This window comes from Mesoplodon bidens (genome assembly GCF_964165515.1).
Source record: "Mesoplodon bidens genome assembly, chromosome: 2".
Taxonomy (NCBI): Eukaryota; Metazoa; Chordata; class Mammalia; order Artiodactyla; family Ziphiidae; genus Mesoplodon; species Mesoplodon bidens.
The window spans coordinates 127923049-128211406 of record NC_138177.1 but is presented as its reverse complement, the minus strand read 5'-3'; the positions used below and the strand labels follow the sequence as shown (position 1 = coordinate 128211406).

Here is a 288358-nt window from a genome sequence, read left to right as displayed (position 1 = left end):
CTGATACATTCCATCCACCTCACAGGGCTAGACTTGAACATTCTGCTGGTGCGGGGACTCCCAAAGCCTGTGCCAAGTGCAGAGGAGTGAGGTGGGATGAGAGGATAGGTCGGAAAGACTCGCTCTGATCATCTCTCCCCGCTGCCCCAATTCTTCTGACCTTGGTAAAAATGGGTCAAAGAGGGAAGAGCAGGAGAAGGAAGCAGCTGCACTAAAGCCCGGAGGCAGGGCACCAGCGTTCCTTTTCTGACTCTGACCCTGGCTTTTAAGGTCATCTTGAGTGTGCAGACCTCAGGCTCTTCACCTTGCTCTTTAATGTGTATCTGTGATAACTGACAAGCGGCCAGACTGCAGGGCTGGGATTTCATGGGAAATGGGCATGACCATCCCGTCAGTCAGCAGGTTCCGCGTGCTCGGAAGGCAAATCCCTCCGCAGGCTCGCTGTGCAGGGAAGGGCGTGGCTTAGAGTCCAGTTAGTTCTCAGCCTTGTCACTGGACTCCCCACCTGACCCCTCCCTTCACCTTCGCTCTCCCCGCCTCCTCCCCCCGCCCCCGGACTCACTTTCACCTCGGGGACTCTGGACTGTTGTGACGTACACAGTCAGAGCTGATGAAGCACGAAAGCTCCGGAAACTCCGCCCCATGGCTCGGACTTCCAAAAATGTCCAGAATTGAACCGCTTCTCATCGGTGCTACCCTCCTGGCCCCAGCCACCCTCGTCTCCCGCTTGGGTGTGACTAGCACGGCCTTCTATCTGGTTTCCCGGAAGCCTCCCTGCCCTACAGTCTATTCTCCAAAGAGCAGCCAGAGGAGTCACGTTAAAGGCTTCACGCTCTTTTGCTCCAATCCTGTAAGTGGCTTCCTTTCCCCTCAAAGTTTTGACAAATGGCCTCTAAGGCCCTACCCAGTCTGTACACTGTTCCTCTCCTCCGTCCGCCCCTCCCCCACCCATCTGACCTCACTTCCTACTACTGCTCTCTCCTCCCCAAGACATCTTCCCGCCTTAGGGCCATTGTACAGACTGTTCCCTCTGCTGAGGCCGCTCTTCTCCCAGATATTCAAATGGCTCCCTCACCTCCTTTAAGGCTTTGCTCAAATGCCACCTTCTCAATGAAACCTACCATGAATACCCTCTTTAAAAATGCTCCCCCCCCCCGGGGCTTCCCTGGTGGCGCAGTGGTTGAGAGTCCGCCTGCCGATGCAGGGGACGCGGGTTCGTGCCCCAGTTGGGGAGGATCCCACGTGCCGCGGAGCGGCTGGCCCCGTGGGCCATGGCCGCTGAGCCTGCGTGTCCAGAGCCTGTGCTCCGCAACGGGAGAGGCCGCAGCAGTAAGAGGCCCGCGTACCAAAAAAAAAAAAAAAAAAAAATGCTACCCCCCAGCCCAGACATTGCCCATCCACCTTACCCTGCTCTCCTTCTCCCATGGTACTTAACCACCTTCTTATATAGTATATAAGTTATTTATTTATTATGTCTATAGGCTGTCTCCTGGCAAGGAGCAGAAATGATAGCGCTCACCAATTATTCCATTTGCTCCTCCAAATTTCTTGCCTGTGTGTCATTAGGTGAGGCCATGTGACATGTCCTGAAGGAAAGTGTGGTGGGTATTTCCTGCTGTACTGACCAGCCCATGACAGGTTCCCGTCTCTCCTCTGTTCCTCTGCCATAGCAACCAAGGAACCGCAGACTGAGTTAGTGAAGCCTTCTGGGCCCCCGAGTCACTGCCTGGAGGACAGTTGCCCTGGAGAATCACAGTGGACTTTGTGTGAAGGAGAAATAAATGAAGCATTGCTTGGTTAAGCCACTGATGCTTTGCAGACTCTTCTGACTAATACATCTTGTTAAGATATAAGGTCCACGAGAGCAAGATTTTTGTCTGTTTTGTTGTCTGATGTATTCTCAACACCTGGATCAGGCCTGGCCAATCGTAGACCCTCAGCAAATTTGTTGAAAGAATGAATAGACTCCTGGACCCCAGATTAGCATCCCTGACCCAGCCCAGTTTCGAACTTTCTCTGGAGCGTAGCTAATTCCCAGGCTCTAAGCTTGAGTGCTCCTGACACGTAGGGACGGGATCACAGTCATTCTTTTTTTTTTTTTTTTTTTTGAGGTACGCGGGCCTCTCACTGTTGTGGCCTCTCCCGTTGTGGAGCACAGGCTCCCGACGCGCAGGCTCAGTGGCCATGGCTCACGGGCCCAGCCGCTCCACGGCATGTGGGATCTTCCCAGACCAGGGTGCAAACCCACATCCCCTGCATCGGCGGGCGGACTCTCAACCACTGCGCCACCAGGGAAGCCCCACAGTCATTCTTGTATTGTCCTCAGTTACTTGCACGAGGCTTCGTAAATACTAACTGACTAATAGCAATAACTAAGTGCTAGAGCAGACTTTTCCTGTGATCCTCAGGTGTGAAGGTCACAGTCGGAAAAGAAAAATGGCCATTTCTAGCTCATGTGCTCCCCCAGTCTAAAAGTGCATCGCTTTTTGTCTGATCTCCCTCAGCTCCTCTCTCTCTGACCTAAAATCTCTTTTCACTTCCTTGTTGCCTTCATCCTGTTTGAGGGCAATCCCCGTGACTCTGCAGGTTGTACTATTCCTTCCAGTTTCATACCTCCTGTTCATACCTCAGCCCACTGTTTTCTGGCCTCCGATGCCACACTTCTACTAAGCTTCCTCTTGCTGATGGCACCCACCACCTCCTGAATCCCAGACCTGGTGGGGTTTCTAAGGGCCTGTGATGAATTAGAGACCTTCAAACCAGTCCCCTTGCTGCCCCTTTGGCTCCTGCGGAACCACACTTTGCACACCTCCTTCTACCTCCCTAACCTTTCTTGCTCTGCTGTGGGCTCCTCTTCCTCTGCCTTCCCCTGGCATGTTCCCCAGGCTGCCGTCCTCAGCTCATTGCTCTTGGCACTCAGCATACTTTCCCATGGTTTCAACCACCACCTGTACACTGATGATTCCCAAACCTTTATCTCCAGCCCCCGCCTCTCTTCTTCTTCTTCTCTTTTTTAAAAAATTTATTTATTTGGCTGCATTGGGTCTCCATTGCTGCACGCGGGCTTTCTCTAATTGCAGCGAGCGGAGGCTACTCTTCATTGCAGTGTGCGGGCTTCTCATTGAAGTGGCTTCTCCTGTTGCAGAGCATGGGCTCTAGGCATGCAAGCTTCAGTAGTTGTGGCACACGGGCTCAGCAGTTGTGGCTCGCGGGCTCTAGAGCGCAGGCTCAGTAGTTGTGGCACACGGGCTTAGCTGCTCCGCAGCATGTGGGATCTTCCCAGACCAGGGCTCAAACCTGTGTCCCCTGCATTGGCAGGCAGATTCTTAACCACTGTGCCACCAGAGAAGTGGTTAGATTATTTATGCACCTGCCCACTGGACAGTCCCACCAAGATGTCTCATGAATTGGATGCCTCTTGTGCACCATCTCACAGACCCTTGGTCTAACCTCCAAGTCTAGAAGCAGCTCTAGCAGGCAGTTCTGCCCTGGCTTTGAGTTAGTTCACATAGTAACTTACCTCAGCAAGTAGCTTACACCTTGCTTCCTGCTTTGGAGCTTCTCTGATGCCCCTGGACACCTGTTCATTCATGCCAGCCACCTGTGGAAGTGCCTGAGCTTTACACATGAGCAACTCAGATATGGGGGCAGAGGGCAGGCATAACATTGCATGGAGAAGCCCTGGACCAATGAGGTACAAGAACCAGTGGATAATGCTTCTCCCTTTTGTCTCTCTGGTGGCCAATCCTGAGATGTAGTGTAAGTTCCCCAGGAGGCCCTGGGAGGATCCAGTGCTAGTGTCCCATGGAGGGGCCAACACGATACACATCCTTGATTGACTTTCCATCCTGTCTTATATTAGCCTCCCTGGTCTCTCACTCCTTTTCCCTGGGATCACTTCTGAAATAAACAACCAGCGCATAAATCTGTGTGCCAGGCCTTGCTTTGGAGGAATCCAGGCTCAAATATCCTTTGGACGTCTTTATCTCAAACTGTCTAAATCAGAACTTTTAGTCTTCCCCCCGGTGTCATGTGTCCTCCTCCCTCTTCCCACTCAGCCATCAAAGCTGCAAGCTGGAGGCTCACCCTGACTCCACCCTTTTTGGCCTCAGTCTGCCCCTCCACTGCTCCCCTACAACCGTCATCTCCCCTAAGCCGCCACCCCTGTCAGTCCTCCCCACCTCTCCTCCAACCCTCTCAAAATCATCCTTCGCCCAACCGCCAGCACGAAATACCTCAAGCACAGATCTTGCCACGGCATTTGATTGCTCAAACCGGACCAGCGTTTCCATAGGTAAACTAAAATCCAAGCACCCTAAGCTGGATAGGGCCCTTCTGGGATCTGCTGCTTGTCTGCCTCTCCAGCATCCTGTCTGAACTGCTTCTGCTTTTCTGGCACGGTCCCCAGTTGTACACTCACCAGAAAGAAGAGGGTCATCCTGGAGAGGTTGTTCGCTTGTCCCCATGGGGAGCATCCCAACAGCCCAGCCGCTGTGCAGACAAAGTTAGCAGAGCTATTTTCTAGAACCAACAATCACAGGGTCTTTCTAGGCTCAGAGCTTCACAGTGTACAGATCACGTGACACAGCGTGCACGGAGACAGTGTGGGGACCAGGGGGAGCACAGCAGTGGAATCCGAACACCAGGGTTCCAGGGCTGCGCCTCCTTAGCTGTGTGCCTCTCAGTTTCTGCCCTCACAAGGCAGGAAGATACGATCTAATTGCCACAGGGTGTGCAAAGTGCATATAATAGTAACAGAGGTGATGATGGCTAACATTTACTGACCTCTACCACATGAGGAAATTGAAGTAGAAGAAGGCACCTTGTGAGCAGGTCTTGGCTCTGCTACCAATTTAGCAATGCTCTCTGAGTAAGTCATTTCCTGTGTCTTGACCTCAGTCTCACCCTGGAAACAATGGGGTTGAACTACTTCAGGACTTTTGGACTGGGCAGTTTCTAACATCCTTTACAGCTATTAAATTCTGAGTTTATGAAGCAAGCATGCTGAGCTTATTGCTTGTCCCAAAGTGGGCCGTGCATCCGTCTCTCTTTCGCACTGACGTGCCTGCCGGCACACACACGGTGCGTTGAAGGTGACCTCACCAGCCCTTATATCGGCCTACTTCCCCTGGGTACCAGGGAGAATGGGACCAATTGTGTCCCAGGCCAGACAGAGATGCTGCATCTCTTGCACATTTTCTTTTTGCCCAGCTCAGAACAATGAGGATAATTCTGTCCAAAATGCAATCAAGTTTTTTGCTGTGAATTGTGCTTTCAAATCCATGGAATTTACAGTCACATCACTGCCAAGTTGGACAGATTCCTATCAGAGCCAGGTCAAGTTCAGGTCAAGCCCAAGGCTGGTTATTTCTTGCGTGATGGCCCATCTTCTCCCTTCTCACACATCGTGACTTCCACACATCTCCCTGAGGGCCTGAGGCTGACAGTGGTACTCTTCCCTCCTCTCAGTGGTGCCTGTGCTGTAATTGGAGGGTTTGTTTACTTTGTCAGTTTGTTTCCTCCCATCTTTTTTTTTTTTGCGGTACACGGGCCTCCCACTGTCGTGGCCTCTCCCGCTGTGGAGCACAGGCTCCGGACGTGCAGGCCCAGCGGCCATGGCTCACGGGTCTAGCCGCTGAGCGGCATGTGGGATCCTCCCGGACCGGGGCACGAACCCGCGTCTCCTGCATCGGCAGGCAGACTCTCAACCACTGCGCCACCAGGGAAGCCCCCTCCCATCTTTTAACACATTATTATTTTCCAGTTTGAAGTGAAACTGTGATGGAGTAGACGTGTTCTGGATATTTTCTCCTTTCACTTATTACTAGAAGTTGTACCCTGCCCCTCATTTTGGATTAATATCTTTTCATAGCTGTTCACATTAGCATGATTTTCAGTAACCCACTGCTTCCTACATAATTGAGGCAGTCGGAATAACAAGTCCCAAAGCGGATGTGAATTGAAAGACACTTTTTTGGCCATGGTGAGGGTAGTCAAAATGACTCCACACCAAAGAAGTTGTGAAGCCAGGCAGAGGCATTGCCCTTTTTTTGTCCCCAAAGCTGGGAGTTCCTGGGAGGGAGGTTCTGGGTACATTTTCCTCAGTGGGAGAGCTGAGGGCAGAGAATCTAGGAGAATACTTGGCCTTCCTCTATTCCTTGACACCTCATTCCTTTAGCATCTAATTGGCTATTAATTACCTGGCTGTTGATAGGGTGAGGGGAGGAGATGGGCTTGAGAAAGGGGACTTTCCCTCATGATTCCCATGTCTAAATGAGCACTAACAGGTTATACTTAAAAGCACTTTATTCATTGATTCCACAAGTAATTGTTGAGTGTCTACTATGTTCATGCCAGGCTCTGTACTAGACCCTGGAGATATAATGTGAAGCAGACATAATCTTTGCTCTACAGGGCAGTCCCCGTCTAGCATATTAGATATGCCAGCTGGTTGTGGACAATGTCAAGTCACGTCTGTAGGATCTGGCCCACTTGGATTCCTTATTTTCAGCATTATTATGGGTGTAATTAAATAATTATTCAAGAAATTATTTGTTAGTGTTAGTTTTTCCTTTTAGAGAAAGCATCCCATAAAGACAAGGATCCTGTTACCACAGTAATCTCTAACACAATACCTAGCCCATTAGTAAATGCTCTCAAAACATTTGGGAAAGAAGAAAGGGAGGGGAGGAGAAGGTAGGGTGAAAAAGAAAGAATAAGAGAATGAGAGGAGAGAGAGGAGAGGAGAGGAGGAAGGTAAATTAGTGTCCTGGAAGGTGGGTGAAGTGACATGATGAAGAAAGAAGCTCGTGTTGAGAAAGAAAGGAAGTGGTTGAAAGTGAGAGGAGTTCAAGGTGGCCAGAGCCAAGCTGTACAGGAAGGGGGGAAGTTTCATTTGGGAAAATTCTGTGGCAGAATGTCTGGAAGCTGCTGTGCTGGAGGCTGGGAACTGGCCACAGCTGTGCCCCCTTGCTCCAAGCTGAGAGGCACCTTGAGTGCAGGGAGCCATGCCTCTGGCCTGGAGCAGGCACGACTGTGACCCCAGACCTGTGGTTGAAGCTGTGCCAAGTGGGGCTCAGGACTCAGGACTCTGGACTCAGGCTGACCTGATTCACTCCCAGTGCTGCCAAGAAGCCAGGGTTAGGTTCTGCTACAGGGCTGTTTGGGGGAGGGGGTGGAGCCAGGGGGCGGGGCCAGCCCCTTCTGTTAGAGGCAGTCCTGACCGCCTTCATAACGATGCGTTTAATCTTGGCCAATTGCTCCTCATGAACCATTGTTCTAGTTTACTGTTTCTCATCCTGAGCAATAATAGCACTATAATTATATTTTTCTCTCTGTTTCATAACTTAGATGCCTTCTATTTCAAGTTGAACTTTGGTCTTACTGATTAAAAACCATGCTTCCCAAACAAACATTGTGATGAACGGTCTGAAAATCACAAGTGCACTTATAGGGAGAGCTCTGGAAAAGATAGACAGTATTTGTGGAGTGTATAATGTGTGCCAGGCCTTGTGCTAAGAGCTTTCGTTGCATTATTTCATTTAATCTTTGCAGTAGCCCTACAAAGCAGGTACTATTTTGGTCCCCCATTGATGGGGAAGGAAACAGGTCCAGCTAGCTGAAGTCACTTCAGTCTGTCAACCACAGGTGGTGGAAACAGGCCCCATGTGCAAGGCTGACTCTGGGTCAGGCCTGGACACCCCAGCCCAAGGCAGGCCAAGGTGAGGCAGGCACTCTGCCATGGCCATGACCTACAATTTTAGGTAAAACGTGGACAGATGATTTCTACCTTGATAGTTATATCTATTTTTAAGGCTCCCTTTTTTATTTTTGACAAGTGACCTTCATTCTTCATTTACCCTACTGATATACAGTTTTACTTATTTAAGTTTAAAAATGACTTAGGGGCTTCTCTCGTGGTGCAGTGGTTAAGAACCTGCCTGCCAATGCAGGGGACACGGGTTCAAGCCCTGGTCCAGGAAGATACCACATGCCGCGGAGCAACGAAGCCTGTGTGTCACAACTGCTGAGCCCGAGTGCCACAACTACTGAAGCCTGTGTGCCTAGACCCGGTGCTCCGCAACAAGAGAAGCCACCGTAATGAGAAGCCCGTGAACCGCTACAAAGAGTAACCCCCACTCTCCACAACTAGAGAAAGCCTGCATGCAGCAACGAAGACCCAACACAGCCAAAAATAAAATAAATAAATTTATTAAAAAAATAAATAAAAGTGACTGCCTATTTAAAAAAATAAAAGGTAAAAATGAATTTTAAAAAGAAAAACATTTGGTGAGTAATAGTTGGTATATGGAGAAGGAAAGAAGAGTGAAGGTGGACCCGAGGGACAATCTGTGGAATCCGGTGGCTGCCCTCAAGGCTTGGTTTTGATCTTTGCCACTGGACTCTGTGACTCAGTTTGTTGGCCGACACTCATGGGACATGTAGCTGGGGCTTGTGGCATCCCACTGGGACTTTCCTAATCTCTCTTGCCTCTGTGGGTCCGTCTGGTCTCTGGGTTCTGGCCACACCCCCTCTCGACAGGGTAAACACCAGGAATTAGGTAAAAGGTGGTTTGGCAAAGGTCAGAAAAGGAAATGTCTTCAACTGCAATTAGCTCAGGACACATAAGGCCTTGCTGAGAAGGGACACCAAAGAGGAAGATCTCCACGGCCCTCAGCACGGGACCTGGGACCATCTGGAGAGGCAATTGGGTCAGTGCACACATGCGAGAAGGCTCTTGGGAGAGAAAGTGTTGGTGGTTTACCAGAAGGCTGCAATCTCAGAGAGTTCCTGCTGTGTCACAGCAAAGGTGACCTACTTAAGGCTTTGCGGACCTATGACTCTGACCTTTACACTTTCCTTGAAGACAAGGCCCCATCCTTACTAGGCACTCAGTAAATTCATTGTGGACTCTCTCCCCTTGCCACTTCACCTGGAAATCCTTTTACAAGTAAGAGGACATTCCCCTTAGAGGACCACAAATAGGGTTGATTGGGTGCCCAGCTCTGTTCCTCCACAACCAAAAACTGGATTAGCAGCTGTCTGCTTCTCAGTGATTGCTAGAAGTTTCTTTCACATGATCCAGTTCATCCATGGCCACTCCCCAGTTAAATGGATAATCAGGTCTCAGACCTGCAAGACTCTAATCAGTTCTTGGAAGAGAAATTATAAACCCATCTTTTGATGTGTCCCTGCCCCCACCCCCACCCCCAGCCCCGCTCTCCAAATAGCTGACTAGATCAAAACACTGCTTTTGTGTAGTCCACTCAAAAGCAATGATCATCTCATGTTAAATATTATTAAGCTGTGGTACTTAACAATAGGCCAATAATGCCAGGTGACTTAGTTTACTAATTTGAGAGTAGTGTACCCCCGGTGTTTATTGTCAAGGTAAAAAGATAAAGGTCTGAGCAAATATTTTTAAGCAGATAATTCCTGCTGCTGTAATATTAACAGCACGATGTTTAAAGGTGAGGGCTTTACAGTCACACTCATTTGAGTTTGAATTTCTGCTCTGCCAATGTGCTGTGGCAATTTGGGATAGTTACTTAACCTCTCTGAGCCTCTATTTCTTCATCTGCACCCGACAATGCTGAGTTTCTCGTGTTTCATGGAGCGGAGTTTCCTCCAGGTGCACTCTGGTAACGAGCTTCTGGGGATGCCTGACAGGGGAGGCAGGTATCTCATGAAAAGCTGGGAGGGGGAACCACACTGCGGCGGGGCTTCAGAGACTGGAATTGGATGCCAAGGCAGGAATGTGTGGATCTTTTCTCTAGTGCCCATCATTCACATGGCTCAGCTGTTGTCCAAGAGTTGGCTTCTTCTTGAATCTGCTTCTCTTCCCACTATGAACCAGTTTTTCCAGCTTCTGCTTCTTTGTACCTTTGAATTACTTATGCCCTCAACTTACTCAGGCCCATCAATGGCCTCGCTGGCCTTTCATCTTTTAACTTCAGTTTCTGCAATTAACTGATTTGCTTTATACATCCCAACTTGAAATGTCTAAAAGCAAGAATCTATTTGGATAAGGCTTTTTGTGTTATGATACCCTAAAAACTGCTGGCTGGCCATTGGATTTGCTGCTGTTGGGTCCTGGGCTCACCCCTGATCCAATCAGAAATGAGTGTGTGTGTGTGTGTGTGTGTGTGTGTTTGAGGATAATCACATCAGATAAATCAGAGCCACTGACGGCATCCCCCATTCAAGGAAGGCTGTGGGCAGGGAGTTTCTCTTACAAAGGGTGACAGGCATGGTGATTAACATATGTGGTAAAAAAAAAAAAAAAAAAAAAAAAGCTCATAAGGTTGTTGTGAGGATCAAAGGAGATTAAACTTGTAGAGGACCTACCACAGAACTAGGGCACAGACCAAATGCTCAAAAAACGGTAGCTATTATTATATGATTCTTATAGTTATGATTATTATAATCTATTATACTAGCAGTACAGACTTGGTTCCAAAGGTACAGGGTAGTTTGCAGGCCTCTAATAGAAAATGCACCTGGGGATTAGTTTTCTTAACTATATTTAGATCAATGTTGCTAAAGGGCAAAAAGGGAAGTGGGACCCCTATATGCACAATATCAAGGAATAAAAAACTCCTGGAGCAAACATTACAAAATATCTCTTAAAACCACAAATATGGTCCCATAAGCCTAATTAAATTCTTTTACTGACTTCCTATTTTTCTTAAGGATAAATATTCTTTCTTTTAAAAATTTTTTAAATTTTTGGCTGCGTTGGGTCTTTGTTGCTGCGCACGGGCTTTCTCTAGTTGCGGCGAGCAGGGGCTACTCTTTGTAGTGGTACGTGGGCTTCTCATTGCCGTGGCTTCTCTTGTTGTGGGCTCTAGGCGCATGGGCTCAGTAGTTGTGGCACACGGGCTCAGTAGTTGTAGCTCGCAGGCTCTAGAGCACAGGCTCAGTAGTTGTGTTGCAGGGCTCAGTACTTGTGGCTTGCGGGCTCTAGAGCACAGGCTCAGTAGTTGTGGTGCACAGGCTCAGTTGCTCTGTGGCATGTGGGATCTTCCCGGACCAGGGCTGGAACCCGTGTCCCCTGCACTGGCAGGTGGATTCTTAACCACTGCACCACCAGGGAAATCCCTTAGGATAAATATTCTTTATTAGGCCTTATATGGTCTGCACCCCCTCCTGCCAGCGCGTGCGCACACACACACACACACACACACACACAAACACAAACACTTCCCAGCTTCGGCCAGTGTGGTGAACATTCCACCATGGGTGCTACAGCCACCCTGGCCTACTCCCAGGGCCCCACCACATATACCTGATAACATTCCACAAAGAGCGTTGTGACACGCTCTTCTTCCTCTCCCTTCCCCAGTCCTTATCCTAGTTAGTTTCCACTCCCCTTTTGGCTCTCTGTTCAAATATCAGGAGAGCTTTCCCTAGGATAGGATCTTTTGTGATATGCATTCACAGAACCAAATGTTTTTTTCTTTGGCTCATTGTTTCACTAAAGGGACTCTGTGGTTCATACCTGCTTCTCCCACTAGACCATGAACTCACAAGGGTGGACTGTGTCTGTTTTTGCTCATCTTTCTGTCTCCCAAAGCCTGTGGTGCCTAGAATATGCAGGCACTCAGTGAAGATCTGTTGAACAAATGAGTCCAGTGCTATCAATGCAACTATATTGTTGCCCTTCTCAGAAGTTATGACAATACTGGAAGGTAAAAATAATGCAATATTAAGCCCTTTTTTTTTTTTTTTTTTTGCGGTACGCAGGCCTCTCACTGCCGTGGCCTCTCCCATTGTGGGGCACAGGCTCCGGACGTGCAGGCTCAGCGGCCATGGCTCACGGGCCTAGCCGCTCCACGGCATGTGGGATCTTCCCGGACCGGGGCACGAACCCATGTCCCCCGCATCGGCAGGCGGACTCTCAACCACTGCGCCACCGGGGAAGCCCCAATTAAGCCCTTTTTTAAAGTTAAAAGCACGCATGCAGAGCTCACCAAAATTGACTCTGTTCTTTGCCCAAAGGAAATAACAACACACTTTTAAATTTTTTTTAAATTTTTTATTTATTTATTTATTTATTTATTTATTTATTTATGGCTGTGTTGGCTCTTCGTTTCTGTGCGAGGGCTTTCTCTAGTTGCGGCAAGTGGGGGCCACTCCTCATCGCGGTGCACGGGCCTCTCACTATCGCGGCCTCTCGCTGCGGAGCACAGGCTCCAGACGCGCAGGCTCAGTATTTGTGGCTCAAGGGGCCAGTTGCTCCGTGGCATGTGGGATCCTCCCAGACCAGGGCTCGAACCCCTGTCCCCTGCATTGGCAGGCAGATTCTCAACCACTGCGCCACCAGGGAAGCCCCCAACACACTTTTAAAAACTGTTATTATCCAGGCCACATTCATTGACCAGAATTCAATAAATTTGGAGATTAACAAACAGGGAACAAAAACAACAAAAAAAAATCTATACTCCTGAAATATAAAAACACACTTCTAAAGATCTCTTGGTTTAAAGAGGAAGTAAACTGCTTGGAATTGGACCACAATGAAAACACACATCAAAACCAATGGGATATGGCCAAAGCAATTTTCAGAAGAAAACGCTAGCCCTACATTTATTTATTAGAACATAAAAAAAGATTGAAAAGAAAAACAAAATGAAGCCAAAGTAAGTGGTAAGAAATGAATTAATGAATATAGAATAAGAAATAATGAAATGGAGAAAACTCAGCAAACTTGATCAATAAAGCCACAGGTTTGCATTTTGAAGGTTAAAAATTATTTGTCTAGAATGATTGATAAAAAAGAGAAAATACTTGATAGGTAATATCAGCCATGAAAAGGTATGAAATGTACACATATAGAGGGTACTTTTTAAAGGGAACATTTATGAACAACTTATAACAATGAATATGAGACCCACATGAAATGGATGATTTTCTAGGAAAATATAAGTAACCAAAATTTGTCCAAGAAGAAGTCGAAACATTAAACCAATAACCATGGAAGAAATTGAACTATTAAAAATGTACCTTCTGGGACTTCCCTGGTGGTCCAGTAGTTAAGAATCCATCTTCCAATGCAGGGGATGCAGGTTCGATCGCTGGTCAGGGAACTAAGATCCCACATGCCATGGGGCAACTAAGCCTGTGTGCTGCAACTACTGAGCCCACACTCTGGAGCCCATGCACTACAACTAGAGAGAAGCCCACACACTGCAACTAGAGAAGCCTGTGCCACGACGAAGGATCCCTCATGCCACAACGAAGATCCCTCATGCCGCATCTAAGACCCAACGCAGCCAAATAAGTAAATAAATATTTTTTTTACATGTACCTTCTTCCAGCCCCTGCAAAGGGCATCAGGCTCAAAAAGCTTATGGGCAAGTTATCTTCCTTGGCTCTTGCATTTGTCCAGGAAGCCTCAATATCCATATGGGATCAGTTTAGAGAGGAAACCAGGAGGAGGGAAAGAGTGTCTAAGAGACATGGTACCCCATCTAAAAGGAACTGTTTAAATGATCATATTAGACTACTCTTTTTTTTTTTTTTTTTTGCAGTACGCGGGCCTCTCACTGTTGTGGCCTCTCCCGTTGCGGAGCACAGGCTCCGGACGCGCAGGCTCAGCAGCCATGGCTCACGGGCCCAGCCACTCCGTGGCATGTGGGATCCTCCCGGACCGGGGCATGAACCCGTGTCCCCTGCATCGGCAGGCAGGCTCTCAACCACTGCGCCACCAGGGAAGCCCTAGACTACTCTTCAATTCAGATCCACTCTTGAGTGAATCTTTCCTCCCACTCACCAATGGATACGATTTGGTGAGGAACACCAAATCAGCATGGAAATGATATGTTTCTTTAAATATCTGAGTTATGAAGTGAGTGCATTTTGTGCTACCCTCTGCTTTTTATTTTTCTTTCATGAAAGTACATAATGAAATCTCAGAGTTCAAAGAGAGAAGGGCATTAAGATCTTCCAAGAAGCAAAATGCTGATTTCATAAAAATAAATTGCAGAAGCTGTTGCATTTTGAAAGTGGGCCCCAAAAATATTGATGACCTTTCACTCCAAGAGCCACACCACAAGAGGGAAGTGGGGAGCAGGCATGGAGACTGGAAACCCCTGAAGATTCCCAGGGAGGTCTGACTTGTGCCAGGGAGGATAGAGGTTTTTATATTGGTTCCAGTCCTCTTTGTGATGATGATTAGTATGGTGTTGATCTTATTAAAGAAAGAGAAGTGAATTTCAGAATGAGCCTGAACAACTTCCACCCTGATTGGAATAAAATAGCAATAATAATAATAATGATTGGAGTCATGATTAGTGTACATCTTGCATGCATTATCATGTTGAATCTTCACTATGATCTTATAATGATAGCATCTATTAGTATCTTCAGTTTTACAGATGGGGAAACAGAGACTTAGAGATGGGTTTCTTTGCCAATATGGCCACCAATTCCTCCCCTCCCAGGACACACTTGGCCCTCCTCCCACCAAGTGTTATAGTTTATTTCCCCTCCCCTTGAGTCTCGGCTGGCTCATGGCTATCGTCATGGCTAGAATACATTGGAGGTGACACTGGGCTGATTCTGGCCCATGTTCTAAGACAGCTGGCAATGTGTGTCGTCGTTTTCTTGGAAGCCAGTTGCCATGGAAAGAAGTCTAACTGCCCTGTTGAGAGAGAAAGGCCTCATAGAAAAAGGGGTCAGTTTTTATGAGAAGTTATGAAGAAAGAAAGACCCAGCCAAGCCCCCAGCGATTCTAGCCACCCCAGCTGAGGTGCCAGACATCTGAGTGAGGCGCTCTTGGTCACTTGAACCCAAGCCAAGCTCGCTGATGAATGCAGCCATGTGAGTGATCCTAGCGGACACCACCATGTTGTGCAAGAATTGACCAATTTGACCCACAGAATTGAAATGAATAATAAAATGATTACTGTTTCAAGCCACTAAGTCTTAAGAGTGTTTTGTTACACAGCAATAAATATCTGAAACAAGAGTTATCATCTTGTCCAAGGTCATGTTACTTATAAGTAAGTGGGAAGGCCAGGACTTGAGGCCAGGTCTTTCTTACTCCTTTGTCTGAGCTTTTAAAGGCTGAATGATACTAAAAGAAGGAGCAACATGACCAAAGTTTATAAATCATTAAGGATATGGAAATTATTAGCAGAGGTCTACTCAATCACAGTACATGAGAGCTGACGGAAGAATGAGGAAGAGAAGAAGGAACACATTAAGAATGGAAATGAAGAGTCTGCCTGCCGATGCAGGGGACACAGGTTCGTGCCCCGGTCCAGGAAGATCCCACATGCCGCAGAGCAGCTGGGCCCGTGAGCCATGGCCGCTGAGCCTGCGCATCCGGAGCCTGTGCTCCGCAACGGGAGAGGCCACAGCAGTGAGAGGCCCACGTACCGCAAAAAAAAAAAAAAAAAAGAATGGATATGAGCTTCTAGAAGTTAGAAAAAAAGCTTTTTTAATGGTAAGTTGTTTTTGAAGTACAGTTGATTCATAATATTATATTAGTTTCAGGTACACAACAGAGTGATTCAATATTTTTATAGATTATACTCCATTTAAAGTTATTATAAAATATTGGCTATATTCCCTGTGCTGTATAATTTATCCTTGTAGCTTATTTATTTTATACATAGAACTTTGTACCTCTTAATCCCTACGCCTATCTTGCCCCTCCCCCTTCCCTCTCCCCACTGGTAACCACTAGTTTGTTCTTTGTATCTGTGAGTCCATCAAGTAGTTATTGAGTATCTACAATGCTTGTGGCAATTTTTTAGTTGCTCTGGGTGGTTTGGATGTGAATGCACTTGATCGCAGGATAATATCAACCTAATCTGAGAGAAGAAACATGAATAAAAATGACACTAGAAAATGTAAAATGGTGCAGCCACTAACAAATCTAAACAGTTTGCCATTCCATGAAAAATTTTAAATGGAATTTAAAATTACCATACCCGCAATCTCTACTTCAAGCAAAAGAATTGCTCAAACAGATATTTGTACACCCATGTTCATAGCAGCATTATTCACAAGAGCCAAAAAGTGGAGGCAACCCAGGTGTCCCTCAAAGGATGAATGGATAAAGAAAATGTTCTATATACATTCAGTAGAATATTGCTCAGCCTTAAAAAGGAGGGAGATTCTGACACACGCTCTGTAACATGGGTGGACCTGGAGGACATTCTGCTAAGTGAAATAAGTCAGTCACAGAAGGACAAATACTCTATGATTCTGCTTATATATGGTACCTACAGTAGTCAAATTCATGGAGACAGGAAGTAGAACGGTGGTTGTCAGGGGCTGGGAAGAGAAGTGGGTAGGAAGTTATTTATTTATTTTTTTTATGGGTCCGGAGTTGTAGTTTGGGAAAATGAAAAAAGTTCTGGAGATGGATGATGGTGATTGTTGTAAAACAATGTGAATGTACTTAATGCCTCAGACTGTATACTTAACAAAAGATTACAGTGGTAAATTTTATTTTATGTACATTTTACCACAATGATAAAAGAAGTGAATTATTCATTATTAAAAAATTAACACTGTACAAGGCAGAGAGTAGTGAGGGGAATAAATCCAGGCAGAGGGGGATGGAACCAGTGGTGAGGGCTCATTATGCGTTGACACTGGATGAGGTTCCACACATTCTTTGTATCATCCAGTCTTCCCAATAGCCCAGGGAGGTAATTGGTATTACACCGTGTGACATCAAGAAGTAAATTTATGGAGTTAATTGCCATAGGATGTGTCATAAACACAATTTGTCACAATGTTACAAATTGATTCAAAAGTTTTAATAGAGATAAGCATGCCAGATCCAGAATGAAGATTTAAGAAAATGTAGAAATGTTAGAGGGATAGTATTTTTTTATATTTAAAAATTAATTCCATAGAGGAAAATAATGTTACTACACCAAATTTCTTTTAAAAGTTTACTTTTGGGCTTCCCTGGTGGCGCAGTGGTTGGGAGTCCGCCTGCCGATGCAGGGGACACGGGTTCGTGCCCTGGTCTGGGAAGATCCCACATGCCGCGGAGCGGCTGGGCCCGTGAGCCATGGCTGTTGAGCCTGTGCGTCTGGAGCCTGTGCTCCGCAACGGGAGAGGCCACAACAGTGAGAGGCCCATGTAACGCAAGAAAATAAAAAAAAAAAATAAAAAAAAAGTTTACTTTTTTCTCATTACAAAAATAATAAACAATTATGTAGACTAGTTTAAAAATATAGAGTATAAAGAAGAAAATAAAATCCATGCATAATCTTACCCCCAGGGATACCCTGTTAATTTCAGTATACATCCTTCCAGTCTTTTATTTTTCCCTGCATTTACAGATCTTCCTCCAAACTGAAAACATTTACCGTGTATATTTTAATATCCTGAGTTTTAAATCTTAGTATATAAGGGAAACATTTTCTCACATCACTACATATTCTTTAAAACTTGATCTGTAATGACTTGTCATGATATATATAGGCCCAAATTTTATCAAACCTCTCTTATTCAACATTTAGAGGGTTTGCAGTTTTTTCTCCTTTAAATAACAGTGTAATATCCACCCATGTATATAAATCTTGACCATGTATCTAATTATTTCATTAGAATAGATTCCTAGGAGTACACCAAACGTTTTAATGTCACTGTCAGAGACAAAAAATTCATTCAGAGAGATTCTGGTTTTGAATCAGGATGGAGAGTATACTATTTTATGTAAAGATGCATCTTTGGATTATGCTCTTAAAAATTATCTGTGCCTCTGATAGTTCACATAAATTTATACACAATTTATTTATAGTTCAGCTAAATAAGTAATTTATGTATAGTTCCGACCAGTAAATCCGTATGTGTTATTTTATCTCAGCAACTTACATTGCCTGGCACATAGCAGGTATTCAATAAATATTTGTTGGGGCTTCCCTCGTGGCACAGTGGTTGGGAGTCTGCCAATGCAGAGAACACGGGTTCATGCCCCGGTCTGGGAAGATCCCACATGCCACGGAGCGGCTGGTCCTGTGAGCCATGGCCGCTGAGCCTGCGTGTCCGGAGCCTGTGCTCCGCAATGGGAGAGGCCACAGCAGTAAGAGGCCCGCGTACCGCAAAAATAAATAAATAAATAAACAAACAAACAAATAAATAAATATTTGTTGGATGAATGTCTACTGAATGAAATCTTTCATAAATAAAGATACTTCCAGCATGAACGTGAGGACGTAAAACTGAAAATTTGGACTAACAGTGCTCTCACTTCGGTGTATGACCCGCAGGCCCAGGCGGCTTTGTGCATGTTTTGCGGGAGAAGCGCCGTTCCGTAGAGACTGCAGTCTGGGAGGATGGACTGGACTCAGAGGAGCTGGAGCCAGTCATCTGGCGCAGAGTCTGAGAAAGCCCTGCTCTCCTGCCCACGGCAGTGCTGAGCTTCTCTGGCGAGCAGGGTGAATGGCCGAAGTTCTTGGTCTTCTACAGTTGTGTGCACACAGCCTGTGTTACTCCTGCCTGTTTTGTGTCACCAGAGCCCTGAGGATGGCAAGCGATCTGCCCAGAAGTATAAAACCATCCTTCTACTGAAAGAAATTTCAGAATGAGAAGGTACCTTGAGATGCCTGGCAACCTCAGAAAAGATAGCCAGAAACGGCACAATATGAAACAAAAGGGTTCTCCAAGATTTGGCGTCCTAGATCACTGACCTCTCTCCATCAGAGGGGGCTCCGTTTCCCATAAGCTGTTGCCTTTACAGGACCTCAACACAGATGCTCCTCCCCGTCCTCAAAGTATGCAAAGCTCAGTCCCACGAGGAAAGTTTCTGTCCTACAGGTGGCATGAGAATGTGAGCAGCAAGCACAGAGTGGGATAAAGGAGGCTACAGCGAGCGGTAGGAAGAAAGAGGGAGTGGGGATCCAGGGAACCCGAGACTCCATTCTCAGTCTTTCTGAGTGACCTTGGTCAAGTCACTGAACTCATGTATTCACTCGGGGAACATTTGAACGCTCCCTGTGTCCTAGAGCAGCACTGTCGAAGAGAAATCTAAAGGAAGTCACACATGTAATTTAAAATTTTCTAGCTGTGACTATAGGAAAGTAAAAAGAAGAGGTGACATGAATTTCAACATATTTTACTTAACCCAGTATGTTCAAAATATTACCATTGTATTGAACAATCAATATAAAAATTATTTGTGACATTTTTTCATCCTTTTTTCCATATTAAGTCTTCAAAATCTGGTATATGTCTTATATTAGGGCACCTCTCAATTCAGATGCTACGTTCTCATTGGAAGTAGTCAATCTATATCTAGATTTCATAAAATTTACAGTTGCAAAAATAGATGCACATTCCTGAATTGTTCCCAGCATACTTAAAAGTCCTCCAGTAACTGAATTCAGTTTTAAATTTAAATTAATTAGAGTCTAATATAATTAAACATTCAGTTCCTCTGTCTCATTTCAAACTAGCTATATTTCAAATGTGTGCCTAGTGGCTACTGTATTGGACTACAGAGTTCTAGGGTTTGGGGTGCAGACTTGTTTGACATTGAATCCTGTCCTCTAGATTTCAATCCAGTAGGGAATTCAGGCAAAAAAAACCCCCTAACAACTACAATATGAGAAGCCCTGTTATCTAAAGCAGTTGGGTCTAGAGACTGGCTGGTTCCATTGTAGCCAGTCTAGTAAAGGAGGGAGTTGTGAGAGTGTTACCTAACTTTAACATTTCTTAAATTTAAAACATATGATAGTACATTCATTCAGCAATTTTATGGGGTATGGTCAAGGGGTTTTCTCTAAATAAGGATTTGCTGCTTGGAGTTTTGAGTTACCACCCCTGTTGGTGGTGATGAGTCAGATCTATTGTGCAAGAACAATAATTTTCAACAAGTGGGAAAAAATTCAGAGTTGTGAATGAAGGCCAAGGTCAAAGGCTGGCTGTAGCAAAGCAAGAAGTTGGCCGTAGCCACTGGAGCAGACATTTGGGCCAGAGACCCTTAATGCTGCTGAAAGACTGTCTGTTTATACACCATCTTCACTCCCTTCTCTGACAAAGAGAACTCTGGGTCTATTCAGAAAGTCAGTAGAGATCTCTTAATCTCATGGAAGACGGGCGTCTACCCCAGACCAAGGAGATGAATCATGAGTGGCTTAAATCTTTGCCAGTACGTGGCTACAGAGATAGGCATATGGTTCAGTTCTGGCCAAGGAGATTTCAGGGAAAATCTGCTGAAAAGCTTCTATCAAAGACTTTTTTCTTGGAAAGATGAAGCCTCAGGAGGAGAACATCCTTGGCCCTTGCCCCTTTCTTCACGCTTGGAATGAAGTTCTGTGGGAGTCACAGCTGTCATCGTGTGACCATAGGGAAATTAGCCTAAAGACATGCAAAACAATTTCACTGAGGATGGCAGAGTAAGAAAAAAAAAAACCTTGGGCCCCTCGGGGTATATGTGGGCAGCTATAGCAACTGTGCACCTCTTGTTTTGTGTGATAATTAAACATCTTTATTATTGAAGCCACTGTTAATCAAGCATCCTGTTATTGGAAGCTGAACGCATTCTAAACATGTATTCCCCAGGTCACAGAACGTGCTTTCCAGGTGTGTACCATGGTGAACATACCATACAGCCTCTGAAACACACACGCCCGACCAATCACCCCAGCAACCAGACAGCAGGTGTTCGCCATTGGGTCTTCTTCGCCTTCTCTTATTCTAGGTCTTGGAAGATAGTACAGATGTCCTTTGTTGATTTTAACCTGAGACAGCTCTTCTATAGTTTCTCATATATCATGAGAACTCAGTAAATCATCACTAAGCATAAGGATTCCGCTTTTCCTTTATCATCTTACCTATCCAACAAGTCCCTTGAGGTTCACCTTCTCCAGGAAACCTCTGTGATTCCATCCAACCCCCAGGGATGCTTCCTTATGAGGACTTATAGTACTTATTCAATAGATAACTATATTCTCTTGCAGCACCTTTTGTTTTTTTAATCTTAAAGTTATATGCATCTAGCTATCTTAAGGGCATGCACTAGGTTTTATACTTCTTTGTATCTCTCATAGCATCTAGTACCAGGCAGGCACTTGGCTGGTGTTCAGAAAAAAATCTGTAAAATAGGTCAGTGAAAGAATAAAAGAGCAAAGCCAGGTATCCTCACTTTGTTGAGCGTGGAGTGGTACAGTAATTACCTTAAATAGTGTAAGCCAGTTGTGAATTGATGGTCTAGATGATTATTATTACATTTTACACAGATCTGATTCTTATACAGATTCTTACATTTAACTCAAATATTTGACTTAATATTTATCCCTATTTCTTAAGGCCTTTGCCAATTTTGTATTCATGATATTCTTAACCGCTTGACTGATGCTCTAATTTTTTCCACTATATTTCTTTTACTCATATGGCAAAGAACTTATTCTAAACCTCTTTCCACTCCTTTCTTGACACTCTCTCCTCTCACATTTCTGCCACCCAGGGCATCCTTCAAATATTCCTTCTGGGGACTTCCCTGGTGGTGCAGTGGTTAAGAATCCGCCTGCCAATGCAGGGGACACGGGTTCAATCCCTGGTCCGGGAAGATCCCGCATGCCACGGAGCAACTAAGCCCGTGCGCCACAACTACTGAGCCTGCACTCTAGAGCCCACGAGCCACAACTACTGAGCCCACATGCCACAACTACTGGAGCCTGAACACTTTAGGGCCTGTGTGCCGCAACTACTGAGACTGCATGCCACAACTACTGAAGCCCGTGCACCTAGAGCCCGTGCTCCACAACAAGAGAAGCCACTGAAATAAGAAGCCTGTGCACTGCAACGAAGAGTAGCCCCCGCTCGCCACAACTAGAGAAAAGCCTGCGTGCAGCAACAAAGACCCAACACAGCCAAAAAAATAAATAAATAAAATTAATTAATTAATTTTTTAAAATTATTAAAAACATTTTTTCCTTGTGAACTGTGTTCCACCACCCCCTCCGCCTCCCGAAATTGACAGCCTCTGAAGGCCTGGACAGAGAGGGAAAGCCCGACTCTAACACCTGGTGTTAGGTCAGAATGGGACTAAAATTAGTGTGGGGTGTTCTGCCTGAAGAACCAAGAATTGAAACAGCCTAAATCCCCAGGGCATGCTGACGGTACAAACACAGGAAGCCAAGGGCCAGCGCTAGTTTCTAGAGGCAAACAGAAAGGTCAAATTTCAGCAGCTCTGCTGGAGCTGGAAAGAAGTAGAAGCAAGCTAGAAATGGAGCAAAAGAGGGTCCTGGGCATTTCAAAGAGAGCCTGGAGGGGCCTCATTTCCCATTATCAATCAGAAGCCTCATGCTACACACAGAAGAATGAGGGGACACTTCCGTTTCATCTTTTTCCTTTCCCAGCCTCACATCTTTTAGAGGTAACTTTGTCTGGCTATTCTATTTATTAAACAATGTTTATTCCCTCCACACCCTCTGATGATTGGGTTGTACCAGAGTCGGCAGGCTACTTGCCAGGCTGCCTGCACATTTGCAATTGAAGGACACTGTCACTTTGGACACGTCCAAGGACTTCAGTAGGACTGCCTTTCCCGAGGCTGCCTGCCTTCTGGAGAGCCTCTTACATGCCTGCTCTCAACAGGAAATAGGCAAGGAGCAGTGGGGGAAAAAAGGGAGAAAGGCTATAAAATGTGGACAGCAAAATGCTCATATAAGAGACTGCTTAGAAAAACAAACAGATCCATATCTGATCCTAGAATAGCAGCAATGTCCAGAGGGCAGCCAGAAGCCCAGTGGAGCAAGTTAAAGATAACAGACAGCAAGCAGCAGGCAGCAACTGACAGGTTTCTCAGAGCAGGCAGGGGGGATGTCTGAGCAATTATACAGGGATGAAGCTGAGACCCACAGAGCAGGGAGAGATGGAACAATGCCAACAAAGACTTAGGGATAAATGGGGGCATCGGAGGGAAATATGAACAAAGCTTCCTATTTGCCATAAGATACCAGATAAAGAAAGTTCCAGATCAAAAAGATAGATTGGGTCCTCTAGGAGGAAGGGAGGGGGAGGAAGGGAGGAGGATGGGAATGGATTTTCTAGTACAATTGCTTAGAAAACTTCTGATTTTTTTCCTTTTTACAATGATGAGCTCAAAATGAGATCACTGGGGACATTGTCACGGCAGCCCACAGCTGCCATAGTAAAAGGGCAAGGGCTTCTAGAAGTGCAAAGTCACTGCCTTGACTCACTGAGGGGACTCCCTGAGGTCTTAGATATCTATCGCTGGTGGCCCCAGATTAGGCCACTGGCTGCAGTGACGGAGCAATGAGGCAGGCACAAGGGGAGAACTCTGGTTCCCGAATGCAGCCAGGAGGACCTTGATCTATGCGACAAGTTTTCGCTGCTTAGGAAGACGGTCAGTCTAGGGGTGGAGAGGGCTCTCCTCAAAGGCAGGCTCTGCCGGGCATTGCAACTGATCTGATGGGATAAGATAAAATAATATTGTCTGGGTGTGTGACAGTGACTCTCCTTATTTGTACCAGGAAGCCTCTGTAAGAGCATGGGTCTGTTTAGGTATGCAGTGCTCAGCACTTCTTTGGCGTGTAGCCTCCCTTGACCTTCTGCCACATCCTCTGGCCGGGTTCCAAACCTGGATGGTTTCCATGATCCATTTTCTCCACCTTGCCCTGGATCCCTGAACCTACCATGTGACCTGGCCTGCCATACGTCCATCTGCCTCGCAGACATCCTGCCATCCTTCTAAAGATTTCTCCTCTGTTTCTGAGCACACTTGCCACCAACTTTCTTCACTCCCTGCCTTTAATAAAAAGGAATTCCTGATACTTGCAGCCCCTCTCCTCCAACACACACACCATTGGGTCCTTTCCTTGTCTCTGGCCTTTGTTCATCTTCCTGTATCATCTCCCAGTTGCATTCCTCTCCACGATGGCTGTGAATCTTTTCTTTCCTCCAGCCCCAGCCTCACTTTCACCCCCGTTCCTGCTCTAGTCAGCAAATGATGTCACCTCTACTTAAGGAATTAGGTCATTTGACATCCTCTCCTCTCCAGAGTCCTGTGACTCTCCTCCTTGTCTTCCCATGGTTCCTGGCCACATAAACTCCTCCACTGTAGCCAGGATCCCACCCGTGCCCATCTCCTCCTGACCCTTGCACGGTCACTCATTCTCCCAAACTCCTACATTCCTCATCATTCCCTTTAACCCTCTTCTCCTCTTTCCCATGAAAGAAAGGTTTTCCACCCTAGCTGTACTTCAGATCACCCGAACCACCTTAAAAAAGTGTAGATATATCCAAAAGAATTGAAAACAGGATCTCGAAGAGATATTTGTACACCTATGTTGATAACAGCATTATTCACAATAGTAAAGGTCAAAGCAACCTCAGAGTCCACCTACAGCTGAGTGGACAAACAAAATGTGCTATATGCATACAATGGAATATTACTCAGCCTTAGAAAGGAAGGAAATTCTGACATAAGCTGTATAACATGGATGGACCTTGAGGATATTACACTAAGTGAAATAAGCCAGTCACAGAAGGACAAATACTGTATGAATCTGCTTATATGAGGTACTTAGAATAGCCAAAGTCATAGAAACGGAAAGTAGAATGGTGGTTGTCAGGGGAAGCGGGGAGGGGGAAATGGAGAGTTATTGTTCAATGGGTATTGAGTTTTAGTTTCGCAAGATGAAAGGAGTTATGGAGATGGCTGGGGGTGATGGATGCACAACAGTGGGAATGTACTTAATGCCACAGAGCTGTACATTTAAAAATGGTTAAAATGGTACATTTTATGTCTATTTCACCACAATTAAAAACAATAATAGTAAAAGGAAGGATGCCCTTTCTCCAGCCCAGATGCCCGATATCAGAATCTCCAGGTGGAGAACACTTCTCATTCATCCAACAGACAGTGACTCTGTGCCAGGCACCGTGCTAGGGGCTGCGAGTCCAGACACGCAGCACACACCACCCCCTCCTTACAGAGCTCTCGGCCCATTGAAGTGAATTCCTGCAGGATGGGCAGATGCAAAACGTGTGTGGGAGATGAGAGGGCAGCTCTCCACCCTGGGGTGGGAGGGTGGAGGTGAGCAGAAGTATTCTGGGAGGCAGCACTGAGTTACCTCCACTTCCTCACACCCATCCCCCCTTTCACTCACTCCCTGCAATTGGACTGTCTGCTCACTCTGCTAAAACCTTTCACTGGTTTAAATGCCCCGGGCACTTCTCGCCCCGCCCCTCATGTATGCACTCACGTTTTTGAAGGTTTCTCATGAGCTCCTAGCTGACAAACACTGGCATATTCCACGTGGAATGATCTCTGGATCACGCTCTGGGTTTGCCCAGGCACTCGGGAACAGATCTTCCCCCCCCACCGCCGCTGCCCCCCGCTTCCTGTTAGGTTGGGGCCGTGCACCTGGGCTCTGGCAAACGGGGTATCAGAAGAAGTGACGCCAGCCACTCCGAAGTCAGACCCTCAAAAATCCCCCACCCCACCTTTCTTGGCATCACCAGCAACTCCTGCCTTACGTGGACAAACCACAGCTCCCGTCTTGCTGTGAGTGAAAAACAAACCTTTATGGGGTTAAACCAACTGAGAATTGGGGATTTTTCTGTTGCAGCTGCTGGCTTGAAATACCTTGATAGTTCTCCGTTTCTGTTCACAAAGTTCAGTCAACACTTTTCTAGACTGTTGTACCAGGCAGGCAGCTATGAGTCTTCTCACTAGTCTTATTTTCTCTTCAGGATACAACTGGGGACCATCCTCTTGACATTTGCTCTCTGCGTCTTGGTCACAGGGCTTTCTGCTAGGTTTCCTCTTATTTCCATGGTCTCCTTCATTCTCTTCCTCTCTTTACTCAAGATGAAGGCCTTTCCCAAGCGTTTTGCCCTTGGTGTCTCTTCCTGTCTAACTCAGTGTGTCAGTTCAAGGAGAGGGAACAGGATCAGGTGGGGAGAGCCTCGTAGCACATAGCACGACGCAGATCTGACACCTGTAAAAGCAGAGAGGAAGGAAGGAGGACCGGGCTGCCTGCTGTGCAGCTCTGAGCTCTGGAGGATTTGTTGGAGGATTGCTGTGTTGGGCGGGAATGTCCTGGCTGTAGTACCCTTGCCATACTCTGACAGTAGCAGGGAGTAGCAGGGGAATGTCACCTCCATGTGAATGCTGCGTGCACCCCCGGGGGACAGGGATGCAGCAGCTGGGAGCTGTCAGCTGTGTTGTCCTCACATCCTGTTCTCTTGGAGGGAGATCCGAGGGTGCACTCCCTTGGCTGCTACATCCTCTACCCTCTCTGTCCCTCCCCTTGGAGGCTCCCTGGTTCTGGCGGGTCCACTAGCACTTGACATTCTGCGAGGGTTAAGTGCAAGACTCAGACCACCTGTGAGAGCATAATTTGCATACGTGGCTCAGTGCAAACTTGGTCTTCTCTGTGAGGCCATTCTCCCCCATGCAACCCCTTCTGTAACACTTGTGCACCCACTGCCATCTCAGCACTTGTCAAATTGCTTTAAAAAAATTTTTTTAAGTCTATTTTCCCCAATGGTTTGCGAGCATGACACATTTGTCTTTGCATCTCTATATCTTGATACTTTATGAGACATACAATAGGTGCTCAACTGTTTGTCGGATGAATTATGCAGAACTGATAAATGGGCTGACAACGTAAAGTGTGGAGAACTGAATAAGCTGGGAGAAAGGAGTTGTGTTCCAGTCCTACCTCCAACAGTACTAGCTCTGTGAACTTGGGCAAGTTGCTTAACATCTTTGACCCTCATTGTCTTGTCTATCAAAAGGAAGGGACCTTTATTCCCATCTTACCCCTAGGGTAAGCTGTGACAAAGTGAGAGAGTGGCATGGACATATATACACTGCCAAATGTAAAATAGATAGCTAGTGGGAAGCAGCCGCATAACACAGGCAGATCAGCTCAGTGGTTTGTGACCACCTAGAGGGGTGGGATAGGGAGGGTGGAAAGGAGGGAGATGAAAGAGGGAAGAGATGTTGGAACATATGTATATGTATAGCTGATTCACTTTGTTATACAGCAGAAACTAACACACCATTGTAAAGCAATTATACTCCAATAAAGATGTTAAAAAAAAAGGAAGTTTAAGCACCCACTTTAAAGTAGGCATTTCACACATGGTACCACACTTAATGGGAGTTATCTGCCCACCCCAAGGATAAGGTTATTGTGAACATTAGCAAATACCTGGGGTGTGGAAGCACTAGGCAAACTCTAAAGCTCTGTGAAAATGTAAGCTATAGTTTTACCACTTTTGGGCACACAAATCCCAAATCTTTATTTCTCTCCTAGCCTGTGTCCGGAGTTCCAGGCCGGCACACCAGATTAAAGACACCCCTTGCTCACAGAAACTGACCACTAAATGTCTTATTTCAGTATTGAGTTCTCTCCATATCAGACCCTAACCATCTTTTCTGGCCTCACTTTATACTACTTGCCTGTAAGGCAGACCCTTCGCAGGGGTCAAAAAGGCCTAGTTTCACGAGCAAGTCTGCTCCTGCCCAGACTCTAAGCTTTTGCTGGCAATGGCCCTCTGCTTTGGGAAGACTTTATTCCTCTGTGCCTGTAGAAATCTTGCCATATTTAAAAGCCAGTCTCAGATCCCACTGCCAAGAGGTCTTTCGTGCCCACTCCCCTCAAAGTGATCTCTCTTTACTTTTCCTTCTAATACTCCTACTGATAGTACTGCTCGTTCTAATATTATCATTACTGTTTTCCTTTTTTTAAAAAAATAAATTTATTTATTTATTTTTGGCTGTGTTGGGTCTTTGTTGCTGCACACAGGCTTTCTCTAGTTGAGGCGAGCGGGGACTACTCTTCATTGTGGTGCGCAGGCTTCTTATTGCAGTGGCTTCTCTTGTTGTAGAGCACAGGCTCTAGGCGTGCAGGCTTCAGTAGTTGTGGCACATGGGCTCAGTAGTTGTGGCTCGCGGGCTCTAGCATGCAGGCTCAGTAGTTGTGGCACGTAGGCTTAGTTGGTCCACAGCATGTGGGATCTTCCCGGACCGGGGCTCGAACCCATGTCCCTTGCATTGGCAGATGGATTCTTAACCACTGCACCACTAGGGAAGTCCCTTACCATTACTGGTATTAGCCTGTAGTTAAAAGACTGCCTGGGTTTGTATCCCTTGATTCTACCGTGTATTAGTTGTATGATCTTTGGAAAATTAATTAATCTCTCTATATTTTAGTTTCCTTATCTTATCAAAGTAGTCATAAGAATCCTCCCACCTCACAGAGTTGCTATGAAGAACCAAATGCAATGCTACAGGTAATCTACTCCGTATTGTTATAGCACAATTCCCATAATGACCCTGAGAAGTATGTGCTGCTATAGTCTCCATTTTACAGACGAGAAAACAACTGTCTGCCCTTTAAATGTGGCATTTAATTAACAAGATAATTTCATGCAGCAGGGTTAGGTTTGTGTTTTTTTTGGCAATAAAAAATCTGGACTTTAATAGACTTCTTGGCACTTAGATCCATTTCTCAAATCTGGATAAACAGGAACACAATTTACATATAATTTTTAAATTAACTAGTGTTAAAATAGAAAAAGGTCCTAAAAAAACAAGGAAGTGTAGGATGAATGGTTGTAATACTTTGTAGTAGACTGTTTGCAGAAGTGGCCACAAATGTCCCATTCTCTGAGTCCACATTTTTAAAAATGTGACTCAGCAGCTCCTCTATTCAAGACACGGTGCCTATATCCCCACCTCTTAAATCTGGGCTGACCTCACGAGCACCTAAAATGGGGAAGTGATGGTGGACTAGTAACGGGCCTGGTCCTCAACAGACTTTAAGTTCCTTTACTCTTACTTGAAACACCTACTTCTGTCACGCCAATAAGCATAAGCTAGCCTCCTGCAGGATGAGAGACCGTGTGAAGCTGAGCCGAATCAGCCTAGTTGTCCCTTCTAAGGCCTTAGATATATGAGCCCCACCATGGCAGGGTTAGTTTTATTGAGTTCTGACTACACTTAGGTACTACGCTGGTCAGTTTACCTACATTATCTTATTTATTTTTCACAAAAATCCAAGGCCCCATTTTTTATAAACAAGGAAACTGACACTCAGAAAGTAGAGCAACTTTCCCCAAATCATAAATTTAGTTGGTTTCTATAGACTTCAACTCCAAATTCTGTACCTTGATATTATATTACGCCATTGCCTTAACAAGTATATGTCTTACCAACCAGATTGTAGGTGACATAAGGGCAGTGTCTATCTGCATTTTTTTTTTACTAAAGCCTGTCTCGCAAGGCACTGCAATAAATATTTAATAAATACATTTTGATTGATTGATTAGTCCATTCCCCATTTATTGAATGCGTACAGTGTCAGACAGGCAGAAAGGCAAAGTGCAAGTTATATCCTAAGTAGGAAATACTATTATAGTATATCATATAACATACACACACACATATGTATAATCTATATTATAGTATAAAATGGACAGTGGGAACATAACAGAAGGAGAAATCACCTGATTAATTCAGTACACATCAAAAATACCATGTACAAATGCCCAAAACAAAAACTACCCTAGAAAACATTCTGTTTAGCAGGGGCCTAGCTGGAAACATTAGATTAGCAAGCAAAACATTCAGAAGAGGCCTCCCTCACCCTCCATGGATTGCAAAAGGCTGTAAACAGATCTCTAGCAATGTTTTCGACTCCAGATCCAGGACAAGGAGAGTGCCAGGAGGGCAGCTGCATCCTCTGCTGACTCTTACTCATTACTGAGCACTTCTCTCCTCCAGACCACAGTCACAGGAGTAAATAACCCTCACCCAATGGAGGCACACAGTTTAGCCAAAGTGGGTACACGATGCAGAAGGAAGAGGTGTATATAGCAGGCACTAAACGTATACTTCATGGTGGGATCCTCAGTGCACTCTCCAGATGGCCATTTCAAATGCTTACCTCAAATTTCCTACTCCTCCCCACTTCTGCTGATGGTCTTAACCATATTTCATTGAGAAAATAGAAATTTTCAGAAGAAAATTGCTTCATCTTTCCACCACTAAGTTCCTAAGCCTGAATCTGTACCCATCTTCTTCCCTCTTGTTACCATGGAGGAAGAGACCTTTCCACAACCAAAGGCCAATCCTTCCACTTGGCTCCAGAAGCCATCCCATCTTGCCCTCCCCTTAGGACTTTGCTCCTTCTTTGTTCCCTTCTTCTTCCATCATTATTCTCCCCCTTTCTAGTGAGCCATTCTCACTGGTGTAAAAACATGCTCTAGTGTGTCATATATTTAAAAATAAACAACATCCAAAAAGCTTTGACATCACATTCTTCTGTAGCCACTGCTTTAATTCTCTAAAGTTGTCTGCATAGGTGTCCACGTTTCTTCTCCCCTATTCACTCATCCCCTCCCATTGTTTTTAATTTTAACTTAATATACAGAAGAACTATTTAAAAATCACCACCATTCAGTGTTCTTATGTGCACCTCTCATATTCCATCTCCCTGCATCCCTTTCAAAGCTAACCACTATCTGAATTTTGTTTTTATCCTTCCCTTGCTTTTTTCTTTATTGGATATGCTATCAAATAATTTGTGCAAGGAAATTCACATAATTTAAGAGTACAATTCAGTGCATTTTGCTTAATATATACTGTCATGTAACCACCACCATAATCATGATCTAGCATACTTTTTAACCCCCAAAGTTCTCTCTTTCCCCTTTGCAGTCGACCTCCACCGCAACCCTCAGCCTCTACCAGCCACTTATTTCTGTAATAGTCTTGCCTTTTCTAGAATTTTATATAAATGGAATCCTACAATATGTAGTCTTTTGTGTTTGGCAGTTAGAATCATACTTTTGAGATTCATCCATGTTGTTATATATATATATATATATATATATATATATATATTAATTGTTTATTTCCTGTGCTGAATAGTATTTCATTGTATGGATATACTTCGATGTGTTTATCCATTCACCAATGGAGGAACATTTGTGTGGTTTCCATGTTTTGGCTATTGTGATTATTGCTGCTTTGCACATTCAGGTACAGGTTTTTTTGTGTGAACATACATTTTCAATTCTCTTGGGTAAATACCCAGGGATGGAATTTCTGGATTCTACGGAAAGTATACGTTTAACTTTATAAGAAACTGCCCAGCTTTTTCCAAAGCTGTTGCACCAGTTTTTCATCACCACCAGTACTATGTGACAATCCAGTTGCTCCATATCATCATTAACACTTGGTATGATCTATCTTTTTAACTTTAGCCATTCCAGTGGGTATTTAGTGGTATCTTGTGGTTTTAACTTGCGTTTCTCCACTGACTAATGATGTTGAACATCTTTTTATGTGTTTGTCATCCATATCTTTTCTTAGGTGAAATATCTATTCATATTGCTTGCCCATTTTTTAAATTGTTTATGTCTTCTAATTATTAAGTTGTAAGAATTCTTTATATATCCTGGATACAAGTCTTTGATCAAATATATGCTTTGCAAAATTTTCTCCAAGTTGGTGACTTGCCTTTGCATTTTCTTAACAATGTCTTTCAGAGAGCAAATGTTTTTAATTTTGATGAAATCCAATTTACCAGTTTTCTTCTTTTATGGTTTATACTTTTTGTGTCCCATCTAAAAGTCTTTTCCTGCTCCAGAGTCACAAAGATTTTCTCCTAAGTTTAATAGTTTTTGCTCTTACATTTAGGTCTATGACACATTTCATGTTAATTTTTGTGTGTGTTGTGAGGTAACAGCCAAATGTTGTAGCACGTTTGTTGGGTCCCTTCCTTCAGCACGCTTGTCAAAAACCAATTGACCATATATGAGCGGGTCTATTTTCTACTGATCTATATTCCTCTTCTTGTGCTAACACCATATGAGTTGTATAATAAATCTTAGAGTCATATACAGTAGGTTTCTTTTACTTTTTCAAAATTATTTAACTATTTTACGTCCTTTGCATTTCCATATGAATCTTAGAATCAACTTATCAATTTCTATTTTTAAAAAAAGCCAGTTTGGAGACTCTACTTTCTATAATTGTGGCATGAAGAAGAGTTAGAGAAGTTCCTCTCCGGAGAGAACAAGTATAAAACTGAACAAAATGATTAACAAACACTTCATAGCCCTGGAAGATGACCAAACTCAGGCAGCAATGCTAAGAAGTTTTGCTAACGAAAACTTCACCATATTAAATAAGAACAAGTTTGTGGCCTTCATGCTGGTCAGGGGGCAGGAGGCATTCCCATGCACCACTCCGATGTTGAGTAGCAAAAGCCTACAGTTTTATCTGCTGGATAAAATAGTTGTCTTGGTTTAGGGAGGATGGCAGAAGGGCTAATATGGGGAAATTTTAGAAGCAAGAGAGCCATAGAAGGGCTGACATAATAAAATCACATAGGTCTGGATGGGTGCCAAACTACATGTGCACCCCCAAAGAACCCAGTGAAAATGGAAAGTCTGGAGAGATTTGTGAATTTGCTGTATCTTTAAATGTGCTCCTTGGCCTACCCACAACTCAGACAGCAGAGAGTGAAGGCCTTGCTGGCTTAAGGTATCTAAACATAACCTCTGCCCAAATCACTGGCGTACCAATAAGTTATGTAGGTGTGGGAGAGACCTTCGGGAGCCAGTAGTCCTCCTCTGGGAAGCAAAACAAAACAGCAAAACTGAGCAGAGCCATCAACGGCTGCACACTTTAGGGAAGTGGACTTTGCAATTTTGAGGACAGACAAGTTAGTTACATACTGAAACCAAAAATAACAATCGTAAGAAGAATAAAACAAAATCTGAAATTACTACACATATTATCTACAATCTTTGCTTTTTTTTTTTTTTTTTTTTGCGGTACACAGGCCTCTCACTGCTGTGGCCTCTCCCGTTGTGTAGCACAGGCTCTGGACGCGCAGGCTCAGCGGCCATGGCTCACGGGCCCAGCTGCTCCGCGGCATGTGGGGCCTTCCCGGACCAGGGCACAAACCCATGTCCCCTGCATCGGCAGGCGGACTCTCAACCACTGCACCACCAGGGAAGCCCCCAATCTTTGCTTTTTAACAACAACAAAAAATATTATGAGGTACACAAAGAAACATAAAAGTATGACCCATGCACAGGAAATGAAAACCAGTCAATAAAAAATCATTCCAAATGGCCCTGGGTGTTGGATTTAGCATACACACACACATTTCAAAGCAGCTATATAAATATGTTTAAGGATTTAAAAAATATTTGTATTCAAATAATTAAGAGAAAATATGCTAAAAAAAAAAAGGTGAACAAATAGGGAAACATACCAGAGAAACAGACCCTATAAAAAAGATCCAAGTGGGAATTCTAAAGAATGCTGAAATTCTAGAGAAATGCTGAGAAGTATCATACTGAAAGGAAAAGTTTATTAGATGAGCTCAACAGAAGATTTGACCTGACAGAAGAAAGTCAGTGAGCTTTAAAATAGAAATTATAAATCTGAAGAATAGAGAGAGAAAAAGATTGAAAAAAAAAATTGAGGACTTCCCTGGTGGCACAGTGGTTAAGAATCTACCTGCCAAAGCAGGGGACACGGGTTCAAGCCCTGGTCCAGGAAGGTCCCACATGCCACGGAGCGACTAAGCCCCTGAGCCACAACTACGGAGCCCACACGCCTAGAGCCCGTGCTCCACAGCATGAAAAGCCACCGCAGTGGGAAGTCCACACACTGCAACGAAGAGTAGCCCCTGCTCGCCGTAACTAGAGAAAGCCCGTGAGCAGCAACCAAGACCCAACGCAACCAAAAATAAAAAATAGATAAACAAAAATAAATAAATAAGTAAAAACTGAACAGAATCTCAGACTTGTGTGGATCACATGAAGCAGTCTATCCTACATGTAGTTGAAATTCCAGGAGAAGAAAGAGAAAGGGGCAGGAAACATATATAAATAAATAAAGGGTGAAAACAGTGCAATTAATGGTTGACTTCCCATCAGAAACAATAGAAGTCAGAAAACATTGGAATGATGATTCAGAAGCTAAGAGAAAAATCTCTCAACCAAGAATTCCATATCTAGACTATTTTTCAGAAATGAAGACAAAATAAAGACAATTCCAAATAAACAATCTGATGGAATTTGTTGCTAGCATATCTGCACTATAAGAAATGCTAAAGGAAGTCCATTGGGCTAAAGGGAAATGACACCAGATGGTAACTCAGATCCACAGGAAAGACTGAAAAACATGGGAACTGGTAAATATTTGCACATATATGAAAGATTATACGTATTTATATATTTTCTGTTTTATTCTCTTGATTTCTTTAAAAGTCATATGACTCTTTAAAGCAAACATTTTAACACTTTATTGTAGGGTTCACAACATATATAGATGTGATATATATAGCAACAATAGCACAAAAGGGAGGGGCATGCTACTAGACTTGTGATAAGTTCCTATATTTTATCAGTAGTACATAAGTACATAAGTGTTTATTTGAGGTAGATTAGGATAAGTTAAAGATGCATATTATATCTTTAGAGGAACTACTGAAAAATAAGGCAAAGAAATATAGCTATCAAGTTAACAGGAATTAAAATGGAATACAAAAAATATTTTTTAAGCATAAAAAGTAGTAAAGGAGGAACAGAGGAGCAACGAAAACAAAAAAAAAAGATGAGATGAATAGAAAAAAATAGCAAAATGGCCTACCTCATCCAACCATATTGATAATTACATTTAATATAAATGGACTAAACACCCCAACCAAAGGTCAGAGATTGCCAGATAATACTTTAAAAAGCAAGATTCAGTATCTGTTTTCTACCAAAGATGCACTTTAAATTCAATGACACAAATGCTATCCAGGGTATCTTTCACTTTGGATATTATAATTTTCATCTCTAGAAGTTCTATTTGGGGTTTTTTCATATCTTCAAATTCTCTTCTCATTATGGCTACATGGATTTTCTTCTACCTTCTGAACATATGGAGCATATTTATAGTAGCTGTTTTAATGTTCTTATCTATTAGTTCAATCATTGATATCATTTTCGTGTATGTTTCTATTGTTTTTTTGTCTTATTTTCCTGCTTCTTTGCATGCCTTATAGTGTTTTTTGTTTGTTTTTGTTTTTTGTTTTTATCAGATACTAGATACTGTGAATTTATGTTGTTGGTTGCTAGATTTTCTTGTACTGCTTTAAGTACTATTATATTTTTTCTGACACACAGTTAAGTTATTGGATCACACTTGGATCTCTCCAAGCTTGCTTTTAAGCTTCTTATTATGGGTCCACAGCAGCCTTTAGTATAGTTTTAGACCCATTACTAAGATGTTTGATCTTTAAGGTTCCTACCTGATGCCCCACATATTATGAGATCTTTTCACTCTTACTTGTGAGAGCAAGAACTTTTCTTAGTCCCGTTAGGTCTAGGAATTGCTCTGCCTACTCTTTTCTGAGTGGTATTTCCCTGGCCTCAGATAAGTCCATCTCACTCAAGCGTAGGTAAGTACTCAGCCATAGACATTTAGCTGACTCTTCTACAGATCTCTGGAGCTCTCTTTCTGCACAGCTCCCTCCTCTGCAGTACTCTGCACAGCAAGTTGTGGCTGCCTTGCTCTCCCCTAACTCCAATCTCTGCTTCCCACTCAACAAGACCACTGGACTCTGCTTGGGTTTCCCCTTTCTGTGCTACCACATGGCAATTCTTTCCAGGGGATAGCTGGTACAATTACAGAGCTCACCTTGTTTGTTTTCCTTCACTCAAGCATTACAGCCCTGCTTTGCTGTTGTCCAATTTCTGAAAACCATTGTTTCATATAATTTTCTAGTTTCCTAGTTGTTTAAGGCAGAAGGGTAAATTTACTCTCCATTCCAACATCTTGGCTAGAAACAAAAGTTTCAATTTCCTTGCTTTTTAAAAATACTTTTACAATATAATATGTATATAAAAATTTTAAAATATTTTGAGTATTCTAAGATTATTTAAATACATAATAAATAATACAGTAAGCTATTTTGTAATGATTTGTTTTCTCCATTCAAAGTAGGGTTTATAAGATTTATCTTTATTGGTTTGAGTAGCTACAATTCACTCATTTTCACCACTGTATAACATTCCATTGTGGGACTGTACCAAGATTTACTTCTCTTTCCTTCTGTCAATGTTTTGATGGTTTTAGTTTTGTACTATCACAAACAAAGGTTAGTGCTAATAGGAGTATTCTTATATGTGTCTCCTAGTAGACAAATGCAAGAATTTCTCTAGGATATATACCCAGGAGAATAATTACTGGGTTTGGGGGTAGAACATATCCACTTTTTAGGATAATGCCCTCCTTTGTATTTTTCGAACTACTAGGCTGCTTTCAGTTTCTCAACTCCTCTTTATCAAATCAGAGCCTTTGCACAAATTATTTCCCTTACCCAAAACAGTTTTGCCACTTGCCATTTACAAAGCATGCCCTTTGTATGCTTTAGATGTCAACCTAAGTGTCACCTCTGCAGAGAGGACTTCTATGACCACCCACTCCAAAGCATGTTTCCTCTCTTATTCTCTATCATAGCACCCAGTTCATTTATTGTCTCTTTCTCTCACCAGGCCATAAGGTTCATGAGGGCAGGAACAGCATCTATCGTGTTGGACATTGTTTATCTAGTGCCTAGCTCAAGTGGATATATTTTTTTAATGTTTTCTGGATGAATGAATATATAAGCAAACCAAAAAAAAGACACTATTATCTGTTTTACAAATAAGGTTGATGAGGCTCAGGAAGGCTTATGTGACACAGCAACATGAGACAGATAGTGGATGAAGAAGCCAGTGTTCAACTATAGGTCATGTTTTTCAAGACTTTGGATAACAGAGTTAAAATAACAGAATCTTCCAATAGTTATGAAGGTGATCTCTCTTAGTTCCTGGAACCCCTTCACTATCTAGTGTTCCAGGACTTTGGGGGAACTTCTGGAGCAGGAACTAACTAGAATGTATCCATAAGCTACTGGGCATCTCTTACTCTGCACACTGAAGAGAGATACCTTATAAATTGTTGCCGTATCATGAAAGAGTTTCTGTGGAGAGTGGCAAGAGGGACAACCAGGATATATTTCACTAATTAAACTTGGACTATTCCACTGACTTAAGATCAACCTTATCTGTGCTTTAAACATAAACTAGAATAAGTTTGTATGGATTCCTTGAGTACAGGAGCATGCCCTTTGATCTCTGTGTCCTGGATATATAGCAGAGTAACAAACTTACGGTAGGTACTCAATACATATTAGATGAGTGAGAAGTAGAAGAAGCTGGGTTGTGAGAGGGGACATCATTTCACCTTAAGGGCAAAATAATGCCACTGAGATTTATGCACAGGTTTTTCATATTATATACAAGCATACCTCAGAGATACTGTGGGCTCGATTCCAGATCACTATAACAAAGAGAATATCATAATAAAGCGAGCCACATACAATTAGTTTCCCAGTGCATATAAAAGTTATGTTTATACTATACTGTAATCTATAAATGTGTAATAACATTGTCTAAAAAATGTACATGCCTTAATTTAAAAATACTTTATTGCTAAAAAATGCTAACAAACATCTGAGCCTTCAGTGAGTCGTAGTAGTAACATCAAAGATAACTGAGCACAGATCACCATAACAATATAATAATAATGAGGAAGTTTGAAATATTTTAAGAATTACCAAAGTGTGACACAGAGACACAAAGTAAGCAGATACTATTGGGAAAATGGTGCCTATAGACTTGCTCAATGCAGGGTTGTCGCAAGCCTTGAATTTGTAAAAAACAATATCTATGACGTGCAATAAAGTGAAGCACAATAAAATGAGGTGTGTCTGTATATGAGTGTATATATATACATATGTATGAAAGTAAAGTAATATAATAGAATGTTCTGAAGACTGTTACTATTAAAGGAAATCAGAATTACAAATTATAGTAAAATTAAGTTACTTGACAAAACCAGCATATCCTGGCCAAGAAGACTCTTGAAGCTGTGGCAATGTTAGTAAATTATCCATTATGGCAGAATTAACTACTACCACATACTACATGCGCACACACACACACACACGCACACACACACAAAGTATACTTGAAAAAAAAATCCTGCAAATGCAATTTCGGTAGAAACATGAAAGCAAAACTAAAATCTAAGGATAGCAACGTAGTGTCAGTTGTTATTGTAGAAGGCTATTTGGCTTCATGACTAAAAATAGGGGCATGAACATCAAATCTGGGTTCAAACCCAGCTCTGCCATTTAGTACTGTAAGAACTCAGCGAGTCACAACTCTGAGCTTCATTTTTCTCCTCTGTAAACTGAGGACAATAACACCTACTTCGTCGGGTTATTGTTAAAGTTAAATGACACAGTAGTAGTGTTTAAAACAATCCCTGACACATGTTAAACGCTCAGTAAATAAGAGTGTTACTATCATCACTATCATTCTCATCATCATCATTATATCATACTGGTAATTTGAGTAACACACTCTAATGGTCAACTCATGGAACGGAGATCTACTGTGTTAGTGACAGTACAGAAAGTACTTTTTCTATATACTTGCCATGGCCTCCTTTTCCTCGACTCAAACAATAGATCATTGTAAAGCACCTGGCTAACTGGATTAATCTGTTATGTTAACAGTTAATGCCAAATGTATTAGTAATGCAAACAATATTAAAGCCCATTCCAGGGGAAGAATACTACGTCCTCATGATCATGGAGCATAGAGGATCTTGATCAACAATTAAAACAAGAAAGACCCTGAGAAAGTTTCGAGAGTGGGAGAAGTACTTCTACACAGTAAAGGGGAAAGATGTTGGGTAGACATGTGGTTGAATCCTAGCTCCATCCCATTATTTATGATGCTTGAAGCTAGACAGCTTTGTGAGCAGTAGTTTCTTCATTGATAAAGTGAGAATATACCTGCCTATAAAAATTTCTGTGAGCATTAAACAGTATAATCACTGCTAAATTGCTTAGTGGAGCACCTGGCACAAAGTAGCTACCAAAAAACAAAAAGTGATCTCTTCTTTCCTTCCCAAATCTCTCAAGTGTTCTAAAGTCTCAGTGAAAGGAAGCTAAAAAAAATCCTTTCTTAGAATAAGGGGCAGCTGGGTGGGAGTGGGAGAGTGTTGTCTGAGGCCCTGAAGGTCTTCCTGTTTTTACAAAAGCATGAAAAAAGGAAGCAACAAATAACGGAGTAGCAAGGAAGAGGAATTGCTGTGTGCCCTCTCTTTGATTTTTTTTTTTTTACTTCCATTCCTGTCTTCCTAATGTACCTTCTTCTTAAGCCTTCATTGTAGCCTAGATTTTAGAATAAAATGTCCAGGTAACATGACCATACAAACTAAAAACTGAGTTTTGGAAGCTATGATAAAGGTATCATATAGGCATACATCTTTAGTGGTTATACATTTTTGTAAGGATTGATAAATTCTGTGAAGCTTCATTTCTTCTTTCAACTCACAGTTATAGAGTATCAATTATATATTAGTAACTCTCCTAGATCCCACTAATATAGACATAACACTGCATGTTCAGGTTGTTTGCAGCCCAACTCCTTTCCTCTTACCCTCAACCCCTGAAATGTGACTGCAAAGAAGAATATTTATACAAAGACAAAACTCTCCCATACTGATCTCTGACCATTGTCAGCCTTTATAATGATAGGAAGTCAAAGGGAGGAAACACCAGAAAGCTACAAAGGCAAAACAAATAGACACAGAAGAAGGAGTGATGTGGTGAGTCAACATGGTACAAATTGTCCTCTTAATCTCGATATCTTCATTGATTCTTTTCATCGTTTCTAGGCAGTATCTGAAAAATCTACTTTTTGTCTTTTCCTTATAATCATTAAATCAGAAATGTCACTTACTTCTGTTTTCTTTTTGGTCCATGATAAGAACCCCAGTGTTGCTCAGTTTGAGTGTGTTGAGATACATACACTTTCTTGTGTTGTGCTCTAATCCCACAGATGGGCTCCATTGGATCTTGTTGCATTCAAATCATTCAAATTCCCTTTGCCCTATATTTCGTAGTTATTTTAAATTCATTTTCCTTGCTATATTGTTTGCATTATTCTATGCTACCTTAAACCCCTTTGGAATCAAGGAAAAATAAATAGAAATACATGCCTTTGGCTACTATACTATATTTGTGGAGGATAACCCCCCTCTTTGTGTATTCTTTCAGAAGCACGGCTTGTCACAAGATTTTCTTCACCTGTCACAGTTAAAAGACAATGACTGGGCCTCCCTGGTGGCGCAGTGGTTGGGAGTCCGCCTGCCGATGCAGGGGATACGGGTTCGTGCCCCGGTCTGGGAGGATCCCATATGCCGCGGAGCGGCTGGGCCCGTGAGCCATGGCCGCTGGGCCTGCGCATCCGGAGCCTGTGCTCCGCAACGGGAGAGGCCACAACAGTGAGAGGCCCGCATACCACAAAAAAAAAAAAAAAAAAAAAAAAAAAAAAAAAAAAAGACAATGACTGCAATAACAAATGCCAACTTTATAGAATTTTAATTTATATTCTTAATAAGACGAATAGGTCAGGGAATTTATTTTTTACAGTAACCCAAATTTCAGAGCCCTTTTCACCTGGCTACAAATAAATGCCTATTAGAAAAATGTATAAAAACATATATCAGTAGATTTATATTTTAAAACATTCCAATCTGTTCCAATCATTTCTGTACTGTTTGATTTGTAACCAGCAGGATGGTTAAAGGTGCAAAAAGCCCGCTGGAGGTCTTTCTTTTGGGATACATCCAGCTTATAGCATGAAATATTATAGCTGCATAAATTATTAATACCACTTTAAACCTCTGTTGAAACTACAGTGTGAACCAGACTGTTTTACTGTGTAAACCATACCATAGGAGCACGTTAAGCACCTTTAGATGCTGCTCTAATTCTTTCAGCACTTAGCACAGTGCCTCTGAGCACGATCAGCTCAGTTATACATGTTTTATTTGCTGGGTTCCAATCATTTCGGTGCATTTGATCCACTAAATCATTAATAAGTGAAGTGGGGCTCGTAGTCAGTTCAATTCAACAAGCACTTATGGAATACCTATTATGTAATCCAATCATATCACTCCCATACTTAAAATCTTTCAATTATTCCCTATGGTTATCAGGATAAAATTCAACCTCCTAATACAGCATATGAGGCCCTAGCTAATCTATCAACAATGGCAGATATGTGACATGCAGGCTCCCACTCCCCTTGTCTGCTCACATAACATATGGAGCTACTGTATCCCATCACTTTTTCCCACGCAGATTGGGCACGGCTTCAGAATCCTTCTTAATACAATGTTCCAGGCAGCCACTACCAATAGACCAGACTTGAAATCTATTTGCTAGTCCTACCAATCTATCGCTCTGGTCTCCCAAAACGTCACCAAACACCATTTGCTTCAGCCACATCTCATGACATGTAGTTCCTTAAACATGTGAGACTTCCACACTTGGGTGCCTTTGCATGTGCTATTCCCTCTCCCTAGAATAATCTTCTCTTTTTCAGTGTTTGCTAACTCCTACCCATTCTGCGCAATTCAGATCAAGCTTCACATCAAGATCTGGATGCCTTTCTTCTGTGCTCTTAAAGTAACTTTCACCTAGGATTTTATCATGTTGGACCGTGATTGTTAATTGCTTGTGTCTCTCCCTAACTAAAATTAAATTCTTTGAGAGCAGAGGTCATGTTTTATTTCACTTTGTATCTCAGGCAGCCAGCACAGAGCCTGGTGCCTGGTGCATGCTAGATATTCAATAAATGTTCAAAGAACAAATATTCTAGCCACTGTACCAGGTTCCAGGAACACAAAAAGAATCAGGTATAAGAATAGAAACATTTATTGAGCATTATTATATGCCAGGTCCTGTCCCAAGCACTTTATGTGGATTATCTTATTCAAACTTCACAGCAACAACCCTTCAAGGTAGGTATTATGAGTATCCTCCTTTTGTGAAATGAGGAAACTAAGACATAGAGAAGCCAGCTGACCTCTCCAAGGTGATCCCCAGCCAGAGAGTCTGGTTCCAGAGTTCCTAACCTTTATGTTCCACTGCGTGGGCCCTGCATGGACCCTGTCCTCAAGGAGTTCAAAGATTGGTAGAGAGACAGGCGGATAGGTGACTCAGCACCATATAGCTTGGAAGGATTATAATAGACGTTTGTGTCATAAAGGGGTAGCACAGAGGAGGGAGGGGTTAATGTGGTCAGGGTAGAGGGACAGGTGTTCAGGGAAGGTTTCACTAAAGAAGTGGTATTCAAATTAGCTTTTTTTTTTTTTTTTTTTTTTTTTTTTTTTTTTTTTGCAGTACGCGGGCTTCTCACTGCTGTGGCCTCTCCCGTTGCGGAGCACAGGCTCTGGACGCGCAGGCTCAGCGGCCATGGCTCACGGGCCCAGCCGCTCCACGGCATGTGGGATTTTCCTGGACTGGGACACGAACCCGTGTCCTCTGAATCGGCAGGCGGACTCTCAACCACTGCGCCACCAGGGAAGCCCTCAAATTAGCTTTGAAAGACTAAGAAGAGCACAGGAGATGGAGATGAAGGGAAGGATATGCTAGGCAGAGAGAAGAATACATGCAACACCCAGAGGAGGGAAGCAATGTGATGTTTGGGTGCCGGGACCAGCTATGTAATTTGCTGAGCCCAGAGCAAAATGGAAATGCCGGGCCCCTCATTCACAACTTATTAAGAATTTCAAAATGGTTATAGCAGAGCATTAAATCAAACAGCCCTTATAAGTGCAGGGCACAGGTTGCCTGTCCATGAAGCCAGACTGCTGGGCACCATAAATGCTTCAACCTTGCTGGAACAAGAAGTACCTGGGGCAGAAGTACTTTATGAGGCAGGAAATGACACTGCTGAGGTCAGCAGAGGTCAGATGGTATGCCCTGCTAAGCACCCTGGACTTTGCCCCATAGTTAGCAAGAGGCCAGAGAAGGCTTCTCAGCACTGATGCAACCTGATTGGATTCATTTGCAGAAAGATACTTCTGGCTCTCCTATTGGGAGCAGATAGAGGATGAGAGGCAAAGCATGGCAACAGTAGCAATTATATGGGGCCTGAGAGGCTCAGGTCTTGAAATTGGCCTTTCCAGTGGGGATGTCTGAGAAAGGTAGATCTGAGAGATGAGTAGGAGGCACTGCTGGCTGGAGTTAACACTCCGGGTGCACAAGGAGCCTGTAAGGAAAGAGGAGTGGACCAAAGGCTCAGCCAAGTGTGTGGGGTTCAAGAGAACACATCACTGTTGTTCTTGGGCCTACCAGACCCATTGAAAGCCATGCTTGATATAATTATTTTGCATCATTTATATCAGGGACACCCCCAATCCTTGTACAAACTGTAAGAAATGAAATCCTTGTGCAGATTTCCATTTCTGCAACTCCCACAAGGAAAGAGGCACATGAAGAGTCTATTTATTTGTTTCTTGATCTCCTTCCAAAGAACCGTCGCCTTTTTGGGTCACTCAAGTTTTTCCCATGAAATACTAAAAGAAATGACCCTTAAACCTTTCTGATGTGATTTCTCAACTGCCAAACTGTTCCCAAAATCTTCCTGAGTTCTCTTTGGTTTTCTGGCACTATTTGAATGTGATCTCCAATACAATAAGGATAAAATTAAATAACACATTAGTATTTGGAAGTAGAAGGTCAATGTAAACACAGCAATATCAGTTTCATTTACGTGAAGACAGTAAACACCCAGATCCTGGGACGATGACGATGCTTCACAGAACTAATGTGTTCACACTGCTTCTCCTTAATCCTCTGAGCCTCTTTTCTTTTATTCAGTTTTTCAGCCCATCTGTGGAAATTCTCCTAATCATGTTAACTTCCCTTTCACTTCTTTGTTGATAAAACTTAGTGAACCATAATATCAGCAGACACAAACTGAAATAGTCAAAGCATGGACCTGCTCACGAGTCATAATCATCTTTGTTAAATAACAATTTTTTTAAATGGGAACATTGCATATTGTACTTGGGTTTACTCTCTAGTTCCAGGACTGTCACTTAAATTTTTTCTTTAATGATCTAAGTGCCCCTAGAGAGGACAGCAATCATCTGACAATATGCCAACAACTGGGGAGCTTGGTGTAGCTGCAAGGTCATGGGCTTTCATGGGACAAGGTTTGGTATAGGTGTGATCTTAGACAGGTTATTTAATCTGCCTGACCCTGGGTGTTACCCGGGGTGTAAAGTGGAGTTTATATTTGCATTGCAAGGCTAATAGAGGACTGAGTGATCTCACGGAGGTATAAATCAGTTGTCCCAAAGCAGACCTTCAATAAAGTGAGGTTCCTGAGTGGCTTGTATGTGTGTTTGGTAAGGTAAATTAAGTGATATTTAATATCTCTTTATTCTCTACCCAATTTTATTTATTTATTTTTAATTTATTTATTTCTTTTTGGCTGTGCCCCATGGCTTGTGGGATCTCAGTTCCCTGACCAGGGATTAACCCTGGGTCACGGCAGTAAAAGCCCGGAATCCTAACCACTAGGCCACCAGGGAACTCCCTCTCTACCCAACTTTAATTGATTGGTTCTGAGGATACCTGAGTAGGTTTCTTCCCTTTGGGTGTAACCAAGTGGGAAGATCCTTACGGATCCCAGCTTCAGAACACCAACCAGTCACCAAGGCTGGAATACACTGCCAGGGTGGAACCTGAGACAACCCACCAGCAGCACTGGGAAACTCAGAATCTTTATCCTCCAAACAGCTGGGAGCTCTTCTTTTTCCTTACTAGGAACTGCTTTTTAGCCTTCACATTCAGTGCTCATTAATTTCCCCAGAAGTCTCTCCCCACCTCCCTGACCTCTCTACTGCATCAGATCCCCTGCTATAAGCTCGCCTAGCAACCTGTAAATGGTTCTTTGTAGAACTTAGCACAATTATAATTGAGCAGTTAATCCTGTAATTAGTTGTTTCATGTGCATTTCCTTCAACAGCACGTGGATTCCACTGGAACTCTGTCTTGTTCATCACTTGTGGGACCGCTCCCAGTGCACCCTCTTGCACACAGTAGGTGCTTAACAACCACGTATGACTAAATGAATGAGTGGGTGTTGGGTCCTTGTTAAGTGATAAACACAAATAGTATTCATAGTTATACATGATATGGGTTAGTTTGCTTGATTCATATGTGTACACTTTGAAGAGAGGACTAGGCTTCATACCTAAGGACGTTTGTGAGCGGCAGCCAGTACAGTGCACTTATTGAATTGCTTTTCTCATGGTGGGGTTGTATTTGTGCAGTTCCAGCCATATTCTCCCCCTTAATAACTGTAGTGTCCAGTGGCTTACACTTACAAGTTGGTGAGACAAATGACTATCTCATAAATCTGGCATGTCCTCATGTAATGGGCAAGTGAGGAGGGGAATAGAAATGAGAGAAAGACCTTCTAAATCCACTGTGGTGGCACCTTTAAGCTTGCCTATTTAAATTGAGTACACCAGAGAGTGACTTCCTGATGGCTCCCAGTAATGAAGCCAATGAGTGGGTGGTGGAGGAAAGCAATTAACAGTGAGAAATTGCCATGTAGAAGACACTGAATCCATTGACATTGATATTATCCCCCAATTAGAGTTGAAAAGACTGAGGTTCAGAGATCTTAGGTAAACTTTCCAAAGACACAGAGCTAGGATCTAAAATAAAGACAACTGATAGACAGGGAGTGCAAAGAAAATACTGGAAAAGGACAAGGAAGAAAATAATAGGGGAAATAGAGAGAAATAGGATGGGCCCGGCCTACACAGGCTAAGGGCAGCCTCATTTTTCTAAGAAATTACAATTGTAACAACTGACACTGTGACCCGTCCGATCTCCCCATTATCCACCGCACTACTCTTATAAGGCAAAAACTCAAGGTATGTGGGATTTAAGAGGTGGTACAAAGGCAGCCCACCTTAGAACCACAATTATCAGAAATCACCTTAGCAGGGATGAATTATCAGATACCTGGAAAGGATATGAGGATTGGTAAAAGAAAAGGAGGAATGTGGACAAGATCAAGAAAAGGTACCCAAGAGAACAGGTTGTGGGCATCAAAATCCTTCCACCATCACCATTTTGCCCTGCACCAGCCATTCCAAATCACTACTTGTGCACCTCAGGTCTGCAATGGACACATTTTAGATGCATGGTCTGAGCTCTGCTCAACAGAGGTCTGACCCTCACCATGGTGAATCCATGAGCTTGGCATCTTTTGCATAATGATCCTAGAGAAAAAAGTAAATGGTTCCACCATCAACCAAGATGGTGCACATACCGGGACCTGGAGTCACTCTTGACACCTCTACTCACTTATTCATCACAGCCAATCACTTGTTAAGGCTCAGTTTTGTCTCTGAATAGGCCTTCACTCCGTTTCTTTTCACTTCCTCTACTGCCGCCCTCCCCAAGGCCCTCAACTCCCTCTTACAACATTATAACAGCCTCTTGATTGTCTACTGTTGCCTCTGTCCAAGCTATCCTCTCTCTGTTCAAGATCCAGAGTAATATATTTTGTAAAGATTTAATTTAATTGTTTATTTGTGGCTGCATTGGGTCTTCGTTGCTGCACACAGGCTTTCTCTAGTTGCGGTGAGCAGGGACTACTCTCTTCGTTGCGGTGCGCAGGCTTCTCCTTGCGGTGGCTTCTCTTGTTGCCGAGCACGGGTTCTAGGCACACAGGCTTCAGTTGTTGTGGCACGTGGGCTCAGTAGTTGTGGCTCATGGGCTCTAGAGTGCAGGCTCAGTAGTTGTGGCGCACGGGCTTAGTTGCTCCATGGCATGTGGGATCTTCCCAGATCAGGGATCAAACCCATGTCCCCTGCATTGGCAGGCAGATTCTCATCCACTGCGCCACCAAGGAAGTCCCCAGAATAATATTTTAAAACACAAAATCGATCATGTCCATCCCCTGATTAAAATCCTTCAATGGCTCCCTGTTGTTCCTGGGATAAAATCCCCAATCCATCTGACAACCAGCAAGGTCCTATCTGTATCATCTGGTCCTTGGCTTACTCTGCAGTCCCACCTCCTGCCTCCTCACCCCTCACTGTACTGGCCTTCTCTCAGTCTCCAAGCTTACCAAGCTCCTTCTTTTCTAATCCCTCACTTGTGCCATTTTTTCTGCCTCTAAAACTCTGTTAATATCAGTATTCCTGATAAGACACATTGTAAGCTCTGTGAAGTTAGGGACCATCTCTACCATTTTTTTTTTTTTTTTTTGCGTTACGTGGGCCTCTCACTGCTGTGGCCTCTCCCGTTGAGGAGCACAGGCTCCGGACACACAGGCCCAGCGGCCATGGCTCACGGGCCCAGCCGCTCCGCGGCATGTGGGATCCTTCCCGACCGGGGCACGAACCCGTATCCTCTGCACCGGCAGGTGGACTCCCAACCACTGCACCACTAGGGAAGCCCCATCTCTACCATTTTTAAGGGCCATTGTCTACCATTCTATCTTCAGAGCTTAGCACAATCCATGACACATAGCAAGAGGTCAATAAATATTTGTTGGAAGAGTAAGTAAATATTTGTTGACTAACTGAATAATAGTATCCACTTATTCAGCTCACAGATATTTCTTGAGTCAGTAGCTCTGCCAGGTAATGTGTAAGGCAGTGAGGATACACGAAACAAAATAAATATAGTCCCTGACCTCTTAGAGTTTATAGTCCAGTAGACTTTCTCCCTTTGTCTACTTGAATGAAATAACGGATCTAAGATCTTATAAAATCTTATACAATCTTGCTCTTCTCTGAGTTTTCTTGAGCTACATGATTTCACTCTTAAATTCTCTCTCCTAAGCTCTCGCTCTATTATTTTTCTTATCTCCTCACTGACAAGGTAGGGGACAGTGTCAACTTTTCTTGGGGTCCTATCTCAGTTTATACAGAAGTTTCTTTAAAAAACAGAAACAGGGGCTTCCCTGGTGGTGCAGTGGTTGAGAGTCCGCCTGCCGATGCAGGGGACATGGGTTCGTGCCCCAGTCTGGGAAGATCCCACATGCCGTGGAGCAGCTGGGCCCGTGAGCCATGGCCGCTGAGCCTGCGCGTCCGGAGCCTGTGCTCCACAACGGGAGAGGCCACAACAGTGAGATGCCTGCGTACCGCAAAAAAAAAAAAAAAAAAAAAAAAAAAGGAACAAAAATAATTATGCTGTTTTTTTAATTTAAAAGTGACATGTACATCTATGATGATAAAAATCAGAACAATGGTTGCTTATGGGATGCGGAGATTGACTGGAAGGGGGTTGGAAGGGAGCTTTCTGGGGCAATGGAAATGTTACATATCTTGACTGGGGTTATATATATATATACTTTTTTTGTGGTACGCGGGCCTCTCACTGTTGTGGCCTCTCCCATTGTGGAGCACGGGCTCCGGACACACAGAATTAGTGGCCATGGCTCACGGGCCCAGCCGCTCCGTGGCATGTGGGATCTTCCCGGAGCGGGACACGAACCCGTGTCCCCTGCTTCGGCAGGCGGACTCTCAACCACTGCGCCACCAGGGAAGCCCTGGCGTTATATCTTAATTGGACTTTATATGTTGCTTGGGCTGTATGAGTGTGTACGTTTGCCAAAACTCATCAAGTTGTATGATCTGTGTCTTTCACTGAAGGTAAATTTTACTTCTATTAAAAATACTTTAAAGAAGTAACACATGCTTATTATATGAAATATTATCATATAAAAGTAGGCAAAAATAAGAAAATCAAAATGACCTGTAATCATATCACTCAAAGAGGAACAGTGTTTACATTGTGATATATGTCCTTCCAAATTATTTCATTTTTTACACATCAATACACAAGATGGATTCATACAGAATGTAGTGCCTCCTAATTTGTTTATTTTTAATGAACAGTATACTGAGAACAAACATAAAAGATTCTTTATATTTACTTCTTACAGGATTAATTTGCTAAACTAAGTAAAAATCAGGATCCTAAATTTGTTTGCAGAACTTTTAAAGCCTATGATACTCCATCATCATCACCACCAACAACACTTACTGAATGTGAAAGGCCATCCCTAAAGAGGTTTCTTGACCAAGAATGTTCTTCAGGCTGTTGTGCTAAGATTGCTAAATCTTAGCTGCTAGACGATCACTAACAGTAAATCTTTAAGCTGGTTCCAAATTTATGGTCAGCTTTAACTAAGAACAGTCTAGTAACTAAGTACATTAAACATCACCTCAGGATCCATTCTTCTATCCTCCTCAGATTAGTAAGCTGTTACAAGATCCAATTTATGGCATGTTACTCTTATATCTATTGTTTAATTTGTGTAGATTCTAATCCAATACAGGGACCCATATAATTGTATGGCTAGACTGTTGTGATCTACAGCTCCATAAAATTTACCACAGCATGAGATCATACACGCAAACCTCACATTTATATCAGAAATTCAAACCACATCAAACTTAAGACATAATATCTGAAGTCAACAAAGCCACAGCCCACCTCTAACACTTCCTAAAAAATCTATTGCTAAATCTCGTTCACCAAGAAGACATCTGGGTAAATATTCTGGTGTGCCCTTTGTTAGTTTCCTGATGGTGGTGCATATTAGACAGAAGGAGAATTATTTGGAACTACCCAGAAAATTAGAAAAGTAAGGACTAGAAGCAAAGATCTGTGAGAAAGAGAAATGTCGTTAGCATTACACTTTTGGCAAGCTATAAAAGGCAGCTTTAGTGACAGCAGCCAGATGGAGATCAAATGACAACTGTGAGTTCATAATGGTCTCCAGCGTCCTGGCAAGCACAGGGGCAGTGGGGGAAGTGGGAGGGATCAGCTTTACTGGTACTACAAGTCAATCTGGTGCACATCAGCGTTATCTGACGTCAACTAAAACCAGTTCTGAGGCACTGCATCAGGAGCAACAGCTAGATACTGAAAGCACACTGGCCTGCCTCTGTGTGCTCCCCGAGCTCCCACTCATAACATTTACAGGACGCTACCAGTTAATTTATGTTCCCTGCAGCAGGAAGGACCCAGATGTTGAGGCTGCACTTGCTGATTTGAAAGGAGTTCACAAATACAGGAAGCTCTCAGAGAATAAAAGAAACATTAAGAGTATTCTATAGTTTGAGGAACTCATTGTTCTGTATTAAAACACACACACGCACACATATACACACACACACACACACACACACATGAGGAGGGTTTTGAACAACATCAAGCCCTGTTCCTTAGCACGCAGAAATACATCATTCAGGCTATCAAAACTGCATAAAGATCTAAAGTGCACAAACGGGGAAAGTTTGCTTCCTCTGTAGTTAGATAGGAACACGTATGTTGGATTCATCTGTGACTGTATTATAATAAAATTCAGCGAAAATTTTCACAGCATTAGTTGAAGACCGGGAAGCCCAGTACTTTTACCATCAGCAAGGATGCCCCAAAGTTTAGAGAAAATGAAAATACAACATTTTACTTTGATGAAGGAATTGGAAAATGGGCGACAAATAATTAACACTTATGGTATTCTCTGTGCCGCACACTATAAGTGCTGTGCCTATATTATCTCACTTAATCATCATAATAAACTCATGAGATAGGTACTATGATTACTCAGGAAAGAGACAAAAAAGGTTAGGTGATTTGCCCAAGCCTGACTCGAGAGTCTGCATTCTGAATACCATGCTCTGATGCTGACAGCTGTTCTAGAGGAAGGTGATCCGCTGCTAAGGAGGTGAGATCTGGAGTCTCGCAGACGTGCATTTGCATCCTGACTCTGCCCCTTAGCTGTGGGTCCTCTGAGCTAGTAACTAGCTTAACTCTCCTCCAATAGGCCACAGCTTCTTCAGCAATAACATAAAGATGACAGTATCCACCTCAAAGATGGTCGTGAGAGTCAAGTGATATCATATAAATAAAAAGTGCCAAGCATATGACAAGCATTTAACGAAGCAGCTCTTTTTATTAATAAATCACAAGTCTAGTTAGAAATCTTCTGAAACATCCCTGGAAACCAACTTGCTGTCACATACAGAGTTTAGGAGAAATTCTAAAGCATCACACATGGGTTGAAATCTTGACGTCTCAGATTGTTGGAGATTCTTGCTAATAAGTGTTTTAGGTTAAGAGGAAATTCTTTTTCTCAATAAACACTTAGAAAAGAGTAAAGGGATATTTATCCATGTCATGGATGACAAGAAGGCATTTGAGAAAAAGTTAATTGCAGAGTACTGCCAAAGGCCTGCGTTTAAGAGCTCCCACAGCTAGACCCAAAGACTTTAGGATTTACATTGTGGTTGGATTTAGGGCGAGTATAGCTTCAGGATCACAGATGGACCTGTTTTGATGGTTTATGTAAAAGATATAAACCCAAACTTACAAAATGGAGTACAGGGTCCAGTTGCTAGGGATAATGAGAGACACGCCAAATTAACCAAACTTAATTCAGATGGTCATTAAACAATGACCCCACCTGGTTTTCAGTCGTTTTACCATCTGCTGTAGCTGTTTCTTCTCAGATGGGAGAGTTCCCACTAGCTCCCAGGTGCGACCTGTTTATTAAGACACAGTGCCAAATCATACTCCATTTGGTTAGTTAGCATTTGGTAACTGGGCAATATATTAAGGTTAATAAGGCAAGCTGTAACATAATCTCGACTAACCTATTGAAATGAATTGCAATTTTAAAAAATTGACATCACAGTGGAGGGATATGAATGTGTTTTTAATTCTTTAGACAGATTATCTGGTGACTAAGTTTTTAAGGCCCAGAAAAATAACGTGTTTTTGTGTGGTAAAATAAGATATTAAAAGTTTTTGGTGGCTGCTGAAAATTATAGAATGATTATTAGAATAACAAAATTATTAAGCAAAAAATGTCAGAGTTGGAAAGGTCTTATAGAACAAAGTTTTCAGTTTCTAATCGCGACCAATGTATGTCTCCAAGACTGTGAGTTGAGCTGGGGTGTTGGGGCCTTGGTAAGAGGAGGCCTAAACCTGCAGACCTCTGTCCCTCAGCTCCACCCCCATCTGGCCATGTCAGCGAGAACACTTCTGCTTTTATTTATCTATGTGTGGGATTATACCTACTAATTTGGGGAAAAGGGAGTTCTCTTCCAAAAAAAATATTTGATAAATGAGGAAACTGAGGTACAAAAAGGGTAAACAACCTGCCTAAGATCATGCATCATTCAATCCACATTCTTAGAAGGACATCAAGTTAGATATATCATGCTGGCTATGCATGCAAAGTAGCCACATAGATCTTAATTTTATAGCATCACTTCAAAACATCCCTAAGATACAGACATAAAATATAAACAATCAAATGAATCTATAGACAGGACTTATATTTGATGGTGACACTTCCCTAAAATAGGGAGGATGGCTTGCCAAGGGTGATATTCCAGCTGAGAAAGCAAAATCCCTGACACATTTCTGCTTAGTGGCCACTGATACTAATAGGGCCTCCCCCTCCTCTATCTTAAAGGGGATGAGCTACAACATATGGCAAAAATCCTTATAGGTCAACAACAGAATGTTAAACACAATCCATCACTTTGCCACAAACTGATATGGTCCATGAAGCACAAGAGTAAAGTGTTCATAATGGACAGTCAGATAACAGTGTGCTTACTGCATTCTTTTGTTACTAAAAATGAGGCTACTTTGGACCTTTAGAATATAAAGTCAAACAGTAGCCAGACAGAGTACTGTCAGACATCCTCCAGACCAGCCAACAGAAATAGGTGTTTCAAAAGACTGTGTCCCATACCCTCTTCAAAAGATCACAGCCTTATAGGGTTTAATCGTAAGTTATCCTTTTTTAATATTTAATATCTTCCAGACCTGGAGACTGACATTTCATTGCCAAAGTAAAGGAGGACCAAAGCAGAATATAAGAATGCATATTATTCACAGAATAGATCTTACAAGCAATTTCAGAGTATAAACTTTCCTGGCAGAAATTTCCAGTGAACAGAGATTAAATGCTTATAAGCACTAAAGCCAGAGAAAGAGGTGAAAGTTCAAATACTAGGAAAGAAGGCTTTTATTTTCCTTTGTGCCTTATTTCTTTTGTTTGCAGTATCCTAAATATTACTCAATGTTTTTAATTTCATCTCCATTTGTGTCTCTTATATGTTGCTTCTATAACAAAACACCCCATCTCTGCTCTTTTAAATCTCCCACTTCAAAACTCACCTTCATAAAAACCTTTCAAGGTTGTTTTCCTCATCATTATAATCTTTTTATGCTACATTCAAAGAACAAAACTTGAAGCTTGGCAATTAAGCACCTTTTCATCTGTTGGGTTTTATAGGTGTATACAATACAGACTGGTAGAGGTCACAAATCCGTAGTTACACAATGGGCCATTTTATAGCTCCTGAAAATAATATATAAAAAATCATTGGGGTGGGTGTGAAAGGTGTACAAGGAAGAATATAATATGTAGATAAGGGTGTATAACCCTCTGTAATTAAAAAAGTACAATCAACAAAACTAGGATTCAATCAAAAATGGTTTCTATATAATGGTTTCTATTCTCTTCTATATAAGAAGAGACCAGAAGATGTACAGTTTTATGTTCTAGTTCATTAATTACATCTGTAAATCTGTAAAACTTATTCGTTGAACAATATCTGACTCAATAAATATTTATTGAGGGTCTACCCTGTGCAGGGCACCCTTCTAACTACTGGGGATCAACCAGTGACCAAAACAAATCCTACTCCATTGAACTTATACTTGGAGCGTAGAGTGGGTAGGATAGGGGAGCCAGATAATGCAGACTATATATATATATATATATATATATATATATATAATATGTATGTTAGAAAGTTTTGTTTGTTTGTTTGTTTGTTTGCTTGCGGAATGCGGGCCTCTCACTGTTGTGGCCTCTCCCATTGCGGAGCACAGGCTCCGGACGCACAGGCTCAGTGGCCATGGCTCACGGGCCCAGCCGCCCCGCAGCATGTGGGATCTTCCCGGTCCCGGGCACGAACCCGTGTCCCCTGCATCGGTAGGCGGACTCTCAACCACTGCGCCACCAGGGAAGCCCTGTTAGAAAGTTTTTAAAAAAGAGAGAGAACAGGGTTTAGGGGATCAGTAATGCCAGGAGTAGGGAGGGTAGGCCTCATTGAGAAGGGAACTTGAAGGGAGCGAGCAATGTGGTGATCAGGGGAAAGGTTATTCCTGGCTTTCAGTCAGTAAAAAGGCCCAGAGGCAAAAGGAAGGCCAATGTGGCTTGAGAGTAATACGCATGGCGGAGGACAGTAAAAGAAGAGATTGGATTAGGGATTCAATATTTTTTTAATAACAGGTTTATTGAGATATAATCCACATTCTCTACAATTCACCCTACCTGTACTATTCAGTGGTTTTTAATATATTAATAGAGTTGTGCAGTTATCACCACCATCAATATTAGAACCTTTTCATCATGGTGAACAGATTTCTGCAGGGTCTCTTAAACCTTAGTAAGGACTTTGACTTTTACTCTAAGTGAAAAGAGGAACCATTAGTAAGTTTGGGTCAGAAAAGTGACTATGATTTGACTTGCTTTTTATAGAAATAGTATATATAGTACTATATAGTATCTATAGTACTATAGTACTCTATAGTATATATAGTACTATAATTTTCTATAATGTATAGAATACTTTGTCTGCTGGAGGTGATTAGAGGAAGGACAAAAGCAGAGAGAAAGAAACAAGTTGTTGCAGCTATCCAGGTGGGAGATGATGGTGGTGGCGTTGGCAGCCCTGAGAAATGGTTGAATTATTTTACATTTTGAAGTAAGCCAATAGCATTTGCTGATGGACTGGATGTGGGTTGTGAAGAAAAGAAGTCAAAGATGCACCATGGCTTGGGGGCCGTGCAATGGGAAGAATGGAGTTGCCATTTACCTATAGGAGGACAATCAGGAGACCAACTTTTGTCATTTTAAGTTTGAGATGCTTATTGTATATCAACACAAAGATGATGAGTAAGCCTGAGGTTCAGAAGAGATGACTGACCAGATTGGAAGTATATTTGGGAGTCATCAGCATATAAATATTTAAGGCCATGAGACTGGATGAAGTCACCAAGAGAGTGAGTGTAGATAGAGAAGAACTAAGCTGTTAAGAGTTAGGAAGAAGAGAATTTTACAATGAAGTAGATGGGTGAAAAGAATCACCTCTTCTATTTCAGAGATAGAAAATTTAGAAACCTGGTCAAGGTACCAGAACAAACTACAAAGGGCCAATTACCAACCCCAAACACCTATCTTTTTCACCTTTTTTTTTTTTTTTTTTTTTTTTTTTTTGCAGTACGCGGGCCTCTCACTGTTGTGGCCTCTCCCATTGCGGAGCACAGGCTCTGGACGCGCAGGCTCAGCGGCCATGGCTCACGGGCCCAGCCACTCCGCGGCATGTGGGATTTTTGCGGACCAGGGCACGAACCCGTGTCCCCTGCATTGGCAGGGGGACTCTCAACCACTGCGCCACCAGGGAAGCCCTTTTTCACCTTTGATTAGCCCACCAAGCAGAGACATTCACAGAGAGAACATTCTTACAATAGAAACCTCCTGACACACGCTTAACTCAGTGGGGAGGTGGGGAAATGGAGTGAGGGGGTCCTTGAAAAGTGCCCTAGTGAGTCTCTTTATCTGACACCTCAACTAGCTGGCCCCTGCATGGCTGGTGAAATGTGAACAGCTGATGGCAACACAAGGAGGTCAGCCTAAAGCTCAAAGCAAAAACACGCAGCTATTGCCATGAATATTAATAGCTAAAGAAAATTTCCTTAGGGTAAGAAGTTATTGAACACACAACAAGATGGCATTAAGGGTATTGTATTAGGCCTTGATGCTATGAAACAAAGTACAAATAACAAATTACTTAGTGGTTTAAAACAACACTTATTTGGGCTTCCCTGGTGGTGCAGTGGTTGAGAGTCCACCTGCCGATGCAGGGGACACGGGTTCATGCCCCGGTCTGGGAGGATCCCACATGCCGTGGAGTGGCTGGACCCGTGAGCCATGGCCGCTGAGCCTGCGCGTCCGGAGCCTGTGCTCCGCAATGGGAGAGGCCACGACAGTGAGAGGCCCACGTACTGCAAGAAAAAAAAAAAAAAAACCCACTTATTTATTATCTCACAGTTTCTGCAGGTCAGATGTCTGGGAGTGGCTTAGTTGGGCTCTCTTCTCAGGGTCTCCAAGGCTAAAATCAGTGTTACCCAGGCTACATTCTCATCTGAAGGCTTGAGTGGGGAAGGATGTACTTCTAAGCTCCCTCAGGTTGTTGGTAAAATCCATTTCCTTGCAGCTTCATGGAAGTTGGCTTCTTCAAAACCAGCAATGGAGAAAGAAAATCTCTGATGCTTCCAGCCTCTCTTCAGAGAAGGCCCTCTTTTAAAGGGCTCCCCTGATTAGGTCAGGCCCACCAAGCCTAATCTCCCTTTTGATGAACTCAAAGTCAATGAAATAGGGGCCTTAATTACACCTGCAAAGTCCTTTCACCTTTGCCATAGAATGTAACGTAATCATGCATGTGATAGCCCAAGACCATTACCATATTCTGTTGGTTAAAAACAAGGAATGCGTTCTGCCTATACTCAAAGTAGGATTATACAGAGCTTAACACCTGGGGTTAGAGATCATTGAGGCCATCTCAGAATGTGCCCACCAGATAGTCCAAGAAACTAAACATTTACATTAAATTCCAAAATGGAAGTATTGATCCTAAAAAATGACACATTTTTAGGTGTAAAGTCAATCTTGTCTGATTGATCTTCTCTGAGAAAAAAACTGAGGGAAAGTTAGAGCCTGCCTTTAGAAACTAAATTTACCAGACTTACACAAAAGGTAAATCAGGAACCTTATGATTTTTAACAATAAAATATAATACAGTTCTAGATTGGTAGTTAGTACACGCGTCATGGACTAATTGATCTCCTTCAATGTGAACAATGATCTGTTTAATGCTGTAATAATAAGCATCATACTTCTTTCAGATGTTAAAGGATTGACCAATTTTTGAAAGAAAGAAAAGTTATCATTCTAAACTATAGAACCAGTAGTAGGAATATATGTATGATAATGAAGAAAATATCGAAAAAGCCTTTTAATATGCAAATCAGGTAGCAGTGCTAAAATAATTTAACAATTTCTGAGTATATATTTTCATCTGATTTCCAAATATAACCATTTAGCATCCTTATAAATGTTGCTAGAAGGTCATTCCAGTCCTGTGCAGTTGAAGTACCTGGAGTTACCGGGGATAGTTTTAAAAATGATTTTATATGCTGGAATTATTTTTTTAAATACAAATATATTAAAACACATGAAAAAAGTATATATACACATATATACTGATCTAGGGATATTCCTCTGATTTATCATTGGATACCATCCTCTCCCAGGACTAATAAGCACTTATGAAATGTATCATCTACGACCATCCTATTGTATAACTGCAATCTAGCTGTAGCTAAATTCAGCTTCTACTTCCAGTTGGAAACACCAGCTTTGAAAATAATCACTGATGAAACTGTCTAGGTAGACTCAGCAATGAGGCAAAATGGTGTAACATATCTGAGTCAGAAAGTATGACAAATGAATATTTTTGAATACTGGAAGGCTAGGCTTATCTCATAGGGAACAACCCAAAAATACATGAACAAATCACTTTCCCTATAGACCTAATGTAGAATGCAGTATAATTTTTGAGTGAGGGACCAGGCCTATATTAAGAAGTAATCCTTTAATACTACATTTTTACTGCATATAGTTGACCTGGGTGGGGCATTATTAGGGCTGTGGTTCGTTTGAATTGGAATAACAATACAGGGGTTCTACTGTCCTACAGTTTCCGTTCAGATGACCAAAGTCATGGGACTTCAGCATAGCTGGCTGATGACAGTGCATACTATTTTGTCCCAAAATCCAGTTCAAACATGGACATACCAATTAGATGGTAAGCACTTTAAAGGCAAAGGACCAGGAATTGTACCATTCTTGGTATATTGTAGGACATCAAAGAAGTTTTTGCTTTGAATTAAATTTAAATATGGAATACCTTGGAGAGAATTCAATCATTACACAGGACTGCAGGATTCTGAGATCTTTTTGTTCAAACCTCAGATTCTGTTTAACTCAGTGAACATTGACTGTGCTTCTACTAAATGCAGAAATGGTGCTACGTGCCAAGAACACCAAGATGATGAAGTCACAGTCCCTGCTGTCAAGAAACTCACTCGATTCCCTAATTCATTGTCAGCTTGCTGTGATCACACTTCCTTCCAAAGAACTTCTAAGAAATACCTAGTGGATAGAACCTTGGAGTTCCACAGAACACAGTTCAACAACCTCCAAATGATGACTCAGGCCAGATTGCATTATTCAGGTTTTGTTTGCAAAGCTGAACGGGCTTCAGCATCTCCCTAAATTTCAATTTAAAGGAATTCTTTAACAAAGACATTACATGTTAGAATTTAAGATATAGATATGAAACACACCTTACACTCCTGGGTAAGTTATGCATTGACAAGCACCATTCCTTTACTCAAACCTTGTCCCTTGCTGACAACGCAGTTAGGGATTAAGTGCAAAATGGCAGCTCAAATAAATGAGCCAGAAAACTGACCTATCACTTTTCTTTTCCACTAAATTAAGATCGAGAGAGCTGGAGAATATTTTGTCTAGAATGATACAAACATACGGGAGTTTGCAAAAACTCCCAGGTAGCTTAGCAAAAAATTACTTCTGTGACCTTTGTACAGTAACCTTAATAATGTAAGCATTGTTTTGAATGCAAGCATATGGGAGCATTTTTACCACTTTTGGTGACTTCAGTAGGTTTAACACATATTTTTGCACTTATTGCATAAACTCATGAAACAAAGGAAAGAACTTTCAACCTATTCAGTGAAAGTCTATACATTGAAGTTTGCTTTTCAAAAATGTATAACTACTGCTTTCTTTACACCCACAAGTTGCTGTTATCTCAAAGCTGAAATTTTAGCATATGACTAAAAGGTCCGATTGCTGCTGCTTCATGATTCAGCATCCAACATCAATAATTCACAGTGAGATCACAGGCCCCCTGTGGAAGGTAGTGACATACTTGCCTTATGAAAGGAAGCTGAGGGCATATTGAGAGCATTTTGAATTTAGATGTGTAGCTTGTGTGGGTGTCAGACAATTGTCTCTTAGCTGGTGCCCTGCAGAAGGACCGTCCTTCGGGAAAGTCTATCTGAGAAAGGTGAACTGGGCTTGTAAGGCTAGGATACACACATGAGGTAACCAGCTCCTGGTGCACACGGTTTTCCAGAGTTACCCTGGGCAGGTGGGAAGCCTTTCTGCTTTCTGCGGAAGAGATTCCAACTTGGCTCCCTGCCACCACCAAACACAAATGTGTTGATTTTTCTTTTTTTGAGCTCCCAACCCTTGCAACCTTCCAAAAATAAATCAAACCAGCCATCAGGGCACCGAAATAATACTACTACTAATAAGCAGCTTTGCCTAGACTTACATAAACAACACTTCTGAGGTAAACTTTGCCCCAGAGGTCTGGACACACTCTTTTTATGTAACCAGCTTACTAATAATTACTAGACTTGGGTGCATTAACCCTGAAAATAGATTTTAATAGCAGGCCCCCAAAACAAAAGACATGAAACGACAATTAAAAAAAACAAATGTGCACCAACTAGAAAAACACTTGGCAGCCAGCTCCAGCCCAAGCTAAGACACCCTCCTCTCCCCGCACAAAGACCTCCTCCCCTACCCACCCTGCCAGCAGGATGAGAGTAGGCTCGGGACCCCGCCCCCTCATCCCCGCCCCCGCCCCCCATCCCCGCCCCCGCCCCCATCCCCGGCCCCGCCTCAGGCTCGCCTTCCTCGTGGCCCCTCCCTCTTCCGCTCCTCTCAGCCGGGTTCCAGGAGCTGAGGTCAAATTGTCGGAGCAGGCTGATTTGCATAGCCCAATGGCTGCGCGCATGCAAATGAAGCGGGTGGTGGTTGGCTGGGGGTTGGCAGAATAACTCCGGCGAGGGGAGCCTTTGTCCTTCAGTGGCTGTGAGGCAGCTGCCGCGTCGCAGTAGTGGACCGTGGCGAGGCGGGGGGCCGAGAGCCAGCGGGCGAGCGAACGAGGGGGGCAGGAGGGGCGGACGGCGCGGTGGTGGCGGGCGCTGGAGGAGCCTGAGAAGGAGTGCAGAAAGCAGGCACCCGCGCGCCCGCGGTGGCAGGAGCAGCCCGCAAGCCGCTCTCTCTCTGTAGGGCACCTGCAGTTGCAATATGACTTTGGAGGAATTCTCGGCTGGAGAGCAGAAGACCGAACGGTAAGTCAGCCGGATCTTCTGCCTGAACTCTGCAAGCCCACTGCGCACACCCCAGTGCTGCCGGGCTGTGCAAGGTTTGCGGGGAGCGAGCGGTTAAAAGTTTGCAGAGGGTATACTTCCTATCCCGCCTTTCTTCCTCGGGACACTAGAGGCGTGCGTGGACAGAAAGAGCGTGCCCCCCACGCCGGTCGAGCCCCTCGAGCCTTTGCAAAGGGCAGAAGTGACCGCCCCTGCCGGTGCGGCTCCTGCGGCCGGCAGCCTGTGGCTTCGCCCAGCGCCGGGGACTGGCAGTGCCCTCGGGAGAGGGTGGCGGGTGGCACTCTCGGGGTTTCTTACTGGACGCCCGACCTCTGGGCGTGCGAGGGGTCACGGCGCGGGGGTGACAGCCCGGGAACCCCGGGTTTGCAAAGGCCCAGGTGCGCCGTGGCGCGTGCACTCGGGAGGGAGGGTCGCGGCGCAGGGCGAGGGGTCCGCGACGGCCCCGAGGGGCGGCGGGCTGACGGGATCCCCTTGCTCTGCCTGCGTGTAGGATGGATAAGGTGGGGGATGCCCTCGAGGAAGTGCTCAGCAAAGCCCTGAGTCAGCGCACCATCACCGTCGGGGTGTACGAGGCTGCCAAGCTGCTCAACGTGTAAGTGGAATCCTCGCGTGTCCCTCGTGTTTCCTCTTCCTGCCCCAGCCCGGAGAGGTCGCCTTCCAGGGGCGCCCCCTCGGCCAGCAGCGCCACTTCCTGCCGCTTTCCATCTGCCCTGAGGCTGCTAGTCCCAAGGGGAGCAAGCGGGCCGGGGCGCGACCCCCGGGACGTGGGCGCGGGGTACGGGCGCCCACGCGGCGGGTCTTGCCTTTGGGCTCACCAGCCCCGTCCCTGCCCGCAGCGACCCCGATAACGTGGTGCTGTGCCTGCTGGCGGCGGACGAGGACGACGACAGGGACGTGGCTCTGCAGATCCACTTCACCCTGATCCAGGCGTTCTGCTGCGAGAACGACATCGACATCCTGCGTGTCAGCAACCCTGGCCGGCTGGCCGAGCTCCTGCTCCTGGAGAGTGACGCGGGCCCCGCGTTGAGCGAGGGCGCGGAGCAGCCCCCGGACTTGCACTGCGTGCTGGTGACGGTAAGGGAGAAGGGGACTGCGGGCAGGACGTGGTTAGAGTCCTGGCAGGAAGTCCGCAACGGCTGAAAGTCGCCTGACTCCAGATCTGGAATGTGTGAGGTTCAAGAGCTGGGCGCCTTTGCCCCATTAAAGAGTGTGGCTGGACTTTCAGCCGAGATGTGCTAGTTTCATCCTTGGGATTTTCTCTGGTACGGAACGTGTCTAAGCACGTTGGAGGCTGCCAGAAGCGGAAGAGATCCATGTGAGTCAGCATTGTCAGCCCAGCTACTCCCTACCTACATCTGCACTACCTCGCGTGACTAATTCCTTTAACAGGGCAGATTAGATAAAGCCAAATAAATTCCTGGCTCACCCTCATTAAGGAGTCAGCTTCATTCTCTGCCAGTCAGAGCTAAAAATAGAAATGGTGTAGGAGACAGACCTTATTAATTCCCTAGAAATGTATTGAGAAGATAGAGTGGAAATTTTTTCTTTGCAATCTTGCATATTTTAAAATGGAGCTCCCCCCACCCCCAAAAAAACCTTTGGTAGGTAGATAACTTGTGTTTACAGAGGTAAATGTGATCGTTTTGTCTTTTGCATTTTACTACTTTTTGGCTGATCTCCTTAAGTGGCAGCCTTTTTGCTACTCCTGAAAAAATACTACTGTCTCTTTTGGGAGGATAACAGGTGGCAGTTCTAGTTAACTGCTATGCAGCTCTCACCTCCTGGTAGCCCAGCATGGAAATATTTCTCACAGTTGTTTCACTCAGGTCTCTGCCAAGGTACAAGTTTGGTAGGGCAAGCCTGTGAATAACACTGCCATGCAAAACTGAATAAATATTATGAAAACATATATATATATATATATATATATGGCTCAGTGGGTTTCATGTACTCAGACTATACTCAGACTTTGCAGAGTACAGCTTAGTAGAGAATTACCCTGAATGATTTTGCAGGAAACCCAGCTACCTAGAAGAAATTTTATTTCTTATGGTTGTAACAGGTCTCTGTGTCACACAGCCAAAGTATAGAATGTTCGAGTGTCTTCCCCTCAAAAGTGGTGTAATAAGTAGTAAAGGCTGACTTTTTTTTAAGAGTAAATTTATTTTTTCTAAATTTGTTACCAGAATCCACATTCATCACAGTGGAAGGATCCTGCCTTAAGTCAACTTATTTGTTTTTGCCGGGAAAGTCGCTACATGGATCAGTGGGTTCCAGTGATTAATCTCCCTGAACGGTGATGGCATCTGAATGAAAATAACTGAACCAAATTGCACTGAAGTTTTGAAATACCTTTGTAGTTACTCAAGCAGTTACTCCCTACACTGATGCAAGGATTACAGAAACTGATGTCAAGGGGCTGAGTGAGTTCAACTACATGTTCTGGGAGCCCGGAGATAGATGACTTTGCAGATGGAAAGAGGTGAAAATGAAGAAGGAAGCTGTGTGGAAACAGAAATACAAGTCAAAAGGAACAAAAATTACAAAGAACCACGCAGGAAGGAAAACAAAACTATGTATTAATTTAGGATGGTTGAGTTACATTTAAATAAACCAAATATGCTTTGTTAAAGTTTCAATGTGCGGCAGTAGTTTGGGTAATTTTGGTTTATATGCCCTCAAGTAAAAAAGAAAAAAGCAGAAAGGGTTAATCATATTTTAAAACCATATTTTATTGTATTTTGATGAGATGTTAAATTCTCAAAGTTTTATTATAAATTGTACTAAGTTATTTTATGACATGAAAGGTTATTTATGCTATAAATTTTTTGAAACAATACTTACAATAAACTGGTATGGAATAATTGCATCATTTCTTTATGTGTGTTTTGTTTCTTTTAACTTGGACTTTCTTTTAAACAAGTTTCTTTTTAATATGGAAAAATTAAAACCCTTGTGAAATCATATACATATAGTATATGTGTCTGTATATATAGATGTGTGTGTGTGTGTATATATAATTCTTTTCCACTCTTAAACATTTGGGCCAGACATGGGGGCATAATATTGCTTTTCATTTATTCTTTAGTGGACATTTTAGTGATGCCCTGCTGTACCCTACATCCAAAGTCAGAAAAACGAAGATTTAAGAGGAGTTGGGGTTGGAGTTAGGGAACAGGAGTGTTAGAAATTGCACTTGCAAAACCTGAATAAATATTTATAGTTCAATGATACTAGTGCTGTAATAAGATTATATGCAACATACTAAGGAGGCAGAGGGGAGAGAGTGACCAAAGGTACCTACAAGACCAGTGAAGTTTTTCCTGGAGAGAGACTATTTTATTTGGATCTTAAAACAGGAAGAGGATATTGCTAGCAGCAGCACTAGTTTCTGAAAAGGTGTGGAGGCCCGAAAGACCAAAACCTGTTCAGGGAACAAAGTGATTCTGTGTGTGCCTCTGGTGTAGAAAGATAAGGGAGAGATAAGGCTGAAAGGTAAGTGGCAATTAGGCCCAGACTGTAAAGGGCATTCTGTGTCACCCTTAGCTTTTGGGCTTCCTTCTGTAAACTTTGGCCAGTCTGCAGAGGCCTTCACGCAGGGAGTGACGTGATCAGTGTTCTAGGAAGATAACACTGGGGACTGAAAGACGGGTTATTGGGATAATCGGCTGTAGGTAAGAAGGCCAATTAGAAAGTGACTGGAACAGTCCAAGGCTGTGCATTTTGCAGAAGCATATTCAGGGAACAAACAGGGAAGTGGCCTGCTAAATATTCTGGTACCCTTATTCTCTTTCTAGAGCTGTGTGCCTTCCAGCTGAACATGTCTGCTATGGTTCTGAGGGGTTTGGTTAAATTAGATGGGAGAGGTGAAAGAAAAGAGCAAAAGAAATGAAAGGCTTCAGCAGAACAGTCATCTTTTACTTGGAACAGTCACTTGATAATTAACTGCAATAACCTCCTGTAGATACAGCCAAAGAAAGCAAAAATGCCTACTGAGGCAAGGCCTAATATAGCTTTGGTCTACATGATTTTTCTTTGCCTACTTCTCAAACCATAACCCCCCATGGCTCCCCTGCCATCTGTCTCCCACCCTTGTCATGACTACATACAATCAAGAAAAAGTAGAAATCAGAGGAGAGAAAACCAGCTAACAGTAACTAAAAGCTCCACATTTCTGCATATTTTAGGAATAACATAGGCCCATGAACCCTCCACCTTGCAATTAAGTTTCTGTTTTCACATCTACTAGAAATGTGGGTTTTTAGGCCTTGTTTAGACTTGTTGTATCTTATTTAAGCTAGTGCCTGATCCAAAACATAACTGGTATTTAATATTTGTTTCTTACATTATCAAAAGATTGAGAGCAGTGAGTTTTAAACAGAATTTTTTTTCGTTCCCACTAAAGTAAAAATATTTTCAATTCTTTCCCACAACTACTTGATTAAAAACGCTTCTGCAAAGATGAGTGAATTAAACTAGGAAGGCAGAGTGGGGAGAAGCAGCATTGCTTGGTGCAAAGAGCATGGGGTACAGCCAGGATCAGTCCCAGTGCATCCCGTTTTCCTCATCAGCAAAATGGAGATAAAATTAACCATCTTGCAGAGTTGTTTTGCTCCTACAGGACTGTAACTTCCCAGAAGGTAAGAAACAATGTCTGGTTCATAATTGTAGCCCAGTACTTAGCACACTTCTCAGCAAGCAGTAGGTGTTGAATTAATATTTGTTGACTAGGGGCTTCCCTGGTGGTCCCGTGGTTAAGACTCCACGTTTTCAATGTAGGGGGTGTGGGTTCAATCCCTGCTCAGGGAACTAAGATCCCACATAGCATGGCGAAAAAAAAAATTTGTTGACTAAATGATTTAGAAATAATAGATGCAAACTACCTGGCATCTGATAGGTGCCAATACAGTGTGTCTATTACTAAAACTTAGGCGATAGCAATAGAAAAACTTTTAAGGCATCAGAGAAATCTGTTGCTTATAACATGGTATATATATTTTAAGAAAAGTGTTTTGAATCTGTATTCTCAATTCATAGTACTTAGAGATATGAAGTAGTAGTATGCATCCTTCAGGTTGTTTGGTTTCAGAAAAATCTCAACAATTAATTCAGTGTCGTTTTGGTTTTTAAGTTTTAACTGTTGTTATTTGTTCCTGATTGAACATAACCCAAAAGTAACAAGGCATTGAAAAATCCAATCTGAAACAATTGAGTTAATTGTAAACAAGTGTGCAATTACCAGGGCAGCTTCTGCCTCTAAATGATGCTAATATTTTTTAGTTGTCTCTTTAAATGCCTACTTATTGCAAGCAGGTGAAAATGTTACAACAAGGACAAAAATCCCCTCCTCTACCTACGGTGTGTTGTTTGTGGAAAATACCTATTTTTTTCCACTGGCAGCTTCACCTCAGTGTCGTAAATAGCATTGACTTCTCCTGCCTACAGTTCACCAAGGCCCTCAGTAAGTTAAACTTATATAACGAAAGGACTCATGAAGGTAACTAATCTCCCATAATACACGTTTTACTTCCCAAATAAAGAAAAAAGGGTCATGACTAGGAAAGAGCTGTTTGTATATTGTTAATTGGAAGTATTTTCAAAGCTTGTTTTGAGATGCCTTACTGTAACCCTTCTAAAATCATTGTCTCCCAATTTTCAACTATATGGGTTAAATTTTATTCTTTGATATGTGGTAGACGGCTGTAAGCAGTGAGGTGCGTTTCCTTTAAATGACCAAAACTCTCAATGGCATGATTTAGCACCAAGCCAGTGTCCCTCAAGTTGAGTTGAATCTTTTTTTGTTCCTTTTTAACAATCCTTAGATAAACATAAGAAACTGTGTAAAACGTTATATTCATGAAGATCACCAAGAAGTACTTAGTGAGAGCTTATTATGGGCAAGGGGCTATGCTGGTTACATTGAAGTCTAGGAAAAATCAGACACTTACCCTGGCCTCAAGGAGTTCCCAGCCTAGTGAAGTAACTAGGCATGCACATCAATAGATGTAATCCAAAGCAAAAGTGCCCAGTAACACAAGAAAGGCCCAGAGAAATGCTATGAGAATTAAAAGGGTAGAGATTTCTGGAGGGCACATGGGGATGACAAGTAGAAGAAGTCTGTAAGCTCTTTTTTTTTTTTTTTTTTTTTGCGGTACGCGGGCCTCTCACTGTGGCTTCTCCCGTTGCAGAACACAGGCTCCGGACGCGCAGACTCCGGACGCTCAGGCTCAGCGGCCATGGCTCAGGGGCCCAGCCGCTCCGCAGCATGTGGGATCTTCCCGGACCGGGGCACGAGCCCGCGTCCCCTGCATCGGCAGGCGGACTCTCAACCACTGCGCCACCAGGGAAGCCCCAAAGTCTGTAAGTTCTTTGATCAGAAGCTAGCATCGTATTTTGCAACCACACAAATTACTTAATTGATTGAATATTGAATGTAATTCTGCTAAGTGCTGTGGAGAATACACAGATGTAGCCTATAAGAGCACTTGTCTTTAAGAAGTTTATCATCAAATAAGGAAATTGTGAAGGTTAGCACATTCACTTCTTTAATGCTATTTATTGAAAGCCCATCATGTGCCTGACACTGTGTTAGGTCCCGGGGCTGCAAAAGTGAAAAAACAAGGTCTCTGCCTTCAAGGATGTGTGCAATTTAGTGTAGCAGACTGACACTTGTGATGCAGGGTGATTAGTGATGATGTGCTATGTTCAAGGCCTAAGTGTTCCTGGGGGTCGGGAAGGTTTGCCAGATCCAGTGAAACCCAAAGGATGAAGAGATCTGCCAGGGGACTGTGAAGGGCACGTCTTCCCGGACAGGAACTGCAGCTCTCGAGTGTATGTTTGAGGCATGTTTGGGGCGAGTTTCTGAGGCAACCACACCACTCACATAGGGCTTACTACACGCTGAGCACAGCTCTAAGAACCTTATGGTAACTCATTAACCTCACAACAACTCTATGGAAGTAAGTATCAGTACTATTATTGCCTCTGTTTTGAAGGTGAAGAGACTGATACACAGAGAGAGAAATCTGCCCAGAGTTTGTTAGTAAGTGACAAGTCCAGGATGCACACTGAAGCAGTCTGGCCCTGGAATCCATCTTCTCCAATGACAGGTGATAATGTGGGAAAAGGTGGTAGCGAGGACCATGAAGGGCCCTGCAAGCCAGCCTTTTTTTCATTAGGTGATAGAAAGCCATTTAAAGACTTAAAACTGAGAAAATAGGCAGGGTGCTATTACCACCATGACAGAGGCTAGGAAAAGATGAGAAACTGTGGCTCACAAAGTCCTAATGCGAGGTTGGAAACTGGTAGCCAAGAGAAATTTGGCTCACATGATGTTTAAAAACAGTTTTTGGGGGGACTCAGTTGCCAACGTTTAAACATGGAGAAATTTCTTCGAAAAATCTTTATTTCTGTTGTTGCTTGGAAATTTGCTGTATGTGGCAACAGTGGGCCCACATTCTGCATGGCAGCAATTGGCTGCAGCTGAGGGAGGCTCCTCCCTTTTAGACAAAGATTTCCAGTTTGCCACAGACCTCACCCCTCCCTATTGTTAACTTAAGCCTGCTGGACTCACTTAGGCTTCCCTTCCTAATCCTTTTAGGCATGTGAGGTCCACACTTCACCCCCCAATGACAAATATCTCTCAGTCTGGGGCTCAGATTCTTCCTGTGTAAAATGAGGGATTTGCCCTCCAGAATTTCTCACATTGTTCCTATAATAATGAAGACCTAGCATTTTTAATAGTGTTAAAAACACAGCTTTAAGACCCCTTCCCAGGAGCTTCAGATTAAGTGGGGCTGGGAAAATTCTCAGAATTTATTTTTTTAACAAGTAAATTCAGGTTATTCTTATTATCAGGGAAGTTTGAGAAACACTGCCTGCTTTCTTGGAGTTCTTCCAGCTGAAATTCAGCAGAATCACGCTTAATGAAGTTTGGTGGGGGGCGGGGGCGGGGGCAGGGGCAGGGGCAGGGAGCAGCTTTCACCACATCAGTTTCCAGTCTCCCTGATGTTAGCCCACCAGGAGCTGAGGGATACATGTTTCTCTGCAAAGACTGAAGAGATTCTCAGGGAAGAGGTATAACCAGAACAACTTGCTACGTGTGGACAGAGTTAGAATTTGCTAGTTTACTAAGGTGATTACTGTACAAGTTACAAGAACTACAGAAGGTGGGAGGTCCACAGACAGGTTGGCTTTTAGCACTGCCTTGAACTGACCGATCAACAGACCCGTTATGTGCCAGACACAGCACTGGGCACTTGGACAAGAAGCTGACAGCATGATAAAAAACAACCTGTTGTACAGAGTACCGCTCAACATCAGGCACAAGGTAAGGAGCTCGGAGAGTGAGTGGAGTTCCTATTTTTGTTATATCCATTAGCACTCTCTGGCTTATAATGTGCTTTCACATTTATTAATCCATTTGATTCCTTGCCAAAGCACCTGAGGCTCAGAGAAGTCAAGAGACCCCTCCAAAGCCACATGGAGAGGAAGGTGAAAATCAAAATTCTATTGTGAGCTCCATCTCTCAAAGACACCAACCAGACAGCACAGGTTAACCCGGGAGGCTGAAACTAATTGCATCTAATCTTTTACTTACCTAGTAAATGGGACAGAACCCCTGGAAAACTAAAGGAGACAAAAAAACCGGAGGAGAGAATTCTAAGAATTGTTCTCTTTCATCCTGTAACCTCATCACAGAAGTGATTTTTGTGTCCTTGGGTACTTTATGCTAACGTATTTTCTAAAAATAAGTGTCTGAGAACTTATTATGCAGAAAAGCTGCAAAGTTCCCTAGTATCTCCACTTAATACCTGATTACATCACCACACTGTAACCATCAAAATAAGCACTCTGCAAAGAGGCTCACCTGGAGAAGAGCCTTCTGATTTCCTTTTGCTTCTTTGTATAACGGTTAAGGACAGAGCTGGCAAAAGATCAAGAATAAGAGTTCAGCAGTTAAGACAATAGGCTTTTCTAGCCAGAAAGAGCTGAGTTTGGGTACTGGATCCCAGCTAGGGCTTGGGAAACTAGTGTAACTTCTCTCAGCCTCAGTTATTTCTCCCAGAAAATGGGAAAATAAACAAGGCTTATATCATTGATTTTTTTGTGGGGTTTAAAGGAAACAATGCAGAGAAAGCAAAGCACTTGGCTCAGTTCCTGGAAGTACTGGATATATGTAACCTAACGATAATTGCATCTCCCACAATAATTACATCTCCCACGAGTGGGTAATTTTCTATGCATGTATGTTAATGTATGTTATGTATGTATTTTGTATCATTATTCTATGTTTGTAAATTAAAGGGTGACTTAAGTGAAAAAGAAACCCTCCAGCAAACTACATAGCTGAACAGAACTGAATATGGAAAGACATTATCCAATTAAATTATGTTAAGTTCCACGAATCTAGTTTCTCCTCTCCATCACCATTAACTTAATTTGGTCCTTTATCATTCATTTGGATTATCAGAGCAGTTTCTGTTCAAAATCAAACATTGAGCGCATACTGTGTGCCAAGTTCTGTGCTGGAACTTACTATAGAAAGATGATTATGGTGCAGTTTCTACCTGCAGGCTAGTGTAGGGAGCTGACAGACACAGAGAATTTAAGGTGGTGTGGTGCCTTGGCATTTTGGGCATGCTGTGTGTGTGTGTGTGTGTGTGTGTGTGGTGCCTTGGCATTTTGGGCATGCTGTGTGTGTGTGTGTGTGTGGTGCCTTGGCATTTTGGGCATGCTGTGTGTGTGTGTGTGTGTGTGTGTGGTGCCTTGGCATTTTGGGCATGCTGTGTGTGTGTGTGTGTGTGTGTGTGTGGTGCCTTGGCATTTTGGGCATGCTGTGTGTGTGTGTGTGTGTGGTGCCTTGGCATTTTGGGCATGCTGTGTGTGTGTGTGTGTGTGTGTGTGTGTGGTGCCTTGGCATTTTGGGCATGCTGTGTGTGTGTGTGTGTGTGTGTGTGTGTGGTGCCTTGGCATTTTGGGCATGCTGTGTGTGTGTGTGTGTGTGGTGCCTTGGCATTTTGGGCATGCTGTGTGTGTGTGTGTGTGTGTGTGTGTGGTGCCTTGGCATTTGGGGCATGCTGTGTGTGTGTGTGTGTGTGTGTGTGGTGCCTTGGCATTTTGGGCATGCTGTGTGTGTGTGTGTGTGTGTGTGTGGTGCCTTGGCATTTTGGGCATGCTGTGTGTGTGTGTGTGTGTGGTGCCTTGGCATTTTGGGCATGCTGTGTGTGTGTGTGTGTGTGTGTGTGTGGTGCCTTGGCATTTTGGGCATGCTGTGTGTGTGTGTGTGTGTGTGTGGTGCCTTGGCATTTTGGGCATGCTGTGTGTGTGTGTGTGTGTGTGTGTGTGGTGCCTTGGCATTTTGGGCATGCTGTGTGTGTGTGTGTGTGTGTGTGGTGCCTTGGCATTTGGGGCATGCTGTGTGTGTGTGTGTGTGTGTGTGGTGCCTTGGCATTTTGGGCATGCTGTGTGTGTGTGTGTGTGTGTGTGTGGTGCCTTGGCATTTTGGGCATGCTGTGTGTGTGTGTGTGTGTGTGTGTGGTGCCTTGGCATTTTGGGCATGCTGTGTGTGTGTGTGTGTGTGTGTGTGTGTGTGGTGCCTTGGCATTTGGGGCATGCTGTGTGTGTGTGTGTGTGTGTGTGTGTGTGGTGCCTTGGCATTTTGGGCATGCTGTGTGTGTGTGTGTGTGTGTGTGGTGCCTTGGCATTTTGGGCATGCTGTGTGTGTGTGTGTGTGTGTGTGGTGCCTTGGCATTTGGGGCATGCTGTGTGTGTGTGTGTGTGTGTGTGTGGTGCCTTGGCATTTTGGGCATGCTGTGTGTGTGTGTGTGTGTGTGTGTGGTGCCTTGGCATTTTGGGCATGCTGTGTGTGTGTGTGTGTGTGTGGTGCCTTGGCATTTTGGGCATGCTGTGTGTGTGTGTGTGTGTATGTGGTGCCTTGGCATTTTGGGCATGCTGTGTGTGTGTGTGTGTGTGTGTGTGTGGTGCCTTGGCATTTTGGGCATGCTGTGTGTGTGTGTGTGTGTGTGTGTGGTGCCTTGGCATTTTGGGCATGCTGTGTGTGTGTGTGTGTGTGTGTGTGTGTGTGGTGCCTTGGCATTTGGGGCATGCTGTGTGTGTGTGTGTGTGTGTGTGTGTGTGGTGCCTTGGCATTTTGGGCATGCTGTGTGTGTGTGTGTGTGTGTGTGTGGTGCCTTGGCATTTTGGGCATGCTGTGTGTGTGTGTGTGTGTGTGTGTGTGTGGTGCCTTGGCATTTGGGGCATGCTGTGTGTGTGTGTGTGTGTGGTGCCTTGGCATTTTGGGCATGCTGTGTGTGTGTGTGTGTGTGTGTGTGTGGTGCCTTGGCATTTTGGGCATGCTGTGTGTGTGTGTGTGTGGTGCCTTGGCATTTTGGGCATGCTGTGTGTGTGTGTGTGTGTGTGTGTGTGTGTGGTGCCTTGGCATTTGGGGCATGCTGTGTGTGTGTGTGTGTGTGGTGCCTTGGCATTTTGGGCATGCTGTGTGTGTGTGTGTGTGTGTGTGTGTGGTGCCTTGGCATTTGGGGCATGCTGTGTGCGTGTGTGTGTGTGTGTGTGTGTGGTGCCTTGGCATTTAGGGCATGCTGTGTGCGTGTGTGTGTGTGTGTGTGTGTGGTGCCTTGGCATTTTGGGCATGCTGTGTGTGTGTGTGTGTGTGGTGCCTTGGCATTTGGGGCATGCTGTGTGCGTGTGTGTGTGTGTGTGTGTGTGTGTGTGTGTGTGTGTGTGTGTTTAGGGTGGTGGTGGTGAGGAAGCCTTCCAGGAAAGAGTGATGCTTGACCTGAGTCCTGAAGCACGATTAGAAGAGAGTCAGGGGAGAAAAATGCGGTGCATGAGGGACTTTCAGTCTGTGGTGTTTGCTACAGGATTAACTGTTAAGGAAGGGAGTGGAGAAAGGTAGGCTGAAAAGGTAGACAGAGACCAGCTCATAGAAGGCCCTTGTATGTCCTTCTAAGGAGCATGGCTTTGCCCTGCAGGCAATGAGGGGATGCCGAGGATTTTACATAGAAAAGTAAAATGGGCTAACAGCGGTCTATGGTTTACTCTTCTCAGAGGCATTTAATTGCCCAGATCAGTGCAATGGGATTTGAGGGGAGTGTAATGTAAAGGGACAGCTGTTCATAGTTCTTGTCTGTCCTGCTCCCTTCCTTCCTTCCATGAACCTTCTTTCTTGTTAGCACCCCTCACCCCAGCCTCAAAAGTAGATTTGGAATATAGGCCTGGCTCATCTTCCTGGCCATGGTGATTGGTGTGGGGATAGATAATGTGACTTCAGCTGGGCCAATCAGAAATCTTCCTGAGACTTTTCTGCCAGAGTAGAAAAAAGTCTGTAGTCTTTTTGCAGTGCCACCAAGCTAATGGATGAGTCTAGACTTGCTGGCAGCTGCTTACCTGCCGCGGAGAGTAAGTCTATTAAAGAGTCAAGGGCAGAGGTGACACTTGAAAGCAGAGCTAAATCCAGCTGTACCTGAAGGGAGGTCCATGGATTTTTTTTTTTTTTTTTTTTTTGCGGTAGGCGGGCCTCACACTGCTGCGGCCTCTCCCCGCTGCGGCCTCTCCCCTTGCGGAGCACAGGCTCCGGAAGCGCAGGCTCAGCGGCCATGGCTCACGGGCCCAGCCGCTCCGCGGCATGTGGGATCTTCCCGGACCGGGGCACGAACCCGCGTACCCTGCATTGGCAGGCGGACTCTCAACCATTGCACCACCAGGGAAGCCCCATGGATTTTTAAATATGTGTAATTTCATTTTCAACTAAAAATTGGGTTTTAGTTTTATTTGCAACTAGAAGTAGGACTGAGGGATTTCCTGGATGTGAGACTTTCAGGGCCAAAACTGAGACAGTCCCAAGTAAACAGAAACAGTTGGCTATCCTAATACCAGGGGCAACCACAGAGGCTGGGGTCTAGATGGGACGTTTTCCATTAGTTCAGTCAAGGGATGATACATGCCTGAACTTGCAGTTGATGAGGAAAATCAGGGGTGGATTTTAGATATATTTGGGAAATGAAATAGGCAAGACTGGGTGATCAGATGTAAGGAATGAAGGGGAATTCTTGAATGCCTCTCAGGATTCCAGCTGGGGCAATTTAATGATGATACTGATGTCAATTAAAGTTTTGCAAGGGGAGATGGCTTTAGTCTTGGACACATTTTGTTTCAAGTCCTTGTGTGACTATCTGTTAAAAATGTCCAGTAGAATAGGTAAGTTGGATGCTTGGATAAAAGGTGGGCTGGATGTTTGGATTTGGGAATCCTCAGCGTATACTAACAGAGTGGATGAGCTCTCTAAGAAGAATGGATAAAGTGAGAAGAGCGGCAGTGGGTCAAGGATAGAAACCTGGGACTGAGGGTGGGATTTTAGAAGGCAGACATAGGAAGAGGAGATAGAGAGGAAAAATGAGAGTCTGATGTCTCAGAAGCTAGTGGGGTAGAATGGTGAGTTTATAGGAGAGAATAATTCCCACTGTTAGAGGGGTCCCTGAAGCAGATACTGAAAGGTTCCATTGAATTTGGAAATTAAGAGTTCACTGGCTGGGACTTCCCTGGTGGCACAGTGGTTGGGAAACTGCCTGCCAATGCAGGGGACATAGCTTCGATCCCTGGTCCGGGAGGATCCCACATGCTGTGGAGCAACTAAGCACGTGGGCCACAACTAGTGAGCCCGTGTGCCACAACTACTGAAGTCTGTGCACCCTAGAGCCTGAGCACCACAACGACTGAGCCTGTGTGCTGCAACTACTGAAGCCCACGCACCTGGAGCCCGAGCTCCGCAACAAGAGAAGACACTGCAATGAGAAACCCGCACACCGCAACTAGAGAAAGCCTGTGTGCAGCAATGAAGACCCAACACAGCTTCCCTCCAAAAAAAAAAAAAAAAAAAAAAAGAGTTCACTGGCCGTTTTATTGGATGAAATCAGTTTCGCTCTGTTGGTGTGAGTAAAGCCACATTGCAGTCGATTGAGAAGATGGGAGGTGAGGAAGAGAAGACAGGGAAGGTGGACCATTCTTGGGAAATTTTGATAAGAAAGGAGAAAAGAGGATAAGGGGCTTTCAGGAATAGCTGGAGGACTTGCTGCTCACCTGTGAGCCTGATGGAAGTTATTTGCTTGGGTGTGATGGAGACATTTGGATGTGGAAAGGTAGGAAGTTTTAAGAATTCAGGCCAAATGGCCCCAGCATGTTTTTGATGGGGAAGGCAGGATTATTTGCTTGATGGGAAGGAGATAAATAGGGGGGTTTGAGTAGGGTGATAAAGGTTTGGAATGGAGGAGTTGAACAAGGACCAATAAAAGAATTATAAAATGCCGCTGGAGGCTCAGCAGAGGTTAGAAACACTACTGCCACTTTTTCTCCACTAGTTCATTCTCCTTCTTCACTCTTTCTTTAAGAAAACAAGGCTTACCATGTCAAGACCCTGCTTAAACCACTCTACCAACTCCCTCCCCTTGCCTTTTATAATCAGTAGAAACTCTTAGCCTTTGTTGACTTGACTCAAACTTCCTTCCTGGCCTCATCAACATTCTTCTCCCCATACTCCTGCCCCAGAGATCTGTTACCTGATAACCCAGACTTCTTTAGAACCTAGCGTTTGTACACACTTTTTGTGCTGCTGAGAATAACCTTTCCCTGTTCTTCACTAACAAACTCCTACTCATCCTTCAAGGCCCGACTGATACAGTGCCTCCTCTGTGAAACCTTTTTGACTCATTCAGGCAGGGCGACTTCTTATAATAGCATTGATCAGATGTAAGGAATGAAGGGGAATTCACATTGCACAGTAATGCCCACCCCAATCCCCACCCTCACTATCTTGGGAGATCCTAGTCTTTTCTGGATTTATCCTAGGACATACTTAGCTAGTAGGAGCTACCATATTCCCAGGAGGAGCTCAACAAATGAATGAATTCCTCTTTGTCCTGCTTCTAAAAATCAAATGCTGTGTTATTCACATTTAATGTGGAGTGGGGTATTTTTCTCATGAGACATTGTTGATACTTTGTTGAAGAACTTTGCTCATTTAATTCTATTAATTGCTTATATACAAAATACCTTTCTACAATTCATTTTTCCTTAAAAATTCTTTCCTGCCCTGATGATGCGTCAGTAGCTGAAGTATCAGGAAGTGATTCTTTAAATATCTATAATTATACTCGGCAAACCCACATACCCTTCTCTGACCCCATACTCTATAGACTTTGGTTCTTTTCCTCCTGATTTTCAATTCGAGGAGGAAAATGTAAAATGACTGGGGTAAAGATGGCAAAAAAGTGACCCAAAGTGAATTGCTCTCCTCTCCCAAATTTGTATAAGATTTAAAGCTAGAAGAAATGTTAACAATGACCTAGACTAAATCCTTCTTTAAAAAATTCCTGTTTTTGGGCTTCCCTGGTGGCGCAGTGGTTGAGAGTCAGCCTGCCGATGCAGGGGACACGGGTTCGTGCCCCGGTCCGGGAAGATACCACATGCCGTGGAGCAGCTGGGCCCGTGAGCCATGGCCGCTGAGCCTGCACGTCCGGAGCCTGTGCTCCACAATGGGGGAGGCCACAACAGTGAGAGGCCTGCGTACCGCAAAAAAAAAAGAAAAGAAGAAAAAAAGCATATCGAATGCACTTTTGGATCTCTGCGAAATTCCATTTTCTCATATGTAAAGTAGGGGTAATAATAGTAGCGACCTCATGGGTTTGTTGTGAGAATTAAATGAATTAAGAGATGCAAAACGCTGAGAATAGTACCTGCCCATAGTAAGTGCCTGGAGTCTAGTATTGTTTATTTTTATTTAAGGTCCAGGACATTAGGCTCTTCATTACTAAGGAACCAATTTGCTCACTTTACATTACTTAAGTTTATTTAAATTAAAATAAATTTTTTTGTTATTGAGTTCATGTGCAATATTATGTTACAGGTGTACCACATAGTGATTCGCAATTTTAAAGGTTATACTCCATTTATAGTTGTTATAAAATATGGCTATATTATCTGTGCTGTACAATATATCCTTGTAGCTTAATTATTTTATACATAGTAGTTTGTACCTCTTAATTCCCTACTCCTATATTGCCCCTCCCCCCTCCATCACTAGTTCTCTATATCTGTGAGTCTGTTTAATTTTTGTTATATTCACTAGTTTGACCCCTCATATAAGCGATATCATACAGTATTTGTTTTTCTCTGTCTAAATGCACTTAGCATAATACCCTCCAAATCCCATCCATGTTATTGCAAATGGCAAAATTTCATTCTTTTTTATGGTTGAGTAGTATTCCATTGACTATATTTATATACCACACCTTCTTTATTCATTTGTCTGTTGATGGACACTAAGGTTAATTCCATATCTTGGCTATTGTAAATAATGCTGCTATGAACATTGGGGTGCGTGTATCTTTTCAAATTAGTATTTTTGTTCTTTTCAGATACATACCCAGGAGTGGAATTGCTGGGTCATATGGTAGTTTTATTTCTCACTTGATTAATTTAAAAATTCCCAAAGTTATTTTGCCTCACTGCCCGCCCCCCCATTCAAACCATGCTACAGTTATGAAGACAGACTATGGGCTGTAGAATCTAGCTGACGCGGGTGTGTGGAATTAGGGTCTGTACTTCTTAGTTGTTGGATCCTGCATAACTCGCTTGACTTCTCTGAGCTTCAGTTCCTCATCTGTAGTATAGAGTTAAATAAAGTCTACTTTCCTTTCAAGAGTTGTTGTGAGGCTTAAATGGGAGGATACACGTGGAGTGTCCAGCCCGGTGTCAGTGTTTGGTCCCTCCTTTCCCCAGGGCCTCACACAGATGTCTGTAAATATCGACAGATGTATGAGCTATATTGAAATGTACTTCATTGATGTCAGATCTACAAGGGTTTATCTACAATAAAGCAATTCCAATGCGTTGGCTATGGGAAAATGTCTCAAGGTTAAAAGTAGGAAGGATCTGCTGCACATGGTCAATTCTTGGCGTGCAGTTCTCCAACGCGATGCTTGTCTTCAGATATACTGTAAAGCTTCTTTACCATTTCTGCCACATCCAAGTACAAGCTGTGCTATTATACACCCACATTTTTGAAAATATAAATTGGCTTTTTATTTAAATCTGTTTTAGAAGGAAACTTTATATCACAACTTGCTCAGTGAGTGACTACTTTTCCCCTGCCCCCAGCATATCAACTTACAGATCCACAGGGTCTTTGTGATATCACATGGTTAATGTCCTATGTCAGGAGCAGATTTCAGGTCTTTTGTGGCTGGAGCTCTCTCTTCTATCACTAAGCTGTGTGTGTGTGTTAAGATGGCATGATTGGATCTAGAGACCAGGAGTAGCAATTTGCACATAGATGTCTCAGCTGCAGATTTAACATGCAAATTTGAGACCTTACCATTATATATCTCGGCCAGTCCAATTACTTGCTTTCATTATTGAATAGATTACCTAGGAGGATTTATAAGGTATAAAAATGCTTTGTATGTAAAATTAATTCTCAATACACCTAAAACTTTAACTTCTGCTCCTTTATGCTAAGCATTGCTCTCTCCATAGTTCTATTTTATAGCATCAGTTGTCTTCTACAGATTAATATATTAAGTCATATAGCATTTCAGGATACATTTATTTGGACTGCATTTTCTTCCAGTGCAGAGAAAATATTGGTTTCTTAAAAAATTAGTCGTTGAGGTGAGGGTTCCTGAGACCAACTGTATGTATATGTTTGCCCAGGACTGGCCTATAGCTAAATGGCCTTTAATAGATGTGATTGACTCGGATAAGGAAACAGCAATTGGGGAAGCATCTGAAAGGAAAGGTTATTTGCTGCTCACAGCGGCAAAGGGGTAGAGTAGCAAGCAGGGCCATGCTCTGGAAGCAAGCTAAAGGCAATAGTCATGCCAGGTTGTGCAAAGATGGCTTGGAGCTGATGGCAGGACAGGTTCTACACAGTCAGAGCCGTGAGCCCGAAGTTTGTAAATCTAGACACAGAGACTCAAAAGACTGTCCACCTAGCCCCAAGTAAGAAGGCTTATGGTGAATGTCCATATGTATATGTGTAACAGACCCTTGCCGATGAGAAGCTGGTCACAGTGCATGTCCAGGAGAGCTGGACCTGCATCTCCACATTTAGCTCCCACATTACCAGCAGGCTTGAGTTCTTTGTTCATACCATTAAGGTTGCATACCTTTTCATCTGCCACGTTTACTTACCTAGTCTACCCATTTCAGCTTCATTGTCCTCCATCCCCTTATCCCTACCCAAGTCCCATCTACCACCCCCAATCCCGTCCTCCATTGAAAGTCACAGGAACTTCTGGTAATTTGGTCTGAGCCAGTGAAAGTGCTGGTCAGTTGCTGCCTATTTTTCATGACAAACGTGTCTAAATTCTTCAGTCCTTTCCTAGCAAGGGCTGAGTGGCTATCTATCTTTTGCCCCTACCCTTTGTAGTGTGTGTGTGCTGGTTTTCAGAAGCAGGGGCCATCTCTTTAGCTTGCCCAGCCCATAACCTTGTTGGCTGCCTTCTCCCCAGCTTTCTGGATGACGCTGTCCCTCCCTTCACCTCTGTGGGAATCGCAGCTCTGGAGGAAGGGACTGGGCAGGAGGCAGGGTACCTTCAACAAACACTTGGTGACTATGAGTCTTCAAGTCTGATGACTTTCCATTTGTTGTCTGTTTCTATGGTCACAGCCGGGTCTCAGGTTGGGAAAGAGCCTTCCACACACAGTGAATCACTATGCCACTCTTCCTTAACAACTTCCACTGCCTTCCGGGTGCTTGCAGAGTAAGTGGTATGGGAGATGCTCTGCACACTAGCTTTGAGCTCACTTTTCTCCTCCTCCTGCCATTCCCTCCCAAGACTTCATTCCAATGCATACAGGGTTTCTTCGTCTCTCAAGACCTAGTTCGAACACCACCTCCCTTGCAAGCCTTCTCAGACTTTGCTGATATGGAGGTAGCCCTCCTTCCTCTGGGCTCTCATGGCACTGTGTGTTCACCTGAGTTCAGGCACTTTGCACACGGTACTATAATTATTAGTTTATATGTTGGTTATTCCCACCCTTCCTTGCCCTAGTCTGTGAGCTTCTCACAGGCTGGTGTGAGCCTTATTCATTTGAGTGTAATCAGAGCCTGAGTTCCTACCTGGCTCTCAGCAGGTGCTCAGAAAATGTTAACTGAATGAATGCAGGAAAAGGGGAAGAGAATTGGTCTTCTGTTAATTTATTGAGCAAAATACAGTAGGAAGATTCAATGAGGCACTGATCCAGCAAAGAGAGCAACAGTGCTTTAATGAAACTTCTTTCAAATCTGTGAACACGTTAGCTATGAAGTAAATGCTTTTATTCTTTCCGCAGAACAGATTTCCAAACAATGATCACAGTGTTTAGGTTAATAAGATGCTGGACAGATGAGCAGTCAAAGAATGTTATAAAACAACAATCCCATCAACTATATATCAAATGCAAATTTACTGAGACATCAAGAGAATGTATGTTTATAGTTACATGGCTATAAACAAGACATTATTACAGTAATCAAGTCCATAAAACTAGGGAAAAAAAGCCATATAACAAAAAGGCCTTTCATAAGCTATTAAATGAGCACACACAACAGACAAACCAATTCTATATTTGAAGCAGCATATAGCACCAACATGTTGGCAGGACCAGTAGAGGGGTGGTAGGCTGCTGGATGGAACAGGGGGATCTCAGCCATCATCTACTTCAAGCCCCGTTTTATAGATGGTGAAAATGGAGGCCCAGAGAGATGGAGTGCCTTGTTCAAAGTCACACAACACAGGGACACAGGATTGGCTAGACAATGAAAGATCCAGGCCACCCAGCTCTAGGTAAGTGTTCTATTTTAACATACAGATAATTCTACTTGATTCAATGTTTTTTTTTCCTATTCACAGATCTACCATAAAAAGTCAATACAAGTCCTAACACACTCTGGTATTATGTTTATTGAGAAAGGACTGATATGTACTGTGATTTACTTCTTGGGACTATATAGCTGTTAAAATTTGGAGTAGTCACTCAGATGACACTCTCTTAGGTGCAAACTGACTGAGAAGAAGGAATCTGAAGGGAAAGTTTGGCACATCCTGCACTACCTAAACTAACTTATGCCTCAAAATTACTAAATTGTTGGTATAATTTTTTTTTTCTGATAGTTGAAAGATTAGTAAAGCACAAAGGTAGTCCCAACAGAGAGAAAGCAAATCAGGTCTTTCCTTTAAAGGGTAAGTATGGCACTTTTCATTTTAATAATAAGGTAAAGAAATGTAAAAACCTGATTCTTATTTAGAAAAAAACCTATAGCTTGTGAACCACCTGGTATAGAAAGTGTTTCTCCATTTAAAAAAAAGTGTTTCTGTAAAATACTTTGGAGTCATGAACTTCTGTCTAGCATATCTTGCCATGGTCCTGAGGCCTCAATTGGACAGATTTATGATGCACTAATGAAGATATAAGAATGGAAAAAGAGATCACTGTTAACAAGCAGCATTAAAGACAAAGTATAGTGAACATATTTAAATAGCTTCATAGATATGAAGGCAAGAAGTTGCATGCACATAAGTGATTAGGTGTGTCATTATAGTGGTAGTTGGAAAAAATAACACACACTGGGCATTTGTCTGTCATTATCAAAAACCAGTTGCTGTCGAATAGTTAAACTGTGGCTTTACAAGTAGAATAAAGCCTGATAAATAAAAGTGACTTCTGCATATCATATATATGTATACATATATTATATTTTTCTCACATAGATGTCTAGTTATAAGTAAATCAACATTTAGCTACAATTTTTCTCCCCCTTGGGTCCAGCATCAAAGGATTTGATATCACTTTTCTTAAACATACCCTACACCTGGTTAGGAAGTTACATGATTTTCATACTCGTAGCCTTTATGATATCTGGCCAGCAAAAATTAAAAATGAAATCTCCTGGGACATCAAGTCCATTCCTTAGCACTACAGGCATGTTAACAAATATATAGCAAACCATATTTGTTTTCTGTTAGGTAAAAGAACATGTTTTAGTACTAAAGAATAAACTATGCTTGCTACCAAAAATGTGTACATAGCAGTATAATAAAAGTAATTTCATGAAAATACTTTGTAACAAGCTACATTATAAATATTTAAAGAAACATGGTAAAAATCAGAGTGAAAATAAGATTAGTGTTCTGAAACTATCAGTAGAAAAATATACTTATAAAAAAAAGAATGTCTCATTAGGTGAAGCTGTAAATGTAAAGTTGTCTTATTAATGTACATTTCAAATATCACCTTTTGAAAGGAAAAACCGTTCTCTCTCCAACAGGTGCCTATAATTTACTTGGAAACTGGGCGTTTTGCAGAACTAAGCATAGATGACAAGAGGGTAACAGCGGTGGCGTGATTTCCACATGGTCCTGGAAGAGTGAGGGCCGTTCACAATGCTGAACAGGCAGGTGACTTGGAGAAATACGGAATATATTTGAGCAGTTTGGAAAAAAACAGTACTGCATTTGTTCACTCACAATTAGCATAATAGTCAAAGCTCAGACATTAGATTTTAAAAGAGGCTTGCACTGCAGGGCAAGACTGAACAGAACTAGGGAAAACCGTTGTAAATAATTCCTTCTTGGGGAGGAATCCTTTTTGAGAATATTTTAAATCGTTCATTAGTAGTTGTTTTTAATGAACTGAAGCTGAATTAAAATATCAAAGGTCTAGTGTATGGTTTGGGCCCATAAATAAGCATTTAAAAAGACCCTCTCTTCCTCTTTGATAAAGTTAAGGTACCCTCTGGCCACAGGAGACGCCTTCTTTTGGCATCCCCACTGGAAATTCTGAGGATGTGTGGCAGCACCATCATGCCCAGAGGAAAATCAAGGAGCCCAACACCCAGCTGCTGGAACCGTGGGCCCAGGTAGCGAACCACTGGATCCCAGCCTCCCTCAGATGGTGCGAGGACAAGCTAGGGATGACGATGACGCTGCAGATATCTGAAAAGAGCTTAAGGAAGTAAGTGTCTGATACCTCTACGTTCTTTCTGTATCTATGTTTCTTCCCCGTGATGATCTGCCCACTTGGGGCTGGGAGGTGAACGTTACCTCTGAGCACATGTTCTGGCGGCAGAGGAAAGATAGAGGGGAGGCAGAGAAAGTGAACTAAATCACCAAGCTGGGCCAAGGAGAGCAGCTGTTTTTCACGCATTCCTGCTCCTCTCTTGGCCCGGCTCACGGCTGCTCTGTCTCCCTCCCATCGTTAGAGTGGAAATTTCGGAGGTGTCTACCCTGCTCCAGAGAACGTGAGCCCCGGGGCACAGCTGCCCAGGGTACTCCCCAAGGGCCTCCTCCCCTTTTCTAGACACAGGATCACTGAAGCCCGAAAGCCCTTGGTGAATTAATACTCATATCATAAAAGGGCTTTTAGTTCAGTTTTTAAATTTTAATTGGCACAATTTAGTGTAGCCTAAGAGGTCAGCAAGATTTCAAGAGGAGAGAGATGACTTCATTACTCAATTACAATGAATGCGGTCTTTAGGGTGTTCTTTACTTTTTGTACAATAACTATGAGAAAAGAATTTAATTCTACCCACACACAGCTCAAGATAAAGGTATAACTTCTTCTGGAGTTGAACTGATGGTCTGGAGAGACAGACATTTTAACAGGGAAATAAGCTTTGAGATGTGTATATACAAACACACATATATATACACAAAACACTCCTCACTCACCTATACTGTACAGATTGGCGTAACCCTATCAAGAACATACTATGATAGAAAGGCTTTAGGACAAGTTATTCTTGGCATTTTAATCGAGACGAGTCCTTAGGTAATTTAGGTCTTAATGGATCATTCACATATTTGTTTTTTTAAAAGGCCAGACCAACTTTCCTTCAGCAGTAACCCGATATGACACCAGAGTTAACAAATGGAAAACAAGATTGTTATTCTGTATTAATTCATTAAAGGGCATTTTAGAGAAAGGACAACTCGGAAAACAAAGACTTCAGAGTCCATGATTCCAAGTTAGTTAAGAACATTTTAGTTATTAGCAGTGGTTACCAAATAAGCCGAAGGTCAATCTTTTCAAGGAGCTGCTCATCATTTGCTTTGTTGAGAAGAGGGGAGGAACCACTTCACTACTCCTCTATAAGATGATGCAGGTCTTTTTATCCTTGAAAGGGTTTTCTGAAGTTGGTATCCCCATCAGCAGAGGGTCATTCCTCGCATGCTCCTCGCAGTAGGACATGAGGTCCGCTGATGCCTTTGAAACCTGGTGTGCAGACAGACCAAAGCAAACAAAGAAAATATTTACAGGATACAACTAGAGATGATCATACTAAGTGAAGTAAGTCAGACACATACCGTATGATATCACTTATATGTGGAATCTAAAATATGGCACAAATGAGCCTATCTACAAAACAAACAGACTCATAGACATAGAGAACAGACTTGTGGTTGTCAAGGGGGAGGGGGGGAGGGAGAGGGATGGACTGCCAGTTTGGGGTTGGTAGATGCAAACTACTATATAGGTTGGATAAACAACAAGGTCCTACTGTATAGCACAGGGGACTATATTCAGTATCCTGTGATAAACCATAATGGAAAAGAATATATAAAAAAAGAATGTCTATATGTGTATAACTGAGTCATTTTGCTGTAGAGCAGAGATTGGCACAAAACTGTAAATCAACTATGCTTCAATAAAAAAAAATTAAAAAAAAAAGAAAATATTCACAAACTCGATAGGTATTTGAATGCTAACCCACTGGGTGGAAGACTGTTGGAGAACAGGATAACCGAAGTATCACTCCCAGATTATTTGTTACTTAAAGAGGGAAAATGTACTTCTAAATGGAGAAATCTGGCAGATAAGGCCTTCCTTAACCAAGTGATCAAACTGACATCAGATGTCTCTTGGAGTGAGTGCAGAAGACTCGCCACCAGCCAGCTAGTATTTCTGTCCAAACTTTTAGCCTGAATTTGATCGTCAGCAAACAATCCCATCTAAAGTGAGGGCCATTCTGAAAAGTGAGTGGCCTGGAATCTTCGAAATTGGACTATGTGTTAGATACTATTAGCAGCTGATTTGAATGTAATCATTGTACTGTGGTTATGTAGAAGAATGCCCTTATACTTAGGAGACAGATGGTGAAGTATTAGGGGTGATGCATCACGATGTTTGCAAATAACTTTCAACAAATTTAAAGAAAAAATTATGTCAGTTTTGTGAGTGTGTGTGTGTAGAGACAGAGAGAAAACAAGTGGGGTAAAATGCTAATAATTGGTGAATCTTGGTAAACGGTATATGGGTGTTTGTTGTTACAACTCTTCCACAGGTTTGAAATTTCTCAAAATAAAAAGTTGGGGGGGGAGGGGAAAAAGAAAAGTGTCTGTGATTCAAAGGAAGGTTGTATCTTAGTTTCTATCCAATAACCAATCGATTAGAATGCAGAACAGAGTTAAAGAACCGAATTATGTGCTCGGAGCCAAAACTCAGAATAGAGCCAAATTCTAGTAGAGCTTCAAGATTTACTGTTAAAGATTGGGCTTGGAGGAATAAAAAGAGGGACAAAGCCAGCATGGGAAGATGTAGTACCTTACTTTGGCATGAGTTAAAAATGGAAATACCACACCCTGTTCAGAAGTCTGGGTGGGAGACCCGTTAGAATAATCAGATCAGTGTCCTCAGGCCAGGGGCACAGGCAGCCTCCTGTTTTGAAGACAGGTGACTATCTCTAGGCCCAGAGGAATTTATCAGGTGACTGCTTCAGTATCTAGGAAACGGCCATTACAACATTCCAAGGCACTCACTGCCTAGCCCTCTCTGAGGGTCTGGAGGAAAAAGACTTCAAAGTCAGGTGACCCAACAAATGCCTTCTGGTTTCCTCCAGATCTCAACTAAGGCTGATACTTACCCGGGGTTGCAGACTGTGGTTGTCAGAGTCCGCACACACTGAAAAACCCACCTTCTCCTAAAAAGGACACCTGGGTGTTGACTTATGCAAGGCCACCTTGGCTGCACTGATAACTCTAGAACACTTCATGCATTCCAGAGGGGTGACGAGGGTGTTTATAAAGTCCACCTGCAAGCCCTGTCCCGAGGGAGAACACAATGACAGAGGGCTCGACCATGTGCGCTCAGGGAAGGCAGGTCCTCAGGAAATCCTGTCACGGGCTTCAGGTTTTCTGTCCACACAGAGAGCCTCACTCAGACACTGGCTCGCCAGTGCTACGTTGAAATGAAAGTTAAGATTCGGAGACTCTCAGCTGGCTCGGGGAACATCCTGGCACCTGGCCCAATTACATGGCATCCACCTTCTCAGAAATGTGGCCCAGCCTTGGGAGGGCAGAGGGAGCCGGTCAGAAAACACGTCTGACCCACTCAAGGCTCTTACCTTTATTCTTTCGATGGAGGCTTCCATTCTCAACTGCTGCACAGTCCTTCTTGCCTGGGCGATGTTGTTGGTGCTGGCTGTCTTGCTCGACATCTTCAGTTACGGTTTCACCTGAAATCTGAAGAGAACTTTTTTTTCAAAGGTGAAGAACAGTCATCTTTAAGTTGCTTAGACATTCATAATGCTTTGAGGGGAAAAGGATGCATTCCCGGTCACCACAGCCTCTTGGAGGCTGCTACCACAAAGCCCCTCAGCAATGGGAGTGGCGGCCTCAGTTTCTAAGCTTGTAATCCTTTTGAGCACCTTCATGAATCTTTCGTCTGCAGAAACCCAGTACTAGTGGTTTAATCCATGCGCCCCATATACAGCATAAAGTAGCGTTTTCTAAGGGGAAACAAACACACACAGACATCTGTGGTAGTTACCAGGCCTCCAGCCAACGTGGGCCACGCACCACGTGCAGGTTAACATTACTGCCCTGTACGTTAATAGAAGGTTTGATTTCATTTCGTTTTGGCTCTCTTACCCAACTATTACACCGATACAAATCCTGGCAACAGAAAAGGGCAGAAGAGAGTGCTTCTGGAGAACTCTGCACAAAGGGTGCATTTTTAGGTGCTATCAAGATTTGCAGTCGTTTGGAGAAAGTTAGGCAGATAAGGAAGCCTTTATTCAAGAAAAAGTGGGAACCTTTCAGCTGAAAGACTCTCAATGACAGATCCACAGCAAAAGTCACATGGGATACAGCCTCAAGCCTGAAATATTTAATGGAATTACATCAGCACCTCCCCCCTGCCCCACCCCTTTGACCTCTCTAGCTTCATCCTGGTGGCCAGGGCACTGGCCAATCCCACACCCCCATCACATGTTCGTGGGCCTGCCCTCTGCCTCTCTCTCTCCTGGTGAAAAGCAAAGGAAACATCCCGTACCTTGAGCTTCGACCGGTCTAGTTGCCCAATGGCATAGTCCAAGGGGAAGGCAGGCTGGGGAAAAGCACTGCCTGGTGCCCCTGCCATATATGGCTAAGTTCTCTCTCGGCACGGTGGCACTGGAAGACATCGCAGAGCTGGCAGCCCTGGCAGTTTTATGAGTCAGAGCAGGTGGACAGTAGGTGTGCCTCGCCGGCGCTATGCAAGGGCTCAGCAAAGTCTGAGGGCACCGTGGCGCCAGCAGCAAACACTGGCTGACTCAACCTTCTGGAGGGGCTGCAGGTGCACAAGGCATATCTGCCATAAAGGCTTACACTAGACAAGGCTGCCGAAAACAGCAACCCACAGCTCCTGCGGTGTCCCCCGGAGTTCTACCGCACTCAGAATGCTTCCGATAGCTGAGTTCAAGGACTTGGGTAGAGCTTGTACCTTCTGAAGTCAGAGGCAGCTTTGGGTCAAATGCCCAAATAAAACTGTGCTTTTAACTGCATGCAGAACTTTGAAATCCAGCCTAATCAGCAAGCTTCATGTTCCTGGTTTGGACCGTACCTCTTCCAGTTACTTAACCTCTGTGAGCCCATGTTTTCTCATTTGTTTTTGAGCATTCAATTCACTGGTGCACATGCAGTGTTTTGCAGAGGACCAAGGCACTCCGTACACAGCAGCTGCTGTTGTATTTATCCTTGGGGGCCACACCCAGCACAATGAATGGGAATCCTCTGTGTACCTACCTGCCTCCCCCTGGTCAATGGGCCTCCAAGCGTTTTGACCGACTGGTCTGGGTGGGCTATGGGCATGGGCCCCAGGCAACTCTGCTGCACTCTGGTGTCAGGGCAGAATAGAATGGCTGGAAACAGCCCACTGAGGATTCCTCTAGCATAAGGGAGCCCAAGCCGTGCAGGAAACTGGGAGGAGCCCGTCCTTGTGGGGCAGGGCACGCTGGCCTTGCCTTGGGCGACCCAGTTACAACACACTTCCTGACAAGCTGCCTCCTCCTCAGATTCCGCACTCATCCTGCCCCACCCAAAGGAGAGGCTGAGGGTCTCCTCCCGGTGACTTTGCACACACCCAGCAGTCTGGCCCAGCCCTTCTGTGCTCCCAGCAAGCACCTGTTAGCAGAGCCTTTGAAATGGGTCTAAGGCAGCAGACAGCCTTTCTGCGAACAGTTTGAAGTGCCCTGGTTCACAGCGCGCTGGTCCTCGTTTTATTCCCTGTAGCACGTTAAACTGGGCTCCCCTGCCAGCTGGCGCCGGTTCTGAGGATTGGTCCCTAGCCTTCAGAATGCGAACGTGACACCCTTTCTGAGTGGCCTGTGGTTTCCAGGCTGCACCCTTAGGACTTTGTAAATGTTCCCTTTGCAGGAAAATAACGCCAAGCAGTCTCTTCTTCTCAACCTCTAGGGCATAAAGTTTCCAAGGCCTGTGCAAGTTTTCCTGTAACTGCAGAACATTTCACACACGCATCAGGACTGGGTCAGCCATGGCTCCTCCCACCCGCACAGCTGTAAGCAAACAGTCCACAATTTGGCTTTAGTTATAAAATGCTTGGGTAGGTCCTCCTAAAATTGGTGAGAAACTTTGCATCTGGTACACGGACAACTTACTTCCTGACTGTATTATAGTCACAATTATAAACAGCCAGCGGTTCACAGTTCATGCTTGCCAGCTTGGGGCTCTTACAGCTTTCCCCACTTCTGACATCTGTGTTCTCACCTGCTCCTTCACAGAGAGCCCTCTCCCTATCCCTCAGATAGCTTCCTGCTCCCTTCTGCTGGGGATTCCTCTAGAAGAAGTTGTACACTGGGCCACTGGTAAAGAACATAATTTCTTGGGCTTCCCTGGTGGCACAGTGGTTGAGAATCTGCCTGCCAATGCAGGGGACACAGGTTCGAGCCCTGGTCTGGGAAGATCCCACATGCCGCGGAGCAACTGGGCCCGTGAGCCACAACTACTGAGCCTGCGCGTCTGGAGCCTGTGCTCCGCAACAAGAGAAGTCACGATAGTGAGAGGTCCGCGCACCGCGATGAAGAGTGGCCCCCGCTTGCCCCAACTGGAGAAGGCCCTCGCGCAGAAATGAAGACCCAACACAGCCAAAAATAAAAAACAAACAAACAAAAAAACCCATAATTTCTTATGATAACATGCTTCCAATGGAGAAGTCAAATCAAAATTATGTCGTTTTAACCTAAGGAACCTCTTCAAGGAACTCGGTGGGCTGAGCTGCCTCACGTGTACGAAAGCAGGGTCACGGATGCTTGACGTCTGAGCGGTGAGTGGTGTTTACAGGAGCAGGAGGTCTTGCTGAGGACGTCCTCCCCACCTGCAGCTGCTCTGCATTGCCTCAACAGCTGGGCTGGGGCAGAACCAGACCGAGAGGCTGGGACACAAACATCTCTGAGCCTCTCTGCACCCTCAAGGGGTGTCTTTGGTCTTCCCTCAATGCACGGATGTCTGGCTGTTTGTTTGTGCTACTACTTGGATAAAAAACTTGTGTTATTCTTACTCCAAAAATAGCTTCCAAGACAAACAGCACCCGATGTATAGGACCTTAGAGCGCACACATACTTTCATCTGCATTCGTCTGTGAAGCCTCACTCTCAGCCTGAAAGGTATATTACTTTTTCATCCTTGTTTTATAGATGAGGCAACCAAAATTAGAAAAACTTGCTGCAAGTTAATCCAGCTCACAGCCTTGAACTAGCTTTTAAGCCTCTCCACCCCAGAAGCCACACTTCCTATTGTATCAAGGAAAGGATGCAATTCCAATTAATTTGATTTGCAAACACTCTGGACATCACTGAACAGTCTACGATGTGGTTCTCATCAAGGGCGACCTTGACACTCCATGACCTGGAGTTGTGGCCTTGCTGATGGCTTCACGTTTGTGCAACACCCCTTCTGGTGCAGAAGGCATCTGCTTGTCTGTCTAGTGCCCTGGAAGACAGGTCTCCCCTCTCATATCCATAAGCTAAGTGAGAATGTTCTCGCTGTGGCTATTAGTCAAGGACTGAGGTCAACTTCTGGAGTCACTGGATAACCCACCCAGAAGGGCCCAGGCCTGTGCCTGCCTGTGCAGACACACAGGTTTGATAAAACTCTGGCTATTGCTTCTGCAGCCTTGTTTCCACTTTTACATGTGGCTGAGAGATTTGAATAAACATAAGTAGTATTTAGCTATTCAAATACTTTGCATTGGTTTTAATGCTATTATTCATCTGAATTCTCAGCTTCCTAGAAATTCCTAGGAACAAGATGTCACATTAGGGAAATGTGGGCATTTTAATCTTTGTCTAGAGGGGCCTGAAGCAGGGAGAGGAGGGTGGGGATGGAAAGTGTGTCACAGAGCACACTCTGGGGGGAAGGCACCAGGAAGCCCCAGGATCTGAATCACAAGTCATCATGGCCTGGCCAGTAACTGAATCACTGGAGTGAAGCCAACTTTCTGAGCAAACACACCCCTTGTGGCTGTAATAAAAGAGCAGGCTGCAAAAAAAAAAAAAAAAAAAAAAAAAAAAAAAGACAGCAGGCTACCACTTACCCTCTGATCCTGCCTTCAATTATCAATGTCTTACCCCAGCTCTCTGCCTGCTCCTCATCTGCTAAAAGGGACAGCAGTCTATCTCACAGGCTTGTTGGGAGGACAAACAGGAGCACCTGGCACTGGTGCACCCGGTACACACCGACGTGTAACCAGTGCTGGGCCCCCAGGTTTGTTAATACGATGAAAACCACGTGTTCAGTGGGAAACAAGGGAAAAATTCAGACAGTAAAAGAAGAGTTTCAAGGTAATGTGATCAGGTTGCAACATCTACTGATAGGGTCTTGGCAGGAGTTCAGGGAGTGGACGGTCAGGCCCCTAAGAACTGGTTTTCTATTCTCATGAACACTTATTATTTTCTATCAGAGCCTGCAGGCTGAATCCAGACTGCAGATGTGTTCGGTTGGGTCCCACAGAGGGTTAACTAAATTGTGTGTGTGTGTGTGAGAGAGAGAGAGAGAGAGAGAGAGAGAGAGAGAGAGAGAGAGAGAGAGACAGAGGGAGAGAGAGAGACAGAGGGAGGGAGGGAGGGAGGGGGAGGGGGGAGGGGGAGAGGGAGAGGGAGAGGGAGAGGGAGAGAGAGAGAGAGAGAGAGAGAGGGAGAGGGAGGGAGGGAGGGAGGGAGGGAGGGAGGGAAAGAGAATGTGTGTGTGTTTTAATTGTCAACACTTGAAAAATGCAGAGATTTCACCTTAAAAAGAAAAATTTCTGGAAAAATCAGAAAATCTTACGCAAGTGGGCTGGATCTGAGCAGAGGCACACCTGCCAGGCCCTCTATTTGAACTTGTGGCACAGGCTTTACACTGTGCCTCGGATATTTAGTTCCTGGGCCATGCTCAAGGATTAGGCCAGGGGACTTGGACTCATCCCTGCCCCTGCCCCTTCCTACCTTTGGCGCCCTGCGCGGGGCCTGTAGCCTGTCTAAGCCTCAACTTTCTCATGGGAAAAATGGGGATAATAATACTTTTCTGTCTCAAAGGACTGTTAAGGCATCAGATAAAATAAGCATGTGAGTGTAGTAAACACAGAGGACACTCCTGCTGAGCACTTGGTAGCTGCATCCCCTGATCACAGCCCGTGGGAAGCCCTCTGAGCACCCACAGACCCTGACATTCTCCTCCCTCCTGGGGTGGGAAAGTAAACTACCTCTCCGGGTGTTATCAGCTGAATTGTATCCCCCCAGAATTCACAAGGTGTAGTCCTAACCCCCACCCCAAACCAAGCTCGCAGCCACTGAGGCCAAGGGTAGTTGAACCTGTGACTGGCTGGCTGCATGTCCTGCCCTGCTCCTGTCCAGTTCCGAGAACACAGAGCGCAAGGAACAAGTTGCTGGCCTAGGGGGATGGAAAGTAAGACGGACAGATGAGGAAGGGCTGCACAGAACGGTGGAAGACGTGCTTGGGGGTAGGGAAGAGACAACGAAGTGACAATGATGTTCCTTTCTAAGAGGCGTATGTGTAGGCTCAGAATCAGCAGAGCGAAAAAGAAAGAGAACAGTTCTCTCTCAAAACCTCAACAGAGCTCTTCCTCTAAGAGCAGATGCTTTTAAACTTGCTAACTCTTTGAAGTCTTTGTCTGCTATCTTTTTTTTTTTTTTTTTGCGGTACGCGGGCCTCTCACTGTTGTGGCCTCTCCCGTTGCGGAACACAGGCTCCGGATGCACAGGCTCAGCGGCCATGGCTCACGGGCCCAGCCGCTCCGCGGCACGTGGGATCTTCCCGGACCGGGGCACGAACCCGTGTCCCCTGCATCAGCAGGCGGACTCTCAACCACTGCGCCACCAGGGAAGCCCCATGTCTGCTATCTTTGATTAGTAGATTTTACCTGCCATCCAGGGCACATGTCATTGAATAATGATGATGGTGATGAAGATGTTATTGCTGTTGTTATGATGATAAAATTTAAAAAACTACCACCGCTTACTGAGTACTTAGTGTGTGCCAGGTAAGTAAATTCCAAGAATCATTTCATTTAATCTTCTTAGAGATGAATTCTTTCATCATTTCTGCTTTATAGATGAAGCACAGAGAGGTTAAAAAATCTTGCCGAAGATCACACTGATTTACGTAGCAGAGCTGGGACTCAGGGCCACCTGACTCTCAAGGTCATCCTCTCCATCGCCACTCTCTACTGCAGACCTCTGAACATCAAAGACACAAGGAAGCAATCGGGAGAAAGCAAGGCCAAGCGTCAGCCAGAAGCACTGGACAAAGAGGACAAGGCCTCCCTTTAGGGCCTGTTGCTCCTTCAGATAGGTGGTTTCCATGGCAATGACGGTAGAAGTGGGGAGTTCAATGGCCTTGAGAGAAGATCTAAGCGAAGGAGAACTGGTTGCTCTTATGTAAAAGAAGGACTGCCCCAGATTCCAGGCAGGACTACTGCTAAAGACGCAGGATGGTCCCATCAACCTCCTGTGCCCTAGCAAAGCTGGCAGGGAGCCATGAGAATGAGACAATCCTGGGTAATAAATCCAGAGGAGAGAGCTGCATAGCCTGAGCAGCTGGTTCCTAAATTCACTGTGTATCTAGAACACCTGGGGCATTTGTTAAAGAAAATCTGATTCATTATATCTGATGCAGAGCCCGAGAATCTGTATGTACAAGCTTTCTAAAGGATTCCGATATAGGTCCTCCTGAGAAACACCAGTGATGATTATTAGAGTCTCTGCCTCTTGGTTCGACCCATGTTTATTTCTGCCTGGGTCTTAGAACAGGTCAGTTTAAAAGAATGCCACTTCCTACCTATGCTTAACTTTTCAAAGCTCTGAACAAGTCTTGGAAAATTCTAACTCCTTCTAATGACCTTAACCTACAGGATTAACCCTCCTTCAGTTTGAAACAGTTCTTAGCATTTAACATCCTTTGTAACTCAAGTCTAAATTTGTTTTCCTAACAGCTACTTCCTTTTGGAAAGTGCCTCCTCCCTGGCTTCCGAGACGCCAGACCATCATGTTCTTGCCTGTCTAATGCTATTCCTTTCTACAGCTCTTGTTCCTTCTTCTGAGTTTGGTTTTCTCAGGGGCCCAGTCCTGGAGGGCTGGTGTAGCAAGGTGAACAAGAGCCTTTAGAGTCAGATACATTCGAATCCTGGCTCATCACGGACTACCCCACGTTGTTTCACTTCTCTGACCTTCAGTTCCCTCATCTGTAAAATGGGAAGGGATAATAATAGTACCTACCTAACAGGGTCGTACCAGGAGGATATGAGAGAACATACGTAAATTACTCAGCACCTGCCTGACCTGCAGTGGTCCTCAGTGACGGTAGATGCCTTACCCATAAGGACTTTAGCTAAGACCAACACACTTCGCATGCATACAGCCCTGACCCTTTACCTTAATTCCAATGTCTAAATAAAAAAGCCTATTTCAATTTACACTCGAATGCTGCACCGCTGCTTCAAACACAACACACCTAAAACCCGATGCAACACAGCCGCCTGCCCCCAATCTTTCTCATGTCCCTTTCTCAATGAGTGACACCACCGTTGTCCTGGTCACAAGGCATCCTTTTGCATTAGCCTTCCTTCCAATTCCTAAAATCAAGCTTTGTCCAATAGAAATGTGAGCCACATATGTGAGGTTAAATTTTCTAGTAGCCACATGAAAAAAATTAAAAAGTGAAATTAATATATTTTATTTAGCCCAATATGACCAAAATTAAAATGTAAATCAATGTTAAAAAATCGAGATATTTTATTCTTTTTGGTACTAAATCTTTGAAGCTCAGCGTGCATTTTGCACTTACAGCACATCTTGATTTGGATGAGCCACATTTCAAGTGCTCAGCAGTCACAGCGGCCTTATTGAACAGTGTAACCTTAGACTCTGGCACTTTCTAAATTCTTTTGATTCCTACTTTGACAAACCCCGCATTTAAATTTTTCCCCATTTTCTGGCCTTGGCTCCCAGCACCTCAAGTTAGGGCTATTGCAACAGCCTCATAACCACTTATGTCCCTTATTTTCCTCCAGTCTAATCTATCCTGACGAGCATATGCTCAGATAAAGTACCATTTTCAGTTTATTTCTCTCTGGCTCAAAAAAGTTCCAGGGATTCGCCAGGAACTCCAGAAAAAGTCCAAAGGGCTCAGCTTTGCAGTCAAGATCCTCCCTAGTATTCTGGCCCCATAATAAAAATCCTAATCATAAAAGCAGCTTATTGCTACATAGAGCTTACACCAGACACCAGCCTATGTGCCAATCACTGTCAATACACTATCCTACTGAATCCTCACAATCACCCTGTGAGAAATTCTATGTATTTTCCTCCCCATTTTATAAATGAAGAAACTGAGGCACAGAGGGGTTTAATATGTACCTAGCGTCAAACAGCTAGCAAGCTGCTTGGCTGGGATTTGAGCCCAGGCAGTCTGACTCCAGGGTCCCAGCTGGAACCTTGCCTGCTGTAGCCTCAGGGGGCTGTCACCCCATCCTCTGGCTTTGTGGGCTGCGTTTTCAAGTCCCATCTGCAAATCTCCACCCAAGTTCTCAGCCTGCTTCTCTTGGCCAGTTTAAATTCTCTCTTCTTTTAGGCTAGTTCACATTTTTAACTCTTCCAGGAAGGGCTCCCTAACTATCAATACTTTTGCTTACAGTGACTAATTCCCCTTACAAATTCTTGCTATATGCTTGAAGCTCAGGGGTTGCAAGGACCCCTAAGGGATGGCCCATGCATGAGATGGAGAGGCAGGGGGAGATGTGAATGAAGCCCCTAAAATTGCATGCAAAATTCGGTTGTGTGCCTATGTTTATTTTTTCTGAAGTGAGGATTTATAGCTATCATCAAGCTCTCAAAAAGGGTCCATGACACCATTTATTTATTTCAATGCTTAACTGTATGTTATTTAATGCTTATTGTTATGTAACTGACTTTGTGTGTGTAAATCGTCTTCCCACTAAACTGTGGGAAGTTTAGCTCAATAATAACAGTATAGCAAGTACATTTATTCATTACTTACTATGTGCCAGCTACTATGTCAAGTACTCTCTACAGATAATACTTCACTTAATACTGCCTGCAACTATAAGAGGTTGCATTTATTATACCTATTGAGACTGAAGCTCAGGAAGGTTAAGTAATTTGCCAAGATCAGACAGCTAGAAAGTGGTAGAAACAGGATTTGAACCCAGAACTCTCCTACTTCAAAGCCACGCCCTTAACCAGGCAGGTGCATTTTCCATGCCATCTTCTCTCTCATATTGACTAATGCAGAGAATGGGGCCTCAATAAATACCTGGGTTAGGTTAAGACACTCAATATAGCAACCAATACAACACATCAGCCAGTGTGAACCTATCACCCTGGGGTGTTAATGTGTACAGTGTTTGTCTTCTTAGAAACAGGATACAGCTTGCTGCTCCTTCCCCCATATACCCTGCAAAATACTGCCTGTTCCAAGCCAAAGGTTATGCTTCACAGCTCTGAGGAGCTGGGCTGGAGTCCCTGGGACTCTGATGCACCTGATCAGGGCCAGTTTCTGGGACTGTGAACATTTAGCTCCAGCGTGGGCTGGCCACTTGCGTGCTGCCCAGGTTCTGAGGGCAATGCTGCTCTGCACCCCCATACTGTGCCCCAAACAGGTTCACAGCCAGTGGAGGCGGGCCGAGGGAGCAGCTCTCTGACATGCACTGCAGAGGTGCAGGGTCCAGCGCCCCCAACCACGTATGCCGAGCTAGGGTCCAGCCATGCAGAGGCACGTGTTTACCATCAAGACTGAGAGTGACCTTTACAAACAAGTTTTACTCTCTACCTAGCATAGTGAGACTGGCTGAGAAATGATTTGCTCGTATCTGTGTGGCTGGCTGAGGATAGCTGCATGTCCCATTTGTTTATTCATGAATGAATAAATAAATGAATGGATGAATTCCACAACTATTTAATACTGAAGACAAAGGCTGACACTAACAGAGTGCTTTTCCTGTGCCAGGCACTGTGTTCAGGGCTTTACGTAAAGTTATTTTACTTACTCTTTACAGCATCTCTGAAAAAGAAATTACTATTATTTCATTAACTAGTTTTGAAAAGAATATATGTACATAGTCAAAATTTTAAACAGTCAAAAAGCGTAGGCAACAAAAACCCGCTGTCCTTCTAGTCTAGACTTCTCAAGGTAATCACTGTTACCAGTTTCTCGTGCTTCCTTCTGAAGACATCACACATACACAAACGTGATTACCCACATACCTGTTCCAAAAAATACAAATGGGAGCATCTCATGCATTGCTCTGTACCCTGTTTTTTTATTTGAACTATATATTTGGGGGTTTTGGTGAAGGTGGTGTCATTAACCCATCTGCCAGATGAGGAAACTGAAGCTCTCCAGGGCTGAAATCAATCCTGGTGTTCCTAGCCATCACTGCACACATTGCATCTGTCTGCAGGTTCTACAGGAGAAGCTTGCTGGGGCTGGAGAGAGGAAGTAGGAATGATCAGAGAAGCAGAAGACTGAATTCCTGCCTTCAAAGGGCTCACTGATTTGGGGAGCAAACGATGCTATATGATGCGAGGAAGCCCCCTGGAACAGTGCTTCTCTATCTCTGAGTTTCTGAGTCAGTAGGTCTGGACTGGGGGGAGAACTTGCATTTGTGCGAAGTTTCCGGTGAGGCTGACATTGCTGGTGTGGTGTGGAGCCCGCTTGTGGAGGAGCAGAGATCTAGGGGTTCCCATCTGGAGTCCTCCCCACCCTCTGGCTCCTTCCCTGCACAGATACTGAGCACCTTGGGGTGCAAGGAAACGGTCTCTGGGCTAAGTTCTCATGTCGTTTGGAAATCATTCTCTCACTTCATATAGCATCGTTTGGTTCCAAAAGACACAGGGACTTTGCCTTGAGGAAGTGATTCCTGGCAAGGGACACAGGACCAATCTAAGGAAGGAGGCAGAACATTCCGAATGCCCATTCATCTCTTACCTGTGGTTATGTGGTTGATGGTCCTTTTGATACCCAAACTCAGAAAACAGGTGCCTTCTTTCCCATCTATGTGACAGCTGAAGTCCTCCCCATCAGCCTTCCTGAGGGATCTGCCTTGCACCCCCTCTACCTCCCCTAGCTGAGCAGGGCTGGACGCTGTCTGCAATGAGATCCCTTACCCGGGCTGTTGTCCCCAGCATAGCCATTCTACCCTCATTCCTGGTGGGCTGACAAAGCAGCAGAACAGAGATATTTAGGATTCTGGTCATAAAGGCCTAGCATCTCCCTGACTTTGAGCAGAGGACATGCTTTCTAATCCTGCTAAGCAGAGAGAAGCTCACCTACATGCCCAGAGCGAATTAAGACAAACAACCGAACACCTAATGGGAGAGCTGAAAGTGAGGCAACAGGTAAACGCTGTTACATCCATTTTAGATTAAGAAGCAACTAGGTAGTCATCTTCCTGCTTTGAACAGCACAGCTGCTTGAAGGCATAGGAGTGGGGGGTTTGAGAGAGAGAGAGGCTGAGAAGGACTGAGACGTGTGTGTGCAGCACACTGACATTTACAGTCACCAGCTGGGCTGGGCATGGCCGACAAACAATGAATGTGGGCTGTTACACTGGTGATTAAAGGGCTTGTGATTCCAACAAGATGGACTAAGTCCTGAATATGAATAAGGAATAGCAGTGGGCCAATAAGGCATGCCAAGTGCAAGCATTAGGAGCTTAGAGAAGACAGAGTCAGTGAGGGCTTGAGCAAGCAGACATGCACGAAGGATACAGTTCTTAAATGGATCAATCCCTTAAGGATACGAACTGGATGGGTGGTGGCAAAGGAGTGGGGAGAATTTAGAACGGTTATTGAGGGGAGCAGTAGAGAGTGGATGAAAGCTGATTCTCTTATGTGAAAATGGGAGCCACTGAAGGTTTTTGACCAGAATGACAGGCATAGGGAGTGTTATCAGAAAAATAATCCAACAACCTTTTGTAGGATGGAGCAGAAGTGGGGGACAGAGAGAGACAAGTGGAGTATTTCCATGGAAGGTCTAGAGGGCAGGCAACACGGTATAGGTCATATTTACGATCAGATGGAACTGGGTTCAAATCTGGGCTGTGCCACTTCGTGTGTATGTGGAATGAGCCACTTAGCCTCACTGAACCCCGAGGCGCTCTATCTGTAAAATGGGGTAACAAGAGTGCCTACCTCACAGGACTGTGATTAATGATTAAATGGGATCATATAGAAAAGAGCCTGGCACACAGACACCACCCACTGTTATCTATCAGCATCATTACTGCCATTAGGAGTTAGAGCATAATAAGGTTTCAAACATATGGAGGCAATTGAAATGTAAAGAAAAAGCTGGATGCAAGAGATAGGAAATGTAAGAATGAACAAGACTTCTTTCTTTGGGCTGGATGGGGATCAACAGCCCGGAAATGGTGGCTGAGCGCTAGACTTTGGAGGGAGAGCATGAAGAAAAGAGCAGGGCGCACCCTTGGGCCTTCCCCGTGTGTCGGGGGACAATAACGGCAGCTTCAAAGGAGCAGAGGAGGGGCAGGGCGACACCATCGCAAAAGCCAGGGGAAGAGAGGCAGAAAGGGCACGTTAATGCTGCACGTTAACGTGCTGCACGTGCACGTTAATGCACGTTAATGTTTAGTCATTTATAAATATGTTTAGTTAAAATATATCCAAAAAACACATTGGAAGAGTCCACAATGTAGCTATAGCTAGGCGGTGAGCATTCTAGGGGATTTTTAGTGTCTTTATGCACTCCTGCAGTGTGTACGTTTTTATTTATTTTTTTGCTCTTAATAGCTAATACTTGTACAGCACTTACACTTGCCAAGCATTGTTCTAAGAGCTTTACAGATATTAACTTACTTCATCCTCAAAACAACACTATGAGGTGGTTACTATTGTTTTTCCCAGTTTAGGATTAAAGGAACTGAGGGAGGCAGACGCTTAGAACACAGCCAAGGTCAGAGCAAAGGTAAGTGCAGGAGCCAGCACTGCGATCCCGGCAGCCTGGCTCCAGAGTCTGTGCTCTCAACCACAAGTGATGCTTTTATGATTAAAAAAAAAAAAAAATCCCAGTAATTGTTATTCACGAAACCAGGAGGAGGGGCAGTTATTAGTCACTTTACAGGGATAAAGGAAGGAGAGAGCAAGCATAGCTCATGGAACTTGGGGATGGGGGGGCCCCTGAGTGAGTGGTTTCCACAGTGTGAAGGGAAGGGAGGTCGAAGGTTAAGGGACCAAGAGAGAAGCACTGATTCAGGAATGGTGAGCGCAGGGGATTATTAGAGAAACGTGGCTGAAAGCCTTCTAATAGGTGAGGAAAAAGGGAAACCAACTACCGATGCACCAACAACATGGGTGGATCCCTTAGACATCATGCTGAGCGAAGGAAGCCAGTCACAGAAGAGTGCATACTAACTCCATTTTCTGACAGTTCAAGGCAAGACTAATCTATGGTGCCAAACGAGAAGGATAGTGAGAGTGGGTGAGGAGGTAGATGAAGCAAGACTGGCTATGAAATTTGTTGCTGATTTGTTGAAGCTCGGTGGCACGTACACGGAGTGCATCCTACTTTTGTGTATGTTTGAAAACTTCAAGGATAAAAGGTTAAGAGTAAAATTCTATGATCCTAAACACTTCATAATCTATAACATGATAATGACCAACACCATAAGATGAGCTCTGTCATGAAAGAGTGGAAGATACGTTAATTATTATCTACTGTTTCCTCTCCCAGATCACCATCTAGCAAGTATGTCCAATGTCCACAGTACGGAGGAAGTAATTTAATTGCCTTTTTAGGAGGCACAGAGGGGATTAAAACAGCTATGATCTGGGCCCTCTGCCCACTGTACGTGCCACTCAGGCCCTGAGTCACAGGTGCCAAAGTTTAACTTGCCAGGAAGCTTCGCACCCTCCTTGCATTCACTGACCAAAAAAAAAAAAAAAAAAAAAAAGACCCGACTCTGGTCCCGATACCCATAACTTGTACATGCTACCGACTACATAATAGGATACTTAATTTTTCTTTCTTTCTTCATCTCACCTTCTCCCGTGAAACGATAGCCAGGGAATATGCCCAACCTCCTTTCCAACACGTCCGGACTTGATAACTGCATTGGGGAAAAGCAGTGTCTATCGAATTCCTGGAATGACCAGCAAGATGAACTTTCCATGCTGGCCCTCACAGGTAAAGTACCTGTTTGTTTTGAGACTCATGGAACCTAAAAGTTCATATATTTTCGAAGGGAAAGAACTGAAGATCCAAGGGGTCCCCAAGGAAGCTTCCTGTAGTTCTAACTCATTCTCTATGTAAAAGGATTAGAGCTCTCCCTTCCAAAGCAATTTGTTGATTCCCTCCTTTTCCAAAAAAAAATGTTACTTGAGGGAAAACATGGACTAGGAAACCAAGCCAAGTCATTTAAGGTCCAAACCTCATCAGCAACATCAATGCAATTTAAATAATTTGGCACCCAAAAGGCACACTTCTACTGCAGCTCACTGAGTTCTGTAAAATTTCAGAATATCTCTGTTCACCTTAACAGGTGATATGAATTCCTCAGAAATATGAATTAATTCAAATCCATTAACATTTTTCTTTCAATGAGATACAGAACTTTTGAGAAAGAGGGCTGAATCAAGCAAAAGATATATCATGACAGAATGACACTCAAGACCACTGGAAAGAGGACATCAATTTAAATACACAGCATGTTACTACCAACAACTTGCTTCTTAAGGTTTGTTCTCTTAAACACAAGAATTTCACAAAACAGGATCATCAGATGGAATGCAGTGGGAAAGGATGCTGCCTGTAAGCCCAGATAAAGAATTTCTATGGCCATTCTCAGCCCCAGATTTTCCAGGCCAGAACTATTTCAAATATTCTGCTTCTCTTGGTGTACTAGTAACTTACCAGACCACACGTCCCAAGGGCTGGCTTTACGACTACAGCCATCATACTTCTCACAAATATTTTGCATCTATTTCACCCACCAGAGTCCTTCTTTAAGTCTAATCCTCTCTCTGATGGTTGGCCCTTGAGGCCAGCCACCCCATATTACACGGTTCTCTACTTCTTCCATATACAATACACACAAAATAAATACGTACTGATTTGGTTTGTTACGAGACACATGGATAGCCCTGGCAGGAAGCAATGGCTTTGCGATTTTTCCTTTTCCTAATTCAGCAAACAGAAGGGGCAATACATTCCTGGGGCTGGACACACAGCAGGAACTCAATAAATACTTTCTCCAATAAAATTATGACACAGGGATCTGTGGCAGTATTTTAGATGAGTGATGATAAGGGCCTGAACCCAATGTACAAAACTCAGAATTTCTGAAACAAATGGGGATCATGTCACATGACAAAAGGATTCCTTCAGGTAATACTTTCCCAGATGCGTTATCTCCGGATGAAGAGGCCAAGTCAGAGAAACTCACTGTATTAGCTCTGTTTCTGATTATATATCAATGAGGAACCATAACAAACATCTCTGAAGTATAACATCTTACACAACTCCTTCTTATATCTTAAGCACAGTTTTACTTGAGTTTCCAAAATGAACACTAGGGCATATACTTTCCTCATTCCTGTACTTATGAAAGTGAGGGTGACAGAGATGTTGGTTTTAGGCTACCTGCTACCCTTGGTTTCAAAAGCAGCTCCTTATCTGGACTCTGGCCTTGGTGGCAATTTTCCCCTTATATTAAGGACGAATATAGGAAAGTACAGTTGTGATGCTGCAAGCTCTGGAAAGAAAGAACTACCCCCAAATGCCTCCATTGCTTAAGTCTGCTTCTGCAGGTCAGGTGCTTACAGTGGAGGGGAGCGGGCTGCTTCCCGAGGGTAATTCATCTTATGAGTGGCAGTGGGAGTAACATACACCTTCCAGCAAATGCTAATACCAATATGACAACATTAGTCCCCGTTATTTATTCAGGTATTTAACTGTAAAGTTAAACTTTTCTAACACTTAATGAGTCCAGGGACTAAATTCCTGGGAGAGATCATAAGAAATCAGCATTTAGTTGTCTGTGACCAAATACGAGTTTCAGAAGGTTGAAGCAGATTCTATCAAAAGTTTGTCCTTGGGGTATTTTCAGAAGCACATGAGATTCTTTGGAACAACTTTATGTATAATATAAGTCAAAATAAATGACGTGTTTATATTATATGTAGAAATTACGTGTAGAAATTATGAGACTGATTTTAGTAGGTTGAAAAAATAAACATATCCAAGTCTTATAAACAGCCATTACCTGTCAGTGTCAACATTTATAAATGAACTGACCCAGTGATCACATGATCACGGGATGCTTGTGCCTTCATTTATAAATGAAAACCATCTCCAGCTAAATTCTGGGGAAACATACCTATGTGTCACATACAGATGCTGCCATATGTTTGTATGTCACTTCTGCCTTGACCCAATGTCTTAATCTGGTATTCTATTTCTAATGGGGTAAGTCTGGTATCCCAATAATGCCCCCAAGATGGAAATTTATGAAGTGCTTTCTCATATACCATCTATATCAGATAGGGTCAACTAAATACTTAATTTCATTTTAATTTCTACTTATGGACTTGTGCGAACCTCTTGAATTTAGCATGCAAATGTATGTGGTCAATAGGTAAGATATTTTTGCAGATAACCGGAAAAGTATCAGAATCCTTTGCCTCACAAGACTCTTCTTTTCTTTTTTTTTTTTGCGGTACGTGGGCCTCTCACTGTTGTGGCCTCTCCCGTTGTGGAGCACAGGCTCCAGACGCGCAGGCTCAGCGGCCATGGCTCATGGGCCCAGCCGCTCCATGGCATGTGGGATCTTCCCAGACCGGGACACGAACCCGTGTCTCCTGCACCGGCAGGCGGACTCTCAACCACTGCACCACCAGGGAAGCCCAAGACTCTTATTTCTCAGTAGCCTATCAGGTGCTTCCCTTCTTAATATTTAGTGTAACATTCACTTTTAGGAATTCCATATACTTCTTAAATAGAGGAAAGTATTGGTTTTTCCTCCCTGAGACACAACCCGTTTAATGACATTTTCTTAGACACAGATTATACCTGCACTTAAGAGGTAGTGTGGAGTGAAACATAGAAACCACAAAGTGACTAGACGTTGGACTCCTAACAGGGTTGCTTTCAGAATCACCTGGGCAGTTCTTTCAGTGTGCCCAGGTCTGAAGTTCACCCCCAAACCTCCAGAATCAGAACATCAGGGTAAGTCCTGGGAAAAGTACCTTCTGAAAAAGTTCCAGGTGATCTGGATGTACATTTGGGTAAAAGAGCCGCAGGGACTAGAATACATCAGGGCTGTTCAGCTCGACACCTGGGACTCCCTGACTCATCTGCCAAACTGGTGGCCAGTCATTTGCCCTCTCTGGGTCTCAGCTTCCTCATCCTTAGCAAAGGACAGCAATGTACACACTCTGCACCTCTTCTTTGCTTCTCTCTGAGTGGTCCTCTCTTTCCTGCTCTTTAGAATTACTCAGATCATTGGTTTAAGCACTTAATATTTATATATTGTCATAATGATCACGGCAGGGACAAAGTCACTAAAGTAAACCGTGTACGGACACAAACAGGTGAATCTAGTGCCCTGAGAGAATTATGCACATGGGAGGGGGGTGTGTGGCCAGCACAGAGCTGCTTCTGAAGCCCCAGAAGACTTTATAAGTGGGGATCAGCCCAAATAGGGGAGGGATGGGCAGGGGAGCTTTCCTTACCAAGTGGGTTCTGAAGCAAGCAAGCATATGGGAGAGAAAATATTGTTCATGGATGTTTTAAAATAAAGCCATGCTCACAAATACAGTAAGCTTTTTTAGCTAGAATGTTCTGGGAAGGGCTATCAGAGTGAACTGAAATTTCTGGGTGAGTTACCATGTGCAAGGGCACGCTGTTGCCAGTTTTCAGAGATAACAGCACAATATGCACATAACCCTGAACATTACTGATGGTTAAGAAGGCACTTCCGTGAAATGTCATGATTCCAGATAAAGCTGAAGAACTCTTGGAACAAGTCCATTTTTTGACACTGACACTGCTGGGCTGTCCCAGCCTCCTGACTCTGCCCTCGGTCTCTGAGCCCCGATCCTCCCCTGGGCAGGTCTGCATGCCTCCGACTATGCCGCTCTGTCTCCCGGGCTGACATCTTTCCCTCTCCAAGTCCTCCAAGCTCAGCTGTCCTCGAAGACTTCGCCTGCGTGCTTATTTTTCCTCTCACTGTCCTCCCTCCTTCCATCTCCCTCCAAGGGCTTGCAGAGGATTCTTTTTTTTTTTTTTTTAAGTAAGTAATTTATTTATTTTTGGCTGCGTTGGGTCTTCGTTGCTGCTCACAGGCTTTCTCTAGTTGTGGCGAGTGGGGGCTACTCTTCATTGCGGTGGCTTCTCTTGTTGCGGAGCACGGGCTCTACACATGCGGGCTAGTTGTAGCTCGCGGGCTCTAGAGCGCGGGCTCAGTAGTTGTGGCGCATGGGCTTAGCTGCTCTGCGGCATGTGGGATCCTCCTGGACCAGGGCTCGAACTCGTGTCCCCTGCGTTGGCAGGCAGATTCTTAACCACTGCGCCACCAGGGAAGCCCCTTACAGAGGATTCTTACATCTGTGTCTGGTCCCAGAGCTGTCTGCGGGACCCCCTCATCCACATAGCCTGCCAGTTCCTTAAACTTGTCAGAAGTCAGGCTCCCCTTCTTCTTCTCCCCAGGGGCCCTTCTCTGGACTTGGCTTCTCAATCTCTCTGCTAAGAAAGCAACCTTTATTACGGTTACCTAGATTCAAAACGTTAGTTCTGTTTCTGAGACCACCCCCTTGCTCCCTGACATCCAAAGAGGTGACCAGTCCTACAGGTTCTATTTTCCTATCCACACCTTCCTGTCTGGTGCCCCTGCCATCAACCTCTTATTAAGGCCCTCCCTTGATATATGTTTGGAGATGACTACAACCGCCTCGCTTTTCTTGGTTTCCCTGAGCTCTCCCCCAACAGCTGTCAACTTGTCAGACTGCTGGCCATGGACCAGCAATCCTAGATAATGGCAAAAGCTAATGAAACAGATACGAGCGTGCCTGCTCTGCTGGAGGGTGGCTGTGTACGAGGAGCTCAGAGCACTACCACTAACTCAGCCTCCCTTCTCTCTGCCCAGTGGCAGCCCCTAAGGCGACTCTGCAGATTCCCAGGGCTCTCTGAAACCACTGCTCAGAGACATCAAAGATACCACAGCCAAATACATCTTCCTAAAATTCAACTCTAATCTTATGATGCCCCTCAAAAATCATCAACTGGGGCTTCCCTGGTGGCGCAGTGGTTGAGAGTCTGCCTGCCGATGCAGGGGACACGGGTTCGTGCCCCGGTCCAGGAAGATCCCACATGCTGCGGAGTGGCTGGGCCCGTAAGCCATGGCCGCTGAGCCTGCACGTCCGGAGCCTGTGCTCCGCAAAGGGAGAGGCCACAACAGTGAGAGGCCCGCATACCGCAAAAAAAAAAAAAAATCATCAACTGGATGGGGGGAGGGAATACAAAATATGGCAATAGTCACTTGGGCAGAACATTTACATATTGCCATTCTAGTCCTATATCTGCCAAAAGACATGCATTAGAATGTTCATAGCAGCCCGCAGATGGAAACTGCCTCAACGACCCAAGCAGGAGAATAATATCTCACTCAATGGAACATTCCGTAGCAAATGCCAAGCTCCAAAATACATGCAACCATATGGATGAAAGCCCCGAATCCTAGCCACTAGACCACCAGGGAACTGTATAACAATATGGATGAATCTCACAAATATAATGTTGAGTGAAAGGAGCCAGACACAAAGAGTAAAAAGAAGTACCTACCATACGAGGCCATTAAGCACAAAAACTGGTGAAACTAATCTATGCTGTTGGATGTCAGGCCAGTGTTACTCCTGAAGGGGAAGGTGGCAAAGGGGACACAAAGGGACTTTTCCAACTGCTGGCTACATGTGTGTGTTTAGCTTGTGAAAAAAATCATTATGCATACGATCTGGGTCAGCAGCTGCGAGATATAACACTTCAAAAGAAAGAAACAAAAACCAAAAAACATCAACTGCTCCCGATTAACTGCTGAAGTGAATGCAACTTTCACTATGGCCCAGAAACCCTTCACAATATGGCTGTAATTTACCTTTCCAGTCGTCAACTAATTTTTTGCTTTGGGATTCTTTCCCCGAAAAGGTCCAGGTACCCTCTATGAAATGCTGTGGGTATGTACATTTTCTGGGGAGAGGGTCCAGAGCATTAATCGAAGGGGACCCACAACCCAAAAGAGGTAGGAGAGAAAATAACCTGACTTGTAGCTCCTCAAATGGCCCCTGGAATTGAACTCTGACTTGCCCTTCCCAGGCCCCCTGTTGAGATGCCACCCCTGCTTCCAGGTCCTGTCAGGTTGCCTCTATCACCAAGTCTCTGTTTATCCTCCAACCTAAAGCTCCCCCCACCTCCATACCACAGCTGTTTATCAGGGGGCTGCTCTGATGCTTTGGTTGGCACTGAGCGTCTACACATAAACAAACCCTCAGGGAGCTTTCCATCCAGCAGAGGGAAAACTGGTGCGTCCACAAATAACTTGAAGCAGAAAAGCTGCATCAGGAGAGACAGAGAGGTCAGTACAAGGGGAGTTCAGAAGAGGGAGTGATTCCTTCTGGCTGGGGGAAATCTGGGCAGGCTTTATGGGAGAGGTGGCACCACACTGCAGGCTATGGAGCTGGGAGGGTAGGGCAATTCCAAGTGGAGGGGCAAAGGCTATGAAAGCCCTGGTGCTGTGCAGGGAAAGGCAGGTAGCCGTTAGGTTCGGCAGAGCAGAGACACCATGAAGAAGAGCTGGAAGGGGTGTGGAATAGAGTCAAAAGGTTGGCTGCCAGGCTCAGGAGTTTGGATTTTATGCTGGAGGCAACTGAGAGCCACTGACAAATTTTAAGCAGGGACTGATATGATCAGAGATGTGCCTCCTTGGTAGGTCAGATGGATGGAGATGATGTGTTTCTCCTTTGAGGGTCTAGAACACATTGTCCTGCCTCTGGCACTTAACTGCCTCTTGCTTTGTAATGCAGTTATCTGTGTGCTTATCTTCCGGTGCTCCCGGCCCCCCGGACTTAAGCTAATGAAACGCGGATATGGTTTCAGTGCTAGTGTACTGTCATACGCACGGTGGCACTCAATAAATATTTACTTAATAAATGAATATGCAACGTCTCCTTAAAATGGGTTTTGAGTGAATGAGGAAAGAGAGTGGGAAGGTGGGACAGAAAAAACCCACAGGGCATAGCATAAATGAGCTGGACAAGTTCAGGTGCGCCATTCACCTGTATGATTTGATGTCTAGGCCCAGATGTTCACTATACTGAATGACTGACATCTGGAGGGAAATCCTGTCATCACAAAGGAGAACGTTTAAAGTTCCTTAAACCCTAGAGGAAGTGTATGTGAGGAGTGGGGTCCCACTCTGTGTCATTCTTCAACAAACACTGACATCCGTCAGTTAGAGGTGCCCTCAGCATAAAGTGACTGTTGAAGCAGGACAGTCCAGTTAAATGCTCGGCACCTAGAATGTGGAATCCGAGAGTCCAGCCTTACCCTGGGCCCTGTTCCCTGGCTTCCGGTGGGATCTGGTAAGGTGGGAAAAAGAGACAGACTATTCACCCTCTCAGGCCCTCCTCGTGTTTCTTTACTTTTTTTTTTTTTTTTTTGGTACGCGGGCCTCTCACTGTTGTGGCCTCTCCCGTTGCGGAGCACAGGATCCGGACGCGCAGGCTCAGCGGCCATGGCTCACGGGCCCAGCCGCTCCGCGGCATGTGGGATCTTCCCGGACCGGGGCACGAACCCACATCCCCTGTGTCGGCAGGCGGACTCTCAACCACTGCGCCACCAGGGAAGCCCCCTCCTCGTGTTTCTTATCAACAAAGAGGGGATTCCTAGGACAGCAAGTACTTTGAATACTGCAAGGGAAGGGGCTCTGCCTCCAAGTCAGCGCAGAAAGTGAACGCTGTGTTGGGAGAGAAATCAGCTCAGGCACTGAGTACCCTGCCTGCCCTGCCCCCAGCAAAGTACCGCTAATAACAACATCCAGGGGGCCAGTTTTTCTTTGCAAATCACCACCTTTTACCTTTTGAAGCTCTTTCACTCCTACTATCACACCTCACAACCTCCCTGTAATTAAATTACTTTGTATGTCTAGCATCTGAGAAAACTGAGGCAGAAGGAAATTTGATTTGTCCAAGGCCCCTCAGAACTGGGAGAAGACCCCAGCTCCTGACTTTGAGTCAAGGTCCTCTCCCCACTTGAACCTTTCCCCGCTGGGCAGGGCTCCAAAGTTTGCCGGTAGAACTCTCACGGGGAGTGAGGACTCTGCAGAGGTGACCCAGTGATAGCAATGGCCCCTCCGTTTGGTCAGGGCCTGGGTGATTAAAGTGCTTTATCATGGCCAAGGGCAATACAAGGGGAGCTGAACCCCTGAGGACCTGGGCAGCCTGGGTGGCTTACCGGAGGGAAGGCGTGGGAAAGGGAAAGCAAAACTTCACACCACTTGTAGCTGCACAGGCTCCAAAGCCACCCACTGCTCTGCTGAGCCGAGCCTGTACCATACTCACTGGGACTGGAATTGGCCCATTTTCTGGTCTGGTCTGGTCTGTTTCCTTCCTTCTCACTGCAAAGCTTCCCAGCCTAGGCAGACTACACCCATTATTAACCACTACTATTTAGTCTAGCCCTATTTTTGGAGTCTACCTCGGGGTGTTTCCCTTTTATTATTTTCTTCTTCTTCTTTTTAATTAACAAAAGGAATATGCTGAAGAATTCAATCTACAGGCATGTGAATCGAATAAAAAGTTAAAACTCTTTGCTTCTAATTTCACTCGAAAGGGCAAAGGGGTAACTACTGTCCCTAGTCTTTTTCCTTCCTTCCACATCTTCCTCTGGCCTTCCCAAACACACACATCATACACATATATGTGGATTTTCAAACAAATGGGGCCATATTTACATATAGTTCTGCAAATTTCATTTTTTCACTCAATAATAAATATATTACGGGTAACCAGCCTTGCTCACATAGAGGGTTGTGGTGCATTTTTCTAATTTGAATTTCTTATTTTGAGACATTTAAAATTTAGAGAGGACTTCCCTGGTGGCGCAGTGGCAAAGAATCCGCCTGCCAACGCAGGCGACACAGGTTCGAGCCCCGGTCCCGGGAAGATCCCACATACCGCAGAGCAACTAAGCCTGTGCGCCACAACTACTGAGCCTGTGCTCTAGAGCCCGCGAGCCACAACTACTGAGCCTGCGTGCCACAACTACTGAAGCCCGTGTTCCTAGAGCCCGTGCTCTGCAACTAGAGCAGTCACCACAATGAGAAGCCCGCACACCGCAACGAACAGCAGACCCCGCTCGCCGCAACTAGAGAAAGCCCACGCACAGCAACGAAGACCCAAGGCAGCCAAAATAAATAAATAATAAAAGATATTAAAAAAAATAATAAAATAAAATTTAGAGAAAAATCACAAAGGGCAATGTAAACATACGGCGCTCACTTTAAAAACTAGTAAATTCCTGTAATTGCTCTACTTCTCTCCAATGGACTTCTCTCTGATCCTTCCCGGGAGTCAACGCACAACCAACTTTGGAACATGCAGAGGAGGGGAAGAACCAGGCCCCACCAAGCGCTATCTGTCTGCTGCAGGACTTTGCATGAGGCGGCTCAGGCTGGCTGGGTGCTGAGACACCAGGACCAGAAGCCGAGCCTGCAGAATTGCAAGGCTTCTCATCCAGCGCTGGACCCCCTTGGAGTTGCTGCTCTGGTTAGTGGCAGGTGACAGGGGGAGCAGCAAATTCAGTGAAAGTGCAATGCTTTGCAACAGTTTCCCCTTCTGGAAGTCCAGGAGCCAACAGTGTGCAAGGGCAGCTGCCTTGTTTAAACACAGGGAACTTGAGTTCCTTTCTTACCAGCACATTCTCTCTGCAGATTCTGCTGGGGCCACCCACAGGCATGTGGTTAATGCCGATAGCTGTGTCCCCTGGCCCAGCAAGAGTGCATGCTAATCCTGACTCAAGGGCAGAGACCCGAGCCCAGCTCTGAGCTGCTATCTGGACCAACCACATGGTGAGAGGCAGAGAGAATCCAAGGAAGCTAGAGAGAGCACCAAGGGAAAGAGGGAGGGCAATGCTTCCTGTCTCATAAGCACCATGAAATAGCATTTTGGCTTCGGCCAGACCCCACAGGTAGTAGCAAATGTTTTGATTCATCCTGCTACATTTGGAACATCGAGTACTTCTCCATGTGTACAACACTCTCCTAGGTCTTCTAGATGCACTGACTCATTTAGTCCTCACCATCACCCTGTGAGAGAGTGCTATTATATTTCACCATTGTACAGATGGGAAAAGTGAGGCAGAGGAAGTAGCAGATACAGTATTCCAACCCAGGTACTTTGGCTCCAAAGCTCTCAATCACCTGGCTATATGCTTTCGTATACTAGCGTGGTGTTTCTCAAAACACATTACAACTTAATAGGTATACATGGAAATAAGGGTCCATGTCACATCTATTTTGGAGAATCCCAGTTCAAACAAAGATAAGTAGGCTTCTTTCACACAGGGTCTTCCCACACTAAGATACGTTTATGATCTGCAAGAGGCATATGGTTTGCAGCATTTCCCCCAATTATTTGAACACAGTTACATTTTTCTAGGAACATCTCATGAGGTCAGTGCTCTGCTGACCATACTTTGAGTAAATGCTGGCAAAGAGAGTGATTGGAAATGGGGCTTAAGGGCTGGCACTTGCCGTTCAACTAACTTTGTGACTTTGGAAATTGCTTAACCCAAGCCTCAGTCCCTTCAGTCTGCACACTCGGAATAACAATAGTCCCTCTACCTCATGGAGCTCTTGTGAGGATTAAATGTATATGTGAAGTTTTTAAAAGGGTGCCTGGCTCTAAGCGTTCAATACATTATTATAATGATAATTTAAGAACAAGGGGATTATGAGAATTCCATTAAAAGGAGCAGAGAATCCCTCAAATATTATAAATTCTCAGTTGATCTTCATAAGCAACAGTTCCTGTCAGAAAAACATGAAAAATGTTTACACAAAAGAAAATCCTAAGAAACCATACAGTGCATTACCTTCCCGAGAAGAGAAACAAGGGAAAATATTTGAATAAAAACAAAACAAGAATCAAAAACCAAACAAACAAAACCTCAGACAGAAAGTGTCTCTGGCAAAGAGGGTTCTCTGATACCGTCACAGACACAGCAGACCAAGGACACGGCCAATTTCCTGAGCACTAAACCAAGCTGGGCCCCGGGCTGTCCTTCAAGGGAACACAGCCAGTGCCAGACCACTGTGCTCGGGGAGACGCATGCCGAATGCTGATTTTTTGTCTTTTTTGGGGGGGGCAGGGTGTAAATTCTCATAACTGAACTGAAAATGGCTTGGCATCAACAGGATGTCTTCCTGTTCCCGTCTCACAGGGTGACTCACGCCTCTGCCATTTCACTTGCAGCCGCTGTGGGAGAACTATGCAGGAACCCTGACTCCACAAAAGGTACCCCCCCCCTTTCTGGTCATGCCTGCCAAGCATGTGATAGTGGACAAAAAGCAAACCAACCTCTCACCCCCCAAAACACTCAACCGTCCCCCACTAAAGCCCCACCAAGCTGCCGCAGAAGACTGCTACCCGCCCCCCACCACCAACCCTGGGGCAAACGTGAGGCGAGGGACACAGCCACAGCTGCAGGACCCAGAGCACCTGGAGCCACTGCTCTCCGTGGGCCAACGCGGCTCTGAACACCGGCCCTGCTTCCTGTTGTGCCACAATGTAAACGAGCCTGTGCTCAGGCCGGGGCCAGCTGCGCGGGGTGGCAGGGATGTGTGAGTAATGCAGCCACCGGGGCAGCCTCTCAGCGGAACCCGCTGGAGCAGCCCACAGGCTCAGACTGTGATGCCAGCCCTGGGGGCCTGTGCCCCCAACGGGCACTCCTCCGCCAGGGAAGCTGTCCAGGCAGTATGGCTGGGCAATTTCCTGGCAAACGCAGCCTGAGGAAGTCAGGAGCCAGGAACATCAGGAGACGGTGACTGAGCTGGAGGGTAGTTAAAAGCTAGGGGATTGGATTGCGGGCTCAACTCACAATGGCTTCTTTGGGTTACTTCTAACAGGCCTCAGTTTCCCCACATGTAAGATGCGAGGGGCTCCTCTCTTTCCCCAGGGCCTCGTCCGTGCAGGTATCAGATGGGTGTGCTTTCTAATGTCCTCATTAGAAAGGAAGTTTTGCAGATGTGTAAACTGAGGCTTGGAGGAGTGAGTTAGCTTGGCCAACATGGTCTGTACAGGTAATTGAGTTGTGGAGCCAGGGTTTGAACCGAGAGTTGTGGATATTCAGATGTGTCCCCTCCTGAAGGCCTACATGGGCTTCTCAGCTTCCTTAAAATGATGTTTGCAGCTCAAATCAAGTTTTAATTTTTCAACACGAGAATTACTCACTTGGTAAATTATCTACTGCAAATTAAACATTTTACTTTCAGCGACCCTCCTTGCACTACTTATTCTTTCGCATTGCCAAAAGGAACATGCTTAGGGAATTGTAAATGGATTTTGAAATTAGCTAAAACAAAGTCTAATTATAATTCTCATATTAAATTGCCTGCAAAAGAGATCACTAAAATAATTCCATGGCCAAAAATAAATGAGTTCCGTTCTAAGGCAATAATACCTCAATTACTGGTCTGAAGAAAGTTGGTGCTGAAAGTCAGAGCAGGCACATTTGTGGTGGAAGGAGTTTTGGGCTCAGGTTATGGAGACCTAGGAGTCCATCTAGGCACAGTCATTAATTAGCTGTGTCATTTATGCAAATCACTTAATTCCACTCCCCTTCCCTTTCTGTATCAGTAAAACAAAAGGCTTGGGTTAGATCCGAGTTTCCCACCCATTTCAAGACAAAGACTCCTTCTCATGTACAAACACTCACTAAATTCTCTCCCCTCCAAAGACAGTTGGTCTTTGGGAGCTTATGTTGTTCTCTCTTATTTTACTAATTGCAACATCTTCACAAGCTTGAACAAGAGTAGTGCACTGATGGTCAAGACATTATTTATTCAGTTTATTGTCAGTGTGTGGGCCCTATACACTGTCTCACCCTTGGCAATAAACCGTCTACTTCCCTTACCATCCTCTCCTCCACTAATTTTGAACTTTTGCATTAAATGGCCTTAAAGGTTCCTTTCAGTGTCAAGCTTTGATTTTATCATATGCCAATTATTTCTTAAGAAACTACACACCAGGTTTCTATTTTTGGTTTGGAATAATAAAGCAAATTTTCAGTTGGTGCTTTTGTTTTGCACGAAACCACATTCATCATGTAACAGTTTAATAGCCACAGATTAATTTACTCATCAGACACATACTGAATACTCATGCTGTGCATACAGAGGTCAATGAAACAGACACGGTCCCTGTCCTCACACGTCTTTGGTCTCTGTCAGGTCTTTCCCATGATCCTGAACCCTCCTTCTATTTATGTCCAGCTTCAACCTCCCCCTGAACTTCTGGCTTTTAATATCCACCTGCCTGCTCAACATCTGCACTTGGATATCTATCGATACAATGCATATCAAACTTAACATGTGTAAAGCAACCTCTAGATTTAGGTCCCCCTGCCTGCCAAAATCCATCTTTTCTCAGCATTCGCTGTCTCTGAAATGGCAACATCCAAATGCTCAGACCCAAAATACCTGGAGCATCAACTCCTTTCCTCATCTCATACCCAGCAGTTAATCCCAGAGAAAGCTCTGCTGGCCTACCAGAAACACATCCTGAGCCCAGTGGCTTATCACCTCCATGCTCCCAGCACGGTCCAGGCCACCCTCATCTCTCTCCTAGATACCTGAGACAGCTTTTTTGCTGTCCTTTCCTATTTCTTTTTTGCTGCCCTACAGTTTATTTTATAATCAGCAGCTGGAGTGAAGCTTTCTAAATGTAATCTGATCACATTGTTCTTTTTGCTCAAACCCTTCAGTGGTTTCCCATCATTTCCTGGAATAATTCCAGGATCTTAGCATGGTTTAGGAGACCCTAGATCTGGCCCCTCGCCACTATCCCACCTTTCTCTCCCAATCCTTAAGGTCTACTTGCTTTTTCATAAATATGTCAGACTGCTCCCACCTCAGGGCCTTAGCATTTGCTGTTCCCCTGGCCTGGAATACTCCTCCCTTAGATATGTGCATACGGAATTCTTTGTTGTTTTTTTTTAGGTTTCTGCTCACATCACCTTCTCATGAAGACATTCTTTGATTGCCACGCCTGAAACAGCCAACACCCTATTCTACCTGTCACTTTCTTTCCCCTTATTCTGCTTCAATTTTCTTCTGAACAGGGGTCACTTCATGACATTATAGTCTACGTGTGTTTGGTCTGTCTTTGCCCCCCAGAATCTGAGCTCCATGAGGACAAGGTCTGTCTTTTTCAATGCTCTCTGCCCAGCTCTTAGAACAAGGCCTGGTATGTACACGTTGCATGAAGGACTGGGTGATACAATACTCTAAGTACCATTAACTGTGTCTTATATGCCGGCTTCTGTTTTCACATTATCTCTAATCCTCACACTAACCTGAAAATGTGTATAATACAACCACTCCATAGACGACAAAATGTTCTAAGAAAGTGTATGTAAACTGTCTGCAGCATCTCAGGCACCGACTGGTGAAGCAGGGGTTGATCCAGGGTTTAGGCTGCATGTGTGAGATAAGAAAGCCAAGGAAATGGCAGTGTGTCTGGGTAGTTCAGTGACTCTGCTGGGTGGGCCTGCAGTTAGTGGGATCCTGGTGTTCTGTGAGAAGGAGATCACAGAAATTATTCTGGCAGCTACTGAAGAAGTAGGAATAACTCCTGAAATAGACTTGGTGGTGACTATGGGGTCCAGAGCTCTGAATTCCTGGCTGCCCCGTGGCTGGACCAGTCTAATCATCCGCAGGTCCTCCTGCAAGTCCTGTCTTCCCACAAGCTCCCACTCACAATGGCTTCTTTCTCCCTTATTAATAAAGAGGTTCTGGGTTTGCCTTACTCCACAGCCCATTCTCTGACCACACGGCCAGCTCTCCTTAGGGCTGAGTGACAGTCCTCAGGCAGGTGGAAGGGGTCACAGGAGGTGCCCCAAAGGAATATGACCAGCCACCCTGCTGCGTGCTTGGGCTGGGCAGCACCCAGCAAGGACCCTGCCAGCGGGTCTAGGCCTCAGCTGGGCAGGTTCTGAACCACCATCAGGGCCCCCTGAGGGGGTCCTCTCAGGAATGAAACATGCGTATCAAGCTCAAAGAGACAGAGACACCAGTGGGGACACTCTTCACTGCACAGGGCAGACCTCCATGGGATCAGCTGTCTCAGGGAATGTGCCAAACGAGACACTGGAAGGCCTCGTAGGGAGCACACAGTCTAAGCAAAGCTGAGAGATGGCTCAGCTGGGCTGCAGCAAGACCCAGAGACCTCTGTCCCTCCAGCAGGTACACCTCTTCGGTGACCTCAGCTCAGCAGGTCTCTGCCCTGCACAGCTGTGGGTCATGTGGTACTGTAGTGTTTACTATCGAAAAAAATCTGTGTAGAAGTGGACCTGTGCAGTTCAAACCCATGTGGTTCAAGGGTCAACTGTCTATGTACATAAATCAGTGGTCAGAACATGGAAAGATGAACTTATTTGCTAGCTAGGACTATGAATACTCTTGCTATTGTTTGAGCAATAAGAACAATTAAGAATATAGCAGGGCTTCCCTGGTGGCACAGTGGTTGAGAGTCCGCCTGCCGATACAGGGGACATGGGTTCGTGCCCCGATCTGGGAAGATCCCACATGCCGCGGAGCGGCTGGGCCCGTGAGCCATGGCCGCTGAGCCTGTGCTCCGCAACGTGAGAGGCCACAACAGTGAGAGGCCCATGTACCACAAAAAAAAAAAAAAAAAGAATATAGCAAATAAGAAATAGAAAATATGAACATACCAATTACCAGTACTGAAATTGAATCAGTAATTTAAAAAAACTCCCAACAAACAAAAGTCCAGGACCAGATGGCTTCACAGGTGAATTCTACCAAACACTTAGAGAAGAGTTAACACCTATCCTTCTGAAACTACTCCAAAAAACTGCAGAGGAAGGAACACTTCTGAACTCATTCTATGAGGCCACCATCACCCTGACACTAAAACCAGATAAAGGTATCACAAAATAAGAAAATTACAGGGGCTTCCCTGGTGGCGCAGTGGTTGAGAGTCCGCCTGCCGATGCAGGGGACACAGGTTCGTGCCCCGGTCCGGGAAGATCCCACATGCTGCGGAGCAGCTGGGCCCGTGAGCCATGGCCGCTAAGCCTGCACGTCCAGAGCCTGTACTCCGCAACGGGAGAGGCCACAACAGTGAGAGGCCCGCGTACCACAAAAAAAAAAAAAAAAAAAAAAAAAGAAAATTACAGGCCAATATCACTGATGAATATAGATGCAAAAATCCTCAACAAAATACTTGCAAACCAACTCCAACAATACTTAAAAAGGGTCATATACCATGATCAAGTGGGATTTATTCTAGGGATGCAAGGATTTTTTAATATCTGCAAATCAATCAATGTGATACACCACATTAACAAACTGAAGAATAAAAACTATATGATCACCTCAATAGATGTAGAAAAAGATTTTAATAAAATTCAACATCCATTTATGATTAAAAACTCTCCAGAAAGTGGGCATACAGGAAACCTACCTCAACATAATAAAGGCCATATATGACAAACCCATAGCTCACATCATACTTAATGGTGAAAAGCTGAAAGCATTTCCTGTAAGATCAGGAACAAGACAAAGATGCCCACTTTCGACACTTTTATTCAACATAGTTTTGGAAGTCCTAACCACAGCAATCAGAAAGGAAAAAGAAATAAAAGGAATCCAAATTGGAAAAGAAGCAGTAAAACTGTCACTGTATGCAGATGAAATGATGCTACACATAGAAAATCCTAAAGACACTACCAGAAAACTACTAGAGCTCATCAATGAATTTGGTAAAGTTGCTGGATACAAAATTAATATACAGAAATCTGTTGCATTTCTATACACTAACAACAAAATATCAGAAAGAGTAATTAAGGAAAGAATTTCATTTACTATGGCATCAAAAAGAATAAAATACCTAGGAATAAACCTACCTAAGGAGGCAAAAGACCTGTACTCTGAAAACTCTAAGACACTGATGAAAGAAACTGAAGATGACACAAACAGATGGAAAGATATACCATGTCACTGGCTTGGAAGAATCAATAATGTTAGAATGACTGTACTACCCAAGGCAATCTACAGATTCAATGCAATCCCTATCAAAAATTTTAATTTGTAAGACAAACAAACAGACCCCGAATAACCAAAACAATCTTGAGAAAGAAGAACAGAGGTGGAAGAATCATGCTCCCTAACTTCAGACTATACTACTAAGCTACAGTAATCAAAACAGTATGGTACTGGCACAGAAACAGACACATAGATCAATGGAATAGGATAAAAAGCCCAGAAATAAACCCACGCACTTATGGTCAACTAATCTACATACGACAAAGGAGGCAAGAATATACAATGGAGAAAAGACCGTATGTTTAATAAGTGGTGCTAGGAAAACTGGACAGGTACACATAAAAGAATGAAATTAGAACGTTCTCTAACACCATATACAAAAATAAACTCAAAATGGATTAAAGATCTAAATGTAAGACCTGATACTATAAAACTCCTAGAGGAAAACACAGGCAGAATACCCTTTGACATAAATTGCAGCAACATTTTTTTGTTTCTGTCTCCTAGAGTAATGGAAATAAAACCAAAAATAAACAAATGGGACCTAATTAAACTTAAAACCTTTTGCACAGCAAAGGAAACCATAAATAAAATGAAAAGACAACCTACAGAATGGGAGAAAATATCTGCAAATGATGCAACCAATAAGGGATTAATTTCCAAAATACACAAACAGCTCATACAGCTTAATATCAAAAAAAAAAACCCCAACAAACCAACCCAATCCAAAAACGGGCAGAAGACCTAAATAGACATTTCTCCAAAGAAGACATACAGATGGCCAACCAGCACATGAAAAGATGTTCAATATTAGTTATTAGAGAAATGCAAATCAAAACTACAGTGAGGTATCACCTCACACCAGTCAGAATGGCCATCATTAAAAAGTCTACAAATAATAAATGCTGGAGAGAGTGTGGAGAAAAAGGAACCCTCCTACACTGTTGGTGGGAATGTAAATTTGTACAGCTACTATGGAGAACAGTATGAAGCGCCCTTAAAAAACTAAAAATAGAGTTATCATATGATCCTGCAATCTCACTCCTGGGCATATATCAGGAGAAAACTCTAATTCAAAAAGATACATGCATCCCAATGTTCATAGCAGCACTGTTTACAATAGCCAAGACATGGAAGCAACCTAAATGTCTACTGACAGACAACTGGCTTAAGAAGATGTGGTGGGGCTCCCCTGGTGGTGCAGTGGTTGAGAATCTGCCTGCCAATGCAGGGGACATGGGTTCGAGCCCTGGTCTGGGAAGATCCCACATGCCGCGGAGCAACTAGCCCCGTGAGCCACAATTACTGAGCCTGCGCATCTGGAGCCTGTGCTCCGCAACAAGAGAGGCCACGATAGTGAGAGGCCTGCGCACCGCGATGAGGAGTGGCCCCCACTTGACGCAACTAGAGAAAGCCCTTGCACAGAAACGAAGAGCCAACACAGCCGTAAATGAAAAAAAAAAAAAAAAAAAAAGATGTGGTGTGTGTCTGTATATATATATATATATATATATATATATATATAGACACACACACACATACCAAATATATATATATGCAAAAAACTATAAAAAGAATGAAATAATATCATTTGCAGCAACATGGATGGACCCAGAGATTAAGTGAAGTAAGTCAGAGAAAGACAAATATCATATGATATCACTTATATGTGGAATCTAAAAACAAAAATGATACAAACAAACTTATTTACAAAACAGAAATACACTTATAGACATAACAAACTTATGGTTACCAAAGGGGATAGCAGGGGTGGAGAGATATATTAGGAGTTTGGGACTAACATATATACACTATTATATATAAAATTGATAAACAAGAAGGACATACAACAAGGGAACTATAGTCAATACCTTGTAACAACCTATAACGGAAAAGAATCTAAAAAAGAATAGATATAGATATATGTATAACTGAATCACTTTGCTGTACACCCAAACTAATACAACATTGTAAATCAACTACACTTCAATAAAAAAATGATTAAAAATAATAAAGTACTTTTCCAAGTTAAAAAAAAAAAGAATATAGCAAATAAATTAACCCTCCCATACTTCTTCCTCAGTTACCTAGAACAGGGGTCTGCAAATTACAGCCTATGGGACAAATGCAGCCTACTGACAATTTTTGCAAGTAAAGTTTTATTGGAATATAGGCATGCCCACTTGTTTATGTATCACCCATGGCTGCTTTTGTGCTACAATGGTAGAACTGAGTAGTTGTGACAGAGAATGGATGATGTACCAAACCTAAAATAGTTACTATCTGGCCTTTTGTAGAACATATTTGTCAACCTCTGATCTAGAGTAAAGAAAAATCATGGCTTCATTCACAAGTCTACCACATATATAACCTAACAGGTACTCCATGAATATGGATAAATAAATAGGGAATTGCCTGTCTTATACTTTCACCCACTAGTTCTTTAAAAAAAAAAACAAAAAATTAAAATGAACTACCTCCCCAAATACTTCTCCCTACTGTTTGTTTCTGCTTCAACTTGGATAAGAAGGTCCTGTATTAATCATATAGTTTATTATCTAATTTGGACTTCAATTCATTTTTATAAAATACACACTGAGGAAAGGAGACAGAGAAATGCATCTTAAGTTAAAGATTAGTACTGAGAACTGAAAAGGCGTTTCTTATGCTTTAAATTCTTTTTTTGTTTGTTGGCTTTTTTTTTTTTTTTTTTTTTTTAAATTTATTTACTTATTTATTTCTGGCCGCATTGGGCCTTTGTTGCTGCATGTGGGCTTTCTCTAGTTACGGTGAGCGGGGGCCACTCTTCGTTGTGGTGTGCGGGCTTCTCATTGCGGTGGCTTCTCTTGTTGCGGAGCACAGGCTCCAGACGCGCAGGCTCAGTAGTTGTGGCTCACGGGCCTAGTTGCTCTGCGGCATGTGGGACCTTCCCGGACCAGGGCTCGAACCCGTATCCCCTGCATCGGCAGGCAGATTCTCAACCACTGCGCCACCAGGGAAGCCCTGTTTGTTGGCTTTTTAAAGCTTCTCTGGCTTTTGGGAACAATAAACAAGTCAGAGTTCCTGGTTATTCTGACTGATTGCACACCTGGACTTCAAGGCCACTACCTTCTGGTGTAAGGTCATTGACACGTGCAGCCAACACGGACTTTCCTTCCAAGTTGTTCCTTATTGCTCTACAAAAATGCACTGACCCTAGAAGAGCGTTCACCATATTCTAACCAAAGTTCCCACCAAGTTACCTGTGCTGTTAACTGACTGTCATCTGTTTCCTTTGTTTGCAAAGAGGGGAAAGACTGGAGCCCAGGCTTTAGGGTCAGTAGCTTATTCTCCTGTTTTGGAGGAGCTGAGATTCCCCCACAGAAACTGACCACCAAAGTTACAAATCCTCCTTTGATTCAGCATTCTTAAGAGTTTAAAATAATTAAACTAGCTGTTTGACATGAGAATTACTGACAAAAAATATTGTATGTCTACAGATAAACACTCAAATCAACCAAGGAAGCAAAATCTAAGTCAAAAGTCACATACTGGCAGCTGGAGAGCTGGAGCTGGCAGCAGACCTGTTTTATTTGGCCCACAGAGAATTATTTAACAAAACAAAACAACAAAAACAAAACCAGCAACGGGGCCAACATTTAGATATTGGGAGTTTTCACATAAAAATCCAGGTTTCTGGCTTTTTTTAGAGAGAGCACATTCCCATGTGGATGCAGATTTGGGGTAGAGCCCAGCCTCATTCACTGCTACGCTGGCCTGGCCCCTTAAGTATCTGAGTCTGTGACCATGGGAAAAATGCCCTTTTGGAAAGTTGTTCCAATGTTTCAAGGGGTGATGGGACCAATGACAGTTTAGGAATCAAAAACCTCAAAGTCCTGAGACTGAATTTCAGTGCTTTCTCCTTCTCCACTTAGGGGCGGCATGAATGAGGGGGAACTAGCCAGAGACAGATTCTCTAACACCCTTTCAGAGATGACTTGAATAAGAGTAGTCACAGAAAAAGACTCATCCACAACAATGTGCATTAATAAACCTACATCAAGAAATGTGTTATCCTCATGACCCCAGTGTCTGTTTATTTCCCCGACTATTCTACAACTACCCAACTTTTAATCATTTGATAAATATGTGTTGGGTATTTACTGGAGGCAAACCAGTATACTATATACTCACAAAGAATTCAGGAATTCTTTGATCCCTAGGATGTGATACATTCAGCTGGGAAGAAAACACCCACACAGACCAGAGAGGAACTAATAGCCCTAACTCTGTGCCAGGCACTGTGCTCAGAGCTTTCATCCTCCAATTACTCTATGAGATAAGTATGATTATTATCTCAAAAGAGGAATACATTTTAGAGCCTTAAATGGTAGGTAGAGGCCAAAGAGACTGAAGAAAAATAGTGCAGAACAGTGTGTGCAAAGTGACACACACTACTTAAAAAAAGAAATATTTTTTATTATAAATAAAGTCATTGCAGTGAGATTGCTAGCAAATTATACCATTTGATCGGTCTCTACATCAAAGAGTGCTATTTTCCACTCTTTGGAACTTACAATAATGTTTGGTAGTATGCAGACATACATTCTTCATTTTAATAATAATGGCTAGTATTTATTTTAATGTTAGTAAAAAATAAAGATAATTATACATCAGACCAGTGGTTTTATTGATGATATCGTTTGAGAAAAGACTAAAAAGTGAGTTAGTTTAAAAATAGATTTCAAGAAAAACCTTAAACACAGGACGTCAGATGATATACAGGTATGATAAATACTCTTGATGGTGGTATGCAAAATACTGGTATTTTATAGTCATTAGAGGAGTAAAGATATAAGCTGTCTATTTATTAATCAGGAAGAACAAAGGTCTCGGATTACTTAGTGCAAAATTCACAGCCACATGGGATTCACTAACAATAGCGTCTCTGGGTAGAGTGTTACCACTGAAGCTACTTTCTGGGATCTGAAGTAGGGAAGGAATGGGGGAAGCTGTGTGAAAACAAAATGCTGCCTAGTATTTTAGGAATTTGAATCTTGGATTTGCAGCATCAAGATTTAGTATGTATTGTGCTTAGTACCTGAAGCAGAGGCAAGGTTCTTCTTGACCATGTCAGTTAGGTAGGCAAAACAATGTCAAAGCACAGCTAAATAACACAAAATGTAACAAGTTTTTGTTAACAAACCATAAAACTGTACCTAATCCCATGGCACAAATGTTTCTATATAGCAGGTGACAGAGTTTTGTTTTTTTGGTTTTTTTTTCCTGCTAACAAGGCCTAAGGCAACAGAATGAAAGTGAAACCTAGATATGGCTGGATTAGATAAGGAGGGTAACAGGCCAGAATGCCTTTGGATACAAGGACACTTTGCAAGGTGAGGCCCCGGGGAAAGAAGACATTTAGGTTTCCTCACATCTGCCTATGTTTGAATTTGCTTTTTGACCCTGTCACCCCCCCCACCAAAAAAAAGACCTATTTGAATGTATGACATATATTTTTTTTAAACCTCAGAAAACTCAAAGAGCAATGAATAAAGGCTGCTATGATGCTTATGATATTTTTATATTTCTATTTATCAATAAACTGAATTCTTTGTTTTTGGAAACAGGAGCTAATAAGTTAGGAGGCAGGCCAGTCATTTAGCTTTCTTCAAAGGTATTGGTCCCAAAGAGGCATGGGAACATCAGTCAGGTGCTAAATAATTTTCTGGAAATATATGAAGATGGAAAAAATGGTATTTATCTGTAAGTAGAGTACTGAAAATGGTGAGTACTATAATAATGTCAGAAGCCACTTGGGGTGTGTTAGTGTGTGTGTGAGTGGTGCACAGGAGAAAGAGAAAGGTGTGTAGGTGGGGAACGGAGGGACGGAGGGAAGGAGGGAGGTGGAGGACCCTCAAAGGACTTTGCTTGAATGATAATAATACGAACAATAATCCGAACAGTATTTACTGGGTTCTTACTAAGTGGCCGGCACTGTGCTAAGTGCTGTACAAGGACTACCTCATTTACTCTTCACCCTAATCCCATGGGGGGAACCTTGACCATCTGCACTTGGATGTATGGAGAAACTAAGGCATGGGCAAACTAAGTAGGTTGGAGCTAGATATCCACAGCGCTGGGATCTGACCCTAGAGAGACTGACCCCAAACCTTCACTCTTCAACGCTGCTACCTTAGCTGCCTTCTAAGCAAGATGGGTCCAGGTTAAGCTGCAGGGTGTTGCAACTGCCAGCTGCTGTACGCAAGTGTAGGGTCCGAGCTGAAATTCTCAGGGTTACCCGTGGTGTTCCTTCACTGTGTCCCACACCCTTGCAGGCACCTCTCTAAATAACTGATTTTCAGATATGTAAAGAATGTTCGTGAGAAGGGGGGCCAATCTGTGGTGTGCCGAGAGAGACCACATATCTTAGTCCAGGTTTATGGAAACGGATAGGCAAGGCACAGTTCCAGAATCACGAATGTGTAACCGCTACTCAACGGGCAGCTGCTATGAGGACCCAGGTGTCTTTGAGGGGCTCTGTAAGTGCTGTCTCATTTCCTCGCTACAACCCTACAAAGTGTGCATTAATCCAACGTTACAGATGGAAGGATGAGGCCTGGAGAGGTTCAATCACTTGCAGCAAATCACACACCTAGTAAGGGGTAGACCCGGGATTTGAACTTAGGCCTCTCTAGCGTCACACTCTGTCCTCCTAGCAGTTCGCCTAAGGGAATACGTGATCCCATTTAAAACAACAGCAGGGAGTAGTGGCTACATTCACAGGCTGTCAGGGCTTGATCTGCCATCTACTAGCTATATAAGTGAGGGTAAGTCACTCATTTTCTCTGTGCCTCTCTCCTCATCTGTAAGATGAGAATAATAATTGCACGTGTCCTCTCGGGTTGTATTGAGGAATGAATGAGTTAATATTTGTAGAATGTTTATTTACATAAGTGTTTGGGACATAAACAAAAAGACAAATCTCTCTCTTAAGTGAGTACCTATATACCGATGACAAACCAGGCAGGGGTGGTGGATATATTATCAATGGAAGAAATATCTAAATTAGTTCTCGCAGTGGCCGACAGAGCAAGCCCACCACAAACACTGGCCGTGGGGCTGGCTTTTGATCTGAATTGCTGAAGTGAAGACTACATTGGGAATAAAGTCCTAGTCTTTAGTCCCAGATTGGACATGAATCAGCTATGTGACTTGGAGAAGGCATTTCATTCTTCTGGGCCTCGGTTCCTCCCATGGAGACCAGGTGGCCTGTCACAGGGGAGAGAGGACAGAAACGGGTCCACATGCTCTGGGTTCTGGTTCTCCTGCATAGGAATTTTGTAACTTTCAACATATAGCTCCATTTCTTTGAATTTCAATTTCCTCTCCTCTAAGAAGAAAACAGAACCTGTTCCCATATTTCACAGGGTTACAGACAGATAAGAAAACAAGTTTGAGAGCCCCTCTCCATAGATGGTTCTACAAGAACATCTCATTTCTGGGTAGCAGATGGGACACTTAACAAATAGTTGTGAAAACAATTTTATCATTTACCACGACCTGGAATAAACCCGCCTGATTTGTTTACTTGTTTCTCTGTCAGCCTAGAATCTAAGGTCGCTGAAGGCAGGACATCTCTGTCAATATCCCTGTAAGCACTTAAGAAATATTTGATTGAATTTGTAGAAAGTGGGAACATATGAATCAATGATTTTGAAGTTGCATGAGGAGCAGAAAAAAAACCGACCTAAAGATTTTAATTAAAGCCCAAAGTACTGAGAAACAGAAAGAAAGATACGCAGGTACAAAGCTCTCATGTATCTCCAGACTCCTCTGAATTCTTTGAGGAGGTGATTTGGGTGGGAGACTGGCAGAGTTAAGATACTATAAAGTGGTTAAATTAACATACTCAGCAGGTACACTGACTTTGTAAAGCTGAATACCAACTGGGATAATTAAAGGCTACAGCCTTCTCCTTTTTTTTTTTTTAAATTGACTCCCCTATAAACTACCTGCTGACAAAGGCATAATTGTAAGAATACCGAAGGAAACTTTTCTCCTCCATTCTTAATTTAAAAAAAGTCCTATGTTACCCCTAAGTTCAAGGAGCACACAGATCCACTACAACTAAAAGGAAAGTTACAGAACACTTTTTTCCCTTGGTTTGTTTTTTTTTAAATTAAGCCTGCAACATCCTTTCTTCCGAGTAACCAGTTCAACCGAGGCTCGGAAGTAGCTGTGCTGGGGAAGGCATCCGGAGAGAGGCAGCTGCCCGGGCCAGGAGGTGGTCAGCCCAGCTCTGCACTGAGGGATGGAGGAATGCCCAGGAGCCTCCTCCGTTACTACTCAGTTGTGCGGCCGAAAATAAAATCTGCCTTTTTTTTTAATACTCTTCTAAAAATAGGGGGTTTGGCTTAAATCCGCCAGTTGGTGTTTTGATTTTTAAATTATGTGCAGAGGATCATGCTTAAACCCTAGTGAGTACCGGTAAGTAATTCAGGGAGGTTGCAATTTTATTTTGATTTCAAGGTTCTAAACATTTCTTCTCTTAGAATCCAAAGGTGAAAGGAGATAAAAGGAAGGTGATAAGGATGTAGAAGGCTTAAATTCCAGTTTGAAAGCAAAAGGTAGCTGGATAACCCTAAAGCAAATAACATATTTTAAAAGTTTTTTTTTTTTTTTTTTTTTTGCAGGGGCGGGGAGGGCCTATAATTCACTCAAAATAAATGGAAGAAAAACTGGTGAGTTTCAACTTACTCATACCTTTCCTAACGTCATTTCATGCACACAAAACTGCAAAAATGCACCTTTAAAAGCATAAAGATTGTTCCAAACGTTGGGTGGTACAAGATTTGGTTTTGGGGGTAACAGTTTTAAACTTTCCCTGATTAGGCACCAATCATAACCAGAACATATTTCAAGAACGATGTGTCATTATAGCATCTTAATTAACGAAGATTAATTTCACGTGAAATGAGGCTATTTCTAAAAGGCTTTCATATAATGGGGCAGGCGTGATCAGGGAGTGTTATGAAGAAGCAAGTATTAACACTATCTGCTTCTGGACAAAAAGACTTAAGTACATTAAATGTTTGATTTCACTTGTGAATTTTAGAGATGCAATTTGCAGCTAATCTCTAGAGAATAAAGATGTGAAATTTGGGGGGTGTGTGGGTAGCATCATGTGTGAACCATGAAAGTCACCATCTCCTCCCCCTCTCACCGGAACAAACACCCACAAACCGACGGGGATGCTCTGAAGGTTAAATTGGATAGTTCAATTGTCCAGGAATGTACGCTATGCAAACAATGTCGGCTCCCTGTGCCAAGGCAGAGATATTGTGGGACTTGAGGCTGCTGGCCATGAGGACAAGGATGGTGGGGCATAGTTTTAGTCACTGGGACCAAGTGGGATCCCTCAGAGAGTGGCTGCAATGTTTCAGTCTCCTAATCTGCAAAAGACAAATAATTACAGAACTTGGTATATTAAAACCAGAGACGAGTGAGTCCCCTTCCTTCCTTCCTTCCTTCCTTGCTTCCTTCCTCCCTCCCTTCCTTCTTTCTTTTTTGGGCTGCATTGGGTCTTTGTTGCTGTGCGCGGGCTTTCTCTAGTTGTGGCGAGCGGGAGCTGCTCTTCGTTGCGATGCGTGGGTTTCTCATGGCGGTGGCTTCTCTTGTTGTGGAGTACGGGCTCTAGGCGCACGTGCTTCAGTAGTTGTGGCCCACGGGCTTAGTTGCTCCACGGCATGTGGGATCTTCCCAGACCAGGGCTCAAACCTGTGTCTCCTGCACTGGCAGGCGGATTCTTAACCACTGCGCCACCAGGGAAGCCCAAGAGCCTTTCTTTTAGGGAGGAAAAAACGGGGAGAAAACCTGCAAAGTGGACTACAGTTCAATTTTCAAAGGACTCTTCTGCTTGCAAAATGGTGCTTCTGAAGAGGGGAAGTCCTGGGTATTTAAGAGTGGGTTAAAGATCAATAAAGAAATCCCTGGTTTTTCAGACACTGGCGGCAGAGGAAGTAGTGTGAGGGAGGCAGGTTGCCAATCAAAGATCGATGCCACAGGAAGGTCAGAGAAGGCCAGGGAGGATACCATAGGCTTCTGGGAAGATGGAGTCTGCTTTACAAAAATCTCCTTTACGCATTTTTTTTTTCTTCAGAGAAACTCAAAGGATGTGGGATCTTCAACCGAGAAAGGGTGGGGCAGGGGGCTCACAGCAAGGAGAGAGGGTGGAGGAGAGCTGCAGCGTCTCTCCTTGGGATGGCGGGTGTTTTATTTGCACCCTCTAAGAGTTCCTGAAATAATTAACATGCGCTGCCATTCTTGTTTTTCCAGTGGTGATTTCATCCAGTCCCTGCAGAAACTCAGAATTAAATGTCATGCTTTTGTTTTTTGGAGAGCAAAACTCTCCCCCAAACAAGGGAGTTCTGCATACCTCGGAGAGCACGTGAGGCCTGAAACGTTCGCAGAGCGCTAATCATTAACACGTTGCTTTTGAAGGCAGGGCTGCCCCTTTCTTTGCTGACTATCACATTTCCTTCTATTGGATCCTGCCCTATCCTGGTTTACTTTCTGTTTCTCCCACTCATTTCCATGCATTCTTCCATAACACACGCCGAGTCCAGAATAGCCTCTCCCTTTCTGCCGGCCAACTCAACACTTCCCTCACAAACCCTCCTTTTTCAAAATAAGTTCATCTCTGACTTATTTTTTCCAAGGCCTCTCCCTCTTCTCACCACCCTGGGGAAAAAAAGTTCCTCTCCTTCCCAAATTATGCAGGAGAATTAAGTAGGAGTAAGATGTGTAAGAAACTATAAATAGAAAACTGTGTGAGAGCAAGAATCGTGGTGGAGGTAGACAGATCTGGGTTTGTATCCCAGCTTTGTCATCTACTAGCAGTAAGGCTCTGGATAGGTTACATGACCTCCCTAAGCCTCAGTTTTCTCATCTGCAAAATGGAGATAATAATGTAAAAACCCTGTTAAGGGCTATAAGGAGAATTAAATGAGACAAAGCACATGAAATGCTTCCAGTTCCTGGAACATAGTAAACACTCAACGGATGTTTGCTGCTGTATTATTATTATTATTATTATTATTACTACTTACACCTTTTGGATGGGAATGCCACCCCCCTTCCCCCAAAGCATAAAGAATAGCAAGGACTCAGCGCTTCTAAAAGCTAAAGAACAGCACCATAAGGAAGGCTTGGGTACAATTATTTGCTGATCCAGCCCCTGGGTAGCAGTTCTCAGAGGAAGTGTACAGAAGGGAGCAACGGGCCTATTTTTAGGCATTTCCAATCAGGACACAGCGGTTGCTCTGGATGCTTTACCTGACAGGCCGGCCTCAGCCCTATCCCCCTCTCTGCAGGCTGTCAGCATTCCCAGGGGGATATAACACAGCCCCAGACTCAGGAATTTTACAGTCAAGTTGCCCCCCTCCTGATGTCCCTTCTCCCTCTTGGTGACCTCGAGGCTGGCGCTGAATGAAAAGCAATAGCTCTGCCTCACAAGTAAGGCAAGGAAACTGCCTGCCGGTACTGAATCACTGCTTAAGGCCTGCCTCGTTTGTAGAGTCTCCCAGAAAATGACACACAAAACACACAAAGTCAGGCTCCAAATCTCAGAAAGACTCTGATTCACTAGGGTGTGCTTCCTAACTGGAATTTGGGGCACAGGAGGTACACCACTGCCCAGATTGCCAAGAGCCTACCTATGTTCTAAAGAGAGAGAGACAGAGAGAGAGAGAAAGAAAGGAAGGAAGGGAGAAAAAAAAGAAGGAAAGAAGACCAAACCTTTCCTAATAAGGTAACGCCACATGCCAGTTGTGGTTTTGGATTGCTCAGCATCCTGGGATCGTGTGACATTCACTGCAGCCATCGCTTCACGCTGGTGCGAGGCTCTCCGGGAAAGAATGGGAAAGTCTTTGGTGTGCCTCTGGTGATTACAAATGAATAGGGACATGCTCTGCCAGTGGAGCCCCACATTTTCCTGATTAATCACAGGGTCTCACATCCCTCCTTCACGCTGTCGCCTGCAGGACCCTTGCTTTGTAGCTCAGGCACTGGGAATGCTCTCAGGTTGCTCTGCATGCATACTTTCTCTCTCCAGCTAGGTATGAGCTTCTTGAGGGCAGAAACGCCCCTTTATTTCTTTTGTTTCACCCTGCCATGCTTATCAGAGTGTAATCCACCCAGCAGTTACTCAGTAAACGCTTGATGATGGACTCGGGCTGAGAATTCTACACATCAGTAGGTGATCGTTTTATATCATTAACCCCCAACTTATAAATCGGCAGGGTTTCAAAAGCTGGTTTCAAAGAAGGCACTTAGGGAGCATATTTTCCCATAGAAACAGTGTTATAACTGGGGGTTAGGTTTCTAGGCCCACTCGTTTCTCAGAATATCCTACACATATTTATATACCTTCTTATTGAGCCACATGATTTGTCTGAGACTCACATTAGACTGGCAAGTACCTGTGTGGAATAAACTTCAGTTCTTTCAATTTAATGATTCATTTTAGTACAGCAACAGGGACTTGTGCAGGTTCCCACCTCGACTGGATGTATTTCATATTTTATGACACTTTATGTAGCATCAGGTAACACACTAGATACTTAAAAAATAACATTAAGAGGGAAAGAAATATTTTTGCTCATCATTAAAAAAGGATGCATGCACTTGTGTTTTTGCTTTTGTATTAAAATATTTTTTCAACAGTTTTTAACTGCTTATTACAGGGCCACCTGGACTTACCCAACCATTCACACACACAGATACATACACAAACATACAACCACATACACCCCCTTATAGTAAGAATCACAGCCTCCAAGCATGGCCATTTATGTTTCTGTATAAATATGAATGTACTCTGGGGCAGCTCTGTCCAGGATGGGGCCTTCCAGCCAGTCAGGGTTGCTGTGTTTGGGACCATGAGTACAAAAGTACATGCACCAAAAAAAAAAAAAAAAAAAAGTACACGCATCAAATGCCTGCTGTTGTACTGCTCCCTACAATATTCCCTGGACACTTAGGTAACCAAAAAAGCCATACCTTGGCCCTTGTTCTCATTCAACGGCATCCCCCAAAGATACACCTAATTGATTTTCCAGCATGAAAAGCAAGACTGGTAGAAAGGGCTCTCCTGTGGACACTCTAGAAGAGCCAAACTAAAACAACAGGCAAACAGGAACCTCTCCCAAACCGCACATGCTAATAAACTCACATACTAAATGTGCCTCTCCCCAGGTTTCAGAATTCACGGCTGCCTTTCTAACCCAAATCAGCATTTAACGCAGCACAGCAGAGATGTCAGGTTAATGACCATGAAGTGTGAGAAGTACCAGTGCATTTGTATCACATCTGTCTTTCAGCAAGAGTTATTACCAAGACACACAAGGAACTGTGGTCTCTTCTCCACCCTTTTGCGCCTGGCTCATCCTTGATTGGTTGACTGGGCTGACCCTTTAATGGGAAGCTCTGAATAACTGGATGTTCTTATTAGCAGCCTTTTCCTTACATCAGCACTTAAAGAAAAGCTAACACACCTTCCTCTACTCCTCCACCACTGGGAAAAATATAACTTAATCAGGATATGGAGTAATTACCTAATATTCATCTTTCCTTGGTGTTTCCGGATGTTGCTCTGCTTCCAGCTCTGATCAGTGACAAGAGGGCAACTGTCTAACAAGTGTAGGAGACTGGGCTGAAAGAACCTGAATTCCAACAGACAACTTTGAAAGTATGATTGTTTACTTTTAAAAGTTTCACACGTGAACAGGGTACTGTTGTCTCTGAAAAATGCCAAGTGTGCGTGGGTTGGATTGATAGGCTTTATGTAGTCAGATCCCAGTTATTTGAACTATCATTCTAATTTGAGGATGGCAGATGTTGGCATGCCTGCTGCCCCTCCCCCCTGCACCCCTGGCAGACATCACTAATGGATCGCAGTGCTCTTTCTTGTTGGGCCCAGACATGAGTTAATTAATACCATTTTCAACACCTGGCTCCAATCAATTGTAGGTGACACATAAGTTGCAAACAATTAGCTAGTCCTGTTCTAATTGATTTAGTACTTTAATTTTTTACCTTTAATGCACCAGACAGTTTGACTAAGGTAACATTATTTTAGCAACAACCTCTCTATTCTCAGCTCATCCCTCTGCTAATCTGAGCTGCAAATAATATTAGCTATCGGTCACTGCATGTTTATTGTGTGCCAGACACTTAATGTCTAAGTGCCAACTTATGTCTGTGTGTCCTTACAAAAATCCCAAAGCAGGGCTTCCCTGGTGGCGCAGTGGTTGAGAGTCCGCCTGCCGGTGCAGGGGACACGGGTTCGTGCCCCAGTCCGGGAAGATCCCACATGCCACGGAGCGGCTGGGCCCGTGAGCCATGGCCGCTGAGCCTGCGCTTCTGGAGCCTGTGCTCCGCAACGGGAGAGGCCACAACAGTGAGAGGCCCGCGTACCGGAAAAAAAAAAAAAAAAAAAAAATCCCAAAGCAGGCAAGGGTAGCTTGAACCTGATCTGTATCACAGCTTCCAGCAACTTTCCCTGGTGACTCCCTGGCTGAGCTGGTGGCCTCCCTTTAGCCTCCTCCAGTGCCACCACTGCACTGCCCTTGTTGTATTACAAAAGCAAGCTCATGTGGCTGTTTTGTCTTCTCTATTCAACTCCATGAAGGCAAGACCCGTGTCTTAGTCACCTTTGGATGCACAGCCCCCGGCACGTGGCTGAGTTCATAGTGGGTGTTTGATAAATATGTTGTAAGAATGTTTTTGTTTCACAATGTTTTGTTTTGTGTGTTTTTTTAAAGCTCCTGTTTTCAAATAAGCTCCAACTCATGCTCTACACTGAACAGATGATCCGTGACAACTGCTACCTCTGGTGGTTATTTAACATCCTAACAGCAAGGCGTGCGGGTGCGGGAAGTGGGGGGCAGAAATGAGGCAGGGGCCAGGGCAGCCCCCAGTGGCCTGCTGGCATCTGCTCTTGGCCTCACTCTCCTCTGAGCCGTCCAAAGCCCCGGGGTCCCTCATTCTCTGCTTCTATGTTTCTACCTTCACTCTTCACTGCAATTTTTTGTGTGTGCCTTTCTCTGACTTCCAAATGGGATCGTGTTCGCCTCAGTTCTGTAATCCTAGCACTTACTAACATGCTTGTGCAGTGCTGCATAAAGATTCTTTGCAGAGATTTTTAGTAAAAACAGCACTGGCCTGAGTGGGAAGAGCAGGGAGCTGCTTCCGGGACCGCCCCCGCCCCCCCACCCCCCATCCCGCGCGGGGAGTTTTCTTGCGCCGCGGTTTCTGCGCTTGTTCACGAGGGAACACCTGCCCCAGCAGGCCCGGCGGCGCCCAGAAAATGTGATAGTGCCTTTAAGCACTGTGCCAGGTGAAAAGCAGGTTACCACTTCTCCTTTCCCATGGACGGGGCCCTGAGCTGTCACCAGCACATCCCCATCCCCCTTGGGTCCGGCCCGCTGTCCTCCAGTCCCTGTGCAGCCCGCTCCACCGTCCTCCGTGAGAACCGGCCATGCCCTGCCCCAGTCGGCGGAGCTGTGGCCTTTCTACCACTACCACTGCTCACGGCGTCTTCTCGCCTCCTCTCCTCACCACCTCTCCGCACGGATTCTTAGGAGGATCAAGCGTAGCCTCCCAGGGGGGCCCTCCGAGCCCTGCGCTGACTTCCGGCTGACTACCTGTCAGCTCCTTCCGACCCCACCCGCCGCCCACGCTAAGTTCAGGTGCCACCTGCACAAGTCATCCTCCACGCCCACCGCCGTGGATCCCGCTCAGGGAGTGGCGTCACCATCCACCATCCGGGCAGCTGCCCAAGCAGCCGCCCGGGAGTCACCCGGGCCTCCCCGCCCTCTGCACCACGGCTTCTTGCTCCTTGTCCTGCTCGCTCGACCTCCCCAATACTTCCCAGGTGGGTACGCTTTTATCCCCATTGCCACCACGCTGGCTGGGACCACGGGCAGCTCCCCACGGGATTACTGCAACACTGTGACAGCCTGCTGGTTGGTCTGCCTTCCGAACCCCGACCAATCCCTTCCTCACAGCCACTGATTCCTGAAAGAAAAATCTGATCGTATCCTCCCCTTTTTAGACTTCTTCCCCAACGTGGGTGTCGCTTCCTCCCGGAAGCCTTGCTGATGTGCTTCCACAGAGCCTGTAGGAGCATGCCTGTGGGTCTTCTCCACCGAGGGCGCACCTTGCTTTCCTCTGAACAACATGAGCTACTTTATCACTCCCTCTGGCAGGCCCTCCAGCCTGCCACTCAGTGGCCATCTCCCACTTCCTCCTCGCGGCAGAACGAAGGCACCATTTCCTCCTGTGATGAGGGCAGATCTAGATGGATCTAGGCTAGGGCACGGAAATGACCCCATCCTATTTGTCAGGGATGAATTTAGGGGTGAGCATGCCTCAGTTCTGGCCAAGAAGACATAAGGGGAAGTTGGTTGGTGGCTTTTGAAAGGCCTCTTCATTCTTAAACAGGGATGCACGAGAAACCGTTCTTCATCTGCTCTGGCACTGGTGTGAGAGGATGGGATGCCTGCAGCCTTTCGGTACCTATGAGGAGAGCTAGCTGATGCTCTGAGGTTGACATATAGATAGAACTTGATGTTGTCAATGAGCACTAAATTGGTCAACTGGGGACAGTCTACATCTGGACACTTTTTTTTTAGATGAGATACTAAGTCCCCTTTTTGGTTTAGGCCCTTTTGAGTTGGATCTTCTATTACTTGTAGCCCAAACAGATACAGCTTCTTAGGGCATTTTCACTTTCTATTTTGTCTCAGAGGCACTTAGGTATAAATCTTGTTTCTCCTGTGAGACCATGGGCTTTTTAAAGGCCATGTTTGCATTTGATATATCCTTGTAGCCCCCAAAGGCAGGCTTGGTTATCCCACTCCTGTGCCTGAATGAAGAGCAAGCACTGTCTTCTGGGCCTCATACTGTGAGGTGCCAATACCCTTCAAATGGGTCTCACCTTCTTCAGGGGCTTAATTTGTTTTGTTTTTGCTTATGTTTTCAAATGTTCAACAAAAATATAAAAGTTCTATGGTCAACTCCAGGAGGCAGAACCTAGCTCATCCATCCTTATACACCTTTTAGTGCCGAGCACATGCTTAGTGCAAGGTAGACACTCAAAATGTTTGCTAAATGAATAATTTGCCTCTGATGAGTCGAGGGCACCTAAGACTTTTATAGTGTCCTAGGCTCATAATGATGAACAGTAATTATGAACAAACTGTGCTAAATATATCCTGGTCCTGGGACCTCACTAGTGGTTAAGTTGTTGTTTGTTTGTATGAGAGCCTTGATCCCACCAAGATGCTAAGACTTTAAAATAGAACAACAAGCAGAGCCAGGCATTGGAGAATGAAGCAAAAACTAAAGTTCAAGCAGCAGACGTGCCTGCTGAGTGCGCACTGAATGCCCATCTTGTTTGTGCCAGGCCCTGGGGTCACAACCACAGATAAGACAGGCCCACTGTCCTAAGAGGCTTTGCACCTGCAGGGTGGGTGGTGAAAAACAGACAACTTCCAAACAGTGTGGTCAGTGTTATAAGAGGTTAGGTAGAGGGTACACAGGGATGCCCAGGCCAGACTTGGTGAGTCAGGGAGGCCCCCCAAGAGGAACATTTATGCTGCATGTGAATGCAGCGGGGGAGCTAGTTAATCAAAGGGGCACAAAGAAAGGAGGACAAAGGAGTAGCATGATCAGGCTTGTGGTTTATGACAAGCCCATTCTGGCTACATTATGGGCTGCAAGAGGCAAGGCTGGACTCCGGGAGACCAGCTGGGAGGCTGCTGCAGTAATTTACTGCAGAATAACAGAGGTCTCCTCTCAGGCTAGAAACAGGTTGATGACAAATGACATCAGGCATGGGTCTTTAAGAGCTCGTGGTACTGTGGATGTTGCCCAAAGGGTGAGAGCTCTGGATACCAAGCCTCCCATCTTTTGAATTCAGGACACAGAATGGGTTTGAGTTGGAGGCAACATGGCACAGCCTAGTGGTTTAAAATTTCTACCTGCTGGTAAAACTCTTTGTTAGAATGAAATATGAGAACCTGATACTTTAAAAGAAGCAGAGTAGCCCTGTTGAACCTGGCGTGTATGTGTGTATATGGATGTACATGTGTGCACACATGCCCATGCGTGTGTGACGTCATGCCCCTTCATTCACACCTATCCCATGGTTACGTGCACCGCAGGGACGATTCTGGTCCCAACACAGTGACCCAGCTCAAGCCTCTTCGACCCTCAGTTTTTTTTAAAAGTCCCATGAAGGGGCTGGACCTCAGAATCTCTAAAATCAAACACCTGCCTTGAACTTCCAACTTTGGGCAGCAAAAGGGTTTGGTAAATTAAGGGTCCTGGATAACCGAGCACAAGGGTAATCTGCATTTGGAGGTTGACGATTCTCTAGCTCAGAGCCTCTCAGCCAGTCTGCCTGGTTAAGGTGCAGGTGGGCATCAGCCCCAGATAGCCAGGCAGGGCCTGGCTGTCCAGAGCCTCGAGCTGGGGCCATCTTCCTCCCTACCACGGTGTGACGTTTCTAGGTGAGCCATTATGAGAGAACAGGCAGGAAGCACTGCTCCAGGCAGGAGACGGGAAAATACCCACTTGAGCCTGGCATCACCTTCGGCCACTCACTTCCACCTCTTCTGCCTTGAAAGTGTCTAGTAGCTTTGTTAATGACACACAGCAGACATCCACCCACTTCCAACTACACCCTGGGAAGGTGAGCACAAAACCAGCATGGCCAGAAGGTGACAAGTCATGCGGCCGAAGGAGCAACGACAAATGGGAGCCCTTCAACCTGTGCGCTCAACCTTCCACCTCTGCCTGCTCGGGGAATTTGCTCTATGGCCTCCCCCTCCAGCAGCTCCAAACTCTCCCCGTGTCTCCTTTGACATGCATACTTTTGGTTACAGTGAAAAAACATCTTCTATTTCAAGGGAGAAATATTCAGAGAGAAATCATTGCTTTCCTCGAGAAGGTTGAACCCAGGGCCTGTAGTTCACACACGCCCACAGAGACGCTGAGAAGTTCTGAGGAAGACTCAAGACGGCACAGTTCACTTACAGGGAAGCAGCAGCGGACGGAGGGTTCCAAAACCAGGTCTCCGTGCTCAGAGCCACAGGTCTGAGGAGGAGGTTTTAGTCTAACTGCTTTTGGGTTTCCTATTGTAGTGACACATGACACATAAAAAAACAAGCAAGCAAAGCCCTGGGACTGAATTATTATAACCTTAGAATGATTTATGAGGCCTGGCTTCCTAAGACCTCATCAGCACCATGATGACCAAAAATATTGGCCGGTCTCAGCGGTCAGCTCACTAACAGAGGCAGCGGGTCCCCTCTGCTGCTCACGTCCCCTGGCACCAGCCAGGCGTCAGGACCAGGGAGTGGGCCTGTCCGAGGGTTGCTTGGGTGCACACACCGATGGTACAACCTCCAGGGCTGGCTTGACACCTTGCAGCCCTCCGGCCTTGGCTTTTTGAGGCTAAAGAGATGCTGCCAGACACCACTCCACCAGAACAAACAAGCCCAAGAAACACCTGCCAGAAAAGCGTGAAGCAGATAAAATGCGCTGAGATGCTCCCCGTGGAAGTGTTTCCTGGAAACATTTGCCACAATGACAGCCTTTTCCTCACTGTTCCAATGAAAGAGTATCTTTCTACCAACAAGGGGTCAGGAGCAAAATCCAGCTCGTGGAGCTGCATATGTATCCCATAATACTAATGGAGGCCGGTGTGGTTTTGAGTGGGAGTGTGAAGACCTGTATAGTTCTTCCTTAGGGAGGCTTCTCTGTGTTGGCTAATTATAGTCTGAGAACTATTCAATTCAAAAAACACTTATCACGTTCCTACTGCATACAAAGCATTGTGGGTGACAGCATAGTACAGAGGTAAACAAACAAACAAACAAACAACTCTGGAATCAAGTGGGCCAGGGTTTGTGTTCTGACTTCCACTCACTCCCTGTGTGACCTTGACAAGGTTACATAACCTCTCTGTGCCTGTTTCCTTATCTGTAAAATGAAGGTAATAATACCATCTACCTTATATGATGGTTGTAAGGATGATACTTAAAGCACTTAGAGTAACTCCTGACCTCTAGTAAGTAAGTACTCAATACCTGTTGGCTATTCATACTCTTTTTGCACCTCAATTTCCTCATCTATAAAATGGGCATAATAACCAAACCTACCTCATAGGGCTGTTGTAAGGATTAAATAGAATAATGAATGTATGCTGTTTAGCAAAATAGTTTGCACATAGTAAGTTGCGTAATGAATGCTAGTCATTGCTATTCCTAGAAGATCCTCCCCAAATTATTATAAAAATAAGACACCTGGATCTCACAGTGCATGCAACAAAGAAATTCTTTCTTTGAACAATTTGAGCAAAGGACATTTTGTGACTATCCCCCCATCACCCCCTTCCACCCAGTTATGCGCAAAACACTGTGCTTTGTATTGAGTAAGCTCCACAGTGACTCTCTCAGGAGTTCTGACGTCCTTCCAAATATTCTAGGCTTCCCTTTAACCTGATACTGACATGCCATCCACTCTTCCCTTTAAGCAGCTATTTAAAATTCTGGCTTTGTAAAACAGGGAGCAAGGCACACGTGCTTCTCCTGCAAATGCTTCTAAGGCCTGTCCACTTGGCTTGGCAGGGAACAGCAAAGTGGTGTTCTATGGTATCATACACCAGAAGTAGACTCATAGCTGCTAACCTTACAGAGCTCTTCCTCTACCCTGGCAAAGTGCTGAGTATGTTATATGCATGACATTGCTGAAACAAGGGCCCTGGGGAAGTTTCAGGGTGTCTGAGGTCCGCTGGTGGGAGCAGAGCTAACCTAAATCCATGCACACAAACTCTGGGATACCTGCCTCCCTCTCAAGGTAAGTCCCCCCAACTCATCCAAGGCTATAAGGGTATAAGATCACTCCCATTATTCTCTTGGTAGGGCAATCGGTCCTTTTTTTTTTTCCCTTTGTCCAACCCTGCCACCTAGTGGCCATTCAAGCACACAACCATAGGTCTTCCCAAAAGGCAGGAGGGACCTGACATATCAAATCCAAGGTGAAGAAAGAGAGAAATGAAGCGCGTTGCCTAAAGTTAAAGGGAGAAGGAAGCCAACGTGAACAGTGTGGAAAACACGCACCCTAGAGTTAGGACATGGTTCTGATTCAGACTTTGCCTAAATTCCACCTTCAGCAAGATGCTTCCTTCAATCATTCAACAGACATTGGCTGAGCACCTACTACATGCCCATTGCTGTGGCAGATGGTGGGGACATGACAATAAGCAAGGAGGACAAGTCTATCTTCATAGTCCAACGAGAGGGGAAGATAATAAAACTGGGAATCAACATGACAACACTAGTTAATATAAATCAAGGACTTATTCTGTGATTATTACTCTTGCTTTAAAAATGAGTGGGAGACAACTACTGAATCCCGCACGCCTACAGCCCGTGCTCCACAACAAGAGAAGCCACCCAATGAGAAGCCTGCGCACCGCAACGAAGAGTAGCCCCCTCTCACCAAAACAAAGTCCAAGCACAGCAACAGAGACCCAACGCAGCCAAAAATAAAAATAAATAGATTTATTTTTTAAAAAATGAGTGGGAGAACATGTAAGCTATGATTAATAAACCTTTCTAAGTTTCTGAAAATGAGGTTGTTGGACTAGATGCTAAAAGATTTCTAAGGCCTCTTTCCAGCTGTTTCTTTTTACTTGTAGGACTTTTGGGGTAGAGCTTAGACTAGAAACCACGTCACTTAACCAAGAATCTAGGGCTTTCTCTTCATATACAGTGCTAATCAATGCTTATTAATAATAACTTGTAGCTATCAAATGCTTACTATATGTTACATCCTGAATTAATATCAGCTCGTGCAATCCTTTTTCCAAACTATGAGATATGTTTAAAATGGAAATAATACCTGAGTAAAAAAAATCATGCTCTAAAATGGTTAAAAAAAAAAAAAAAAAAAAGAAGCTTGCAAGATAAATGGAGAGAAGCTTCCAACCCAAACCAGGTGTAGGATTCTTAACCACTACTTTGTCTCTGATCTAGTTACATGGTGGATTAAAAATACTTACGTACTGGTGTCCTCAGGTTCTGAGGACTAGAATGGAAAATGGGCCCAAGCAAACAATGGTTCAAAGAGCAGTTACTGTCCAGGAAAATAAGGAGCACACTTCTCAACAACAACATTGTTTTCGGGGTAGCTCTGGGACTCCAAAAACAGTTGCAGAGCTTGCGAGGCCATGTGCAGGCAGACCAACCCCTTGGCTTTATTTCTGATACCAAATGAATAAAGCACGTTCCAGCAGTTCCACTGAGTACATCAGAGATCAGCAAACTCTCCAACATGGTATTGCCTTCACCTTTATTCTGTCCTCCCTGGTGTATCTATGCTGTATCCGTGGTGGGAGCGATCAGGCAAACTCCCACAGTGATTCTGCAAATGGAGGCATTGGGTTCATGGGGGGCCTTTGCTCCAGAGCCACAGGGAGCTCTTCCTGCTTCCTGCAGCAGGACCACTTCCCCCTAAACCTGGGAAAGCAGACCCTGTGGGACCTGGAGCTTCCCAGTTTTGTAAAACCCTCACCTCCCTGGCCAGGGTCTCCAGAATGACACTCCAGTGGGCCAGAGTGAGGACATAATGCTAGATACACTGAAATGTTCAGCCTGTAATGCTCTGCTACCCTTCTCCGAATGGCAAAATCTCACTCAACTTTCTAGGTCTAGAGATCCATGCCTGCCTTGCCCAACCACCACCCCTGACGCAAGCCAGGTCCGCCCATCATAAGAGCTGCATGCTTCCATAGTACCTAGCACAAGATCGAAATCACTGGTTTGTCTGTCTGTGGACTGTGAACACAGAATATGGACTGGGTGGCTTACCCATCCTTATGCACTCAGTACCCAGCACCCTGTCTGGATTGCAGAGGTACTGACTTGCAAAGAACTGGAAAGTAGAGCAAGGAATTCCAGGGCTGGACGAGGCTTAAGAGGTCATTTCGTTTCAGCTCCTGCCCAATATAGGATTTCCTTTGAAATGTCATTAAAGAAAAACAAAAGTTTAAAGAAGTATGTGTGTACATTCATACATATACGGCATCCTTCTACCAGAATGAAGCGCATGGTGGTAAAGACACAAAGAACAAGATCCACTCAGGTCTTCTTTCTTTGAGAGTTAGCCATTATCTTTCTTGAGAAGTTTTGTTTCCTTATTTTTCAAGAAATGCATGCTACTTAGAGAAAAACGTGTGAGATACATTAACATGGATACAAGATAACGAAAGTTAACATGTTGCTATATTTCCTTATCTTTTCTCTATGAGTTTTTAAAGTAGCTGAAATCACACTCTATTATACAATTTTATGTTTTGCTCCTTTTCAGCAGTGGCATTTCCTAAAGTGATTATAATCTCTTCATAAGCATCCTGTTTTAAAACTTTTATTTTGACATAATTTCAGACCTAGAGAAAAGTTGCAGGAATAGTACAAAGAATTCTCTGATACCCTTCACCCAGATTTGGATTCCTCCAATGTCAACATTTTACTATATTTACTTTAATTTCCCTGTACTCCCCCTCTGAGGGCGGGGTGGGCAGGGCGGAAGAGAGAGAGATGATGTTTTTTACCCCCAAATACTTCAGTGTGTATTTTCTACAAATAAGGAGTTTTTTTAAATTTTATTTATTTATTTATTTATGGCTGTGTTGGGTCTTCGTTTCTGTGCAAGGGCTTTCTCTAGTTGTGGCAAGCGGGGGCCACTCTTCATCGCGGTGCACGGGCCTCTCACTATCGCGGCCTCTCTTGTTGCGGAGCACAGGCTCCAGACGCACAGGCTCAGTACTTGTGGCTCATGGGCCCAGTTGCTCCGCGGCATGTGGGATCTTCCCAGACCAGGGCTCAAACCCGTGTCCCCCGCATTGGCAGGCAGATTCTCAACCACTGCATCATCAAGGAGTTCTCTTAAACAACCTCACTATAATTAATATACTGCTGTTATCCAATCTGCAACCTTACTCAGATTTTGGCAATTCTCCCAATAATGTCCTTTACAGCAAAAGAAAATCCAAAATTCTACGCGGCATTCAACTGTCTTATCTCTTTAATCTCTTTTAATCTGGGACGGTTCCTAAGTCTTTGTATTGATATTTCACAGAGTTGATATTTCTAAGAGTAAAGGTCCAGTTATGTTGTAGAACGCTCCTCAGTTTGGGTTTGTCAGCTGTTTCTTCCTGATCAGATTCAGGTTTTGCACTTCTAGCCCATAGAAGTGAATACACATAATTTTTAATGATTTCAGTAAGATTCCATTTTACATAGGCATTTCCTGATTGCAGAATCTTGGGCTCTTTTATAATTTTGCTATAATTGCAAAATGAAGCTCTTTCTCTTTCTACCTACCAACTATCTATTGGCCTTTCTCCATTCCATTCACTTCTATATTTAAGGATATATTAACAACTTTTTCTAAGATGCTGCTGTCAACGTGCAGTCCCACAACTGATAACCGGCCTTGCACACTGGCATATTACAAGATATATTTTAATTTAGGGAGACAAAAAATAATATTGCACTGCTGTTTCAGTAAGCTTTTTTGTCTTAAAGTATGGCTACAAACAGCACTGCTCCTCTCATGATTGACCCTGAATACATGTGTTCGTTTGCTCACTTGTTCATTCTTTTGTTTGTGTGTTCCGTCATTCATTCAGGAAATTTTCAGAGTGTCTGCTTTGTGTCAGTATTCTTCTAGGTGCTGACATCAAGCTCTCGTGTAAAGAAATAAACACGGTAATACAGATTATTCTAAGGGCTATGAAATACCCTGGTATCAAATAACGAGAGGGGGCGCTCCAGATGGAGCAGGCAAGAGCCTGGGGCTGAGACAGACACAGAGGCAGTATGGCTGCAGCTGGGACGCACAGAGGAAGAAGGGAGCCTCTCCAGTTCCATCCCATGATACTTATCACGACTATCCTCAAAATGTCTGCAAAACCTGCCCTTTACCAAAAACATGAACCCCCAGATCGACCAAGCCCAAATATGCATTTCTAAAGTGTGCCCTTCTCCTTCCTGTTCGTCCTGGTCAGCAGAGTCTGAACTTCAGGGTGTGGCCATTTGTGAATAATAATGAAAGCTTGAAAATGCCCAGAAATTAGAGGGAACTTACAAACCATTCTGATGTTGCTCAGCCTTGCAGTTACCTGGACATCAAGGAATCATTAATGAGTCAGGCTGTCTCAACATTAGATTAATGGCCAGTTTCAACAGTGGAAAGGGGACAGATGGCCAGGAAGAGAGAAAGGTGTGTGTGTGTGTGTGTGTGTGTATGTGTGGTTGTGTGTGTAATCTCCTCAAATAACTGGGGTGGTGGCTGCAGCCATGAGCAAGGAAAGAAAAGCAACCAGTCTGTGTTGTGGCCTGAGGCTGGGCCAGCAGCAAGTCCAGCTCCCCAGGCCCATTCCCTCCTCTGGGTTGTGTCAGAGTGAGTCAAAAGGCAAGAAACTAGAGGATTGTCCCAGGAACTAATCCTGGGAGAAATATACCCCCCCCACAAAATAATGCCTATTTAGTGCTTAGGACAACTGGTTTCCATACACTCAGGGAAAAAGCAGATGATACCATCAAAAAATTGTTTTTCTTACATAAAAATTTCGTGAGATAAAAAATTAGACTATATAAAAATATGATCAATAATCATTAGAAAACTCTATTAAATATTGAAAACAATTACATTAACCTACAAGGTGTGTGTGCATATTCATTTTCTTTCACATCTTTCTTTTGAGGAAAAAGAGCCCCAAGGCAATTAATCTGATGTATGAGTAACAAACAGCCTCTTACAATGCCAGGCTCTCAAATCTGAAGTGCACCTAAGGTTTCTGAGAGCAGAGAAAGGTTTAAAAAAAAGAACAAAACAAACAAACAAAAAAACAACTATTAAAAGCATTACTAATATAAACACTACGATTGTATCCTCCACTTGGGGGATGGAGATCCAGGACAATGGAGATGATAAACATTCACCAGGGACACGAACTACCACTTGGTGAATGAAAGATAGCAGATGAGATTTCTATTAGGAAGGCTCTTGTTATTGAAGACACAACAGAAGCTGAACAATCAGGTCAGTTCCGGTAATTAAAAGCAGTTGAGTAATTAACAAAAGATTGATAAAGGTGTCAGGATAAAATCATATTTCAACAGAAGATGACATATATGGGAAGGTTTTTATATTTCAACCATTATCCTTCTGTTTTGCATTTTCCTTTTAAAAATATGTAGGAAACAGTAGTGAAATAGCTATCACCTAGTTAGCCTAAATCTGACTTTCTGGAAGCTGTTAGCAGTAAGTGTAAATGAACTAAGGCAAATAATTTAAACTAGCAGCACTAAAGCAAAAGACTTCAACGTGGGCAGTGGTGAGCTGGAGTCTGAAAGTCAGGATCACTAGTAGATATACAGTTGGTGGCTAAAACCCCTATTTTCTGGTTGGTTCTGTGTCTCTCCCACAATCTCAAGGAGTAAAAGAAGCCTACAGACTGGTAAGGATTGGCCATAACTAGCACTGGTGGCAGAGCTTTGGCAAAAAAGTCCACTGCAGTTTAATAGGTGTGAGCCTTAAACCTAGTGGCATTTTAACCATTTTGCTCTTTACAGATATTAAAAAAAAATCTAACCCTAAGTTTAGAATAACTGTTTCAAGGCAAAAAACCCACCCCCAAACCCAAAAACCTTATACACCCAGCCCCTTTCACTGTCCTAACTCATCACAGGCTGAGAATTTCCAGATGACAATGATGCCTGATGGCTCATTTTACACAGTTCTCTACTTCTCCACCAGGGGGTGAAGTTGGCCAGCATTTGACTGAAAGAGAAAATTATTTTCAAACTTGGGTATCCTTTTGCATAGTGGTAGAAAGACGTTCACATACAAAAAGGGCCCTTCCCCTCCTTTCGCTTCTTCCCAGTACATTTAATCCTGACTGATTAGCAAAGCACTCCAGCCCTTGTGCGGCATGAGAGGGAAGGGACATGATTATGGCTGAGAGCAAGCCAGCACACATTATCAGCACAGTCCTGTAGGTTAGGTTGGCAGGCCCATTCTCCCAAAACTTGAGATCAGAGTTATGGTTTTGCCGAAGCTGATACAGTTTCAAGGATATTACTTTTTTTTTTTTTTCTTAAAGGAGAATTTTCCACCAGGCCTGTTTTAGCCAGCTGATGCCTCACACAGGGCTGGCTCCTTCCTGCCCGGCTCCTTTGCAGGGCCTCCGTCCCAGCAACCACAAAGCCACGGGAGGGCTGAGAGCACCCGCCCTGCCTTCCTGCAGGAACGGTGGGACCTTTCCACCCCGGGGGAGGGTGTCTGGTGGCCAGGAAGAAGCCCAGACAGCAATTCTTGGCTGGGCCTCCCTCCCCCTCACTCACGGGGTTAGGAGCTCTGGGAGGGAACTCAGGTCTAGCTGGGTCAAGCCGCAGCAGAGGACACACACACACACACACACACACGCACACAGGGCCAAAGCCTGTTCCTGAGTTCAGAAGCAAATTGGAGTTTTAGCGTCTTGCTGAAGGCAAAATGGGGTGGAGGGAAAGACGTGGAGCGTTGTGCTCGTTCTCCCATGTCCGGGGACAGATCCAGTTTTTTGTGGATCCTGAGCCTTATACAATTTGGGGTCCTCTTTAAAAAAAGAATGCAAAATTAGGAATGAGCTATAGGACCTCAGAAGGGGTCCTTGCCAATGAGAGATCCTGAGGCTTAAGCTTCATAACCACCATCAGCTCCTTCGTGGGCCCTGGAGTTCAGCATGCGTGGCGGGCAGGGGGCTCTCGTGAGCCTTATCTACAAAACAGCAATGGGGGGTTTCTCTAAGGCCACGTGCGTTGGTTCAGTCCCTGCCTCAGGGAGTGGGCTACGGAGCTGGGCAAGGAAGAAGGCAGGAGGTTCGGTTCCGCTCCCTCTTCATCCTGCCCACACGCATGGCAGATGCTCCATACACACTTGCTGACCCACCAACTCAAGTGGCCCCACTGCTTGGTCCCCTACCCGTCCCTCCCTTCTTTCTGGCTTCCCAGCCACACTTCAGGTTTCCACATCAAGGAAGATTACTGCTGAACTGTCTGTCTGCAGGGGTGAGTAAGTCAGACCCAACCTATGAACAGGTTTCCTGCTCACCTGGATCATTCCTCACGGAAGGTGTCCAGGCATGAGTGACACAAACTTCAGAATCAGCCCAACAAATAATGATGTCATCACCATTCTTTGCAAACCTGGTATTTGGTGCAGCACGGGCACCTGGTCAGTAGGAAGCAAGGGGATAGCAGCTCTGTTGCTCAGGACTGCCCATTGCTCCAAGAGGACCCTAGGGACGAACTGCTCAATGGAGTGCAGGTGTTGCCCTGTGAGAGGAGAAAACCTCCCTGTCAGCAATCCCTGCTCCGCCCTGGCCAGCTTGCCACCCTCCTGACCAAGCCCCGATCTCCAGTTTGGGTCATCTTGTTAGAGTCTGGCCCTGTCTTCTCCTCCATGGCCCCTTCCAAGACCTCCTTGGATGCCAGGAAGGTGCCCACCATGCATCTTTATTGCAAGAGCACAAAATAAATTGATGTGAATTTAGAGTATCTAGCTAAATATAGCTATGCTTGCATGTTTCCACGGGACTTGTAAAAATAATATATAAACTCTCCTAATCTAGTGGCAAAATCACTTACTCAAAACTTAACAAGGAAATGAGGCAAAGCCTAAAAAAATGGAAAGCCATTTGGTTTAGTTATATAGCTTACTTTCATAGATGCTACAGTTTGGTATTTATAAGCAAACCAGCTGCTAAATGTTCTTTCTTGAACAAAACAGTGAGAACAACTTCTTACATATAAAAGTGTCTTCATGAAGCCATTTATCACAAGGAAAAAGTGTCCTGCAAATTCTTATCTGTAAAATGGAGCTAATATTGTGATGGGAATATATTATTTAATGGCCACCATTATTTGGGTGCTTACTATGTGCCAGGCCTGTGCTGAGCATTTCATATAGATTATTTCACTTAATTCTCTCAATAACCTGGTAAAGGATTATCTTCCACTTATTAATGTGAAATTTGAGACTTTAAGAGTAAGTGATTTGCTCAACTATTGCTGGAGGATTGACACTTGTTTTCAAGGCTTTAAAAGTTTTTTTAGAAATCATCACAACAGTCAAATGCAAACAATGATAATAGCCCATTTATTGAATATATACTATGTGACAGGCCACTGTGCTGAATTCATTACATGCATTGGTTCCTTTAATAGAGCCCTCTTGCAAGGCAACTGTCATTATCCCCATTTAACAGATGACGAAACTGAAGCGCAAAGATGCTAAGCCACTCTGCCCAAAGCATCTCAAGCAGCTGAGGAATGGTCTGAACTCTAGTCTCTCTGCTTATACTATGCCACCTCCCTATTGTAAAATGCACACAAATATTGATAGAAAGTTTGTTTTCAGTAACGGCCCGTTAGCTATTTCATATATAGAGATTTTTGAATGGCCTAGTAAAAATCACTGTATTCTTTCATGCCAAGAGAAGAAGACAGGTGAGCAGTGCTAGGGGAGATGAATTCTGCCCTCCGGGCCTCTGTCTCCAGCATCATCTGGGGCAGGAGGGAGGGCATAGGGGTTGGGGAGAGAGGGAGGGAGCTGCACCTCACCATCTTTGTAGACAGCATGAAAAGTAACACTAGCATGTAAACCAGGTTCACATCTGGACACATAAGGTTGAGACTTGCCAGGGGAACCAGTCCATGATGGAACGACCCAAAACGCATTTAGAATTTTCTTAGGCCGTTGTCCCCAAAGTGACTTCAACTTTAGCTGACCCAGGAGTCTTGCTAGCACATGTCGCTTGCTCATCTGAGACGCTGCCTTCACCATGGGGTGGGGAACATAAACACAGAGTGATCGACTTGTTGTGGGATCCACCGTCACAGTGGCCCAACTTGCACATGACAAAGAAGGTCACCTGGCAGAGAGGCCCAGTTCACAATGCTGGGGAGAAGGCAAACCAACCAGCTGAGTCCAAAGGACACAAACATATGAGAAAAACTGCAAAAGAGCAGGGATGGGGTGTCTTTGGAGGGCACTAGGGCACATTCCGCAAGGGCTTGATTTTGGAGAGTTCATCAACTGTGGATGGACCCCTGATCCAGATGCCCCCATGAAGCAAGGCAAATCAGCTCTCAGATCAAGAGAAAGGATGTTAGGGTAATGAGCATGAGAAATGGTGCTTGAGCACAGAGTTTCCAATACTAGCTTTCTGTTGGGGTTATGTGCTGTTGGCGTGACAGCAAAGAAAACCGGCCCAGAGACAAGGTCAGAGGCTTCCCTGTGTTCTTAGAGACCAGAGTGTTGGTGCAAACCTGGCTGCCACTTGAATCCCTGCAGCCCAGGCAGATTTTCTCAGACGAGCCTCACATGCACACTTCTGATCCCATCAAAGGCAAGGTTACAGGGACTCAGGCTTGGCTTCACGGGAGCAGCATCTTTCTAACAACTCCAAGCATCTGAAAATCGGAAGGGGATGCTTCTTGGGAAGGAGGGAGAGAGGGAGGTAGGGAGCTTGCCATGCCTGGACAGTTTCCAAGCACAGGCTAAAGGACCGCTTTTCAGGGTGTTGCAGAGGAGTTCCTTGAACTGGGCCAACAGTTAATATAACAAGATGCTCAAGTGGAAGTTTCCACTGTGGCAACAGGACTCAACAGATGGGAAAAATTCCAAAGCCGGGGCCAGAACCACTATATGGAAATTCCTAAGAAGTTGACCTAGCTGGCTCAAAGGTCCATAAGGAGGACATAAACAGATTCAGGATAGTGGAAAGTGATGGAGGATTTTGTGGGGCAGATTCCTCAGAAATGCTTTGATTCCCGGCCTCCCCAAGGTGGGTGGAGTGGTGGGAGTCCACTTTTCATCTCAAACCTGGAGACAAGAGGGCTCCTCGAGTTTTGGGATTGGTATGTGACACCTGCTTGAGGAACCAAAATGTGGGAGGGGAGCTGAAGCAATATAAGCTGACAGAGTAGAAGAAAGGGACTGCTCGCCCCCTCCCCTGATGGGGGCTTAAAGGGCACCAGGAATGCCAGCTCTGGTCTCTTTGAAACAGGCTCTACCCACCAGGGCTTCAGACTGAGGACGAGGGAACCCCAAAGAGAGAATCTGTATGGGAACCAGAAGTTGCTGGAGGATGGTAGCAACCAGCAGAAGGAGAGGCACTGCCCGAAGCCTGGGAGGTCCTGGTGGAATGTGCTGGTGCGGGAGTCCTCAGGACGGCCATGGAAACAGCCAGGAAAGCAAAAGAGAGTCCATTCACCCACCAGCCAGGCTCAGAGAACCCAGTGCCAGGTATGACAACAGTGGTCAGGTAAGAACTTTCCTCTCTCTCTGCCTCACCTGGGCAGGCCTGGAATGGTGGGCAAGATGGAGAGAAGTCTTCTCGTACTCTGACCGTTCATAGACTAACGTGCGCATTTCCAATTTCCAGAAGTGTGTGTGTGTGTGTGTGTGTGTGTGTGTGTGTGTGTGTGTGTGTGTGTGTGTGTGTGTGTGTGTGTGTGTGTGTGTGTGTGTGTGTGTGTGTGTGTGTGTGTGTGTGTGTGTGTGTGTGTGTGTGTGTGTGTGTGTGTGTGTGTGTGTGTGTGTGTGTGTGTGTGTGTGTGTGTGTGTGTGTGTGTGTGGCTTATAGGGGCTGTAGGACTTTTTGTTACCTAAGAGTAACCAGAAACGTCAGAGGCCTGATCAAGTTTTTATCAGGAAATGGGGAAAAATACACCCCAGTGAATCAACTTTAAAGGCACAGTGAGAGACAAGAATAAAGCTGTGTCGTAATTATGTCTCACAAGCTGCGCTGTACAGTGTCCTAGTCACAGCTAACCTTTGCAGCAGTGCCTGCGGACCAGGCACTGGGATGAGGACTTTACAGACATGACCTCATCCAGGCCCCCAATAGCTCTGTGAGGCAGGTACTATCACCCCTTTGACAGAAAAGGAAACTGTGGCTCAGAGAGGTAAGGCAACTTTCCCAGAGTCACACAGGGAGGTGAGCAGAGTAGTAGCTCAGACTCAACCACAAGTCTGACATTGAACTCTGGACTCTCTTCTCCCAGATGAGTAGTTTTCAGCAGCCAGTGGTGACCAAAGCAGGATAGGGGCTTGGGATCTTTCCGTCCTTCCCTCTAAGGAGTCCCTGAGCTAGAAAAGCAGAGAGCCGAGTTTGAAAACCACTGAACTGCATGATCTCAGAAGTCTCCTCCAACTCTGGGGTTCTAGGATTCTATCATCTGGGGGTTGGGAGTGGAGAGGTGTGGACCCACAAAAGAGGACACGGGGAAGAGGGAAAAGCCAGCCTTTGTGTCTTGTGTTCCCAGAAAGGCAGCCGAAGGAGCTGGTTCCAGCAGGTGGTACCATAACAAACCTGAGGTTCAGAGAATTACAGTCACGTGTATAAATACGTAGTTCAGATAATGCACATAAAGCACTTAGCACAGGGTGAACACCAGAGTAAAAGCATTAGGTAAATGGTAACTACGACTGTGAAAAGTTTACATACACGTCTAAAACCCTCAACATGCAATTTGATGCAACATACTCAGCCACTGACATCACTGTGTCTGTTCCATAAGGAGCTGTGTTTATCATGGACGCTAAACTCTACTCATTGAGCCAAGAAAGGAAACGAACACATAAGATTAAGCTAGCCAAATCTAAAACAATTTGATTAAGTCTGCTCTTAAGCAGTAGGGGACTAGAAAGTCCTATGAAATAATCATGGAAGCATGATCCCTTTCTCCAGTAAAAAAAAAAAAAAAAAAAGTACATACACAGCATTTTGCAGATAATTAGAGAAGCCCATTCACTGATTCATTCAATGGATTACAGATCCATTGAAGCCTATTCATCGTCTTCAGGTTAATAATCTAGATCCAGGGGACACGACATGAGGTCGTCAGGCCAAAAGCTGCCTACGTGACCCCACAGTGGGGTCACCCACACTCCTCCTCTCAGTATGCTCACTGTTGCTAGTCTCGATCACGATACTAAACTTGGAATAGGTAGTCAATGTAACTGAAGCTGAATCTAATTTTAAACTTTTCAAGTTTAATGGACCCCAAATTAAGAATTTCTAAATCAGTGAACTCTGGTACCTAGAAATTTTAATTGCTTGGCATGCTCTTTCTTTCCTTTCTTCTGGTAACAAAATTCCTCCTTTTTCCTAGGGACCCTGTGCCATGTGCTTCGGGTACAATTCATCCTCCGTCAAGGAACACATGAACAAGCCCTGGCCAAGCAGATACTGCTTATTTTCTACTGCCTGCTTCTGGCCAGGTTGATTCAGGCAAGGAATCCAAACTGGGCAAGACCTCCTTGGTACTATTGTTAGAACAATGACAAAAGAGGCCCTCTCTTTTCTCTGAGATCCACAGCCGTGAAGATGATGGAAATGTAACGCTGTTGGCTACCTCTGCAGCGTACTGAGGGGGAGACTGCCTGAGAATGAAGCTGATGGGGTTAAGCAGAATCAAGAGATGGAGAGAGTGAAGGATAATGGCCTGATGTTTTTTGGAACACCTGGATACACCTATGCCTGAAGTCCACACGAACACGGACATGTTAGTCATTAAGTCAAGATACTAGTTTAAGTTGGACTTCTGTTACTTGCAACCAAAATAATTCTAACTAAGAAACCTGATCTAAATGAAGACAAAGCCCAAAAGGAAATTCCCATTTATGGGCAGTCCTCATGGAATTCTGGTCTCCTCTCTGACAATGATCCTTACTGAATTAGCTTTTTTTCCATCCTATGCACATTACTTTCATATCACCCTCTGCCCCTGATGGTTCACCTTACCAGTGCTGCCAGCCCATCAGACACTACTCCTGCAAAAATGATTAAAGTCACTGACTAGAAGAAGAAAATCACCTAAGTGGACAATAGTAGCTCAGTTTATAGTTTGCTGCCATCCAATACATCCTTGAAGTCTACTAATCTTATTCCAGTGAGCTACTCAAACTGCCCTGCTTCCCTCAAAAGGTACAGAACACTCTGGTATCTAAAATGACGTAGAGCCACAGGGCTCACAACAGAAGGAGAGATACACGTGGCGCAAGCGAAGTGGGCCACACAGGTCACAGCGGACAGGGTCAATGTAAATTCCGTGCATCAAAAAGCCACTCCGCAGACTGAGTCAGGGCATAGCACGATTTGGAGTTGGGAGAAATAACTTTCACTGAGTACTTCCCAGGAAGTTGTTTATTATTCTTTTAGAACTGGGATGGTAAGGAGATTTCAACTCGTGTGCCAAGTCTGGGCCATAGCCAAATGTCTGGGCTCAGCATCAAGAGCCATGACAGTCTGTGACATGCATAACAGGGGAGGGAGGAGGGATGAATATATATACTTGTTATTACAGCTGAAAATATTACACTTTATACTTGGGTGAAGCAAGGCCAGCAGAGAAATGCACACCTGGGCTAGAAGGCTCTTCTTGGGTAGCATTCAGGTGTCACACATCGTTGGTCTACATGGAGGGTGGTCCTCATCAGTCATTTCTATAGGGATGTTGTTTGCTGCCTTATGCGGCATCCTCCTCATGAGCACCCAGGGGGAAATGACCCTAAGTCTCAAAAGAATCACAATTAACCTTGCTTCCTCTGAGTAACTAGCATGCTTTTATCCTCTAGCCACCAAGAACTCCTAACTGAGCATGTTTTCCTAGTACTGACTGCTCAGAAACTCAGAGGCAAGACCACGGGGGCTGCTAGTGTGTGTACAGGCTCTCACTGAGGGCCTAACCTTATCTCGGATTTCACCTTACTTTTCCTTCCCCACCAATTTCCTTCCTTCCTTCTTTGTCTGAATCTTAACATATGTGTACTTAAAAGCCACCTCAAAACTCTCTGAAAGAAGACAGGCACATACACTAGATCAACAGCAATCAAAATAATGTACAACAAATCAGACAGTGAATAGAGGACAGGTTTATAAATGCTGCCTGTTGTGATAGCTGTTATGGGGAAGTTCCAAGCAAGCAGGGTGAGCATGTGGTGGGCCTTAGACCAGAGACAGCCCTGAGCCAAACTGTCAGGTCAACAAATGTCTCAGATCACGCCCTCCCGCCCTCCTGCACACCCCTCCCCCTACTCCAGCCTTCCTCAGGCAGTTGGGTGCCCTGTGGTCCATTCCTGCACGTCCCACACCTACTCTCTCCCTAGTACTGTTGGTTGCTCTCCCTTCCCCAACTTCTCCCACCAATCAAAGCAGCTCACACTCCTACAGGTCCCTGTACTTGACACTGGTAAGCTGTCAATGGTTGATAGCAGCTCAACCAACCATTTCTCTCAGGAATGAAGAGGGAGAAATCAAAGGACTAAATCACTAATGGTGGAATAGGCTGTAATGATGATACAGATGCAACTGAACAAGGGGATCTTCTTGTAAATTTCAAAAAAAATTCTATGGGAAGCAGTTACCACAGTGCCCAGCATACAGTTGGCATTCGATAAACAGTAGACACTAATTATGACTACTGTTGCTGTAATTATTAATCCTTCCACCACTGGATTACTCACTGTCTATTCCTCTATCACTACCATGACTACCACCACAGAGGTAACTGCCCCTTTTGAAACACTGGCTAGCCACAGATCCATAATCAATTAATGTATTTTAATTACATTCTATGGTTTATAAAGCACTTGCGTATACATCATTCTTTTTTTTTTAAAGAGGAGGGAACACTTCTTTTTATTCTTTTTTAAAACAACTTCATTGAGATATAAGTCATATACCATACAATTCACCCATTTTCATGTACAATTCAGTGTTTTTCAGTACATTCACAGGCACTGCGCAACCACTGCCAGAATGAATTTTAGAACATCTTCATCACGCCAAAAAGAAACCCTATACCTTTTCGCTATCCCCCCATGTCCCCCATTTTCACCTCCCAGCCCTAAGCAATGAATAATCTACTTTTGTCTCCATAGATTCCCCTATTCTGCATTTTCATATGAATGGAATCCTATTATATGTGGACATTTGTAACTGGCTTCTTTCACTTAGCATAATATATTCAGGGTTTATCCATGTTGTAACATGTATCAGTACTTCATTCCCTTTTACATCATCCTTTTTTACCTTCTTGGCAATCCTCAAGTTAAATATTATTTCCGTTTTACAGATGAGGATACTGAAGCTCGGAAAGGTCACATTTATAAGGTCCTAGAGCCAAGAAGTAGCAGAGCCAGGACTCAAACCCCAGTCTCATATAAATTTCTTGTTCTTTCCTCAACAAGTGGTTGCCAACTGTGTAGCTATTACATCAGAATAATCTGAGTGCTTCAAGATCCCTGGGGTTCACCTAATGAACATAGACGGCCCAGTGAAGGGACTATGAACTTGTATTTCAACAGGTACCTCATGTGATCCTGGGGAGCTGCTGGTGGGTGACCAGGGGCAGGGTCCTGGCTGACTAAGTACCCACTGTCCTCTCGGCCCTGTGCTGAGTACTGCAAGGGAGACATATGGAACCTTCTGCTCTCAAGGCACTGACAAAGCTACTGAGGAGGTAAGACTAGCGAAGGTGAAGAAGAGTGCACGACAGAAGACAGTGTTTGGCTTTGAAGTATTCAGAGCAGAGAAGATCACAGATGGTGGGAAGAGGCAGGGAAGGCCACATTACAGAGAAGGGAAGATTCTACTGGGCCCTGCAGAATGGGAAGGATTTCCAAGCAGAGGAGGGGTGAGCTGCGTGAGGTGTCCTCAGGAGAAATGGTAAACAGGCTAGTCTGGCTAGAAGAAAAGGAATAGCGGGAGCTGAACAAGAGAGGACTGGGCCAGATAATGGAAGTGGAGAAGCCAGAGAGGAGTCTAGGCTGGTGTGGTGGATGACATGGGGGCACTGACAGTTTCTGAGCAGAGGAGGAACTTCCTGAAAGTTGAATTGAAGGGACAACTGGTGTGGCGGTGCTGCGTACCATGAAGCGAGGCTGGGAGTGGAAAGCTGGTATTGGCAAGACCACCCAGGATGCTGCTGAACTGACCGGGATGCCAGGCGGCAGACAGCAAGACCAGGATCCCAGGGTCTGTCGATCAGAATGGGCTGAGGGGACGGGCTATGAGATGGGAGTGTGACCTGAGCCCTCTCACTCTCCAGGCGCTTTTCATTCCATCACAGCTGTTTTCGTGAGACCCATAAACACTGTAGGGTGGATTGTGAAAATGGCCGCACATCTGCCCCTCTCTGTAACCATCCTCCCTGCAATGTGATTCCACAGCTCCTCTCACCAAGAGGTAGAATCTATTCCTGTACCTCTTGAATCTACACTAGCCACATAGCTTCTTTTAGCCAACAGAATGTGGTGGAAGCAATGTTGTGGCAGTTCTGAGCCTTGGCCTCAAGACGCATCTGCTGTGTCTCTTGGTACCCTGCCCAAATGCCATGTGCACAAGCTCAGGGTAGCCTGCAGGACAGTGAGACACATGTCAGTCATTGTCATCACTCCAGCGGACAGCCAGGTGACCCCCAGCCTAGGTGACCTGGACCTGCAGCTGATTGAAGACACATGAATGGTCCTAGCTGAAACCGAAAGAATCACACACCTAGGCCCAACCCAAATCGCCAACCGACAGAATTATGGGATAAAGAAATGATTGCTATTTTGAGTCAGTGAATTTTGAAGAGGTTTGTTACACAGCAAAAGCTAACTGATACACAATGCAAATAACACTATCACCACATATCAGGGAGTGGTGCCACCTGAAGCCTCAGAAGCTTTTTCACTTAAGAAGTACATTACTTTCCCAGCTCTAAAGGAAGTTTTCTACCACTACAGAACTGTTATCTCATGACAGTCACATTTAGGTTTAAAGAGAGATGAGAGAAAAAATAGGGCAATAAGAAAGCTAATGTTACAGCTATGAGCCAATCTTCATTACAACACACTGCAAGGAACTGTCTGAATTCCTTGGCTGAAGTATCACTTTGTTGTTTTGGATACTGTTTGAAACAAGCAGCCTATCAACAGGGGCCTGGAAATAGTTTCAACACACAAAAAATTTTTATTTTAATAGTATTTGGCATGTAATCATAGATCTTTTCCCTGATCATGTTCTTAGCAAAAGAACATGGATTGATCTGTTTTTTTAAGGCATGGAAACATCGTAAATCATTTCAGAGGGGAAAAAATGTAAATAAATAGACATCTAATCATAGTACTAGTAGAGATGCATCTAACTTAGAAGTGTGAATATCATTTCAAAAGTAATGTCAAACGGTCACTTTGTTTTAAAAATGAAAGAACACTTACCAGTAAGACTCTGTGTAGCCCACCGTTACCAGGTTTTAGGTGATGGAATGAATCTGAAATAGAATGAAACAAGCATTCTGTAAGTAAATCACATTTGGAAAGGGTGTGCCTTCGATCCCAGTGACTGCCATCACATTGAGTATTTATTCTTTTAGTTAAAGATTAGCAAAGCTTTTTCTGGCTCCTGATGGAATAGGGAGAGTTTTTTGCCTACATATTTCAACTTCCTGAACAGAGAGCATTCTCTCATCTCCTTCAGGGAGTGTTCAAAGTCTGAGGCCAGGATAACTATAAATGGTAGTGTTTTTGTCCAAACTCCTCCAAGTCAGCGGAAGCCTCCCGGGTTGTTGCTCTTGCTTTGGTCCCTCCACTCCCTTCTGCTAGCACCAAGCCATGACTCCCTTTATGGAACCGATTAAAAAATGGATTGTCCAGTATAACTTGAAGGGCAATAGGAGGAGTGTACCAGGCTTTCCAATAGTGATCACCTGATCACAGATAACCACACCTTTTTATTTTATTGATAATGGTGAGCCTAAAGCCCTGTTGTTCAATAGAAATATAACACAAGCCACATATATAACTTTAAATTTTCTAGTGGCCACATTAAAAAAGCAAAAAGAAACAGATGACAATTTTAATATTTATTTAACTGAATTTACTTAGAATATTATCATTTCAACATGCAACCAATATAAAAAATGATTAATGAGACATTTGGCTTTTTTTTTTTTTTTTTTTTTTGTCATACTAAATCTTCAAGACCCAGTACATTTCAACTCGGGCTAGCAGCAGTCCAAGTAGTCAACAGCCACAGCAGTGGCTTCCGTAGCAGACACCATGGGCCTAGGGAATCTATCCTTGGCCTTCAGGTACTGGCAAGGCTCCAAAGTGAGTGAAACGCACATGGAGATTTTGTTTATCTATTTTCCTGCTCTTAGGAATTCATCGTTAATTACCGCATTCCATGATGTCATTTAGTAGAAATAATAACATAATAATAGCAAATACTGTATAGTACTTGCTATGTGTTCTCGGCAAGCTCCCATGTTACCTTAATGAATCCTCACGATAAGTTCACGAGGTACGTATATTATCATTCCCATTCTGTAATGAGGAAACTGAGGCACAGAGAGGTTAAGTAATTACTCAAGGTTATAAGGTACTGACAGAGCTGGGATTCTAATCTACGTAGCCAGTCTCCGGAGCCCATGTGCTTAGCCACTAAACTCTCAATTAAATTTGAACGGGTCAAAATAAGATAATTACTTTCAGTTTTAATTATAACTGTCAAGTGATCCAAGGTTGCTCCCATCATACATGGTCAGATAATAGCACTGATGGCAGATGGAGGACTGATGGGATGTACTAGCAAATTAAATTTAAAATAATTTGGGGTGGGAACACAAAAAGCACAGGCAAGCCTGGGGTCAAAAAGACTGTACTGCATCTAGGGGGCCTGTCTGGATGGCCAAGATGGAGGTGCAGGGAGAGGTTAAGGTGGGGTCTTTGGAAAATCGTGTCTTTGTGATTTTTCTGAGGGAAGAGTCTATCACTTTCATCTGATTCTCAAATGAGTCTGTAAGCTAGATATCTCTGTATCTGTCTTAGCAGGGGTAGGGAGTAGAAAGGAATTACATAAACATATCCTTTCACTTTATTAATCTGTGCCCCCCTCCAAAGAAATCATACCCAATGAGCAAAATCAAATCCACACACGTCAATTTCCTGCCCAAATGATAGGGAAGGAGGCTGGTGAGGGACATCATTTAGAATCAACAGGCCATGGGCTAAGGCCACTGGGGGTGCTGCCTCCCAGTCTCCCAAGGCGACCCCCGAACCTGCTGAAAATCCTTCAGTGGCTTCCTCTAGGTGATAGGATTAAGTCCAAGCTCCTTAGCCCAGTCTCCAAAGCCCCAGTGACCTCGTGCCTGCGCCCAGCCCACCCACTCAGACATAAATACAATTAGCCATAATACCCACTCTTCCTACTTGCATCCAGAATATAAAAGAGACCACCAACTTCCCATGGATATGGATGTCAGCATCCTCTCAGATATTAACAACCAAATTATAAATCTGCATTTTTGATCTTGCTATCTCATCTCCTTCCACAATGAACAGTAATTTAATTATTCTTGAGAGGTTTACTGAGTGCAAATTAAGGGCCACAGGCACTCTCCTGTGGGCATCTTGCCCTTTACCCACACAAACCTATTTACGGGTCCCTAAATGCTCCCCCGCCCCGCCACTCTCACTTCTCTGTACCTTTGCAGATTGTGTTCTTTTTGTCAAGCACGTCTTTTCTCTACAGTATCTGCCTGCCTTCGAGTCTCAATTAAAAAATCAACACTTCTGGGGAGCCTGTGTGAACTCCCTCGGCTGGCTTAGGGGCAACTTCTCTGCAGTAACAGTAGTAAAGTAGTATTCACTCAACTGATAATTACGTACCACTACTACCGATAATAATAAAAGCTGATTTGTATGGAGCATTTCAAGCGCTTTACGTGCTCCTTTAATCGTCTCAGTAACCTTATGAAATGGGTTATTACCCCATTTAGCAGGTGAGCAAACTGAGGCATAGAGGTCAAGTCAGTAGCCTAGGGTCACACAGCTTATAAATGGCAGAGCCAGACTGTAAACACAGACAGCCTGGTTCCAGAGCCTGCACTTTTTCTTTTTTTAAGTTGATGTAATTTGATTTACAGTGTTGTGTTAGTTTCAGGTGTATAGCAAAGTGATTCAGTTTTCTATACTGTATATATAAAGAATATACAGATATTCTTCTCAGATTCTTTTCCATTATAGGTTATTACAAGATACTGAATGTAGTTCTCTGTGCTATACAGTACGTCCTTGTTGTTTCTTTTGTACGTAGTGGTATGTATCTGTTAATCTCAAACTCCAAATTTATACCTCCCCTCACTTTCTCTTTGGCAACCATAAGTTCGTTTTCTGTGCCAGAGCCTGGACTCTTTAACGCTATACCGGGCCTGACGCCCTCTGTGTCCCACTGCCTTCTACTCTCATTGCCCCTGTACTTCCCTCTGTTAATCCAAGTGGCTCCTGTGTTTCAGTTTTTCATTTACTGGTCTCTCTGTTCACTTGTTTGCAGAATCTCTGGAAGTTGAGAATGTGTTTAACTCATCTTTGTCTTTCCAGGACCTTGCAATGTGTTTGGTACACAGCAGATGCTCCATAAAGGCACCCACATGAAAACACTGGCACAGCACTGGAAGGCCAGGGGCCAGGGGTACAATCTTGGGCCTAATAAAAACACACCAGGAGAAAGAGTCTCCAGATATGCACTTGAACAAAGCAAGCTTTTTTTTCTTTTTAAAAAATTTTTAAAATTTTATTTATTTATTTATTTATTTATGGCCGTGTTGGGTCTTCGTTGCTGCGTGCGGGCTTTCTCTAGTTGCAGTGAGCGGGGGCTACTCTTTGTTGCGGTGCACGGGCTTCTCATTGCAGTGGCTTCTCTCATTGTGGAGCACGGGCTCTAGGCACGCGGGCTTCAGTAGTTGTGGCTCACGGGCTTTAGAGCACAGGCTCAGTAGTTGTGGCACACGCGCTTAGTTGCTCCGCAGCATGTGGGATCTTCCTGGACCAGGGATCGAACCCCTGTCCCCTGCATTGGCAGGCGGATTCTCAACCACTGCGCCACCGGGGAAGCCCAACAAAGAAAGTTTTAACTTCATCTTTTAAATTCAGCCTGTGCTGAGGGAACGGTCATTTCCTAGGTCTGTTTTAATACCAGAGGGAACAGAAGCAATGCAGAGCATGGCTGACTTGATCATACCCCCAAGAAGTTCATCAGTTTCATTTTACATTGCACATGGATCTACATAATAACATGCCTTGGCTGGCCACTATAAAGAAATGCCAGAAAAGACACTTTCCTTTAAAAAATGCAATATTCAAGGAAAAAAGGACAGAAAATGCTATTTCCTAAAGTTTTCTTGGTTTCCAATAACTGGCTATGAGTATGTTCCAAACATCTTTTTTTTTTTTTTTTTTTTTTTTTAAACAACAGCCTCATGTTGAAAATCTCCTTTTGCTGTTCAGATGTGGTTGTGCCACTTTCTACCCCAGAGTTCCATAAGATGCTTCCCTCCATCACTACCTACACTTCCCTTGGATGGATATAAAAGTCCTTGTAGGAGGACACTCTCCTCTTTCTCTAACAGTAGGAAAGAAAAAAGCTTCACGATCTAGGACATACATAGACTTCTAGAGAAAAAGAGACCTCCTTCTGGCTCATGTCAGAGATTGCATCAGGACTGCGCCCAGCCCACCCACTCAGACATAAATACAATTAGCCATAATACCCACCCTTCCTACTTGCATCCAGAATATAAAAGAGACCACCAACTTCCCATGGATATGGATGTCAGCATCCTCTCAGATATTAACAACCAAATTATAAATCTGCATTTTTGATCTTGCTATCTCATCTCCTTCCACAATGAACAGTAATTTAATTATTCTTGAGAGGTTTACTGAGTGCAAATTAAGGGCCAGGCACAGTTGTAGGTGCTGGAGATACAGCAGTGAATGAGGTAAATAAGGTTCCTGACATAGGAGCCCTTACATTTAATAGGAAACAGAAAATAAACAAGTATACAAAGAAGAAAATAAGAGAACTTCCAACAGTGATAAGTTCTACAAATTCTTTCATACAAGCAGGGAGTGATGCAACCCACTGGAGAGCTTAACAATGTCTCTTTGGCAGCTGAATGGAGGAGTTTCAAAGAGGCAACAGTGAGTGAATGGATCAATGGTGGCCAATTCTGAGGCTACTCAATTGTGCAGGTGAGATATGATGGTACCTTTGCCTAGGATGGTAGCAGTAGAGATGGAGAGAAACAGATGGATTCAGGACAGGTTCTGGAGGTAAAACAACTAGGACCTGCTGATGAAGTGGATGGGGCCAATGAGGAAGAGGAAGGGGCTGAGATGACACATAGGTTTTGGTTCAAGCAACTGGGTCCATGATGGCTTCCTTGAGGGAGAAACGGGTTGAGAGAGGAAAGAAAATCAAGAATTCTGATTTGACCTTGTTAACTTGGAGACACCCAAGTGGAGATGGCAAAAAAATACTGAGAAGTCTAGAACTGTGTTGGCCAATACTATAGCCGTTAGCACATGTAGGGATTTAAATTTAAATATATACAGTTACAAACTCATTCCCCCAGTGCATGAGCCACTTCCAAGTGCTCAGGTGGACACAGAAGCAGCTACTGTCCTGAACAGCACAGGTGTAGAATGTTTCAATCACCATAAAAAGCTCTATTGGGCAGGACTTGTCTAGAATGAACATGATAACCTGCTAGATTCCTTTCATTATTATAAAGCTTATTGCAATTATAAAATACAAAATGATAGTCCTCAGAGACCTTTAGCTTTGAATGGTGACTGGATTATGATCTGTCTGAACATATTTGTTCCTAGTCTCATTTTAAAATTCTCTAGAAAATAACATAATACAGGCACTGGAGGAGAGTGAACACTAGATTTATAAGCCTGGCTTCCAGCTGTCTTCACTGCCAGTGATTTCCAGCAAAATCACTAAGCTTCTATGTGCCTCAATTTCCCCACCTACAAAATTGGGAGTGATCTGGAATGGACTATATTGAGAAGTATGTTGGAGAATGTTTCCAGCTCTCCAGATGGCTCCACTGATCTCTGGTCAGGTCTATTATGTTTTCACTTGCAAATACTGACATGATGTTATCTCAAATGGCAAAACAGATATAAAAGGGCCTTTGAAACATATAAAGGACCCTACAGTAGGCATAAAAGGCACGTGTTCCATAAAGGCAAGACAAAGCAAAAGAAATATGCCCTGTGCCTTGAGTCCACCACAGAAAGTCGTGTGTTTTGACACGTTGGCAGGGCTACTGACTTGATAAAGTAACGCCATATGGGTTAAAGCATCAAGAATCAAGTGTTGATCCCCAAAGGTAAAAGACAGTAAACAGTCACCAAAATGGTGACACTTTCCTTTATTGTGCAAGGTTTCTGTCCCGGGGAAGGGCACACCTGGAGCTGGTGAGCTGGCCTATTTTAGCCAAATGGTGCCACACCATTTTCCCCACCTTAAGACTATGTCCTGGTCAAAAGAGCTGGTCTGGGCTGTTCACTGGGAGAAACTCTTCTACCTGGTCACTGTTCTTAATCTTCAGAGAGCTTCTAGTGACTTAAAATTTGTTTTTAATTGAGGAGCTTGGTGGTATATGTCCTCAACTAATTTGTGGATAAGATGGGGAGAAAGTATCCTCATAATGTCAATGCCAGTGAGAAATCTTTAAAAATACACATATATTCCTAGTTTGCCAAACTTTAAGAGAATATAAAGAAGTCAGATTGAACAATTAATTGTGAAATATTACACTCCACGTATTTTTTTCTCCTTTTCTATTGAAAGGGCAATGGCAGTTTTGTGTTGGTTTGTTTCCCCCAAGGGCAGTTTTAAAAGGATAGCATTCTTTGGAATGACCCATATTCCCACCATACTAGCGCTGCTATTTATTTTTTTCTGTTACCCTCGATAGACATGTGTTATATGACTGTGGCCATGGTTTATATGCTCTTGGTAGCAAAGGCTTTGGAGTTGGACAGATCTCGGTTTGATGCTGGCTCCTCAGCTAATGACCTGCAAGTCCTGGGACAATTTACCCCTAAGCCTCAATTTTCTGACATGTAAGGTAGGACTAATATGACTTTTGCACATTGTTGCTCTAAGGATTAAAAAAAGGGAGGACACTAGGATAGAGCCATCAGGGAAAAACCCTATATATGACACTGTTATCTTCTTTTTCCATTTTACTTTCAATTTCAAATATTTTTTGTGTGTTTCTACACACATTCATAATGACTGTTTAAGGGACCTAAATCTCTCCCCTAATGCTGGATATTTAAATTATTGCCAGTTTTTATTACTATCAATAAGATTACATTGGAAACCTTCATGCTTCAGCTTTTTTCATCCCTTTAACTTATTTCCCTAGCTCCCCTAAATTCCTAACAGTAGAATTAGTAGGTTTTGCTTTTAAAGGGGCTTTTTAATTAATGTATGATAATACCACCAACAAAATAATTGAGAATTTCTGAGACCTTGACATTTTATACATAAAATGGTATTCCTAATGCTGCTTTAATTTTTATTTCTAAGATTATTAGTGAGGATGGACATTTTTTCCTGTTTATTCATGGTTTTTTACCTTGAGAAACAATAAGTCTGTATTCTTTGCTTATTCGTGTAGTAGGGTCTTGATATTTTTCTTTTGAATTTGCATGAGTTCTTTATAGTGCATGATAATCAAGAGTTGGTATATGTATTTGCTACAAATATATTACTGATATCTGGCAATTTTACGATACCCATCTTTTCCTTTATACAGTGTTTTAATAATAAGCAACAGCCATATTTTGTATAAACCTCATGAGCTATGACATGGCTTCCTGGCAAAATGTTTGGCTTTTGACTGCTTTTCACCATCCATTTACACCCACTTTGATTTTCCCAGCTACCCTGTGAGTGAGCTGGGGAGAATGACAATCCCTACCTTACACAGGAGAAAAGTGAAACCCAGACAGGCCAGGTGACTTGCAGAGGGTCCCCGAATCCTGGAGTTGGCCAAGACTGGCCTCAGTCCTTTGCTCTCTGAACCCAAGGCCTCCTCGTGAAAGGAAGGTCACAAGGTAAAATGAAGAGATGCACTTTGTGCAAAATAGATTATTATACAAAGCACCAATTCCACATTGTTTCTGATTAAAAATCCTTTATATGGAGCATCAGGGCCCTGTGCCTGCTGCACTGGAAGCACTGAAGAAATGTTAGTATGATTTTAGCAAATCCACCAAAACCATGGCTTACATAACGGACCACCCTTACGCAGTTCTTATGTAGTTACAGTAAGTTAAATAACTCAGACCTAAAGCAAGTGCTGTTTTATTACTATTTTTTTAACCTAGCTCAAGTACCACTTCTTCCCCCAAATACTCCTTTCCCCTTTGGCTCCATGAAACCACTCCTCTCCTTGAATTTCTACGACCTTTACCACCTTCTACCTGTCATTACAGATGCTTCAGAATGCGTTTCAGCTCTTCTATTGGATGATAAGGTCCCAAGGGTCCATATATTATTTGTGTTTGTATCTCCCAGACAGCCTAGCACCCTGCTCAGCACACAGGTGGCACTCAGTCAGTGTTTTATGGGGAGATGGGGGAAGAATTTTATATAGCTAAGAGACAATGGTAAAAGCAATTACAGTTTGGTTAAAAAATCATAGGTTGCATGAACTGTGTGCTTTTTGCTGCACCACTCCTTATTTTGGCAAGCACACTATCATGGGACAGTTCTAATGCAGTCTTAAGCCAGCAGTCTGCATTAGCTAAACAATACTAAATTACATTAACCAGAAGGTCCAAAAGCATTTCCAGCCTTGGACAAATCTGTACAATTCTGTAGATATATCTGTTAGGGTTTTACTTGCAAATTCTGATATAACTCATTCCTCAAAAATTCACTGTGTACATGTACGTATACACACACACACACACACACACACACACACACACATCTGGAAAAAACTCAGATAAAAATATGGAACATCTGTTTCCTAATATCAGGAAAATTCACAGGAAACGATTAATGTCCACTAGGGAGAAAGAAAAATAATCTGGATCACATTATGAAAAATGAAACATCCAAAATTCACAATTTAATACAGTATAGCCTACAAATCATCAGATCTTCAGAACTGAGGGGAAGATTTCACATTTTATTAAAACTTGAGAGAGTAGAAATATCTTTATGCCATGTATATACAAATAAACATAAAACTGAATGCTCTCACCCTACATATATTCTTGGGTCCTATGTCTCCCCACTGATATTTATGCAATGCTTGGCAGGTGGGTGGTTTACTGCATGTGTATTTTCATAATGTGCTCAGTGTCTTACAGGGCAAACGAAGACCTAACCAAACTAGATGGTGGTCCCTGGATGAAGAGGCTGTAGCTCTTTTGAGAAAGATCTAGAGTGGCTTATGTGTCCCAAGGAGGACTGCAAGGATAGTCAGGGCCACTGCAAAGCCAAAGCCAACTGTACATAAAGATGGTCTGCTCCTTGGCGGCTCTTCCACTATCCTGACCCTTATAAGCCTCTCTATACCTTTTATGTTCCTGGCAATGTGGAAGGTTCTGGGGGTATAACAGAGAACAAAGCACAGTCCCTCTCTGCAAGGAGCCTACAGTGAGTCATACGGACAACTGATCAGGCAATTACAGCTCCAGAGGCACATAATCTATTGTGTGAAGTACAAGGAGCTCTGGGAGCACAGAGGAGAGGCACCAGTACCAGTCTGGGATGATCATGGAAGGCTTCCAGGGGGAAGTGGCATCAAAGCTCAAGTGTGAAGAGTGACCAGGGTTAGCCAGAAGATGAAAGGAGGGAGGCATGAGCAAGGCAGATGGAACAGCTTGTACAAAATGCTGGAGAGGAAGCGAGTACCTGTGTGTGCTCGGGACTGCAATTTTAAAAGTAGAGAGTTTCAGTGAACATTGGGGTGCCTGTATCTTTTCGAATTGGATTAAAATATACACATTAGTATGTATAAAATAGATAACCAGGGCTTCCCTGGTGGCGCAGTGGTTGAGAGTCCGCCTGCCGATGCAGGGGACACGGGTTCGTGCCCCTATCCCGGAAGATCCCACATGCCGCGCAGCGGCTGGGCCCGCGAGCCATGGCCGCGGAGCCTGTGTGTCCGGAGCCTGTGCTCCGCAACGGGAGAGGCCACAGCAGTGAGAGGCCCGCGTACAGCAAAAAAAAAAAAAAAAAAAAAAAAAAAAAAAATAGATAACCAACAAGGACCTACTGTATAGCACAGGGAACTATACTCAATGTCACGTAAAAACCTATAATGAAAGAGAATGTAAGAATATATATATTTATATATGTGTATAACTGAATCACTTGGCTGTACACCTGAAACACTGTAAATCAACTATATTTCAATAATTTTTTTTAAAAATGAGAAAAAAATCTGAAAAATCTTTGAGCATTTCTCAACCCAACTGTACATGCCAAGTGATGTGGCAAATTGAAATACTTAAGGACTTCATGTATTAAAAAAAAAAATGAGTAAAGAGTTTCAAATCAGCGAGAAGCCTTATTACTTAAGAGGCAGTAGCAGGTAAAACCCAAAGCGGGTAACCACAGTGAGAAGCATAAAGACAATAGAAAGAACCCTGGATCTCTAGCATCCTCACATCAGAAACAGCTGGCACTGACTCACCCCGAGGGAACAGCCAAGGCCTTCTTAGGCAACAGGCCTCTGGAGGAGGGCAAGGAGAGAGACTGCCCGTCAGAGATGATGCTGGTCCCCAATTCCAAGGAAAAACACATAGCCAGCTACCCAACCCCACAGATAGGAGTAGTAAGTAGGCCTTATCACAACCCCACGAGGAAGAGAGAATCATCCCCATTCTACAGATGAGTTGCTGGTTTTAGAAGACAGTATTTATTGATATTCCTTTCTGTTAACTGACGCTTCTTCTGACTAGAGAAACCAACTCATCTTGGTATGGCTAGGACATTCCAGTTTTAACACTGAAAGTCTCACATCCCAGGAATCCGCTCAGTGCCATACCAAACCAAGATGGATGGTCACCTACTCAGAGTTTGAATGCCCTAGGTTTTTATATTAGAATCAGTGCAAAGTTAAATGTGATCTAACTCCCTGGAAGCTAACCTAGACCTTTTGAGCGTCAGGACCCTCCTGGATATCTTGGGGGCTTGTCTGGGGGTCCTATATCATTTGCAATAATTCATGCTGAATTATATTTGCAATGCACAAAGACTAGCTTAGGGCCTAGTGATCACTAGCTGTCATGCTGAAGGGAATCACTCACCGAACGCTTACTGAAAACAGTAATCAGCCAAAAGGGGTCTCAATTTAATTTTTGTGCTTCTTGTTTTTAACTGAGAATTAACCAAGTACCTTTCAAATTTAATAATGAAAATCATCCTTAAATAAATGAATCTACTTACCTATCCAGAGTAGTAAACATATTTTCATATATCTTTGTTAACTAGGGACCATATCTATTGCAATGGCTTACATTCTTACTGGGCAATAGACAGTTAAGAAAGTTGAGAAGACAAAGAAAAATAGTAACACAGTTTCCAATAACTACAGGCCCAATAGGATATTACTTTATGGCAATATTTGACAGGCAGAGGGTAGCTGATAAATCTTTATAGAATGACTGACGGTAAAAAAAACTGGGCCATGGAGAACCACAGAAGAGAAAATTACCAGGGCTTGTGGATGAGATGATGGCAATCCTTGAGCTTTTGCTACAGCTTTTGACTCGGGCAGCTGCGGCACACAGTTCTCGTCTGATAAAAGGGAACGTAAGCTCTTCAAGAGCACTCCTTTCCTTGCAACAGGGTAATGAGTAAAACAGCCCCTGTGGCCTGCAGTCAGCAGAAGACGCAGAAAGACTTCAAACTGGTAAGAGCCAAGGGCCCACCATTAAATCCTGATTCAAAGGCACCCCTGCTCCCGCGCCCCACCCCCCAAAGCTCAGCTAATGTTAGCCAGGCTCATTGTGAGAACTCCTGAAGCAGGAATGGATGAAGATATGACCTTAGACTCTTTTTCTGGCGACAATGATCTCCAACACATTTCTGATTAGTTTTCAAGGAAAAAAATATTTTAAAGATCCAATCATGTTTGGAAAAAAACTATTCAATCGGGTTGAATTTTATTAGCCTCAGAAAACTTTAAAAAAAAAAAGAGTAAAATTTAGTAGCATTTGTCACCAGTAATATATATTAGAACTATGTTTCCCTCTAAAAAGTCCAGTTTTATGGGAGCATTCTGGGTAACAGATTCTGCTTTTATGTTGAAAATAATCATTTTGTCCACGAGGCTTAGCTCTCTAATCGTATCACTCCTTTCCATGACACACTTTCCGTCAGACACTGAGACAGAGAGATTCATCACAGAAATATTCAGGTTATGTCCGCTGCACAGAGTCAGGCAGCATAATGAGGGCAGGATGCAGCAAAGGGCACTGCCCTGAGCCTGAGTCAGAAAAACAAGAGAGAGGTTTTATTTTCACTCTGCCAGACCGCTGCTGTGGATGAACATACTTCTGCAGGCCTTGGACTCAGAGGCAGAAGGCAATGAGTAGTAGTCCTCAAGTGAGGCTGTGAGTGGCTCCCTTCAGGTCCCACATGTTTACAGGCACTTAGAGCACATGCTATGAAATATACCACCCTGGTTTCGGGACTTGGACTCCACTGGATGGTTCAGTAGAGTCTTTCATTGCAGCTACCAAAACAAGGCTGGGCATGGAGAATCTTCTAAGGATTGTCCATCTTTTTCCTGTATCTTCAAGAAAGAGATGAACAGCTTATACAAACAAACAAACACACAAACAAATCCAACTATGTTCAATATAATCCACTTAATGCCACAATTCAACGAGAAGATAGCGCCTAAGAAAATCGGTACAACCTTCCTGTACTTAAACCTACCACTTGCACTTGCTTCCTGGGTAAAGCCACCTTTGCTGCCTCTATTCTAACATTAGTTTGCACCCCCTCCAGATATTCTCAAGGAGCTTCCCGTTTTACATACATTCTGAATGACACAACCTGCTGACCCTCCCCCTTAGGGAAATATACAAATATATACCCACTGCACCAGGAAAAAACAAACAGAACAAACAAACAAAAAACCAACAACCACCGCCCAGAGCCAAGAAAAAAAAAAAAAAATCTGTCATTCCCCATACCACTGGGAGGATTTTAAAGGCAGCCCAGGGCATTCAGCAATGTTCTAACTGTGGAGCTAGTCATTTCCATGCCCAGACTTCTCCTTGGACCCTCATGCTTCTCATTTGTTCACGTAACTGCATGGACATCTTGATTATAAGGTCTTCTGGATGCACAGGCCGTACTTTAAACTTCCATGTATTTGTTTTCCTTCCCACAAGAATGAGTTCTTAACATACCCCAGGCTTCCAATAAATTAAAAGAAAAATCTGTACATGTTTTTAGACAGATGTACATGTTTCTATCTAATTATCTACACCTAAGATGTTCACAGTGGCCTAGCAAAAGAGTAACAGAACAGCTAATTCAGAAATTCAGTTCCTATTTATCTTCTATTGGCAAAGCTGGCTTTTGTTCCTATGAATATGTCTCCCTTAATTCTAGGAACAGCTGTGGATACTGATGATGTAAGACAGTCTTTCTTAACCTTTTAAAACTCACACTCATTTCTGATAATCATAAAGCCTTCCCCTTCCCTTCCCCAACCAGAATTTGATGTGCCCTTCCTCAGTTGTTTTGGGAAACTGTGACATGCATTCTCACCCCCTTTCCTCTTCCCTAAATCTACATCTCCATTCCCAGTCTTTTCTCTGACTTAACATCTCCCCAGTGATGCCTTATTAGGCACCTGAAACTTGTAACAATGGCCACAGCCAAATTAATAATCTCCTCACACGGCTCCTCCCCTCGGGCTCTTAGTGCTAAAAGTGGGACACCACCATTCATGCCCCTTGTTCAAGGCAAAATCCTCAGTCATCTTTGGCTCCATTTTTACCTACTCTACATCCAGTCAATGTGTCAGCACATCCTGTCAGCCCCACCTCCAAAACATCTCCCCAATTCTATCACATCTCCGCATTCCTCCCCTCCCCGCTTCCTTGTCCAAACTGGCAGCATCTGTCACCTGGAGGACATCAACAGCCTCCACGCTGATCTCTGGGCTTCCCTCTTGCTCCCCGCCAGCAGGGGGCACTCGTGCCCTCAGATGACTTCATTCTTCGCTCAAAACCCTCCAATGGCTTCCCAGCAGGCTTAGCGCGCCCACCCTTCGCCTACCAGGCTCCACAGGGACCTCCCCGTCTCCTCAGATACGCCATGACACTGATCCTTCCTGCTGCTGGACTTCTTCTCACAGACACCGCAGGCCCGCACACTCTACAGCCTCACTTCCTCTGGGTCTCTGACAAGTGTCATCTGCTCAGAGAGGCCCTGCTCTCTCTTCCCTTACTCCGCTTTGCTTTTCTTCATAGTACTTAACACGCTCTTTTCTATTCTACTGAATTATTAGCCCTGTCCTCCACTGGAATGTAAACCCCGCGAGAAAAGGACGTTGTTTGTTCCATGCTGTACCCCCAGTGCCTGAGGCGACGCCTGACACAGACGAGGCATTCAATAAAATAATCTTTTATTTGTTACTGAATAAACGCATATTGTCAACTAACCAGAAGTATTTTGTTGAACTTGATTTTCAGATGTTTGTGTTATGAAAATAAATCTTTTCCCAAATGAATCATAAGACATCAGTTTTCAACGACCCCCCTGCACACACACGCACTTTAGATTTTGATATGTCTGCCCTCTCTGAAACACCCCACCAGGGTGTGGGCTAGGGTGCCCAATCCCCTTGAGGGTCAATGGTGTGGTCCCCCAGTTCAATGTACACAAACTCGTGGCTGCACCCTGAGTTTTTACTAAGCATCTGACATGTTTTACAGTCTCTTGCCTCTTACTAAAGGCTTAAAGCTTTATTGCCTTCAAAAAATGCTCAGAGAATTCAACTCATAAAGAAATTGTCTGCCTTATTTATGGCAGTGGCAGTGTCTCTTTCAGTTAATTCTGAATACGGCTGGCTCAGATTTTAGTGCCAAGTGTTTGGCTAAACTACTTTTGTTGTATGCTTCCAGTCAGTTTGGGCCCAGTGGCCACAGGAAATACTGTGGAATATTAAGAAAACTCTTTGGAAGAGACAGAGGGGAGGAGGCACAGAGCCTTCTTGCCAGGCATCTCCTATACATCTGGGTTTTCTGGTTGCTTCTTCAATATGGGTGCTTTTCAGAAGAACAGTGTTTCCTTCAGGAATGAGCCCCATTTATGATGAGGCACCAAGTACTCAGTGTTAGCTCTGAGGGGACGGCCATTCTCCCAGCCCTCTGGCATTTTCCCAGCGTGGCCTTGAATGCAACCTCACAGAGACCAGTATCTCTCTCTGAATTCCACCTTTCTCTCCTTTACTTGGCCTCTTAGCAAACCTCAGCTTCAGAGTCTAGTCAATTGGCATTTATCTACTGTGTCTTTTCTCCTTTTCTTAAAGCATCATCTGTCTGGAGCTTTTGTATTGGAGACTTTGAAATTCTTGTATAAAAACAGGATATTATTAATCTCCAGTCATTTGAGAAATAGCACAGTTCAAGGATATGGTCAAATTCTAAGAGTAGAGATAACATAAATAGAAAGCATTGATCAGTATCAGTTCTGCCCCTTTACCTCCTCAATAAATGAAATGCAATAAATCAAATGCAAGTCTTGGTGAACTTTTATTGACATGTGTGAGTACTTCTTTAAATCTTAAAAGTTTTGATGTTTGCGACATGAAATCCTATTAATTTATGAATATTTGTTTAGAAATGTAAGTGGTTGGGTGGCTTCTCCAAAAGAGGAAAATGGCAGATATTGATTATTAAGCATTTTGTCATCCAAGTCAAGAGCTCCCACAAAAACACTTTGATATATATATTTTTTAAACTACAAATTTGGATTCCTAGAATGTGTGTGTGTGTGCAGTTTGACTCTGGACTTAATCCCACTATAGTCTTTACATCCTTCTCAGGCTAGGCAAGTGGTTTCCTTTCTTCCTCTGCTCTCTGAGCACTGAACCTGGGCAGAGCCAATGTAAACCACACACTAGTGTACAACCCTCAAATTCCTACACTCTCCTGCAAAGCTTCACTGACAACCCTCCTTTCAGAATATCTGCTCCCACCCCCCACCGCCCCAATACTGTTTTGTATTTTCTTCTCTTCACTTAGCTTGGTCGGGAAGTATTTTGTTAACAGTCTTTTTGGCCAGTCTCAGCACCGGGCTTCTGGCAAAAGTCAGGGTTGCAGCATTTCAGAGGCCTAGCACTAACTCCAGAAAATATTTTCCTATTTCAACTCTTTTACTCCTCTTTGCGTCTGCCGCTCAAAAAGGAAGAAGAGAAAAAAACAAAACAAAAACCCTCACACACACAACCAAGAGACAAAAACATTTCTTCCCAGCTTAAAACCAGCAGAATCATTACACCCCAGTTGGGGGCTTGCAAATCCTGAATCTCCTGGCGTAGATAACACAGTTTTACAAGCAAATCATCTCCATTAAACTTGAACTTTTGCTTTTTTTTTTTTTTAACCAGTTCACTTATGTGAAAATGAACGTAGCCCTCAACATTTCCCTGCTAACAGAACCCCAGTTTGTTTGGGTGGAGATGCTGTGAGCTCAGGAAAGGTGGGAGCCTTGGCCTAAGGGAGGCTGTGTGCTCTGTCCATCCAGTAAGGCCCGAGGGGACATGTTGTGAGTCTGCTGGGAAAGGATTTTGCCTCCTCACGAAAGACATGAGACATATGCCAGGTGCCTCCTTGGTTCTCAACTTTGAAACTGGAAGTAAAGCACAGAACTGTGATCACCATCAGTGACCATGAGAAAGCAAGTCTGAATTTCAAAAACAACACAGCAAAGAAGGCAGATCCAATGAATGAAAAGAGCACAGCTCTTTAGTGGCAAATGGCAGAAGTAACTACCTCGTCTACACTTTTTGAATATGTGGAAAATAACCCCCTACTTGTTAGGGCCACAATTAGTCATGTTTTCTTTTCTGTTACTTATAGCCTTGATATACATGAGATGAAAAAAGAGAGGTTTACGGCTTCTAAATTTGGTCCCCACTAACTTAGAAGTGAGAAAATTTGCTTGGCAAACCTCAAGCCAATAGGGCAAATATGACTTGTTATGAATGTACCTATATTATTTAGCACAGAGGCTCTCAGTTTTTATCAATCCAGAGTAATTGCTCCATCCATCCATCCTTTCTTTGTTTTCTGCCAACAACCAACTGCTGAGCCTCTATCCAGTGCTGGGCGCTGCACTAGGCACTGGACATATAAACAATGTCAAAAGACAGAAAATACTATACCCATTTTAGAGATAAGGACATTTGAGTTTCAGCAGCTTTAAATGTTTTCCCCAAAACCACAAGTCTACAAGTGGCAGAGTTCAGAGTCAAATCTGAGACTGTCTGAATTCACAGGCCTTGTGCTTTTCACTCTACCATGCAGCTTTGAACCTAGCCATCACTTTGTTAGCCCAATTTAGAAATACAACGTTGTATTGCTTTTTAATCTTCTACAATTTTGACTGTCTCTCACCCCACCATCTGCAGTTAATTTAACGTAGTTACACTGTATACTGTATCTAGACCCACCCAGACCAAATATCCACTTTTTGCCTTGAAGTCTGACACTGTGATTACAGGATGGCAATGTCACCATGATGACGTCTGCTTCCACAGCACTCATCTGGCATCTGTTGGCCACTGTATGCACCATCAGTTGGAGACCTTTTCTACCTTGCTCACCAGTGCCTGGTACTCCATTGCACATGATAGGTCCTCCCTACATATCTCCTAATTATAGAAAGAAAAATAAGCCATGCTGTCTCAGGAACTCCTGAGTGCCAGTTCTTAGGACTCTTAGTTTAATGAGCTGATATCACTTCCAAGACCTTGCCAGAGAGTGCCATTCCAGAAGGTACATAATAAGTCGTTGACTAAGCAATCTGCACACTGTTTATAGCAAGTATGTTCCTCACTGTGGAATGCTGGCAACAACCCAAATGTCTCGTATTTGGATACAAAGGTAAACCAACGGCTACTTATCAGTAGAGGAGATCATTTTACTGCCATCCCAAGGAGAAAGAGGTGGAGTGTAAGGACACAAGAAAAGGGCAACATCAACCAAGGTTAGATGCAAAAGTAGACCAACAAAGAAGAAGAACATACTGACCCAACTATGCAAAAATACGCACGTTGGGAAAACTGGCACTAGAATGTGAGGACTTAAGTGTCCAATGAAGATTCAGAATTTAATAAAACCACTCACAATTGGCTCTTCTATTTTATCTCCACAGCCCTTCTTAAGATCCATATTACAGAATTCTTACAAAATGCATGTTCACAATTTAACATGTGACCAATTTTGAAAAACATGCCTTCTGGGTTCCTATCATGAAAATGAGTGCCCTAGTGATAAAAGACACCCATTTATTTGCCAGCTTAAACATATACATTGTTCTCGGTGCCTGAAGGCCACATGATAATGTTCTGTGTGTGTGTATGTGTGTGAAAAGCATAATACAGGACTCTTTCCAAACTGTATGTTCAGATAACCCAGCCTTTGCTTTGCAGGGACAGCCCTTCTTTGCTGAGACTGGCACACTCAGGATGCTTTTTGCTTGAGGCCTGGATTGCCATACCTTTCCTCTGGCTAACTCTGGCTTGTTCAAGAATTTCTGAACTTGGGTACACTTCCCTTAATAACAGTAATAACAATGGGTACCATTTATTGAACATTTTAGTATGTACTAGGCACACTCATAAGCACTTTCCTGTGAGCCCCATTTGAATTCAATCTTGGTTTCTACTATAACCCCAAGCACAGAGTATATGACATATAGCAGATACTCAATAAATGCCTGTTTACCAGTTGAGTTACACTTTAGTTCATTTAACTCTTAGGTCCACACTAAGAAGGAGGTAATATAATTATCAACTTTTTATAGATGGGATGCAGAGAAGTCAATTGCTTAGTAGCTAACATTTTGCTAAGGTGAATAAAATGAAATAGTTAGCGTCCTGCCTCAGCTCACCCCAACTCAAAAGCCAGCTCATTCTAACTTGGAATATCTCACTTTTGTGAGTTAAAAACTAACTGGCAAAACACAAAAAGTCATGCTCACCAGAATCACCTCTAAGATTCTTTTTCTACTCATCTCCAACTTGTCCTTCCGTTCAAATACAGGCCCTTGAAAGGCAGGGACCCCCTACCCTTTCAACCTCCCTGGAAGGATGAAATGCTCTCCTAAGATGTCACCACATACAAGAGGAGCATGTAGATAGAGGAAGGTAGTCCTCCCACTCGCTGAGCACTTAAATTCATAAGCACAGTTGAGTCAGGCAGCGCAAATCCATAAATTAAATTGACTGTGAAAAACAACAACAACAACTCAAGTATGCGTAACACAAAAATAAAACGTTAACATTTCACGCCTGAAATCTCAAGAAGCCCAACCAGGAGTGTGTGGCTTCGGGAAAAGGACCCCTTGCTGTCGTCGTTCTGCCTTTTGGAAAATCCCCAATTGATTGTATTCAAATGACTCCCCATTAAACTTTTCATACTTTTCCTGAAGAAGTTCTTACCTAGAAAATGGGGTGGGAGGTGGAAAAGAGAAGGATCAGTCCTGTTCCAGTCAACATGGGTGCTGTCTCTGGGATGTTCCTAACGTGGCCACAAGGCTTTTAACAAGAAAACCAGTGCCTCAGAACCAAGACCTTTCCCGGGTGACCGGACAGGCCAGGCTCTTCAAGTTCTATTGAAAGCAGGGATGAGGCGACCAGCACGTCCACAGACACTATACGGATACCGCAATGGCACCGAAACCAGGGTCCCTGACTCAAATGCTCTCTCCTCAGACCCTTCCCCAGTCACCAGGCCAGTCTAACTTTCCCCCACTTCCATTTTTAATCCTCTGTTCAAGAACCTACAGGAGGTCCCTTTCACCTTCTGTCTCGGTCTGCCCTCCTCTGGTGCTTTCCAGTGCTCTCTGCATGAGGTCACTTGAGCTAACCAGCTTGAACTAACCAACCAATCCCTTCCTTACTCTACTTTGGGGACCTCCCCTGCCAGCCTCTTCCTCTCTTCACACATGCCTCTCGGTCATGCTGGTGCCCCAGCCTGGAATGCCCTCTGTCCACTCAAGTCCCGTCAGGCCCTGCTGATGCCATTTCCTCTAAGGCGTCTCCCCTACCCCACCACTCCAACTGACTTCCAATCACCTGCGTATACGTTAAGCTCTGTTGCGGAAAGGAACAGACTCTCTCCAGTGACCTCACATATTAGAGGTTTACTGTAAAGATATACAAAACAATGAGGACCATGGTGACAGGCCTCCCTGAGACCAAAAAAAAAAAGCAGTTCAAGAACTGAGAGGAGCCAGGGCAGCTTTGGGGACTGAATTCCCTGGTCTCCCATTAACGGCAGCAACTATGGGATCCCCCAGACTGAGGACTCAGCCTTTTTTTCCTCTGCTTGGATTGCTCCTGCCATGCATCTTAGGTCTCCCCTCTGCTTCTGCTTCCTCATAGTTTCTGCTGACTCAGAGCTTGTGATGTGGCTTCTGTGACTGTCTTCCCAGCCACAGATTAGAGTACCAACTGCCAACTCTCCCAGTCCTATGTGTCTTTCATTCACAAATTCTTATAAAGAACCCGATTGGGCACATGGTGCCTTTAAACTGGGCTGAGATGTTCACAGGAGACCAGAATGCTTGTTAGACTGGCTGCCGTATGATCAGGGCCTCTTCTTGACCCAATCATCTGAGGCTAATAAGGAAGAAGGGTTGGGGGAGAAGAAGTCATACTAGTTAGAAACATAGCCACCCATTTTTAACTAATAGTCTGGGCTGCTTCCCTCAGCTGAAACTGGACTTTTTAGAAGGAGCTGTAGGCATGGCAGACACATTTATTAGTCTCTTGGGTGAACTGCTTTTCTTCACATTTCTAATGTACTTATATTAACATGCATTCCAGGCATGGTATGGATGACAGAGCACCGTATACTAGTCTATAATCATTTCAGGCCTATTTGAAGTGATTTTGTACCTAGTTAGATGGTGCCAGAAAACCCAGAACCACAGTGATATTCGTGGATAAATTTCACTGTAGGAGGGATTTAAGTTTTCACTGATGTATGCCAGCGACTAGAACTGTTCTAATTCAGCAGCTCTCAAAACTGTTTGGTTTCAGGATCCCTTTACAGTCTTCAAAATTGAGGATCACAAAGGGCTTTTGCGTGAGCCACAACTACTAAGCCCGTGTGCCACAACTACTGAGCCTGTGCACCACAACTACTGAAGCCCACGTTCCTAGAGCCCATGCTCCGCACCAAGAGAAGCCACCACAATGAGAAGCCCGCGCACCGCAATGAAGAGTAGCCTCTGCTCACCACAACTAGAGAAATGCCGCACGCAGCAATGAAGACCCAATGCAGCCAAAAATAAGTAAAAATTAAAAAAAAAAAACCAAAGGGCTTTTGTTTATTTGTCTTACACTATCGACACACACACACACACACACACACACACATATACATACACTACTGGAAATTAAAACAGAAATTTTGAAAATATTTATTAATGGACTAAAAATATAACAATGATAAATCCGTTAGATCCTAACAAAAACAGTATTTTATGAAAAACAACTATGTTTTCCAAAATAAAAGAAGATATAGTGAGAAGTGTAGAGCTGTTTTACCTTTTTATAAATCTCTTTAATGTCATGTCTGTGCAAATCTCTCTAATAGAAGACACCTGGATTCTCATTTCTGCCTTTAAGCCCAATCTGTTGTGATATGTTGTATTGGTTGTAGTATATGAAGAAAGCCTGGCCTCACATGGATATAGATGGAGAGCCTTTTCAGGTGATGGTGGATGCTTTTGACTACACCAAGACTTACACAAGTGATGATTTCTTAAAGGCTAGCTGAAACCCTTTCAATGAACTTCTCATGTTCTGCTGTATTAAAATTGCTTAGTCCATCTTGCATTTGAATAGACCTTTATACAGGGCTTGTAACATCACACACTGGTCTTTGAAAAACATCAGTTCACTGAGTTATGCAGGCTTTCATATCTTGACACATTTCATCACACAATACCAAGAAAAAATACTCGTTAACATTACCACAGATCTCATTAGGGAAGTCGTTAAGTATACTTTCTTAAAAGTATGCTTGAAAAGTTGTCAAGCTACTGGGGGCAGACACAAGTTTTCCAAAAATCCTAATTTTTTCTTGAAAGCTAGAATTTTATCACTAGCAACAAATACTGCCAGTCATTTTTCTTGAAGTGACAAGCTGACTTTGTTCTTTTTTTGAGAAAACATCTGCCAAATATTCAAGTCTAGATAGCCATAGTTTGTCAGACATTCTTTCAAACAAGCGGCTAGTTCAGCTTGTAACTCAAATAATTGCACAAGTGTTTTTTCCTGAGACAATCATCACACTTTAGTTTTAGCAGAAGAGCTTTATTTTCTCTTCTGTGTCACACAGAATCTTACAAAGATATGCATTCAAGTGTTGAGACTTAATAAACATAATAATTTGTATTGCTTCGAGGACGTTCTTCAGTGAAAATGGCATTTTGTTTTGTTTCTTTATTGTGGGTGTGTAGTGGTGAAGAATATGGGTGGGTTCTAATACAGTTTGGTGCCACTGTCTTGATTAATAATTAGGCACAAGGAGTCTTAGCCTCCACTGCTTTTGCAGCATTATTTCAAAAGTCAATACAATAAAAAAAAAGTCAAATATCATCTTAATACTACAAAAAGAAATCTGACCTTGTGGACTCCCTGAAAGATTCTTGAGCCCCTCAGGGTCTATGGACCACACCTTGGAAAACGCCGTTCTAAAAATTGTTTGATAAATATTCTTGAATCCATCAATGAATGAATAAAACTTCATATTAAGCAGGGAGGTTCTAGAAAGATTTACTGGATAAGATACCTTTTCAGTTGGGCAATCAAGACCACATAGGAGGTTTAAAGGTTGGGAGGAGTACAAGCAAAGATACAGAGCTAGAAATGTGCAGGGAACCTTCCTGGAACAGAAGCAGAAGAAAATACAACTTCAGATGACCAGCACCTTCCATGTAGCAAAGCATGTTCATGCCTGTCATGTCTGTCAACTCCCACGACAGCCCAATGAGATTAAGTGTCATCATCGTCCTTGTTCAGATGAGGAAACTGAGGTCAGTCTGGAAGCTCTTTGAAGTCAGAAACCATGTATGTTTTCTTCACTAATAATACTCAAAACCCACACAGTGACCAGCACATCAAAGGCACACAATACATATTCACTGAATAAGTAAACAAATGAGGCTCAGGGAAATGAATTGTCTGCTCAGGATCACAAATCTAGAAAGTGGTGGCTCCAGGACTGAACCCAGGTCTTCTGGCACCAAACTCCACGTTGTTCCCGCCGTACCCTGATGCCTTTAAAGTGATAAAAACCAGGGCCATGCTGCTGTGGGGCGCTTGGATGTCAGTACTAGTGGTCTGAGGGATTTTTAGTAAAGGATTTACATGATCACATTTGTGCTGTAGAGGATCAAACCCAGAGGGCTCTGGGAAGGCTTGGAGTGGAGAGGGACAGGAGGAGAGACACATTAGGATTCTTTCAGTGGTCTACGTGAAAAGCATAACCTAATTCTGACACTTAACTGTGTGAATTTGGAAAGTTACTCTTCCTGTTTGATCCTTACCTTCCTTATCTGCAGAATGGAATAATACTGGGTTGGCCAAAAAGTTCGTTCAGGTTTTTCCATAACATGTTCCAAATGAACTTTTTGGCCAACCTAATAATAATATATAATTTCATAGAGTGACCGTGAGTGTTAAATGAAAAAGAGGCACACAAAGCAACACCACAGTTCTTGGCTCCATATTAGCTCCAAAAAAATAGAAGGAAGGGTGAGAGGGAGGGAGGGTGGGTGCAGGAAAAGAAGGAAGAAAGGGAGAAAGGCAGAGGGGAGGAAAGGAAGGGGAAGAAAAAACAGGGAGGAGAGGGACTGAGTGGGACTGAGCATCTGAGAGGATAGCAATTGAGCATTCATTTGTTGAATGCCCAAGTGAACGTGGGCAGTGCCAGAGGGAGAGAGAATCTATTAAGCCCTGCTTGTGGTTTCTTAAGACAATAATAAGAGAGAATAAGAAAGAAGATCATTCTAAGGTTTCAAGCCTGGGGGACCGTAAGAATGAGCTGATAGGCAGGTACCCACAGGGCATCCAAATGAAGGTGCCAAGGAGGCTGGCTCTGTGGACGCCGAAGGGTCAGACTTCCAACAAAGATCCAGACAGTCAGGGAAGGGCACAGAGTAAAGGATCGATTAATGTCTATGGGACATGCGGCACAGTAAATGAGGGCAAATGGGAAAAAAGGAGAAAACCGGATTAGAGACACAAAAAGGAAGCACCTGCTTTAAACCACGCATCGGCTCCCAACCCTTGTCTGCAAGGCACATTTAGGCTGTCCCGTCTCCAGCCCGCCACTCCCGCTCCGCCAAACCTGACATTTGACGCGTTCACAACACCAGACTTCTCATATATTGTCCTCTCTGAAAGGCATTCACTGCTCTACCCCAGAAGCATAGTTTCTTGAAGAGCAGTACTTGTGATTTTTAAGGTCATATGTTAATATGATGGCAAAACAAAACAATGACGGAGAGCAGTGCTCACAGTGGTACTTTTGAAGCTCTGGTTCCTTCAACACCCCCTGGGTTAGTCCTGCCTCTCTCCGCCCTGCTGCTGTGTCCTCTGAGCCCCACCACACACTTGCCGCTCCTGGCTCGTTTCCTAGGTTTGCTGGACCTTGTTCCTTCTGCCCACCACTCTTCTCCTGCTGTAGTAGAAAGAGGTGTGTCTCTTCCCCGAGATGGGACCCTGTCCTGGAAGTCTCAGATGCTTAGTCCCACTCAGTTGGCTGAGTGGGCCAGGAAAACAGATAGAGAAGGTCCCATTAGAGGAGCCGCAGGCAGAGGACGGGATACCACAGGCCAGAGGTATGGGGAGAGACCAAGGATGGCAGATCCAGAGGAAGCTAGTGGGTTTCACAAGTAGAAGACTATTAGGCATCTAAAGCATGCACTCTCATCAGAAGGGGTATTGCTCACTCCCCCTCCCCAGTGTGGGTGCAAACTGGCTCTGGGAGGGGGAGTAAAAAATTCTTAATATGACAATGGTTTGTGGCCCTCTAAAGCTCAACCCTACATAATAAAATGTGTGTTCCTTAACATTTAATTTAATTACACCAATGAACTTAAACTTATTTTACTCTTTCTCCTTATGGGGTGATAATGAAAAAAAGGTTGGGAAGCACTGATCTAGAAGGTGATTCAGTGAAAGGGGTGAGAGGAGGGCACCCTGTAAGGACTGAAGGCAGAAGGAAAGGGTGGAGGAAACTGCAGTGATCATGCCCTTTTGCTCCTTCCCTTCGTGGGTAAGCCTCTTGATCTATAACCACAGAGTACTTAAACACGTCAGGCCCTGCAAGAAGTACTGTACCTGTAGTGTTTTACTTTTATCTTCACAACAGCCTTCTGAAGTTATGTTCCCTTTTTAAAGATGCTTAGAGAATGTAGGTAGCTTATCCAAGGACCTATGAGTGGTCAGTAGTAAATGATGCAAGTTTAGTCCTTAGCCGAGGTTGGACACATTGTAACTATGAGCAGAGCTGGCAGGACTGGACACATCTGTGCGGAGAGGGGGAGAAGTGTCTGCTACATGGTGAGTGTACCAAAAAAATGTTATTTGAATGAGACAGCAGAGAAGCGAAAACGCAATTGGGAGAGGAGACAACTGACGGGGAAGGAATCCAGGCAACTGAACGTGACAGCCTCCAGCAGCAGAGCAGGGCAGGAGGAAGGAAGCGCAGAAAGCGGGTTCAGGGCTGGGGGAGGTGATGGGGCAGGCCCTGGGAGACAGAAGGAGTGGACAAATCCTGTCCTCACTGGGGCCGGCAGCTGAGGGCAGACTGCACGGGTCCCTGGCGGAATCAATCCACACCACTGCATTACCCTCTGCAGCAATCTTCTCGAATGAGAATCTATTCATATTATGTCTTCCTCCTCTTTCCCCAAGGCCCAGATTTAGAAAAGGTAACCGGACACCTTGCTTTAGTGAAATAATTCCCAGTCTTTTCTAGACAACTTCTTGCCATCAGAAACAAGAAACAAGACAACTTCCCAGGCCCTCAGTAATAGTAGCTGTCGTTCCAGGGTCCACTGTGTGAGAAAATGCTCACTCCACATTAACTGTGTCCAGCTGAGACACTTAATATGACTTAACAGTGCCTTTATCACCAAAATGCATGTGTACAACAGACATCCAATATGTGAGACATTCAGTCTGCAGGCCATGCAGACTGGATCTGCAAACCTCATCCCCATCTTGGACCATGGGTTGGGAACAAGTGGTCTACAAGAAAGGCACGTGACATCCTAGATGGCGAAGGGGTCTGGCATTATCCAGACCTCCATTCAAATTCCAGCTCTCTGATGCCCAGCAATTTAATGATGGGTAAGTTATTGAAACTTCAGTTTGCAATGCCTCGGTTTTCACCTTTGTAAAATGGGGCTAGTCATATAAGGTTTTTAGCTTCGAATGGGACTGAATTTATCACATGTAACACAGTACCTGACACAGAAGAGGTAGTTATTATGATTACGTCAGTTCTCTACAATCAATCAGTGGTTCAGTTTTCAAAGTGTGGTCCCCGGACCAGCAGCATCAGCGTCGACTGGCAACTGGTTAGAAATGCAATTTTCAATGCAGTCGCACTGACTCACAGTACTACGTGTTTTAACAAGTCCTCCAGGTGACTCTGGTGCTAAAATTTGAGAACCACTGCTCTACAGTACTGGTTTTCAACTTAAAAAAAAATAAGCCGAGGAATCCCTTCTACAAAAGTTTCTTCAGAAGGTTGATTTGTGAAATATGAATATTTTTAAAATTTTATTTATTTTTATGTATTAATTTTGTATTAATTTTTGACTGTATTGGGTCTTCGTTGCTGCGTGTGGGTTTTCTCTAGTTGTGGCGAGCGGGGGCTACTCTTCATTGCAGCGTGTGGGTTTCTCATTGTGGTGGCTTCTCTTGTTGTGGAGCATGGGCTCTAGGCACGCGGGCTCCGTAGTTGTGGCTCACGGGCTCTAGAGCGCAGGCTCAGTAGTTGTGGCACACAGGCTTAGTTGCTCCATGGCATTTGGGATCTTCCCAGACCAGGGCTCGAACCCGTGTCCCCTGCATTGGTAGGCGGATTCTTAACCACTGCGCCACCAGGGAAACCCAAAATATGAATATTTGAAACAGCTCTGTAGGTTCTGGGTAGGGAGAGCTCCGACAAGTACCCTCAGATCCTGCCTCATTCCCCACAGCCATCCCGAGGGACCTCAGAGGCAGGAAACAGGGGTCTCTGGCTTAGTTACAGACGCTACAATTTTGGGTGGCACCACTGAAAGAATTAAAAGACTCAACACGACACTAAACCATTCAACCATAATCACAAGGCACACCCAGCTGCAATAAAATAATGCTTCCTGGGGTTTTCACGGCATCTGCAGCTAAGCCACTTCGCCCTGGGTCACCCCCCCAAGAGTCACCCTCCAACACCGACCGCATTGCTGGCCCTACCCGGCTGTCTCAAGTGCTTGGGGGCAAACTTCCCACAATTGCCAACCTAGCCATCCTTCTTTGGCCCCAGCTTCATGTTTCACTGCCTGCTACTCAGAGCAAGTTTTACTCCACTCACACCAGGCTAGAAGACCTACTTATTCTGTGGTAGCAAAAGTACATTTTATGCCTTGATCAAAATTTGGTGGCACACTTCTGAAGAGACTCGAGGCCCACCAGTGAGCTGTGGGCGTGCCAGTGGCAAATCACCACCTGGGAACAAGGTTTGAGAACCACTGATGGAGAGGCTATCACTAAGGAACCCTGAGAGGGTTTTATCTGTTTACTGTCGATTATATTCCACACGGGGCTTACATAGGCTGCCGTGAGAAAAGAAGCACAAGGAAGGGAAGCCAAGAGGGGAGCCACAGTTCCCAAGAGAGGGGATCCACTTTGTTTTCTCAGATGAAACAGCTGACTATGCAGAGATAGATTAGGGAATGCCACGTTAAGCAAGATTATTAGGAAAAACTAGCACCCACTGATCAAATCAGTCATCTGTCATCAGGACAATGTCTCCCAGCTTGTATTTCATAGGGGTTGCGTGGTATTTGTCTCCACTCTGGCGATGAGGATCACCTCGACACAGTAAGTTCATCACCTGCGGCACCTTAGAAAAAAGAAAACCCACCCACGACTTGTGTCAAAGCCAAAAATATTTCCAGACACCAAAGACCATTTTTTTTTTTTTTTTGCGGTACTCGGGACTCTCACTGTTGTGGCCTCACCAGTTGTGGAGCACAGGCTCAGTGGCCATGGCTCACGGGCCTAGCCGCTCCGCGGCATGTGGGATCTTCCCAGACCGGGGCACAAACCCGCGTCCCCTGCATCGGCAGGCAGACTCTCATCCACTGCACCACCAGGGAAGCCCCCAAAGACCATTTTTAAAAAAAAGCTTGCAAAGGGATTTCTTCTCACTGATTTCCTACTCTAAGACTCTCCCAATATTATTGAGATGAGGGAGCAGAACAGGCATTAACTTCAGGTGACAGATAAGGAAACTGAGGCAGAGGTAGGCTAAGCACCCTTCCAAAGGTCACACTGCTGATCAGTGGAGACCCACGTCTGCACACAATGAGACTTTGGAGGGAGATACAATCCAACCCACTACTTCACAGAGGAGCCACCTTTCATCCAGAAAGAGCGGGTGATTGGCGAAGGCTGACTCTCTGGGGTTGGCACAAGACCAAGTGTACCTGAGCCACCGGAAAGGTGAGCCTCTCGCCCTGTGAGAATAAGGTAGGAGGGGAGGACAGGCCTTTTTCTCCTCCTCAATGTCTCCAAAGCTGGACTGTCCGAAATGGTTTTCACTAGCCATATGCAGCTGTAAAAATTTGAATTTTAATTAATTAAAATTAAATAAAGCAAAAAAAAATACAACTCCTCAGTTTCACTAGTTACATTTCAAGTGCTCAGGAGCCACACGTGGCTGGTGGCTACCATCCTGGACAGACTGAACATTTCCACCCTGCAGAAAGTCCTACTGCAGAGAGCTGCTCTAAAGACATACTTATGACAGATGTGTAGCTGGGTAGATGACAGATGTGTAGCTGGGTAGACCAGGCAGCTGGACCTGGAACCAAGAGTCCCGGGGGGTGCCACCAATTAGTTCTACAAACTCAGGCCGATCTCTGGCCCTCAGTTTCCTCATTTGTAAAAAGCAGGAGTTCGGCTCCATGATCACCATGGCCCATTTCCACTGTAACTTTCCTTAATTCTGTACCTAAAACTCCCGAGGGTAGGCTCCTAACTCTCCCCACTCTTCTTTCCTAGGACCTCCTGGCTGACCCTTTATCAAATTAGAGCAAGAGAACAATGCACCTGGACTTAATTATTTCCTGTAGAAGCACAGTCACTGAATGAGAATTAAATAACATCCTTCTAATTACTTCAGGGGTTAACAGGAGAAATGGCCACAAGAACAGTCTCTCCAAATGTTCCCCAGGAATAACTGCTGAAGATCCTCAGGAATCTATCTCCAGTGTCCCTCAGGACCTACATGACAAATCTGTGGGCGTTTAGGGCCAGAAAAAAGTATATTTCTCCAGAAAACTCCAGAAAACATTTCATTTCACCACAGAATGAAAACTACATTGTTCACTCTGACCTGGGGGGAGCTGGTGGCGAGGTATTGGTTTCTCAGAGGAACAGATGATTGGGGCCTTTCCGCCCAGCACCTGGATCAATGACGTCTCTCGCACAGAGCTCCTGACAGCTTCCGGCTGTCGCTCTGCCCCACTGACTGTACAGGTTCAACAGAGGTCGCATCTAACACTTTTTGAAAGTACAGCTGGAGTTACAACACGTTTGAAAAATAAATAGCTTAATGCTCCTCCCACTATACGATACTGTAGAAATATAAATTTGGCGCACTGTGAGAATTAAAAACATGGACTTCAAATCATCGGGCTGAACAGAATTACCTATTCTGGCAGAATTCTCAAAAGGCTGGCCTGGGAGAACTTTAACATCCTCCTCCCTACCACTGTCTCCATCAGACCTTCTGACTAGATTAATTAAACTCCAATTAATTAAAAGAACAATGGCAAACATTTACTGGGTGTCTAGTTTACTCAGTGTCAGGCACAGTTCCATGCACTTTATATATATTAACTTACTTACGCCTCACAATAACCCCAGGAAGAAGGTGCAATATCATCTCCATCTTCCAGGAGAGGAAACTGAGGCATTGAAAGGTGAAGTAACTTGTTTAAGGTCACACAGTAACAAGTGGCAGAGCTGGGATTAGTCTCTGCCAGTCAGGCTCCTCCTCTCTGCCACTGCAGGAACCCTTTTTTCAATATGGACAGTAAACACTGTCTCACTTTATAAAGTATAAATTTTAAAACGTCTTTAGAAAACATTACAAAAACATGCAAAGTAAAAAAAAAAAAATCGTTCTTGTTTAGCAAACACAACTTCCAGATTTGTCCCCTCATACCCTTTGTAGCCAGCCAGCCCTGAGCCTTTCCTGTTTAGAAATTCTGGAGAACGCCAACACTTTAATTCTGTCACTTTTCCAACATTTACTCTAAACTTCCTCTGCATTGTCTTCTGGTGAAATAACCAAAACGCATGTATTCAATGCAATCGTCAACCAAAAGCCTATTAACAATGCCATATTTAACAAGGGCAAGTCACAGATAATAAAAAGACAATTGAGCTGAGAACTGATAATTCCAGTCTTTGCAGCTGTCATGAGCCAGTTTAAAAACAAATTCACATGAGTGATTGCTGGGCTCTTTATAAACATGGTACCTGCCAGGAAGCAGTTCCACTTTCTCTTCTCTGGACTTTCTGTCCTCCCATAGATGCTGACTCCGTTAAGCCTCAGGTTTTACAATGCTTTTATGCGCTTTTATGTTTTATATGCTTCTCAGGACAATCTTCTGTGGACGATAAAAGAAAAGCCTCTGAAAGGTACTAGAAAATTAATACCTAAGGAAGGAGTTAAGTGTGTTTTTTGTTGTTGCTTTTTTTTTTTTAGTACCAGAGATCAGCACAGTATAGTCTAATAGAAACAGGTTTGAATTCTGGCTTTGTTCCTCATGAGCTGTGCAGCCTTGGACAAATTACTGAACCTCTCTGAGTTGTAGTTTCCTCTTCCGTAAAGTGAACGAATTACACTTCCTTTATAAGGCTGTAACACTTGGTCAAAAGCAGGCACACAAGAAGGTTACTTCCCTCTCCTTCTCATCATCAAAGCTGTAAAAAGTGAAGTTAGTTTCAAAACCAAGTAGCACTCCTGAGATTCCATTTTTCATTTTAATTTGGCACGTGACCATAAAAGTTCCCGAGGGACTCTCACTTTCAGATGCTTCTGGAAAGCATTACCATATGGAAGGCTTCTAGCTCTCAAGGGGGAATGGGGAAATCTATGGGGAATGGACATTCAATCCAAAAAAACCTCTCTCTCAAAATGAAATTGTATTTGTATCCAGCGAAACAAACCCACAAATCATTTCTATGATGTGAATTTTACAGGTCACCTTCCCTCACAATTTCTCCTTTACTAAATCCCTGATAAAAATAAAATACGCTACTGGACATAGAACGAACATTGATCATTAAAGCCATTTCTAGTCAAAAGTCAAGAGCCTGCAATATACTCCTCAAAAACACTAAATTGGGGCTTCCCTGGTGGCACAGTGGTTGAGAGTCCACTTGCCGATCCAGGGGACACGGGTTCATGCCCTGGTCCGGGAAGATCCCACATGCCACGGAGCAGCTGGGCCCGTGAGCCACGGCCGCTGAGCTTGTGCGTCCAGAGCCTGTGCTCCACAACGGGAGAGGCCACAACAGTGAGAGGCCCGCGTACCGTGAAAAAAAAAAAAACAAAACACTACATTGTTCCTAGGCTCCACGTGACGAACCTGGCCATGAGTAACACATGTCGAACATGGCTCGTGAGTAACATGAGTTGAGCGGATTCCCTTTCTCCAGAAAACTATCCACGGGGTGGTGTGATTTGCCACAGAGAGAGAGGCCTGGACCAAGAGCCCTCTCGCACCCAGAGTTGCCGTGCTCTTCCACTGTGGGTGACTATGTCCAAATGGGAACGGTGACACTGTCCCTTCAAGGACACTCCTTTTTGTTTTCACCTAACAGGATACACCAATAATTTGTTCATAAGTGGGAAGAGCTGGATTAGACAGCTCAAGGGTAGAGCTCAGCGTGTTTCAAGGAAGGGGCTCTGCGAGCTGATGCGGAGAGAGGATTTATCGCCAAGGCTGCTCCCACACCCCATAATTAAATGAGGAAATGAGCCAGAAGCCGTAAGACTCACTGGCAGCTCAGTCACGGCTTCTCCTCGCGTCAATCATCCGCACTGCAGAGAACCAGCCTTACCTCGGGCATCAAGAAGGCCACCCTCGGGGCACCCCTCCCAACACTTCACTGTGCACTTGGGGCCACCTGGGAGCTTTACAGGAATGGCCACCCTTGGGCTCCATGCCCGCGGGGCTGACTTCACAGGTCTGGGTGCAGCCAGGGCTCTCTGATTGTCAAAAATCACTCTCCAGCTGATCCCAATATGCAGACAGGTCTGCAAACCACGACCCTGGTCTCTTCTGCTTTCCAGACTACCTGAGCCACTAGCTCCTATTCCCTTTGAGAATTCTTTTCCTTTTTTTTTTTTTAATGAAAGAATAAAAAAGAAATGTACGAAGTCATAAATTTTAAACTTTTCTCAAGAAAGTTTGAGGTCAGAGTCCTCGCTGTGAATTCACCACTCTGCCCTGCCTCCATATTAAGGACTACAACCCAATTGAAGTGATCAGAGCACAGAACATATTCCTCAGTGGTGTGTAAAGGGTGCCCCTTTCATAGAGGGTGTGAAGGGAGATGCATCAGGATGTTTCTGGACGGAAAAAGAAGCCTAGGAAAGCTTCACTGTCTTTGGATATCCTTACAAGAGTTTTCCCAACTCTCCAACCTCTTGACTCCACTGGGCTCCCCCTCCTTGACTCATCCCTGTAGCCTTGTTACAAATCACTCACTCTTAGACAAGGCCCTCCCTCTCTCCTCCATTCTCCAGCAGGCTCCTGCCTGCCACAGGCTGCCTCTGTCCCCCACCTCCACCCCAGGTTTCCAGGTGGACGCTCACTGCCAAGGGTGTGACCCATAAATACCGTTGGGGCAGCAGTGAGCGAGATGGGTAGGGAGAGAGGGTGTGTCTAGAGGTCTCTCCAGGCCTGGTTCCTGCCTACTCAGCCATCCTGATACACGTGAGACCAGGTGATAGGAGCTTCTGAGTCTGGCCAGCAGCCAGACATACCTCCAGCTCACAGGGTGGATTTGACAAGGCAGCACAAAACAGGAAAACAAGAGACATAAGGTTCTAATCTCACCTCTGCCCTTCACTAGCTCCCTGACCTTAGGCAAGTAACAGAAACTTTAGAAAGAGCCTCCGTTTCCCCATCTGCAAAGCGGAAACTAATGTTTGCCCAGTGTTTTAGTCCATTCAGGCTGCTATAACAAAAATGCCATACACTGGGTGTCTTAAACAACAAACATTTATTTCTTACAGTTCTGGAGGCTGAAAGTCCAAGATCAAGTTTCCAGTAGATTCAGTGTCTGGTGAGAGCCTACTTCCAGGTTCACAGATGGCCATCCTCTCACTGTGTCCCCATATGGCGGAAGGGGCAAGGCAGCTCTCTGGGGCTTCTTCTGTAAGTGCAGTAATCCTATTCATGAGGGCTCCACACTCATGACCTAATTACCACCCAAAGGCCCTTCCTCCTAATATCCTCACACTGTGGGGATTAGGATTTCAACCTATGAATTTGGGGAGGACATAAACATTCAGTCCATAACAACCAGACTCTTCACAAAGCTTTTTGACAAGAAGTGCTCAAATTTAAATACAATATAAATTCTCTAAGTATTCATTGAGTCTTCTACGAGTTGAACGTTGTCTGCCACTGGCAATAGACAGAGGAAAAAATGTCACTGGCTTCAAGAGGTACAGTACATTCTGGAGGGGAGGCAGAGATATGCAGGTAAGACTACACAATTCAATGTAATAATCAGTGTGCTGGTTGAAAAGCCTGCCAAGGGAAACCCAAACAAGGGAAAATTTAAATATGTCCCCGACATAGGGGCAGGAAGGGTAGGGGAATAAAGGTAACCGCAAGAGCGATAACATCTAACATTTATGGAGCTGAATATGTCAGGCTCGGTTCTAAACACATTATGTATATAATAATTTCAGGCGAGCCTCAAAACAGTCTTGTGAGGTAGACTGGTATTGTTATCCCCATTTTACAGATGAGGAATCTGAAGTTCAGAGAGTGCTATGGTTTGAATGTGCCTCCTCAAAATTCAAGTCGAAATCCTAAACCCAATGTAATAGTATTTGGGGGTGGGGCCTTGGAAGGTCATTAGGTCATGAGGATGAAGTCTTCATAAATGGGATTGGTGCCCTTATAAAAGAGACCCCATACAAGTGATATAATATTCTCTAGTTCCATCCATTTTGCTGCAAATGGCAATATTTTATTCTTTTTTATGGCTGAGTAATATTCCCGTGTGTGTGTGTGTGTGTGTGTGTGTGTGTACATTACACCTTCGTAAGCCGATCATCACAATACTGTAAATCTATACTTCAGTAAAAATTAAATAGACCCCACACAGTGAGAAGACTGCTGTCTATGAACCCAGAAGTAGGCTCTCATCAGACACTGAACTTGCAGGTGTCTTGATCTTGGACTTTCCAGCCTCCAGAACTCTGAGAAATAAATTTCCATCATGTATAAGCCACTCAGTCTATGGTATTTTATTATAGCAGCCTGACAGACGGAGAGTAAGTCATTCAAAGTCACATGACTAGTGAGTGGTAGATCTGGGCTTTGGGCCTGGGCTTGACCTCAGGACCTGGATCTTCAGTTTTTGATGACACTTCCTCCATTGTACCTGTGAAACCATATCCCAGCTCCCAAGTCATTTCCCGGCCAAGGGAAAGTCAGACACACCTTCCTCTGTACTTCACACTTCTTTATTAACACAGCTCTCTAACCCTCCCATCCTATTATCATTGTTTTTGTGTCTGCTCACACGTATCCCGCTCCCCCATTAGTTTGGTGGTCCTTAAGGGCAGGAGCAGAATGCATCAAGTGCCTCATAAACAGTTGGTATTTAATAAATGTTTTCTTAATGGGTGAAAGAAAGAACAAAATTATTCTAGGTTTCAAAACACAGGCAAAAACTCACTGGGTAGTTGGAGGGAAACTTCCTCAAAGTAGAGGCAGTATCTTACTCACTCTTATATCCCCAGAACCTAGCACTTATAGGTGCTGTGTAAATGTGTAATAAACTCTGGGCAGAGGAAACAGTGTGAAGAAATCCAGAGAGATCTAAGGCTACACAGTGAATATGGGTAACATGGCCAGGATGAATCAACTAGCTGGGATGTGTGGGAACTGGGAAGTGCTTTTCAAACTATCCTTGGTGAAAGATCAGCTTTTTGGTTTTATTTCTAATTCACCATGGACCAATACTTTTATAAGATGCAATAAAAAGAACTGATAGAAAAATGAAATATAAAATGCAAGCCAAATTTTTCATTAGATTCAAGAGATGTAAAACTTGCTATGAAAATGTCTAAATGTGTTCGCTCCATGTGGGTACTTACCTAGTGTCTGATCATTAGCGCAGAGTCTGTCCGCAGAGCAAGCTCTGTGTGGCACTGAGAGGCTGGGAGGATGAGGTGCAGAGCAGTAGGGAAGGTGAGCTACAGTTGTGGTATCAAGGACTGTGGGTTAATAATGTTCATGGAGGGCTTTAGGCACTGTCCTAAGTGCTCCATGCATATAAGTCATTTAAATTCCACAACCTATCTGTGAGGTTGGTGCTATTATTACACCCATTTTAGAGATGGGGACACTGAGGCACAAGGCAACTAAATAACTTCCAAGATTCCAGAGCATGTGAGAAGCACAGGCAGCCTTGAACCTGTACAGTGTGAACCCTTAACCACTAGCCTGTGATGCCTCTGGGGAGCTACCAGACAGGAAGTGACATATTCAAACCCATGTTTTAGAAAAATCACCCTGGCGGCAGTGTGCAGGGGAAAGGTCAGTTAGGAAGCCACGGCGACAATCTGGATGAGAGGCAGTGGGGGTAGAGCACACCAGGCATGTGGACTAGTTTGGAAGTGGACGTGGCAGGCTACGGTGGAGGTCAGGGGTATCTGAGCTGGAGGGAGGGGAAGAGGAGGGAGGGGTTTCGGAGGACTCAGGGGTCCAGAGCTTGGCATCCTGGGTGGATAGAGATGTCTACAGACTTAAAGAAGGCAGGAAGAAAAGCAGGCTTTGAGGGCAAGATGATGAGGTTGGTTTTCAAGAATGTCTACCTGTTGGGCTTCCCTGGTGGCGCAGTGGTTGAGAGTCCGCCTGCCAATGCAGGGGACACGGATTCGTGCCCCGGTCCGGGAGGATCCCACATGCCGTGGAGCGGCTGGGCCCGTGAGCCATGGCCGCTGAGCCTGCGCGTCCGGAGCCTGTGCTCCACAACGGGAGAGGCCACAACAGTGAGAGGCCCGCGTACCGCATAACAAACAAACAAACAAAAACAACAACAACAAAAAGAATGTCTACCTGAATTTGAAGAGCCTAAGATAATCTGCAGTTGTGTCTTGGGAAAATTCTGCAGCCTGCAATCTTAGAGTAGTTTACTGCATTCAGGTAGCTACTATTTTTACGCCAGTTCTGCTAAACCACTCTCCTCCTCTTCTCCCTTCCCCTTTGCCCCAGTTACACTTAAAATAGTTTAAAAAGCAGAAATTCCCCAATGCTAACTCTCCTCCCTTTGAAAGCCACACACAGTATATAAAAGTGTTCTGGTCACCAATTCCAATTTGTGGCGGAGGCTTCCACACTACCAAGCAATTCTTGACACCAGCTGAGTGTCCTACAGTTCAACTCAATTCTGACATATCTATCTGGAGATAGCATCGGATTCCACAGCTTAAGGGCTCAGAGCGGCTCACAGAACTTAGAGAAACTTACTAGATCACTAGGTTTATTATAAAAGGATATGACTCAGGAAGAGCCAGATGGAAGAGATGCAGAGGGCAAGGTGCAGGGAAAGGGCACGGAGCTTCCATGCCCTCTTGGAGAGGACCACTTTTCCCATCCTCCACTTGTTCATTAACCGGAAGCTTTCCTAACCCTGTCCTTTTGAGTTTTTATGGAGGCCTCATTACATAGCTACGACTGATTACATCACTGGCCATGGGTGACTGATTCAACCTTCAGCCCCTCTCCCTGCCCTGGAGGTCTGAGGGGTGGGATCAAAAGTTCCACCCTTCTAATCACATGGTTGAGTCCCAGGAAAACAGCCCCCATCCTTAGGTGTGGTCCCAAAGTCACCTCAATAACAGAACAAAAGACACCTTTATCGCTCTCATCACTTGGGAAATTCCAAACGTTTCAGGAGTTTTGTGACAGGAACGATACAAAGATCGTATATATATTTCTCATTGTAAATCACAATATTGTTCACAGCTGTATCCTCACAGAGTAGGTAACTGATAAATACCTGTTGCATGAAAAAAGATCATTTCTGTGTTTACTGAAAACTGAAAAAAAGGATGAAGAGAGAGGAACTTTCTCCTTGATAAGCTAAACAGTTAATAGCAAAGAAATATCTGAATACAAGAGAGACACATCTCAGGGCAATGCCTCTTCCCCTGTGTTCCTTTCCCTTCCAGGAGGCCACCGCCTCCAGCCCACACACCTGGTGGACACCAGGACAGGTAATATGGTGTCACAAAGAGCACTGACTGCTGAGCCAGCAGACCTGGATTCAAAGCAAGATGCCACCACCACTTACTACTGCTGAGCTCCTAAGCAGTATTCAACCTCCCCGAACCTGCTTCCCCACCTGTAAATGGAGCCAGTACTGCCTACTTCAGAGGGCTACTGCAAGGCCTGAGAAAGTGTGTAAAGGTCCTAGCACATGTCGGCACACAGATGTCACTCAAGGAGTAACTATCACCATCACTGTCATCAAATTAGCTGCCCGCACACTACACTTTCTCAATTAGTGTCAAGTGCATCTAACTGGGAGAGTAACTTCAACTGAAGTTAAAGGTGAAGGGTATTATATAAGCACTATGATCATACCATTAATTATAATAATAATAGTTAACGCCTGAGCACTTACTATTGACACCCTGAATGCTTTACATACCTTAGTAGCTCTTTAATTTTTAAACCAAAGATAGTATTTAATCAATTCTAAGAAACATATTCTGCTCACATTTTAACATCCCTGATACTAGGATGACTGTAGTAGTCAGAATGGCGCCCCAAAGATGTCTCTGCCCTAATCCCTGAAATCTATGAATATGTTATGTTACACAGCAGAAAGGACTTTGCAGATGTAAGTAAGGGAGAGTAGGCTGGAATATCCAGGTGGGCCCAATTGAAGCAAATGAGCCCTAAAAGCAGAGAACTCTCTCTGGCTGGAAGCAGAGGGATGGAGGAGAGGGGGCCTCAAAGAGATTCCAGGCATGAGAAGGATTCATCATCTGAGATGTAGGGTCCAAGTGCAAAGACCCAGGAGAGGTCTCTGAGAGCTGAGGGTGGTCCCCCGCTGACAGCCATCAACAAGACAAGAACCTCAATCCTACAACTGCAAGGAACTGGATTCTACCAACAACCTGAACGACCCTGCAAATGGATTCTTCCCAGAACCTCCCAATAAGATTTCGGACTTGTAAAACCCAGAGCAGAGAAACCAGCTAAAACCGTGATGACTTTTGATGTCAGAATTGTGAGATAATACATGTGTGTTGCTTTAAGTGGCTAAATTTGTGGTAATCTGTTGTGGCAGCCATAGAAAACCAATACATTCTTGGCATTAATGGGAGCTACAGCTGAATTGGCAGCAATTTCTTTTTTTTCTTAGTGGCTCATAGAATAACGGCACATCTCATAATTGATGGCACCTTAGATTTGTTGAAACATGGTGTCATTACCTTTATTTTGCAATGGGAAAGCAGAGGCTCTTCGAGGTCAGGTGACTTGCCCAGGTGAATCAGACTGCAAGCCTGAGCTCTTAAACCATCATGCACACCGTCAGAGGGTGCACAAGGGCTGGAGCATCCTGCCCAAAGGCCAAGGAATGGCTAACGTGACCCCCAGCCCAGGCCCCTGTCTAACATGGGATCACTAACATGGTTGACCACAAAGACCCAGCCAGGTCCAGAAGGCAGCTACCCTCAGCAGCATTCATTTATCCATTGATGGAGCACTCCAAGGTGCTAGATACCCTTCTAGATCCTGGGCTAGAACAACAGACCAAGAGCCTGTTCTTACACAGCTGAGACTATAGTGCAGGAGCTCAACACTACAGCGACAGGAGCACTGGAAGGAAAGCAAAGCATCTAGAGAGCTGAAAACCCAACTTCACAAGGTAATAATCCACACATTTTGTAGCTCAAAAGACAGTGCTGGGGGTGGAAGATCATAGCGTCCTCTCTAGAGATTTCATGGGCCTCTGCTAAACGTGGGAACTCTGAGAAGGAGAATTTGTTGTGGTGCTAGGGTTTTCTTGGTTTTGCTTTTTTTGTTTTGTTTTGTTTTTTCTCTTTTTTTTTGATGGAGATGGAGGCTAACTTTATACAGGACTGCCTCATTTGAATTTCTAAAAGCAAAAAATAAAGAAATAAGCCACACACAGTCATCTTTTCCCTCAACCAAAATTTCTCTTTCGGTGGATTTCATTTTTAAAAAGATGAAAATTAATTTTATATTAAAAAAGCATCCCAAGAGCTGACTGAAAGAGCACCTCAAAAAGCAAGGGCTTCCCTGGTGGCACAGTGGTTGAGAGTCCGCCTGCCGATGCAGGGGACACGGGTTCGTGCCCCAGTCCAGGAAGATCCCACATGCCACGGAGTGGCTGGGCCCGTGAGCCATGGCCGCTGAGCCTGCGCGTCCGGAGCCTGTGCTCTGCAACGGAGAGGCCACAACAGTGAGACGCCTGCGTACCGCAAAAAAAAAAAAAAAAGAGAGATGACTGTGGAACTCCAACCCTGCACCCTTCGTCGAATCCTGAACTCTGGCCAGTCTCTTTACCTTGTACTTTTACTTACCTCTTTTCTTTCACCCTGGAAATAAGAGTAGACAGCTCTCTGATGGTTAAATCAAAGGGCGAACAAGAGCCCTATTCAGCAGGTCAGCAGGTATGCACACAAAAGAATGTGGCGTGTATGACCTTTCAGGAGATGCATATGAAAGGAAAAATATAGATTTCTTAGAAGATTTTGCAGGAAATGCCATTGGAATTTATATATTCTCAATCTCTCTTGTTTTTGTTTGAGAGGGAGAAATTCTAGACTAGAAGGTCAGCTTCATAATGGTTTTGGAGAAGCCGCAGTTTAATGATACCATTAGCCGAAAACTATTTATAAATCAGACATTAGCAACTGGCATAAAACCCTACTTTCCACTTCTCTCGAATCTGCACTGACAATTTGGCAGCCCACTCTACCCTTGGGCCCGAAAGAGCTATCACATTCTTAAGTCTGTATTTTAGAGATTTTGACAGTGGTGTAGGCAAGAGGCTTAGCTTCAGGAGGAAAGGTCGATAAACACCCACAGGGGGATCGGCAGGCCTGGACTGCCCACAGGAGAAGATGTACAAACGGCCCCAATCCTCTCACTCACTCACAATTCGCAAAATTTAACCAACCCTAATTACCATTTCTCATCAATGAGATTAGCAAAAATAAAAAGAGCTGACACCCTCCGTGCCGGTGGGGCTATGGGGAGACAGGCCATCGGATAGCTGCTGAGCAGAGGGCAAAATGAGCCAACCCTTCCCAAGGGGCTGACAGGGCCCTGCGAGTCAGCAGTCCCGCTCCCGGGAATCAATCCTCTAGGTCCACCCGCACAAAAGCAAGATGACACCTTTATTTGTTGCAGCGCTGTGGGTAATAGCGAAAGACTGGGAACAATTCAAAGGTCCAGCCATAGGGGACTGGTCGAATAAACCATGCTACATCTACACAATGGAAAACGAGCGTGCGGATAGAGAGAGATCTCCAGGACAGACTGCTAATTTTAAAAAGCAAGACACAGAACAGTATATATAATATACCACTTTTTGTGAAAGAAGGGGGAAGCGTTAAATACACACACACACGCACACACATGCACACCCTCATTTGCTTGTATTTACAAGTTGCAGCCTGTAGAGAATGTGGAAAAGGCTTGGACGGGAGCAAGATTTCTCAGTGTTTACCTTTTTATATGGGGGTAAACCATATAAATACATTATCAATTTTTTTAAAATGGAGAGGTTGTATAAACCATTTTTCACAGGAGTGTGAAGAATAGGACAATCCCAGCTTGAAGAAACAAAGCTGAGGAGGCTTCTGGGAAACCTGGGTTGAGGCAGGTGAATTCTCACGCTGGCATCAGTAAATCAGAGGAACCTGGATCCAGAGCTCAGGAGGCGTGCATGGAGAGGGGGTCTCTGCCCTGTGTGGTATCACCTGCTGGGTGTGGGTGTCCCTGAGCCCCTTGACATTTATTACAGCAGGAGGAAATCAGAGAACTGGGGGTGAATTGGAGGCAAAGGCAGAAACACGAGGATTCCCTCCCAGGCAGCATGCCAGGCGCATTTATTTGCTTTCTGGACTTGGACAGTAATGGCTGAAGCATGCTGCTCATCAAATATTTATGTCAAAAAAGAGGGCAAAGCATGTGCCGGAATATTCTGCTTAATTCAACAGAGAGATATTCCTGAAAAGTTGAGAATCCTGGAATTTTGTAAAATCAAATCATACCATAAATGTAACAGGTAAGTTTGCTCTCTCAAGAAATTTTGAGGGACTTCCTTGGTGGCGCAGTGGTTAAGAATCCGCCTGCCAAGGCAGGGGATGTGGGCTCGATCCCAGGTCCAGGAAGATCCACATGCCACGGAGCAACTAAGCCCATGTGCCACAACTACTGAGCCTGAGCTCTAGAGCCCGCGAGCCGCAACTACTGAGCCCGTGTGCTGCAACTACTGAAGCCCACGTGCCTAGAGCCCATGCTCCACAACAAGAGAAGCCCGCGCACCGCAATGAAGAGTAGCCCCTGCTCGCCACAACTAGGGAAAGCCCGTGTGCAGCAGCAAAGACCCAACGCAGCCAAAATAAAGAACGAAAAGAAATTCTGTGGGAAATCCTTATTAGGAATTGTTATCTCCTGCTATTCCTGTTTTGGGAATCTGAGTTTGCCTGAAGAAAGCTGCATTTAACCAGGCTAAATGCGAAAGGCGTTCACGTTTCTGCACCTTTGGGCATTTTTCACAAGGTGCGGCCCCTCCATAAAACAGCAGAAGGCCAAGGTCCTAAGTGCAAGCCAGCACCTCTATGCACAGAACCACTGTCTTAGCAGTTTGACCCACTAAACATGGCTGATCCTACCTGCTGTGCGGATTGCCCCTCAGGAGGGGAGCCAAGAGGAGGTTAATTCTGAGTCTGCTTTCTAAAGGATCAACTTAAAAGAGAGGCATGCAAGCAGCAGCTGGCACTGCAAGGGACACAGACAAGCCCCGTCCTCAGTTGTCAGTGGCTTTAGCAACAAGGCTCCCCACTTCTTACCCTAAACTAGAAAAGTCTTTCTACACAAGAAGCAGCCACTCATAGGTAAATTCCAAAGGCTCCTGCAGCCAGTGTCCTTTGCATCCTGTCCCCAAGAGGAGGGCCCACAGCTGGTCAATAAACACCATGGATCCCTTTGTCCATTCCCAGGAGGCACCACTGCAGGAGCCCCGCAGGTACCAGGCGATGCTGAGCACGTTTGTTGGTGCTGGACTCAGAGTAAAAAACGCCAACGACCCCTCAAGTGCTGGGCTTTACCTGCCCCTTAGGAAATGATGAACTAAAGAGGAAGAAGCCTGTCACAGGGAACACGCACCACTGAATGTGCCTTTCCTAGTAGATACCATCAATTTTACCTTTTTGATTAAAAAGAACACTGGCTCATCCACTTCACTCGCACACACTACAGAGACTGTGGTTTTATTCCTTCATTCCACTGGCATTTATTAAGTACCTACTACGTGCCAGACTCAGCCGGCTCCTGTCATTTTGAGGGTTATTGTGGCTGAAGGTGCTGGGAGAGGCAGGGTTGCTGCTGCCAGATTGTGCCTTTGTGTGACTTACGAAAAGGCCAGCCCTCCAAGTGCACCCAGCCTTGCAGGCCTGACGGAGTCAGAATGAAGTGCCCCCTCCTCCTGGCAGAGGCAGTTCTAACCCAGGACACATAGTTTTTGGAGAGATTTGAGCCCCACTTAACTTCCTTGGCCAGCTAGTCTTGTGCAGTGAACAATCTGTACAAGAGTTCAAAGCAACCCTGTCAAGAAGTCACAATCCAACTCTTCTGCTTCTTGGCCAGACATTCAACCTTCCCCTGACAACTTGTCTGAGCAGCCAATCATGACCTTACACACCCACATGAAGCCTCATGGTCTAATGTGCAGCTCACAGTCTAACACTGCAAAAGGTTTGGGTAGTTTTTAGGTACAGGACAGGCACCAAGTCTGCTGGCTTCAACACTTTTCCAATTTGCCTGAGGTTCTGGTTGAATAAACCTGGTGTGATGGTTTCATATCAGTAAAGTCCTCACTACGCCTCGATAAAGTCCAAGCAGCTTTTGGATTTTGATTCCTCTCTCCATCCTTAGATTTGTTTAGCTCACACCGAGAGTTAAACTGCAATCATTTGTCTCTGAAAAGCAGGCAAACTTTGAGGTTACTGCAAGCTTGGGATCTTGGTCAAAGGGCTCCAGTGTAGGGGGGCTAAAGGTTTAATGTCCAGTGCTCAGGGACATCTTGGCTGGTAGCATCTGTAGCTAAGTAAAAGCCTGATTATTCTACATGGGTAAAGTGAAGATTCCACCCCCATGGGCTCATGTGGGTTGGCACACAGCCATTGGGGATGAAGGCAATGCTCTCTATGTGGCACGCAAGCGTGGTGATGACCACTGATTCAGAGCCCACCCGGGGAGCATTTGTGATGACACCAACCCAAGTTAAGTCAGAACTTATGCTCCCCTTCTCAGTCAACCAAGGGGATCCTATGTCAGTTACGTGACACTGACTGCAAGAGGAATGGTAGTCTATTCTGTAAGAAAGCAAATGGAATATAAGACCTCCGGACCCTCTGGCCCCAAAGTCACCTGCTTACAATCAATGAATGTGAAAAATTACAAAAGATTCTTAGCAACTGATTCACCAAAGCAGACCTAAAAGAAAATCTTCTTTGAGCTACTAATTCTCCAGCAGAGTTGAAAATATCAGAAGTCTTTAAACAGTCTACAACACCCTGGTTTTTATTATGCAGTAATCCTCCAAAATGCAGACCCATTAAGAGAAGACAAAACCCCCCCCTTGTCAGGGGATGGCAACCAGACACTCCCACCTGAGCACTTTTACGACACCCAATAAAGCCTGACACAATAAACCAGACATTTAAGTGACACTAGAAATGATTTTCAAGAGAGTCGGCACTAAATGGAATAATCCACCTAGAAGTAACCTTCAGTCAAATCACCTCCACCCTCTGCCCTGGGTCCAAAGCGTGGGGCTCACCGCTCTTCCCTTTATTCCTGAGAGAGAAGCGGGGAGACAGGACCTGTCGGTGGGAGCTGGCTCTAGAGCAGGACTCAGCTGGTGCCCCCATCTCCGCTCAAGGCCCTCTTGGGGAATCCAGGCATGGAAGAGACCGACTCTACGGATCCCTTCAGGCCTGTTGGGTCTCTGAGGCAATTCTGGAAGCTTTGACTTCTATGGCTGCAGAGGGCAAGGAGCCCAATGAGCCCAATGGCAAGGCACTGGTAATACTCCTCAGGCCGGTCATCTCACCCCCAAGAGGAGCCCTCTCTTCCTGTTTCTCTTGGTTTGAGTTACAGCTTCTAAACGAAACGTCCTCCATAAGGAAGCACTTTTAGCTGGAAGCACCTCCACTGCAGCTCCTGGCAGAGCTCTTAGTGCACAGTATATGGTGTCAGAACAACTCTGGGTCACATCCTCGTCTTGCTGCTTAGGGAGCCTCAGCTTTGTCACCTGGGCTGCTGTGAGGACTGGGCAAGATCATAAATGTAAAGGGGTTAGACTGGGGCCTAGGATGTAGAACAGCCCCATAAATGGAGTCGCACAACTGTGCTGAAGGTATATTTTTTTACCTATTGAACTCTCCCATTAAACTAATGGCAGGTATGTCTTCTTTGTGACTGTCTTAGAGGCCTCTGACACGCGTGCTGTATACACACAGCTCCTCGATGCAGGGCTGGGACAGGAGGGATCTGGGAAGTGACAGTTTCCATAAAGTCAAGGTTGGTGAACTGCGTCTGCAGGCGAACCCAAATTTCAAACATCTCTTAATTAGGTAAACCTGCAAACTTCAAACGGGCCTCTCTTTTACTGCTACATAGTTCTCACATGTAACTCAAAGAACTTCGATTGCTATGCAAGCGGGTGTTTTTTCTAAAACAAAACCAAAATCCTTCTATTTGTAGCTAATAAACCAGGTTTTACTGAGTAATTGTTACACAAATGGATCATCTTTTATTTTCTATACATGCTCATTGGCAAAAATATGGGGAGAAGCGCCACAATTCCACCATCCATTTGTCTGTACTTTCTTTTCTATGCATAAATTTTTTCTAATTAGTTGTTAGTGTAATAATGCACTGTAACTGGGCACACCACCCTTCCCCTACTTAACCTATCCTAAGGTGGACTTCATGGATTATCGATTTTTTTTTCAAGTTTCTAATAAGAAAGGAAAATGGAACTGAGATCTAGGAGAATTAATTTGTTGAACAAATTAACACTGCACTCCATTTCATGTTTAAAAGACACAATGAGAACTGCCTGATTGTATTCTCTTGCTTCTTAAGCACTGCTCGACAGGACTATATAAATTACTGAGCCTTTTTAGATTTGGGGGAAACATTAAAATTTCATATAGTTGTTTTCCTGTTACAAAAATAATGTATGCTCATAACATTTAGAAAATTTCAGTAAGTAATAATTTAATGTTAATATTGTTGAGCATAGACTATGTGTCAGGCACTGTTCTAAATGCTTTAGAGAGATTAACTCATTTATCCCTCCCAACACCTCACTGAAGCACAGAGGTATTAAGTAACTTGCCCACACGCTACACACCTAGAAGCATGAGCCTGGAATCCATCACTATGCTACGATGTTCTAAGAGAGAAAAGAATCAATAAGTTATTCAATCGAGTCCTCCGCTGCTTCAGAGTATAATGTCATAGGCAAGAAATGATTCATAATAATACTGTACCCTTTACAGTTATTTAAAAATATTATAAGCATGATCTGAGTCCCTGTGGAACAATTAGTAAACGAGAAGTCGTCTGTGGCACAAACCACGATTCCAATTGGCCCAATCCTATGCACCTGACATGAGTTAAGAAAACAACAGACACTTAAAAGGGTTTGTTTTCAAGATGGAAGCATTTTTTAAATTTTGCAAATGAGTCAATGACATGATGAGTAGATTCCCTGAATTAACGGAACACCCAGTCTCACAAAAGTTTACCATCAGTCACAACGCTTTTACAAAACGTTTATGAAATGCCGCTAGTCCTTTCCTAAACACTTTTTTTTTTTTTTTTTTTTTGCGGTACGCGGGCCTCTCACTGTTGTGGCCTCTCCCGTTGCGGAGCACAGGCTCCGGACGCGCAGGCTCAGCGGCCATGCTCACGGGCCCAGCCGCTCCACAGCATGTGGGATCTTCCCGGACCGGAGCACGAACCCGTGTCCCCTGCATCGGCAGGCGGACTCTCAACCACTGCGCCACCAGGGAAGCCCCTAAACACTTTTTTAAAAATTGTTTATTTATTTATTTTTGGGTCTCCGTTGCTGCGCGCGGGCTTTCTCTAGTTGCGGCGAGCTGGGGCTACTTTTCGTTGCCGTGCACGGGCTTCTCATTGAGGTGGCTTCCCTTGTTGAGGAGCACGGGCTCCAGGCAGCGGGCTTCAGTAGTTGTGGCACGGGATCCAGAGCGCAGGCTCAGTAGTTGTGGCACACGGACTTAGTTGCTCTGCGGCATGTGGGATCTTTCTGGACCAGGGCTCGAACCCATGTCTCCTGCATTGGCAGGTGGGTTCTTAACCACTGCACCACCAGGGAAGTCCCCCTAAACACTTCTTGAGGCTTATCTGTTAGCACTGGACATCAGTACGTGAAAAATAACTGTATACTCCAGGTCACATTTTTTTCATACTTTAAAAATCATACTAGGTAAAAGACAAATATTTCTGTTTCTGTTTAATGTCCTACCCAGGGCTAATAAGCATGACTATTTTAAATATAAATTCTCTTCAAAGTTAAAATATGAGTAATGAAATGATTGCCTGGCTCTAAAAATATTATACGACTGTAACTTCACACTAAAAGCACATTAAAACTGTTACTCCAGTAATCATAATTATTCATACCACTGTAGTAGAAACATGACACACATATGTAAACAAATATTTTAGATATTTTAGACAGATAGATGGATAGACATCTTGCTCTATATATCTATAAAACCAGGTAACTTCTTTGGAATTTAACTGCTCTAGCATTCCAGAAGCTTTATCTATCTACCTATCTACCTACCTCCCAATCTATCTACCTACTATCTATCCATCTATCTATAAAATCAGGTACCTTCTTTACCTGATTTATTTGCTCTATCTAGTGTTTCCAGAAGGTTCAAACTGCCATCTTTTAATTTATCCAATAGCCGGCTGCTGGTCAGTAGATAAAATACCTAATAATTCTGAACATTATCTGTGTATTAGGTGCAAAATGTTTTCCAAAGACTGTTTCATATACTTTCACAAAAATTCTCAAGACAGAGACCATTATCATCCTCATTTTACAAATCAGACTGAAAACAGTTAAATAACTAATATTCCCATCCACATCTGTCACACCAAAACCATACCTCAAACCACTGTTAAGCTGCTTCTCTTCCAAATCAGACTCCAGAAAAATTTGACTTCCACAACTTGCCTCCCTAAATTAAGCTTAAGCTGACATACAAAACTTAAAAAAAAACCCAATAAAAATCCAACACAATAAATGACATAATTCCAAATTTGAAATTTTCTTCTCTCAGAAAGAGGTAAACAAAACTAATCTGATATTAGCTAGCCATTTCTTCAAGTGTTTCGACTAAGCAGCTTTTTGCTGTCACAACATGACGACCACCCATGTCCTTCAACAAATGACAACGTAAGCCCGACACCGCAAATCTCATTGTTAGAGAGCGAGGCTTTCAAATGAGGCTGGAGCTTGTGACATTGAAAATTTTTATAGTATTAATCTTTCCGGTTTCTTGTGAAACACAGATCCACATTTTTATGTATTTCTACACAAATCTAAATGCTGTCCAGATTCAACACCTTCCTGAATTACCTGGGTTAAAAACAGTGAAAATACAACTGCATTTTTTTTTATAAGGCCTAAAGACGCAGCCCTTAGATTGTTCAGCATTTTTTGGACTTAAACCAGGGTTTTATGGTGTTAGTTTACCGTTAGAGAAGGCAAAGAAACTGAACGGTTGATCCTGAAGTCCTTTTATCACTGAAGTCTCTGTAAAACGTTTGATTACTTTAAAAAATGATGTGCGAATCATGTTTGTTTATTTAAAACAGGTCTTGCTGACACATATACTTTGTTGTTTTTTTTTTAAAGAATCAAAACAGCTCCTTACTTGAATGTGACTGTTTTGGCAACAGTTAAATGCAACCCCGTCATTCTAGCGCTGCCGGCCTTCCTGGTTCTCCTAGGTGAGGGCCGCCATCCTGCGATAATTTACACGCAGGGCAGAAGAAGCACCAGCAATGGTGCAGTGTGGGGACTAGCACTTTCAAAACAAAGCCAAACTCGGCTTTTAAAGTAGAGAACACACAGACACAGTCCCTGCCTCTGACAAGGTCCAAAAGATTCCTTATAGACAGTCTACTCAGACGAAGCTACAACAGCCCCAGGAAATATAAAGTGTCCACAAAGACAGCAGGGGGGCGGGGAAGGAAACGACTGATGGGAAGGAAGCTAATCATGTGAAGTTTGCCCAACTCCACAAGGTCTAATACATTCCGGTTTGTTTCCACTCAAAGCAGCCATTAAACGTGCCCTGACACGTGGGCGCGAGGGACCTCCCTTCTCGCCGGTTTTTGGCCATTTCCTTCTCTGTGCACTTGTTTGTATACAACCTCGCCCGGACAGGGGTGACCACAAGATGACAGGCCGCGGCAGTTCCTTCACTCAGATTTCTAGTTGCCCAAAGTTTCACTCCACGGCGGGGTTTTAACGAGAATCACGGGGTCCTTTTCGAAAGTTATGAATGGTTTAAGTCAAGTTTACAAGACACAAACAGAAGGCGAGGGACAAGTGAGTGTCGGGCGACTTCAGTGACAGCGTTTTAAAATTAGCCTTAATTGATATGCCCTAGTTAAAATTTAAAAAAAAAGTCACTCTGATCCACGCAATAAGTGTCGGGGCAGTACTTTTTAAAAAATCACGCAAGACTCACGTCTGAGTCTTGACCTCCTCATACCATCCGCAAAGTCTCCGGGCCACTCAGTGCTCAGGGGTCCCTCGCGGGATGTGTGATCTGAGTCCTCGCTGTGACCCGCTATTTCCCCGCCAGACCCCCAGCGCCGAGCGGGTTCCAGGTCTGCGCACACGCCGCCTAGTCCCCAGAAAGAACGGAAGAAAGTAGGGAAGAGGGGCGTGGCGCCCCAGTCTCCCCCAGTTGTCCGCCCTCCTCCCGAACCTGGCCCCACCGCAAGCACAAGCGAGGAACGCCGGAACCTCCCAGCCCCAACCTGGTGCGGGGCGCACGGCCGCGGGCAGACCAGGAAGCAAGCGAGCGAGCTGGGAGACCTCTCCTCCCACTCCCGCCCTCGTCCCGGGGGCCGCGTCCCCAGCCCTGGCCCCGCAGGGCCCCTGGCTTCCTGCGCCCTCCGACCGCCGCCCGTCGAGGGCGAGAGCGCCTTCTGCCTCCGGGTCTCGGCGTCCCTTTCCCTCCCTCCCCCATCCCGGTCTCCGGCGCCCAGTGCCCCGACCAGTCCCCGCCCTCCGGGACACTCTTTCCTCCTTCCTTCCTTCCTCCGTTCCCTCCCTCCATCTCGCTTCCCAGCACCGGGAACTCGGAGGCGGCTCCCGAACTGGCCAGCCGACGCCCCGCGCTGCGCCCCTGTTCCCTCGGGGACCGGACCCGCCACCTGCGCCCGCCGCTCGGTGCTCACTCGCCTGCCGGTGCGCTGCCCCTGCCGTCACCGCCGCTGCCGGGGACTCTGTCTCTAAGGGCTCCTGGAGACGACTCCGACCTCTCCTCCTGCTGCTCCTCCGGACGGGCGCCGGCTCCGCCTCGCTCGGGTAGGCGGGGCGGACAGCCCGACGGGCGGGGCGGCGGCAGCCTCGGACTCCTTCCTCCCGGCCCGGCCCTCCTCCCTCCTGCCCAGACGCCCTGGCTGTTCCCTGGTTCGGCCGCCGAACCCGTGTCAGGTCTGGGCCGGCAGAGGGGAAAAGTCGGGAGCGTTGAAGTCCTGCAAACGTCTGGCCGCCTTGGCCACCCCCAGTTTCCCTTCCCCGACTTCCCCGTAGCCTTGGAAGTTCAAGGATTCTCGGGCCGCCCCACTTCACAGCCCTCCACCGGGTCCCTCTGATTCCTGAGAAGTTTCCTTCGCGTGCGAACGCTCGAACGCTCGGCAACCCTTAAGCCAGCCGTCCCTTAGGCCGCCAATATGCACGCCGCCAACCCCCTACACAAAAGTTAGGCTCTGCTCCAGGAATTTCTTAAGAAAACAGTCACAGTAAAATTTAAAGGGCCCTGGGGCCACAGAGAGACTTTGCTTTCCAGAAAATGGAGCTATAACTGCGGATTGTTGAATTTTTAGTACATCCACTCATCATGCGCTTCCTTTCCATCTCTCGCCCTGAGATTTGTGTTTCCGAACGCCCAGTACCTGGTAGAGTTCTGCTTAATGAATGGATTCAGGGTGGGGTAGTTTGAAAAGCCACTTCTGTTTCCACAGACTTCTGACTATTCGTATATACAGCCATTCAACGCACACTCATTGAGCACCTGATGTGTGCCAAGCATTGCAATAATGGTGATTGGAGAGACACAAAGATGAATCAGACGGGGGACTCACCCTCAAAAAGTCCAGAAAGAGTCCAGAAAGAGTCAAAAAGTTGGATGTGCAGAAATCTTACCACTCAGTGGACTTCTTGCAGGTTCCTAGGTATCTGCTTTCCTGTTTGACAGGGTGGAGATAAAAGAGAAGAGAAGGCCAAAGTAGCTCACTTAAAACCAGTGTGGGCAGAGTCCAGACTTGAAATGGAGTGTTAAAGCGTTGGTGAAGGATGTCTGTGAGTTGAGTTTCACCAACTGAGGAGAAGTGAGGCCTAGGGAAGCCAGGAGCCAAGGATTGCAGTGAGGACATTATCTTCACTCTTTCTTCCCTCCTGACCCCTGCTCAAGTATCATTCTCGGTGAAATCTTTTGACCAGGCTGTAGAATGGGTACTGCGGGTATAAGAAGTCTGTGGTTGGGTGCTCTGCCCCAGGACTGTGATTCTTGCAACCTGTGGATGGCGGTAGCTGTTGGTGTGCAAGCCACAGGCTGCCAGGGGAGCTCTTTATTCCCCGCTTGGTACAGTGGCAGGAAATGCTTGACTGATTCACAGACACTGACAGTTCCAGGAATACACTCTAAACAGAGCAGCCTGATGCCAGCTGGGACTGAGACCATCATACACTGGAGTTTGTATCTTTTGGCCACAGACTACAGAATCGACTCCTAAAGCCCTACCACTGATTTCCACTTCTGGAGCCCTTTGTCGTCTAGTAAATGCTTTCATGTATGTAACTCTCATCTGGAAACTGAGGCACCAAGAATTGAAGGGGTTTATTGAAGCTTTTCTAATTTAGTGCTATTCAAAGTGTGGTCCACGGAACAATGACCATCTGGGAACTGTTACCCATCTGTAATGGGATAAGCACAGAAATTGAAGGTGAGCATGTAAAAACTTTTATAGCAATTTGAGTAATTTTCTGCCTGTTGAACTTAATAACAAAATATGGCCTTGTATTCTGTATGTTTCTTTCATTTTTCTCGTTATCCATTTTGTATTTATCATGTTGGATAAAAGCATCAGCCTGCAACAGGTTGAAAATAAAATCCCACAGATAGTTTGAGATGCACTGATCTAGTTAGGAGCAAGGCAAGAATAAGAGCTAACACTTTCATGGCAGATGTTGCCTTAAGTGCTTAACATATATTAACTCTATTAATCCTCCTAACAACCCTAGCAGGTAGGCTCAGAGAGGTTAAGCCATGCAATCCAAAAGTGACAAAGCCAGAATTCAACCCAAGGGGTCTGGCTCCAGACGGTGTGCTTTTACCCACGACCCTCCATCCAGTCGTTCTTTCTGCTCTGCTGTGTCCAAACTTCAGTCATTCACATTTCATCTACATATCACTGTGCCTCCTATATGATTTTTTAAATTTATATTTTTGATTGACTTACTTTTGTTATTTCTTACACATAGGATGCTGGCTGTTAGTACTCTCACCTGTGAAATCATGACTTTGATGAGGTAGCATCAGTCTCTTACTCTAGATCACATCAAAGTAGATGCTTAACACCAGCAGTTGCTGTCAGTGTTCTGCCATATCCCCTCTGATCCTTCTCCAGTTTCATGCACACTGGCTCCAGGTGTGCATTCATTCCCATCACCTGATCCTGGCACCTGCATCTCATTGTCAGCACACCACCCTCAGCTGCAGGATTTACTTTGCTGGCTCACAGGGCAGCTGGAAGTACCTGGGAATTGATGTTCCCCCACCCCTGCCTCAACCTTTAACCAGTGACGAAGGACTATGCCCATATAAATACGCCAATTCCTTTGCTCTCAGTTGGAACAACTTCAGGGTGAATCTCCACTGTCTACAGGGCTCCCTACGAGATTGAGCCAAATTCTCTCCTCACTTCCGTGGGAACTGGTGCCACATTCTTGCTTGTCCTTCTTACCCTTCCGGGACCTACTTCCCACTCCCCCACCTAGGAACACATCCTAATCAGGACCAACTATATAATTTGCAGAGCCTGATACAAGATTTAAAAATGCTCATAAATCATTAAGAATTTCAAGATGGCAACAGACTATTAAACCAAGTATGGGGGACATGTGTGACTACACAGGTGTGTGACTTTACAGGCTGCACAACAACGATGTAGGCCTGGATGCTAATAAGTCATTTTCACTTTTCTTTTTTTTTTTAATAAATTTATTTATTTTGGGCTGCGTTGGGTCTTCGTTGCTGCACTCGGGCTTTCTCTAGTTGAGACGGATGAGCGGGGGCTGCTCTTTGTTGCAGTGCGTGGGCTTCTCACTGCAGTGGCTTCTCCTGTTTCAGGGCACGGGCTTTAGGCGCACAGGCCTCAGTAGTTGTGGCTCGCGGGCTCGAGTGTAGGCCCAGTAGTTGTGGTGCACGGGCTTAGTTGCTCCGCGGTATGTGGGATATTCCCGGACCAGGGCTCAAACCTGTGTCCCCTGCATTGGCAGGCAGATTCTTAACCACTGCGCCACCAGGGAAGCCCTCACTTAAGTTCTTATCTCAGGGTCTGCTTCTGGAGAATCCCAAGCTAAGATAACAACTATTAAAGTAAAAGCTAGCCCATTCAAGTACTACCAAAATTATCTTGTATAATACACTGGTGGTCAGCATCCCACACCTTGGGAGCCCACCTTGTAGAAGGATGAGTCACGTCGAGTTGTACATAAAGAGCTTGAGCCACAGGAAGAGGTAGGGCAGTTGAGAATGGTTTAGGTTAACAAATGATGGGGCAGAAAACCTGGGTTTTCTTCTCAATTCTGACACGGAATGATACACACAAAGTGTGAATTTGGGTGGTATCTTAGATTGAGTTACCTGGAAACATACCTTGCATGAAGAAGACTTATGGGCGAGTGGTTAAAAAGATACACCTGTAAGGAAGCAAGGCAGGCAGGATAGGGCAGAGGACAAGGATGCCTCTCAACATGGTTACAGCTGGACCTGCAGTCCAGGGGGGACTGGAGGTAGGTGGCTCTTCAGAAATGGACCATATTGAGTCCAGTGTATTGGACCTTTGTATCTCCATATCCTGTATTCCTGGGAAGAGGTGTCTCATTGGGCAAAGCAGTTCACTAAGGGTAATGCCCACTGATGGACACAGCTGTGAGTGGTCAGGAACCAATATTCCCAGCAACTCGGGAACAGGTGTGTCACCCCTGAACAGGGGGTCTGGGAGAAGCTCCAGAGTGCACACTATACGTGGGTTATCTCCAGTGTCTCACTTGGGCTTATAGTCAGTCAAAACTGGCATTCTCAGCCCAGCCCAGGAGGACCTGACCCCTTTGTCTTCCATGTAGCACCTGGGCAATGCTTGGTTGCATTTTGCCTTCTTTATACTATGAACCTATTTAATTTCCTATTTTTTCTTTCTCCAGACTTCTTCAGAACTCTTTTTCCTTTCCCTTTCTTTTTTCTGCTCCAACTATCTTCCATCCTCCCATGGCACTCAAGACAAATCAATCAATCAATCAGTTGCTTAAGAAAGAGTGACGGTGTAGTGAAGTAAAATTTTATGCATGAGGCAAGGCCTTTGAGATTAAGTCCTGGCTTTGCCACTAACAATCTGTATGAATTTGGAGCAATCATTTCACCTTACTGGGCTGTGGCTTGTCCTTAAAATAAAGAGATTTACAATGGTCTCTAAAGTCCCCATTCTATGAAATTTAAACATTTTTTAAAAGATGGCTTTCTCTGCTATATAATCCCTTATAAAGCAAGCAAGAGAAATGGTTTTATAACTCAGGACAGCTGATTGTTTTTAAATTAATTACAATTCGTTGGTGAAGCTCTACTTCTATGAACTTCTATTCAATAGTCAATAACAACACCCTAACTAAAGGCTCAGTCAGAAAGAGATGGGGAAAGAGAAATGAAAGAAATGAGGCAAATCAGTCAGTCTTTGGGCGATCAGGTCTCCATGGACTTCACAACAATTTATCTGGAATATCAGCATTGCTTCCGAAGGATTTTATTTCTTCTAATGCACATGGCCACACTCTTTGTCTGAACTTGCCCTAGAAGTTATGAGGAGAGCTTCCTCTTTTTGAATAGGTTACCTGGGTAAGTTTTTCACAAACTGGTTTTTCTGCTCAGTCAGAGGCTGCCATCTTCTCATGTAGAAGTTAGGTCAGGGAAAAGCACCCACAATCTTGGAAATACCCAAGTAACTTGTTGAAACACGTATCGGCAGAGGCAGGAGCTATGACCCAAACTGTGACTACAGATCAGTAGTCAGTTCAGTGCAGTTCCATCCTCAAATGGATGGAAGCCTCCAGAGGCCTGGGTGGGAGTGACCCAAAATTGAGTCACTAACTCAAGTTAGTTGATTACTAACTCAAAATTAGCTCTCTGGCTTATTACAGAGCTAGGCTCTCTAGCTCTGGAGAATGGAAGTCCCCAGACACTGCTGTATAGAGGTCATATGTGTGGGCTCAAGAATGAACAAATTTCCCATCACTGAAGGGGTTCAACCAGTGGTCAACTAGGAAGTAGAGATGTAGAGGTTATCAATGGAAGCAACCCAAATGTTCACCAGGGGAGATATGTTACCTCCATCTAAAGCACTCTGTGAAAATAGGTAGATCTAACTATATTCACATGAAAAGATGCCCCAAATATATTTTTGAGCATAGGAAGCAAGTTACAGAAGACCATGAATAGAATTTCCCACTCATGTATAAAAAAAGCATACACACACAAGCACAAATGTCTGTATGAGTATATCTGCAGTGATGTTTGGCAAAATGTTAAAAGTGATTTTATCAAGGTGGTAAGGTTTTGGGTAACCTACACTTTTTTTATATTGCATGAATTTTTTTTTTTTTACCACGAAAGTATAGCCTTTCTTTGAATAATGTGGGGGTTTTCCCCATACTAGAAATATATCTCTTTTCATATTATAAAAAGAAGAAAAAAGGCATTGTGTTGACCAGCAGTTGGCAAACTATGGCCAAGAGGGGCAGACCATCGGCCATCTGTTTTTGTGAATAAAGTTTCATTGGAACGCCACCACACCCATTCATTTATCTATTGTCTTTGGCTGTTTCTACTTACAGAGCTGAATGGTTATGACAGAAACATTATGGGTCACAAGGCCTAAAATATGTATCTGCCTCTTTAGAGTTGTGGTAACCCCTGGTGCAGACAATTAGACTAGAAAACTTTTTCAGTATGGCAAATTGCAGCCTAGATCTTACTAGTTCTTCAGATTTTAACATATCTGACAAAACCCAACATGGTCTGTATATTTTAAAGTACCTCCCAGTTCTGAGTAGTGATTAGGATAGCGCAGCAAAGAGACGACACATATTTTCCTTCTTTCTCCCTCTCCTTCCTTTCCTTCTTCTTTTCCTTCTGCTCCCCTTTTTCTGTGTCTGTTCCTCCTGCTGTTCCTTGTCCTCCTCTTGCTGTTCCTTCCCATTCTTCCAATGAGATAGGGTAAGCAACGTGTTCTCCATGTTGCCCTCAGACACTGTCCCGCCTGAGCGAGGACTGGGTAGAGGACTGAGGTTCCTCTCTCCTTCTGGCTGGGTCTCTCCAAGATAAAATGATTGAGGAAGTTCTGGACAGAAGAAACTATCCTCGGGGGAGGAGGGTAAGCTCCCAAAGAATCAACCCAGACTTGGAGGAAAAAAAGCCAGGGGCGTTGTGGAGGATAGGAGACTACCAGGCTCCAAGGGGGAAGGCTGGAAACTGGATGGAGCAGATCCCCTCTTTCTCCCCCCGCATTCCTCCGTCACACTCTTCTCCAGTTTTCCTTCCTGCGTAATCCATCTGGTCTCCAGGTACACAGAGGAGGTTTGGGATGTTTCTCCTTCACCGTCAGTGGTACCCAGCATCAATACTCTCCCTTACTGAAATCACACAAGCGAGGGTAGCTAGTGCCAGTCTGGCCATGCCAGGCCCTTGCTCATTGCCAGAATTTGGCCAGAAGAGCTGGATGGTGGCCCTGATGTGGGATGTACTCAGATGCTAAGTAATTAAATGGTTCAACAGAAACATTCTCTTTGTCAACCACTCGTCCCAGACCTTCCCTGAAGAAAATATAAGGCCCCTGCAGTGTCAGAAAGAGAAGCAAGCAGCCTGGTAGATGATTAGATTATTGGTCCATCTATAGCCTATGCTACAGGGCTTTGATTCAGACACAGTCTAATATGTGGACCTGTGAGCTAAGTTGTGATGGGAATGGAAAGTATTTTCTCTGGCACTCTGATAACAGACCTGTTAATTTCATTTAGCTTTATATTCTGGTGAGAATGGAAAAAACCAAGCCTGCAACCTCTGTGACTCCAATTTACACTGCATGGTTGTCAAAATATCTAAAATGTTTTTTTCAGAGTGTGGGGGAATCTCAGAAAAATGTGATAAAAATGCTGGTTTTTTTCTAGTATTTCAGTATTACTCTAGAAATACTGAGATAATGGAATAATACCAACAACAATGTCATTGTTGGATTTAAGTACAAAACCTGGCATCGTTGTTGGTATTATTCCATTATCTCAGTATTTCTAAAAATAAAAATATGAACTGTTTCTATCCTGAGACTACCCTGCGAATTACATACACTTTCAAATTTTGAATGTAATAGAGGTGCATTCGTTTAAAGAGTGTTCTGACCACATTCTTCTCCTGTTTAAACACTCCCCAGGCATCTTATTGTTATTTTCTTTCCTATTTCCTGCGTTACTAGGAAGGTTGAGCATCTTTTCTTGTATTTATTAGTCATGTATGGTCCTAGTACTAACTTGGGCATGGATCTACTTCCAGAGGTCTCTGATGAATTGTGCTCGATATTTTTGTATTGCTATAAATAGCCTTGATCTTTGTTCTGGAATATAGTTAAGTTACTGGAACCAAATTTATCCTTCTAGGTCTTGCTTTTAAGATAATTTGGCAGGATTAGGGCAGTTATCATTCTAGGGCTAATTTTTCCCCCTACTGAAGGCAAATTGTTTGTCTACCCAGTGATCCATAAATTTGAGGTTTTCCGGTCTGGCTGGTGGGAAGAGGCAGCATTTCTGGTCCTGGTCCTGTGTCAGCATCAGGTACCGTTACGTCTAACCCTTACAGCTGGTTCTTCCCTGGCCTTGAGTAGTTGCTTTACCTGCACGAGTTCATCCTTTCTCATCATACCCACCATCATACTCAGGGGGGACCCTCAGCTAGTCTCTGGGTTCTCTTTCTGTTCAGCTCTCTTCTGTCTGGTGCTCTTTCCAGTGAATCCTAGTTGCCTTGATCTCCCTGAGCTTGCATCCCCATCTCCTCGACCCAAGGAACCCACCAGCTCTTCCTGAATTCCCCCGTCTCTGCTTTGCCTGGAAACTCCTTCAAAGCAGTCAGTTAGGGGACTTGTAAGACTCCGTTTGTTTTCCATCCCTCAGGGATCACTGTCCTTTTGTCACCTGATGTACAGTGTTTTGCAAACTGTTGTTTCATATATTTTGTCTGTTTTTAGGTTACTTCAGGTAGGAGGATAAAACCAGGTTTTTTTTACTCCATCCAGACTATAAGCAGCAGTCTCCCCTATCACTCTAAACCATGCCTTATTCTTCTTTTCCACTTATCATTATATAACATTATTTTGCACATTTATTTTTTTAGTGTCTGTCTCCCTCATCAGACCATAAGCTATATGAGGGAACTTACTATGTCTGTTTGGTTTACTGTTGTGCCCTCAGCTATAATAACTTTGCCTGATGTATTCTAATGCTCATTAAATACTGAATGAATGAATGAATGAATGAAAGATAGACCAGAGCCAGATCGTGGGAGGCTTTGAATGCCCAGCAAGGAAACTGAACAAGTTTTGCTGAGAGCAGAGGCTCTTATTCCAAGACTAGAATGACATAAGTAAAATTTTATTCATTTGCAATTTGAGGACATTGTGGGGTGCAATGCTGGTGACTTCACTCAAGCTCCTCTCTGTGTAAATCTGCCCTAGCTCTTGGTAGATTAGGTCACATTTTTTGGAATCTGCTTGGAACTTAGGAACCTGGCAGTCATAATGAATTTGCCTTTGACCCTGCCTCTTAATCTTATTGGCTCTAAGCCCTTTACAAATAATAATTTTGTCTCACAATGGAGTTGCCACCCTGACCTTTTTTCTTAGGCTGCTATCACTGAGACCAGTGTTCAGCACTTCTGTCCCATAATAGTATGCTTATTCCTCCTTCCTAAAAGAGAAAGGTTAGGGTACTATCTTTACCAACATCCTTAAATTAATTAGTGTCCTAACGATAAGCTTGACAAGTAACTTATTTAAACTTCACATGATAATCCTAAAAGCCCAGTGGCGCAGTGGTTGGGAGTCCGCCTGCCGATGCGGGGGACATGGGTTCGTGCCCCGGTCCGGGGGGATCCCACATGCCACGGATCCATGGCCGCTGAGCCTGCGCATCCAGAGCCTGTGCTCCGAAATGGGAGAGGCCACAACGGTGAGAGGCCCACGTACTGCAAAAAAAAAAAAAAAAAATTAGAAATTATAGCTACACTTATTTTGTGCTTTTTCCTTTTGTTAGTACAATAGTTCAAGGATAAATATATAAATAAAAACACATATATTGGGCTGCATACTCAAAATCTTTACTGATGAAGTGCACAATATAAATGTTTAGAGATCACAGATCTAGTCTCTCTCCCAATCCACCCTAAGTGAGGCCAGATTACTCTTCCTAGAAGGCACCTCTAATTGTGCTCCTTTCCTCGGCCAATACAAACAAATAAACAACAACAAACCCCCAAATGTTCTATGGCTTCAATACAAGAAAACAATTTTTATAGTAAGTGACAGTTGAAAAGAAGGGAGCTTTTCTATGCAGAGACGCATTCAGTCCACAACTGTTAATAAGCCCTCACATCTGTACAACACGTAATTTTAAATGCACTGAACTTTGCCTACAGGCCTTCTGATTTCATCAGAACATGGGTCTGCTCTCAGCCAAGATTTGTGTATATTTAGTTCTACTCTATGAAGCCTGTTAGGCCCCGTTAGAGACTGGACCCAGAACAGTAACTGCAAGGCCATGACTATTTCCCGAGACTCCATCAGTGAGTGTTAACAGACTGAATTACTGAAGAGATGATGGAAATAATGAACTTTAGACATGCTAAGTATACAGAAATAGCAATTGAGTAAAAACCAAGCCCAGCACACTGTGTGTTTGTGTGTGTGTGTGTGCGCACGTGTGTGCGAGTGCATAGGAGGGGGGACAAGGATTACCAACACACCAGACATGTGAATGAAGAAGGTTATTGTAGAAGAGGAACTTCTGGCCCTGGCTAGATACCACCTGACACCAAGTGGATTAGAAATGAACTGTCCAGTTGAGCCTTTCCTGAATTCCTAACGTACAAGCTCATGAACAGAGTAAAATGGTTCAGTTGTTAAGTCTTGGCACAAGAGAGCTGAGAGTTGTAGACATCATTTGAGTACCTGGATCCAACTCTGCCTGAAGCAGAACTACCCCTGAATTTTGCAGTGAGCCAGTACATTCCTTTTAGTTTGTTTATGCTAGTACATGTTGGGTTTTTGTCATTTCCAGTCAGGAGAATTGTGAATAATACAGTGACGCTCTGTCTTTTAACTCAGGTGCAGAAGCTTCAGCTAATCATAATTCTCAGTTCTTGACTTACTCTCATCATTAATCGTTCAAGGGCCTTCTCTTACTTGACTGATTGATTGAATTTTCATTCATACCCTTTTTACCCTACTCCTACTCCCATTCCCTTCCTATTCACAGGCAAACATTCTAATTCTGTTGTGTCTTTTTATTTGTATGTGTCCTTATAAAATATATATTGTTATTTTTTGTACATGTATTTTACTGTAGTATATTAATGGTATTGTATACTCTTTTATATATGAATAATACTTATGAGTTTTTCCAATTAAATGTTATGATGGGCCATAGTTTTCTCCAAAAATGCATCTCCTGTTATAAATTTCCCCTCTAAGAATTATACATTCTAATTATGTCCATTGTTACTGACAGTTATTTTTGTCTTCTTGGAATTAAAAAAAAAACTCTTTTATTCTCTGTCTTCTTTCCCAACCCTGTCCCCTTCCATACACACTTATTTTTTAATAATAAATGTTTTGGTTATAAGGATGCAATATCTGCTCATCTCTTTGAGAGTATTAATGATTTTTTTTGAGTTTTTTCTATTATTTTCATTGTCTCTGTTGTTTCTTTTCTCTTTAAAAAAATTTCTATTTCCTTTTTAAAATCTATGTCTTTTGTGTTGGCAGCCTTCCTCAAATGTCCACTGATCCTTGGCTGATTCTGATTGGAACGTCTGTATGTGTGTGTGCAGGGCTTGTTGCATAGGGGGAGTAGGTAATGTAGTGTAGATCTGGCTATTTTGTCTGTCTACAGACCTCTATTGGTTTCTGTAGGCCCCTTTTCTTGGGCTAGTCAGATACACCAGAAAGGATCAGACACTGCACTTGTGGGTGGGGAAGGTTTAAGCCTGGCTGCCATCATTCTAGGAGTCTGGAAGTTTCATCATGTTTTTTTTGTTTTGTTTTGTTTTATTTTTTAAATCTAGATTTTCAGTTGACCTGGTTTTTTGAGTACGCTGTCCTCAACTGTGACTCATGTCATATTTTCTGGATGCCTGATCGTTTATTCATTCAACAAATATTTATCCAGTACCCCCTTAGCACTTTGTGCCAGGCATAATCCTAGGTGTTTGGGATCCACCAGTAATCAAATCAAATGAAAGTCCTGCCCTCATGGAGCTTACATTCTAATAGAAACAACATCTCCAGTCTTCTGTCAGAGTGGGGGTGGGGATGGGGTGGCTGCAAAAGGAAGTGGGGGGATTTGGAGGTCTAAGTGCTCCTTATAAAGACTTTCAACCAGTCCTCCTATTTTCAGTCCCATTTTCACATCCCTATCTTCGAAAGTGCTCAGTGGCTCCAATTCTGAGCCTTTCTGGGTTTTGGTGGAATGGACCAGCTTTATGATCACATCCTCCACCCTTCACAGACATTCAGATTTCCACTTTCTTGGTTCTGATAAGCCGGTTGCCTTGTCACTTGTTCACCTACTTTCTATTTCTTGTCTGCTTTAGTCTTCTCTCCCATTTTCCTTTTTCTTGTGACATACCTTTTTGTTTTTCATTGAGTATTATTTTAGTGGGGCTTTTGGGAAGGAATAGAGATAATTCTGTGTTTGACTGACTTTGTTTAGTCACATACCAGCAACTCTTCTCAGCTCTTCTCTACAGGCACAAAATTGCTTGCTTGACAGGTAAAAATGGTGCTACCCTGGATGGTGGCAGTATCAGGTTTAGATTTTCTGATAGTCACATCTCTGTGAAGCTGTATTGCTTGAATTTAGAATGAGATCACACACTGTTTCTAGGCCTCTATTATCATGGCTCATTTTCTTTCTCTTTTTCTCTTGGCCCTTAGAACATGTCTCATTTAACTTTCTTATTCCTCAAATCATATTTTTCTTTTCTTTTATTTCTAGCTTTTTTTTAAAAGATTTTTTTGATGTGGACCATTTTTTAAAAAGTCTTTATTGAATTTGTTACACTATTCCTTCTGTTTTATGTTTTGTTTTTTTTGTTTTGTTTTGTTTTGGCCGCGAGGCACGTGGGATCTTAGCTCCCAGACCAGGAATCAAACCTGCATCCCCTGTATTGGAAGGTGAAGTCTTAACCACTGGACCACCAGGGAAGTCCCTTATCTTTGACTATCACCTTTTCCTTGCTTTGATACCCATGGTGAGAAAGTACTTCAGACTACATTCCTAGTTATCCCATATATGTATTGTTATACAGTAAAATAGTACTTTTTTAAAAGTTGGAAGGAAGTAGTAGGAAGACTAGTAGCTAACATTTATGAAGTTCTTACTGTGTGCAAGACACTGTCCTAAGAGTTTTACATGCATTATCTTATGAAATTCTACTATTCTCCTATGAGATAGATAGTATTATCATCTCCACTTTATGGATGAGATATTGGATTCTATCACCTTATTTTATAAATGCAAGACTAAGAGATTCCACAACGTTGTAAATCAACAATACTCCAATAAAAATTAATTAAAAAGAAGACCAAGATTAAAAACTTGCCTAAAGTCTTGAGAGCAAATGAGTGAAGTTTTTAAATATTCATGAAATGAATCTGGTTTCTTTATTATCAAAGTCACAGGTACTCCTTATTAGGAATTTTTAATTAATTAATTAATTTATTTATTTACTTTTGGCTGTGTTGGGTCTTGGTTGCTGCGCATGGGCTTTCTCTAGTTGTGGCGAGCAGGGGAGCTACTCTTCGTTGTGGTGCGTGGGCTTCTCATTGTGGTGGCTTCTCTTGTTGTGGAGCACGGGCTCTAGGCACACGGGCTTCAGTAGTTGTGGCACGCAATCTCAGTAGTTGTGGCGCACAGGCTTAGTTGCTCCGCGGCATGTGGGATCTTCCTGGACCAGGGCTCGAACCCGTGTCCCCTGCATTGGCAGGCGGATTCTTAACAACTGCGCCACCAGGGAAGTCCCTTATTAGGAATTTGAAGTGGGGTTTTGGTGCCCCAAACCTCTAAGGCTCCCTGCTGAGGGAATTACATATCAATAGCCAATTAGAAAACAAAGAACCAGATTTATCTAATAAAAGAGCAGGGATGTCTGGTTAGTTGTGATGGAGGGTTGGGTCTAGAAACCAACAAGGGGTTTCCTGGTCCTGTAAGTGGAGACTGGCTGAGTCTAGAAGGGCGAGGCCAGTGCAGCAGGTTCTAATTCACTCACCTAACCCGCTGTGCAGGAGAGAAAGGCTGGCTGCCTCACACCCTCACATTGCAGACCAAAAACCTGGCCAGAGAGCACAAGTATTGCTCGGCCTACCTCCAATGGGGACAGCTGTGTCCAGGGTGTGACTGCCACCATGCAAGGGCACACGACGTAGACGAGAATGCTGGTAACAGATCAGGCAGCCATTAAGAAGTGGCCCAATGTGAATTAGGCTCCAACCTTTTGCATTAGCACCTGCTGGTTTCCTCCTTTGGGACAACTGTGAAATGGCCTGGAAGTGTGGGTGGGGATGTTCTTTCTTCTGGAAGCCAGGAAACAGCATTCTCTTTGCTGTGGGTTGAGGTGGAAATGTGGGGAGAAGAAAAAAATAGTTTCTCTTCTCAATGTTTCTGTTTAGTGGAGATGAAAATGCCGCTATTTTAAACATCACTTGTAGCTAGTTTTTCTATTTTATCCTTTATATCAGTGCTAGCTGCAACCCATTGGGTTTCTTGACCCACTAATGGGTTTGGACCCTCAAATTGAAAACATTGTTTTGGGAGGTTTGTTGACACAATTTTGGAAGAAAGAATGACTTTTATTTGTAGAACGCTTCAGTGAGCCCTTTGGTTACGCATAAAACAGGAATTAGAGGCTAGAATGGACATGAGTGGCTGACAAAGACGTAGTTTGGTACAACTGTGAAAGATAATTCAATTAAGATATGAGTAGATATGGTTAGAGAGATTATTAACACCTAATGTCAAACATCTTTTCATGTACTGATTTGCCATTTGTCTTAGTCCAGGCTGCTACACTAGAATAACATGGACTGGGTGGCGTAAACAACAAACATTTATTTCTCACAGTTCTAGAGGCTGAAAGTCTGAGATTAGGGTGCCAGCATGGTTGGGTTCTTGGTAAAGTCCCTCTTCCTGGTTTACAGAGGGCCATCTTCTCTTTGTATCCTCACATGACAGAGAGAGAAAGGACTGTCTTCCTCTTCCTATAAGGGCACTAATCCTATCATTGGGGCTCCATCCTATGACCTAATTATCTTCTAAAGGCCCACCTCCTAATACCATCACAGTGGGTGTTAGGCTGTAACATATAAATTTTGGAAGGACGAAAATATTCAGTCCATAGCACCATCTATATATCCTCTTCGGTGAAGTAGCAACAGCATTTTAAATAAACCATGTGCTAAAGGAAAGTGGGATATTTTTATTAACAATGGTAGTAATATTGGCCACAATAAGTTTCAATCTTTCTTTTTTTGTTTTTTAAAACTCCTGTGCATAAAACTCTGTGCTAGGCACCAGAGATACAAAGGTTAACCAAACAGATCTGGCTCTTTCCCTCATGGAACTTATATTCATGAGGTGGGTAAGGAATTGGAAAAGTTTTTTTAAAAAAACAAATACACAAATGTGTGATTACAAAAATGATGTGCCCTAAAAGAAAAAAAAAACAAGATGTCATAAAAAAGAATACTGGGGACTTAATTTACATTGAGAGTCAAGTCAACTATTTCCAATTTGTAGTTGAAAAATGAATGGGTGGCATTCAAGTACTTTGGGGCCAAGAGCAACTAAGCCCATGAGAGCAGCATGTGGGAAAGTACCGAGGCAAGGAAAGAGCTGAGGGTGTTGTATAACTCCAAAAGCAGGCAAGTGCAGCAGGGATACAGAGCAACAGCAGAAGAGTCATGTGAGATGAGTTTAGCTACGTAGGCAGGACCCAGATAAGAAGCACGAAAATCAGTTAGGAGGCTACTATATAGTTCAAGCAAGAGATGGTGGTTTGAATCAGCATTGTAACCAAGGGAATGGAGAGAGAAGTAGATAGTTTGAAGTATATTTTGGAGATAGGATTGGTGAGACATGGTGAGGGACTGTATGTTGGGGGGCCGAGAGGACAGGTGAGGAGGAAGGAGGTGTCAAAAATAACTTCCAGGTTGATGGAGGTGACTTTACCAAGATGGTGAAAACAAGAGGAGCACTTGATTTGCATGGGGGGTGGTAGGCAGTGGATGGTGGTCATGTTCCTTTTAGATGCATGTGAATTCTGAAGACTGGTGTGTGTCTACAAAAAGAATAAGCCTATTTAATAGCATAGCACATACAAGAAACCTACAACTGAGTCCGGAAGAGTTGAGGCTAAAAGAGAACTCAAGTTCAAAATACATCCTCACCCTTTCCCTTGCTTTTGAGATTTTTTTCATGGAGATTTTTTAAAAGTGTGGGCAGGTGTCCACCAGATGGCAATATTTCTTTATAAAAGCCCAGATTTAGAAACCGTACCTTCGCCGCCACTACCTCAAGGTAGATTCTTGGTGGGGCACAGAGCCAGAGTCTAGTCCAAATCATTGAAGGTGGAGCCCCGCCTGCTGACTTCTAGTAATGTGCACAGGCGGTGGCAGTTTTATGAGCAAGATCCTTCTGAGGCCTCTTAAAAGGAGACAAAGACGTGTGTGTGTTTGTGTGTGTATGTGTGAGCGGGCTGGCGCCTGGGCTAACTGGGACCAGGTGCTTCGTATCATAAACAGTCCCTTAATCCTAAGTGCTAGCACATGAGTAACATTGGAAGCCTCACATCACCTCTCCCAGCCTCTTTCTTCATCTGTAGAATGATGAACATATTAGTACCAACCTCACTAGGTTAAGGGGAGTATGAGATTAGATAATGCATGCCTACAAGGTGTCTAGCACAGTCCTGGTACAAATAATTATCATATTATCCCCACAGTGACCCTTACCCCCTCTCTCCCTCCCTCAAGGCTCTACCCTTTGCCAGCCTCGGTCATGGGCAAGCTTCCAGGCATGAACTCACAAGGGAAGCACGTGAGTCCCAGCAAGATGGTAGACTCCCTTCCAGGTCCTCTTAAGCTTTGCCTCATGGCAGGTGCTCCTCTTTGATAATCCTTCCTCCCCACTGCATTTACAGGAAGATAGAGTCCTTCTGTAATTGACTTGTCTGATTGGACAGGCAAGCCACGAAGATGGAGAGGGAGGAAGCGCCTGAATGGAACACAAATGCCAGAAAATCAGCCCCTTCCTAACACGCTGCACTGAATTCAATTACTCTCTGTTTAGTTGCTTTTCCTAATCTACTGAAACATGTACAATTGCTATCAGAGGACTTATAATTATATATTCCCAGCCTGCCAGGTGGGATAGGTCCAAGCACTCGTTTTGTTTGGAGGCTGACACAATATGAATGCAGCTCCAATTTGTCTTGGGAGGAAGCCAGCACGATGCTAGTGCCTGTGGTTCAGCTACAGGGAATATTTTCTTCGGCAGGGGTCAGCCAGCCACCGCCCCCACCCCACCAACTGTATTTATCTTCCTCCTTCTCTTCTAGCTCAGCCTGCCAGATGCTTCACTTTCCCTTATAAAAGCCTAAAATATTTGTGTGCTTTAAAAACACATTTTCAGAAATGCTACCAATTATTATTATTATTATCCAGTAACATTGCTTTATAGGTGTTTGTCAGCTTCTTTTGATTTCATATGGGGTTTTGGGGGGACAGGTAATGAGGGTGTAGTGAGAAGAGGATAGGAAATATACCTGGGGCTTCCCTGGTGGCACAGTGGTTGAGAATCTGCCTGCCAATGCAGGGGACATGGGTTCGAGCCCCGGTCCGGGAAGATCCCACATGCCATGGAGTGGCTGGGCCCGTGAGCCATGGCCGCTGAGCCTGCGCGTCCGGAGCCTGTGCTCCGCAACGGGAGAGGCCACAACAGTGAGAGGCCCGCATATCAAAAAAAAAAAAAAAAAAAAAAGCTGTTGACAGTTCATGTGAAATGAGGACTGAGAATGGGCCACTGGATTTAGCCAAGCAGTAGGTCTCCCGAGTTATCCTCTCTCATAGCAGTCTCTTTTCTCCATTGAAAAAAAGTATGGTAATGCCTGCCGGTTTCACTGGATAGTAACTCCTGTGAAAGCTGGCACATATTAAGAACTCATTGTGAAATGTATCTTTCTTTGGGTTTTTGTTTTGCCACAAAGCATCCATTCCTCCTTTCTTGCCTTCCTAATAGCGTCCCAAACCTCTCTGGGTAATCCTCTCTGTCCTGTTGTGTGTAGCCTAGATAGGATGGCAAATTCAGGCGCTTGTCTCCTACTTTGGAGGCCAAAATGGGCAGAAGCTGGCCAGGACCCCTGCACCAGGGGGCAGGCTCCATCTATCAGAGGCTCCTAAATTTACCCAATGCAAGAGAAAGTGTTAAGTACCAGTATCTCTGTCCTAACCAGGCCCCTCCTGGTGGGAGACTGTTGCCATGGTTCCTGTTTCATGGGCCTCATGCTCCTCTGGGTCCTGCTTCTCCAGCCTCTCTTTAAGTGCCCTGAGCTCCCAGTACCCTCCCTTAAGTAAATCTCCAATTGTTTAAGTTAACCAGAGCCAGTTCCTGTTCCTTTTAATAAAAAGTTGTAACATTTAAACACAAATAAATATTTGTTGAATAAATGAAAAAGCCTGGTTTTCATTTCACAAATGGAAAGTCTGAAGTTCAAAGAAGTTTAGCCTCTTGTTTCAGACCTCACAGCTTCCATCTGTCACCGATTCTTTGATGCGCCCTTTTCACATTCTCAGATCTCTGCAATCGGGATACATTTTACAATTGATGGTGTCTTGTAGTTAATGGGCAGTATTTTTGTTTTTATTGGTATATAAAATAATGCTGTGTCTTACATCAGTTTTGAGTCAATGAAATACAGTACTAAGTTTTGGAGTTAGGATTCAAACATATCTCAAAAGTCTATACACCTTTGCTTCCCTAGAAGTTTACTATCTAATGGAAAAAAAAAAAGTGGAGAAAGAAAAATCTCCCTAAAGCTGGAGAGAGGATCTAACCAAGGCCTCCGATCTACATGAACTCTGAGGGGTTGGGCAGGGGAGCTTCTGGTTGGGCATCTAAATTGATCCTGAAAGAATAAGGAAGATCTTGGGAGTTTGGGATTAGCAGATGCAAACTATTATATATAGGATGGATAAACAACAAGGTCCTACTGTATAGCGCAGGGAACTATATTCAATATCCTGTAATAAACTATAATGGAAAAGAATATGAAAAAGCATATATATATGTATATATACATATATATATATGAATCACTATATATATTCATATATATATATATGAATCACTTTGCTGTACACCAGAAACTAACACAACATTGTAAATCAACTATACTTCAATAAAAAATAAATTTAAAAAAAAAGAAAGATCTTGGTCGATGGAAAGGTGGGAAGAGAGGAGAGATGAGAGGCTATATTCTAGATGCTGGCAACAAAGCAGACGCTTAAACGCATGTCTGAGGCACGAGGCTGAGGTTAGTGAGGATGGTTGCTCAGTGTCTCCTCCTCACTGCCTTCTGTTTCTCTAGAGTAAATGATTCTTCCAATTCTCCCTGCATTTCCTATCACAATTGTTTTCTGCTGCAACCTTTTTCTGGCAGGCTCCTCCTTCCCACCTTCTGTCCTTTCCTCCCAGTCAGTTCCACTCGTATCTGGTAGACAGAATCCCCCTGGGAACCAGGAACAGGGGAGAAGGTATCCTATGTGGACGGGCAACAGTGCACGAGGATATATACATATATATATACACACACACATACATATATATGTATATATACATGCACATATGACAAAATGTCAGATGGTATAAGAGCAATGAAGAAAAAACATTAAAAGGGTTAGAGAACCGAGGATGATGGGGTGGGAATTGCTAATTCAAATAGAATGGCCAGGGAAGTCCTCTTTGATAAGGTGACACATCAACAGGGACCTGAAAGGAAGAAGGTGGAAAGTGTACCAGGGTGAGGGCACAGCACATGCAAACAGGTGGAGGGGGGATCACTGTTTGCAGAATAGCACGTCTACAGCAGAGTAGGTGCGGGGCAACGCAGCAGCAGGTGCATGTAGGGAGGTGATGCCTGGCCAGATTCTGCAGGCTTTATCAGTGTTGTAAGGGTTTGGGGTTTTATTCCACGTGGATGGAAAGCCTTTGGGAAGATCTGAGCAGAGGAGAGAGAATGGGAGATAGATGGGGCATGATCATGGAGAAGCTGGAATGTTGCTCTGAAAAGTTTGAATGTGATTCTCTCATGTCCCTGCGATGTTCATTTCTGAATCTTTAAACAGAGTATGAAATCTACTCTAGTGAATAAATATGATTTTTTTGTGTGGAACCCCGAGAGGCCCCCCCACCTAGAACAGGTGTAATGATGCGATAGTCTGTTTTGACAGAAACAGGCTCCAGAAGGTTATACTCCCTCCACTCTGCCTTTGGTTGTCAAGGAGATACCTCTGGAAACCTCTTCCCTTGTATCTAAATGTCACCATGTAGCACTTAGATTTTTCATGTTCTCCTTTTATTATGTTATTGTAAAGTTCACCATGTAATTTTGTGCAGGAGTTAACAATTTCATCACCGATACATCTATTCATTGCAAATTCCCTATTCTTCTTGTTAGTCCTTCTCCATCCTTCTGAGGCTGGTTTCCCAGAGGGGCCTGCGCCTGAAAGATAATCATGTCTCCAGGAGGTCCTGAGATCAGACAGGCTAAAAGAGGCAGGTTCATTCTGAGACGTTGATGGCAAAGTGGCGAATTGATGGATTCAGCTACAAAAAAAATGGTGCTGGGTTGTTTTCAGCAGAGTGCATTATTTCAACTGCTTATTAATCAGGGTAGACGCTGCTGTGTTCATCTTACAGAGAAGGAAATTGAGACTCAATGGTAAACAGACTTAACCAGGTAGTTGGTAGCCTGGCAACTAACATCTCCTAGTTCAGTGTGATTTCTACAACCCTGCACTTTTTCAAAGATAGGAGCCGGAGGTGATAGATTAATTAGTTCATCCGTTATTCATTCACACATTGTGACTGAGCGCCTTCTGTGAGCCGCGTACTTTCTGAGGCCCTGGGAGCACGGAGGTGAATGAGTCAGACCACAGCCTACGCACGTTCCCCCTGTGCCTACGCAGACATTACTCCTGGCTGTCGGCTGGATGTAGATGCAGAATCCGTTATTGATCAGAGTTGGCCCTTTAGATGAAAATCTGTTTGCTCTCCCTGGCTCAGGCGGACATGATTCAGAGTCTGAAAGAGCTGACTCCTAATCAGTTCTCCCTCTGAGAGGAAATTGGGGTTTTTCAATAAGTTCCAGACTAAAAGACATGCAGAGATGGATCTGGAGATTAAGACGGCCACGGATATTGTTGGCCAGGGATCAGACTCTCCCAAAGTGTTGTTTCATAAGCTGTTTAACAATTCTGCTGAGTGGAATGTGTTTCTCCCAGCTTATTCAAATTGCACATCTTAAAGCATTACATCTCTGTGCTGTGATGCTCAATCAACAGTAATGATGCATCCTGCTATTGCTTCCTTTTAGCATAGAGAGGAAACAGGTTGATGTCTTTGGACCTAGTGCATCATTTACCCACAGTAGCAATGCTTTCCTCTTGCTTCAGGAGGTCTTGAGGGCTTCCATCTGCTAGCAATTGGCTTTTAACAAATATTTTTAACCAAGGACAGTTTAAAGTTTCTATATCAAGATATCTTCCTGAAAGCTCTGTCAGTAACCAACATATTTAAAGAAGAGTTACACTATCTATATTACTATCTGCACATCTTAATTATTTAAGCCTTCTACAGCACACCCAAATTGGACAAAAGAGGAGATTAATTAAATGTATTATGATGTTTAGACAGATCAAATAAAAATGTGTCAGATACAAATAGCTCACACTGCATTATCTGATTTTGTCCTCAGCTTTTGCTTTTTCATCTGAAACGTCTGGATATATGTATTATCAAGCGAGGCTTGTCTGTCTGCTGTGCTGTTTCTTGAGTGGCCCCTTTAGTGGTTTAATATAGAGCTAAGAAGCAGCCATTGTTCTGGGTTTTGGGCATATCTGAATTTTGTTAATCCAGCAAGCCTGCTACTTGGGGAAATTGATTTGGGGTGAAGATGACAATTGATTTGCATAAGAGCCCAAGGTGTTTTGGAAGACAAGAGGCCAAGGTTCCAAATTCTGCTCACTGAGGTCTGGTTGGGTAGAGCTGCTGAAGAAGGTTGGGCAGAGGGCTCCCATTAACCCAGGACAGGGAAGGGCTATGAGATTCCTAAAATAAAATCAACATTATGGAGAGGAGACGTCTAGGCTGATGACCTGGGACCAAGACCTTAAAGTTTGTGACATAGGGCTAGGTCTTACACAGTGCATCAAATGGCTCTTCTGGACCAACTATCCTAGCACAGTGAAAAGAATATAGGAGAGAATTCCTGAGAGCAAGGGTGTCATTGGAAAGACCCGTAACTTCAGAGTTAAAATAAGGGGACAGGCATGGGAAGGAATGGGCAGAACTAGCCCCCATGGTGACACTGGGTAGAAGACATGGCAGCTCTGGACACATCCATCCATTTGTTTCAACTTGGTATGGAGGGGCAGGTCTGAATGTTGTTGCTTTGTGTAAGCTCCTGGGAGATCACTGTAGTTAGAGTTGAGAATATCCCTAGATATCACTTCTTGCTAATAGGGCATGAGGGTGTATTCAAGTAAAAAAGAAAGGTGATGTGACCATATCTGTACTCTGAATTTGTGGGATAGGACATACTAGTTGCAGTGTGTGTGTGTGTGTGTGTGTGTGTGTTTTGGGGGATTCAACTGGGATTTTACAACTCTTTGGACACCCCATATCTGCATCACAAACTGATCACCCTCCCCTAGAAATGAAGCCGCCTAGTGACTGAGATAAGGGCCACCACTCTTATCATGGAAAAGGCACTGCTGACAGGGAGGATTCCAGGGGACTGTGCTGAGCACAGCCTAGAAAGAGCCCTAGGGAAAGCTCTAAAACCCCTGGGTAAATAGAGAGTGGTGGGCAGGATACTGAGGGAAGAAGAAAAGACAAACTAGAGTGGTAGAAGATGTAGCTTTAACTTCAATCTCCAAGACAATATGTAGAGGGTGATTATTAAGGATTCCCGCTCAAACTCAATTTCTAAATACCATGAAATCTCTCCTTGGTGGAAGAGCACGCAAAATCTGATGTTGTAGGTCCTGGGACCTGCCACTGAAAGGATCCCTGCCACTCCAAGTCTGGACATCTCCAGAGATACGGGCTAATGCCGAGGTCATACAGGAATGAGGACACGCAGGTCACAATGGAACCCTGAGGTACTGAAACACCCCAAGAGGGTGTTTTGAGGAGTGAACTTATAGCCCTGGGAGGAAAACATGTGAACTTTGTTCAATGGGACATACTTCTGAAATAATGGTAAAAATAATAGGTTTTTAAATATATATATATATATATATAATTTAGAACTTTTCATATGCCAGTCCTTGCTCTAAGGGTTAGGGTTAGGGTCATTCAATTAATGAATTAAGTGTAATTCATTTAATCCTCATAATTATCCTCTGAGGCAGGTCCTATTGTTATGTTTTCTCATCTCCCTTCGCTCCAGGCTCACTTATGCTGTGCGTGGTGCCCAGGCCAGGCCAGACCTGCTCTTCACTGAAAGTCTTTGCTCTTCTGTTCCTCCCTACGTGTGCCCACATGCCCTGTTCCCTGACCTTCCTCAGGTCTTTTCTCCAATGTCTCCTTCTCACTGAGTCTTCTCTTGCTACATTTTAAACTTGACATTCTCTCTCCTATTCCCTGCTATAATTCTCTCCACAGCACTTATTACCATGCAAGATATATATATGACAAACACACACTTACATGCCTTACTTATAAAGACACACTTATATGCCTTACTTATTTTCTGTCTTCTCTGTCAGGATCCTAAAGGCATTTTTGGCCGCTCCTCTTTCACTGTTGAATCCAGAGGCCATATTAAAACACAGTTAACGATTTCTCCCGCACAGGTACCCACAGATGCAGGCAGGAGCACTGGGGCAGGCTTCTGGAGGGTCCATGCTCTACCATGCTCATCCTTTTAGTCACTAGATTGTGGGAAGGCCAGAGGGTCTTGGGGTAGAGGTTGAGGCAGACACGAAGTTGGGGCTGAGGGTGGGTGAATTTCTTAATAACAAGTGACACTGTACATATGTATTCTGGATGAATCCCCAGTACCTAGAATTATTCTGGCATATAGTAAGTGCTCAATAAATACTGGTTAAATGAATGAACTCCCATTTTATGGATGAGGAGGCTAAGTCACAGAGAATTAGGGAACATGTGCTAAGACACAGCTATTAGGTCAATGGAATAGGATAGAAAGCACGGGGGTAAACCCATGCACCTATGGTCACCTTATTTTTGATAAAGGAGGCAAGAATATACAATGGAGAAAAGACAGTCTCTTCAATAAGTGATGCTGGGAAAACTGGACAGCTACATGTAAAAGAATGAAATTAGAACACTCCCTAACACCATATGCAAAAATAAACTCAAAATGGATTAAAGACCTAAATGTAAGATCAGACACTAAAACTCTTAGAGGAAAACATAGGCAGAACACTCTATGATGTAAGTCACAGCAAGATCCTTTTTGAAAGACCTCCTAGAGAAATGGAAATAAAAACAAAAATAAACAAATGGGACCTAATGAAACTTAAAAACTTTTGCACAGCAAAGGAAACCATAAACAAGACGAAAAGACAACCCTCAGAATGGGAGAAAATATTTGCAAGTGAAGAAACTGACAAAGGATTAATCTCCAAAATTTATAAGCAGCTTATGCGGCTCAATATCAAAAAAACAAACAACCCAATCCAAAAATGGGCAGAAGACCTAAATAGACATTTCTCTAAAGAAGATATACAGACTGCCAACAAACACATGAAAGGAGGCTCAACATCACTAATTATTAGAGAAATGCAAATCAAAACTACAATGAGGTATCACCTCACACAGGTCAGAATGGCCATCATCAAAAAATCTACAAATAATAAATGCTGGAGAGGGTGTGGAGAACAGGGAACTCTCTTGCACTGTCGGTGGGAATGTAAATTGATACAGCCACTATGGAGAACAGTATGGAGGTTCCTTATAAAACTAAAAATAGAACTTCTATACAACCGATCAAACCCACTACTGGACATATACCCTGAGAAAACCATAATTCAAAAAGAGTCATGTACCACAATGTTCATTACAGCTCTATTTACAATAGCCAGGACATGGAAACAACCTAAGTACCTATCGACAGATGAATGGATAAAGAAGATGTGGCACATATATACAATAGAATATTACTCAGTCATAAAAAGAAATGAAACTGAGTTATTTGTAATGAGGTGGATGGACCTAGAGTTTGTCATATAGAGTGAAGTAAGTCAGAAGGAGAAAAACGAATACCATATGCTAACACATATATATGGAATCTAAAAAAAAAAAAAAAAAGGGTTTCCCGGGTGGCACAGTGGTTGGGAGTCCGCCTGCCGATGCAGGGGACACGGGTTCGTGCCCCCGTCTGGGAAGATCCCACATGCCGCAGAGCGGCTGGGCCCGTGAGCCATGGCCACTGAGCCTGCGTGTCTGGAGCCTGTGCTCCGCAACAGGAGAGGCCACAGCAGTGAGAGGCCCACGTACCTCAAAAAAAAAAAAAAAAAAAAAAAAGGTTATGAAGAACCTAGGGGCAGGACGGGAATAAAGACACAGACCTACGAGAGAATGGACTTGATGACATGGGGAGGGGAAAGGGTAAGCTGGGATGAAGTGAGAGAGTGGCATAGATTTATATATGCTACCAAATGTAAAAAAGCTAGCTAGTGGGAAGCAGCCACATAGCACAGGGAGATCAGCTCGGTGCTTTGTGACCACCTAGAGAGGTGGGATAGGGAGGGCGGGAGGGAGACCTAAGAGGGAGAGGACCCAAGAGGAGATATGGGGATACATGTATACGTATAACTGATTCACTTCGTTATACAGCAGAAACTAACACACCATTGTAAAGCAATTATACTCCAATAAAGATGTTAAAAAAAAAAAAGACATAGCTATTAGGTGACAGAGCTGGGCATGGGTCCAGTCCCTACCCCAGTCTGGCCCCAGAGTCTATGCTCTGAACTGTTAGACTCTACGTTTGCAGGATGGTTTCTGTGAAAAGAGGAAAAGACAGGAGGCTACCATTCCTATACCTGACACATAATCCTTATCTATTCTTAAGGACCCTTAAGGGTCCTTAAATTCCTCTTAGAACAAGTTGGGGATATGCATAAATGCAATAAAATACATTTCTAAAAAATTGAAAATAAAATTGTTTAAGTTTTTGATTTTTCTCTTCCTCTCATGACTGAGTAGCTACTAGGAGAATCCAGCTACAAAACAGGGTGTAGGCACCATTTTAAAACATTACTTCTAATAGATAATATCTATGGGATATCTCATGTAGCTGTCAGAATAAGAGCCCTCGAAAGATGTCCATACTCCAACCACCAGAACCTGTGAATATTACCTTACATGACAAAAGGGACTTTGCATATGTACTTAATTAAATTAAGGACCTTGCAATGGGGAGTTATCCTGGTTGCTCTGGGTGGGCCCAATCTAACTGCAAGTATCCTTAGAAGTGGAGAACCTTCTCCAATTGTGGTCAGAGAGAGACATTCGATGATGGAAATAGGGTTAGGGAGACACAACACTGCTGGCTTTGAAGATGGAGAAAGGGGCCACAGGTCATGGAATGTGGGCAGCCTCTAGAAGCTGCAGAAAGCAAGGAAATGTATTCTGCCCTAGAGCTTACAGAAAGGAAAGTAGCCCCGACTGGACCTTGGTTTTAGCCCAGAGAGACCTGTGTGGGACTTCTGACTTACGGGATGGTGTGGGTTTTTTTGTTTTTTTCTTCAGTTTTACATATATATTTTTTATTTTTCAGATTCTTTCCCATTACAGTTTATTACAAGATACTGAATATTGTTCCCTGTGTTATACAGTAGGTCCTTGTTGTTTATCTATTTTATTTTATTTTTTTAGTCCTAATCTTATTTTATTTATTTTTTTATACAGCAGGTTCTTATTAGTCATCAATTTTATACACATCAGTGTATACATGTCAATCCCAATCACACAATTCATCACACCACCACCCCCAGCCCCCCACTGCTTTCCCCTCTTGGTGTCCATACGTTTGTTCTCTACATCTGTGTCTCAATTTCTGCCCTGCAAACCGGTTCATCTGTACCATTTTTCTAGGTTCCACATATATGCGTTAATATACGATATTTGTTTTTCTCTTTCTGACTTACTTCACTCTGTATGACAATCTCTAGATCCATCCACGTCTCAACAAATGACCCAATCTCGTTCCTTTTTATGGCTGAGTAATATTCCATTGTATATATGTACCACATCTTTATCCATTCTTCTGTCATTGGGCATTTAGGTTGCTTCCATAAACTGGCTATTGTAAATAGAACCATTGCTACAGTCCAGGCAAGAGACTGTGGTGGCTTAGACTAGGGTGGTGAAAGTGGAAGCAAAGAGAGGTGTGTAAAAAAACCCAGAACACATTTTGAACTTATGACTGATATGACTTGCTGATGGATTGGATTTATAGAATTAGGAAAAGAAAGTGAATTTTGGTTTTTTGGCTTGATCCACTGGGTGTTGGTAATACCGTTTACTTTGATGAGGGCACTCAAAATTATCCACTGTGCTTTCTTTGTTTATGAGGCATCTGGGGTAATTTGCCCTGGTATGAATAGTGCAAGACTGCTATGCTTTATAAGACTATTCCTAATCTAAAATAGAAAATTAAACAAAAGAACAAAACAGTATTTAGGCTTAAAGGAGCTCCAGAGACGGGCGCGAGCCGCAGCTAACAGCGTGGATCCCAGAGACGGGCATGAGACGCTAAGGCTGCTGCTGCCACCACCAAAAAGCCTGTGTGTGAGCACAGGTCACTATCCACACCTCCTTTCCAGGGAGCCTGTCCAGCCCGCCACTGCCAGGGTCCCAGGATCCAGGGACAACTTCCCCGGGAGAACGCACGGCGTGCCTCAGGCTGGTGCAACGTCACGCCGGCCTCTGCCACTGCAGGCTTGCCCCGCACTCTGTACCCCTTCCTCCCCCCGGCCTGAGTGAGCCAGAGCCCCCGAGTCAGCTGCTCCTTTAACCCCGTCCTGTCTGAGCGAAGAACAGACGCCCTCCGGCGACCTACACGCAGAGGCAGGGACAAATGCAAAGCTGAGCCCCAGGAGCTGTGCGAACAAAGAAGAGAAATGGAAATCTCTCCCAGCAGCCTCAGGAGCAGCAGATTAAATCTCCACAATCAACTTGATGTACCCTGTATCTGTGGAATACCTGAATAGAGAATGAATCATTCCAAATTGAGGAGGTGGACTTTGAGAGCAAGATTTATTATTTTTTCCCCTTTTCCTCTTTTTGTGAGTGTGTATGTGTTTGCTTCTCTGTGAGATATTGTCTGTATAGCTTTGCTTTCACCATTTGTCCTAGGGTTCTACCCATCCATTTTATTTATTTATTTATTTATTTTATTTTATTTTTTTTTTGCGGTACGCGGGCCTCTCACTGTTGTGGCCTCTCCCATTGTGGAGCACAGGCTCTGGATGCACAGGCTCAGTGGCCATGGCTCACGGGCCCAGCCGATCCACGGCATGTGGGATCTTCCCGGACCGGGGCACGAACCCGTGTCCCCAGCATCGGCAGGCAGACTCTCAACCACTGCACCACCAGGGAAGCCCTATTTTTTTTTTAACTAAAAAGAATTTTTTTCTTAATAATTATTCTTTATTTTAATAACTTTATTTTATTTTCTTTTATCTTCTTTCCTTCTTTCTTTCTTTTTTCTTTTTCTTTCTTTCTTCCTTCTTTCTTTCCTTCCTTCCTTCCTTTCTACTTTTTCTCCCTTTTATTCTGAGCCGTGTGGATGAAAGGCTCTTGGTGCTGCAGCCAGGAGTCAGTGCTGTGCCTCTGAGGTGGGAGAGCCAACTTCAGGACACTGGTAAACAAGAGACCTCCCAGCTCCACGTAATATCAAATGGGGAAAGTTTCCCAGAGATCTCCATCTCAACACTAGCACCCAGCTTCACTCAATGACCAGCAAGCTACAGTGCTGGACACCCTATGCCAAATAACTAGCAAGACAGGAACACAACTCCACCCATTAGCAAAGAGGCTGCCTAAGATCATAATAAGTCCACAGACACCCCCAAACACATCACCAGACATGGACCTGCCCACCAGAAATACAAGATCCAGCCTCATCCACCAGATCACAGGCACTAGTCCCCTCCACCAGGAAGCCTACACAACCCACTGAACCAACCTTAGGCACTGGGGACAGACACCAAAAACAATGGGAACTATGAACCTGCAGCCTGCAAAAAGGAGACCCCAAACACAGTAAAATCAGCAAAATGAGAAGACAGAAAAACACACAGTAGATGAAGGAGCAAGATAAAAACCTACCAGACCTAACAAATGAAGAGCAAATAGGCAGTCTACCTGAAAAAGAATTCAGCGTAATAATAGTATAGATGATCCAAAATCTTGGAAATAGAGAAAATGCAAGAAACATTTAACAAGGAACTAGAAGAACTAAAGATGAAACAAGCAACGATGAACAACATAATAAATGAAATTAAAAATACTCTAGAAGGGATCAATAGCAGAATAACTGAGGCAGAAGAACAGATAAGTGACCTGGAAGATAAAATAGTGGAAATAACTACTGCAGAGCAGAAAAGGAAAAAAGAATGAAAAGAACTGAGGACAGTCTCAGGGACCTCTGGGACAACATTAAACACACCAACATTCGAATTATAGGGGTTCCAGAAGAAGAGAAAAAGAAAGGGACTGAGAAAATATTTGAAGAGATTATAGTTGAAAACTTCCCTAATATGGGAAAGGAAATAGCTAATCAAGTCCAGGAAGCACAGATAGTCCCATACAGGATAAATCCAAGGAGAAACATCCCAAGACACATATTAATCAAACTATCAAAAATTAAATACAAAGAAAACATATTAAAAGCAGCAAGGGAAAAACAACAAATAACATACAAGGGAATCCCCATAAGGTTAACCACTGATGTTTCAGCAGAAACTCTGAAAGCCAGAAGGTACTGGCAGGACATATTTAAAGCGATGAAGGAGAAAATCCTACAACCAAGATTACTCTACCCAGCAAGGATCTCACTCAGATTTGATGGAGAAACTAAAACCTTTACAGACAAGCAAAAGCTAAGAGAATTCAGCACCACCAAACCAGCTTTACAACAAATGCTAAAGGATCTTCTCTAGGCAAGAAACACAAGAGAAGGAAAAGACCTACAATAACAAACCAAAACAATTAAGAAAATGGGAATAGGAACATACATATCGATAATTACCTTAAATGTAAATGGATTAAATGCTCCCACCAAAATACACAGACTGGTTGAATGGATACAAACACAAGACCCATATATATGCTGTCTACAAGAGACCCACTTCAGACCTAGAGACACATACAGATTGAAAGTAAAGGGATGGAAAAAGATATTCCATGCAAAAGGAAACCAAAACAAAGCTGGAGTAGCAATTCTCATATCAGACAAAATAGACTTTAAAAGAGACTATCAGAGGAGACAAAGAAGGACACTACATAATGATCAAGGGATCGATCCAAGAAGATATAACAATTGTAAATATGTATGCACCCAACATAGGAGCATCTCAATACATAAGGCAAATACTAACAGCCATAAAAGGGGAAATCGACAGTAACACATTCATAATAGGGGACTTTAACACCCCACTTTCACCAATGGACATATCGTCCAAAATGAAAATAAATAAGGAAACACAAGCTTTAAATGATACATTAAACAAGATGGACTTAATTGATATTTATAGGACATTCCATCCAAAAACAACAGAATACGCATTCTTCTCAAGTGCTCACTGAACATTCTCCAGGATAGATCATATCTTGGGTCACAAATCAAGCCTTGGTAAATTTAAGGAAATAGAAATTGTATCAAGTATCTTTCTGACCACAACGCTATGAGACGAGATATCAATTACAGGAAAAGACTTGTAAAAAATACAAACACATGGAGGCTAAACAACACACTACTTAATAACAAAGTGATCACTGAAGAAATCAAAGAGGAAATCAAAAAATACATAGAAACAAATGACAATGGAGACACGACGACCCAAAACCTATGGGATGCAGCAAAAGCAGTTCTAAGAGGGAAGTTTATAGCAATACAATCCCACCTTAAGAAACAGGAAACATCTAGAATAAACAACCTAACCTTGCACCTAAAGCAATTAGAGAAAGAAGAACAAAAAACCCCAAAGTTAGCAGAAGGAAAGAAATCATAAAGATCAGATCAGAAATAAATGAAAAAGAAATGAAGGAAACAATAGCAAAGATCAATAAAACCAAAAGCTGGTTCTTTGAGAAGATAAACAAAATTGATAAACCATTAGCCAGACTCATCAAGAAAAAAAGGGAGAAGACTCAAATCAATAGAATTAGAAATGAGAAAGGAGAAGTAACAACTGACAATGCAGAAATACAAAAGATCATGAGAGATTACTACAAGCAACTCTATGCCAATAAAATGGACAACCTGGAAGAAATGGGCAAATTCTTAGAAATTCACAACCTGCCAAGACTGAATCAGGAAGAAATAGAAAATATGAACAGACCAATCACAAGCACTGACATTGAAACTGTGATTAAAAATCTTCCAACAAACAAAAGCCCAGGACCAGATGACTTCACAGGCGAATTCTATCAAACATTTAGAGAAGAGCTAACACCTATCCTTCTCAAACTCTTCCAAAATATAGCAGAGGGAGGAACACTCCAAAACTCATTCTACGAGGCCACCATCACCCTGATACCAAAACCAGACAAGGATGTCACCAAGAAAGAAAACTACAGACCAATATCTCTGATGAACATAGATGCAAAAATCCTCAACAAAATACTGTCAAACAGAATCCAACTGCACATTAAAAGGATCACACACCATGACCAAGTGGGGTTTATTCCAGGAATGCAAGGATTCTTCAATATATGCAAATCAATCAATGTGATACACCATATTAACAAATTGAAGGAGAAAACCATATGGTCATCTCAATAGATGCAGAGAAAGCTTTCGACAAAATTCAACACCCATTTATGATAAAAACCCTGCAGAAAGTAGGCATAGAGGGAACTTTCCTCAATATAATGAAGTCCATATATGACAAACCCACAGCCAACATCGTCCTCAATGGTGAAAAACTGAAAGCATTTACACTAAGATCAGGAACAAGACAAGTTTACCCACTCTCACCAGTCTTATTCAACGTAGTTTTGGAAGTTTTAGCCACAGCAATCAGAGAAGAAAAGGAAATAAAAGGAATCCAAATTGGAAAAGAAGAAGTAAAGCTGTCACTGTTTGCAGATGACATGATACTATACATAGAGAATCCTAAAGATGCTACCAGAAAACTACTAGAGCTAATCAATGAATTTGGTAAAGTAGCAGGATACAAAATTAATGTACAGAAATCTCTGGCATTCCTATACACTAATGATGAAAAATCTGAAAGTGAAATTAAGAAAACATTCCCATTTACCATTGCAACAAAAAGAATAAAATATCTAGGAATAAACCTACGTAAGGAGACAAAAGACCAGTATGCAGAAAATTATAAGACACTGATGAAAGAAATTAAAGATGATACAAATAGATGTAGAGATATACCATGTTCTTGGATTGGAAGAATCAACAGTGTGAAAATGACTCTACTACCCAAAGCAATCTACAGATTCAATGCAATCCCTATCAAACTACCAGTGGCATTTTTCACAGAACTAGAACAAAAAATTTCACAATTTTATGGAAACACAAAAGACCCCAAATAGCCAAAGCAATCTTGAGAAAGAAAAATGGAACTGGAGGAATCAGGCTCCCTGACTTCAGACTATACTACAAAGCTACAGTAATCAAGACAGTATGGTACTGGTGCAAAAACAGAAATATAGACAATGGAACAGGATACAAAGCCCAGAGATAAACCCATGTACATATGGTCACCTTATCTTTGATAAAGGAGGCAGGAATGTACAGTGGAGAAAGGACAGCCTCTTCAATAAGTGGTGCTAGGAAAACTGGACATGTACATGTAAAAGTATGAGATTAGAACACTCCCTAACACCATACACAAAAATAAACTCAAAATGGATTGAAGACCTAAATGTAAGGCCAGAAACTATAAAATTCTTAGAGGAAAACATAGGCAGAACACTCTATGACATAAATCACAGCAAGATCCTTTTTGACCCACCTCCGAGAGAAATGGAAGTAAAAGCAAAAATAAACAAATGGGACCTAATGAAACTTCAAAGCTTTTGCATAGCAAAGGAAACCATAAACAAGAACAAAAGACAACCCTCAGAATGGGAGAAAATATTTTCAAATGAAGCAACTGACAAAGGATTAATCTCCAAAATTTACAAGCAGCTCATGCAGCTCAATAACAAAAAAACAAACAACCCAATCCAAAAATGGGCAGAAGACCTAAATAGACATTTCTTCAAAGAAGATATACAGATTGCCAAAAAAACATGAAAGAATGCTCAACATCATTAATCATTAGAGAAACGCAAGTCAAAACTACAATGAGATATCATGTCACACAGGTCAGAATGGCCATCATCAAAAAATCTGGAAACAATAAATGCTGGAGAGGGTGTGGAGAAAAGGGAACACTCTTGCACTGCTGGTGGGAATGTGAATTGATACAGCCACTATGGAGAACAGTATGTAGCTTCCTTAAAAAACTACAAATAGAACTACCATATGACCCAGCAATTCCACTATTGGCCATATACCCTGAGAAAACCATAATTCAAAATGAGTCATGTACCAAAATATTCATTGCAGGTGTATTTACAATAGCCAGGAGATGGAAACAACCTAAGTGTCCATTATCGGATGAATGGATAGAGAAGATGTGGCACATATATACAATGGAATATTACTCAGCCATAAAAAGAAATGAAATTGAGTTATTGTAGTGAGGTGGATGGACCTAGAGGCTGTCATACAGAGTGAAGTAAGTCAGAAAGAGAAAGACAAATACCATATGCTAACACATATATATGGAATCTAAAAAAGAATGTCATGAAGAACCTAGGGGTAAGACAGGAATAAAGATACAGACCTACTAGAGAATGGACTTGAGGATATGCGGAGGGGGGAGGGTAAGCTGTGACAAAGTGAGAGAGTGGCATGGACATATATACACTTCCAAACGTAAAATAGATAGCTAGTGGGAAGCAGCCGCATAGCATGGGGAGATCAGCTTGGTGCTTTGTGACCACCTAGAAGGGTGGGATAGGGAGGGTGGGAGGGAGGGAGATGCAAGAGGGAAGAGATATGGGAACATATGTATATGTATAACTGATTCACTTTGTTATAAAGCAGAAACTAACACACCATTGTAAAGCAATTATACTCCAATAAAGATGTAAAAAAAAGTATTTAGTCAAAATACTCTAAGTGGGACAAATTTAAAGTTTTTGAGCTATAAATAAACTATAAAACAAAATTAAAAACTAAGGCTATTTCTAGTTTGCATAATTTTATAGTACTTTTTTTGGACAGGATTCCCACCAAAGAAATTTCCCCTTTCTCCCAAAACCTGTCATGGGCTAGGAAACCAAATACAAATGTTCATTAATATCTCATGTAAAGGGACTTCCCTGGTGGCACAGTGGTTAAGAATCCACCTGGCAATGCAGGGGACATGGGTTCGAGCCCTGGTCTGGGAAGATCCCACATGCCGCAGAGCAGCTAAGCCCATGTGCCACAACTACTGAGTCTGCACTCTAGAGCCCATGAGCCACAACCACTGAGCCCACGTGCCACAACTACTGAAGCCTGTGTGCCTAGAGCGCATGCTCCAGAACAAGAGAAGCCACCGCTCGCCACAACTAGAGAAAGCCTGAGCACAGCAACGGAGACCCAACGCAGCCAAAAATAAATAAATCAATAAAATTGATTCTTAAAAAAAAATTGCATGTAAAATAAGAGTAAATAGTGTCTGTTATACATCACTTTGCTCTACACCAGAAACTAACACAATATTGAAAATCAACTATACTTCAGTTTAAGAAGTTTCAAAAAGAGTAAACAGGGTCTGAATGAGGGGATGAAAAGTTTCCTATGAGTAAAAGATAAGCATTTTTTCCATGGGCTTTATGACAATGATTAAGATTGCTCAGAAGCCTTGTTTGCTTACTTATGGAGCCAACGAGATTACTGAATAAGACCTCTGGATAGATATGGAGTTACTGACTTCAGTTTTGATATGTTTATGAGTTGCCTGTCTGCCTTTCCCAGATGTCTTCTCTACCACCAGCTGAAAACTTGATCTCTGTGAGTAGGTTTGGTCCAACCATTGTGTCACACTTGCTGCTAGTTCAAAGCTGCTTATCTGTCCCAGTTTTAGTTACTGCATTTCTACCCTGTTATTATGACCTGATCTCCCACATGTACCTTGTTTCTGTATCTGTGCCTTTGCCTTATTTCCCTGAGTGCATACCTTGATAACACGGTCTCTGTAGAACTGTGACTGTAATTTTTCCTTTTCACTTCTCATTCAGGTTGGAGCAGGCATTCTATTCCTGAACCAAGGAAATAAACTCTACTACATCTCTTACTACTAGCTAGCATGTTCTGAACATTTATTATGTGCCAAGCATTGCGATTAAACACATAACACACATGATCACACAATTCTGACAGCTATCCAATGAGTTATGATATTTTTTTTAATGATGAAGCTGAAGCACAGAGAGAATATGTAACTTTTTCTACTTCACACAGCTAGTTAGTGGATGATGGAGTGAGGATTAGGACCCAGAGTAACTGAAAAGTCCCTGATTCTCATCACTATCCTGTAACTGCCCACTGTAGACCAATACACAAACTCAAGCCCCCTAGCTTGCTTGATCTGGGAATAACTTCCCTTCCTGTGTCCCTTCTGCCCCTTAGTTGATGTCTTTCTGTGGTGGACCCCAAACCCATGCTCCTTCACTGTCATGTGTCCCTGAAGTTCCTTTTCCATGCCAGATTATTTCATTAGGTACGTTAGGTGGCCAGAAGCCAATTCTATGGGGGAAATTTGTATTTTTATTTAGCTCCAGACCTTATAGATACTGAGATAGCAGTGAATAGAGAGACAGCTCACTGGTTAACCGGCCCTATAAAGTAGGTGTTATTGTTACTATTTTTGAAAAGATAAAGGTACAGATCTTATAATTTCATGTAGGTGTTTTATGCTGGGTCCTAGATTTCAACCCATGTCTGACTGATTTCAGTGTGTCCTCTTACTTAATTTCTGGGAACTGTCTCCTAAGTGAACCTAGTTTGGCACTCACAGGCTTCCTATTTTACATGCAGCATTGTGTTTCTATTTTATTTCCTTGTAAATAAATGTCCCTATATGAGTTTTTATGGTAATGGAAATTTTTTTAATGCAGTTTTCATCCTCTTGTCCACTCCCTTGAAACAGTAAAATTGATAAGTTGTTTTTGTTCATCTCATTTTGGAACACAGTTAATCTTTTTCTTATTTTGGATTTGTGCTTTTGAATGCTTATTTTGTCTGATTCTTTCCTTGGAATATTTTTTAATCTGAATATATTACTGTCTTAGGAAAGGGGAGCTTTTTCTTAATAAAACTGAGTAATGCAATTTCTATGATAACAATTGCTTAATTATTCCAAAATAAACACAATATATCATGTGTAATGCATCACTGAACAAATTTACCACATGAATGTTTGAAACCAAGAGAAAAATTTATAAAGCCAATTTTATGGAAAACCTGAAAGGGTTTTGGAAATTTAAAGAAAAAAAGAAATCCTTTGGCCACATTCTGAGTTGACCTGTAGCTGAAAGAGCCAGCTTCAGAGACGTTAGTGGCTAAGGGGAAGCTTTAGGTTCTGAACTTAACTCTACATGCATTTTTCAGACCCCTCTTGTGTAATTAGCCATGTTTTGTGCTGGGTGTGCAGAAAATAGTAAGACACAACCCTTCAACTCAGAGTCTAGTAGAGGGTAGGTGGCCATGACAACACAACAACAATAACAACAACAATAACAATAGCAATATAGTATGATAAGTGTGCCAACAAAAGCATCTACAATTTGGATCCTGCTCCCTGGTGCTACCTCAGGCTTTTATGGATATATTTTCTAGTATCCTTTGACTTTGATTACTTTTTTGTAAAATGAAAATCAAAGACTTACTTTTAAGCCGTTAAACTTAGATTAACTGGAAAGGACCATTTTTGTTAATTGATTTTTTGGATTGGCAAGAAATTGAATTTTCATCTTGTTACCTATTTCATTCACTTTAATTTTTTTACATCTCCAAAACATTTTTGTTGAGTCACTTCTACAGTAGTTCCCAAATTTAGTTATGTATAAGAACCTCTTCAGAGACCTGTTAAAAATAGACTCCTAGGACCCCAACCTCATCAGTGAGGTTCTGATTCATCAGGCCAAGACTAGGGCCCAGGAATCTGCCTTTTAAACAAACTGCCCAGGTAACTGTGACGCTGGTGGTTTGGGGGAGAACACAGCTCTGTATGTTACAGTGTCACGGTAGTCTGCCAGTCCTGGGGCCAGTTTGCTCTTACTCTGATCCACTCTGCTCTGCATCCTGGAGAGCAGGCTGGTCTCCCAAACTCCTGTCAAGTGGTTTCCAGCTGGTTCTGGCCAAGAGAGGCACTGGTGGGGACTGCAGGACAGGAGGAAGGAAGATGCCTCTGCTTGCCTCCTGTGGAGTCTTTGGGAGAGGCTAAATGCCCTCTATGGCTCTAGTGTCTGCCAAACAAGAACAAGCGCACAATGAGCATTCCAGCTTCTACATGTATTCCTGGCTTCCGGGACCCAGTACTCCAGCCTCAGACTCTGGACATCAAGGTCAGCTATTGATTCTGTTAACTTCTGAGTTGCCTCACTATAGCTGATGCTATCAATGCTCTGTCCACATCTCTAAGAATCCACTTACCATTTTAGTCAGCCAGCCTGACTTCCAAAGGTAAGCTCCTGCCTGTATCTTTGTTGGAGAGCTACCCCCAAGCAGCTGACACCCACTTGGTGTGTACAGCAGGCTGTAATTGCCTAAGAATTAACATTTCCTCAGGAGGTAGCCCTTAACCAATGGCTGACTAGTGTAAATACCCCAGCTCCCTTACCCCTTGGTGAGGATAATTCTGAGATGTGCATTTTGTGCTATTTTCTAGAGTGTCCATGTGGAATTAAGCTCCAGCTGCCCATTTTGGTATCTGGCTAAATAGATGCCCTTGTGGGGAAGTTGCCTTGCATTCCTTTCCTGTAGCACTTCTCCCCATCTACCTATATTCCTTGCATTTTCTGATAAATTGCCTGCATTTGAATCTTGTCTCAGAGTCTGCTTCTTGGAAACCCAAACTAAGATGCTCACTGTCCCTGACTGGCTTCTCAGCTTCTTCTATCACTCATGTATCCAATTCCTGGCATTAGAGTCCTTTTGTTTGAAACTCCTAGAGGGATTTTTCTTATCCTGGTTAGATGAAACTAGGTACTAGTTACCACAACTATTCAGATGAACATGCATGATCTTTATCCCCAAGTGGCTCATCTGCTAAAAGGGAAGACAAACAAGCTTATAGAACAGCAATGTGTGAAGAGAGGTTGGAGGCAAGATGGCAAAACAGAAGGACTTGAGCTCACCTTCTCTCACAAAAACACCAAAATCACAACTAACTGCTGAACAACGATCAACAAAAAAGACTGGAACTTACCTAAAAAGATATTCTACATTCAAAGACAAAGAAGAAGCCACAATGAGTCACTAGAAGGAGTGCATTCATGATATATTCAAATCCCATACCCACCAAGTGGGTGATCCACACACTGGAAAATAATTATATTGCAGATGTTCTCCCACAGGAGTGAGAGTTCTGGCCTTGCATCAGGCTCCCTAGTCTGGGGGGCTGGAATCAGGAGCAGGAGCCCCCAGAGCATTTGTCTTTGAAGGCCAGTGGGGCTTGATTGCAGGAACTCCACAGGACTGGGGGAAACAGAAACTCCACTCTTGGAGAGCACATACAAGGTCTTGTGCACACCAGGACCCAGGGAAAAAGCAGTGACTTTGTAGGAGCCTGGACCACACCCACCTGCTGGTCTTAGTGGGTCTCCTGCGGAGGTGGGGAGAAGCTGTGGCTCACTGTTGGGACAAGGACACTGGTGGTGGAGGTACCAGGGAGTACTCATTGGCATGAGCTCTCCTGGAGGCTGCCATTTTGACACCAAGACCTGGCCCCACCAAACAGCCTGTAGGCTCCAGTGCTAGGATGCCTCAGGCCACTACCAATCAGGAACACAGCCCCACCAATCAGCAGGCAGGCTGCCTAAAGTCTTCCTAAACCCACAGCTGCCTCTAAACACACCACTTGACACAACTCTGCGCACCAGAGGGAAAAGATCCAGCTCCACCCACCAGAGGGCAGTCACCAGTCCCTCCCACAAGGAAGCCTGCACAAGCCTCTAGACCAGCCTCACCCACCAGGGGGGCAGACACCAGAAGCAAGAGGAACTACAGTCCTACAGCCTGCGAAATGGAGACCACAACAGAAACTTAAACAAACTGAGACAGCAGAGGAATATGTTCCAGATGAAGGAACAAGATAAAACCCCAGAAAAACAACTAAGTGAAGTGGAGATAGGGTATCTACCCAAAAAAGAATTCAGAGTAATGACAGTAAAGATGATCCAAGATCTCAGAAAAAGAATAGAGGCACAGACCAAGAAGACCCAAGAAATGTTTAACAAAGAGCTAGAGGATATAAAGAAAAAAAACACAGAGTTAAACAATAAGTAAACTGAAATGAAAAATACACTCAAAGGAGTCAATAGCAGAATAAATGAGGAAGAAAAATGCTTAAGTGAGCTGGAAGGCAGAATGGTGGAAATCACTTCTGTGAAACATGGTAAAGAAAAAAGAATGAAAAGAAATGAGGACAGTCTTAGAGACCTCTGGGACAACATTAAACTCACAAACATTCACATTATAGGGGTCCCAGAAAGAGAAGAGAGAGAGAGAAAGGGCCTGAGAAAATATTTGAAGAGATAATAGCTGAAAACTTCCCTAACATGGGAAAGGAAATAGTCACCCAAGTTCAGGAAGCACAGAGAATCTCATACAGGATAAAACCAAGGAGGAACACGCCAAGACACATATTAATCAAATTGACAAAAATTCAAGACAAAGAGAAAATATTAAAAGCAACAAGGGAAAAGCAACAAATAACATACAAGGGAATCCCCATAAAGTTATCAGCTGATTTTTCATCAGAAACTCTGCAGGTCAGAAGGGAGTGGCACAATATATTTAAAGTGATGGAAGGGAAAAACCTACAACCAAGAATACTCTACCCAGCAAGGCTCTCGTTCAGATTTGACAGAGAAATCAAAAGCTTTACAGACAAGCAAAAGCTAAGAGAATTCAGCACCACCAAACCAGCTTTACAACAAATTCTAAAGGAACTTCTCTAGGTGGACAAGAAAAGGTCCCAACTAGAAAGAAGAAAATTACAAATGGGAAAGCTCACCAGTAAAGGCAAATATACAGTTAAGGTAGGAAATAATCTACATACAAATATGATATCAAAACCAGCAATCATGAGAAGAGGAGAGTACAAATGCAGGACATTGGAAATGCATTTGAAATTAAGAGACCAGCAACTTAAAACAATCTTTTTTATATATAGACTGCTATATCAAAACCACATGGTAACTGTGAAACAAAAATCTACCCTAGATATACATAGAAAAAAGAAAAAGAAATCCAGACACAACACTAAAAATAGTCATCAAATTATAAGAGAAGAGAACAAAAGAGGAAGGGAAGAATAAAGTCCTACAAAAACACATCCAAAGCAATTAACAAAATGGCAATAAGAACATACATATTGGTAATTACCTTAAATGTAAACAGATTAAATGTTCCAACCAAAAGACACAGACTGGCTGAATGGATACAAATACAAGACCCGTATATATGCCGTCTACAAGAAGCCCACTTCAGATCTAGGGACACATACAGACTGAAAGTGAGGGGATGGAAAAAGGTATTCCATGAAAATGCAAATCAAAAGAAGCTAGAGTATCAATAGTCATATCATACAAAATAGACTTTAAAATAAAGACTGTTACAAGAGGCAAAGAAGGACACTACATAATGATCAAGGGATCAATCCAAGAAGATATAACAATTGTAATTACATATGCACCCAACATAGGAGCACCTCAATAAATAAGGCAAATACTAACAGCCATAAAAGGAGAAATCAACAGTAACACAATAATAGTGGGGGCACCCACAATGGAATATTACTCAGCCATAAAAAAGAATGAAATAATGCCATTTGCAGCAACATGAAAGGACCTAGAGATTATCATACTAAGTGAAGTAAGTCAGAGAAAGACAAATATCATATGATATCATTTATATGTGGAATCTAAAAAAAATGATAAAGATGAATTTACTTACAAAACAGAAACAGACTCACAGACTTAGAAAACAAACTTATGGGTACCAAAAGAGAAAGGTGTGGGGGGGTATAAATTAGGAGTTTGGGATTAACATATACACACTACTATATAAAACAGATAATGAAAAAGGACCTCCTGCATAGCACAGGGAGCTCTACTCAATATTCTGTAATAACCTATATGGGGAAAGAATCTGAGAAAGAATGGATGTATGTCTATGTATAACTGAATCACTTTGCTCTACACCTGAAACTAACACAACATTGTAAGTCAGCTATACTCCAAAAAAAGAAAAGAAAAAAACAGCAGCATGTGATGAATGCAGCAACTCACAAATGTGCACACTTCAGAGGAGAGAGATTATTTGGAGGACTGGGCTAGCAGCTGGGTGAGATCAGGGAAAACTTCACAGGGGAGTTAACAGTTAAGCTGGATTTTGAAGATGAAGTTTTTAAGTGGCTAAGGGGAGGAGCAAATGGCATTTCAGACATAGGAACACTACTTGCAAAGTTACAGAGGAGTAAAACAACCTCCATATTTAGGGACTCATAAGCCATTTTTCTGGAACCTAATGTGAAGGTTGGGGAGATGCAGAATATGTGATCAGAAGGGGCACAGGGGCACAGGAAAGCTGTGTGTATCATGCTCCAGAGTTTATGCTTGTAGGCCTGAGACAAGTATTAGAGAGTTTAAGGTGTAGGAGAGGCATGTAAGGTTTTCCCTTTAGCGATATGACTCTGGGGCTCTGTAGAGGATGAACAGTTTGCTCAGGCCTTATTGAGCACAATATAATTAACCTAACTAAATTTCCCTTTGATGAGCATGGTTCTTGCAATGCCTCATGCAATTCAGACTTTCGGGGATGAAATACACAGATAATATAAACATATTCCTTCAATGCCTCCATTTATTGAGTGCCTTCTCTGTGCCAGGCCTATTCTAGGCATAGGAGATTGAATGGTAAATAAGACAGGCAATTTCTTTCCCTCAGGGGCTACAATACATATGGGCACAGAGGTGATGTGGTCTAATTCCCCTAAAGGTGTTTTTGGGACACTTAATACTCTCTCTCTCTCTCTTTTTTTTTCTTTTTTTTTTTTGAGATTTGATAAAGTCATTATTTTTTAATTGAAATACAATTGATATAAAACATTATGTTAGTTTCAGTTATACAAAACAGTGATTCAACATTTAAATACATTACAAAATGACCACCATGATACGTCTAGTAACCATCTGTCCCTATACAAAGTTTCTACAATATTGTTGACTATATTACCTATGATGTACAATATATCCCCTTGACTTATTTACAGGCATACCTCAAACCTATTGCAGGTTTGGTTATATACCACCACAATAAAGCAAATATTTCAATAGAGCAAGTCACACAAATTTTTGGTTTCCCAGTACATATAAAAGTTATGTTTACACTATGCTGTAGTTAAGGGTGCAACATACCTTAATTAAAAAATACTTTATCACTAAAAAATGCTAACCATCAACTGACAATGCAGGGTTGCCACATACCTTCAAGTTGTAAAAATGCAGTATCTGCAAAGCACAATAAAATGAAGCACAGTAAAACAAGGTTTGCCGTATTGCATGACTGGAGTTTGTACCTCTTAACTCCCTTTACCTATTTCAAGTATTTTTTCCAGGACCCTCCCCTCTGGCAACCACCAGTTTGTTGTCTGTATCTATAGGTCTGCTTATATTTTGCTTTGTTTATTCATTTATTTTGTTTTTTAGACTCCACATGTGTGTGAAATAGCATGGTATTTGTCTGACATACTTCACTTAGCATAATACCCTCTAGATCCATCCATGTTATTGCAAACGGCAAGACTTCATTTTTTTTATGGCTGGGTCACATTCCATTTTATATAGAGGTATGTAGTATACACACCATATCTTTATCCATTTATCTATTGACAGACACTTAGGCTGCTTCCATATCCTGACTATTGTAAATAATGCTACAATGAACACAGTGCTTATATCTCTCCAAATTAATGTTTTAGTTTTCTTTAGATAAATACCCAGAAGTGGAATTGCTGGATCATTTGGTAGTACTATTTTTAATTTTTTGAGGAACCTCCATACAGTTTTTCATAGTGGCTGTAACAATTTACATTCCTACTAACAGTGTACAAGGGCTCCTTTTCTTCTACGACCTTGCCAACACTTGCTATTTGTTGTCTTTTTGATAAGAGGCATTATGATAGGTGTAAGGTGATATCTTACTATGGTTTTGATTTGCATTACCCTAATAATTAGTGATATGGAGCATTTTTTCATGTATCTGTTTGTCATCTGAATGTCTTCTTTGGAAAAATGTCTATTCAGGTTTTCTGCCAATTTTTTAATCAAATTGTTTTTGTCACTGAATTGGGTGAGTTCTTCATATATTTTTAATATTAACCCCTTATCAGATATATTATTTGCAAATATCTTCTCCCATTAAGTAGGCTGCCTTTTCATTTTGTTGATGGTTTCCTTCACTGTGCAAGAGCTTTTGGTTTGATGTAGTTCCATTTAAAAATTTTTGCTTTTGTTTCCCTTGCCTGAGAAGACAGATCCAAAAAGCATGTTGCTGAGACTGAGGTTAAAGAGTTTACTGCCTAAGTTTTCTTCTGTCGGTATTGTGGTTTCAGATCTTACATTTAAGTCTTTAATCCATTTTGTTTATTTTTGAATATGGGGTGAGAAATCTCACTTGATCATGGTGTATAATCCTTTCAATGTATTGTTGAATTTGGTTTGCTAATATTTTGTTGAAGATTTTTGCCTCTATGTTCATCAATGATTTTGGCCTGTAATTTTTTTCATGTGGTTTCTTTGTTTGGTATTGATATCAGGTGAGGCTGGCCTCAGAATGAGTTTGGAAGCATTCCTTCCTTTTCAATTTTTTTGGAATAGGTTGAGAAAAATAGGTGTTAATTCTTTAAATACTTGGTAGAATTCACCTGTGAAGCCATGTATCCTGAACTTACGTTTGAAGAGAGTTTTGTGATTACTGATTTAATTTCATTACAGGTAATTGATCTTTTCATATTTTCTATTTCTTCCTGATTCAGTCTTGGAAAATTGTATGTTTCTAGAAATTTATCCATTTCTTCAAGGTTGTCTAATTTTTGGTACAAAATCGTTCATGGTAATCTTTCATGATCCTTTGATTTCTGTGGTGCTGGTTGTAACTTCTGTTTCATTTCTGATTTTATTTATTTGGGCCCTCTCTCTCTTTTTTTTGATGAGTCTGGTTAAAAGTTTGTCAGTTTTGTTTAGCTTTTCAAAGCAGCAGCTCTTGGTTTCATTAATCTTTTCTATTGCTTTTTGGCCTGTATTTTATTTATTTATGCTCTGATCTTTATTTGCCTCCTTCTACTAATGCTTTTTCCCCTAGTTCCATTAGGTGTAAGGTTAGCTTGTTTGAGATTTTCTTATTTCCTGAGCTATCCCTGTATTACTATAAACTTCCTTTTTAGAACTTCTTTTGTTGCATCTCATAGATTTTGGAACATTGTATTTCCATTTTCATTTGTCTCAAAATATTTTTTTAATTCCTTCTTTTATTTCTTCTATGACTCATTGGTTGTTTAGTATCATATTGTTTAGACTTCGCATGTTTGTGTTTTTTCCAATTTTTTCTTGTAGTTGATTTTTACTTTCATACCCTTGTGGTCAGAAAATATGCTTGCGAGGAGCTTCAAGATGGCAAAAGAGTAAGACACGGAGATCACCTTCCTCCCCACAAATACATCAGAAATACATCTACATGTGGAACAACTCCTACAGAACACCTACTGAACACTGGTAGAAGACCTCAGACCTCCCAAAAGGCAAGAAACTCCCCAAGTACCTGGGTAGGGCAAAAGAAAAAAGAATAAACAGAGACAAAGAATAGGGACGGGACCTGCACCAGTGGGAGGAGCTGTGACGGAGGAAAGGTTTCCACACACTAGGAAGCCCCTTTGCGGTCAGAGACTGTGGGTGGCGGAGGGGGGAGCTTCCGAGCCACGGAGGAGAGCGCAGCAACAGGGGTGTGGAGGGCAAAGTGGAGAGATTCCCGCACAGAGGATCAGTGCCAACCGGCACTCACCAGCCCGAGAGGGTTGTCTGCTCACCTGCCGGGGTGGGCAGGGGCTGTGAGCTGAGGCTCAGGCTTCGGAGGTCGAATCCCAGGAAGAGGACTGTGGTTGGCTGTGTGAACACAGCCTGAAGGGAGCTAGTACGCCATGGCTAGCTGGGAGGGAGTCTGGGAAAAGTCTGGAGCTGCCAAATAGACAAGAGACTTTTTCTTGCCTCTTTGTTTCATGGTGGGCGAGGAGAGGGGATTCAGAGCGCCGCTTAATTGAGCTCCAGAGACAGACCTGAGCCGCGGCTATCAGCGTGGACCCCAGAGACGGGCATGGGACACTAAGGCTGCTGCTGCAGCCACCAAGAAGCCTGTGTGCAAGCACAGGTCACTATCCACACCTCCCCTCCCGGGAGCCTGTGCAGTCCGCCACTAACAGGGTCCCATGATCCAGGAACAACTTCCCCAGGAGAAATGCACGGCACGCCTCAGGCTGGTGCAACGTCATGCTGGCCTCTGCCGCCGCAGGCTCGCCCCGCATCCATACCGCTCCCACCCCCCCGTCCTGTCTGAGTGAAGAACAGATACCCTCAGGCGACCTACACACAGAGGCGGGTCCAAATCCAAAGCTGAACCCCGGGAGCTGTGTGAACAAAGAAGAGAAAGGGAAATTTCTCCCAGCAGCCTCAAAAGCAGTGGATTAAATCTCCACAATCAACTTGATGTACCCTTGCATCTGTGGAATACCTCAATAGACAACGAATCATTCCAAATTGAGGAGGTAGACTTTGGGAGCAATGATATATATATTTTTTCTCCTTTTTGTCTTTTTGTGAGTGTGTATGTGTATGCTTCTGTGTGTGATTTTGTCTGTATAGCTTTGCTTTTACCATTTGTCCTAGGGTTCTGTCTGTCTTTTTTTTTTAATTATTAAAAAATTCCTTTTCTTAATAATTATTTTTTATTTAAATAACTATTTTATTTTATTTTATCTTCTTCTTTCTTTCTTTCTTTTCTCCCTTTTATGCTGAGCTGTGTGAAGGACAGGCACTTGGTGCTCCAGCCAGGTGTCAGGGCTGTGCCACTGAGGTGGGAGAGCCAAGTTCAGGACACTGGTCCACAAGAGACCTCGCAGCCCCACGTAATATCAAATGGTGAAAATCTCCCCGAGATCTCCATCTCAATGCCAAGACCCAGCTCCACTCAATGACCAGCAAGCTACAGTGCAGGACACCCTATGCCAAACAACAAGCAAGACAGGAACACAACCCCATCCATTAGCACAGAGGCTGCCTAAAATCATAATAAGGCCACAGACACTCCAAAACACACCACCAGATGTAGACCTGCCCACCAGAAAGACAAGTCCAGCCTCATCTACCAGAGCGCCTACACAACCCACTGAACTAACCTTAGCCACTGGGGACAGACACCCAAAACAATGGAAACTACAAACCTGCAGCCTGCAAAAAGGAGACCCCAAACACAGTAAGTTAAACAAAATGAGAAGACAGAAAAACACACAGCAGATGGAGCAAGGCAAAAACCCACCAGACCTACAAATGAAGACGAAATAGGCAGTCTACCTAAAAAAGAATTCAGAATAATGATAGTAAAGATGATCCAAAATCTTGGAAATAGAATGGAGAAAATACAAAAAACGTTTAACAAGGACCTAGAAAAACTAAAGAGCAAACAAACCATGATGAACAACACAATAAATGAAAATAAAATTCTCTAGAGGGATCAATAGCAGAATAACTGAGGCAGAAGAATGGATAAGTGACCTGGAAGATAAAATAGTGGAAATAACTACTGCAGAGCAGAATAAAGAAAAAACAATGAAAAGAATTGAGAACAGTCTCAAAGACCTCTGGGACAACATTAAATGCACCAACATTTGAATTATAGGGGTCCCAGATGAAGAAGAGAAAAAGAAAGGGACTGAGAAAATATTTGAAGAGATTATTGTTAAAAACTTCCCTAATATGGGAAAGGAAATAGTTAATCAAGTCCAGGAAACACAGAGAATCCCATACAGGATAAATCCAAGGAGAAACATGCCAAGACATATTAATCAAACTATCAAAAATTAAATACAAAGAACAAATATTAAAAGCAGCAAGGGAAAAACAACAAGTAACACATAAGGGAATCCCCATCAGGTTAACAGCTGATCTTTCAGCAGAAAGTCTGCAAGCTAGAAGGGAGTGGCAGGACATATTTAAAGTGATGAAAGAGAAAAACCTACAACCAAGATTACTCTACCCAGCAAGGATCTCATTCAGATTTGATGGAGAAATTAAAACCTTTACAGACAAGCAAAAACTAAGAGAATTCAGCACCACCAAACCAGCTTTACAACAAATGCTAAAGGAACTTCTCTAGGCAGGAAACACAAGAGAAGGAAAAGACCTACAATAATAAACCCCCCAAAAATTGAGAAAATGGTAATAGGCACATACATATCAATAGTTACCTTAAATGTAAATGGACTAAATGCTCCAACCAAAAGTCATAGACTGGCTGAATGGATACAAAACAAGACCCATATGTATGCTGCCTACAAGAGACCCACTTCAGACCTAGGGACACATGCAGACTGAAATTGAAGGGATGGAAAAAGATATTCCATGCAAATGTAAATCAAAAGAAAGCTGGAGTAGCTATTCTCATATCAGACAAAATAGACTTTAAAACAAAGACTATTACAAGAGACAAAGAAGGACACTACAGAATGATCAAGGGATCACTCCAAGAAGAAGATATAACAACTGTAAATATGTATGCACCCAACACAGGAGGACCTCAATACATAAGGCAAATACTAACAGCCATAAAAGGGGAAACTGACAGTAACACAATTATAGTAGGGGACTTTCACACCCCACTTTCACCAATGGACAGATCATCCAAAATGAAAACAAATAACGTAACACAAGCTTTAAATGACACATTAAACAAAATGGACTTAATTGATATTTATGGGACATTCCATGCAACAACAACAGAATACACATTCTTCTCAAGTGCTCATTGAACATTCTCCAGGATAGATCATATCTTGGGTCACAAATCAAGCCTTAGTAAATTTAAGAAAATTGAAATCGTATCAAGTATCTTTTCTGAAAACAACGCTATGAGACTAGATATCAATTACAGAAAAAAATCTGTAAGAAATACAAACACATGGAGACTAAACAACACACTACTGAATAACCAAGAGATCACTGAAGAAATCAAAGAGGAAATCAAAAAATACCTAGAAACAAATGACAATGAAAACACAATGACCCAAAACCTATGGGATGCAGCAAAAGCAGTTCTAAGAGGGAAGTTTATAGCTATACAAGCCTACCTTAAGAAACAAGAAACATCTCAAATAAATAACCTAACCTTACACCTAAAGCAATTAGAGAAAGAAGAACAAAAAAAAACCCAAAGTTAGCAGAAGGAAAGAAATCATAAAGATCAGATCAGAAATAAATGAAAAAGAAATGAAGGAAACAATAGCAAAGATCAATAAAACTAAAAGCTGGTTCTTTGAGAAGATAAACAAATAGATAAATCATTAGCTAGACTCATCAAGAAAAAAGGGAGAAGACTCAAATCAGTAGAATTAGAAATGAAAAGGAGAAGTAACAACTGACACTGCAGAAATACAAAAGATCATGAGAGATTACTACAAGCAACTCTATGCCAATAAAATGGACAACCTGGAAGAAATGGACAAATTCTTAGAAATGCACAACCTTCCGAGACTGAACCAGGAAGAAATAGAAAATATGAACAGACCAATCACAAGCACTGACATTGAAACTGTGATTAAAAATCTTCCAACAAACAAAAGCCCAGGACCAGATGGCTTCACAGGCGAATTCTATCAAACATTTGGAGAAGAGCTAACACCTATCCTTCTCAAACTCTTCCAAAATATAGCAGAGGGAGGAACATTCCAAAACTCATTCTACGAGGCCACCATCACCCTGATACAAAAACCAGACAAAGATATCACAAAGAAAGAAAACTACAGGCCAATATCACTGATGAACATTGATGCAAAAAACCTCAACAAAATACTAGCACACAGAATCCAACAGCACATTAAAAGGATCATACATTATGAGCAAGTGGGGTTTTTCCCAGGAATTCAAGGATTCCTCAATATACACAAATAAATCAATGTAATACACCATATTATCAAATTGAAGAAGAAAAACCATATGGTCATCTCAATATATGCAGAGAAAGCTTTTGATAAAATTCAACACCCATTTATGATTAAAAAAACCCTCCGGAAAGTAGGCATAGAGGGAACTTTCCTCAACATAATGAAGGCCATATATGACAAACTCACAGCCAGCATCATCCTCAATGGTGAAAAAATGAAACCATTTCCACTAAGATCAGGAACAAGACAAGGTTGCCCATTCTCACCACTCTTATTCAACATAGTTTTGGAAGTTTTAGCCACAGCAATCAGAGAAGAAAAGGAAATAAAAGGAATCCAAATTGGAAAAGAAGAAGTAAAGCTGTCACTGTTTGCAGATGACATGATACTATACATAGAGAATCCTAAAATGCTACCAGAAAACTACTAGAGCTAATCAATGAATTTGGTAAAGTAGCAGGATACAAAATTAATGTACAGAAATCTCTGGCATTCCTGTACACTAATGATGAAAAATCTGAAAGTGAAATTAAGAAAACACTCCCATTTACCACTGTGACAAAAAGAATAAATATTTAGGAATAAACCTACCTAAGGAGACAAAATACCTATATGCAGAAAATTATAAGACAGTGATGAAAGAAATTAAAGATGATACAAATAGATGGAGAGATATACCATGTTCTTGGATTGGAAGAATCAACAGTGTGAAAATGACTCTACTACCCAAAGCAATCTACAGATTCAATGCAATCCCTATCAAACTACCAGTGGCATTTTTCACAGAACTAGAACAAAAAATTTCACAATTTTTATGGAAACACATCAGACCCCAAATAGCCAAAGCAATCTTGAGAAAGAAAAGTGGAACTGGAGGAACCAGGCTCCCTGACTTCAGAGTATACTGCAAAGCTACAGTAATAAAGATAGTATGGTACTGGCACAAAAACAGAAATATAGATCAATGGAACAGGATAGAGAGCCCAAAGTTAAACCCATGCACATATGGTCACTTATTTTTGATAAAGGAGGCAAGAATATACAGTGGAGAAAAGACAGCCTCTTCAATAAGTGGTGCTAGGAAAACTGGACAGCTACATGTAACAGAATGAAATTAGAACACTCCCTAACACCATACACAAAAATAAACTCAAAATGGATTAAAGACCTAAATGTAAGACCAGACACTATAAAATTCTTAGAGGAAAACATAGGCAGAACACTCTATGACATAAATCACAGCAAGATCCTTTTTGACCCACCTCCTAGAGAAATGGAAATAAAAACAAAAATAAACAAATGGGACCTAATGAAACTTCAAAGCTTTTGCACAGCAATGGAAACCATAAACAAAGTGAAAAGACAACCCTCAGAATGGGAGAAAATATTTTCAAATGAAGCAACTGACAAAGGATTAATCTCCAAAATTTATAAACAGCTCATGCAGCTCAATAACAAAAAAACAAACAACCCAATCCAAAAATGGGCAGAAGACCTAAATAGACATTTCTTCAAAGAAGATATACAGATTGCCAACAAACACATGAAAGAATGCTCAACATCATTAATCATTAGAGAAATGCAAGTCAAAACTACAATGAGATATCATCTCACACAGGTCAGAATGGCCATCATCAAAAAATCTAGAAACAATAAATGCTGGAGAGGGTGTGGAGAAAAGGGAACTCTCTTGCACTGTTGGTGGGAATGTAAATTGATACAGCCACTATGGAGAACAGTATGGAGGTTCCTTAAAAAACTAAAAATAGAACTACCATACAACCCAGGAATCCCACTACTAGGCATATACCCTGAGAAAACTATAGTTTAAAAACAGTCATGTACCAAAAGGTTTACTGCAGCTCTACTTACAATAGCCAGGACATGGAAGCAACCTAAGTGCCCATCAACAGATGAATGGATATAGAAGATGTGGCACATATATACAATGGAATATTACTCAGGCATAAAAAAGAATGAAACTGAATTATTTGTAGTGAGGTGGATGGACATAGAGACTGTCATACAGAGTGAAGTAAGTCAGAAAGAGAAAAACAAATACCATATCCTAAAACATATATATGGAATCTAAAAAAAAAATGTCATGAAGAACCTAGGGGTAAGACTGGAATAAAGACACAGACCTACTAGAGAATGGACTTGAGGATACGGGGAGGGGGAAGGGTAAGCTGTGACAAAGCGAGAGAGTGGCATGGACATATATACACTACCAAACGTAAAATAGATAGCTAGTGGGAAGCAGCCACATAGCACAGGGAGATCTGCTCGGTGCTTTGTGACCACCTAGAGCAGTGGGATAGGGAGGGTTGGAGGGAGGGAGATGCAAGAGGGAAGAGATATGGGAACATATTTATATGTATAACTGATTCACTTTGTTATAAAGCAGAAACTAACACACCGTTGTAAAGCAATTATACTCTAATAAAGATGCTAAAAAATAAAAAAAATTTTTTAAAAGAAAAGATGATTGGTGTGATTTTAATCTTCTTGAATTTACTGAGACTTGTTTTGTTGCCTAGCATGTCATCTATTCTGGAGAATGTTCCATGTGCATTTGAAATATATATATATATACTGCTATTTTTGAATGAAATGTTTTGTATATATCTATGTTCATTTGGTCTAATGTGTCATCTGAGACCAGCGTTTCCTTATTGATTTTCTGGATGATCTGTCCATTGATGTAAGCGGTGGGTTAAAGGCCCCTACTGTTATTGTATTACTGTCAATTTCTCCCGTTATGTTTATAATACTTGTTTTATGTATTTAGGTCTCCTATGTTGTGTACATATATATTTACAGGTGTTATACCTTCATGTTGGATTGATTCATTTATCATTATGTAATGCTCATCTTTGTCTCCTGTTAAACTCTTTGTTCTAAGGTCTACTTTGTCCCATATAAGTATTGCTATCCCCGACTTTTTGTTTGTTTACATTTGCATGGAAAATCTTTTAAAACCCCCTCATTTTCAGTCTGTGTGTCTTTAGAACTGAACTGAGTTTTTCATAGGCAGCATGTATATGGGTCTTGTTTTTTTTTACCCATTTGGCTATCCTATGTCTTTTGATTGGAGCATTTAGTCCATTTACATATAAAGTAATTATTGATAGATATGTACTTATTACCATTTTGTTAATTGTTTGCTGCTTGTTTTTGTAGTTCTTCTTCTGTTCCTTTCTTCTTCTCTTGCTCTCTTCCCGTGTGATTTGATGCCTATCTTTAGTATTATGTTTGGATTCCTTTCTCTTTATTTTTGTGTATCTTTTATAGGTTTTTGGTTTGTGGAGTCCATGGGGTTCATATATTACAATCTATATATATATATATGTTTTTTAAGTTGATTATTCTTAAATTAGAACTCATTCTAACAGCCCTACATTTTTACTCTCTCCACCTACATTTTACTTTTTTCATATTATATTTTATATCTTTTTATTTTGTGTATCCCTTCACTACTTATTGTAGACATAGATGATTTTATTACTTGTCTCTCTTAACGTTCCTACTAGTTTTATATGTAGTGATCCACTACCTTTACTGTATGTTTGCCTTTACCTTTACCTAGACTTTTCCTTTCATAATTTTCTTATTTCTAGTTGTGGCCTTTTCTTTTCTGGTTAGAGAAGTACCTTTAACATTTCTGGTAAGGCTGGTTTGGTAGTGATGAACTCTTTAGGTTTTGCTTGTCTGTAACACTCTTTATCTTTCCTTCAAATCTGAATGATAACCTTGCCAGGTAGAGTATTCTTGGTTGTAGGTTTTTTCCTTTCATCCCTTTGATTATATCATGCCACTCCTTTTTTTGCTGAAAAGTCAGCTGATCATCTTATGGGAGTTCCCTTTTATGTAACTAGCTGCTTTTCTCTTGCTATTTTTAAGACTCTCTCTTTATTTTTAGTTTTTGACATTCTAATTATGTGTCTTTGTGTGGACCTTTTTGGGTTCATCTTGTTTGGGACTTTGTGCTTCCTGGATATGGACATCTATTTCCTTCCCCAGAGGTGAGAAAAGTTTTCAGCTATTATTTATTTCTTTTTAATAAGTTCTCTACCCCTTTCTTTCTCTCTTCTCCTTCTGGGACCCATCCCTATAATGTGAACATTATTATGCTTTATGTTGTCCCAGAGTTCTCTTAAACTATCCTCTTTTTTCTTAATTCTTTTTTCTTTTCTCTGTTCAGCTTGGGTGATTTCCAGTACTCTGTGTTCTAGAGTGCTTATTTGTTCTCCTGTATCATCTAATCTATTGTTGATTCCCTCTGAAATAGTATTTTTCATTTCAATTATTATATTCTTCAGCTTTGGTTGTTTCTTTTTAATATTTTCTCTTTGTTGAAATTCTCACTGTATTTGTCAATTCTTCTTCTGAGTTTGGTGTACATTTTTATGATCATCATGTTAAACTCTTTATTGGGTAGATTACTTACCTCTGTTTCATTTAGTTTTTTTCTGAGGTTTTGTCTTGTTCCTTCATTTGGAACATATTTTCCTGTGTCCTCATTTTGCTTAATTCTCTATGCTCATTTCTATGCATCGGGTAAGTTGGTTACATTTCCCAGTCTTGGAGAGGAGGCCTTATGTAGGGGACATCCTATGGAGCCCAGCAACATGCTCCTCTCTGGGTACCAGAGTTAGATGTTCCAGAGCTATCCCCTATGTGAGTTGCCTGTGCCTTTCTGTTGTAGTGCAGTCAACTATTGTGGGAATGCTGGTAAGTGGGGCTGGCTCCTGGCCCAGTAGCTTAGAGGCTTTGCCTCGGCTTGGTGGTTTGCAATGCCTGGTGACGTGCAACTGCTGTGGGCCTGGTTGTGTGTGGGGTAGGTCCCTGGCTCTAATAGCTTAGAAGGAGGATTCCAAAATGGCTCTTGCCAGTACCAGTGTCAGCATGGTAAGATGAGATCCCCAAAATGGCTGCTGCCTGCATTTCTGTTCTCAGGGTGAGTCCCATCTGCCTCTTGCCTCCTGGTGGCTCTCTAAGATCAGCAAGTGGGTCTATCCAGGAACATTTCAAAGCACTGCCTCTGTGCTGGGACTCAGAGCTTGTGAAATTTTGCATGTGCCCTTTAAGAGTGGACTCTCTGTTTCCTATAGCCCTCTGGTTCTCCGGAACGTAAGCCTTGTTGGTTTTCTAAGCCAGACATTCTGGTTGCTCATCTTCCTAATGCAGGACCCCTGGCCTGGGGAGCCTGACGTGGGGTTCAAGGCCTTTGCTCCTTGGGGAGGACCTCTGTGATTATATAAAAATATCCCTCCTCTTGTTTCTAGGTTACCAACCTGGAGATATGGGTCCTGACTAGCCTACATCTCCACCCCCCTACCCATCTCATTATGGCTCCTTCTTTATATCTTTTGTTGTGGAAATTTTTTTTCTGCTAGTCTTCAGGTCATTTTCATAGATAGTTGCTCTGTAAGTAGTTGTAATTTTGGTGTGCCCGTGGGAAGAGGTAAGTTCGGGATCTTCCTATTCTGCTGTCTTAATCACTTATTAGTCTCCTGAAATATTCTGTTAAAAAAAAAGTTCTTTGGTAAAATAATTGAGAAATGTTCCATATTTTATCTCCTATTAAAAATTAATAAAAGCAAAATTTGCTAATTAAAGGCTCTGAGAAGTCCTACAGTAAAGAATCTGATCCCTAATTAATTGTTCTGAGTTAGCCATCTGTTATTTTTACCTGTTCAGTAAGTGTTCTCATTTCTGGGAACAGCACCCTAATTTTGTTCTGGGGAACTATTCCCCTTGCTTGGATACAGTGCTGGAGTGCTGTTAATCAGATTGTTCTGCCCTGGCCAATGTATGGACATATGGCCCAAGAAAAGCCAATCAGATGCTTTCTCTCTGGAATTTGTATCTTGAGTAGAGCAACGTAGTAATTAAATATAGTTGAAGTTCATTTATCCCAGTGGTGGTGTCCTGCTTCTGGGATCTTTCAAATTGCTGTTTTTCTTGTGCTTTTAATATTTGGTTATTCAGCTTTCCCTTGTATGATTGTTCATGTTGTGCACTGTATAAGGGCACTATGTCTAAGAGAAGGAAAGCATTCAACTTATGGATTTATTTTAACTCCTGTGAGAATGGGGGTGGATTATGGAGAGTCTGGGACTTCTGGCTGCATCTTAAAGCAGAGGAGAGCTCTCAATACAACAAACTTGCACTGACATCCGGGAATGTACATTCACTTTGGAGACCTGTATGTCCATTTGTTGATGGCTGCACATGCACAACAGGTCTTATTCCTATGCAACTCTGGGTATTCCCTGAGGCTGCTTCTCTCATTCCCCCGCTGCCTTCAGATGCACTGACACATCTGAGAGACTACCCATCTAAACACAGTCTCCTTGGCTGGGAGTAGTCCTGAGGGCATAGAGTGTGCCTACTGCCAGGGTGTGTATGCTCCCGTATCAGGATGTGGCTGAGCAGCTAGAACTATGAGCACATACGTGTGTGCATGCCATTACTGCTTCTGCTTGCCAAGGCCCTTGCAAACTTCCTTTAGAAGGGTCTGGAAAACCAATGGTATGTGTCTGTATTAGTCTGTTTGAGCTGATAGAACAAAATACCACAGACTGGGTAGCTTATAAACAACATAAATATATTTATCACAGTTCTGGAGGATTGAAGTCCAAGGTCAGGGTGCTAGCATGTCTGGGTCCTGGTGAAAGTCCTCTTCCAAGTTGCAGACTGCCAACTTTTCTCTGTGCCCTCACATGGTAGAAGAAATGAGGGATTTCTGTGAGGCATTTTTAATAAGGGCACAAATCCCATTTATGAGAACTCCATCCTTATGACCTAATCATTTCCCAGAGGACTCACTTCCTAATAGCATTAGGATTTCAATATGTGAATTTTGTGGGGCACAAGCATTCAGACTATAGCAGTGTCCAAGCAAGAGGCTTTAATTTTACTTTATTTTGAGTGGACATATATATTTGGGCCAATTTGAAAAATAAGTTTGATTGATAGAATCCTGCCCTTCCTTTTACCTATTCACTCCTTTCCCTTCCCCTACTCTTCTCCTTCCTTTACCAATGAGACAGTTATATGCCTGGTTTCTGCTTTCCCTGGGTGGTATGGTGTTTATTTGTACAATAATAAACTAACAGCAATTTTTTTTATTTGAAGGAGCATCCTTTTTCATTTGTACTAATTGCAGCCTTGTCTCTGAGCTGCCCCATATCCTTCTAAAATACGTCAGCCAGAGTCAGGCAAGGTTGCTCATATCTGAACCTTAGGTAATACATCCCATGCCATATTTTAATACTCCTCTAGTTCCTCAAAACCTTTGGTTTCCTGGTCCCTAGCACAAGGCTAGGAAGGAAGAGACCTAATTTTATTGATGAGAAACTGAAGGCTCATTAAAATGAATAAGAGGCAGGATTTCCAGAAATGCAGAGTAAAGAAGATGACAAATTCTATCCCTCAAAAACAACTGGAAATAATGATCCCCTACAACCACTGCAGGGCTCTGAAAGTTGACAAACGCAAATAACAAATTGATAAACATTTATTCATGAGACACTGCTGAACTTTGGGTAAGAACAACAGGAGTCTGTAGCTTGCTTGCCTGGGACTGATCCATACCCCTGCCCCGGATCTGTTGGCACAAAAGTGTTGCTATGGCAGGGCTGCCTGTGAAAACCTGCAGCTTAGCTGCCAGAGGGGACTGCCTTGATTTGGGGTGGAGGGCACTGTCCGTAAAATTAGAAAACTCATTGGAAAACAAATAGGAAATGCCTATAGCCTTGCCTGCCTGAGGCTGTGGCCAGAAATCCAACAGAGAGACCTTGGAAATTAGACAAGCTCTCTACATCTCACTGGCTGACTGAGAGGATGTGCACACACAAGAAGTCCTGGGGGTGCCTAGTAGAAAGTGAAAGCTGGGATAGCCTTGAAACCAATCTGCATACACATTAATGACAATAATAGCACCAAGAATGAAGAAGGCACTGGAGCTATACTGGAACAAAGTTGTTATATTTTACCAGGATTAAGCCAGCATTAACATGACATAAATTGTAATAAGATGTATATTGTAATCCTTAGAGCAATCATTAAGAAAATAACTCAAAAACTGGAGTTAAGAAGTGAATTGATTTGAACAGCATCACCTAACCAGCTAGTGGGAGTGACGAGACACTTCACCCATCTGCCTTAGTTTCTTCATATGTCAGTTCAGGATATTAATACCAGCCACACATCCTCACTGTTAGGCTCTGACCTCCCATCTTACATCTGACTTAGTTCTTTGGATCACCCAGTATACTGCAGGCTACTTGTGTAATGAGCAGGACAGACCCTTCCCCATATCCTCTGCTTTAGCTCCTCTCTGAAGTACCTAGTTAATAGTACCTGATGTACATTTCCTGAGTCTTTTTACAGATACTAAAACCCCCACCAAATGGGAGCTGTAAACTCCTTAATGACCACGAACATGTAGCCCCCAGGCCTCCTGGAGCCCAAAGATTGATCATGTTAACCCCTGTGACACCGCCCTGTTACCTCACCGTCAACCAATCAGAGAACTGTGCATGAGCTAATCACATACCCTATGACTCCTCTCCCTCACCCGGCCTTTAAAATTGCTTTCATGAAACCCATCGGGAGTTCAGGTTTTTTGAGCATTAGCTGTCCCGGACTCCTTGTCTGGTGCCTTACAATAAACACCGCACTTTCCATCACCATAAGCCAGTGTCAGTAGATGATTTTACTGCATGCCAGCCAGCAGACCTAAGTTTGGTTCAGTAACACTTGGCCTCTAGCCAAAATTAGAAAATCTGCTGTGGCTGGGCTGTTCATTCTCAATTGTCCCCCTCCCCAAGCAGGCCATGGACTCGGCTGCCCCTCCCTGAGGCTGAAGGGCTCAGCAGTGACATCAGAGAAGTCAGGGTGCTTTGGGGCAACTTGGGTACCATAGGATTTTCCATCCTCTTTTAGTGCAGTACAACCTAGAGGAGGCCTTGCATTGTATTTCAGGGCATTGACTGTTGCCTCCTGCATTTCCTGTGGTTCCTGTTATTCCAGGAGATGAACTTTACTACTGTTCCCTCCACCCCATACACATATACACTGTCCCCACTCCCCACATCCTCCATTCTCCACCTCCAAAACTCACATTTTATGTTCCACCATATCAAACTCTCTTCTGCAGCACCTTATTCTTCTCCACTAGCAGGACAGTACTTGGGATTTATCATACTTTGCTTGGACTAAGTCTCTGATGCCAGAGGCCCTGGCTTTTCATTCATTATTATCTTGAATCTAGACCAGTGTCTAAGATTTTACCATGTATAGGAATCATCTGGGGTACTTGTTAAGATGCAGATTTTGGCTTAGTGGGTCTACGGAGGAGCCCAAGATTCTGCATTTCTAATGTCTACTGAAGAAAAACACACAATCTAAAAGTTGTGAGCTAAGTTTTATTCTGGGACCTTATTGAGGACTTTAGCCTGGGAGCATAGCCTCTCAGATATCTTTAAAGAACTGTTCTGGAGAGGTAAGGGAGGAACCAAGATTTACAGAAGTTTTTTCGTTGGGGAAAAAAACCAAACATGTGGTCAAACATCAAAAGATTAAAGCTAACCATGAAAACCAGACATCTCAAGTTAATGAGTTTAGTGCTCTTCTATGTACAGAAAAATGCAAGAATCCAGGCTCATTGAAATTATTCTTTAGATATGCATCTTAACTGTCTAGGGCCAGTATCCACAGCACATAACATTTCCTGTGTTTCTCTACCCTGAATTCCCCTCTGGGTGCACCATTGTGGAGGAGGGCAGCTGCAGTGGCTGACGGCTTGATTCTTGTTTTCTGGAATGGTAGGCAACATTCCCTGTCCACACTAACATGGTGCCAGGACAAGGGGATGCTGCTGTTCAGTGGACCATACTTTGAATAGCTGAGTTCCAGACTAGAGCATAGCTGTATTCAAACACCCTCCTTACAGCACATATTGACATGGTATTATTTAAGGGTACTGAAACATAAGAAATGAAAAATAAAATTTAAAAGTATTATAAGAAAAACTTTGAATCAGGGTTATTGACTTCAGAATGTAAACTAAAAAAAAACTTTCAATACTAGTATGTTTTGTTGTGTTTTGTCTGGGTTCTACTATCATCCCTGGCTCCTCCTGTCTCTCTTTCAACAGAGTTTAATATTAGACAGATTTCTCTTGAAGCCCTTCCAAAGGAGTGTATTGATTGAGATAACAAAAATAACTTTTCGTATTCATCCACCCAGCCATCTGCGCAACCATCTGTTTAATCCTCCACCCCACCATCTCTTCATTCATCCAATGGTTCCTAGAATCTACTATGGCACGCAGATGCTGTGAAGGATGTAGGTGTTAATGAGACAGTTTTTGCCCCCAAGAAATTACATCTCTGGTGGAGATGACATAATTCTTGAGATAAATTCTCAAGGATAGTATTGAAGTAAAGCCTTAAATATTGTCAGAGTGATAATTAAGGGCTTGGCTGTAAACTTGAGTCATTCATGATCAGACCATTCAACAATATAAACAATATTTTCAAAAATATAGACAAAATAGAATTTTATTTTCTGGCAAATATAACTTTTCTGATTTTCTCCTGACCCTTTTCACAAAGGATCAATTTGAATTAAAAAAGAAATTCTGAAGTCTACCTTCTTTGTTTTCAGAAAGATGTATCCTTTTCTTTAGCACAGGCAAAAATGAGGGGAATCGGCAGGGGTGTCTTTAAGGTGGTAGTTATTACCTGTATAGAGGGCAGTGTTTGTTGATTTATTTGACTCAGGAAGCTTTTAAGAGACTGCAAAAACTCTGAGGTGCTTCCAGTTTCGAGTACAGAGTAGAAGTGCAAAACTTTAAAAGGGACTTTTTAAAGTTCATATTACCCTCCTGGATAGGTTAAGTCAAACATCCTGTTATAGGTACAGCCAAGATTTCTCCTTTTATTCTCTCCCTCCCAGAAAAATCAGTATATGTTAGCAGTGCCTCTACTAGTATTTTCACTAAGGCCAATCAATCTTAAAAATTCATACACATTTGATGATGATGATCAATACCTCCTGTTTTATTAATACCACTACCCACAGGTCAGCTTCCCCACCACTCTTATCTTCCTTTCCTTCACACACACACACTCTCATTTGTTACAAGCTCATGAAAACTGAAGGACTTAGCTCTGCAAGTGACTTTGCAGGGACAGAGCAGATGTAAACCTACTTTAGAGCATTCACATAGGGCAGAAGAGGAGATCATACACTCATTGAGGGAGATTCACTAGTCCTTGCCCCTCTGCTCTGCCTGGCCAGTCCCTTTTTGTGCATCCCCCACTTTTCCCACTGCTGACCCAGTTCTCTCAGTGCCTTGCCTAATTCCCCCATGGGGAGAGCTGTTTGTTTGCGTGGTCAGGGTCCAGGACATCTGATTGGGCCATGGTGACTAGTGGGAGGTTACTATACCTTAAAATGCATGAATCTTCTCTTACTCTCCTACTTCTCACAGCTCTAGATGAGTAAGTGAATTCTAGATAATTCTGCTGGCTCACTCTCTCTCTCTCTTCAACTTCTTTCCTGCCTGTGTTCAGCCAAAATGATAAGATATCAAGATGGAAATGTAGGGCAGGAGGTCCCAGACCCCACTGTAACCTTTATCAAGGCCTTGCACTTGGGTTTTAAGCTTGGGAACAACAGTTAATAAAGTGGTACTTTGGTTTTCACTTATTATTCCTTTTTTAGATGGCTCCCTCAGGAACTCCAGTGGAAGGGGGAAGATGTGTGGAGCAGGATTTGGGCATTCCTGAGTCCCTGGCCATAAAATCATTAATATCTCACTTTAACTCCCTGATGCTACTGGGGCTAGAAAGTAGTATAGTGTATTGGTTAGGGGTCAGTGCAGGAAAGAGAAGCCACTTTAGCTATTTATTCAAGAAGGAATTTAATGAAGGAAATTAGGTGCTAGTAAAAGTCACTGGGAGGATAGGGGGAGCAAAATCCTTCTTACAGAACAGGAGGACCAATCCTTGGATACTTACCACCTCTGAGGCCACCCCCAGAAATTTTGAGTGGAAAAACTCCCCACCCTGGAGCCAGGACCCTGCATTGCATGATCTGAGAGGCACTTCCAAGGATCAGGAAGCCAAAGTCAAGAGGCTACCCACCCCCCTGCCCATCATACAGACACTGGGACCCTGCTACAGCAAAATTTCCCGTCTCTGAGATAGTGTTTGCCAGAAGAAAAGCAGTCTGAAAGGGGAAAGGAGAAGGCCTTTGCCCCATTTCTGCCTTCTATATTTTGCACAAGTGCCTCTGATTGGTGAGACATAATTTGTGTCCACACCCTAGCTGCAAAGGAGTCTGGAAATGCAGGCTTCCAACTTCTACAGTACAGACAGGCCTGGCAGCAGGAGGGAGGAAAGCAGGCTGAACAAGGAGTCAGTCCATCAGTTCATCACAGGGAGCAAATGAAGTGTAGTGCGGTGTTACAGACTGAATGTTGGTGGCCCCCCAAATTCATGTGTTGAAATCCTAACCCCCGAAGTGATGGCATTAGGAGGTAGGGCCTTTGGGAGGTGATTTGGTCATGAGGGTGGCGCTCTCATAAATAGGACTAGTGCCCTTATAAGAAGATATGAGACAGCTTCCTTCCTCCCTCTGCTTTCTGCCGTGTGAAGGTATGAGAAGACAACAGTCTGCCATCCAGAAGAGACTTCTCACCCCAACCCAACCATGCAGGCACTCTGATCTTGGACTTCCAGTCTCCAGAACTGTGAGAAATAAATTTCTTTTGTTTATAAGCCACCCAGTCTATGGTATTTTGTTACAGCAACCCAAACAGATTAAGATATGGGGGTGTGTTACTTTATACTTAAAAACATGCTTTAATTAAGTATTACATGCTCAAGGTTTTCATGGAAAAAAATGAGAAGTATAAAGAACATAATAAACAGCAGATATTGGTTGCAAGTAGGAGAAACCCTTTAGAGGGTTTCTAACTGGAAGTAACAGAAAAACACTTGTGAAAATAACACTGCAGTAGCTCCTGGAATAATGAGAAGAGTTTTAAAAGGACAAGGTCAGCTGTCTTGGTTCTTAATGGTTTCCCGATTTCTGTTTCAGGCTCCTGTGAGATTTTGCCATTCATCTTCTCTTCTTGAGATTGGGTGGATGCTGGGCCATTTTTCAAGATCAAGAATATGGAAAAAATGACTCCTTAGATCCTGCCATCCTTGATTCCTCAATTTTGTATCATCAATTATATAATGCTTTGATGTTTAATAATTTTGATCCTCCAGAGGGTTGTATTCTTTGCAACTTCAAAAGTTAAGCTTAACATATGGAGGAAAGCAGGTCTTTTGCTTTCCACACAGAGGCTGGTACAAAAAGAGAGAGGACAGGCCACATGGGAACCAGGGGCTTCAACGTCTTAACCTCTCCCTAATAAAGGTCTGTATAAAAATGGGTGTCAGATTTTTGTTACTCTTCAATTACATACATCAATTCTCCTTCCACGGGAAGAAAAGGTTCCTTTCACGTGGGGTTTTCCAATACTGTTTCTTCCCTGAATAGAAAGATGTTTATCCAGAAACATGAGGATAGGAGAGTAAAGTTTTCTCTAATAGAACTGAAATAATGGATGTGAGAAACTTGGGAGAACAAGAATAAAAGAGGACCAAAATAAAGAGTCTAGAGAATTCTCCAAAATCAATGATTTAAAAAAAATGTTAGAGCAGCCTAAGAAACAGTGAGAATGGTCAGAGGAACAGGTGAAAAAACAGAAAAAACTGATGCTCAAGAAATCAAGGGAAGGAAGAATTTGGGAAGTAGATGGTTGGTCACTGGTGGAAAATATGAGTAAGTTGAGGACTGAAATGGGTTTTTTAAAATTGAAGTATAGTTGATTTACAATGTTGTGTAATTTCTGCTGTACAGCAAAGTGACTCAGTTATATACATATATACAATCTTTTTTACATTCTTTTCCATTATGGTTTATCCCAGGATATTGAATACAGTTCCCTGTGCTATACAGTAGGACCTTGTTGTTTATCCATTCTACATGTAATAGTTTGCATCTACTAACCCCAAACTCCTAGTCCATCCCTCCCCCACCCCCCCGAAATGGATTTTTTTAAAGTAATTTATTGAGGTGAAATTCACATAACATAAAATTAACTATATTACAGTGAATAATTCAGTGGCATTTAATACATTCACAGTGTTGTGCAACCATCACCTCTATCTAGTTCTGAAACATTTCCAGTACTTTAAAGTAAAACCCTGTATGCATTAAGTGGCTTCTCCCCATCCCCCTTCCCCATGCCCTGGTGACCACCAATCTGTGTTCTATTTCTGTAGATTTAACTATTCTGAATATTTCATATAAATGGAATCATACAACACGTGCCCTTTTATATCAGGCTTCTTTCACGTCACATAATGTTTTCAAGGTTCATCAACATTGTAGAATTTATCAGTACTTCATTCTTTTTATATGGCTGAATAATATTCCATATGATTTTTTATCCATTCATCCACTGATGGAGGTTTGGGCTGTTTCTATCTATTGGCCATTGTGAATAGTGTTACTATGGATATGCACGTACATGTACTTTTTTAGAGTATACCTGTAGGAGTGGAATAGTGGGGTTACATGACACTTCTACGTTTAATTTTTTGAGGAACTACCAAATTGTTTTCTGAAAACTTACTTCAGATTTAGCAATTTGATATTAACTGTTGATCCTAGCTAGAAGAGTTTCAGGAGAATAATGACTGGAAAACAGATGGTAAGGGATTTAGAAGTAAATGAGTTTAAAAATTTTAAAAATTTTAACAGCTTTATTGATGTATACTTGACATATGCTAAACTGCACGTATTAAAAGCACAGGTTTTATTTAGCCTTGGGGAAGATTATAGGCACTTCTTCCTCTGAGATAGAAATAAACTAAGGGTGAGTTCTATAAATAGATAAGTTAGAAGTGGAGGGGAGCGGTATTAAGGGTTTTGACATCTGATGGTCTCATTTCTCAGTAAGAGTTATCTGACTGAAATGAGAATGGTAGTGTGGGAGTTGAGGTGTTAAGGAGATGTGATAGAGGCAATTAGATGCTTACCCCCAATCCATTCTCCTCTTCCTCCTCAGTAATAGAGTCTTGATTTTGTTTAGGTAAGTGACATAGACAGCTAAAAGACTTCATTTCCCAGTTTCCCTTACAACTAAGTGTGATTGTGTGACTATAGTGTTTACATATATATGTATGTGTGTGTGTGTGTATGTATATGTGTGTATACATAAATTATATGGAACTTCTAGGAAGACTTCTTAAAGGGAGATAACTCAGCTTTGAGGGGAACCCTTTCGCTCTTCTGGCCTTTCACTTTCCGGCTGTTTAGGACATGATGACTGGTGCTCTTGCAGCCATTTTTATCATGAGGTGATCTTCAGGATAGAGCCATCTGCTGAGGATGGCAGAGCAGAAAGATAGATAGCTAGGTTCTGATGACTTTGTGGTGGTGTCTCCATAGCACATGTGGATTGCCAATCTCTGATTTTCTTTTACCTCGTTAAGAAATAAACTTAGATCAAGTTTAGGCCACTGTTATTTTGTGTTTCAGTTATATGTACCTAAATACAATCCTAACTGAAACAGGGGCTAATTAAAGCTTTAGTACATTCTCTATGGTGAGTGGGAAAGGGATTCATGAGCTGAGGCCTCAGTGGAGGGAGTCATCAATCTTTTCTCTACTATAGGCAACCTGGAAGCAGAAGTGGAGGCACAGACTTGATGAATTCTCCAAGACTTGGGAGCCGTTCTAGCAGAGGCAGCTAAACAATAGTCCAGTGAAGAAGTGATGGTGCAGTTATTGGGTTTGCAGCCTTTGACCTTGGGATCCAGGTTGAACAGGAAAGTGAAGGCAGATGAGGACTGATGACTTTGAGGGTACTGGATTCTTGAAGAGGACTTTGGGATGGTTTTATGGCTCTACAGGTAGAGGCTCAAGAAGCTGTGATCAGACAGTAGGCTTTCTCAATCTTGTATTTCTGAGGTGGGAATCAAGAGAATGGTAATGCTAAGGCCTGGGTATGGCCATGGGAGTGAAGAGATTACTGTAATAGGATGGAAATGAAATTATTGGCACAGAGGAGGGCCAGAAAATGTAGGCTTTGTTTGAAGGGGGGCGGGAGTGACTCTGATCACTGAAGTGACCCAGTAGGATATCAATTTGAAGTCTGCTAAGATAACTGAAACCAAGAGGAACAGCAGTTTTAGCTCCAGTCTTAAAACAGGCAGGTGACATTGAAAATTTCTGGAAATAACTCCAATTGGGCTGATGGGTGCTTTAAACAGGGCAGCTAGAGAGACAAGAAGAATGCAGGAACCACCGGCACAACCAAAATACATTGCAAGCATCTCCAGTTAAGTGAAAGGAGCCGAGGGATGTCTGGCCGAAGATCCCTGAGGTGGACAGGGACTTTTGGAAAGGCAGCAACAAATTAGACATATTTTCTGTTCAGACATCTTCTGAACATGAGCAACACTTCAATCAGTGTCATTCAGGGAGGATCATTTCTGTTCAAATAAGTGATTCTTCTCTAGCTCTCAGGGATATGATGTTGAAGAAAAGAACAGACGAGGGACAGGAATGTTGTGTATGATTTTAGAGAAATCGTTGTGATTTTGTATTGATTTGTACCAGAGAAATAAAGTGAAATTGAATGAAACACATAATGTTGTCAGCCAGGGTAGCACATCAGCCTGGAAATGAGGGGGAAATGGTTGGTAGATTGAATTCTACAGATGACGGCAGTGCTTTTAGAGCAGAGGCTATTAACCTTTCCAACATGGAGTTACCCTCTCCTCAGAACAGCAGGAGGCAGTGGGGCATGGTGGTAAGGCTGAGTTCTATGAATAGACTCCCTAATTCTGAATCTCTGCTTTTTGAGATATTCACCAGGTGTCCTCGGGCAAGTTATTTAACCTCGGCATGTTTCAATTCCCCTATTTGAAAAATTCGCCTTCTTGTCATTTTAACCATCCACACTGTAACCCTCCCCAGAGGTCAGCAATATCACTGTTTTTGGTGTATACCTCTGAAGATATTCTAGGTACTTAACAGTCCACAGGTGTATTCATTTTCTCTCTTTTTTACAAAAATGGAAAGGCACTTTTCTGTACCCTTTTCCAAAAAAAAAAAAACTAACAACACTTTCTTAGAGCTCATTCCAAGCGTTACACAAAGAGCCTCCTCAACTGTATTAAAACAGCGTTCACATTCGTTATCGTATTTGGAAATGACTGGTTTACTCTTTCCTTGTTGTGAGACAAGAAGCAGGGTTAATAAACGTGCCTGCTGACACACAGTGTGAAAGTTTTGGAGCTTGAGCCAGGACACAAAACTTCCAACACCACATCCATTGTTCATTTCTTAGACCAGCCTACCTGTGAAATTGATCTGAGACACAGTGCTTTCTCTATAACAAGTCCATCTGGATGTTTGCATTTAGTGGCACTGTTACCCTAGCCCAGTGTCTAAATATAGTTGTTCTATCAATGTTTGCTGAGTGGAATAGGATTGGTTAATTCCTAACCCTGGATGATGATTCACATTTTTATCATTAGTCCCTCATGTTTCCTAGGAGATATATCCTTAGCATATGTGCTAACGGAAATACTGGGCATGGGTGCAAATACAAAATGTCCTGGTCCCAGCCAAGTGCAAATTGTTTAGCAAGTTGGAAACATTTGCACTCTCCTACAGCTATCACACCAGTGAATCAGCTAGCACCCCTCCTGGCCCACAAGGCCTCCAGTCTATGACTTCTACTTCTCAGAAACAGTGTCTTTAATCTCCAGTTCTGTCTTCCTGTGCTTCCTGTATTTATTGAGCAGAAAGATGAACTGGGTGAATTGTGCACTGCTTAGAAAAATGTGCTTGTTTCCTTGGAAAATGATCACAGAAATTCACCTGTGTGTTTGTGCAAATGTGAGTATTAAGAAGGGGTGACACTCTCCTGTTTAGTGTGAACATACGCTCCCACATGAAGAAGGAAGCAAAAGCCCACGATTCTGAGTCCTACATCGCCCAGTTGTCTACATGTGATGGCTGAGGGAGGCATCCATTAGGTAGCACTTAGTTAGGCTCTCTGCTTAGGCAGCTTTTATTTATTTTTACTGATAATTGAGGTACACAGCGCACATAGGAAAACCAGGCAGACAAAGCTTGAGTACCTTATTTGAGCCATGGGTTGCTTCATTTCCAATCAGTTGGGGATTTTCTATAGTCTTTTTTTTTATGATAAATTTATGTATTTATTTTTGGCTGAATTGGGTCCTCGTTTCTGCACGTGGGCTTTCTCTAGTTGTGGTCAGCGGGGGCTACTCTTCGTTGTGGTGCACGGGCTTCTCATTGCGGTGGCTTCTCTTGTTGTGGAGCACAGGCTCTAGGCACGTGGGCTTCAGTAGTTGTGGCACGAGGGCTCAGTAGTTGTGGCTGACGGGCTTAGTTGCTCTGCGGCATGTGGGATCTTCCTGGACCAGGACTCGAATCCATGTCCCCTGCACTGGCAGGCGGATTCCTAACCACTGTGCCACCAGGGAAGCCCTGAAATGATCTTTTTAAAAGAATGTATATAGTATGGAAGCAACCTAAGTGTCTATCAACAGATGAATGGATAAAGAAGATGTGAGATATACATATATACACACACATACACAATGCAATACTACTCAGCCACAAAAAAGAAGGAAATGTTGCCATTTGCAGCAACACGGATGGACTTGGAGGGTATTTTGCCAAATGAAATAGGTCAGACAGAGAAAAACAAATACTGCATGATATCACTTATATGTGGAATCTAAAAAATACAACAAAGTAGTGAATATAACAAAAAAGAAACAGACTTACAGATATGGAGAACAAACTAGTGGTTACCAGTGGGGAGAGGGAAGGGAGGAGGGGCAATATAAGAGTAGGGGATTGAGTGGTACAAACTATTAGATATAAAATAAGCTACCAGGCTATATTGTACAACATGGGGAATATAGCCAATATTTTATAATAACTGTAAATGGAGTATAACATTTAAAAAGTGTGAATCACAATACTGTACACCTGTAACTTATATAATATTGTACAGCAACTATACACCTGTAACTTATATAATATTGTACAGCAACTATACGTCAATTAAAAACAAATAAAAATTTTAAAGGGATTAAAAAAAAGAATGTGTATAGATTTGAAAGTTCTGAGCCAAAGGAAAAGAGCCTGAAAAGTGGCCACTAACATCTAGGTGGTATAGAGAAATAGTACTTCTAAACTCAGGGAGCATTTTCTGCTCAGTCTGAATATTTGGAGTATCTCATGGGCAAGGGCAACATAAAAATCTGATACAGGTGCTTCCAGAGCAGGTTTGGGTAGAATCTAAATCAACAAATATAGCAGAGTTAGGACAGCTAAGAAAACTGGAAATCTGAGATTTTGGAAATGAGTCTGTTAAGAGTGTTAGGGTAGCAGTTTGGTAGGCAAAGTGAATCAGGTTTAGAAGTTGGAATCACAAAGGGATTCTCAGTGTCTAGATGTGATCTGCATATTTAATATGAAATGTATATGTTATATAGTATTTTCTCTTAAATATACATTTTAGTATGATTTCGTGACAGCTATTTTTGCCCTGTATATCTAATATTTCCTATAGTGGTAAGAAAAGAAATTAGGGAAATATACCAATGAGAAATTATTATTAGGCCATGAAACTAACTGCCTCGAGGAATTAATCTAAAAATTGTCTGGATAAAGGTATTATGTACATGTTATCTCATCAAAGGGCCTGAGTCATACTGAGTAGTTCAGGCATTAGGTGCAAGTGACCCCAAAAGGACCAAATGATAATACTTCCAACCATTCAATTCACCCAAGGGAGAAAATGTGGCTAAATTTGTGTTTTCCTAGACTATAAAGAACCCATGAAGGGAGGGACCCTTTTTGATTATCTCTGCATTCCCTATGCCTAACACTACACCTAGAAGGTAGAGCTGTTTCCCTGAACACACGCATACAACTTCATCTGTCAGCACCTCATATATTCCTTGTAGTTCTTCAAAGACTACATAGATGGTGGGGTGTTTAAGAGATATAGACATTAAGTGCCATAGGAATTCAGACTAGGAGAAATCCCTTCTGTGGGGAGGCCCCGAAAGGCTTCTTAGACAACGTAGGACCTAGTGAGATTTACATTGGCAAGGAGAAACAAGGGGGATATTCCCTAACACTTCAGTGCCCAGAGGATAGCTGGGACTTTGGCAGGAACCCAGAGAGATGGAGCTAGAGAAACAGAGCTTTGGAAGTAATAGCCTTGCGTCAGAATTGTATTGATAGTCTGCAAGGGATCTGAGACCACTTGCCTCCCAACAGAAATGAAAATTTGAGCATGGAGAGATTCCCTAATGGAGAGGAAGAGAAGAAAGGCAGGGAGTAGGCACAAATCTCTGGGTAAAACCTCCCTCAGGGGATGAGAAGTCCACTAAGTCAAATTCAGCAAAAGGTGAATGGGATAAAGCCCTCATACAGGTCAGAGCAGCTCCTGGTAAAGGAGGTAAAAAGGAAGCGGGGTTTCAAGTGAGCAGGGAGGAAAAGTTGATAGGCTTGATTTGGAATGTCTGGTCTTCCTACTTGCAAAGTTAAAGTTTAAAATAACAAAGTATGTTAGAGAAAGCAACTGGAGATAAAAAGAAATAAACAGATCTCCAGTAAGGCGCTGCACATTTCCTAGAGCCTGTGGCTCTTCACTTTCCTCCCCGTTTCTCTGAGCAACGATTCACCGCGGGAGTCTTCGGTGTAATTTCCTTGTCGGGGCGGCGCCAATTTACCAAGCTCTAACATCAGCCCTTCCCCCATCCTCCGCCATTGCCTCATTAGTGCTGTGAGAACAATTAATTTATTGAACAGCATTTTCTTTGTGGTTGCCGGTTAAATTCTTCCAGGGCTAAAATGTCCATGCGTTTCGGAGAAGAAGCTGAGAAAGACCGTCTCCGAAGTCTCACTAAGCATTTGTCTGAAACAAAAATGTGATGCTCCTTCACTCTTTGCCTTCCCCACTTCTGGCCCCCATCCCACATTCAGCAGGGCCTGGGGATCTTCCCTGAAGAAGAGGAAAACAGGTTTTCCGGAAGAAGCGACCTGCTAGTCGGCAAAGCACCATTACTAAGCCTGAAGACGGAGGTTTGCAGATTTCCCACGATGCTGCGCCTCAGAGGCTTGAGAAAGCACATGTGCTGTGTCATGTTGACCCAGGAAGCCGACTGCAGTGATCACTGCATGAATGGAGAAGGAAGGGACTTTTAAAGGACTTCCCAGAAGCCAGGGTAGGTAACATAGGCCCTCCACAGCAACGCCAGAGCTGAAGCAAGAAGACATGCCTGGGTAACAGGCAGTTATTAAATCTCTGTGGCTAGAGATGACAAAAATACCACCAGTGACATGTGTTTGAATACTTATGGGACAGGCACTGAATGCTTTACATATATTCACTCATCTAAAACTTGCAACTGTATGGGTTGGGCACTGTCATTAAGACAATTTTATGCAAAAAGAGGGGGGAAAAAAAGGAAATAATGCAGATAAAGCAGTCCACTTTTTTTGGGTCATGGCCACGTGGGATCTTAGTTCCCAGACCAGGGATCGAACTCATGCCCCCTGCAGTGGAAGCCCGGAGTCCTAACCACTGGACCTCCAGGGAACTCCCAAAGCAGGCCACTTTGACCACCACATACCAGTGCCCTTGGAATTCCAAATGTTTCTCTATGCATTTACATATAGGCATTTGATGGCTATTTAGAATTTGCCCATTTTTTTCCATTGTAAACAGTATGGCATCGCAAGTCGTTCTTCAAGGTAGAGACCAGGAAGTGGAATTGCTGGTGGGAGGGAATGTAAATTAAAAAAACATTTATTAGCTACTCCAAACTGTCCTCCAAAAAGGCTTTTTCAATTTATTTCCTCACCAATCGTGTGCAAGAATACACCTTTTGCTATTCCTCAGAAAGACCTGCTGTTATCAATCTTTTTACATTTTGTGCCAATCTTGTGTGAAAAATGATGCCTTGTTATTATTTAATTTGTCTTCCCTTGATTACTAGTGAGGCTGTGCATCTTTTCTCATTGGCTATTTGTCTTTCTTCTACAAATTACCTCCTCATGTCTTCATTTGCTTTTATTTGGTGCTATTTGTCTTTGTTTTGTTGATTTATTAGACTTCTTTACATAGTCCACATTTCTGTTTCTTATATATATGATAGATATTTCCTCCCAGTCTATACTTTCTTATATTTGTGGTCTGTGGGGTCTTCTGCCACTTAAAAGTCGGATGTATTCAAATGTATTTGCCTTTCTTGCTTTTGCATGTTGTGCCTTTGTGTATTCTGCTGTAATTTATACTTTTAGGCTTTTACTTTCATGGTCAGCTCTTTAAAACATCTGAAACATATTAAGCATGGGTGGAAGGTTCTCTCTTCTTTACTCTAGACGCAGAACATCTGAAGAGAATTCTAATTATATAGCTACACCCAAACCCAGGAGACGTAAGCAGCAGTGTCCATCATCTCATCTGGGGATGTGCTGGCAAGTGCTGGGACTTTGCAAGAGAGTGTTTCCTAAGGCATAAATCGACATCCCAAACAGCTTAGGGAATCAAGTTCTTCAAAATTGTTTTTTTCAAGGTGGACTCTGAATGGAGTGTTTTCCAGAATACATCAGTACTCTGGGATATTAATAGGATCTTTATAACTATCACAGGAGGAGAGGTTTTTGTGGTCACACCTGATTGGGAGAGGCTTGGTTAAACAATGTTAAATGGGTTTCTTTGGGGACAGCTCACTTAGTAAACATTTATATCGATCAGAGGCTGCAAGTTGTCTTCAGATGGAAGTTTACAGTGTTTTGAAATATCTAAGGGATCATTTAGTTCAGAGCCAGTATTCTCAATCTTGGCTACATTTTTGAATAGCCAAGGGAGCATTAAACAAACATGGGTGGATCTGAATCTTGCAGGCCCAGAGATTGGATTTTACTGGTGCAGGGTGCAGTTTGGGCACAGGAATTTTTAAAAGCTCCCTTGGGGATTCTAATGTGCAGCCCAGGCGGTGAACCACTGCTTCGTCCAATGGCTTCCTGTAATAGTCAGGGAAACAAACATTTGAAGGGTGGTGAAGTTTCCCAAGCTAGTTTGGGGAATAGCTGGGACTGGACACAGATGTTTGGAACCCTAGGCCTGGCCTTTCCCTCTACACTATGCTACCAACATAGCATTAGGTGTGTAGGGTCCAACCTGGAGCATATACATTACAGGCATCAGCTTTGGTGTATATCATATGCTTCCTTATCGTGCCGTTGCTTCTGAACAGCCTCTGTTTCCTTATCTATAAAAGGGGCGTAGGGCTTCCCTGGGGGCGCAGTGGTTGAGAGTCCGCCTGCCGATGCAGGGGACACGGGTTCGTGCCCCAGTCCGGGAAGATCCCACATGCCGCGGAGCGGCTGGGCCCGTGAGCCATGGCCGCTGAGCCTGCGCGTCCGGAGCCTGTGCTCCGCAACGGGAGAGGCCACAACAGTGAGAGGCCCGCGTACCGCAAAAATAAATAAATAAATAAATTAATTAATTAATAAATTAATTAATTAATTAAAAAATAAAATAAAAGGGGCGTAATAATACCCCTTCTTCCTCACCTCAGACTTAGTCTGAGAATTGAATGAGCTAATTCATACGACCTCATTCCAAAGTGTTTTGAAACATGTACATTGTACAAATGAGAGTGATGCAAGTAGGCAGGTAAAGGCAGATAGTAGTGCCTGTCACAGTACCCAGTTCATGAAAGGGGTTCGGGAGCTGTTGGATAACAGTGATGGATGGTAGAAATAAAAAGCAGCTGCTTACAGAACAGTTCCTTCACAAACACACCTGGAATCCCTCAGGTCTCAGGCAAGTTGTCAGCATTACCTCCCTCAGGGAACCCTTGATTAAAGTTACCATATTTCCAGCCCCAGGCGGTCAGAACATAAATTTCATATAATTAACATTCACATGCATATGCATGAACATTTGTATAATTTTGCATGCTGTGTTCAATAATCTCTGACTTAATAAAGTAGTGTACCCTGTGGTGGTCATGCTGAGGGTGTCTTTTTCCCTGGGCTCTCTCCTAATATAGAGGATAATTGTCAGGGTCCAGAGAGACGGGACAAATGGAGGGAGCTGAAGAGAAGTTGCAGGCAAAGGAGGAGGCATCCAGGTGCCTGAAAGAGAGGCCTCTACTCTTGCTACAACAAAGCAGTTTTTCTTTGGCTTGCCTAGAGCATCATGAAACCATCATGCTTTCCTGAAGAGGCTCTGGAAATATTTAAGGTTCGGCAGGAATCTGGAAAACCAGCCTGCAGGAGGCCATGTGCTGGGAGACCTGCTACCTGCTTAGCCATAGAAGGAACTAGAGATGGAGGAGTCTGATAGTGGCATAAACATCACCACAGGCTTTCCCTTCAGCTGTAGCCCCTGACTCACAACCGCAGTTTGTGCCATTCATAATTAATTACACAGTAGATGCTGGAACACAATGGTGAACATACAGACCCCACCCCTGTGTTTGTGGAGAATACACTGCATAGAGGATATGGACAAAAAGCAAGTTAATGAAAAAAGAATCTAATTTTGCAGCATTATGAAGGAAGGGCTGGAAAGAGATGGATGGATGGGGTGGGGGTAGGCATCTGTTTTACTGAGGATGGTCAGGAGCCTGATGGGTGAGAAAGGAGCATTTCAAACAGAGGGAACAGCATGTATAAAGGACACAGGGGTGACAAACTTGGCATGTTCAAGGAAGTCGAGGAAGACCAGTGTGGCTGCAGGATAGAGTGAGGAGGAACATGGCAGATGAACAGATGCAGATGGGGATACAGGCAGGGGCCAGCTCATGCTAGCCATGGATAGGTGTGATACATCTGTTCTCCCAGCGAGGGATTCTGCTGCTGGTATTAGAATCGCAAACAGATGCTACCTCAGTTGTTTGGGGCTTGGCTAAAATCTGTAATTAGTTATATAGGTTCATACTTTTCCTTTCCTTGGGGGTGAGTGCCTTTCAAATGGTCACAATCTGTATAGACAAGTTTATATCAAAAAGGAAAAAAATAGTAGCAATAGGAATCATATAACATATAACAGTTTTTGGTTTGCCGGTGCCTTTTACATTTGTTTCCTTATTAAATCTTCAGACCAAACCCATAAAATGTTGAGTATATCCCCATACAAGAGAGAAAGAAATAGTGTCAGAGAAGTAACTCCCCCCAATCACACAGCTGCAGCTCTTAATACTTTATTTATAAGTATTATTATTATAAATAGCAGGGCTGAGGCTGAATCCACATGTTGTGCCCCCCAGGCCAGTGCTCTTTCTACCATGTATATTGTGGTTCCTTCCCTCATATCTTTTCTGAAAGTGATTGTGATATTGAGCTAGATTTCTTCCAAGATGCTTGTTGACCCTGTAAGTTTGCAATAATAACAATATTTATTGATGGCCAGGCTTTTTGCATGCTTTTCCTTATTTAATCCTCACAACAGTTATATAAGGTATGTATTATTTTCTGCTTTTGATGTGCCATTGAGGTAGGAGAGTGTTAACTAACTTGTCTAATGTGATACAGAAAATGATAGAAGCCAGGACAGTTTTCATTCCATTGTCCATGCCAAATAGCTCCACTAGCTACTTCCCTGTGATTCTAGGAGTCATAAAACTTGAGCTTTGGCCTGGCATGTTCTTAAGTTTGTCCAAATAATTTAATCTCTCTACATCTTGGACTCCTAGTCTGTAAATAGAATGGTGAGCAGATTTCGTCTCAACTGGCCAACTCCAGTCCATCGGTTGTGGCTGCCAAGAGCTCTGTGTTGACAAGGATTTTTCTATTGTATCTGAGCTCAGCAGGAAGAGTGCAGTGATTACTTTGTGATGGCTTCCAGGGACAAGAGATAGGGTCAGTGTCTTTAATGACCATGACCTAGACTATTTGTAAAATGAGTCCTTACTCTAAGCTCTGATGATCAAGAGCTCTTCTTTACTTACTTCTCCTGGCCCTGAGTTTAATGTTACCCAGGAATTCTATATGATCTGAACCAGGCTACCCTTTACTTTTCTTCATGATTTATTTTGTACATCTTGTATTCTTAACAAGACTAAAGGATGTGAAACACAGTCATTTACTTCTTTTGCATACTACACAGTGGGCCTAGGACAGGGCTAAGCACATGGTAGTTGTTTTCTAAATGCAGACTTTTATCTTGCGTAATTAATTATACCTCAATTATGAAGAGGCAAAGCAATGCAGCTATATGTTTACATTTGCCTTCAATACCTTATTAACTCCTGGAACCCCTTTGCAGAGTAGAAAGATACATTGTAAAGATAAGGAAATATCTCACTGACATGTACGTATAAGGAACTAAAATATAAATTGTTTAACAATAGATAAAAGGGGCAAATGAGAGAGAATTAGGTCTGAGGCTTCAGACCAATGGGATATTTGCTTCCCCTAGACTGGAGTTTGCTTCTGAATGGACTATGCTGGTATGAAGGATCAAAATAATTTATAAGCTGTTGGTGATCATCGTTAATGGGGATAAATAGTAGTTGTGGCAATTTCTAATTTACCACTTTTATTTATGAGGGCTTGTGCACACATGAGGACACATATACACCCCAGGCAGCCCTCTATACCAAACACTCTCCATGCTGTCTTTCTTCTGTGCATTTGTGCACATAAATCCTGTCATCTGCAATGCCCTTCATGTTGTCACTGCATGTCTTCCTCAACCTCGTGTCCCAGCTTAAACACCTAACTCTTTGAAGCACTCTTGATTTTTCCAGCTAGATGCAAACTTTTCCTCTTGTGAACTCCCTATCACTGTAGTTGGACTTCACTGTGGTACTTTCTTTTTGAATTAGTGGTAATTGCAAAACAATCACTCTTTCCTACTAGACTGTGAAAACAGTACCTTAAGGCCAGATAACATGTGTTATTTATCTTCGTGTATCACCCAGTGTAACCTGTCTTACACTCTGATGTAAACAAGCCTTGTTAATAGTCTGCAAAGAGGGACTATTTATCAGGCCTGCCAGTCTGCACACCCAATATTGATGTGAGGCTCCAGAAGAGTTGAATATAAGGGTTTGGGGCTCCTGAGAGGTTCTAAGATAAAGATTGGTGAATCGCAGTCACAGAGATGGGAGTTGATGTCAATAGAGCAAATGAGGTCACTTGTTCACAGAGAGACTGTGAGGGTTAGTAAGAAGTGAAGCAGGCTGAGGACCAAACCTTGGGCAAACAACAGTTAAAGCGAGAAAAGAAAAAGAGGAGCCTCTGAGAGGGAATAATTGAGATGCAGAAGGAGAATCAGGATAGAGTGGAGTCATAGGAGCTGCGGGATGTGGTGAATGGTGTCAAAATTCAGAGAGCTCGAATAAGATGATGTTTAAAATGTGTCCATTGGATTTAAAAATGGAGAAGATATGATGACCTTTGCAAAAAAAGATCCTGTGAAGGTGTGACTAAGTCGACCAACTTTTCCCATTGCTTGGGACTGAGGGGGCTCCCAGGACGTGGGACGTGCAGTGATAAAGCCAGGAGAGTTCTAGGCAAACCAGGATGAGTTAGTCACTGTAGGTGAGGCAAAAAAAAAAAAAAAAAAAAAAAAATCAAACTCCGGGATTGACGGGTGACTGTGAGTGCAGTAGTAGCCACAGAAGTGGAGTTGGTTCTTTTAACTGCATGTGAAAGGGTGGAAAGAGATCTAGGCTGGATATGTGACATAAGACAGAGATAGACAAATACTGTATGATCTGACTTATACATGAAATATAAATATAAAAATTAAAATTAAAAAAACCCATGTATGACCTTACACCTGTTAGAATGTCTGTCATCAAAAGCAAGAGATAACATGATGGAGAGGCTATGGAGAAAAGGGAACCCTCATGCATTGTGGGTGGGAACATAAATTGGTGCAGCCACTATGGAAAACAGTATGGAGATTCCGCAAAATATTAGAAGTAGAACTACCATATGATCCAGCAATCTCACTTTGGGGTATATATCTGAAGGAGATGAAATCACTGTCTTGAAGAGATATTTGCACTCCCATGTTCACTGAAACATTATTCACAATAGCCAAGATATGGAAACAACCTAAGTGTCCATCTAGGAATGAATGGATAAAGAAGATGTGATGCATACACACACACACACACACACACACACACACACAATGGAATATTATTCAGCCCTAAGAAAGAAGGAAATCCTGTCATTTGAGACAACATGGATGGACCTTGAGGGCATTATGTTAAGTGAAATAAGTCAAATAGAGAAAGACAAATAGTGTATGACCTCACTTATATGTGGTATCTAAAAACATTGGCCTTATAGAAACAGAGAATGATGATTTCCAGGGCCTCAAGAGTGGAGTAAAAGGGGAGATGTCAAAGGGTATAAACTTTCATCTGTAAGATGAATAACTTCTGGGGATCTAATGTACAGCATGGTAACTACAGTTAACAATACTATATTGTATACTTAAAAGTTGCCCAAAAAGTAGAGTTTTAATGGTCTCACCAAAACAAAAATAATTGTAATTTTGAGAGGTGAAGGATGTGTTAACTAACCTTATGTGGTAAACATTTCTCAATACACACATGTAAAAAATCATAACACTGTACACCTTAAACTTACAAAATGTTATATGTCAATTATATTGCAATAAAACTGGGGAAAAAAGGAAAACACAAAGGCAAAAAAATTGAAAATTAAGAAAATTTAAAAATCCAAACTCCTAGAAGAGATCAGATTTGTGCACATTTGTGGTTACCAGAGGTGGGGGATGGGAAAGGGGGAATTGCAGGAAGGCGGTCAAAAGGTACAAAATAAGTACCAGGCATGTAATGTACAGCATGGTGACTGCTGTACGGTATATATGAAAGTTGTTAAAAGTGTAGATCCTAGGAGTTCTCATCATGAAAAAAAAATTTTTTTTCCTTTTCTTTTTTTGTATCTATATGAGATGATAGATGTTAATTAAACTTATTGTGGTAACCATTTCACATATATGTAAGTCAAGTCATTATACTATACACGTTAAACTTATAAAGTGCTGTATGTCAACTATATTTCAATAAAACTGGAAAAACATCTAGGCTGGAGAATAGAGACTTAGAGGTCTTCAGAGCCCAGGAGGGAGCAGAAGCCCAAGCGAGGCTGAGGTCAGGGGAAGAACAATGCCTAAAGAGCGAAATGTACGGGCTGAAGGCCAAGGAGAAGATCCTTGATAAAGCAACATTTAAGTGATAGGAGAAAGGAAAAACGTTCCATCTGGTTAATCCTTTCACTCCTCAAATCATGGAGCCACAACAGCACGTGGCACAAATACATATTTGTCCGATGAATATACCTATGCAGTTGCACACATGGTTCAATGGGACCACATGTAAGTATGGGTGCACCATGTGAGAACGGTCAGAGCGTGGTAGAGAAATGCACATTGGAGGTGGCTTGGGTAGGTGCTGGCAATCAGGGGAGGCACAGTGTTGTCTGAGAATGGTCTCCCCTTAAGTGCTCTATGATTCTGCCCTCTGGGGACCTTTAAAAAAATCAGAGTGTCAGAGGTTTCTTGGGAACAAGAACAGTGACTCCACAGGGTCAGTGACTCATCTCGGCTTCCTCAGGCATGGAGGGGATCCTGGGAAGAGAGCGTGGCCCAGTGGGCATTGTCCTGAGTGCCAATGACCACACAGGAGGCTGGCTTGTGCCCTGGCTTTCCCCAGCCACCAGCCCTTCCTTTCCTCTCACTCTGGGACATTTATATTCATATTAATTAGCATTATTTGTATTAATTAGCCTTATATTAATTAGTGTGCTTTGGTTGTAAGTTATAGAAAATCCCAACAGGCTTAAACTATACGGAAATTTAGGGTGGCAATAGGGTTCGTTAATGGAGAAATGTAACAATCTAAGTTTCTATTCGTCCATCCTCGTCTGGCTGTCTTTTTGTTTTCCAAGATAGCTTGCTACCACAGCATGGCTTAATGGAGGAAGAGGTACTATTTCTGTTCATGTGTCTCTCCCTCTCTACCTTTTTATTTTCAATGGACTTTTTAAGAGCAATTTTAGGTTCACAGCAAAGTTGAATGGAAAGTAGAAAGTTCCCGTATACCTCCTTCCCCCATAAAGGCACAGCCTCCCTCTCCATCAACATCCCACTCCACAGGGGTACATTTGTTACAATTGATGAACCTACTCTGACACATCATAACCATCCAGAGCCTGTAGTTTACGCTAGGGTTCACTCTTGGTGTTGTACATTCTATAGGTTTGGAAGAATGAATAATGTCAGGCATCCACCACTATAGTATCATACAGAGTAGTTTGGCCTAAAAATTCTCTGTGCTCCACTTATTCATCCTTGACGCCCCTCTGACCTCTGGCAATAACTTTTTACTGTCTCCATAATTTTGCCTTTTCTAGAAATGTCATGATTGGAATGTCGTACAGTATGTAAACTTTTCAGACGTGTGTCTTTTTTTTTTAATACCTCTTTACTGGAGTATAATTGCTTCATAATGCGGTGTTACTTTCTGTTGTACAACAAAGTGAATCAGCCATACGCATACACATGTCCCCACATCCCCTCCCTCTTGAGCCTCCCTCCCACCCTCCCTATCCCACCCCTCTAGGCGGTCGCAAAGCACCGAGCTGATCTCCCTGTGCTATGCGGCTGCTTCCCACTAGGTAGCTATTTTACATCGGTCGTGTATATATGTCCATGCCACTCTCACTTCACCCCAGCTTCCCCCTTCCCAACATGACCAGATACCCCCTGCAGACTCCAGCGCATATCTCACTGGCAGAACCAAGTCACATGGCTGCCTGTAACAAACCCACTGGGGGATGGTCAGATGACTCACGTAATCACAGTTTTGGTGATGATGAGATGGTGGATTGGCCTCCCCTACTGCCTCAGAAGTAATATCTGTGAAGACTGCCCTTAGTATGTTCTTCCTTTATTTAAAAAAAAAATTTTAAATAATAAACTCTGAATACTGAAAGACTAGTATTAATAAGAAGTGTAAATAGAAGGCACACCTATTCCAGAAGTGCTTTAGGTACTGCTGTACCAAGGCGTGTTTATAATTATGTTTTAACCTGTCTTTATTTAAGTCTCTGCTGAAGTGTTACCTTCTCTGAAACTCGTACTCAGACTACTTAAAAATCATACCCTCTATGACTCTTTGAACCCTTATTCTCCTTCATTTTTGTTTAAAGCACTTCTTTCCATATGATACAACATTATGTATTTTTATTTGTTTGTTATCTATCTATCCTCTAGTCTGAGGGAAGGGACTGTGTTTTGTTGCTGCTGATTCTCCAGAACCTCAAGCAGTGTCTGACACATAGTAGATGCTCAATAAATATATGTTGAGAGGGAAATGGGGATCAGGAATGACAAACTAATTAGGATTTTCCTTCTGAGTTATGCAAGGAAGGGATTAAACACCAGAATAAAATGTAACCCCTGTTTGCCAGGAGAATGGGAAAATAACTGTTGAGTGGAAAATTATCTTTGTGAGTCAGATGAGATAGTTGCCTATGTTTGGAGCTTCCTGGCTCTAAATAGCCTGTGACCCTCCATCTTAAATGGGATTAAAATAACTCGGCATCAAGGGAGTCATCTCCTTCATGCTCCAGTCCATGCAAACTCTCCTTCAAAGTATCTGGCCCATGAGGTTGCCATTTATTTATTTATTTATTTATTTTGTCTTATCTAATTTGAGGTCTTTTCCAATCTGTCATAAAGTTGGCAAGAAGGATCCAAGGCCATGACTCAGACATACCTTATCAATGAGTATGTTCTGGCAAAAGCAACAAATAGATTTTCCTGCCTGGGTTCCCTATGCTAAAACACCCATTCAAATGGGAGAGTATATTGAGAGCTTAGTACTATTATCAGCAGCAAAAATAATAATTATTATTCCTTACACTGATTTACAACCACATACTTTTCAAAGAGATTCCATCTCTATTCTCTCACTTGTTGGTTGTAACAATTGGCAAAGTAATAAGGTAATCAGGGCAGATTGTTTTTGTTTTTGTTTTTTTTTTCATTTAAAGATGAAGAATCAAATATTTCTTCCTGAGCTTCCCTGGTGGCACAGTGGTTGAGAGTCCGCCTGCCAATGCAGGAGACACGGGTTCGTGCCCCAGTCTGGGAAGATCCCACATGCCGCAGAGCGGCTGGGCCCGTGAGCCATGGCCTCTGAGCCTGTGCATCCAGAGCCTGTGCTCCGCGACGGGAGAGGCCACAACAGTGAGAGGCTGTGTACCGCAAAACAAAAAAAACAAAAAAAAAAACAAAAAACAACTTCTTCCCTCCCTCCAAAGTGACTTGTCTACACAGTTAATAAGTGACAGAGCTTGGATATTAACTCAGGTTTTCTGACACCATGTCCATTCTTTCCACAATAACCATATTGACAATTTCTTCTTCTCTGACCCATGCTAAACAATGAAATTATTTATTATACATTTGGATTGAATTTGGCAAACATTTGCAAACAAGTCTATACCTCAACCATAAGGAAGGAGGATCTCTCCAGTGCTTGAAGTATTTATCCTTATATAAGTCACCAAATTTGATTTTTTCTTAAGCATTTACTATATGCCAAGACTAGGGCTTGGCTCTGGATACACAAAGAGTAGAAGAAAGTTGACATAGGATGACTTTTGACTTCTTTTCCCACCTCTGGGCTGCCATAGTGCTTCATTTTAACCTTATTTTATCTGCTTAAACCTGTTGGGTGTTGATGGAGCTACAGAGTATGGGATAAATTCCAGGTCTGCTGTCCCTTAGGAATGCCCCTGTTTATAGCCATTCTATTGCCTTGGAGCTACTCACTGCCTTCTGGCATTTCTG

At 43.3% G+C, this 288358-nt stretch overlaps 2 protein-coding genes across 7 annotated transcripts; one reads left to right on the top strand and one right to left on the bottom strand.

Moving 5' to 3' along the window:
- Positions 1-59982: 59982 nt before the first annotated feature.
- On the top strand, positions 59983-63162 carry GADD45A (growth arrest and DNA damage inducible alpha). Its single transcript, XM_081258201.1, has 4 exons — positions 59983-60251; positions 60781-60882; positions 61127-61364; positions 62477-63162. Exons 1-4 carry the CDS (start codon positions 60208-60210, stop codon positions 62588-62590), a joined length of 498 nt encoding a protein of 165 aa, XP_081114327.1. The 5' UTR covers positions 59983-60207; the 3' UTR covers positions 62591-63162.
- Positions 63163-79548: 16386 nt separating this feature from the next.
- GNG12 (G protein subunit gamma 12) lies at positions 79549-206063 on the bottom strand. 6 transcript variants are annotated; one of them, XM_081225781.1, is made up of 4 exons: positions 205966-206063; positions 155802-155854; positions 85690-85807; positions 79549-83561 (listed from the first exon to the last, which is right to left on the bottom strand). In XM_081225781.1, the coding sequence occupies exons 3-4, from the start codon at positions 85780-85782 to the stop codon at positions 83436-83438; spliced, it is 219 nt and encodes a 72-aa protein (XP_081081907.1). In that variant the 5' UTR covers positions 85783-85807; positions 155802-155854; positions 205966-206063; the 3' UTR covers positions 79549-83435. The 6 variants fall into 6 exon arrangements, with proteins under 6 accessions (XP_081081907.1, XP_081081906.1, XP_081081908.1 ...); XM_081225780.1 differs by having other exon boundaries at positions 205970-206059; XM_081225782.1 differs by having other exon boundaries at positions 205942-206031.
- Positions 206064-288358: the final 82295 nt, after the last annotated feature.

Bases quoted from the DNA above. Each gene is read 5' to 3' on its own strand.
- GADD45A (XM_081258201.1), top strand. From the start codon at position 60,208: ATGACTTTGGAGGAATTCTCGGCTGGAGAGCAGAAGACCGAACG. The intron at 60,252-60,780 runs GTAAGTCAGCCG...GCCTGCGTGTAG, and splicing joins GGAGAGCAGAAGACCGAACG to GATGGATAAGGTGGGGGATG. The intron at 61,365-62,476 runs GTAAGGGAGAAG...ATTTGTTACCAG, and splicing joins TGCACTGCGTGCTGGTGACG to AATCCACATTCATCACAGTG.
- GNG12 (XM_081225781.1), bottom strand. From the start codon at position 85,782: ATGTCGAGCAAGACAGCCAGCACCAACAACATCGCCCAGGCAAGAAGG. The intron at 83,562-85,689 runs GTAAGAGCCTTG...TCTGCACACCAG, and splicing joins CCTCCATCGAAAGAATAAAG to GTTTCAAAGGCATCAGCGGA.